Here is a 277,979-nt window from a genome sequence, read left to right on the forward strand (position 1 = left end):
CTGAAAGTCATTCTTGATTATTATGGTAGCACTTTGATGCCCTTCTCATACGGCCAAAATCATGAGTGACCCGCCAATTGTCAAAGCAGGCCACCATTATGTTGCCTTTTGTTTTTTTTAAGGGGGTGGATCAGCTGTTTTCTATGAAATCTTTCCATGGGCATAGTCATAGCCTATAAACCAATGCTGAAGTACCAAAGTCTACTTTGACTATACATATATATATATATCTCTATATGTGTGTATATATACACACACATATGTGTGTGTATATACACACACATGTGTGTGTGTGTATACACACACACACACACACATATATGTATATTATGCTCTCAAAAGTTAAACTTAATATCAGCTCTATCTAGTAAGTTACTTATCTTCAGTTTGCTGCAAAATCAGATTGTCAAGCAGAGAAACCCTAAAAGCTGCCATAACAGTCAATTAGTCTGTAGTGAATAGGGTCATGTTGGCAACTTACAATCTGTTTCTGATAATACAGCAATTAACCACTACAAATCATCAAAAATCAAACATCTGTCTTATAAGACAGATATGTGGCACAACATATGTCTTATCTTAATTTATTTAATATTCATGTTTGGTGTCCCTGTAATGGGATAATATTGCATTACCCACCCCATACTTTCTATCCAGATGGAAACTGCCTCTTGGGAGAAACCAGTGTTGTGGAAGTTTTCCACAACCCCCTATGCACATGGCACAAGGGATCAATGGCTATGACTTCAGTCACAGGTCCTCCATCCAGTGGAGTACACTGTAGAACAAAGTGGTAGACATCTCTCTTCTTTCCCATCATCAAAACACCAGATGAGGACTATCTCTAGGAAGAATGGTTCCATCCATCCAGCAGGGGTTTGTAAATACAAAGAGACCCCCCAAAAGACAGCTTTTACTGGTTTTTCCAGAAGCTAAACATCCACAGCAGGCCTGTGATTTGTTGTCAATACAATTTATATTTCAAGAATATTTTAAAGTGGTTCGTCTGTTATTCTCCAAATTGTTTTAATTGGATGATTCCTGTCTTCACCCTGAAGCGGCCAATTATACTGACAAAAAGGACTTGATGTCCTAACTGCGAAGTTACAAAAGAAGGGTACACTGGCTCCTCTGTGTTACTTTATTCAGATCAAGATACAGTAGTACAGCATCCCAATTTAGAAGAGAATTCAAAACAAAAATAAAAGCGCAGTCTTCGTGATACAGGACAATCAACAATCAAGGTTTATTCAACAACAAAATGAGGAAGGCGGGAGGGGAGAAGAGAGAAGGGAATGGCATAAGGAGTTCAGGGAAAGACAAAAGTTCCTTTTATCAGCACAGACGATACATTTATTCAATCCGCCCATAACCACCCCAGCTCCCACCCCGTAATAAAACATTATGCAGCCTTACGTACACATGCTCCCTGCTCCCCTTCCCACTTTCTTTCAAAGCATGCACTTGTTCTCCATTGTGTAGAGGTTTTTAAGCAACGATTAAAAGTGATGGCCCTTAACGTTTATTGAAAGGCTTTTAAACCTCCTGTTCAGTGGGGAGGGGAGGAGGGAGGGGGCACCCAAGCATGGATTTAAGGAAAAAATTGATCGGCTCTAGAGCGCATGGACTGCTGTGGTTGTGCACTAGCCCCCATAGCTGTAGTCAATTAAGTTGTACGATCCCATTACCGTCAAGACTAATAGTGTCGCTTCCAGAAAACAATGCTGTCTTTTTACACAACATGGCAGACGAAACCGGTTTACCGGCATATTAAAAGAAAACACAGCTGCTTTCTAAAGTCATTGGCACAAAGATTAAGAGTAATGCCGACAATATACTACAGAACATTACGTCCCATCTTTCCACACATACCAAAAATTACTAATCTGGATGTGGGACAGTTATGAGCAACAATTTACAACTGATCTGGCCCCTCTCCATTACTGACCAACTCAGAGCACAGCAGTCTGGTGGATGAGGAATTACACAGGACATCATTTCTTTAAAACCTTGTAGATTCTAATTCTGTGAAGGATTTCAGAGGCGAGGGGTTTGATTTGGTGACAAAAACAAAAAACATATTTCATAACACCTTGAAAGACCTTTCAATTTCTACTTCTCTGTAGAGCTGCATCTCTGGGAAAAGGGGGCTGTTTCAAGATGAAGCTCAGGGAAAAAAAATTAACAGCTTGTTGCACCATCTGCTGCTAAAAGTTTTCATCTAACACTGGGAGAAAAAGTGCTGCAGCACAAAGAGTTAGCACAGTCCTAGGTAGCTAACAGAGACGTGGTACGGTGTGACGACTGCAGCTCAAGTACAACAGCGGCCAAGGGCGTAAAAAGGGAGGAATGTGAGGGGGGTACTGGTTAGCAATGACTAGCGAGTACAGTAGCACATGCATGCACCACTTATTTCAGTTTCATCAACACTTTGCCTTTGTAGAAGCACCCATTTACAGCAAAGCGAAAGGTTAACAAATAAGCCTGTGCGCTATACCTGGACATGGACACCCATTGGACAGTAAAAAAAAGGAATAAACATAGGGAAAAAGAAACAAAAAATAAAACTGTTGACAGCTTTCTCTATACATTAACCAGTTGATCCTGAACATCAATAAATATCTTGTAAAAGTGTTGCCTTGACTCAGGTGGGTATCTGGTTAACCCATGTCGGGCTGGCCGGTTATGCTAGCGCCAGAACTGTGTACGAAAGAGAAGATAATTGCAATTTTAGTCATTTTTAAATATATTTCAAATATAACTCAATCTGTTAAATGGTTTTAATACCCAGTGATAGGAAAGCTTACCACTAATGGCCTCCTGGGCAAAGTATTTAACATCCATGTCTGTGTCTGAAGCCAGCTTCTCCAGCACTGGCTTCACTTCTGTTTGAAGGGCACTGCAAGGGACAAAGTGAGGACGACATTTATTAGACTCAAAGCTCGTTCTGGATTTCAGACTTTAGTCAGTTTTCCCCCTCCACTGTGCAGAGAAAGCACAGAGTGCTCAAATTCCAGACAACATACTTGCTGTCGAGGATAGGGCCAATCTTCTGAAGGGATTTCGCCACATTGAAGCGGACGTTGGCCACTTGGTCATTGGACATCTTGAGGACCACAGGCAGCATCTGCTTAGTGGTGATCTCCTGGCCACATGCCTTTGACAAAGCCTGAGACAGAATGCAGGAGTTACCAAGATGACAAAATCTACATGTAAGTGATTTATTTTTTAAGAAGCTCATACACTTCTTTCCTAATAGTGACTGCTGCCTTCGTTTACCTCAAGTGAAGAAGGTAGGTGATCCAGATAAGTATACTTGGGTCATATTTTAGTCCAGAGCTTAGCTTGCTCTGTTAAAGTTACTGCATTTATATTAATAAAACAAACCCTTAATTCCTAAACTAGGCTTTTCCCATGTGCAGTGCAATAAAGTGGATCTGCATTATTGAATCTAGCTTCAATACTGTGAGTCTGAAACCTTTAAGGCATAACAGGTATTAAAAGAGTGCCAAAGAAAAGTTATGTTGAGGCGCTTTGTAACAGAAGGCAAAGCTGCCACAACAAAACAGACACCTCACGGTCTAACGATCCACTTCGAGAAAGCACTTGGCGACAGCTGGTAGTATAAGAAAAACAACTAATCTCTGCTTTTTATTAGAGAGACTAGAGTCATTTTAGATGGATCAGTACAGAAAATAAGCCCCTCAAACAAACTCCAAAGGCCATCATGTGCATATAGAATAAAGATCTGTCGACTCACATTGATGCAGAACAGAGTGGTCATCCTGTGGAGGTAATTGGGATCGTTGGCCATACCCAGCACTTTGGGCACGATGGTGTTCTGGGCCCACTCTGCTCCAAACTTCTCCACGAGCTTCATTAGGTTACAGGTCGCTGCCTCACGGATGGCATACACTAGAAAAAACACACAACAGCATTCTGTGTGAAAGGTCTGCGTGTGCCATGTCTCCCTTTCCAGGTCTCTGTGAATGAGCTTGATGGGCTCTTTCCAAATCTGCTTTGCTTGCTAAAATCCTCCAAGATTACACTCTTCATTTTGCTTGCTGTTTGCAATCCACAATTTTAAAATCTTGCTTGTCATTATAGTAATTTTGCTCCTCATATCTATTTCGTTTGCGTGTCCTGAAATAAGACAAACTCTTATTTTTTATTTATTTATTTTATTTATTTATTTTTTATTACAAACAAGTGTCTAAAGGCCTTTACACAGCAGATATATAAAACCCATGCTTCAAAAAACACTTTTCTGAGTCATCTATTCTTAATGCAGCAGTTTATAGTTTGCAGCATTAATATTTTCAAATGAAGCTCGAAAAAACTCTTGGAGCAAAGCATGACATTCTGTCTGCTGCCTCTTTCTTGTGACAACTGGATGAACCCAGAATCTCAGTTTCTTCCATTTCCTGTTTAGAAACATCAGGACCAGCTCATCACTTCTTGATGTCAACTTAATTTTTGTCCACAGCGCATTTCTGGAGGACAAGTTTTCTGCAAAAACACACATGTGAGGTGTGTAATGGCCTCAACACTTTGCTAACATACTGCTTGTTTTACACCTCTTTAACAGACAGAGCGGCTGTGCTGGGATCACAGTGTGGCCCTGTGCTTACACAGGACACATTCAGGTTCAACAATGAGTGTGGGTCAACACACGCTTCAGGTTATATATATATAAACATCCATGTAGTGTGACAAAATATGCCATACACACAGTTGTACCGATTTCAGTGGGAGTGAGTGCGTCTATTGGTGTGTGAGATGGCCGACTTAAAAAGGTGACTGAAATTCTCTCTGGGCACTGGTATAAACTGCAGAGCCCCGAGGCAAACAAGACTCATCATACTGAACCAATTTGGTCAAGGGAACAGCAAGAGCAGTTTGCTTGCGAACATCTTCGAGCTGGACAATAAAAATCAGGGCGATAATTGCACGCACACACAAGCCAGAAAAACACGCCCTCAAAACACATTATTATGTGATGACTAACTTACTATAATTGTATCAATTCTCTTTTGGTTATATCTCATCTGGACAGTCATCCTTTTTAAGGCCAGAGGGTTACTCAGCCAACACATACAGATCATTGTCTTCTTTGTGACAACTTAGATCTTTGTTACTGAAGGAGCCTTCTTTTGATTTATCCATCTCATTACATATTTTAAGTATGTAGCCAGGAAATGTAAATACAGCTGCCAATCTTGTTATAAATACACCCAAGAGCATTTCTGCAGTTGCATTGTTGGGCAACGGTTATCCTACACTGGTTGTGAAGAGAATCTTCATGTCTCACAATATCCATGAAGATTTGTTTACATGCGTGTCCATCAGTGAAGTCTGACATACGTTTTAAAGTTACTGTAATGAAAGTACAAAATGTCCCATCTATTGTTTTACCCCTGATTTTACCCCATTGTTAGGATATATGCAGTATCTACATCCATTCAACAAAAATTACAGATTTTATTTATCAGCATTATTTGCTGTAGCAATTATGACGCTACAGCTTTCACCTCAAATAGAATTTAGAGCAATAAAGCGACAAATAGAAGAACTCACTGTTAGAAATTAGACTAATGGTATTTGTATGCTGTGTGACAAAAAAAGAAGAGGAAAATACACAAATAATTTTCTCTGTAATTAAGCCAGTGAGGGAAAGATTCTGGGCTGATTCCTGTGCTCCCGTCTTTCTCTGAAGGGCTTACGTAAGTGTGGCACAGCCCTAACCCTAGCCCCACACACACACACACACACACACACATATAGAGAAACTCACACCAGCAGCATTCCAATGATGTAACCCAGCTGGCCCTTTGTCCTCAACAGAGAGCGTGTCTCTCTCTAATTGGAAAACTCAATGTCAAAAGAACACTACATACACAGGGAAAACTTAATGCATACCACAAATATTCTAGGTTATAAATACAGTTGGGTGTGTTGTGAAGTTCTAAGGATAAACAGCTCTTTCAGCGTTTGAATAAGGATGATTGTTTCGCAGAACCGTTTAAAACTACCGGGAAGAGAAAGACCCCAGGGCAAACATGCACAGATAAACACACACAGACTCGCTCAGTGACCCAACAGGGATTTTAAAGTCCATTAACAACAGTATAAATCCAAAGCTAGAACTGCAGGCTGTTGTATAGAAAAACAAGGTTAACTGACGTAACAAAATATGAAAGAGTGGCTGAACTGTTCTATGGGGATGCAAACAGCGAAGGGTGACAGCATCGCGTGGACAGAGTAAAATGCTGCTAGAGCTAGGAGGGTCTGAGGGCAGGCTCTCCTGAGAGCAAATTTTCAGAGAAATTCTCTTTACAGGCTTTCTGTGTGTTACATAAAACACAATGTGAATCAATAACAGTGAGAGATAAATACATCAACAAGACATGTTTAAAAAAATATATACTGGAAATAACGGTATACAATTATCCATCAGGATAAAATTATTAGAAGTTTCCAACAGGACCCCGTTTACCTCATTTATGTGTATTTGCTTCAATTTCCAGTCAGTGCAAGTCTTTGTGCCGACAACTGTTTTCACTCAAGGTTCTAGATTCTCTTTTTCTTTGTTTTCTGTTTCACTGAAAATGTGTGCAGCTACTCCCTCAAAGCAGAGTGAATGGAGAAGATGGGTTAAGATAACGTTTCTTAAATTGACTGAAACTTGCTACGTGACTGAATGCAATGAAAGACGAGCCCCTTAACTGTGCAGAAAAACCAATAGAAGAACTGCTGTGATTAACACAACGTAGCAACTCGAGATCACCCAAGATCTGCACAAATGTAGATGACTCCTTCATGTGTCAAAATGGAAATGAGAGGGTCCATATACAGTTCTATTGTGACACAAGATCTGACAACTTCTCAAACACCATTGTACTAGATGATTTAGTTCTTTGCTGATTACAGCTGTACTACGCTACAGATGAAGAGTCTCCAATGGTATGTATAAAACAAAACACCTCCATCTCACCCCTTCTTTACCCTGAAACTTCTTCACTTCCACCCTCTAAGCTTATTAGTCTCTTCTCTCCAACAGTCTCTCTGACCTGGTCATAAAATAGTATCAGACTGGTAAGAGGACCTCTCTAAACTGCGTGCAAAGTTCAGTCAGAGAAATTAAAGAGAGAATCAAAATACAACTGTGTGGATATGTAATGGTGAAAATTCATAAAGGAATAAGCAGTTCCTACTTATGTTTAAAAAAACGAAACAAAAAAAGCTAGTGTATGATGAAGGTATCAGAGTGCTACCGAGCACTGACAGCCAAAGTAAATAAAATGCCATTGGGAAGAGGCGAGAGAATTAGGGGCATTGCCACAGTAAGTGCAACCCTCCTGCAGCGAAAACTAGAAAACGAGGACAATTTTCAGGCTAAGATTTGTATTCATAGGCTAAAGGGGGTGTTGCAAAGAAAGCTGCCCATTTAAGCATCTGTTTAAGCAGCGTCTCATAAGTTCGCCAAGTTGGCAACAATGAGGTGAACTGAAGTGTGAAGATCACTGCTGTGAGTGAGAAGGGTGTCAGGCACCAAAGCTGACTGTATGCATTTACATGTAAATAATATGAACAAATATCCAAATCCCAAAATTGAAAACCAAATACCTCCCCAACAAACAAATATGCAAACAGTCAAATACTCAGCTCCACCTTAAGACCAAACAGATAAAGTATTGTCCTATGACGATGATAGTACATCAAATTGACAAACTTTGAAACCCATAACAGCACCTTACCATGGTCAATAAGCCAGGCCATACAAAGGGTATTGAGCTTCTCATCAAAGAACTCGACTCCCTGCAGGAAAAAGGATAAAATATAATCACAACAATTTCCTGGTTATCTACAGTCAAATCGGGCCTGATAGCATTTTAGCTAATGTTGGTGTTTTTACACATGGTGTTAATTAAGGATGACATTTAAAACATGTTATATGGCTTGCAGCTGTCTTTCCTAGACTCCACGACTCACCAGCTGTCCTGCCAGCAAGGGCATGTACTCTATGATGGCAAGGCGAACCCTCCACTTTGCATCTTCTGCCAACTCCACAATGGCCGGCAGCAGTGACTGAGAGAGCTGTCGTATGCCAATCACCTCGTTCACACAGTCAAGGTTGGAGATGATGTTCAGACGCACCTCAGGGCACTAAAACAGACGAATTACGAGAGATAGGTTAAGGTCATGCCAGCCTACTGTCATCAAATTCTGATTCATTTCAAACCCGATATAATCGAAAATGTAAAACTTCTTAACCTACATATTTTACACTTCAGAAGAAGAAGAAAAAAAGACCAATCACATATTATGTATCCAACTATGCTAACCCCATCAAAAAAGACCAGACTGCCAAGAGGTTATGTCTTACAAATCGGAACCAATGTTTATTATAAAGAGCCTGAAATTAGGGCTTGCGTTTGTTCAGCTTTGAACAGGATATTAACTGGAACAGCAAAAGTACACAGCTAAACTTTTTAAATCAACATACTTTAAACTCCAGAAACCACAAATTGAAGAATGATTTGACACATTCAGTCACACTAACTTAAGCTGAGACAGAGCAGTAGCTGAACAAGTCACAGAAACTATCTGAAATCTGTACAGTGTCTCCCTTTCCTCAGATAAATGTACTTTGATTTGAAATTTGCAAGTCAAAGCTGTCAGTTTAGACATTAATCTAATTAGTCACTTAGTCTTGTGTTTGTGCCGTGAGGAAAATGGGCCGTCTTTAAATAGGACTAGAGGAAGAGAGTTGAGGAACTTAAAGCATAAGCCGTCCAAAACACTGATACACGTTTGTCGCCGACCTGCCAAACTGATATCAATATTCACTAATGTAATGGGACTATGTATTAATGTGGGAAGATGTGAGTGAGCTATTCTTCAACATGAACCTAACACACTTAGAGGAACAATGTAAATCAATATTCAGGAGCTAAAACACATTAACCTAACACAGAATCAGGACTGCTCTACAATTTGATTCTTGCAGCAGCTTCTTTGAAAAATGATTACAAAAGTAATACTGACAGTTGCAAAAATAACTCTGATGTTAGACACACAACCCTACCTCCTTTAATCAGCAAATATCCACAATTATTCCTTATTACTGAAAATACAATCAGAATGCATCAAGCAGTAACCCATTTGGCTAAGCTGTGTCTGACTTAATTATGCTTTCCTCAAGACAGCAGCCAATCAGTCTTCCAATTGTAAGGTCTCAGTTAGGCTGCCAACTGCATGAATCATCCTCCTACCCAGCCAGGTGGCAGCCAGGTACATCTGGTGGCTGCAGCTAAGTGGCTTTGCTGTCTAAGACATGCTGATCAAAGAAGGCCAAAGAACTTGGTCAAATTGGGCTGCCTTGTAAGCAGCTTTTGTTTACAGTGGTACCAAACTACAACTGTGCCTTGTGGATTTCCAAAGCCAGCTGTCTAATATAAAGAAACCACAATTAAAAATCTGCATTTCCTTTACCTCGTCCTTGAGCTGAGCCAGAAATAGAGGCAGTAAGTGCTCTATTGTGTTGTCCTTGCCCAGGATGGTTGAAAGTCCCATAATGACTGAGGCCAGAGCCGATTTCACATGCTGGTTGGTGTCTGAAACAAGTTCCTAATGGAGGACGGGAAACACAGGAGACAGAGAGATCAGCCCAAACAAATAGTTAACACAAAGTATGTAAATAAACATCAAGACCACTGCAATGGCTCATATTTGCAACGCAGCACACAAGGAGCCTATAATCGACCTGTGTGTAAATACATGGTAAAGTGAACTTAATACTAGTGAGGATTACAGTCATTGCATCTAACAACTGTGCGTGGAAACTTAAAATGTGATGTAGACAGAAACAGAAATGGGTGTACATAAACAAGCAAAGAAATCGCTTGTTATCTAAATGCTCATGTTTACTTGTGTTTTCAAACCAGTATTACATGGAAGCCTCTAATGAACTATAAAACCTTTGAAAAATTATTTTCCCTTCCCAGAACATATATCAGCACACCAGGCATTTCAATCTACCAATTAAATCAACTCTGCAGTGGGAGTGATGGTATGTGTGTGCCAAGTGCCCGTGCTATGACGTTTATTACATTTTTCCAGGGAAGTGTGTTTGTTGCTACCTGGATGGCTTTTCCCACTGCTGTATGTATGTTTACAGGACAAACACAGACTTCTTATGACAGTCATGCAGCTTGCTCTCTTTCAAACACACACCAAAAAAAAAAAAAAAAAAAAGTACAGTTCCAGGAATTCCACTGTGAGGCTACCTGTATTTCCACTACCCTTACTGACACTATAGTTCGTTACAACACAATAGTGCCACCTGCTGCTTAAAACTTGAACAACACTGGCATGTATAGTCTATAAAACATAACCACAAAACAGGCCTTGACATCAATTTAAAGGAATTCAGAGATTTGCTTCCAAACAGACTAAATAAATAAATGATAACATGGTTTTAAAAAAGTGCGATAAATGAGAAAAACCTGAATTATTTATTACTAGATTAATTTTTCTCAATCTCTTATATTCTCTAGAATATAAGAGATATGGATGCCACCTTTTCAACATCATGACTTCATGACAGTGTAACCATTATCTGCCCCAAACACTACATTATAAGATGCAGAGCTCATAATTAGATTCTCCTGCTATTCTTACAGGCTACGGATTAACTGTTAACTATGTCTTTGTCTGAGAAATGGATCTTCCCTGCAAAAACAGCCCGGTGCTCTTATTCAAAATTCTTAGGTTTACACAAACAAACATTTTACTTTTTGTGAAGGTGATGGCAGACTAAGGGTCACCAACCAAATATGTCTGCTCAGTGAACACTTTATACAAAATAGTCTCCTTTTCCCCTCCCTCCACAGGAGACAACTAAGATTCAAGGATTATCCACACTTTAAAATCTGTCAGCAATGGCATTGGTCAACCCCCCCCCCCACCACCACCACCACCACCAAAATAAATAAACACATATGCATTCAAAAGTGCTTTAAAGGAACAATAAAAATATAAGCTTTTATTTGTTTTTCTTGCTTTACCAGTGAACACAAAACTTTTGTCTTACTGACAAGAAATATCACACTGCAGCTGACAGAAAAGTTTATTTATTTTTACCTTGACGCAAGGCAAGATGTGAGTCATGATGATCTGCTCACGATTGTCCTCTGGAAGGTTCTCGCAGAATTCTGACAAAGGGAAAAATACATCATCAAAATATAGAAAGCAGTGGTCAAGAGGCTGAATCAAGTTCGGCCAGTGCGATTCATTTCAAGAAAATCTCCTACCTTTGACTTTGTTGGCTGCAGCCGCACGGACCTCAGCTTCACAGTCCTTCAGAAGATTCTGGAAAGCTGGGACCAGGTCGTTCTTTGTGATCTCTGGGCCCACTGCTTTCTGGAGCTACATTCAGACAGAAATCAATTAATCTCCATTTACTAAGTAAGCATGTGACACAATTCCCAGTGTCTTCCAGTAAAAAGGTCACTGGAAGATACTGGGAGGTTTTAATGTGGCTAAAAGTTCACATTGTGATATTATGAGCAAACAACCTGACTCAAAATTCTCAACACTGATAGTTAAGAGGTTTCAATGAATATTAGGATGGAAATAAACTTTACGATTTCTATGTATAAAACAGATTTTTTTAATGTACGTGCCATGGCCTGGGTCTATCACCTGGCACCTTATCCTCTTAATTTTGCTGACCCTGTATAGCCGTGTATTGCATGGATGCATGTCAAAGCTGCAGTCTTGCTAAATCTTCGGCTTAACTGGAAACTGACTTTTTAAAATGTACAATACTTAAATCTTTTCTGCTGCTACTTATAATCTGACAGGTAAAACTCAAAATAGCCTCTGAAATAGGGCTGTTCAAGCTAATAAATATTTACTATGCATTTTTCCTTATATCACAACTGTTTTATTGCCAATAAAAACACATGTTTTTTATTTGCTCTAGAACTTACTAAACACATCAAAAACATGGTGTTATTGTAATGAAAATGCAAAGCTAAGCTCCAAATATTACAAATCTTAATTAAAGCCCACTGGTAAAAGATTTTAATTACCTACTAGTAATGTTTGTGGGCTTATTTAAACTTGTGTCACCTTCATAATAAAGCTCAATCGAGTTTTGCAGCTGCATAGATTCTTTTGATCAAAAATGGCTCAATGACCTAGCTGAATGCATGTGATTAGTTGTGCCCACAGCAGCATGGCAACAAAGAACTTTAATTCAGCTCAAGTCTAAGAGAGCCACCTTTAAATCTCTCCATTCTGTTTTTGCTCTTAGTATTTTTTCTGAAAGTTTTAACAGGAAGTTAAGATTTAATCTCAGCTACTTGTTTGAGGATGTTGGGTTTGTTAATCATTATTATTCCAATGACACCTTTGCTCAGTAAATATGCAGCACAAATGTTTGGACAGGGGTGGTTTATTTAATGATGTGATGTCAAACACTTCTTTGAAAGCACTACATGTGTCTAAACTAAGATTACTAACAAGTATCAAAGAAATACAGCAGATTAACATTGAAATGTATGAACCTTTTACTGTTGTTGGTTTTATATCCAGTAAAAGAAAAACAGTCAACTCCGCTTCAGAATTACTCTATATCAAAAAAGTACCCTATTTAAAGTTGGTTTTAAACAGAATTTCCAAAATGTTAATTCTACATTTAAATCAAAGAAGTTGTTTTTCAGTTTACCTCAGAGAACTTGTCAGCAACCATGTAACGGACCCTCCAGGACTTATCTTCTGCAGCCTGACGTAGGGTTGGCATCACCAGGGTCTCCAGATCCTCCTGAGGCAGCAGAGTGGCAATACTGACACAAGCCTCCACTGCAAGCAGCCGCACTGAGTCCTGATGAAGAAAGATGGGATCAGTTTGGCCTCCCAACAGGCAACGACACCAAGAATTGACTACCCAAAATAAGAACACTGCAGTTCAATGGATTTTTTTTTTTTTTTTTTTTTTTTTTTGGATGGATGTTCATACCTGCTCATCAGAGGCCAGGGCAGTGAAAAGGGAAATTATGTCACTTTTTACATACTCCAGCTCCAAGACTTTGGCAAATTCCCCCAGTTTGGATGCTGCAGCACGACGCACCATAGGAGTGTCATCTGAGCACAAGGTGCGAAAATGCCTAGAAATAACAACAAACATCAAATGAAACCTTGTTAGAAGACTAAAACAACCACCAAGTGACTCATTACAAGCAAATAAGTTAAGAAAAAAGGATTTGGAGGAATTTAAAAATCTCTCCACTTTTCAAGAAGCCACTTACTGGCGAATCTCAGCCTTGACGGTGCTGGAAACACGAGGATAACAGACGCTAAAGAGGCCACAGGCAGATGTGCGAGAAGTGAACCAGTCACCACTGGCCAACCGCTTCACCAAAGGCTCAAAGTGGACCTCCAGGTCAACTGGAGAGTGCTCCTGAGAGATCTTTCGCAGGGACTCCACAGCTTTGTCTCTGACTACTGTCTCTTCCACTGTAGCTAGGCTCTCCAGAGGAGGCTAAACATCAAGAAGAAATAAGTGGAGATCAACTTAATCCACACTGATGATGGAAAAGCATCACAAATAAACATCTCACAAAAACTCTATATAGCAAATATGATACAATAGGCATTAAGGGGTTACTCACAATGAATCTCTAGATGCTACATAAATACTAACAAATGACTGGCTGCATAGGATTGCTTACAGTCTGAATTTAGAAAATGTACCTTTCAACAAACTGAAAATTTATACATGGTTGTGATAAAACAATTGTATAGAATATGATGTACTGCTAATTCCAAATTTAAAAATCTCTTTACAACAAACAAAGAAAAGTTAGGAAAATCATCAAATCTTAAGAGCTGAAATGTCAGTCGATTACTTTTATTTTTGTCGTCACAAACATGATCATCTTTGATCCTAAGTCCACAGGTCAGTCCTATGGTGAAACTGTTGAGCTGAGGGACTGATGTAATTGTGTCAACAGTTTGTTATTACTAGTCTAAATCCAGTAAATGAACTATGTGTGGGTTAAGATGTGTTTAGATACTACCCTTTGTGTCTTAGTGCAACCTAATATAACCTGACTTTAACATTAGCATTTGGCCCACTCTTGAAAAATACGTTGATGCAAAGTTCATGTGTAGTAAATTGACTTTTACATAAACTAGCTAATTCTAAGGAAATGTCAATACAGATTTAATATAATGGGGAATGCATCTCCTTGCAAGCATGTGTTTACAAAAAAAATCTGAAGCTTGTAGACTTACCAGAAGACAGTGGACATACTCTGGACCTCCCACCAGCATAGTGAAATTGCCAAGCTGTTCAGCCAATGCCAAAAGCACCTCATCTTCATCATAGATGGTGTCTGAGGGTGAGAGAAGGACTGTAAATCTACATGTGGATTACTGGCAGCCTCAGCAACTACAAGGCCCAGTTTTAAGTGCAACACATTCAGCGCTTTAATATAAAACTGCTTTTATTACCTGTGAGGAAAGGGAGGAGTTCAGTTCGGGTCCTCTCTACACCCAGGGCCAGCGCAATAGTGGACAGCTTCTTGATGCTGTTCAGACGCAACTGGAAGAAAAATGGAAAATTAGTGATGGATTCAGAAACCCTGAGCCAATAACAAAATAAATAAATAAATACAACCCTATAATTCATACTGTTAACCCAAGAACGCGTATTAGTGTTATCATCTGGTTTAAAATTGCGTCACAAGTTGCTAACTAAAGCGACCCAGCGTTTCAAATTGCTTGCTAGAAGGCAAAGCTTTCCACTGACTGATAGGAATAAATTGCGTGATCAGCCGTGATCTATACCCACTGCGGCCTCAAACGCCCCGCTGTTGTGATTCCTTAGTTGAACGCTCATTCGGCTAGCTTGGCTAGACATTAGCTAGCAGCTAAATGAATGACCTAGTTTGTCAATCTTCGTGATAATATATTAAAATGTACATCTGCGTAAAAACCAACTCAAAGAGCGGTATATTACTGTCGACAACAAACTAGACTAGCCGGGTAGGGTGGGCCCGGCAGAAAATTCCTGATAGGCCCAGACCGAGAACGTTACTTAGCATATTTGCTAGATAGCTAGCTAACAATCTGACGACTAAGAAATTATGCCAAACGCTTTGATCTTTAATATAAAAAAAACAATAATATTAAAATCAGGGTTCCTACCTGAACGTCCTCATTTCGCAGTTCATCAATGAGAACGGCGATAGGATAAAGAGAATCGTCTCCATCAGCTCCTGCCATTTTGGATACTGTTGCAGTTACCGAATGGCGCTGCGGTGCTACACTACGGGGTTTCTGCCAGAAAGCAGCAGCTGCAGGGCCCTCCCCTTCTCGGAGCTTGCTTCTTCTTCTACCTTTGGCGACTTTCAAACCAGCCTAGATGTGTTTTATTGCCACCTACTGGACTGGAGAATATTACAATAAACTAGGGTTTTGTTTATTTTTTAGCTCAATCAGTCTCTCTTTCTTCCCCTTAAAGACCTCTTTCTTCTTCTTTAAACTGCTTATTTAGGAGGCGGATCACCTGCCTCCATATCACCCTATCCTCAGCATCTCTCATCATTACATCCATGAATCTCTGAGGAATTCCTTATCTGTTCCTGCTTTGCAAAGCCTGTAATTTTTTTTAAAGTCATTCATACAATCACTGGTACAGAAAATACATTAAATATCGCAAAATAAAAATTTTATTTTTATGTAAATGAAAAAGAACCACGGAAAACAAACTAAAGTATTATTACAATTAATAAAAACAGTATCTCTGGGAATGAATAAGGTTGTACATGTAGTTCAAAATAATCAAGACTGTACAAAAGAGTATTAGGGCCACAGAAGGTAGAAAAAAACTAAGGGACAACAAATTTTTTACATTAAAGTGGCAAATTGACACACAAAAGCTATCACCTAACCTAAACGAGTCTGTTATTTTCTTCTGAATGGACCCATTTCATTACAAGGTCTCTTCAAAGTCTGGAAGTTTATAATGTGGTGACTCTGTGCTAAAATCAGCATTTGTTTGTTGCTTAATCCAATTAAAATGTATAATATAAGGTTTAACATAGAAGATTTTGAGGAGTGTTTTGTTGTTTTTTAAATTTATTTTATACCCGTCCCTTCCCTCTTCCTTCAGTGACCCTCTTAAGAATTACTTTTATTTTGAAAATTATAGAACCGGATATTTTCCCGGATATTCTAGTCACAGCAGAACAAGATGGCGTCTCAGCAGCCGCAACCAGGAGGGTCGATGTCTCAGGCCGGATTACAACAACAGTCTGCTTCAATGCAGCAACAACAGCAGCAGCAACAACAACAGCAGCAGCAACAACAACAACAACAGCAGCAGCAACAACAACAGCAACTGAGTCAACAGCAAGACTTTGACCCAGTTCAGAGATTTAAGATGCTTATACCGCAGCTAAAGGAGAGTTTACAGGTAAGTGCTGCGCATGTAGCTGGCTGAAGATGCTAACCCTCACATACTGTTCGTTTTGACATTTAACAGCAGTAAAAAACAAAACAAATTTAATTATTTTAGCCTGAAATTTGATACCTTTCCCGAAAGTTTCCCAGTAAACATAAAAATATATTTTATAATTCGATACTGTTGCACAGGTGCTTCAAATTTTTGTACAATGACGTTAATCCCGATCTATTGAGGTGGATTTTAGATCCACCAGTGTGGTTCTACTTCAATTAAACTGTGATTTTAGTGAATATGGAAACCGTGAAACTGTACATCCCACCCCAATTGATGTGTATTTTTATTATTTTTATTGGACTCTTATGACGGAGGTCAAAGGGGACTTTCACATTACCATGGGAACTGCCTGCCTCCCAACATATTTGGCCGGGTCCTGTAAAGTCCTGTGTAAATGTGTAGTTAAACAGCCAATCAGTTCTGGAATTATCTTGACATTTTCCTTTGAATGAAATATATTTAAATCGTTTTGACAGTCATGTAAAACCTAAAAATATACTATCTTCCTGTGCTTTGAAACATTAATATGGATCATTAGTCACTAATTCACTATTATCCAAAATCTGTTGTAGACACTTAGGAAGGAATTCTTCGCCTGGCTCAATATTGATCTGAAACATACTGTGAAGGTGTAGAGTGTGAATAAAATTTACTTTACTTCTTTCCAATGCAGAATGTAATGAGAATCGCCTCCCTGAATTTGGCATATAACACGACAATTGACAACGGCATGTAAGTAGCGTCGTTTGTGGCAACCTCTGATCTGTATGTCTCTGTCAAGCAGCCTTCTGATTTATTTCTATGTCTGTCTTTTTTTTCCTTTTGTTTTAGAAAAACCAGTGACACTTCAGTGACACTTCAGCGCTTTGACAAAAGCCTGGAGGAGTTTTATGCCCTTTGCGATCAACTTGAGCTATGTTTGGTAAGATTCAAACAAACAAATAATCCATCATGGAGTAAAAACAGACATCCAGACACATTTATGTGTTGATTTTTGTGAGTGTTTTGTCATTTCTGTAAGAGATCATAACTGTACCCTAAAAACTAAATATGACTGTAAACCTTTTTTCTCACAAAACATTACAAATATTTAAATTGGGTGTAAACCAATCTCATTGTGATATGTTTTAATGACTTAAACAGATGAAAAAGAACTTAACTCAAGACTGACTATTAAAAAAAGCATTAAAATTAAAGAAGTTATCAGTCAAATCTAAAAGACCTTTTAGAATGTAACTCCCGCGATAAACGAGGGACCACTGCACTGTATCTACACTTAAGATTTCCTCCACAAACTGAATTTTTTCTTCTTCTCTGTGCAGCGACTAGCATATGAGTGCCTCTCACAGAGCATCGACAGTGCCAAACACTCACCCAACCTGGTCCCAACAGCCACCAAGCCAGACACCGTCCAGACAGAGTCCATGTCATATGCCCAGTACCTTGGCATGATCAAATCTCAGATCTCCTGTGCCAAAGATATCCACAACGCTTTGCTGGAGTGTTCTAAGAAGATTGCAGGAAAGGGACAGCCTCAAGGAATCATATAGATTTGGACTGATGGTTACAGCTCTTTATGCACCAGGTGTTTTGTAAAAGGTGACAGAATTGTAAAATATTTACTTCTCACTTTCATGCTACATTGGCCATGATGATGATTTATGTCAGCAGGTCAAAAGGTCATGTATATTTGGTGGAGCGTGAAGTTGTGTTTTTGCCACCACTTTGTAAATAATTCTGACAGACGTTATGTTGGAAGATGACCAGCAGGTGGCGGCAGAAGCGCAGGTGAAGTCTTTTATAACACGTTTGTATTCGCTAATAAAATCTTTCTACTTACCGGTATGTTTGCTGAAATTTTTCATGTTTCTTAAGGATGTGACTTTCAGATACCGTTCCTCTGCTGCAATTAGCTTTTTTAAGCTTGTCACTTCTTCTTTTGTCTCTCACTTATCCAGTTTCCTAATGTTTTGAAGGACAAGCTGGACCCAATGTAGAAATATGCAAGTTTTCTGCTAATATATCTTTGGGAATCACCTTGTTGGTGAAAAAAATAGTATTTAATGTCAACATAGGTTATTGTTGGGATTTTTCAATAAATTCAGCTAAAGAAATGTGAATAAATTGTGTTTTTATGACAGGCTGCAAATGAGTGTCTAAAAATAATATTTAAAATTGTTTTGCTCATTTGTCTGTGAAGGCTCAAACATGGTTCATCCCTTGAATATGGTGCCTTTATGCTTGAATAAGTCAGTATTAAGTGGCTTAACAAAAAAGCACTTCTAAAACAACGGTTCAGGCATAAGGACTGGACTGAAAATGACTGAAAAAGCAGCCAATGTACAGAGCTACAGAGTAAAGGTCTGAGCCATTAGAAGCAAAATATAATGAAATGAAAGGTGTTTCAAGACTTTTGCACAGCACTCTATATTTACATACCATCATGCTCTTTTGGCCCTTGTGCTGTGTATTCAGAGGGTGAATGAGGACTTTGATAACATGTCAGGTTTCTGCAGCTTCTTCCAATTGTATCTGAAGCTCTGGGATGTATGCAGTCTGATATAGAAACATGTGAGAGGCACGCTTGCAGCTGTGTAACATCTCAGACCAATCTGAGCTACTGACAAGTGCTTAGATCCAAAAATACCACCCCCGGTCACTCTTAGAGACAAGGGCTTCATTTTGACACCGGCTATGCTATGTTATTCAGTATTCAGACTGACTTCCAAATATTGAGGATAACCTTTGTATATACTTAAAAAAAAAACCCCAACAGATTAGTCTTATCACTTTTATTTTCAGTTGATACATTTTCTTCACTGTTAAAGCTCGTAAAAATACACAAATCACTGAGAAAAATTCACACGTCGACAGTTTGTGAACGGAGTTCATCAGATGAAAAGCGAGACAACACCAAATTAACAATATAAAAAGAGAAGGGTAATAGTTCTTTTTACATAAGATTACAGCAGATAAAGTACATATCTGTCGCATCAGGTACAAGACAACATAATCTCAGACAAAACAGGTATGATCTAAGTGCATTAGCGCATTCCACACAGCTCAGTAATTCACTATGTTCTCTCCGGTCTGGCTGCATGACAATATTAAAAAAGACAATACGAGAAACTGATGAAATCAACTGCGTTTTGAATGTGTTACCCCAATATGATGACATCACTACATCCTCAAGGAAAAAAAATATAATGAAACCAAGCATATTCAAAGTGCACTATAACTGCTTTTGCAACTTCAATGCATTACATTTCTATATCGTTAATGCCCCAGAGATATAAACATTTTCTAGTTTTTAATAATTCTTTTGTCTCGTGTAGTGCCAAACGCCTTACCATTTATGTGTAGCAAATAGTGCACCGATTCAAACTAAGTGCTGAAAAATGTTTAGCATTCTCATAGTTGTGCAGCATGTTTCAGAAAATGTGCAGCAGTAGTGTGAAACGTAAGTAACTGAGCCAAAATATTGAAAAACCAGACACAGCTTGACCTTTTAAAATCCAGGTCAGTGGTCTGACTGTGTTTATGGGTAAGAAGGGCACCAGTTTGTACTGTATGCTGTTTAAAAACAAACAACTTTATTGCACACTGCTTCGTCGTCCCTGAGCTCTCACTTTTTCTGTTTTCCTTTAGCCTTGCTCCCTGGTTGGTCTCTGCAGGAAACACCAAAACAAAGACAAAAATTAAATACGTATCTTCCATATGTTTGTCATTTGATGCTGATCTGGAGTTTCTCAACTGTCTGCAGCACTACATAATAATCCAATAATAATCCAACCTGTGGTCCTGCTCAGGACCAGTGAGGGCTGCCTGGTGAACAACACGGGGTTGTGGTTCGTTCAAGCGAGACATGGGCCCGGTTTGCTGAAACTTGGACACTTCCTGCTGCCACTCATCATCAAAAGACTGTGCTTCAGCTGAGGAATTATTATCGTGTTAGGCAGACTCAGGGCCTAGAAAGACCTAAACAATGGCATTTCATAGTAGTATAACATTTTTATCTGAATTTTTTTTAAACAAAGTTTTCATGGAACTTGTTGGTAACGCTTTATAATACCGCCCGCTACTAAGGACAGATTGAATTAAAAATGTAAAGACAAGCTGGTCATCTCCTGGACTTCTGTGCCCTCAAATTTGGCGTTGTAAAAGCCGTTTACATTTCTTCACCCGAAATGTTCTGATCACTTTAAACAACTGCTGTGTAGAATTCAATGACATCTAGTAAAGTTACAGGCTGAGACCAATCAAGTGTACCTCCTTCGCTGTTTTTAATCATTTAGATGAGACTATAGGGCGATGTGCACAGGATATACGCTGCCTCTCACCCTATGACAGCTCGGGAAAAACTCTGACCTTGAACTGGAATACCAGAAGAAAATTGATGGATGGACTGAAGGATGGGTCTATGGTATAGGTCAGATTTTGTGTCAACATTAAAATGTAAAAGTCCAAGTAAACACAAAGAGCTCTTATTAAGCAATCCTGTTATTACGTAGTATTATGAACACTGCATTCCAGTTTAGCTGATACATATCCATTCCTACACACCTGCCCTTTAAGACTTTACACGACTCAGTTGGCATGTTATTTATTAAAATAAAAATATTTAAAAATGAGAAAAAAACTAAAACTAAGGACATAATTACCCTGTAATTAAATGGAATTTCAGTGTATGTTATATGGTATTACAATGTATTTTATTTACCTACAGATACTTCAAGGTAGATGCACAATAAATGGTAAATGGCCTGTATTTATATAGAGCTTTACTAGTCCCTAAGGACCCCAAAGCGCTTTACACATCCAGTCACCCACCCATTCACACACACATTCACACACTGGTGATGGCAAGCTACATTGTAGCCACAGCCACCCTGGGGCGCACTGACAGAGGCGAGGCTGCCGGACACTGGCGCCACCGGGCCCTCTGACCACCACCAGTAGGCAACGGGTGAAGTGTCTTGCCCAAGGACACAACGACCGAGACTGACGGAGCCGGGGCTCGAACCGGCAACCTTCTGATTACAATAATAATAATGGATTGGATTGATATAGCGCTTTTCAAGGCACCCAAAGCGCTTTACAATACCACTATTCATTCACTCTCACATTCACACACTGGTGGAGGCAGCTACTGTTGTAGCCACAGCTGCCCTGGGGCAGACTGACAGAAGCGAGGCTGCCATATCGCGCCATCGGCCCCTCTGGCCAACACCAGTAGGCAAGTAGGGTAAAGTGTCTTGCCCAAGGACACAACGACCAGGACAGAGAGCCCAGGGATCGAACCGGTGACCTTCCGGTTACAGATGCGATTCCCAACCCCCTGAGCCACAGTCGCCCAAGGCGACTCCCAACTCTTGAGCCACGAATAACAACAAGTCAGATTTTTTTTTAAAGAAAACAAAGAAATAATTACATTGTAAGTAATTTTAAGTAATGTATAAGTAATGTCATAAAAGATGTAAGGGGCCAAGATGAATCCACTCCATTACAAATTTGTAACGTTGTTTGTTGTTCCAAAAGATTATGATAAAATTACACACAAAATTGCTTACACTGTACTAAAATTACTTTAAGTATATTTTATGTCTCATTTCCTGTAAAATAACTGACGTTACATAACACTTAAAAATACTTATGCATTAAGCAAAATTACTTACATTTACTTAGTGTATAGTTTTTTCTTTGTTTCTTGTAAAAATCTGACTTGTTGCCGCCTTACTGTAGTGTACCTACTTTTAACTTTTTGTATAAGTAAAATGACATTGTAATTTCAAATAAAATACACGGAAATTCCATTAAATTACAGGGGAATTACGCCCTTAGTCTAGGGTCGTATTATAAAGTGTTACCAACTTATCCAAACACACCATAAAACTATGGTGGTACGCTTAAAAAATTGAGGGAGAATACATTTTTGCAGCCTTTACATACAGAAATAGTAAAGTTATAACATACATTCATCCATATTTTGAAAGTCCTGGTTGAACTCCTTCTCTCCTGTTTTCTTGTTGTATTTCTTCTCAACAACATGCCCCCTGTCCTGGATGTGGTGTCCGATTTTCATCTTCTCGAGACCACTCTCAGAGTCTCTGATTGCTTGCCGGGTCTCCTTGATCTGGGGCGTGTTAAAAATAAGCACATATCATTAAAGTCATGTGACATAGGAGTTACAAGGAAAGCTGTAATAATACCAATAAAACAAGCTCATATTGAGAGTATATGATAGTCAAAGTGTAGACGTTTCTCATGTTGAAGTGGAAACTTACAGCACTAACATGCATTTAGTTTTGATATAATATAGTACAGTAATACATCCACAGGGTTACTTACCCCTCCTGGGGCACAGCGTGTTGACGAGGTTGCTTGGTAGACCTTGGGAGGCTCATTTCCAACCTTTGAATATGTCATTACTGATGAGGAGCGAAATGAGTGGGTGTTTGAATCTGCGGACTCCTGAAACACACAGAAACAAATACTGTCAGGCAATCGCCTTTTGTATAACATAATTTTCAATATCAATTCAGTTTTAGTCAAATCGTTCCAAATCACAACAATATTTGCTTTAAGGCACTTTATATTGTAAGTTAATAGAGAGAAAACACCAACAATCGGACAACCCACTATTAGCAACCACTTGGCAACAGTGGGAAGGAAAAACTCCTTTTAACAAGAAGAAACTGCCAAGAGAAACAGGCTGAACGTAAACTCACAAGGTTTCTGTGCATTCCCTCCATCCTACTTCTCATGCTGGCCATCATGTTGTCAAACACACCGAAAGGGTTTCTCATCAAGTCCTGCACAGACACAATGGGAAAATAATAACAGTCATTTGACGGCTGGCCTCACATGGGTCACAAAACATTTTCGGCTCATAAACAGCCGCAGCATGCGTACAAACATACATTTAGCACAGTGAAGTCCGTACATGTATCTTACACAGTTGCTGCCCGGGACACATTTTATCACTTCACAATACTGTATCACGTTACCTCCTGGCATTCGTGACTAAAGTTTAAGCAAGTACAGCAGAGGATTCCTTGATCTGGATTTTCCTTGCATAGAGATATTAAAAATGGATAACTTCAAATGTTTCTGTGCTGCTTTTGTCAAGCCGGGTTTTCCCCTAATTAAATGGACCCAGATCTTACAGAAACAGATGCATCATCAGCCTTATACTTCAGAAACTGCAAACCACTATGGTTACATCCTCATAACTTCTCAGAGTAAGACAAAGACCAATCACATTTTTTAAACTACTATTAGCTAGACATAATCTTAATTGTGCCAAACAGCGATGATGATGCCATAGTTGAGACCATTATAAACTAGATTATGTAAAACTACTAAAGCAACCCGCCAGTCATTCCACATACTGGTCACAGAGTTTTCATAGGAATTATTCATTGTATTTTTTTCAGAAGTTTAAAATAGACTCTGTCTTCATGTATTCTGAGTATTGTTACAAGTAATGTATGTGTTTGGGTGTAATCTAGCACCACAATAATATTTATGTTACTAATCATCTCCCAAACACCATTTCATGATTAACTTTGACTTTAAAGTGTTAAAGCCTTGAAAGAGTAATTTGATAGTTTAAATTTGGAGTTCAATTCAGTTTTACAACATTAGGGAAAAACCCCAAACAATATGTTATGAGGAAATACTCAGGGTTTATGGGACTGTGAGGAACCATCCATTACAACTGGTTACAGGGTAAGGGGAAACAGAAGAGAAAAAAGGAGAGCATAGAGAGACATGGACAAGACATTTTTGCAGAGAGTTGGCAGAAGTTTATAGCATGGAGTAGTGGCATATAAATGGATCAGAAGAAATGGTCGATGAGTGCTGGTTCCTGGACAAACAGTAGTGGACAGAACTAGTTACAGACTTAGGAGCACACACATAGCCTATATATGAGAAAGTCACATGAGTTTTAATGAACAAAAGAGAACTCTACTGACCGTATTGTCAATCCCACCAAATGGCAACAACGACCGGCTCATATCCTGGGGAGTCAAACAACACCAGTTTAGCAACACAACTTCACACACAATATTTGAATAATTTGGAACAGTAATAGTAAAAATGTCTGCATTATACACTTGTGATCATAAGTTCACATGTACTTGCCCTCATCACGTTGAATGACATTGTAGAACCTTTAGCACTACTCATTAAATGATTGGTGTATGTATTTATTTGAGCCTATATGCTTCCTTTTGACTCAATGTGGGTTAGAGAAAATCTGTATGCTGTGCAATCATTTTACCCTGGAAAAAAAACCCAGTTCAAACAAATCATTAAAAGCCTCAAATTAGCATGACATTGATGCCCATGATGAGTGTGTGTAAACTTTGGACAACAACTGTACATACATGTTCTAGCTCAGTGATATGTTGCTACATACAAAAACTGTAGACTTTCTGTGTTTGCTGTGGTTATTGCCAGTAGCTGTTAGATTTTCATACATCAGTATGTAAGCCCTTGACACAGTCACACACAACTCCCCACATAGCTCAAAGCACAGGCGTTCAAGGCCTTGAATCTTCTGGAAGTGAAAGGAGTGAGAAACCAGGAGGGGCCGGCCTGCAGGCTTCATTCAGAGTCTGTGTTCCCTCGGCCAAAATCACAGGTGTTTGTGACCCTTTGACCCTGGATAAACATCTCAACTGCCATCATGATGTGTGCCAATGGATTTTCAGTGAGTGTGATGCACAGTGGTATTGTGCGTGATCAGTGGGGTGTTGAGTGACTTGTGTTCCAAGTGTAATTGGGTCGCATTGCCAGAGATTAGTGTGGCTTGAACACTGAAACTGAGCTTCATTCATTCTAGGAAGGCTTCAGTGGGCAGGGTGGACCACTGAGGACAGGAATCTCACAGCGGTCCCAGAGTCCAAGGCTGCTCTCTCAGCTCTTTTCAAAGGTCAAGCTGATGTAAAATGCTCCTGACCCGTATCTATGAGGCCCTCACAGCCATTTTTATCCCACAGTGGCATCTGTGAACTAATAAATGCCAGTTACATATCTGCCAGCATTATATTTAGACCAGGGTTGAGCAGAGGAGAGACTGAGGGTGAAAAATAATGTGGTCTACATGTTACACATTATTTTTGGCTGGTGGATAGCTGAAAATTGATCTTTTCTGTCTGTCAGTTTGATATTAAACCTACAACTTTGCATCCCGAGGCAGGCTGCAGGAACCAAAGAAGTGATAAATCACCAGAAAGTTTTTTGTTAAATTTGTTCTCTCAGAGCTAAACGACTACAGAGAAGGTAAAGAGGCACTGAGTCAGGTGACTAACATTAATAGGCGAATAAAGCCAACTTTCTACATTTTTATAGATTTTTTTTATTCAGTGTAAACAGAATATTAATCAGCAACAAAAAAAAGAGCTCACACCTTTGTAACCCTAACTAAACAGAACCAACTGTAGAATTACAGTGAGGCTTGATTGTCAGTGATACTTTTGTAAACAAATGCCTTTATGAAGACATGTTTTGAAATGTAATATAAACCCGGTGGTTGATATTGGCAAGCGACAGAGAAATGTGAATACTCAAAGCAGCCATGGAAGGTAAGGCAGGACTTACTGTCCTGCTGAGAATCTAATGCTTGGTAAGCGAATACAAGAAGTACAAGCCTTCCAGCATTTATGTTGTCAGTGTGTGTGTGCCATTGCATCCATGTTACTCTGTAAGCTGCGACTGTGCGTAATTATGCTTGTGAAGATGTTTTATTGATGTATTTTTGCATGCACATTTGTGCCTGTGATATTGGAGAACAGTTAGAGGGAGCGAGTGAGCTGTCTGTCGTGCAGCCGCTAATTGCAGCACCATTGCCAAGGCACATTCTGCCAAACAGATGGATGAAAAGAGCAACAATGAATAAGCCGAGTGTCCGTGACATCTGTACATACAAGCCACTGCAAAGACAATAACACAGCTGCACAGCTTCAGACCACTCTTGGGCGGCATTTCTCCTTATCTTCAGATAAATGAGGCAAAGCAGAGACTTAATTTCATATGTCTTACCACACAGTAGGTCTTCTGATTGTTGTTTTAACAAAACAGTGTAAGAGAACGCTAACACAACAGGTTTCTGTAAACCAGATTTGCTGTTAGAGGAAACAACAGAGCAGCACAACAGCTTTCAGTGTAGCCCCTTTCTTGTCCTTGACTTGAAGGAGGAAGTGTCTGTTCTGTTATGTGTAGACTATAACAGGGTGAATGAAGATCCACCGTTCGATGTTTATTCAGTGCCCCAGGCTGATGAGCTCCTGGACCAGTTAGGGTTTTCAAAACCCTGTGTTTGGAACACTGTCAGATTTGACATCTCAGCAGAGTACAAGCTGAAAGCCGCTTCTTTAGTCTGTCAGTTTGTGGTACTCCCTTCTAAATTTTCTGGGTCTCCATGATGTGTTGTATCCACATGCAGCATACACTGCACATATCTGGATGATGGTAGGATTCCAAGCAAATGCTGGGAGAAACATGACATGGTGCATGATGGGAAGCATTATCCAAAGTTAAAGTTAACTCCAGTAGTCACTGGGACATTTAAAAAAAAAGTCTGATTAAAAAAAAAGAAAAAAAGAAAAGAAAGGTTTTTAAAAGACCTAAATTCCTGGGATTTGTAAGTTATGAGTGGGTGTTTTTTCCCTGAACTGCACAGCTCTAACAAGGCCCCTGACCAACCTAACTAAGATTGACTCAGATCTGGTGAAGCAGCCACTCTGTAGAGAACCACACCTCCGCTCACCTTACCTCTCTCCTATTTATTCTGCAGGCTGATGCTTTAAACAAGAGGGTGAAGCAGTTCAGAGCAATCCGTCAGTCCCACTTTCTAGGATTTGCCTTGTATCCATGACCCCCTGCAGTGCCTCCACTGCTTGAAGGAAACCTAGATCACCTGGTGGTTCTGTCTTTTCAGTGTTTTAAGCTCAAGGTGGTCTATAGGCTGTGCGTGCAGATAGTTGTGGCAGACTTCCTCTCCCACTCTCATTAGACAAGTAGTAAGAGCTTCCCTCTCAGCTGGCATTAGCTAGTTAAAGGTATGGTGCTAATAAAGAGAAAGCAGACAGCTGGCGATTCAGGGCAGGCTTCTGATGTAAGTCATTATCAAAGATATAAATACAGGCTCTCATGAGGTAGTGGGATCAAAGCAGGTGACGGGAACTAAGTTTGACTAAAAGCAGGCAGTGGAGGGGCGATTTGGAAAAGGTTAACGGGTGCAGTAGCAGGTCTAAACTAACCCTTGGCCTATCTACTCGTTATTTCATTACATCGAGGACAGTTAACATCAAAAAGTTCTGGTCATCTGGTCAATGAATACTGTCTAACCATCATATCTTGAGGAAATATGTTGCAAAGCCATGGCCTTAAGCTCAGGGTATAAGACAAATTGCATGCAATAAAAGATTATTGCATGCAATTGCTAATTAAATGCAATGCTATTATTGGGATAGCATTGCATTTAATGATGACAGACTAGCTAAAGTAATATCTAAATAAACACTTATCTTCAGCAGAGAAAAGCAGAGTTCTTTGGGGTCATATGCCTTGGAGTTTTCAAGCTTTAAGACTGTGCATGTTTTTGCAAGAAAGCAGTGTGTCAGTGGAACAATGCACTATAAATAGGGCTCTTCAGGGCTAGATATAACTGTCCTGAGAGGCCAAGGGGGTTGCCCTTTCCCAAAACCAAAGACTCACATGGACCCATACCTCAGTGAGAGGTGCCAGTGGCAGGCTTCCAGTATAGCCTTAGTAAACTCAAAATACCAGCCATCTGTGGTTATAAACTCACAGATCATAAGTGTTACACTTAAGCAGAGGCTTCATTCATTTCCCTTGTAGAGCTAAACTGGTGGTGTCTATTACATGTTAGCTGAGTTTACAAGTTGACGAAACACGTTCTCACCCTGTGTTCGTTTCTCAGTGGATGGGATGAACTGGGATGTTCTACCATCTCGTGGCCACGGTTTCTCCCATCCATTAGACTTGGCATAAGGGCCCCACCGAAAGGCTCGGAGAAGCTACGCATCATCTGCCGCATATGCTCCCTATGTGCACGGAAAGGATCCCTGTGGGAAAGGAAGAAGTAGTAAAGACAAAGTGTGTCTCAATATTCGCTAAGGAAAAGAAAAGGAAAAGAAAAAACAGAAATAAAAAAAGATTTATGTTTACATGTCAGAATGACTTACATCTTTTAGTTACATGAGCTTGAAACACATTATAGACAAAGTCTTTACTGAAGACAACACACTGAAATATGAAGGACTCCTAATATAATTTTAGCCACCTTTAACACTTGCCTTAGAAGTCGGGTCAAGTGTGGCTGCCCTAACTAAGTGATAGCACAGTGCCAGTGTAGACACTATACTACACTTTCTGCAAACTGCACTGGCTCGTCCTTGTAATGATAGAAAGCTGCATCAAAAACAAATATGGACACAAAGTAACGCCCTTGTATTTATTTTTAACAAGTAAAGGGGTTCACATTAAAACCAACTATAACAACTTAAACTTATTAAAAACTGTATCATATCACAGTTACTGTGCTCGGTGCAAAATTGCAGTAACACGACTAAGTCAAGGAAAACTATCAGGCTGTTATTGTCTTGTATATTGCACATCTAATTAACCGAACAACAGATAACACAGTCAATTTAGTTAGGTCTAATGTGCCAATGACAGATTTTAATAAAAACAATATTCCCACTGCTGTTCATCCGCGTGATAAATTGACAAATACATACACGAATGAAGATTTAGCAAGACTTCCAAACTGAAAACCCAACAGATTTGAACAGTGACAGCTCTTAAGAAAATTTTAACACACTGGTTCAGTTACTCACGAGGCGAACGGATCTTCATCAAACTCCCTGAGACTGCTGTTGAACATTTTCAGGTGTTTTCGAAGCGGTAAAGTTCTTCTAGAAAAAATCCGCCACAGGTGTCCGGAGCTCGCCGCTCAGCCTCGGTATCGTTACTATAGAGGCGATGACAGGCAACCTGATGTTAAAAACAAAGTCGCGCTGACGGCAGACCACGTGGTACGAATCCGTCCCTCGAATTGGCGGGTTCATCATGGGGTCCGCGCGCTGTCTGTTGTGGCTGGCTGCTATGGCAACGCAACTCTCGAAATTTCTTGGAAAACTGAAGTTTCTTGTCCTGTTCATGTACGTTGCTGCAAAAAGTTGAAGTGTGTTTATCAGACTTATTCAGACAAGGAGCTGTTACATTCATACAGTAAGCTATGCCACTAAATAACAAAAAAAAGTAGACATATCGGTGACATGAGGGAACTCTCTGGAGCATTTGCTGGAGTGATTCTTGGAAGACATTTGTAAGAGTGGCTCTGTTTAAACAGTAACCCTATCCCAGAACATGCCAGGAGGCCATGCACACAAGTAAAAGTTGCACTTAACCCCATGCAAGCGCCCACACAGGCAAGCTTAATTTTGTCGCTTAGTTAATCACACATTATTTATTATTTCATCGCAACACTCACTATTTCGAGAGTACTTGAGTGACACAGTGCATCCTAGAAGCAATATAGATAACCATCTGGCAGTTCCACAAATAGACCTGAGTGTAGACTCAGCTCTGACTTGGATCCAATCTTGCTGAAACATGGATACAGCACTAAAAACAAACACAAACATAAATAACTAAGAAGCACACATCTGATATATATATGTGTGTGTTATCTATATATATATTTAGGCCCTAGGCAGATGAGAAGTCATCCGTTTCATTCTTATGCAACGCTCCATGGTGTAATTTGGAGCCTTACAAATAAAATGCAAAATGTCAAAGTTTGTGTTGTTTCTTTCATGTCACGTCCAATTCTACTTCATTCACACAAAAGCACAAGACAGCTTTCATTTGCACAAACACACAGAGCACTGTGTAGCTCACCTGTCACTTCTTTTTATTTTACTTCCAAGGCTCCAGGCTTCCTTGGATTTTTTTTAAGTGGTCTTGATCAGTAGTTCTTCGTGCTTTCAGATGCTCTCTCAAAGTTTTCCTTTGGGTGTTAGCTGCTTTTCCCACTTACTTTCAGTCAGGTACCTAACTCAAGGGATGAACCAGTTGGGTCCAGTGGTACACATAAATGACTCAGCAAAGACAGTAAGTATCTACAGCCATCTGCAAAACATGGTGGTGCTGTCATTGTGTGGTGCTGTCATTGTGTGGTGCTGCATTTCAGCCGGTGGTGTTGGAGATATTGCAAAAAGTTGATGGAAAATTTTTGATTGATGCTGAAATAACATGTGGAAAGCACCTGACTGGCAACAGTGTGATTTTTCAGAATAACAATGATCCAAAACACAATACCAGTGCAGTAAAAGCATATCTGGATAGGGAAAAAACAAACAAAAAAACCCCCAAACCAGACACACAAACACAAACAGCCATAGTTTGGCCTCTCCAGAGCCTGGACCTCAGTTAAGGTAGTTAAAGCTTGGACCTTAACTGACAGTAAGATTTCCCTTCATTAAATATGAAATGTGTAAAAACAAAAGAAAAATGCCGATCTTAACAAAAACACACACAAACAGCACACATTGAAACCAAAAAATGTTTATTTGTACAAAGTTTCACTAGTCTGTATAATTACTAAGAGAAATTAGAGGAAGGGGGATAAAAACATATTGTGATGTCCTGAAACATGAGAAAATATGACAGGTGCTAAAAGAAAATAACACCAAACATGACTACATGAATGAGGTTCAAACGCAGACTGAAACTGTCCTGGGAACAGGAAAGACTTCTCGGGTCACCGATGCTGCTCAGGGCACAGGGCTTCCCATCAGCCTCTCCTGTCGCAGCGAGATCAGCCTTAGCAGCCACAGCTCCTCAGCCTTCTCCTTGTCCAAAAACAACTGCAGACCAACAACGAGAGGATATGTTAGTAAACACAAAGACAAAAGGCACATCTGTACTATGGACTGCTATGAAACCATACAATCATTTTCTTTGATTTTGTTAGTGTACCAAGTCACTATGATTGAGAAGAAATCACAGTAGAATAAAAAAAAAAATTTTTTTATCTGATAATAAGAAATTGAAATCCTCAATAACTATGACCAAACGGAAACAGCACAAAACAGTTTGATTTTGATTTCTGTAATGAAAATTCTCACACCTGAGAAATAAAAACCACACAATCTTTTCTTTAAAAATTTGATTTGAACAATCCATCAAATACACAGATATTTAAGAGTTAAACCTATATTAAAGCAGCATCTTTAAAAAAAGAAAAGTGATATGGAAGCAATCCCTCTCAATGATCACATAATCCAGTGTACGAAATATGTGGCAGTGGATTTATTTGAACTGACCCTGACATGCTGTTATTAAAGATAGCTTGTTTTATCTAAGACTACATTGCAAAAGTGAAGCCATTCCTCTGTTTGAGAGAACTACCCATGCCTTTATTTTGTCTCGACTCGATTATTGTACTCTTCTTTATTCAGGTGTCAGTTTGCTGTTGGTTAGCCAAGTACAGCTGGTCCAAAACACTGCAGCGCGGTAATTAACTGACTATCTCCTATACTAGCATCCCTACACTGACTGCCAGTCAGTTTTCAAATCAATTTGAAGTTTTCATTAGTTGTTTTTAAGCCACTACATGGATTAGCGTCCTAGTACATCTCCGATCTTTTAAGTTGCCTCATTCCTTAAAGATCACTGATGTCTGCGGAGCAAATGCTCCCAGCTGTGCTGAGATCCAGATTAAAGCACAGAAGAGATTGGGCCTGATTCGGCTTTTTTCTGGCACAAAATATGTCTATGTATCTAATCTAATATTTAATATCTAATATGTAGAGCCCTACAAAAAAGAAACACATTGCCATGTAGCTAAATATGCTTAATTTAAAAAAAAGAAAAAAGTTATATTTTATGGCTACTGCAACATGCAACATCTAGCCAAAAAAGCTTCCACCTGGATTTAGCTAAGAAAGCAGGAAGGAACTTTAAACACTCTTAAACAACCATGTTGGAAGACACTAGCATACACTGAAAAATCTCATGATACATGCCAAACTACTAAAATTGTGTTATGACCTTGTTCACTATCTTGTTCAAAGAATAAATGTAGTCATTAAAAAAATCTAATGATCTGAGAAAGCTATGTTTAATGGTGAAGGTAAGTACTTTTCCACAGACGCCATGTGAAGAAAACTCACTAAACAGCTGTGTGGTATTAAAAAAACCCACGCTTATCAGTGAGGCTAAGACTTTGATTTGGTATGAAGCATAAAGATTGGATTCTGCAGCAAAGAAAAAGGTCACATGGTTGGATGAGTCCAGATGTTCCTGCTTCCAGATTGGTGGGTGCATGGGGTAAGGAGAGAAATAGCATGCCTCATGGCTACTGTACATGCCTGTAGGGGGCAGTGTTATGATCGGGGGTTGTTCCAGTTGGTTAGATCTGGATAGAGCAGCATCGCGCATCCAAATAAAACGAGATCAGCTGAAAACCTGAATTTAGTGAAGTCATGCATGAAATAATTTTCACACATGGATTGGCCACCACAGAATCCAGAATCCATTGATCAATCATAACATAGTCACCAGCTCCAGGTGACTCTACATCCTGAATGAAAATAAATCAGAAGTAAATCAGTTAAGTTTCCCTGTAAGTAAGAGAGCACGACATGGAGTAGTCTGTGCTGCTCGCTGAGACCCATGAGGACAGATTAATGATGCTGAAATACAAGTGAAGTCTTGGGCACCTTACACATCTTATCAGTCCTTTTCTATCTACTCAGCCCTAAATGCACATAAGGAAAACCTTAAAAAAAACCATGTAACTCTCTTCTTGTCCCATAGGCCTAGGTGGATGTAAAAGCCTGGTTATAGAAAAGACCAACGCATGCGACTTGCATTCACCTCAGTGCTTCACCAGCAGTAATGATATTGATTGCAAGTGGGGTATAAAAACTGCTGCTGCAAGTGCCTGATGAATGAAGGCATCTGTTTATTACAAAGTAACATAATGACTGCGAGGCTGTGAAGCAAGGCGCTGAGACACAGGGGGAAAATTGGAAGATCATTTCTATATTCACTGCATGTGTTTGTGTGAGGGTGAGAGATAATGTTGACATGCTGACTATGTGTACATACTGTACATCTATGTGGTGATGTGTCCATTATTATGCAGATTGCAGCGCAAACCCCGGGCATGCCAATCCTTCATTCCTAACCTACGCTGCTTACAGCTGCACTGCATGTTGGCTCCGTGTTAGATTCAGCACCAGTGAGTTCTTGTCTGTCGGCCCTGCGCTGGTGTCACGGTGCTAATGAGCCTGTGTGTGTGGGATGACAGTATCTGAGCTGGGCTAATGGGACTCATCTGTTCTAATTGGAAGTAGAGCTGGAGCTGGAGCAGGGGCTGGGGCCCGCCTGGGGCATATTGCTACCATACATCAGCCTGTCTAAGGGTGTGTATGTGTGCGGATTTGGCTGGGGGGCACTGTGTGTGTATGTAAGATGGTGTGTGTGTGTGTGACGGGGGTTATCTGCATACATCAGAACATAACTTAGTTTCCCCAGTGGAGATAGATGACTGGGAAGCCCCAGGGAGCGTTATTGGAGTTTAAAGTTTTCCTTCTCGTTTTTCATCGTTGGTCGGCAGAAGAGGAGGAGGTGGTGATGTAAGGCGGCACTAAACTGCTGTAGCACAGTGTCCTGCTTGCTATATGCAGGAGTGGTGTATCTAGTGGTGATGACAGCAGCAGCATTTTTAACATAAAAACTTTACAAAGTTTGTCCACAAATCGATAAATTCAAGCGACACAAATGACAAGATCAACTTCAGCGATGCCTCAGGATTAGAAACTCCTCACTGGCTCAGAGGCTGTTAAAAAGTTGGCTTTTATGGAGAAGAACGACAGCTTGTGGGTCATACTGTAGCAGAGGAAAACAGCAGAAGGGTTTGCCTGGTGAGAACTTACACTTGGATGAGCAAGCGTGTCAGTGTCGCTGTATACTATTGATGTGGGAAGTGTGACGTCCTGCGAATATGCCCTCTCTGGCTCCTGCTTCACCTCAGGCAGCTCAGTCTGTACTCACAGGAATACACAAAAGCGCACATACAAAATTTAAAATGAGCACAGAGACTTGCCTGAGTGTACAAAAAAAAAGTTCAATGAATTACAAAAGTTCCAGAAAGGTCCAGAGGACTAAAACAAAAACTTTCACAACTGCAGTTTCAGGATTCCTACAAACAATGTAAAAAAAAACACTATATAGATTTGAATATACAGAACATGTACAGACTATATATGCACAATTGTGTGATAGAAAACAATCATTAAATGCAATATGTCACTTCTCCAGCAGATGGCAGTGAAACCCTGGCCTAATGCAGTATATCTGAGGAAAGCAGAGTACTGATAAGCATCAGCTTGTATCCTGAATGCAATACATTTATCTGTGCATGTAATAAGGCAGTGTGATATCTTATATATTCATCCGAGGATGTCAGCCAGCTTGTGTCTTGTGTGAGGCATCAAATAAGCAGAAAGACAAGTCCACATAGGTCTATTAAGCTCTTTTTGCGCTGGTGATTACTGAAGTTTAAAATCTGGAAATATAAAAATATTAAAACACAGCTTTGTGACAGGTGAGCCTGGCCGGTCAAACAGCAACAACACACGCATGTTGTTAATGTTGTTGCAGTTACAGACACGTAACGTACACGTATTAGGACGAAGGCTCTCTACTAGATTTTCATCTGTACAGTCAAAGCTGATAGAAGGAAATGTGACTATCCATTTACTTAAAGCTATTGTCCTTGTTGTTAAGATGACATGTCAAAATGTTTGCGTTGCAAAGTCCATTCATGTTTCAAACACTTCTAATACCAGTCTCAGAGCAAAGGATTACTCAGCTGGAAAGATCCATTTCACAATAATTTGGCAGGATAAACAAATCCAAGCGAGATCTAAAACATGCCGATTAATAAGCACCATGCTGTGCCAAATATCTGATAGTAAAAGCAGTCATTATATTTTCCCGGGAACAATATGCTGAATTCACATTTTTTACTCAATGAAACTTGCTTAAAAGGGGAGAAATATTTCTTATGAGCTACGGGACCAGATGTTTAAGGTTTCACTGGGTTCTCCTCATTAACAGTTAATTATATACCATTAATAAACTCCACTCACAGATACACTACTATAAATACCAAATCCACTTCACAAGAGGGAGCGAAGATATGCCGAAATACATTTCAATTATGGGCAAACATATTTGGAGATTTTGGGACAACATAGTTTAAATGGGTCAATTATCTGTGTATTTAAAAGAACAGTATATATATATAGCCAAAATACACATAAATAATATGAATTATTAAGATCTATCAGTAATACTTGACTCAAAATTGCCCCAAAAGAAGAGCTGGTTTAAACTTGAACTAAAATACAACTAAAACCTGAGTGTTCTTAAAAACGCAACTCATTAAAGAAACATTTTCTTTATCAATTTAAATAAAATAAAATATTGTAGTTCATCTTTTAAAATTGATCCTGGTAAATTTATGTGAAAGGCGTTCTAAACAGAAAGCATACTTTGCATGTGCAACCTGTGCAGCCTGCTGGTGCCAGAGCACGCTGGCTCAGTCCATTTCAAATTGCAACCACACGGGTCTTGACCTTTGTCAGACTCACCAAGCTATGTCACAAAAGTCTGTGCAGGCTTGCTGTCACATGTTGTCGCCTATCTTTTCAAAAGAGCCATGAGCCCCAACAAATCGAATTCCTGCTCCTTTGGAGACACGAACATTTCAATAATGACTTCTGTGTTTTGTCTGCATCTGCACAACCAGAGGGGGGAGAAAGAAACAGAGAGGGAGACAGAGGATGGCTGTTGCCTGCTGTGGCTTTTGTGTGGGTGCTGCCGCTTTGGAGGCGGCGGAACAGTGGAGCGTCTGATGAAATCGTCTCAGGTCGGAACAAACAGCGCTGAATGGGAATGTTTGATTTGGTCTGGGCTGTCTCTGGACAGACGGCACAGCATTGCAGAGAGGGAAATTCAATAAGAGATGGAGTGAAAAGCTAGAGACAGTGAGGGGCAGGGAGAGAAAGACAGACAGAACGCACCTTTATTTCATCCCTGGATGATTTGAAAGCCTGAGGAACAAAAGAATCACTCTCGATGGCCTCAATGTCCTTTATCCTTCGCACTTGCTCCTCCAGAGAAGTTCCCTCTGAAACACATGTAACACAGAAGATATGAACAAAAGCACGCACACACATGTACACAGACACACACGTGTGTGTCAGCCAATCCTTGTCATGTTCTGAAAGGCACCAGATTTCATGTGGATTGGGCTATGGCTCTTTATAATGCCCTTTGACACATACAATATCAAATATCTGATATTCCCCTATTTTAATCTTGGCCTCCATGAAAAAAGGAGCCTTGGCTTAGCCAAGGGCAAAGAGTTCCTACAAAAGCCAGCAGGGGAAAAAAAATACTAACAGGATAATAGCCAGACAGTGAATTACACTCAGATAATGCATTCTAAAATAATCAAAAATATGAACACAAACTCATTGCAATGGAATTTCATTATGGAGACTAAATGTGATTAGGTTTCATACAGTTTTCATGCATCAGAAAGTATTTTGCTCGGGCTTGTCCAATCAAACAAAGAGACACAAAGGGTTTCAATAAACACACCAGGATTCTGCATATCAGATAATAAAATCATTTCAAGAATTCGAGAGCAGTCTTTGTAGCGTAGGAGGGCAAAAATAGGTGTGCCGGGAAAGTTAGCGACGGGAAAAAAAAGAAGAAGAAGAAAAAAAAAAGAGAAAGTCTGAATGCCGCTATTATTCTCTGCCTGTCAATCTTTCTTCTGATCAGTCAATATTCATCCCTCTCTCCCCCATCCATCCGTCCTCTCCTGCACTCTCCCATCTCTCTATCTGTCAATCCAGCAGACATCCATGTTTCTCTGCAGCACTGATGTAGGCTGTGTCGTGAAAAGAAGTACACAAATGTGAACACACACACACACAGAACGGGATACAAGTGCTTCGGCATGCATAGGTGTTCGCAAACTTACATACTTACACTTGTGGCTTGCATAAATCTGTCCATACTACACACTCGCTCACACACACTCTCACTTTGTGCATTTGGAGCTAATAGCGGGAATTAATTCAATCCATTAGCAGCTACAGAAAGGGTGTCACAACAGATATTCATGGCCCTGGTGTTTAATGAATAAATGAATATTTGTTCCAGCTTTCACAGCAAAGCATCACACGCTATCAAACACACACACATACATACACAGGCGCATACACGTGCGCACACACACACCCTATTAAAGTTCATAATAGCACTCAAACAAACTCGGTTTTGATTTTAATGCAGTCCAGAATTGGACAAGTGAGTGACAAGTGGAATTAAGCCTTCCTATATGACAGACTATCAGCTTGTCATCCTGTGCGGGAAGATGCGAGCGTAGACGCACTGCACAGCAGCTCCAAAAATAGTCATTACCTTGACTGGGCTGCTAGATGAAGTCTGAACACTGGCCCAATATCCTCTTCAAGACTGTGGCCTGTCCTTCACACCACTATCACACCACAGCTCGCTGCACGAGCATCCGCGCGCTCGCATGAAAACTAATGCCTGTGACTGGCCGACAATTAATTCAGCACATTAATTCGCTTTTTTTTTTTAATTACCCCATCTCTATTGTCCTTTGAGCATGAATGCCCTATATAAACAATCACCACACAAACAGCTACACTGACATGTATCCGCACACATACACACACTCCATATCTGCTAGCATCTCCTTGTCAGGCCCGTCTGTTGCTGGGCTGTCCGTGCGCGCTGCAGGAATCCATTAAGAGCTCAGACTTTTTGACAAACACATTATTGGTAGATAAAATGACTTCCATATGCTGTTTGTCAGATGTCAGCGGGAAAAGATATGTATTTCATGAGAAAATCCAAAATAATGGACTTTGAGTGCGGGCCTAGCAAGCTCAGAGGCAGACAAAAATCAATACTCTAGCTGGGTGAGCGCACTCTGCAGCTCGGAGAGGTCAAAGTTGATATTTAATATTGACACATTATCTGGCAAATTAATTTAACAGGTCGACTCGATTGTCACCGCATTAGGAACGCGTCTCTGTCAGCGATGAGAGGAGGATGAAGTGAAAGCAGATAGAGAGAAAGCAGATGCAGAAAATGAGACGGGAAGGAGAAGGAACAAAAGTAGACACAATTAAATGCGCAGTATGCACTGCTTTAAATTAAGTTATTTCTTTATCTCTCTGTGGCATCTGTCTGGATTCTCAAATGCACTCCAACCATTACTTTGACCGAGGAAATGAAATAAAAATCAGTCAATAAACTTTTCTCATGCATCTGCAGATTTGAATAATGGATAGTGACAAACCAATGTATGTCAGCATGCGTTTGTGTCCTTGCATGATTACATCCACACGAGTGTGTGTGTGTGTGTGTGTGGGCGCTCTTAGGAGTCAGAAAACTAACTTACCGTCTCATTACTGAAATTAGTTAGATAGACAGCAGTGCTGATGAGTGGCTCAGAATCAATAGGCTATTGTTCGCTCTAAATAGCTGTTTGTCCACTTCATTGATTAAGACCCAAAGATGGGGAGAGAAAATCAAACCAGCAAATGGAAACAGATTTCCGCTCATCTCCTTCAGCCTTGAAGACGAGAGCGCTAAGCAGCAGTTGCGCCTCACTGCCAGAAGAGGGGACTCTTCAACAACACATGCCCACATGAGAGTCGAAGCCCTGGGCTATGGCAGCATTGTCTTTGTATACTTGACTTCGGTCTGCTGTTTGTCAATCAGGAACAGTGGAGCTGAATATATTACTGCTGCTGATTAATTCCAGTAACTGACTGACCTAGCGTGTCTGCCAAAGCACCATAGCACTTGTTTTGTAAATAAATAAATAAAAAGGAAAACAAAATGCTTGTTTAATTGCATTGTTGTAAAGTGCGGCAAATCTTTGGAATAATAAGGCAGGGAAATTAAAGGCGGTTAATGATTTTATTAAAATCAATAGGCCAACCGAGCTCCTGTGTTTATGATGGGTAGTATAATGTGAGACGAGCAATACATGTATTTGTGATCTGCCAGAAAAAAAAAAGTCGATTATAATTTTTAATATTTAATCAAAAAATAAAGCATTTCAAAAAAAAAAAAAAGATTCAAATTGACACAAAGTAAATTTTATCCCGGTTTATTTTTTGACACAACAGTTATTTCTCAAATCCCTACAAGACGTCTGAATGAACATTTATCCAACTTTTGCATCCCATGCCCGACTTTCAGATGTGCACGTAAACGTGCTTGCACATCACAGCATCTCTCAGTGTCCCAGGTTTCAATAATGCGCCTCTCTCTCCTCTGCCCCCCTGCACCGCACTAAAGATGTGTAATTCAATGCTCAATTTAGGCCTGTCTCGGTGGAGATTTTTTTGCCTGCTAATTGATAGAAATTAAGCCATTAATCAAGCCACTAGCCATCATTCAACCCAGGGAAGATGAATACAAACTTTCATAATAACCACCTTCCCCATTTTAGCCCTCATTAGCATTAATTTTTAATGTAATTATGCTATTCTTTTACACTGAGCTCATAAATTACTGCTCTTTTGTTGCTGGCTGGCCTTGTAAAATCCAAAGTAATGCTTTGTAGTCTGATCTTTAAGGCAATTACTGGCTTCTTCACTCTTTTATCTCCCTGCATTTCCAATAACCTGCTCTCTAATGATTTATCTCCGCTGCACCCCCCCTCCCTCCCCCACCATCATCCCCTTCCTCGCTCTTTCTCTAGCTCTGCACCAGCGGCCAAATGCCCAGCTGCCAGCCTCCGCCTCCAATCCCCCATCCGCCCACATTCTCCCCATCTCTTTTCAGCAGCCCCAGATACATTTGGGGATGCACAAAAACGCATGCACGGATGCTTGCCTCCGCCAGCTTAACTGTATTAACGCACCACACTCACACGTGTATGAGGACATCCAGACAGTGTGTGTGTGTGTGTACACAGCAACTTTGTTTACTATCTCCTTAAAGTAATTTTCCATCTCACCCATCATTAGTAAATATCCAGCTCCAGCAATGGCGACAACACCCAGGGAATGCCAAGGTAAGAGACTGCCGCTGCATCTCTCTCTCTCTCGGCTGGTCTCCTGTGGGTCTTACCTGTAGGCTAACTGCTCTTGTTTATGTAACCCCTGAGCTGAGCAAACTCACACATGATCGCATGCACGCACACAGGCACACACTCGCCGAGCTTGGCATCAAACAGCTGAGTTAAGCTTAGCAGGGCTGTGTGCTGGGGGCGATAGAGGGGCTCCGGTCTGGCCCTGTTCTCAGCAGCAGCATCCTGGCTGCATCAAAGTCTTTACTGTATGATTCTCCGGGCCCAAACAACAGGCTGCTCCGATGCATAACTGGGAATTGGACTAAATAACAACAACAGGAAAAAAAATAAATAACCAAAAGGTTACTTATTAAAATTGTCGGCACAAATTGACTGTCTGGAAGACGTTTTGCTTTGCAGATGTGGATATTGGTGTTGCTGCTAATGAGATATTTTGTCCTGTCCTGCTCGGGACCAGAAGCACAGACTCAGACCTATTGTTTTACTTACGGATTGAAAGCAAAACAAGCAGCTTAGGTTATTAAAAAAAGGTGTCCTGTGTGGGCCTTGGTTGGGTAATACTTTTAGACTGTATCGATTACAGAACACTGACAGGTTCTTATGTTAGCCCTGGAAATGTATCAAGTGGCTAATGAGCAGCTATTAGACCCATTGATTTGCTGATTTCAATTGATAGCTAGCAGGCCAAAGCTGCACGTCAATATTTGCATAACTAATACCCTGCAGCTTAAGGCACCAAAAAAAAAAAAAGAGAGAACTCTATGAGTGAGGAGGACAGAAAAGAAAGACAGAATAAGAGAAATGAAGAGACATACTGAAAGCGAGAAAGCGTGGAAATGAGGATAATGAGAAATGACAAAAATAGATCAGCAACATCCTTTGTGTGAATTTGTTGATTATAAGGCAGCAGACCACCAAATGTGGCGTTACAACAATGACAAAATGTGATGCTGATGCCTGTCTGATGCCTGTGGCGGCCTGGGGTCAACAGGTTAAAAAAAAAAAAAAAAAAAGGAAAATTGTGACACTCTGAGCCAGATGTCCCGAGTCTGTCCCTGGGGGTGTGTGCGTATATGTATATATGAGTTTGTAAGTGAGCAGGGAGATGTCCACTGACAGAGCAGGTGGCTAAGCTAGTCTAATGTGGTTTCCCATGAGACCACACACACAAAATGCAGTCACTCATATGTTACCCCCCACCACCCCCTTTCAAAAAAAGCCACGTCTTTATAAACCCATGTCCTCCAACAATGCGCCATCCACCACAGTACAAACACAGGCCAAGTGATCCCCTGCGGTGCTCAACTTGTTATCAGTGTTGACCGGTCTCTGGAGTTTTCTGTCCTGTCAGCTCCTGTCACAGTCATCAAGAGCCTGTCACACATCACTAATACTCAGCTGTCTGACTAAAACCACCCTGATAGAAACACTAAGGTGAAACTTAGCAAACCATATATGATTGTTTTCTTTGGATCAAACAGCATCGAATAAAATTTGACCTTGGCATTACATGTGATATGTTTATATGATCTTATGTGATATCTATTTGGCACGAGGAAATGAAGAGCAGCTGGTGACTGAGTGTCTCTCTTTCTCACACACACACACACACACTTTGTAGCGTCTCCTGCTGATAGTGATCTCCCACTCTCCAGTCAATAAAGGTCTGAATGATGAATTAAAGACCCAAACAACCTGCTAATGACAGGATGACATGGCAGCCACGCGCCACGCTTGGCTATCTCCTTCCACATCTCCATTCCTCCCTCTATACTCACCCATCTCTCCTCTGCCATTCAACCCCCATTCTGCTCATCTATCCTTTTAACTTCCTTTCCTCAACTGACCCGGCTGTCTATATAATGTACTGTATAATCCTGCTGCTACGATTAATTTTATGTGCTTAGCCTCTTTTGGTGGCCTCTGCCTATAACGAAACAGACAGATTACAGTCTATGTTTCTGTCCATGCATCAATCATGCTGCGATGCGCATTGACTTTAATTATAAGGAATGATGCTGCATCTACCTGTTTGATTCTAGAATTAAGTGAACGCTCATAAAAACCTACACAATGTTTGTTTTTATGTGTGTATGTGATTTTGCCTTCAGAGCTGCCTCCACACCACTACACCACCATTGTGGATACAAGGTAGGATGGCTCCACGACGCTTCTGTTGTTTACACCAAATTCTGACCCTACCATCCAACAAACTCATCAGATCAGGCAACAATTATCATTTTTGCCAAACAACAAACAACTGGAGCTTTAGTTTGATCTTCTCTGACAGGAGCGGCACCCAGCATAGTCCTCTGCTGCTGTAGCGCATCTGCGTCCAGGTTCAATACGTTGTGCATTCAGAGATGCTCTCTTACAGACCTCGCTTGTAACGATATGAGTTATTGGTGCATTTTCTCACAGAGAACTGCTGCTGACTAGATATTTTGTCTTTTACAGACCGCCCTGTGTAAACCTTAGAGATGGTTGTGCATAAAAAGTCCCAGAAGATTGGAGGTTTCTGAAATACTCAGACCAGCTTTGATGCCAACAACCATGCCACATTCACAGTCACTTAAATCACCTCTCTTCCTCACTCTGATGCTCGTTTGAACTTCAGCAGGTAATCTTGGCCATGTCTACATGCCTATATGCATCAAGTTCCTGCCATGTGATTGGCTGATTATATATTTGTGCTAATATCAAACTGGTTATTCAGTGTTTGTACATGTATGTCATGCAATCCCAGTATCATTCAAAACACTATCATAACTAAAAAAAAAAAAAAAAACGCTTTGAGAAAAGTAGAAAGGTGTTAAATTAATGCCCACCCATTAACAATTTTTCTGAGAATTATAATATTAATGAAAAACATCTAACATCTCAATCATAAAATACTTAAATTTAATCTGGCAATTAAACTTTAATCAGAAAACTAGAGGAGAATGTTTTTTTTTGTTGACATTACACCTTTCCCTCTCAGGGTTGTAACTTTTATTTTGTAAGACAGATTTTTAAAAAGTGTGCTAATATGTTAGCTATTTATCTGAAATACCTAATCAAGTCCTGCAGGTTCCTGCTGACTTGACTATGCAATGCTGGTACAAACAAAGTGCAATAACTAAAACCAGGTGAGTGCTTTTCTCTTGTTGTGAGTGTGCGTGTTAGTGAGGGGGAAAAAAAATAGTGTGAGTGTTAGTCGATGTTCTGAGTCTGGGCAGCATCACAGAATCTCATTAAATAGTGAAGCTTTCACAGGCTGACTGGTGAAATCTTCAAGATCACTGCCACTTTCTCTGCTGTCAGTCCCATATGGGGGGGGGGGATTGGTGGCATTCCAGTTTATCACAGGACTGGAGCATAGAGCATAGTTTAGCATAGAACAGGGCTGTGCTGCTTGTATGGACTTTGCTATTTTAGGGATATTGTCAGTATAGTGTACAAAAGGATTTCCCAAGAAACTTGGCGATGTAGTTAGTGAGGAAAAATGAATTTAAGACCATACTCGGATGAAAATGCATTCAACAAATACTGTGTCTCTACTGAATACAGAACAGGAGATAGACATGTAAATATAATTACAAATATATATATATATATTTAGAGAGAGAGATGAAGGCCTGTATACTTTAAATATATTTCAAATGTTTTTCATTTCGTACTTTTCAGTAACCGGGAGTAGAATAATTGCCAATCCATCTGTGAGTCTCAAGCGCTTTATTAAGCACAGTGCTGTTTTAGTGTGATTAGAAATACAGAGTCCAGCCCTGCCCTTTACCAGAAATAACAAGGATTTGACTGCATTAACTTGATTTTAAACTAGAATGTGTGTGTGCATGTGTGTGTGTGTCGAAAAAAAGTGCAGTGCTCTCCATTTTTCAATCCCAGGCTGGTCAGCAGCTCTTTTATGAACAACTCTATAATTACAGAAACACCAAGCAACTAATTACTTAATTGGAGCAAGGTCTTTAAAATGAAAGTGATGTAATCAGAATCCTGGAAACAGACTCAAACACTGGTACATGACCACATGCCCACCCACCCACCCACCCACCCACCCACACACACACACACACACACACACACACACACACACACACGTGACCTACAGTGTTCTTGACATGTAGCCATCAAGCAAGCAGCTCTTTTCCCTTAGTTGAGTTGTAATGGAGTCTCCCTTTGAGTCTGCTGGCTATAGCTCTGTGAGTGTGTGTGTGTGTGTGTGTGTGTGTGTGTGTGTGTGTGTGTGTGTGTGTGTGTGTGTGTGTGTGTGTGTGTGTGTGTGTGTGTGTGTCTCTCAGGGTCCTGTTTGTGTGGTCTGCTACAAACTATATTAGTAAAGGTCATGGCAGTGTGTGTATGTGTGTGAGTGTGTCTGAGTAGCAATTAATTAGGCAAATGTCCTCCTACCTCCTCCTCTCTTGACCTCAGTTGTAGACTAATAACCTTGGCACTGTGAAGAACATTACTCTCCTTTATTCCAGATTATTGGAGGGAATCATGCAAAATAACTAAACAAAAGTGACATTTTCATTTCGAAGTACATCCCAAACCCCTCGCTGTATATGACTCTAATGATCTAAATTAAAGGAAGGAAATGCATGAATAGATTTCTGACTCTAGTGTCTAGTCAATTCGAGATTTCTATAAACAGATACCTGCATATGACCAATTTTAATTTGACTGAAAGCTTTCTCATTTCTCTTTGTAGTCCGAGTAGTATTTACCAATTCGTGTCTCAGTGGGATTTAGGAACATGCAAGCAAATGGTCTCTTAGCTTTTTAAATTTATCTACATTTATATTCAGACATTTAGACACACACTGTGCAACAAGTCTTGGCACAGACAGCAGTTATCTGTTGTGTAGATATCCGCTGGATACACTGTAAACCCCACGAAACTGGCAATAGACAGACACAAAAGCGGTCTGTTGTCCTGATTAAGTCAATCCTAAAATGTTTAATTCCTGTCAGCTATATAGTGTGAGTAAGGGGTTAGAGAGACAATTCCCATGTCTCACCAGTCTAAAGCTGTCCTGATGCTAATGGGGAAAAATGTCGCTAAATAAGCTACAGGAGCAAGACTATCACGAAACCACGCCACCGTGTTTTTCTCATAGTCTTAAAGACCAATAATAATAATAATAATAATAATGATAATAATAATATGTTCCAAAAACCGTCCTGGTGCATGATTGATTATAGCCAATGGCAACTAAAGGGCTTGTCAAAAAATTATGAAAAAAACTGTTAAAAATTGGAATTTCAAGAGGTCAGTAAAGCTCCTGTTTCAACTGTTTCATTAAAGTATTAAACATAAATGTTGACCTGGCCGGCGACTGCCTGATAGCCACATTAGCTTTCTGCTCAGTTAAGGTAGCAGCTATGGCTAATAATACAATGACAACAAATAATGTAGGAGCTAGGTAGCAAAGCTTATGTATGTAATGTTAATTTAAAAGGAGAACACAATTACCTGGGCCTAAACTATTTGTGTTTCTCTTCAAGTCCCAGACTGAAGCTGAGAAAAGTCTCCCAGCAGCTACAGACAGTACGAACATGGATGCAGATCGATGCAAAGCGCCTTAACCCTGCATTCTATCTGAAGAACACCAGATGGCGCTAGCTGTGGTTACAAAAAGATTTGCTATCATAGAGAAATCTCTGTATGTGTGTGTGTGTGTGTGTGTGTGTGTGTGTGTGTGTGTGTGTGTGTGGGGGGGGGGGGACAAAAACCTTTCAGCCTTGACCTCTATAAACACTCTCCAGCTGAGTTTATGATCTCAGTCATTGATGGTGTGTTCCTGAATAAGTGGGATTTTCCAAGTTAACACACGGAATTTGAATCTGGAAAGCCCCCTCAACTCGGAAATAAATAAAAGAAAGACAGAAACTGATCAATATTAAAAATGACTCCTGAATTACAAACAGAGCCTCTCCCCTCACTAGCAGCTGCAACCTCCCCAGCAACCGCTGAGTTAACAGTCCAATATGGCGACAGTGTTCGTAAACAGCAGTAAAACTGTAAAACTTATGCTTCCTGCCACTGTTGTGTATTTGTAACTCACAAATTAAGCACTGATCAATCTCTATCAGTGAATGTGTTTGCATGCACACCAAAACAAGTATTATGCTGTATTTCCTGTGATACCTGAATGGCTGCTTAATCACCAAAATAAATCCCGTTTTCCCTCTTTTTTTCTTTTTCGGGAATGGCATCACTCCTTACTTCCAACCTCAGAGTTCAGAGGCATCTGAACATTATTGTAGGTTACGCTGAATATAAAATTTTTGAAAGTCTATTTTGAAAATCTTGGACATACTATGTTTCAAACTGGTAGATTATCAGTGCATGAAACCACACAAGTGTCATTGACTAATGACTTGTCAATCACAAGTTGCTTGACAGTCATTCAGTTTGACAGTCAGACCTGCCCCTCCTCATCACATCCAGGCTTTCACTGCTCATGAGTTTGTGGGTCGATACTGTTTTAATTAAAAAAATTGAAACTATGTTTCAAAATGGAGAATTACTTGTGGTATGCTCATTAATTAACGACTTATAACTGACAAGCTCCTAGCCAATAAGCAAACAATTTTCATAGTAAGACCCGTCTCTCCTCATCACAACTGTTCTTTTTTATTGTTTTAAACCAAGATGGCGACTGTAGTATTGAAAGTTTTATCAAGTTTATTCATCAGTGTATTATTACTAGAGATGGACCGATCCGATATTACGTATCGGTATCGGTCCGATACAGACCTAAATTACTGGATCGGATATCGGAGAAAAATAAAAAATGTAATCCGATCCATTAAATATCACGAAAGCACCTCACAAAACTTGCAACACACCGTAACTCACCTCAGAACGTTAGCCGGTCGGAGCAGTATGCATCACGTGATAGAGCGGCTGTGGCATGCGGGACCTGTCGGTGGTCTGGATAGCATTTGGAGCTTCGCTAGCAACCCGGCATTTCATCTCCGACAAAGTTATCCCCAAGAGAAGTAAAGCAAGTGTGTAAGTCCATCTCTGAATGTTTGTAAAGCATTCCTGCGTTAAGCTTAACAAGCGACTGCCTCTTCTTGCTGCTACTTCAATCATGAAACTGCTTAATGATCAGTTGATCGGCTTTTCTGTTGCGAGTCCATCTCTCTTGTTTGTTTTTGGCCCACTTTGCACCAGAAAGAGGAAACCAGCGGCTGAACAACAGCAGCACGTTTAAGCTTGATAAGCTGTTGTTAGAATTTATTTAATATTTCTTTCTACACCAGGATCTTTTTCTACGTAGCTGACGCTGGTAACTGAGCAGGGGCGGATCTAGCAAAGTTTAGCCAGGGGGGCCGATAGGGCATTAACAGGGAAAAGGGGGCACAAAGACATACTTTTCTTTCTTATTCTCATTTAAAATGTCGAGCTTTTAATAAATAATTATCTGACACCCAAAGTTTTAATTTGATGTAAAATGAATAGAAGTCAATTACTGTATATAGTAACTATTAAGTCTAATATATATACCCTAGTAAGCTATAGTACTTTTTCCTTTGGGAAGGTACCATCTGTGCAGTCTGCAATTTTGTTGAAGAAAGATGTTGAATCTATTTAATATTTCTTGAAAAATAATTGATTTCTGTGCATTTTTTTTCACACTGCATCAAATTAAGGTTGATTACGTCGATTAAGCATCATGAGGTGGAGCGTGAGGGGTGGTTCCCTATTTTTTATTTATTTATTTTTGTTGTTGCTGGGAGTTGGAACCCTATTAGTTAGGTTGCTTAATATTTATGCTAAGTACTCTTTAAAATACCAGAATAGGGAGGATGGTGTAGGTTTAAGTTTATTAGATTGATCAGTATTGCTGAACTATGAAATATTTTTTTTTGCATACAGGTATAACAGAATAGCTTTAGTGTAGTTGTTGTTTTAAACTTGAGTATGAACTTATACAAAATGCCGCAAGATATTTAAAAAAACAGTTTTGTTGATTAAAAAAACACTATATCGGATTCATATCAGTATCGGCAGATATCCAAATTTATGATATCGGTATCGGTATCGGACATAAAAAAGTGGTATCGTGCCATCTCTAATTATTACATCACTATTTTTCTGACTATGTTGCTTTCTTTGCAGACAAATATATGCTCGCCCTAAAAACACCCATCACTCACACCCACCGGACTGCCACGACTTCATTCCAGGTATTTCAAAAGCACAATTGCTCACACTACATTTATAAAACGAGACAACCACAGCCACATATTACAGCTTCCCTAAACAGAACAAACACGCACACTTAAGTGACCTCTGATGTCAATGACAAACCTTGCAGGAGCCACCAAATGTCCACAGCCACCCAGGATGCCAGCATTTTGACCTGTAGGGTGTGTCTAATCACAGCACCCTGACCACCCTGTTAGACTGTGTGTGATCATGTCCAGACATACACTTGTACGTGTGTGTGCGTGTGTGTATGTGTGTGTGCTGAGAAGTCGTTTTCACATACTAGGAATGTTATTAGTTATGGGGTCAAACTGCTGGTGTAATGCTAACCCAGTGTTCTTATACCTGGGCCAAAATGTTCATATCACTCCTCATTTTTTAATCAACCTGTGTAAAATTACTTTTAATAACCAAAATCATTTGCAGGATCCTGATTAAATATGTGAGTGTTACGCCAGTTTTTAATTTTAATTTAATCAAGAAAGAAGTCCACATTAAGTGTCTTAATTCTCAACAAATTTTCTCAAAGCTGTCATTAATCTAAATGGAAAGGAGAGGAAATCTGGAATAAATATCAAGCCTGGGACTCAATGCAAAGTTGCTGAACGTACATTGGTTTACTGGCAGCGGGTTAATTGATAAGGGTGACCTGAGAAACGATTACCAATCACGGAGGGCAGCAGGGTGCTGTCAATCATCTGTCTGCCTGACCTGAATGAACAGAGGATGGAAGCCTGCATGGTCAATTTCTGTCGTAATCTAGCCTACGGCAGAGACAGCCCGGCCGCTATCGAGTCAAACATGTCATTCCACAGATATCCTTATAGAAATGATTAGGTTGTAGGCTCCATAGCTGCGATTTAACAGCCACACTGGGCGACACCAGCATCCGATTACCCTGGGACAACAAGGGGTCAAATGGGGTTAGCAGAATTCGGTATTCACCTCCACACCTCTGCGGCGACCAGCAGCGCTTAGGACAGGTGGGTCACCTAATCACCTTCCTGAGCCACTGCTCAGCGAAAAATGGGGGAGCCAGAGGTAGATGGAGGTGGAAGGGGGGGGAGGGGGGAAAAAAAATAAACTTTAAATTTGCAGTGATGAAAAATCAATAAAGCAGTAATTGCTTGGCTTATCACCATGTAATGAAACAAATTGGGAGGAGAAGGAAGGCAAGGAGAGGGCTGGCTTGCTTGCTGCACGCCAGGGCTTTTTTGGCTGCAGAGTGTGGAGCTCAGAGTAGAACGAGAGAAAGAAAGAGAGAAAGAGGGGACGGGTTTGGGCTTCAGTGGGCCAAGGCAAGGAAAAAAGGTCTCTTCGTGATAATTAAATCTTCTCACACTGATTTTCTGCCAAATTTATTTCCCCGGGGACCATAACTCTGATTCAGTGCTTACAAGCCTTGCATAACTAATCATTTCAACGTGGGGGGAACCACAAACCTGAATGAATAGGGAGGAGAGAGGAGCAAATAAAAGAGAGATGGCTGGAGTGAGGCACTGTAGCACTATTCATCTCCAAATCAATCATTATTTAGGCAGGATAAAAAAAAAATTAAAAGTGGAACATTCTTCTGTAGGACAGTGTTTGAAAAAGACCTTTAAAGTGAAGGTGTAATTGATTGTCAATATGCTCTCTTTTTCCACTTTCAATTTGGCGCTATACTGGCAGAAAACATCCTTTAATTCCTGGAACAAATGGAGCCCATGAAGCCAATGAAGTGTCGGTTCAATATTCCTCTGACTGTTCCTGGCATGATTGTGTTGAACATAATAACACAACAAATAAGGCCATTTATCTGAAGTAACGACAGGAGATGAGGCTAACTCCGCTGATCAATACCAAATCGATACAAACCAGATTTTCTTACATCAAAATCACTGAGATGGATCTTCCTTCAGTGCAAAGTGCACAAGAGCAATACAGCGCCTCCCTCGAGTCCTCGGGTAGATCATATAGCCGGTGGAAAGAACACAGGTTAAAAAAAAATTACAAATAAAGTATGATGTCTACTCTGAGGGAGAATGCTAGGAACTATAATTATAGCCTGGCAAAATTCCTCCTATCGGATCCTTATGTTTTAGTTAATACGATAAGATCACGGACACCAGATCACTCGTGTTTACCAGCAGTTGAATTTCACCGCTTGTCCTTCAAGTGACGCTGCTCGGCGAGGTAGCGTGGCACGCCACACCACACCGCGGCACCGGTAATTAAAACATTTAAAGCAGAGGCAGCCCCCCATGCACCGAGGGTGTGATATGGGGGTCACGCGCCTGTAGATTCTAATTTGCGCGCCATTTGTATTCATGACAGGCACGTGCTAAATATTTAACAGCAGCCTGGCAGGAGTTTTGTATTGTTAGGCTTTCCAGGTCAAATAATTTGATTTCAAGGCAGATTACATTAAGCGTCAATGTCCAAGCCACCACTCTCACTTGCCTCTCATTTCCTGTCTTTTATTACAGCCGAGATAGGCCAGAACTGAAGGGATATGGCTTTGGATTATACAAGAGCTTGTTATCCATGGATTAGTTATTATTTTCAATTAGAAAAAGGGATCACATCATTTATTATGGACACCCACACCAGTGCTGCATGAAGAGGTTTGCATGCAGAGTTGAAATTTTAGCTGACTGCCAAATTGTTTAGTACGGTATGTAATCATACCTAAAAAGAGAGATATTATATCAGACAAATTACAGACAAATTATATTCACCCTTAATGATTCGGTTATATTGATTGTCCTTGACTGAGGTATCCTTCAGTTAGAAAGGCTGTTTATTCTCATTCACTCTTTTTTTCTATATGTAGAACAAGTAAGACAGGAAACCAAATCCAGACATTTTCTGTTTCAACTGAGGCCCTGTGGTGATTGACAACAGAGCTAGTTAAATGGTGATGAGGCGTTAATGGATGCTGGGTCGAGGGAGGGTTGGGGCTGGAGCGGGGGGGCCGTGGTTGAATATTTAATGGTCATATAATTCCTGAACGCAGACACACTCACAGACAGGTACACACCCAACTTGTGACCTGTCCTACACACAGCGTAATTAGGGAAACAGTCCTTTCGTTTAACTGCCAAAAGAGCAAACGGTAGGTATATATTCCCCTAATGATATGGGTTAAAGAGCTATTATACGTCTCATTAAAATATATGATCTCCCAATCTGGTGGTGGATTGAGGTAATGGGGAAAGTGCAGGTTCGGGGCTAAAATACCATCTGCAGGCTATAGGCTAGTGTCCAATCCACAATTACATAAATGTTGAAGAATGGCTGCACGAATGAAAAAATGTTTCTATCAGAGCTTGATAAAAGACACGCACGACCCAGATTTCACGAGACAATAGTGTTGAAAGTGCGCTGTTTTTGGAGGCTTTTCAAACAGCATGTCAGTCTGAATGAATTAATCGGGGTCACTGAGAATTTGACACAAATTTTAATGTCAGCTAGTCAATGTGTTACCTCTTTTTTTTGGTTACACAAAAGCAAGAGCTGACATAACATCTTAATTAAACCTAATGAGGCTTGGTATAATGAAAAACATTACTGCAATGGAGGCTTTCTCATTATGTTTTAAGCACACCATCAAAGTTCAGCATACACCTGCAGAGACCATGCCTGAAACTGAACAGTTTATGCTGTTTAGCAGAAACTACGCAGATTTAAACAGAGATATGTATTTGAAATAAACTATAAATACAGTACTGCGCAAAGGTCTTTAGCGATCCCTCGTTTCTTTATATTTTGCCAGGAAAATGAAAAATCCGGGCAGAAAACGAACTGAAACATGAAAACATACATGGAAATGCATGTAATGCATAAACAGAGCTTGTACATTATTTGGTAAGACCACCTTTATTCTTCAACATAGCCTGAACTCTCTTACGCAAGCTTTTTTGCAATTTTTGGAAGGTCATTCAAACCTCTTCTTTGGCTGTGGTTCTCTGTCAGCACGATCTCACACTGCTTCAGTAACGCTGAGGTCTGGGCACTGAGGAGACCAATCCATGTCTGATAGAGTTGTGTTGTGTGTTTCTATCCAGGCATGCTTTTACTGCAGATAGTACTGCATGGTGGTTCAAAACCTGATGGTACTTCCATCAATACTGACTAGCTCCCCAATAGCACTGGCTAAAATGACGCCCCAAACCATCAGCCTTCACCATGTTTTACTCCCGACTACAATTTGAACCAAAAATTTCTAATTCGGATTCATTTCACCGCAAGACCTGTTGCCACTGACTTTCAACTTGTCATACCTCAAACATCTCTTCCTCTTTCCTTTCCTTAAGCTTACCTACCTGTCAGCAACCCTTCTACTAGTAACAAAATCCCTAAACCATTTAAAAACTGGTTGTTAGCCCTTAATATCTGCAGATCCCTTAGAAAATAATTCAGTATGATAACAGGGACACCTCAAAATCAACTTTATATTTTATATTTCTTTTAATAATAAATCAGGGATATTTATATATTAGAGCTATTTATATACAGAGGTATTATATAATATACCATTTTATTTAATATTTCTACTTTAGCTTGTTTGCCTTACTGTCTTGGAGCAACTGTGACTACATCATTTCCTCTGGGATTAATAAAGTTCTCTGATTCTGTTATGTTGTTCATCCCTTGAGTTAGGCGTTGTTTTATGTATGAATGATTGCTAGTTGAATCTTAAGTGCCATCACAACAACAACAAAAAAAAAAAACACAGAAAAATCTTCTTCTGAAAAAGGCCAGGTATAAGGACCAAACTGAAAATGAATAAAAAAGCAACAAATGTACAAAGACAAACTTTGAAAGGCCTCTAGAAAGCCTGGAGAACTGCTGCTCAAGACCATTTTTAAAAAATTACAGGAAAGTCTGGCTCCTTCGAAAAAAACTATAAAGAAATGAGGGGTGGCACAAGACGCTTGCAGAGTGCTGTAAATAAATAGACTGACTGGCTGAAAATCCATCTCTCTCTATTTTGGTAATAATTTATTATATTGTCTTCATGGGTACCAGCGAAATTCTCATAGTTTTCTGTGGCACATAAAATAAACTATACTTGGGTTTTAGAGTATTATTATTATTATTATTATTATTATTATTATTATTATTATTATTATTATTATTATTATTATTATTAATGGGAATATGATTTAAAATTGACATATTCAAAAAATAATTTAAATATGGAAATCATAATAACTATATTTTACACTTCTGCACATTTGATTTTATCTCATTTGATCTACCCGTGAACATTGGTATGAATGAATTACTAGATACAGTTTTGTCAGTGTTGTTTGTAGTGAAAGACATTTCCAGTAAATTACAACAGGCACACAGCAGTGTATCAGGTACAGCAGGTGTAAAGACCTCACGGGAAGACGGACAAGTTTGGAAAAGATTCATAATGGCTGTAATTTAACATACTGTCCAGCCGGACATATAGTTCTACTACACACGCTGACTCTGGTTATAGAAGTGCCAGCTGATAGTACAGTCCACACACACACGCATATGTACACACAAACACACCGAACAGTCAGTCCATCTTATTATAGCTGGACTCACCACGTTAGCTAAAAGCCCCCTGGGCAAACAAACAGCATCTCTCAGCTTTAATAGCCTAAACAAGGCATGCAACTAACAAAGGAATCATCCACCCCTCTCATTCTCACACTCTTTCATATCATATGTTTCCTTTTTCAACCACTAGCATCATCTGGCTGCCCTTAACCAGAGAGCCAAACACTCCTTTTAAGTGGAAACTACTTTGTTAACTGATGACCACAGGGCCAGTTATTGATCCTCTCCTTCCTCTCTGTCAGTAAACCCTGCTGATAAAAACCCCTCTCTTCTCTCAGGGCTCCGCAGTATGCAGCCACAGTTCGCTACAATAATAGCTTGCATATCATAGCATCCACATGAATCAGATCTCGATGGTTTCGATTAGGGCTAAACTAACTCAAACACATTGCCAGTCTAGGACGTGAATCTATTTATGAACGAGGAGTGTAGGTGGTAGTGTTCTTCACTTCTCCCCTCCATTCTGTTTAAACGGTTTTCTCATTTCAGTTGACTTAGCGGTTCAAGTGTAAACTTTCTAGTTGTGTTGACCTCTGAGAGCCCCTGCAGGGAATCAGGAGAACTTTGGTGATCTGCTGTTTAGCAGCATCAGTTGCCCACCTCCATTTTTCAATGTGCTGGAAGGAAAGGCAGAAAAGGATGGAGCTAGCCGACGCCGCTTGTGCATACGTGCTTGTGTGTATTTGTGACGGCGGCTCCTATTGGTGCAGAGACAAGAGCGAGTCGTCAGGGCCACTTTGTCGTGACTCTGATCTCACTTCTTGTGTCCCTGTGCAGGGGGAAACGAATAAAATGAGCATCCTCCAAGGCAGTGCCTGTTCAGTATGCTGTACTGCACCGCTCCACTACAGTCGAGCACAACACCTTTTTTTTGGAGTTGGAGTGAAGGTAGAGGGAGCTTTGAGCAAAGGGGAGAACGAGTCAACTGATTCTAAAAAGAGGCAACGGTGCAGTGTGAACTTTGCTTAAGAAAGCTATTTGACTGGGAGCCTTGATCTGTTGCCCCAAGCAAGACACTTAGTCACCACTTTGGCAATGCATCCACACAGAGATGTGAAAAAACAGAGAAAGAAAGACACAGAAAGAGAGCTGGAGGTGCAGGTGATGCAAGGAAAGGAAAGGAAAGGAAAGGAAAGGTAGAGACAGTGCACTAGACCAGAAAAAAAAAGAGTAATATGAACATGAAAAAAGAGACGCTGAATAAAACAAACAAACAAACAAAAACAAAAAAAGGACAAAAACATTGTGCAATACAGAGGAGGAAGGAATCAATTCCTCCCACTACTGGGCGACTAAAGTAAGAGTGCAGGGCTAATTAGTTTCTGATGGCTGGACTTTCATTTGGCTAAAAGGTCAGCTAACTTTAAAGGTCACACTGCCATGCATCCTTGACGTAAACAAAAAAAATTATACCAGAAGAAAAGTGGGAGAGTCCAGAAATATAAAACATCAGAAAAAAGAAATGACACGACTACACAAGTCTGTGTGTGCATGTACACATAAAAACAAACACAGTTTGTTGATAACATTTGATATTCTCATTTATATCGTGCTGGTCAGAAAGGACTTTATTAGTGTTAGCACATCCACTGCAAATTACTCTTGACTTAATTTGAATGTGTATTGAGATAATGTGTGGGTCTGCGAATGTGTGTGTGTCTGCTTGTCCTTTGCTGGTGGTAGTGGGGGATTCGGGATAGATTTATTGCCTGCAATGCTGTGTGTATTTCTACTTTTCTACCAGCGTTTTCATGTAAATTACAGCTGTCCTAATAAAAACTAATCAGCATCTCAGAATCCATGTTTTGCAAAGTATAGATGGCGTGTGAAAGCATAAGACGGGTTGCTGATCTGTTAATGTAAACACATTAGATGAGTAACACTGTAAAATCCCCAATGCTGCCAAGCGCGGAGGGATTTCTTGCTATAAGAATGAGCACTATATTTCCTGCTCTTTCACTTCATAGCATTTCAAGTGTTTGCTTTTTTTACGTGCCACTAAGCTTTACAAAATATGTCTGAACACACATGCAACAATTTTGCCTTTTTGTTGTTTACCAGTTACACCTGATCCTGCTGATTTTAGACAAACGTGTAGAAACTGAAGTTGAGCAACAGATGTCTTACTGCCCACAATTTTGTCTGTTTTTCGTTTCATGTTTACCACTCCTCAAAATTAATATTGATGGCTCTTAATAGAGAACAAAATATGAACAAAGATTACTAGTAATATAATTAGAATGAACTATTTTATTATTTCCGCTGCTCAATCTTGCCGACGTCTCTAATTTTGCAGTTTTGCTATAGTTAATGGTTCAGGCTTTGATTTTTTTTCTATTTTTCTTTGCCTTGCCAAATTAAAACTGCTTTGGTATTGGTGCCGACATTAACGTGAACACAAAAGCACAACAAACTCTTTTCACTCACCTTCTTCTAGCTTTTTCCGGGCCTCCTCCTCTCTTTTGGCAACTTTGGCCTTCAGGACTTCATCAGTCTTAGCTGAAAGGAAAGAAGTATATCATTTTAATAATCAATTACACAATTAATAATAATATTAAAGGTATATGATCATTTTGTGTCCTGTAAAAAAATAGAAATAAATTCAGTCCAAACCCATTCTTTCAAATAAATCTGAGCCCCTCTAAAATAAATACATCTCTTTGTGGCCCTTTTTCTGTATTTTGAAACAAACGTGCTCATCGGAGAGGAAATGCAGGCAATTTTCACAGAATTCGTCACTGAATAAACAGTATGCCTGGAAATACACAAAATATGAATGATGCCTTATCCTCCTCTCCATATCAGGCAGCACCCCTTCACTGCTTTCCCTTTATGCTGCTGTAAAAGTCAGCATTTCTTCCTGAGAGGTGTTTATCGTCTTGGCATAATGAAAAGCTTAAGAGAAAGTGAGGCAGCGGGAGTAAACACTCGTCAGGGCATTTTACGCATGTCTCATCATGAATCGTGTTGTCTCCACTCCCTTTTCCGCCACCTTTTCCCCCTGAATAATCAAGATGTTAAGCCACATTAAAGAATATAATGCCGTGTATGGCAGGACTATCAATACTGCCTCTAAATTAATTACATTTCCGTTGCGGCGCATCATTTATTTTGCAGCGTTAGGGCCTCAGCGGAGCCATTCGCCTTTATTGCTATCTCACTTGGTTGATGAGTGAGCTATGTAAAATTGAGTCTCCAATATCATTACACTTAATGAGTTTAAACTTTGAGGAAAAAAAAGGGAAAAAAAGAGGCAGAGAAACAGAAGAAGAGAGTGAGCCGACGAGAACTGAAGGGGGAGGAAGAGAATGAGAGCGCTGCACTGTTTTTGGGGAAGTTAATACAATATAAGAGTGGGTGTAAGTGTTTGTGAGCGCTTACAGCATGTTTGTGTCAGGGCACAGCTGTGGGTGTCCAAATGTGGTTTATTGTACCGCTCGAGGTGTCTGCATATGCATGTGTGCTCAGCGCACGCTTCTCATTTTGTGCCTGACTTTGTGTATTAGTTAGACTGCAAGTAAATATGTTACATAAAAATACAATACATAGGCCCGTGTACGTGTCTGTGTGTGTTTGGATGCAGGAGGCCATGGGTTGTGCCAGTCTCTCTGTGACTGCGCTGCTGTTTTTGTTCAGTAATTGGCGTAGACAAAGAACCCGTCACACTGCTGTTACGGCTGGTTAAGTCTGGAGGTTCCGCATCTTTACTAACAATGACTCTACATGGATGACTGAACCCTCCACTACCTCCCTCAGCTATGGTGGGTGCATGTATGTGTATGCGCATGGGAGCAAGCCTAACCAAATCAACAGCAGCCAATCTATTTCTCTTAGCAAACACAGTCATAATTTAGTAAGTTTGTGTCTGTGTGAATGTGCCAAATGAAAAAAGCAGAGAGGGGAAAAAAGACGATCTGCACCATCCTTCACAAGTTTTCTTGCCTGTGTGTGTGTGTTTTTGTATGTGTGTGTGAACTCCTCTGTGTTCTTCAGTTCACTCTTTGCTCGGGGCTACCGAGAGGCAGGTAGGAGACAGAGCGGTATTGGTGGTGTGATGGAGTGGAAGGGAGACGGGGAGAAAGAGGAGGGAAAAAAGGGAGAGGGAGATCGGCAGATATACGGGGGCCATGTGCGATAAAGGAGGAACTAAAACAGCACGGGAAACAGACAAACAAGCAAAAATAAGAGGCAAAGCTTCGCCTCTGTGCACACAAACGTGTACACAAAACAACAGGAGTGATTTGTCGCCTCTTTTTCTTTGCATGTTTATCCTCCACCTCTATCCCTTCATCCCTCCCCCAACAGGTTCTCTTATCCTCTTGCTCGCTTCTCTCCTTCTGTTTTGCCCTATCCCACCCCTCCTCGTTTTTAATGCTTTCTCTTCCTTCTCTTGCTCATCTCTCCAGTACACTGCGCCTGGGGGCGATAGCAGAAAATCAAACTGTTTATCCATCTCTCATCAGTGCACTGCCTCACGGGGCTCCTGCCCCCTCAAAACAATGAAAGTAGGCCTGAGCGCTGAGCCAGGGATATGATTTAATTACATCAATAAGTAGCTCTGCTTTAAAAAAAAAAGATTAACTACAGAAAAATACATTAAAGCAACATACTTTGCTGCACTAGCATGAAAAGCCTGTTAACATTACAGGTGCAAAATGCATGTAAAATGAATTAACAGCAACAACGCACATAGGCGCATCTGCGCGTAGACGTTGCTTATTGGAAGTATCTTTCTCGGCAACTTAGCGGCTCCAGTTCATTGTCGGATAATTCTGTGATGGACTTTTATTAAAGCAGGTAATAAACGGCCGGCTGTTGGGAAAGGAGAGGCCTTTCACTTCATTTAGACTTCGTTCAGTCTTGGCTGCAGGGGTGGAGGGAAAGAGGAGGGAAGGCAGCGGGAAGGGGCGGAGAGTGTCAGTGAAATCGCATTGTGATTATGAGTGTAATTGCAGCTCAGGGGCCCAGGGGCTATGTAGCTGTGATGGCGCTGGAAGATGTTTTATGCGCGGCAACAGAAAGGAAGAAAGTGTGAAAGAGAGAAGGCAGGAGAGTGGGAGGTAGATGGAGGATGCCAGGATGGATCTTTTTTTTCTTTTTCTTTTTTAAACCCTCTTCTATCTCTTTCCTCCTCCCTACTTTTTCTCTTTCTTCTCTTCCTCCCCCAACATTTTCCTTCACTCCTCTCTTTACTATTCTCTTCTTTTCTCCTCCCTTGGCAGGATTAGCTGGGTCTCGTTAGAGGGGAAATGTAATAATGCTCCCACCAGGTGGAATCGGGCCTGCTCCATTATCAGCCGGGAGATGGATGGGCCGTGTAGGGCCGGCGGGGGCCAAGCGCGCACGCAATTTAGATTCAATAAACTGGCAAAGCAAGACCCCCAATCTGATTTATCTCTTACACGCCGCCAATGCTTGCTGCTACGATGCTGATTCCCTATTACCGCTCAGAGAAGGACTATTCATTGGATGTAAGGCACGGCAGTCAGAGAGGCTTGTCGGGCCCCCGGGACGGCAGCAAAACAGATACAGCAGAGGGTTAATACGTTTACACACAGATAAGCAATTAAATCTAAGGCTGAGGTGAGTTATAGAGTTATTAAGGAGGGATGTGGAGTGGAGAGGGTGGAGGTGGTGGTTATTCAACGCAAGAGTATGCTAGCTTGGGCCTTAGGCCGCATGCAGTAAGTGAGCATTAAAAGTGAGAAAGGCTAGCATATTATAGAGTTCGTGGGGTGAAGGAACAACAAAAGAGCAGCAGTCTGCCCACATTGTTCGATAAACTCAATACAACACTTACAAACTAGCGTGCAGAAGACAGAGTTCATAACTCTGCTCAGACTGGGTATTTGTGCAAGTTTATGAGTGAGTTTATGTATGCAAGTGCATGTCTTCAAGTGTAAGTGGAAATGTGTTGGTGGAATAGGCATATTCATATCCACTGTGTACCTGGCTGCGAGTATGCAGAGCATCACATTTGACTGTCTGTGTTTGTGTGTGTGAGAGAGAGAATGTGTGTGCAAACGCTGTAGTGGTGTTTCAGTGTTGGAAGTGGTGGGTGTCATTCTGTCCAGCCGCCAATCAAAGTGAATCTGAATGTCAGCAGGAGAGGGGGCGTGATAAATCAGCCTCACACCCAACGACAAACAGAATATTAGAGGCAGCGCGGCGCCATTGGAAAAACGTCCCTGCCAATCAGCCCAGCACTTTACAGTGAAGCTCGGCAGCTGGGCCTCCAACCAACACAGCACACCGAAGAGACAGCTAAGACAATAAATAAATAAATAATACACAGACAGGCTGGAGGACAGGCAGACAGACACGTTGACACACTGACGGATAACTGCACTGACAGGCAGAAAGGCGAGAATAAGAAACTTAAGAAAACAATGGGGATGGCAAACAGACATGTGGCATACCGGCAGATGCATAACAGGCCGGGCAGGCACAAAGACAAGACAGACGGACAGACCGACATGCTAATCAGTGGAGAACATTATACTGTCACATTTAAAAATAAAAAGCATTAGGACCATTTTATCATTAAATCTGTAACAGCTTGGAAAACCCAAATAGCTGTGTAGTTAATGTAGCTTGTTACAAAGTCAGATCACCATTTGATGATGAAGAAATATTCTGGAGGCTTTGGAGGAGTAATTCAAACACCACAAAAAAGAGACAATATTTCAGTTTAATACCAAAGCCTCACTGGGCTGACATTTCACAAAATGCAAGAGAGAGAACTTTGGAACTTTTCTCTAACTGTTAAAAAAATATGAATTCAGGAAATACTAAGAAAAAGCCAGTAACACATGACACATGAGGACGAAGGAAAAAAACAGACTTTGGCTATCTACGAGACATCTATCTGAGGGAGTAATGTGATTATGCACTGCAGGTTTGGAGGTGAGAGTGATCATGGGAAGACGCAATATCCCGAGCGACCACTAGGTGGCACAGTCCGCAGTCAACACAGGCAGAATGCTTTATCCAGGCCTGGATTTTATGTGCATGTCTGCAGGTGCCTGTGGGTCTATCAAAACCAGCTCACTTAGACCTCATAGCTGTAAACTGTAATTTGATATGATTGAATGGGCAGAGATGAAACGATACTACATAAAGTCATTTAGATATTTAACACCAGAACGCGTGAAATTATACAAGGGGGAGGCTTTATTATGGCAACAGATAATTTTTGGTATTTGGGCCTTGAAAAAGGCCTTCAGGTCACAATAACGTGAACAAAATCGTAATCAATTCACAAAATTCCTGTTTATGAATGAGTGCGACTCAATCAGATGTCTCTAAAAGCCATTCGAGAACAAATCTTGTAGGCACTGAACTTCGATGATCCTTATCACAAGCTTCTCTTAGCTTCTCTCGTCAATCTGAATTAATGACGCACATGAAATATTTACAAACTAAACAATTAGACAACGATATCTTACAAAAAAATCAATGAATTATTCATCTGCAGTCGTCTGAAAGGCTTTTTTTTATTTTGCTGCTATATCGTGATGCTGGGGGGGATGCATCAATTAGGTCTTCTGTTCCTGTGGTGTAATGGATGCTTCAGTGAAGAGTTATTGTCTAAATGACAGAGCCAGATGTAAGATGCCGGTTCTGTAATGCTGCCATGTTGTTGTGACAGATTGACATGCTGATCTCTACACTATGAAGTCATAAGGACTATTTGGATCCTTCATCTCAGTATGTGAAGAATTTTGACTTTCCCTACTTTTCAGTGTCAGACTCAACACCCAAAACTCTCCTCCTCCTCCTCTTCTCAACATTTGTTCTTTCATTTTTTAAAAACAGCCTCTTAACTCCAGACACCTGGGCTCCATGTTTGTATTTTCATTTCAGTGATCACGCTGAGATTGCATCTGTCAAACTCAGAGGAAAGGAATTAAGAGGAGTTTTAGCTAAAGGAAAAACTCTGGATCGAATTTATATCTTTGCATACTGAGAACAAAAGCTCGAGGGAACTGATATATGCAGTAAATCTCAAAACAAAAAGTCCAACATCTTCCTTTTCACAGCCTATTTCCCAAGATAGAGCGTACCCAGGCCAAAACTTTGATCTTTCACACTGCAACCCTTTGTCCACATCACATAGGAACGATTTATTTCAAAGCTGAAATGATTAAAAACAACGATTTTCATCACAAATGAATTACATGGAGTAATTTCTAATGTAAAAATGCCAGAAATGACATAATGATGTTGGTACTTACTGGTTTTGAACCATTTTCTAGTCAAAACAAGATGAGAGTACGTGTATGTGTGTTAAAAACAATACCTCAAGTAGAGCAGGGCGATATGACCAAAAATATTTATCACGATATACATTTGAAAATTTGCGATAACAATATAACTGACGATATAATTGACACTAGACAAAATGCTTTACAACTCCACAACTTTATTAGTGGAAAAAAAACCATCAATGTATTTTCACTTAAACAAGCAGCTGTTTTTATGTGCATTAAAGTTATATAAAAATTTAACAGTACAAATGCAAATTCCTTGTTGTCAGTTAAACCAAAAGGCATTTCCAGTGGAAATTGGCCGACATATCCTCAGCATAACCCTGTATAATATCCACAAAACTTAGAAAAAGGTTATACACACACAATATGGTAATATTATGTTGAAGCACAGTACGTATCACTCCGCGAGGCTCCTGCCTACGATTAGCCGTAATGCTCCGACAATCCATCAAGCGGTGCGGCTTCGTAGCTTAGCAAAGTCGTACTAAAACGTCTGACAGATTTTCGAGCGCTGCGTACGACATAAAATCGTTTCGAGGTCAGTAAACACAACCAGAATTCATACATAAGGCACACGGGATTATAAGGGGCACTGTCGATTTTAAGAAAAATCAAAGGATTGATTTTAAATGCGTCGTATTTTCCAAAAAACACGGTAATAACGACGGCCTGCTAGCATGCTCTACCAAAAATAATGCTTTGTTGTGTATCTGATGGACGAAAGCTAAACCAGTTCCACACCACTAAAGTTGCAGCATTTTTACAAACCAGTTCTGGTTCATCCGTTTCATTCAGTGATCCGCTTTCACTCTTCTCATTCTCCGTCGCCAGCACGCCTTTTCCTCCATGTGCATATGAAAACAAAGGCACTGCGCATGCGTGTTTTACCCATATTCTATCGCGATATTTCATTTTCTTATCATTGCCCAACATTATACCGGTATTACCGTGAACGGTATGATATGGCCCAGCCCTAACCTCAAGTCACCCCAAAAGTTCTGCAATGTCAACACTCATAATGTGGTTGAATTTTTCATTTATTGACTAATAAATTAAAATTTGCCTATGCTGACAGATCAGTATACATCAGTGGGGCTTTAACTCCAACAGATCCAGAAACCACAGGATTAAAATAAATGTAATAACACTGCTATTTATCTATGTTATGTGGACTTTATCACAGCTCAGTGTCAGAGCATCGTCTTCCTGAGCAGCAAATAACAGATGACAGTTGCTGTTATGGAGCCATGTGTAGCTTCAGATCTTGAATATATTGTTTAGCATTAATGATGCCTTCACAAATGTGCAAGCTACACAAAGTGTGGACTACTGCACCCCCTTATTATCACTGATGTGTTGGTTTTAACTGTGGGATTTTTGCTTTCTGCTTTAGCCTCCAAGATGCAATGTGCATCCAGCTATTTGTTTCTGTGCATAATAGAGTTTAATTTGCATTTGAGAATGCAGTGGGAAGCTGTGTTGAATTATGGTGTTTTTCAGAAGTTTTTCTGAGTACGTGCAGTAATTTCCACTACAGAAGCCTGTCTGTTTTTAATGCAGTGCTGCCTGACAGCCTGAAGATCACAACCGTTAGCCTAACACACAACAGTATCTCCAGATTCTCTGAAAGGTTCTTTGATATTATGTAGTATAGATGATGCAACCTTCAAATTCTTAAAATTTTTATATTAACTCATTCACTGCCATTGACGTCTATAGCCGTCAATTGCAGTGCATGAGTCAATGGGTTTAACTCATTCACTGCCAATGGCTGGCAGTGAATGAGTTAAGAAACTTTATTCTTAAATAGTTCAACTGTTCGCCGACACGGTCTTTCACAGAATATTGAATCCCTCTCCAATTTTACTTCGCTGATGGCCGTTTTATACCCAGTTATGTCACTTACCTGTGGTCAATATTTTACTGGAGCAAAACTGGTCTTTTGCCCCATGAGGCCAAACTTTTTTGAGAGGTATTGAAAAAAAAAAACTAAGTTTCAACATCTCATATGTTGCCTTTTTAATTAAATAACAGTTTTAAATGACAGTGTCACTGCATTCATGAAAAAGGACTTGAATGAATGTGTGAGAACAGGTGAATGAAATGTGTTGTTTAAAGTCCTTTGAGTGCTCAAGCAGAAAGGGAAAGCACTATATAAGAACTAGTAGATTTACCAAATTAATTGCACATTTAAAATAATTTATAAGTGAGGCTTAATAATAAGGTTGATCAATACAAACACCATGTTTGCCCTATTGGGGTCCAGGTCTTATTTCCTTTGGGCAAAATCTTTCACAGGAGGTCTGCCGATGAGCACCGGCTTCATTAAGGCCAGGCGAGGAAATAACAAGGTAAGCAGTGGGGTCTTCCTGATGCATGTGGGTGGCTTGGACCAGTCACCCCACCTTGCCCTTTAGACTCAAGGGTGAAAATGTATATCAGGATTCGCGGGATAACAGGCCCTGGACCCTGGACCAGAAAGGAGAATTGCGGAAAACCTTGGGATGAACAGAGGCCTGCAGCGGTCAGAGAGATCAGAGAGTGACGTTACTCTAAGGACCATACACTGCCACAGGCTGTTCACACACATGCACACATAAACACACCTTAAGGAAAACACACGGCTAGACATGAGACACACACAGAAGTGCCTCATATACTCATATACACATACAGGCCTTGGGGGGGGGCTAACAACAAAGCCTCTATATGATAGTTACAAGGTCAAACAAAGTTCAACCTTGAAACCTCGGTATGGAAATCTCATATATACATTGCAAATACTTTAAGTGCTTCCAGTGCATACTAAAATATCCCATTTATATGTGTGCCTCTAATATTTAAAATGACAGATTTTGTGGTTTCATAAGAGGGCGGGAATGTCTTTGAGACAAATACAAAAGTTTTGTACTTAAGAACTTCGCACTAAGTGCATGTGGGTAAGTGCATAACAGAGGTCTTGAGAGGGCAATCAGACCAATCCATAATGCAGGGATCACACGGTGAAATATTAAGCATCCCGGGGCCTCTGAATGACATCTCACCCTCAACTTCAACCCTGCCACTTCTACAAATGCCATCGTCCCCCCTTTACAGATATCTAGTTTTTCCTTTCTTCTTCTTCATGTGCTTTCTTCTCCTCTGCGATCTCTCCCTAACCTTTTCTACTCTCCTGCCCCTTTTCTATTTTTTAACCTTTCAATGTATTTGTGCACTTGATTCATATCATCTTGAGATGTTATATCAACATCACAATTTAATTTTTTTTAAAACTGGCCATAGTAATGCCTTTTTAGGAAATGGAAAGGTAGTGACATAAGTTTCCATCACTAAATACTGTGCACCCCTGAGCTCACACTGGCAGCAACTTAGTTGTGTCAGCAAGTACCTTTCACTTGTTTTTCTCATTTGTTGGAAACGACCAATTTTTAGGGGAAAACGCACAAAGCAGAGCCGGTTGCTGCTAAGTTTGCAATAAACCGATGATCCTGGATGTCATTGATTATTTCTCATGTTCTCAATTTAAAAAAAGTTCAGTTATTTTGTGAAGAAAAAGCAGGAAATAATTAGTATTCTTACATTTTTGATCAAAAAGGAAACCTAAAAGACCCAAGACCTAACCTAAAAGTTATAAAAAAGTAGAAAAATAGAACCTAATGTCATTTATGCATGTTTCATATGCTCTTTGTTACAATAAACACTACAACCAAATGTGGATCCCTCTGCCAGCTGTTACTCCACTCTGTTGCTTCACACTCAGGTGATCCCGGTCTTAGAACGCACATTCAAAAATTAAAGGAGCACAGCTAATGATTTTTATCTCTCCACTGAGGTGGTCCAGCAGTCCCACCATGTGTGTCTGCACAGGTTTATGCTTTACCTTTTTGCACATACGAGCGGCTCACAGTCACACTTTTTCTTGTGCCCAATTGGCAACCGTCCCTCTGACATGTGGTTTTCTTGAGTTGCTGTGTGCCAGTAGCGGCAGTATCTCCGGACGCTTCATAACAGACTCTACAGATGGGAAGTCACTACATAAACTAATGATCTCAGAGCCCGCTTAATCCAAAAATATATATAAGCACAATTCAAATGCATGTGTTCAAATCTGAGTAAGTGTCTGTCTCTACAAATAAATTTGGAGCCCTTGTCAGCAAGAATACATGTAAATTATACACATTTAATCCTGTCTTGTAGTTTGCCTCTAAAGACCAGAATAGAAATTATTACAACAGTAGTGCAATTATTGTTGAGTCTGTTGATTGCAAAATTTCATTTTTCCCAAATTAAACAAGGATGCCGTAAGTCCAGAACAGCTGCACAAGAAACAGAAACAATTCATTTGCAAAAGCATTGAGTGTGATTATGAATTTGTGTGCTCTACAATGTCAGGGCCAAAATATTCTTGCCTAGTGTGTGTATGTGTGTGTCTGTGTGTTTATATCTGCTCATTTATTCCTGTGTGAATGCACTTCAGCATGCTGTTGAATGGCGGAGAATAGGCTCTGGTTCCCATGCTGAAAGCCTGTTGGATGCCATTGTAATGGCACACCACTGAGTGTGTGTCTCATGTGTGTGCAGGCGGTTACAAAGGGGGTAGATGGGACTAAATCTATGAGGACCCCCGCACATGAAAGGTAAACTCAAGCCGCTAATCGCAGCGCTGACACAAGGAGGTTCAAAAGGGCGGCCACTTAGAAAAAAGGCAGGAGAGGCGGGACCCTGCCAGCATCAATAGGACCCAGCACAACTGACCACATTACAGGAACAAACACACACTACAGAAAAGACATACAAACTTGGTGGTCTCGGGTACTCCCAGTCCACTCTTTGGTCTGGACTTCATGAATGACGAGTGTGTGTGTGTTCGTGTGCACGTGGTTCTCCTCAGAAAGATTATTTAATTTCATGTCACAAATTCTGTCGAGCCACAGTCTGACAGACAGTGCCCTCAGTGTAGCTGGCTACAGCGATTTCTTTTCTTTCTTACAGGAAAAAAAAATTAATAAGTGATTACAATCCTAAATTATGCACTTTGAGACACAAGATGACTGATAGCAGCAAATCATCAGAGACAAAACTGAAGGTGAGAGCGAAGAAATAAAGTGCAGCATTGCACTGAGTCCAGGAACATATTTGACAATTAACACTGAAATATCAGCTCATAAGTCATGATTAAGGAAAACCAAAAGGAGGAATGCATTTTTAAAAAAAGTAGAGTGGGGTAATGAGGGAGACAGCCTGGCCGCGGGAGCAGCAGACGCAAGAGAGAGGGAGAGAAAGAAGGAGGTAGACTGGACAAATGACAGCCCCCCCCCCTTTTAAGGCACTGTTCTGCACTCTCTTTCCTCTTTCTCATCTCTTAATGCTTATTTTCATCACTTTGCTTAAAATATTGATAATCAATTAGCACTACGTCTGTTTTGCTACAGAATCTGTGTCACGGTCTATCACTCTGTCAGAGCCAATTCGCCACTCATTCAAAGTTCATTTTTCCTTGGCGGCTCTGTGCCTTTGGAGGAGTCATTACGCGGGGAACATAGCCCGGGGTGCAATCACCTATTCTCTTTCATTACTGGGGAGATGGAGAAGGTGAGAGAGATTATTAGAACTTTGGAATGATCACAAAGCTTCACGCCGCCTGTCAGATCCCCCCTACGTGTAATTCATCTGGCCTCCCTCCCTTCCTCCAACCCCCGACTTACCCCCTTCCCTTCCCCTCTCCCTCATCCCACTATCCCTCCTCCCCCAGCCTCAGCCAGGGGTTTGGCCACAGACATTATTCATGAACATCTGCAGCGCACTGAATATTCCACAGCTTCTGCCGTGATGAAAAGGGAGCTGCCCCTTTGACTCGAAAATTAACATGCCGGCACAGAGATTATGGACGTGCCGCTTCATTCCAAGCCGAGCTGGGCCACGCTGCGACCGGCCAAGCTGACGGTTCAGGCTGGGCTGAGCAGAGCAGAATAAACGACGCAGGTGGAAGAATTTGCTCTTTGTAACGGTGTGCTGTCAGTTTCAGTGGTTAACAGAGGAAACAATCAAGTTATTAAAATTATTATTTTATTTCAAAGGGATGAGAGCGACCGTGGTCTTGGTGCACAAACATGAACTGTCATGAAAACACACTCAAACCTGACGCTCCTAGGAGAGAAGCCCTCAACTTTGTAGACTAGAGCCTTCATTATCTCAGGTACAATTTAATAGATCTAACTGCAGTTCTATGAGAAACACAATAAGACTTTCTATAAGCTATTAGCCAGTTATTTATCAAATATTTTCATTTTGTCTATGTAATATGCAGGATAAAATAGAATGTACTAACCCAGAGACACTGACCTGAATAGGTTTGATCAAAAACAACAAATATCAAAAGATTTGGCAATTTGTGTTCAACTAATTGATTAATCGAATAATAACAGCTGCAGCTCCATTTCAAAGACCGGCGATAAAGCTGGGTCAAAGCTAAAACGTTCCCTCGTAAACACCTCGTTGCACACTCTCACCTCTGCGCATCTCTTGCTTTCATTCTCTCATAGGCATCTCTACATGAAAGCTCAGCCAGAGCACGGAGACCCTTCCTCACTCACACCAGGAGCACCACTGCTGGAAAGAAGCCAAGCATCCTCCCTCTTTCTGTCTCTCTTATGTTCATGTGTGCCGTCCCTTGCCCTCTCTATGTGACATACCACAATGTGTTAAAAAGACCCATTTCAATCACTTTTTGGTTAAGAAGTTGGATCCAAACACGGGTGCTCTAAGGTAAACCTCTACACTACCTCATAACTACGCAATTTGTACATGATTCCTTGATATGATGCCAAAAAACTAGGAGACTAAGGAATTCCCTGTTGAGTGGAATTACCTTGCCATAACTTAATCATCTTCCCGTACGGCAGCAGCCTATCAGAACAATCTTCACTATTACCACAAATGTTATAAACACGCAATGTGCAAACCAGGAAAATGCAATAAAATCAGACTAACTACCTGAATTTTTTTAACCATAAGAATATGCGTTGCCTATAAACATCTCTAAATACACCAGGCAGTCTTATCACCAAAGTAAATGTACAAACTGGACCACAAAGGCAGAAAACAGAAGAAAAGATCAAGAATATAAGCAGCGAAACATAATGTAAAGAGAGAAAATGCACTTTAACACATCTGAAAAGGGGAGCAGTTGGAGGGTTCTGACACGGGCTGGAGCGAGACTTTGCACTGCCTCTTGTTGATTGTGAATGGCAGAGCAAGTTTACTCTGGCAGTTGGATCCAAAATGGAGTCTGACAGCTTTGTCAGGGAGTTTGAGCAGCTCAGTGGCAGGGCAGGAATCGGGATGATTCCATCCCTTTCATCTCCAAATCGCCGGCGTACGTTCGTGAAACCTCCATGGTAATAAAAAAAAAAAAGAGAGAGGGGGAAAAAGAAAACCAGCCTGGCATAGCGTCGGGGATGACAAGCGATTTTTTCGAAACACTTGTCAAAATGGAACACAGAAATAAAGCAAAAAAAAGAAAAGGGAGCAAAGAACGGGAGAAATGGCAGACCAAAGTCTGAACGAGCCAGACGCAGAACAAACATGTCAGGAAATGTTAGCACTCACCTCAAAAAAAACCCAATATTAATAATCCTAACAGCCATTCCTATCTTTTTCTTTCTCTTCCCCTTTCTTTTCCTTTTGCTCCTCAAGATACTGCTGCATTAAAACCCTCTGTGTACCATCACCCTGGCCTCTATACAATCTGACCACCTTTGCAACCTTTCAGTCTCTTATTTCTTTTTTAACAGATCTAAAAATATTACTACTGTCAGGAACTTTAAACGCTCTCATGGCCTGTTTATTCTGTCTTTGAGTTTCACGAACAGTTCGTTCTCCAAATTCTTTACTTTTCTTCGGGAGAGTCTGAGGAGAAACAGCTGAGAAATGTAAAGACAAGCCTATAGCTTGTGCTTGAGAGGAGAATAAAGGAAGTCTTACTCGTACTGCTTTGTACTGTTACGCTCCCATATCTTTATCCCTCTGATCCCTCCTGCCTCTATCTGCCTGCCTCGGGTTTTTTTTTTCTTTTTCAATTTACAGGATTTGTCTCTGTGTGTCTGACAGTGAGAAGGATGAGGTACAAAATTAATCTTTATCCCCGTTTTGTTGTGTTTCCTCCTCGTCAACAATGCATGTCAGTAATTAGCTGGCCAGTTTGGTTCCAGGCTTTTCGATGGGTGCCTCCGTTTGCCAACTTCTGCCTTTTGTTCTTGCCACACAATACCGCCCACTCGCCCTCGGTGTCTCTCTCCCTCTCTCCTCTCCCTGCCTCACACCCACACAGGGCGTTACACAATCTATCCAAATGTGCTTCGCTTTAAAACCCCATTACTTAGCCCCTCTTGTTTTGTTCAACACAATTAAAAGAACAGACCATTCATGAGAACTTAGCGAGCCGCGCTCTGCCCCTGTCTTCCCTCTCCTCTCTTCTGTGGTTCAGCGTTGGCCGAGGAGTTACTGTGAACAGGCCAGCTTAGTTCCCCTAATTCCCTGGGTTTTGTTTGCATATAGGCTTAGTTTGGTTCCATTTGAAACTACTCAATGCCATGCCTCACCCCCTGGCTGTAACCAGACCAGTGAGCAACTTTAAAGATCAGCCAGCAGAATGGAAACAGGGAAGTCTGCACACAGACACACAGCTGACGAGCCCTTACAAGGTCAAAGGGGACCAGCATCTAAGCACTGACACACTTCAAAAGGGTGGCAAACTAAGTAATGACAACCTGGCCAGAGTTTGGCAGAGGGTTTGTGAGTAATTGTAGGCTGCTGGCATCTACACAAGTGTGTTAGCCTTACAAGACAGGTTTAACTCAAAGATAAGTCTATGGGTTAGTTGTAGCCAGAAGGTCCAATCTGATCCACAGTGTGATTTAAAGAGGCATCCATAGAAAGTCTGAAGTACAACTACGCTTCCAAAAACACTGGGACTCTGCAAATAAAAACAGAATGCAATCATTTGTAAACCATTCAAACCCTTAAAAATCTTAAAACAGTGATGTTTTGTTTATTATTTGATGATATTAACATCTTTCAAGAACTCTGTGACAAAGGTCATCAGATTCTAAAAACATCTGGTGGAACATCTGCCAGCAATTCTTCTATTGTGATACTAAATTTACTGTTTGTACAAAATGTCACAATAGGCTTTTAGAAAATCAAGATTGTACTGCTTACTGAAGCCTCAGACATTTTTTTTTGGTAATGAACATTTTTGGTTTAGTTAAGTTTGGCATTTTCTTGTGTTGAATGTAAAAATATAAATGGTCTTTCCAGGACACACTAATTAAAATTTCAGAACAATACATTTATCTTTTTCCAAGAAGCTGAAGATGATTACACTCTGTAAACTGACAATAATGACAGGATAAGTTTAACAATTTCAAAAAAGATTTATTCACCACAAACACAGAGAAACATCAGCTCAATGTTACGCTGTTATTTGTCAAGGTGAAGGCCTCAAACTGAATTACATGATCACCTGAACGTCCATGTGTCTAAATACAGTAGATACAGAGGCCTGCATTTAGCCTTTGTTACAGAAGAAGACTGGCACTGCCCACCAAATGACAGGTGTGATGCTATGGGCGTGTTGTCTCAAGTTGGAGAAGGCCCTATAATTTACTCCTGACAAGGCTTTTAAGAACAAACACGAATAATAGCTTTAAAGTAGAAACCAGGAAACTGTTAATGTGTGCGTGCTGGCTCCTGACAGCGAGCACAGCAAATATCCACCTTGTTTCTTTTTTTCCCCCCCAAACAGCAACACAGAGGAAATACAATCATCTAAGAATGCTAAACATGTGCAAAATGCTGAGAAGAATCAGCAAAATTTAGACGTTCCATTAGCATTCATAATCAGACATCTGAGCCATGTTTTCCTCCTGTTGCATCACAGTGCAAGAACCAAGTTAATCACCTCAATCTGACAGCGACACATATCAGTATCACTAGTGTGCATTTAATGAACCAAAATCCCAAATAGTTCTGCTTCACACAACACAGCTTGGCTGCATTTGTGCTCACTGGATGAGGGCTCTTTGTTGTGGTTAGAAAATTAGGTTTAACTCATTTTGTCGTTGAAAATCGGTAACAACACCAAAGATAGTTTGTATTAATCATTTGACCATTGCATTCGGGCAATCCTGTTTAAGCTTAAACCACTTAATCATGTTAATTAATAAAACAACCCTTTCCTAATAAGATAACACCAAACTTACATATATTAATGTGATGGATTGTGTGTAAGAAATTGAATTGTTTGGGGAAGACTTCAATTGCTTTGACTTAATATTCATAGTTATCCAAACAGCAGCAACTGTTGCAAGTTTGGAGAGAAGGCAGTGTAAGCCAAAAAGGGTATGATTTGTTTTCCACTCCATGTAACTACTACTGCTAGTACGAACGTTTCCCTGTTTCTGTTGATGTAACCCTTTGTGTGAGTTGATATTGATGTTCCTTCAAATATAATCCCCCCCGCCCTCAAAAAAGGGGGTAAAACACAGATAGAAGAATAAAACTGGCTTAGAACCACTAATTACATCAATGCTGAAAGGAAATCATTGATCAACGGTATTATGGGAAATTAAACTGCTCCCCAAAACTGGATCAAAGTGAATGAAGTGGCTTAGTGGGGTTTCACTTGGGCTCTACAGATGGGAACCAGGATTATCACCCCCAGACACACACACACTCACACCAAAACACACATCATGATAGTGATGCTGTAGTATGTTACAGGCTCAAATGATGGACACATGTTTTCCAATGCTGTAGCCGTTCACACTTGCATGCAAACCAAATTTTGCTTGCTTTTATCAACATGCGCCTTCAATCAGTCCACGCTAAATCATCCAAACTCTGCAAAACCTCAAACTTTACATGCTCTGTCAACACAGTTACTTCAACACAATGATGCAAAGAAAAATAACTGTTTTAAAATGCAGGCCTGGGCTGGTGTGCACAGGCCTTCTGTGGGGTCGTCCACTGGGAGAATGAATAAAAGAAAGGGGCCCCTGCTGGTTCATCTATCCATTTATTAGTGCCCCTAGACCAAAGTAATCTGTTTCTCCCGTCCCAACAGCTTCACCACTGGTCCCTTAAGGGCGCCTGGCCTGCTGCTAAGAGACCTCTCTAAGTGTAATTAGTGGCTCCCAAAGCTGCAACACACATACAAAGAAATAATTCTGGTACTTTTCAGACCAATGATTAGATTTACGTGGCCTGCAGTTTTTCAGATATTTACTTGATTAAGAAAAGATTTCCTGATTTTGCCTACCACTCTAATAATAGATACATTGTGACAATATGTGTGATTCATGTACATGTAGCACCTAGAGGAGCTAAAAAAGAATCTACGTTTAAGCTTAAATACTTTACAGAAAGAGGGATATGACTGGGAATCTTTAACTTTTGCGTCTTCCCTATTTTGACTTTTGTATAGAAAGTGCACACCAACATGTGTGAGTAATACAGTACAACAACAGTTGGACACTTGGTCCCTTAACAACAGGAGAAGTCAAGGGTTAATAAGATGAAGGTATTAGAGCTGGCCTTCGCTTGAAGCAAACTAGTACTTAAGGGAGGCCAACTGTTTAAATGGAGGTAAGGGCTCACACTTTCCATTGGCTTATGGTCAGAAAGTTAGAGACACACTGATTGACCAGCCAGGGACTGGAACCATTTTCTACCATCTAGCTGATTTCTGGCCTAGATTGATTTCTGTTCAATTATGAGCCAGTCCGTTTTATGCATGAGCAACACGGGCACTGCAGCACACACACTCACAGTTTCATGCTAAAGTGTGTTTAGCATGGAAGCTAAGACATAATATTTGTGACAACAAACTTAATCAGGCATTTAATTCACCTTCACCCAGGAGAACAATGACATTTTAAAGAAGCTAACAAAGGCAAAGTGGCTAAAGTTAATGCTATCCAGCAGCCTCGGTATGAGCAAAGGATTAAAGCAGCTACAAGGACAATCATGTAGACGAGTGAAAAAGATAAAAGTAACACTGCAAAAACATGCAAGTAACTGACATTTTTTGCGTTACATAAATCAGTTGCACCTGCTTTTGTTCGGTAAGTTCAAATGTGTCAGGTAAAGGTGCGTGTACAGCTGCTCATTTTCAGTTGATTATTTGTAGCTATTTCCAGTAGCAGAGCATTTTCTTTTCTTTTTTTAACATACTTAGTGCAGTTTTAGAAAATTTTACAGTTCCTCTAAAATAGTTGTTTGTTTGGTTTTTTTTAATAAAAATAATATTTCATATTTTGTTGTATGTATTTGCTGTCGGTTATTTACTCCATCACTTTTAAACACTTGTCTAATAGCAAACTGTGTGGACATGATGACGACAATGGTAGGAGCTCTATTGTCAAAGAACCAACATAAATGGATAAATATTGATCTGATTAGTTCTGAAATCAGTTGGACCAATTTTGAAATAAACACCCTGAAAAATATTTAACCAACATGTACACTTCCAAATATGTAAGACATGAAAACAGAGCCCCTGAATACAATTTCTGCACCTAAAATGATGTGTCAATAAAAAAAATCTGTGACTCACCTGTGGGATTATATGTTACCTAAGGCTTGTCCCTTACTGCCCAAGGGGTTCGCCACAGTAGATGGATCTGCATGTTTGATTTGGCATAGATTTTAAGCCAGATACCCTTCCTGATACAATCCTCTCATTTATCTGGGATTGGGACTGGGAGGACACAGGAAAGACGATGAGGAGGCAAGGTGGTGGAATGAGGGAGTACAGGAAAGTATTCCAAGGAAGAGGTTAGCAAAGAAAAAGTGGGATAGTTAGGGAGATGAAGAAGTAGACAGGAGGTGCGACATATAGCAAAGAGAGAGATGGAAAAGGCTCAGTGAGTTACTGTGTGAGAAAAAAAGACAGACAGGCAGAGAGCTGGAAAGCTGGAAAGGATGTGCAGCAGGTTAGTTTAAATAAAGGATAGAGATGGAAATGTATTAACAAGTGAAGATAGTGTGTTGAGAAGATGAACCATACCATGAAAATACGGAAAATGAATTGTTGAAGCTACGCTAGGAAGAGAGGTGATGATCAGCGAGCAGCAATAGGGCTTCATGCTAAGAAAGAGCACTACAGATGTGATGTTTGTTTTAAGAGTATTGATGAAAAAGTATTGGGATGGTATTGGCACTGTATCATTATGGATTTAGAGAAAGCTTATGCTAGGGTGATCAGTAGAACTTGAAATCAATGTGGAGACTAGAAAACCTTGAAATTGTTCTTAATACTTACGTTTTGGATATCTGTTTATAGCAATTAGTGTGCGACAAATAATGCTTTTATAATTAGATTTCACGTGGGAAACTTTGCACTTGTTCTAATACTGTATTTACTATGACAATGCGATTTATGAGTGGTGTTTTCATGGTCAGCAGTTAAAACATTATACCCCTTAAACCTTGTTCAGATTCAAAATCATGTGCATAAACATCCACTGATAAGAACATTTGGCTCAGTCAGTACTACCTCTCCAAAGGTAACCCCAAAACCACCTCAGTGGTTCCAGCAGCTGCAGGAAGTTACAGCAAAAATCTCTGAAAACTCAATAATGACACAGAGGAGCTCACACGGAAACACAGCAAGCAGCCACTTAGTACAAAGTTAGCTACATCAACTCCACTTGTACTTACATTGTGCCCCAATCTACTTACACTGGCAAATCCAGGGCTTACATTACGCAGAAATAAGCACTGGATATTGGCAGAATGGGCTTATCCAGTCATTGTTTTAACTGGGCTTTTCTGAGAGAATTTTCAGGCCTACTGTTTAAAAAAGAAAATATTGAGGACAAAAATAAAGTAGTCGTTGGCCACCGTCTTCAGGAGATGGAGTTCAGGGGATTCAGAGGGTGTTAAGATGATTTGGAGGCCTTTTCTCCTATCAGATCATCTAAAATGTAAGTGATTACACCGGTAATCAGCTGCAAGCCCACACTGGCACAGTCTGTGTTTAAGAGATAAAGGCAGAGAGAGTTAAGAATGAAGAGAGAGCCAGAAAATGAGAGACCTATGAGATACACAACGGAAAGAAAGAGGAGTAAGAAGGTGGCAGATTATTTCTCAATATTATCACACGCCAGGATGGCCATTCTCCCTCTACTTCAGCTTTCTCTCTCACACTCTTGCTATTCAGAGATTCATTTGTGCTTGGCCAAACAAATAGCTGACACTGGCTCATCAAAGCTTTGGATTGGCAGTCTGGGCCAAGTGGGGCTGTTGACAAGCGAGGGCAGTGAAAGCAGAGGAGGAGAGGAAAGAGCAAGACAGAAAGAGAAACAACAGAAATCCCTACTGTAATTCCCCAAACTGTAATCCACTGGGTTTAATGGCGTATGTGTGTGTGTGTGCGGGGATTATACATTTATCATCAGTGCTCATCCCTACTCTCATACCGTTGTGTGTGTTGGTGTGTATGACAGGAGAAAAGCCAACTTGTATAGAAGGCCCAACAATGCCAGTAGAGGGATTTAATCCCTCACGCTCTATCATATAACCACATATCTTGGCCAATTCAGAATAACAACTACCCCATTCAAGGTGGCTGATCCCACCGATTAGCCCTGAGATGGAGACAACCCCCAAAACACACACACACACACACACACACACACACACACACACACACACACACACACACACACACACACACACAGATACTTTCCTCCGCATCTCTACCACAAGTCAAACATACTGCACATTTTGTCAAAAGTGAGGATCCCTCCCTCTTGCTACTGTGTGTCCATCAGTCTTTCACAACTCATCTGTTTCTCACTATTAGTAAACTGGTTCCAGAAGGAGTAATCAAGACTCCCATAAGCTTGTTGAAGTCCATAACCTCCATCAACTCAAGGTCAAAGGTTACACCTGGGTGTGTAAAACCCTGGCAGGTTTTTTAACGCAGAAAGGCGACTTAAAGGTTTGCTGCTGTTAGAAACAAGATTACACATTTAATTCACCAATGCAGCACAAACGATCTCAGATATAAAGATTGTATACAAACCTCTCTCTCTTTCTTACACACGGATTAGGTGTGTGTTTAGGTCTCCTTTAGAGACACAGGAAATCAGAGGTTTACAGTATTAGCAAAGCAGATTACAAAAATAGGTGACGCTAGTGAGGTTAACCCACATCTGCAGGACTTTCAAGCCAAACAGAGGTTTTGCTTGGCTCAGAATCGACATTTGGAGGGGAACTATACAAAGCACCGAGTATGATTGGTATGTACAGTAAATGCAAATAAGACTATCCCCTTATTAGACATCAGGCTACTTGATAAACAATAATGTGTAGAATGTTTCCTTGAATAAAAAGCCAAATTATTTTCATAACAACATTCAAGGAGGGAGGTTATGAGGGTGGATGAAAGCTTTTTGAAAGGGGCACCAAAAATCTTTCTATCCAGGGAAAAAACTGCATATTCAACTAGTGCGAAACACCCCAAAACACTTGTACTCGATTTATGCTTTTGTAGGGAATCTACTTCATAATTTGTGATTCGAGGAGAACCTCCTTTTCACCCTACGCCATAACCTGACCTGCACCTCCCAAGAAACGTAATTACACGTTAGGTTAACTCCGCCCACAATGATGGAATGGTGTGGAAAGTTGCGCTGTAAAGTTAAGAGGGGTTTCTGGCTCCGTTTTAAGTTAGGATGTAGATTTCCAGCAGAAGTCTATATCAAGCTTTAGAGACAGATTTACTAAGGAGTTGCACCAGCGCAAACTGGGCTTTAAAGCATTAAAAAAAATATACTGTCTGTATTAACAAAGAGCGTGCAATGACAAGATTGCGTGTACAAGGTGGGAACTCTGACAACTGACCCTGTTACATATGTATTACGGTTAAAATACAAGGAGAGGAAACCTAATTTGCTACATTTTGCAATTCACAATTTACTGCTAATTACGCCAATATTTTATGCCTAAAATAGGCATGTTTTATTTTTTTGTACTTAATATTAAAATGAACTGAATGCACATTTAAAAACAGCACAAAATTTGTAAACCCGTGAAAGTAATCACACCTATGAGCACTATTTGAGGATTGCACTTTTTAGTAAATAGCTTGAAGTAAGAATGAATCAACATAATAAGTATGAGTATCTGACCACCTGTGGTTGAATATTTTGAGTAGTTAGTGGAAAAGCCTTACTTGTTGATCAAAAGAGTGATCATTCATGCCTCTATGTTTAAGTATTTGGCAGATAATTTGTATTATACAGTAGCCAGTCGCCGGTTCACTGGTCAAAGCCAGCCAAAACTAGCACTGCCGCACACAAAACACTATCAAACAGTAAATCATGCCTTCATGAAGTGTGCAGTCTCCAGTTTTGGTTGAAACTGGTGATTAAATGTTGATTCAGGGAGTGAGAAGTATTTCTGTTCTTTAGTTGAACCTCGCTTAGTTCAACAGTGAGAAAAAACATAAAAACAGATAAAGAAATCTGCATTAGCAGAACAAGGATTTCTTACTGAAGCAAAAAATTTTACCTCCCTGAATCAAATCCTTTCCAAATGAAAACTGTACATCAGCACTTTGATGTGAAATTTATGCATTACTGCAGCAATCGGTTACTGGACTACAAAGTAGCGAAGACATCACTATAACCCCCCATTAGACACAACAACCAGAGCAGAGATTTGGACTCTAAGTAACCCTTTATGTGTCACACTGAACCATGTTGCATCCTTTAAAATTCACGGGCTGTTTTTGCCCATTTACTCCTTCAAATTGAGGACTCAAGTTTAACTATGAAATGTAACCATCTAAATGTCCTGAGTGTTACTGAACTGTATATGATGACAAATGCCGAATAATGGTACAAGGAATACAAAATGCTGCATTAAACAAATAACTCAGTGGAACAAACTAAGTCCTAAACTTTAACCTGTTGAGTCGTTTGTCGATTTAGAAACATTAGCGGTGTAGGTGCTGAGACCAAAGCATCCTTGGCCGTCGTGACCTCTCAGCTATGCGACTGTCGCTTAAACCCCTGGGCCATTTGGGGATTTTGAATGTGGCGTCTAGATAGCTAAAACATGTCCATAAAGCTGCAGCTCAAGATTGCTTTCCTTTGAGTATGAACAGAGCTGATCGCATCAATCTCTGCTCTGGAGCTCTGCGGCTCGGATTGGCTTCGGCTTTTGTCCACTGGCTCTAAAAGGACATGAAACAAACTGAGGGAGACAGATTAGCCTTTGGTAACAAGGGATAATGTTCAGCACATCAGAAAAACATGCTTTCACCATCAGCAGATACAGGCCCAGACATCTTTCTTTTAAGCTAACACACTCTAATTCATGGCACGCTGACACTCACACAAATATTCATACACTCAACATGTGTCCTGCAGATGTAGTAGCTATGAAACAAGGCCCTGTTCTCTGTGTGTATATGAGAGAAAGTGCGAGGGGGAAAGAGAGCAAGAGAAACAGAGAGAGAGACAAGAAATACCTGAAGAATGCAAATATATGAGGGGAAGAAAGAAGGGAAATTAAATGAACATTAATTCTCCCACAGCAATTCCCTCTTCTGAGCACGAGGAGATGAAAGAGCAGTAATGCACTTTCTGATATTTATTTCTCCTTAAACACAAGGCTGGAGTTCTGTTCTGGTACACTGGGCCTTGCTTGAGAGGATAGGGGCACCCAGGGGCCCCTTAGTGCCTGGTTTACTAATTAGACTTAAATATGCAAGATTGAGCCAATTGAGGATTAATCAACTGTTTATTTCTCTTCACTCCTTCTACTGGACCCACTAGACTTGGGTAGGATGAGCATAAGAAGGAGCGCTGGGTGTGGCTGCTTGGACAAGTGAGCAGTTTAGATGAGTGCGTGTATGGGTGTGCGAGGCCCACTGTAAATAGTGTGGCGGTAATGCCTTTTTGAACGAGTGTGGGTGGATGTCTCTGTCATCGGCCACACAGTGGAGAGCTGTTCAAGTTGTTATGTCTGCGTGTGGATTGCAAATGACTACAAGGCGGTGGCATGAGGGGACAGTAAGGGAAAACCTGAGGAGCAGCTGTAGCTGAAATATGATGAGTAGCTAAAAAAAGAGCGTCAGAGGAAGAAAGACAGGAAAAACAAAAAAAACCCCTCTATATATAGATGTGGGTGACACGACAACAGAGGAGCGAGACAGAAGCATGTAAAAGGATACAGGAGAGAGAACTAATAAGGTGAGTGTGTGTGTGTCAGTTGGGATTGTTGTAGCAGCACAATCTGTACACAATTAGGTCTCCATTAGAAGTTTAAAACAACTCATGACTTCCATCTGTTCCTGAGGCCTGGAACGTGAGATTGGAGACGACAGGTGTCTAAATGTTTATCAGCCATGCTGCATTTATTCCTGTGTCTCTGAGTTAGGAGGAAAAATGACCCACACTAATCTAATTCAAACTAACATTCACTTTGGAAGGTTGCTGGTGTGGCAGGAATAAAACACATGATGTTCAAAACCACTCCAGTCGGTACAGTATGAACATTGGCATGTGCTATTTAACTCCTCAGCCTCGTGAGAATAAACACATGCGCACATGCTGATGCATCAATCTTACAAAATGAAGTCAAAATACGTAGCTAACACTTAGAAAGTCAGGGTGTTAAAAAGATGTTGCTGCCCATTTAGCTACAAATCTGAAATCAGCAGAAGAAATAAGCAGGTAGTACATGCAGCGACCTTTGGCTAATAACATTCAGCTGAATGGCAGGGAGAAAACGGTTAAGTGTACACTTAAGCATCTGAGCAATTTGAAAATCTCTGTTGGTGGAAACTCCATGGAAAAGTACAGTAAGCTACACAATGTAAGATTCCCAACTTATGACTGCACCACTATACTTTACACAGTAAAGTCACATTTCAAGCATGTGACTAGATTCCTGCTAATCAGATCTTTTTCAAGTTCAGGCAACACATACAAAGGTTACACACTTTATTTGCCCTTCAGCTCCTGTGGTTAGATTTGAACACACAATCTGAAAAAAGTACCAAGGCTGACCTTTGATTTGAGATGGTTTTATGTCAGTAGTAGAAGAATTGTATGAGAAACAGTGATCGTCTTGAATTTCCCATTTTACATCATTAAGTTATTTATAAAATAGTTTCCCTTGCTGCAGTGCTACTGTTGAAAGAAGGGGCCAGTAAAGCACCTACAACACCATGAAACAACAAGAAGAGAAGAACGACATGCTAATAAAGATCAGGCCTCAAACTGACAAAGTGTGCAAGTAAAATCAGGAAAAACATGCAAAGCCAGCCAACGACAGCTGTTAAAAAGATCTGGGTGGAGGACTAAACACAGGCGAGCTCCAGCACAAACAGTGCCAGGTAAAGCTAGCATGCTGCAAGTCTGCCACAGCCAATATGTGGTCATTTGAGAGCAGCAAAGCCAATCCTAAGAAAAAGTAACAGACTTTCAAACGCAATACTCAAATACAAAAGTATAAAAGTATTCGGAAACGTGGCTATTCAATGTTTCTGAAGCAGATTCTTCTTGCATCATTATTTTCTACTAATTCACATTGATATTCAATTTGCATGAGTATATATGAGATGAATGCACACGAAAAGGAGATGATGCAAAAAAAAATAAAAATCTCACAGGTATTAAAGTTTTGCAAAATCAAAAGAAACCAAGAATACTTTAATCTGCATGTATTCGTTTTCTTAGTCATATGTATGTCCAGTACATCATCACAGTAGTTGTTGCAGTATGGCAAGAGTGCTCAGGCGTTAACAATTTGCTTTTAGAATGATTTAATATAAAATGTATCTAAAATTAAACAAATAAAATACACAAACATAACCGCTCTTACAGTAAACATTCACCACTGCCTGTAATGATGTTTTCCTCCTAAATTAAAAGCAATGCAAAAAAATTGCAATTTATTTGAAATTATTTTAAGTTTAGAAAAAATGAAAGAAGAAACTACAAGAAAAAAGATAAACAGACAAAAATAATGTTCAGTTATTTTCATGCAGTAAACAACATTTTAACAGATTTAGCTAGATTTTGTGTTTTATAGAATAAAATCTGAAGCTGGGTCATTTAACAGGAGCAGCAAATGAAAGTGAATAACAGACAGCAGCTAACTGTAGGCATTAAGCTTGACATAATTTAATTGGTCCTGAGTCGGGATGTAAACATAAATACCAATGACAATCTTCAAAGTCGATTATATCGCGACAAGTTTTTTTTTTTATCGGTGTGTCCCGCAGGACCTCGGCCATTAATCCACGAGCTACATCATAATCTCCCTCTGCTGGCCATTAAACCCCCTACCTTTTCCTGATCTGTAAAATCAGCCCCTTTCCTTGATACACCTCCACATTTTGGTCCCCTGGGGGAAGCCGTTGCTCACTGTTGAGGAGTTTTACACCGATTTGTTGCCAATTTGTTGCTTTCCAGAGGAAAAAAGTAAATGTAATAATGAGGGGGGAGAAATTCATTAAACATGCAGAAAATACTTTTCAAGAACAAGAAAAAGATTCACGGGGATGTTCGTGCGGCGCATAATCATGCCTCTGTCTGCTTGGCCCGCGACTGCATAAAACATTGAATCTGGGGATGAATACGTTCTGCTGCTTTGGACCCTCTTCCTCTAAACACTCCATCCCCACTCCTTATTTTCCTCCCTCCCAAATCCCTCTATCTTCCTTTCTATCCCCCCCCCCTCTCGAGATCTTTCTCTGCGACTGCCAGAAACTACAATCATAAAATTATTAAAATGCTGTTTGGCTGCCATTAATCAGTAATGGTGATAAATCCTTGTGTGGGAAGTGACAGAGCATTAGTTACATACCTCTTGGCCTCAAAGACAGAGAGTAATGAGCCACGAGCCGGACCGGGTCAATCATAAACTCATCAAATGCGTCATTTAATTTCTTCATTTAGACAAACACAATTTGTTTATGGGAAAGATATCAGGTGTTGTGGAATGAGAAACAGCGCTGAAACGCTGGTACATTAATCAGGGCTTGATTACACGCGACTCTGCGGTTGTTTATCCTAATTTCATTCATTTCCATCAACAAAGCAAACACAGACGAACACAGCCATTAGTGATGGTTGGGGATGGCACAATTACAGCCTCGTATTAAATAAAGTGATGATGAATGGTCCAATACAAACTAAAACAAAGGGGTTTTTATTACTTCAATTCCATCCCAGCCTCGCCTTCCTGTGTGTGTGTGTGTGTGTGTGTCTGTGAAGCTTCGCCGGTGTGAAAGGAGAGAAGCTGTTTCAAATTTATTACCAGAGGAGGACATATTGATGAGAGAAAAAGAAAAGGGAAAAATAAAAAAAACTTTGGCTGTTGGTTGCATATGATAACAAAGGACAGCGTTATATACAGCAAATCCTCTGTTACTGCTTCTAATTGAAATTGGTGGGTGAGCTTGTTACAGAAGCAGCTCAACCCCAGAAAGTGACACACAGACACATGCATTTATCGATACACACACAAACACTAGTTTAGCATAAACTCGAGTGTACACGTACCCCCAAACAACCCCCCTACACAAGCTGATAAAGATGAAAAAACTAACAGCAAAGTTGGATATTTTTCTTGATCATGTAAAGCTTCAAGAAGCTCAACCAGCATGTCTGCGGCTTGTTGATGCCGGCTTGCGAAAAGCTACAGAACCGCACGCGGTGTTTTTCTCCAAACCACTCACTGTTAGCCATAACAACACCCGACACCTCCTTTAAATATAGCTGTAAAGTTAGCCATGTGTAATTGTATAATGCTGCACTCGTTTCAACAATATCATAATTATGCACTTGCGTGATTTGTAAACCTCTCACAGAGCAGAGGCACATTCTGGGGAGTACAGTAGATACTCAGTTTCTTGCCTGCAGCCATGAAAACACAACTTGTTTTTACACTTTTACATATTAAATGAGATATAATTTGTTTGTTTGTGAGCTTTGGAGGCGCTGGTAGGCAGATTCGGTTACATTTACACAAAGCTCGACTAGCATTTGCTTGGATTTACATTTGTCATTTCCTGTGACTCAGTCATGCAGGACTGTAGCACAACAGCTGAGGCTCTACATGCTGGCATGAAGAGATGCTAAATTTGAGCTTAACAAGCTCTGGAGTTTTTGCCACTGATAAATAATAATGGATTGCATTTATATAGCCCTTTTCGGGACCCCTCAAAGCGCTTTACAATACCACTATTCATTCACTCTCACATTCATACACTGGTGAAGACAAGCTACAGTTGTAGCCACAGCTGCCCTGGGGCAGACTGACATCACCAGTAGGCGGTAGGTGAAGTGTCTTGCCCAAGGACACAACTACCGAGACTGTCCGAGCCGGGGCTTGAACCGGCAACCTTCCGATTACAAGGCGAACACCCAACTCTTGAGCCACCTTAGTTCCTCTAGCCTGTATATGTATTCATCCATATTGAGACAGCTCCTGAATAAATGTCTTTCTTCTCCTAAGATCTCAGTCACAAATGTCTAGAGACCAGTCGGCAAACTCCTGGCAACCGCCAGTTGCTGTGGGAAAATATGCATTTCTAAACCAGTCCTTGAGCGTCTGCTTGAGGTTGTTGCAATAAAAACTTGCTTCCATCATGGGAGACAGAGTTGTCTGCACTTGCCAACAACTAACAAGTCTCTAGCAATGTGTGACTGGAGCCCAACTTACAGTTTAGATTAGATTTAAGTGACATCAAACAACCCTTGACGCTTGTTCCTTTGACCTGTGCTAGTTATCGAATGCACTGTTACCCAGTCTTGGAAACAGCCACTGTAGACATGTCTGCCTTCTCTTAATCTAATTCAGCAATATTTCCTTCCACTAATCATGACACTGTTAAACATAAAACCATGCTAAATATTGGACCAAAACTGGCAGAACAAATTCCTGAGTCACTGCCATCAGTAGAATGTAGTGAAAACCTGATTGATAGGAACCCTAACTCAATGTTCCTCACATCAGTGGAGGAAAAAGAAATAATTGACATTGTACACATGTGTAAATATAAAACATCTACTGATTGTAATGATATTGACATGAAAATCGTCAAGAAGGTCATTGAAGGAATTGTAGGACCTCTAACATATATTTGCAACTTATCATTTCAGACGGGAAAAGTGCCAAACAAAATGAAAATAGCTAAAGTTGTGCCGCTGTATAAAACCGGGGATAGACGCCACTTCACAAATTACAGGCCTGTTTCTTTACTACCACAATTCTCCAAAATCCTAGAAAACCTGTTTAATAAACGATTAGACACATTCTTAGATAAATATAAATTACTCTCTGACAGTCAATATGGATTCAGATCAAAAAGATCAACATCTCTGGCATTAATCGAATCAATTGAGGAGATTACGAATGCTATAGATCAGAAACAGTATGCAGCTGGAGTATTTCTGGATCTCAAGAAAGCATTCGACACAATCAATCATGACATATTAATTAATAAACTGGAACGGTATGGGATTAGGGGGGTTGTACTGCAATGGGTGAAAAATTATTTAAGTGACCGGAAACAATTTGTGAAGCTGGGTGTCCATTCCTCATCATGCTTGGACATTGCTTGTGGTGTTCCACAAGGCTCTGTACTGGGTCCAAAATTATTTATTATTTATATAAATGATATTTGTAAGGCATCTGATATATTAAAATTTGTATTATTTGCAGATGACACAAATATTTTTTGTTCTGGGGGGAATCTAAAGGAGCTGCTGGATACAATTACTTCAGAAATGTGCAAAATTAAAAAATGGTTTAACAGGAACAAACTATCGCTAAATCTAAGTAAAACTAAAATTATCTTATTTGGGAATTCCCTTAGAAATGCACAAGTGCAGATTCATGTAGATGGTGTGGAAATTGAAAGAGTACTTGAACATAAGTTTCTTGGTGTGATTATAGATGATAAATTAAACTGGAAGTCTCATATAAATCATATACATAACAAAATTTCAAGAAGTGTCTCAATCTTGAGTAAAGTAAAACACATTCTGGACCACAAATCACTCCACATTCTCTATTGTTCCCTGATTGCACCGTATTTGAATTACTGTGCAGAGGTTTGGGGCAATACTTACAAATGTTCGCTATCATCAATCTTTATATTACAAAAAAGGGCCATAAGGATAATCCATAAAACTGGTTACAGAGATCATACAAATCCACTATTCTTAAAATCAAAAATTCTAAAATTCACAGATCTGGTTCATTTTCTCACAGCACAAATTATATATAAAGCAATAAATAACCTGCTTCCTGACAATATTCTAAAAATGTTTTCTAAAAGGGAACGGGGATACAATTTGAGGGGGGAATTAAATTTAAAACATCCTCGTATCCGTACAACATTAAAAAGTTTTTGCATCTCTGTGTGTGGAGTGAAGCTGTGGAACAGACTAAGTAAAGATATGAAGCAATGTCCAAGCATGGCGCAGTTTAAAAAGCGGTTTAAGGATATGGTTTTTACAGGGTACAGGGAAAAGGTAGAGATTTGATAGGGTGTTCTTGTCTAATATTTTCATGTGTGTGCGCATGCACGGGTTTGTTGGTATGGGTATATATATATATATATATATATATATATATATATATATATATATATATATATATATATATATATATATATATATATATGATTCATCAAATGGCAAATGCTTAGTAACATGGTGATGTTATTAATGACATCACAGAGTTTGTTTCTCTTCAGTTCATAGCAGAGGGGGAGGGGGTTTGCAGGTAAAGTACTTTTCAAAAACCCAGCACGCATGTAGAGCCACGTTGCCGAAGTAGCACTATCCCACTCTGCATAAATTCACTGAGACCAACAATCATGATTAACAACCACGGCTACTGGAACAGCCAAAACACGATTGCATTTCTGGCATAATTGTATGGCCCCGGCCTTAACATGAAGACTAGTGTGTCACAGGGTGGAAATTATTCCAAATCACGAAAGCAGGAATGCACAGGTCAACACTTTGCTGCAATCTATTTATGTCTAATCCAGGGCCAATTGGACAGCTACATCTATTAAACGCCTGCAGAAATATTTACAAACACAAAGTGAGGAGATGGGGTGATCCTAAAAACCAAATGATATCACAGTACGACCTGCTAAAAGATTCACCTCTCCACCGTCTTCCCTTGCAAGAAGAAAAAAAAATGCCCTAGACACAAAATCTTTTGCAGCAATACCTTTCACATGGTGAGAATTGCAGTACTGCTGCTACACACGGTCTTTACTCTTTCCTTCTAATCTTTCTCTCACGCTCTGCATTCTTTGCATTCAGCCTCCCTTCTCCACCATCTTCCAAAAAAAGCCCTGAATGCCTGCCAGTGGTCCAAGGTAATTAAATTACTTAGCAAAGTTTACTTAACAGTAAATGGTTAGCAAAATTTAAGGTGATTGCAAATTTGCTTTCATTTCACTTCAATGGCTGGCCTGTTTAAGGCTCGTCTGCAAATAATTAGCACATACATTTGCATCAAAATCGTTTAAACCATATGTTGCAAAATTATGGAAAACAGCAAATTAAAAATATTCCTTTTCTGTTATGGAAATGCCTACATGTTGAGAGGAGAGAAAGAGAGAGTTAGAGCGGGAGGGAGGAGGGAAAGATATCACCATGTGTCTCCAAACACCAACAACAAGGAGGGGAGAAAAAGTAAAGGAGGAGGAAGGAGGGTGCAATAATGATTCAGTTTGGATTTGAACACACTCATAACGATCTTTTTCAAGAGCTCACCAGATGCTGTTTGAAATCTGCCCACAGAAGAAAAACAAAGCTTTCCTCAATCTCTTACTCTCTTTCTCTCTCTCTCTCTCACACACACACACACACACACACACACACACACACACACACACACACACACACACACACACACACACACACAAAGAATCAGAGAACTTCCTCTAAGTGGCTCTGTCTGGTACAGTATATACTACTCCCTAAGGCAGGGCAAGGAAAGCTGTACATTAATTTGACAAGTAGTATCGACAACCTGAACCCTCAGTATCACAGAGAAGGATAAGTAAGGCTAAAATAAGTGACAATAAATAAAGGCGATTGTGGACCCCAGCATCCAAATAACCTAATATTTTCTCAACTAATGAAGTAATTATTTAGTCAGTACAATTCCAGAAAGTAAAAGAAGAAAACCTCAAATGTTTTGTCCAACCCACACCCTCCTCAAACCGAAAAATATTGAATATATAATGATGTTAAGATAGAAAAACGCAGCAAATCTCCATGCTTTGAAAGCTTTAACCAGCATGTGTTTCACGTCAATAAACAGAGTTATCAAAATAATTGACAAGTGACTATCTGCTGATCCATTCGTCAGTTAATCTCCTCTGTAGCCAATTATTTTTAGTTACCGCTGCACCTACCAGTTATTTGCATGACGGGTTTGTTGAAAATATTGTTTGATTAAATGTTTGACAACAAAATATTGACAACTTGTGAAAAATGTCCACAGTTAGCAAGGGGTGCAAACTGACAAAGAAATGACTCAAAAAACCAGCGTAGATTCCTGTTTAAAGACTGCACCGATAATCAAAAAAGCTCCAGATACATTTTACTTAAATAAACAATTAATACAGTGTATGTATACCTTTTAATTTAAAAAAATATAATAATTAAAGCGCAATAAAAACAATGAATAAGATGAAAACGTTACACAAAGCTCTGGACCGATTGATGAAGAGCTTCCTGTTAAAATAAGTGAGGTTGATAGAAGTTGATAAACTTATTGTAGAGGAGCAGTCACGAGGACCAAATTCTTCTCAAAATCCTTAAATGCTTATTCTTTAAAGGTGGAGAGAACTCATCATTTAGCCAAAGTTAAGACTGCATTCGCGTTTTGCAGTGTTGCTGTTGAATTTTTGCCATAGCTTTAATGTTAAATCAGATAAACTGTTCCCGTACCATGGCAATGCAGGAAAAGCAAGAAAGCAGGACATGAAAAAGCGTAGGATGCAGTTGGACCTGCGTTTATTATACCCATAAAACAAACCAAAAATCAATTGGCACATAAACCTCGTATCCGTGCAGTCATTTGCTCAATCATACCCCCTCCCCACAACTGACAGATGCCTGACCTGAAAGACTTCCTATTGAAAATAGAGATTACTCGTAAGTATAGATGAACGCACATCCAGTTCTTTTTAAAATTCACACACACCCTTAAAATGTGCACTTCTTTCGAGGGGGTTTTGTGGATGCTCACTATATGGTATAGTTTTTAAAGTGAGCTTGACAAACCCTTCCACCGATCACATGGTTATCAGTGTGTGTTAGGGGCTGTTTGTTAAAAATCTTATTCAGGTATCGGGGTCTTGTATAAGTGCAGGCCCCATACTCACTCTCTCTCGCTCCCTCTGCCTCAGAGACATAATTACGAGTGTTGACTGGAACAGTGAGGTAATGGCACATAAATCCAGCTGATCAATGGTTACGGAGACTAAATTACAGGACACTCTTGTCCCATTATCCTCTCAGAGGACAACAGGAGATGCATTCCTGCAGAGATGCAAAGGAGATTTCTGCTGCAGTTGTGTAATTGTTTCCTTTATTTGAATACGCTGGAAGCAATGTTGTTACCTTTCTAGCTTTATGATCACACTAACAGGAAACCAAACTGTATATCAAACTACACTCTCTGTAATTCCACTAAACGAATACAATGTTATAGTAAGGCTTTTAAAACATGAGCAAATATCACTTAAGAAGCTATTCTTTGACCAAACTTTTATTGTTAAATTAGGAAAGCAAAACATGACTGTTATAACAAGAGAGTAAATTACAAAAAGCATAGAGTGTTGTCTTTAAATCAAACCATTATGTATAATTGCTTATAATGTTTTAAACCAAGAGATTCCCTGATTCTGATTGCAGAGCACCCTAGTGATAGTAAACGGGCATACATTTAGACTGAATGCGAGCGAAGGGGAACGTGTAGTTAGGAGTTATTACAGGGTAATTCCCTTGTGTTTTTACAGAGAAAATCCCCTTTGAAATGAAGGTCATCACTTGTGTTTGTGACAATCATTTCAGTCATGTCATACAAAGAGTGTTGCCACAACTGGAGTGACAGCAAGGTGATGAAGATGGATAATGCGATAACTACAATTCGCCGCCTAACAAATCCTGTGCTGCAATCGCGTGCAGATTGCTCAATCTAAGTAGATGGCAATAACAGTAGAGATAATAAAAAACGAAGAAAGACCAAGTTTATAAAGAAAAGGTATGTATTTGAGCGAGGCAACAAAAAAAAAAACAAAAAAAACAAAAAAAAAGGACTGGGTCTCGCCTCCATCGCCCAGTCCCCGTCACCTCTTATTCTATCAGAACAAAGGGCGGCAGCCTCCTAAATGCGGCGCATTAGCCCTTTAGTTCCAGAGGGGGTAAGGTGACACCCTCCATGTATGTGGTCTGTTCAGCACACATCTGCCAGGGCCTAAGGGGGTGGGCAGGAGGGGGTGGGAGGGACAGCAGGACCTAGACGCACAAGGAAGACGGAGGAAAGAAGGAGAAAGCTCAAGAAAAAGGGTGTGTGTGTTTTTGGGAACCCTGCTGTGACCAAGAAGCCTAATACCCTGTATTTACTCTGGATGAATTAGTCCTATCGTATGATGCTGCTAAGCTTCGCTGATCACGCAACGCTTTGCGTCTTCAGTAAAAGACACGCAAACCCAAACAGAAGAGACTGAGACACTTCAACAGACAAGCTGATAAAAATAAATAAATGTGCACCTTCGTACCCTGGTAGCAGCGGTAGTGATATTTATTAAAACTGAATTAAACATGTAACGCTGAACGACTGGTCTCTGAGACTTCAACAGGACTTGTTCTCCGTCTCGCCTCTTAATTTCATTTTAGTTTTTACAGAACGCCATTAAAAGCAAACGTAAACACGGGATTTCAACTGACATGAACAGATATCAACAGTGAATTTATCAGTTACTCTTACTGACTCAATAAATCAAGATTTGTCCTTGTTAAAAATAATGCTACTTGACTTGGAATGTAACATAATTTCATAAAAAGGCAATAAGTTTCAGAATAATTAGTATGAAGAATCTGGACTACATTTAAACTTGACCCGACTGGTGATGAACAGTCCAGTCAAGTTTACTTGACGCACTATTACTGATGAAAGTTGGAGCTTTTTTTTCCTAATCAAAGCTGTATTTTTAAAAAAAGAGGCATCGATACAAACAGCTGCAAATTTGAGCCTTTTGTATTTCAATATGACACATGTGCACGAACACTGCTTACAATCAAAAAGTACATTGGCCAGACATTCAAATACATATGTCTTATTATTCATTATTAATGTTAAGTGTTAGGTGTTTTCATTATAACTTAAGCTATGGAGTTATATATTTTCATTATAACTCCATAGCTTAAGTTGAAAACTGAAACAATGCTCGGTTTTTCAGCTAGGTGTTAAACTGACAGAAGAAGTTAATTCAGACCAGTGAAGCCCTTCCAAGTTCAAGCCTCTGATGAGATCTTAAGGATTGTTTGTTTTGCTGCTGTCAAAGGTTCAAATGGAGGGAAGAAGGAGGTTTTGATGACCCTTGGCCCTCAGGTCCTAAGTGGGTGTTCTGCAAACACTCCCTATTGACATGTGGATAAGGAGAGGCCCGCTGCTGAGCACAGTACTTATGTTCATTTGAGTGGAAATGGACACTGCTATGAAAAGAGCCAAGAACCAAGCAAGTGGCTGAAAGGAACAAGAGTATTAGATATAGTAAGGGTGTCATGGTTGCTGTGTGTCTGAATGGAGGTATGTATGGATCGAATAAAGTGGTTTCTTTTGTGTTTGTCAGCTTTGAAAACAACAAGGCTCCTATACTTCTTATTTATGTGTGATTTATGACGACTCAGTATGTCGCTCAAGAGACGTACTTATGAATCAGGGGAGAGAAATAAGTTGTGCTGAAATCCAAATGAATCAAACATATGGAGGGTGTCACACAGTGTTACTTTGGCCTCTATGTAAATTGTACACTGCCCAAATAAATCCAGATGAACTTCCAGAAATGACAGCCTTCCAAAAAGTTTTTCCGTTTTCTGTCTCATACATTTTTTGATAATCCACACTAGGGAAAAGCAAGCACTATATAATAATATATAATAACAATAATAATGAAAAAAAAAATGCTTTAAATGGCGTATATCATAAACAAGATACAGAAAAGGTTTCTCTTTATATATTTTGGAACGATGAATCACATTCAGAATGTAATAAATAAAATGTCTGCATCCTGCTATGATGCAACATTTACTATAAATTCTATGTGCATAAGAATTATTACATATATAAATATTGAAATTTTGATCAGTACCTTATTATTGATTAAATTATGATAAGCAAGTTTGGTATGGAAATACGGGGTGTACTCTGTGAGTGTGTGTGTAGGTGTGTGCGTGTTTGATATGTAGGCCAAGCAGGAAGTGACCCATAAACATATCCATCCAGCTCTTTCATTGGGGGCCAGTGTTGCCCTCCTCATCCCGCTCCACACACACACACACACACACACACACACACACACACACACACACACACACACTCTCAAAGCCCCTAGTGAGCGCTAAGCAGGCCAGCGGGCCAGCCGAGGGGGCTCATTACAGGTCCACAGAGCCCCCCAACACAAAGGCCTGAGCCGCTTTAGCCATGGGATGATCTGCTCTCTACTGACTAGAGAGAGTCCATAGACGGACAAAAGGAGGGAGGGGAGGGAGGGGATGGAGAAAAAGAGGTGAAGGAGAGCAGAGATGAGGAGAGGAGAGGAGAGCCGCGGGCTTTAAGGATGTCAGGAGACCCCGAGAGAGAAAGCCTGGCGGGCGCTCAGAGAGGAACGGAGAGAAGGAGGAGGAGGAAGCTTAAGCTCCACGGCTACGTCAGGACATTAACATTCACACAACCTCCCAACATCTGCTGCTTCCTTCTCGCCTTCCATCCCTATCTCCCTCTACCCGCTAACAACGCTGGAACAAAGACGGTGAGGCAGAATGAGCGGACAGATAGACGGAGAGAAGAGAAGCAAAAATGGGGAGAGCAAGGAGAGATATGAGCCAGATGAATTAAGAAGATTTGGCAGCAAGAGACTTAGCAGCTGCAAGTTCAGAGGATTTTAGAAGTAAAACTAAAAAAAAAAAAAAGACATCCCTAATAATTGTAATTATACAAATGTGATGAAATTACCAAGGGCACACTGACTAAAACTGAGGGCAAAAAGCTGGAAATAAATCTGAAATAAAAACAATTATAAAAGTATTAAATATAAAGCATTTCATCAAGTTAAAACCGTTTGCCTATTTGTATTTTATTATGGGTCTTTATGAGTGACATGATCACCCGAAGACCTGATACAGGCCAGGCTCGGCTCTATGGTGGAGACAGTTTCTGACTGAGCCATAAAACTGTTCTTCTGGAAGCCTCCAGGAAAGAGAGGAAAAGCAGAGACATGTCCAGCGCATTAAACCCTCTCCTTTAGTCCTGCGTCTGGCCCTGAGCCTGTGTCTGCACCAGTGTGACCCAATGCACTCAAAGCCACATGCTCAATTTTATGATGCTTCACCGCCATTAGTACAACATTAGCCTTGAGGTGGCAGTGCAACGAGCTGGGCCTATACAAGAATACGCATAAGAAAAAGAGAGAACTCAAATATTTCTAAACTAGTTCCCATTCTTTAACAAAATAAATGTTAAAAATCACCAATCCTCACATGTAAACTATGCCAATTTAACATATGATGGAGTATGTAAGATATGGCTCCGAAAGTTAAAGTTCAACTGAGTGAAATCACATCAAGGGATGGCAGTGTTGTTCTGTGGCCTACGGCGAGGGTGAACAAGTCTTAAGTGAGCTAAGTATGTGGCTGGCGGGTGCTTTATAGATGATGTATAGATGCTTCGTTCTTTCATATATTTCCTGTGGTGAAATTAGAGCCCTGTTCTGAAGTGCTGTGTGAGTGTGTGTGTGTGAGTGTGTGTGAGTGTGTGTGTGTGTGTGTGTGTATGACTGTAAACATGAAGACATCTTTCTCCACAGTCAATCTCTGCCTGTCACATCTGGCTCGCAACTCTACCCCTCGAATACACACTGGAATATATACACCGTGTACATGGTGACATCTATGACTTATGTACTGGGAGGAGTGTTTGAAATTAAGCTGCAGTGAATATGGGCCCAGAAGCACTCAAAGTGGAGAGTGTGTGTGTGTGTGTGTGTGTGTGTATTTGTCTGTGTGTGTGAGAGGTAGTTGTAATGTATGTGGGGAGGGTTGCTTTGACTCTGTGCAGAGGAAAACAACCATGAAACCCATTCAGGTTCACAGTGGAGAGAGACAAGAGACTGTGGCTTAATCCCAAAAGGTTTAGCAGTCCAGCTGGAAAACGTGTTTAAAATCTTTTTATTTTTTTAATTTAACATATTTATCACTGCATGTAAAAGTGGTCACCTGTTGGTTTCTTGACTACTGTCTCGAAGCCTTGAGTTTGGCATTTTAGTCAATTATAGTTTTCTTTGGGAGCTGCAAATGGCCAAATTTGGAAGTGAGGGTGGCTCCGACGCCATCACCTAGTGCTAATTTGCTGGGTTAGTAAGGTGGACAGACCGTATGAGTGCATTGCAAAGACATAGTTAGCTACTTTCTTGACCAATTCCAATTTTTGAGAATGCTAAACATTGGTGAAGCCGCCCAGTGGCTACCTATAAGTACTAGCACAACTATTACAGTAACTAGAATTTCACCCACTGAAGGCACTTCAATCGACTTGGCCAACATGGGAAAGTAGCACATTTAACCAATCAAAACACTCAGCTGTGACTTTAATATGTAGCTACATCAAAAAGGGTGCCACACTATTTCATTTAAATGAATTGGCACAAATAATAATTTTACAGTGCACAGGTTTCATCAGGTCCCACTCACACAAACCGAGAGACAAGTTGGCAACCACCGAGCAATCACTGAGCAACCACCAGTTGTGAGGGAAAACTGTGTAGTGGTTGGTGGATTCTGCTACTGCTGCCTATTGCTGAGTGAAATGAGATGAAAAGTTTTTATTTCACCCAAATCATTCTTGTGATTGTTTTTGTCGCTAGCAGATTGCCACAAGTGCCAGTGTTTGCATGGAAGACAACAACTTGTCTGCAAACTGTTGCCAACTACTTGTGGAGCAGTTGAAAAACTACAAAAACTGTGACACAAACCAGAAACAGAGAACACTCGCCTTACAACTGTGCCACACTGCTCCGGTCAAGACATGTTAAACTTTTATTTTGAAGGCAAATGCTTGACTTCGAGTCTTTGCAGACAAGTCTGCATCTTCCATGCAATCTATGGTCGAATGTGACAATCTGCAACCAGTGCAATCTAGCTTTCAAGAACATATACCTCTTCACAATCATTTTCAACTAGCAACTGCCAGCAACCAAGTTGGGGAACACACATTTTTTTTTCTCACTGGGTGACGGATGGTTACCAGATGGTTGCTAACTGGTCTCTAGGACTCCTACAGGGAAGAGTCAGTGGTAATCTCAAGAAATGATCAATAATCACTTTAAAATAAAAATAACAACAGCAACAAAAAAGAATGTTGCGTTGTTTTTCTGAACACATTACTGTAAATAATTTGTAAATCCACTGCTTTAGTGTTTAACCTTAAGTACTATCAAAGGGTTATTTGTCTTTCAATTAATAAAAGGGAGACTGACAGTGGACCGACCGACCTATACTGACATCCCTAGACTGATGAGTTACAGTGACAGAAAATACCCACTTCTGCATAGAAATTACTGTACTGTACTGTCAGACTACAGATGTGCAGCACTGCAAAGTATTTTTACATACTTCCACAGATTCCCGACATGAGGGCGCAACATTTCTGAGCCACGCTGTGACAAAAATAAAAACATTAATATTATCCACTTACCCGCAGCCTGCAGGACCAAATGCATTCGAACCTTAGCCTGCTCTGCTGGAGTCTGCAGAAGAGTGACAGACAAAGAGATATTGAAATGAAAAAAATCAGACAGCAACATGATATTTTAATTGTTGGATTTTGTTATTTTAAATGGTTTATTGGTAAAGGCCAGCTACAGATTAGCTGGTAGACTGAGTGTGCTTGAGGGCATTTTTAGCACTTGTTGACACAAAAGCTTCCAAATGTAATTTTTTTTATAAAGAAGAAAAAAGAAAAAAAGATGATCCACCTTTCACTTTGGCACCCTGCTGCCTGACACATGACAAAGCACAGTTTGCGACAGGACCAACGGCAGCCACACTTACAAAATGTCATCTATGTAATTTAGCTCGAAAACTGCTGTGTCCCTTAGGCCAACAAAATATTTTACCCACGATAATCTTTAACTGCAACCATTAGAGTGAATGTTCCCGTAAACTGTCCTCATAGAGCACCAAGGGACAACTTCACCAAGCTACTAGGCCTCGTCATCTATAAAAATGCTGCTAGTGGAGAAAAAAAATAAAAAAGAATGAAATGAAATAAAACAGAAAGCAGCATCTCTGACACACCAGGGAGAATCAATGAGTAAAAGATGAAGAGAAATTTAGAGACAAAGAAAGAGAGAGAGGGTAGGAGAGAAAACAAAAGCTGCTGTAACAAGTCTTCGGAGAGTTGGATAAGAGGGCACGGAGAGCACATTTTACAAAGATCACAGCCAAAGACTCAACATATTCCCCCTTCCTATTGTGTGTGTGTGTGTGTGTGTGTGTGTGTGTGTGTGTGTGTGTGTGTGTGTGTGTGTGTGTGTGTGTGTGTGTGTGTGTGTGTGTATCAGAAACATTTAGCGGGCATGAACGGGCGAGGGCCTTGTGCTTTGACAGCTGTATTGGGAAGCACATCCCTTTTCTTTTTCTTTTTTTTCCCATGACATGGCCTCAAAAGGGTCTTGCTGCAATTCCAATATCACTGCTATTAGATTTGAGGGTCTTAATTGTCAAGCAAGAATGATGGCTACGACAGGGCACGAGCTATAAAAGGCGAAGCGCGATGCAGATTGCTCTCAGAGGTGTTTTGGCGCTGCCGTGGCAAAGCGGCCCTTGTTACCATGCAGCGGCAGAGACTGTGTGTAGGATTAGAGAGAAATTAAATGCTAATGGGGGTGGGATCTGAATCCGCTGCCTGGGAGCATCATTTAGACGACAGGGCCGGGGCGTCGCTGACAGGCAGCGCTTCCTCCCTCCACCTCCTCCTCCAACAGACAACCCAGCTCTTCCTCCCATCCTTCCATCTCATGACTCCCCACGCACAACACAAAAAATCAGATTTATCAAACTGTAAACTTGTCACTTTGTAAAAACGTCACTTTTCGGTGGCAGTCGGGGAAATATAATGACCCCCTTTAATGTAGTGATGTCAGGGTGCTGTATCCTAGATGGTACACACATCAAGGCATGACTGACACTGAGACATACGTAATGCAACATGGATGTGTGCTGACATGGCGGATCACACGTACTGACTGGCACTGCTTGACAGTCAAAATTATGAAGCGCTATTATAAGAAGAGGAAAAACACTTGAGGCCTTCATTCACACAAAAATGTATGTATACATACACACACAAACACTCTACCTACCTTCACAAAAAAGGGATTATACCATAATTTGTCTAATTTCTCGTCCTTTTTCAGCAGCTTCACATTCAGGTTTTGAACCCAGTTTAAAGGCACAATTATGACAAAGTAATCAGTCCTGCTACAACCAGCCACATAACGCAATAACACATCACTGCTTAACTATCCTGATCATTGTGTGCTACGCAATCATCTTAGTTACAGTTTATTACAACGCCCACTCCGTAATTACATTAGCCTTTGTTTACATTGGCCGTAAGGCATGTGCAAGTCCATGCATCCTAAATGCGCACGCACGCACACACAAACACACACACACTTCCAACAGTTCCTCAAGGGGTAATGAAACACTGAATCACACTACTGCTGCTACTGTACGCGTTCTCTGTAAGGGCTGAAACTCCCAAGCAATTCTTACAACATTAACCAGTAAAGTGAAAACAACTATTTCCTAATAACAACAACAATGATTGGATTGAGGCCAGAGGGGTGAAGCGTGTTTCCAAGTTTTAGCAGAGAGAATGAAAGCAGTTTTCTCCTCAGAGTCACGCATGGTTTGAGTTTCGCTTTAAATAAATGCAGAACAACAAGGGAGGGGGGGAAAGCATCTTTAAAAAAGCTGCGCTCCCCGAAGTACTAAATGAAGCGTGACAGAGTAATACTCTAATTAATATCAAGTTATCATCACAAGTAATGTAAAAGGTACTCAGAAGTCAGCTAACAAACATACACACATGCCCAAAATTGCATGTTTTTTGCTTCACAACTAACTCTTTATTTTTCACTCTAATTCACACGCGCACGCCTGCTCCCTCTGTGTGTAATTCATTAGTAAACAATAAAAAGGCGTTAATTGTGTTCCCCAGAGGCAGATCTGAGCTCCCCCCACTGGGAGAGAGGCACCCGCTGCATCTGAAGTGGCTTTGCCCCTCAATTAGAACTGCGCCTTTCCCCACGTGCACAAACAAACACGAGACACCGGGAGGAGGACTGTGTGTGTGTAGGGAAGTAATGTGACTTGGAAATGAGCAGTGCTTTCCTTGTAGAGCTTTTAGATTATCACACTGTGAGAAAAAGGGAGAATGGCACAGGAAAAAAAATGAGACAGGGAACAAGAAGTTGTGCTTTCTTTATGGTTCTGGAAATATAGAAGATCAAATGAAGGGGAGTGTTAAGAAGAGGGGAAAAAACTTAAAAGAGGAAGAATATAGACATATAGGAGGCCAAAGACAAATTAGAAAAAATATAAATACTTTTAATGATGTTATATTAGCAAGCACTTACACGCCATACCACTAACAGCTTGAGAAGAAGTGTCTTTCTGAAGCACACTGTGGACAAGAAAAGCTGAAAGAAACCCTCCAATTAACTGACCAGCACCTTTACCAATAAACCTCCAGGCACCTTAAAACCACAATTATATTCCAATAGAACTTTTTCATATGATTTTCATTGAATCATATTGCATCCTGAAAAGTTTTCTGGTGTTCCAAATACGGACCATCGGCAGACAAGGTGAAGAGCTAACTGTCAAAGAGGGGCATACAGACGTACTAGTATGTACTTTTGACATTAATTTCAAAGGAATTTTTTTGGCTTGTACTTCATTATAAAATAAAAACTGACAGATCTAGTACCATTCAGTTTTTCTATTATTTATTTTTAAATTCTGCCTATTTTTTCTTCTTTCCACACATCTGGCGAATTGCTTGAGCATGTAAACAGTGCTTATGTGCAAGCCCTGTTTGTCAAAATCTGCAGTATTTCAGTTAGTTATCAGTTAAATATTAAATGTGTGTCCTGCTATGGATCCCTCTAAGTGTTGTATGTATGACAATGAAAAATCCAGTTATGCACGTATGGAGTAGGTAATATTATTAACATCATAGATATCACATTTTTCCTCTTTTTCGCTATCAAGCTGTAAAGAAACAACTTAAAAAACACACACACACACATTCGTCTATCATAAAAGAATCTGCTCTTATTGGTTTGACAACACTGTGGCACCCACACCCTCTAGAAAATTCTTGTTCCAAATGTAACAGGAAGTCCAGTGTGCTCAAAGCAGCTTGCACGCTTACCTCACCACGCCGACGACAGACACACTGAGACACGCTTAGCTCAGCTAAGTGCCATTAGTCAAAAATAAACACGTCCCATTAGAAAAATAAATTACCCTCACACTGCTTGCTAAAAACAATGCTAGCCTGTGTATAATGAGGTCCGCACGCAGGAAATTTCATCTCTTTGCGGTAATTCACTAGTTCGAGACGCAGACAAAGCAAAGTGTGGTGGGTCAGGTGATGATTGTTAAAGCAGGAAGAGTGAAGCCAAACAAAGGTCAGAAAGGCCATCTCTAACCAGCGTGATGTATCAGCTCCATCTAACCACACAACAGGAAGAGTTCATTTATGATTACGCAAAAAGAGGTGGAGGACATAAGTAAAGAAGAAAAAGCACACAGAGAATGCAAAACTCCAACCAAGGCACAGCTTAAATTCTCAGCAGTATTTACTTTGAAGGGAACAGTCTTGTATTTTCTATATATTCATTTTTGGCCCCTTTTTTTTCTTTTTAAACATACTTTAAGAAGTTTGTAGTGCAGTAAAAAGACATGCAAAGAACAGGCTTTTGTTACTTGTCCCATTTTAATATACTTTACATAATTTTCAGTATATTTTTTTAATTTACGTGGATATAGTGCATTCACATCATTGTTTAGAAAGAATTGTTTAATTATCACGTTATTTTTTTATTTCCCCAAAAGCTATACATCTTCAGGTAAATGGTGCATGTATTTAAATTGTTATGTATTTAAATGGTTATAATCTGTTACTGTCATGAATGTAACAAAGTCATAATAAAATAAAGTGATATTTAGACTCCCCATATATCATTCCCTGTACATCTAATAGATCTATATATAATCATTATCACTTTGACCTTCCGATCAGTCCATTGACCTTGAAGGAGAGGTCAGGGGTCATACGGGACATGATATTTTAAATCTTTACACGGTACTCTCTATATGCTCATAGTTTCATAATCATAGTTTCTACGTTGGTCAATACTCGACCAATAAATAATTTAAAAGACTTTGGTGGAATCTAAATTTTAACGGCTTGTTAAAACGACCTCAATCCAAACCCTTAAAATTTTTTATCAGAATTCACTCGCAAACTTTTGAAGCATTGTGTTTACAGAGAAAATGCTGACACACATGCACACGCTACAAAAAACATAAACAAAACGAAACACATAACCAGCAGCGGTAACTAAACTTAACGATATTAGAAAGACTTGAAGTGGATGAGCAAAGCAGAGCATCAGCACATGAAGGAAAATTACCAACGTGAGCTGCAGTAAATAAATAAAGAACACTGGGCTGGTCATACCTTACAAAGCGCTCCAGGTCTATCTTGTTTAATGCAGTTTGCGTGTTACAATCAAACAATCGGCATCTTGAAAACAACGGGTTAACTGATCTGTGGGTATTCTACTTTTATTTTAACGCTCAAGGCTCTGAGTGATCAGTACTGGCACATTTCATTATATCTGACCAAATAATAATTTTTATAAACAACAGACTAAGCTTGAGGTGAGGCCAAAATAAAATGTTAAAATTATTCTATTGCTTAAATCTGAGGCCTGTTAATCTTCAACAGTTGTTGTGCTCATAATATTAAAAAAAACAAACAAAAGAAAAATCATATACAGGCGGATGCACACTAGTTGGCTCTGAGTTTATTGATTTCATTATGAAAAAATGAAGTTAAAATTAGTTAATATGCTGCAAAGGCTAGATATTTATGAATAATTTAGGCAATAGGGTTGGAAGAGTGCACTTAATGCACTGTGGCCATTTAAGTAAATATAGAGATAGTGCACAAGCAATTGATTGGTTTAAGGGCAGGTATGATTTAACTCAGCCTACAGTGTGCCACCTCTTTCCTGCTTCTCAAAGAACACATTAGTGAAATGTGGGTTTGGCTAAAGTCACCTTTCTCTTCAAATGTCTTTAAAGAAACCCTCTATGGGGGGGTGGGAGGAAACGGGACATCAATGACATCATCAGTCCATCTACTGTAACATTAATCCTAATTGCGCCACTGTAACCATTATTTTCTGTCAATAAACGGCTTCAATATACACAGTGCCTACCTCAACAAACTCTTTATGCTGGAGTTGATATGCTCAATATTCATCTCATTATATTTTTAAAGTCTTCATCTGTTTCCATTTTCTTTCATTTGTTGAATTCCTCTCGGGCTTCCCCTGCATCGCCTCCTCTTCTTCCTCTCCCTCTCTCTCATACCCCCCATAAACAAACACACAGATATATCCCATACCCAAAAGAGGACAGGGGAAAACAGAGCCCCTAGAAAATGCAATATTTCTGTTTTTAATATCGAGGTCTATAAGATCAGGGCAAAGATGGGTTCCATGGCAATATGTTTATTTATATATTTTATAAGACGGAAAAAAATCTGCCTATCTGTATGTATTCGGGGTGCCTGAGCCACAGTATCTTAGCTCATCTTATATGAAAAATAATGTTGTGTATGGCTATACTTTTATATATAATGGCAATATGGGATCAGGGCTCTTTTACAATGCGCCATACTTCAGGCTAGGCCTAACAGCATTTTATGACCCGCCAGCAGTTCATCTTCATGTCTCAGGCAGGCAGGAGCACTGCATAATAATGTCGTTTCCTGCCCCCAAATGCTATTTCACAGGCCGGGGCTCATTTCTCAAACTTCACCACTTTTACAATTTCCTAAACTTTTATTCCCGTCATTATTACCAACAAGATTTCATTACGTATTTAGAATGTAAACAAGTCTGAGTAATGACACTCCCCCGTCTCCCTGGAATCATTCCCATTGATGGCTCTGCTGCTATCTCAGGCGTGTGTATTCATAAAGACACACTAGTACAAACACACACACACAAACAGAAAAACATGCACGTGCATACAAATACACAAAACTCCATGCACTGCCACAAACATCCATACAGAAATGATGCATACACTTGCATAAACTGCCCCAGACAAGATACAACTCAAAGGCAGTAATTTACTACCCCGTGTGTGTGTGTGTCTGTGTCTGTGTGTACATGCATGTATGTCTTCCTGATAAAGGGGGATGTGGTGGGGGGTAAAGGGGGGGGGGGGGAGAAGAAGAAGGAGAGAGTTTTATACTCAACTCACATAAATCATGTAGAAGAAAAATGAGCAAATGTGCAGGCTAACTCATCTTCTTCCCATCCGGAGAAAATGAAATTCACTGGAATACCTATCAAAACTGCAATCATCCAGAGATAATATCTTCTTTGGTCTATCTGCACTTTCCGATTTAATTTCCTCCATGCCCTTGACATCCAGCGATACCATTAAGATGAAGCACATACAGTAAGGGAGTAGTTCTCACGTTTTGATATATGAGAGCTCCGTGCTTAATGTAATATCATCATTTGAAAATTAATGCAATCTTTCTTTTGTTTGGGATCTCTTTTTAACATTTTTTTTGGGAAACAATCAAGGAGTGAACCACAGTGAGACGAGCAACAAGACGGGGACTGGGTTCACATGAAAAGGAGACGCAGAAACAACCAGAGATATGTGAGAAAGACCGGACAGACGGGGGGGGGGGTATTTCGAGGAGCCGCGCACACCCACCCACCCACCCCTTCCTCATTCCGTGCGAGAATGACATGCAATTATGTCTGGGCCTGCCCCAAGTCAGAGGTCACTCAAATTACTCCATCATTTAGCCGTGCCGTTGAGATGAGAGAGACACACAGAGAGAGAGGGGGGGGGGGAAGAGAAAGAGCGAGACAACCAGCCCTCCCTCGCAAATCCTCCCAATCCCAGCCACAACATCAAATATCATGAAATCATTAGTGTAATAAGCATGGAAATCTGTTTGCAGATTATCAACGCCCCCTCTCCCCCTCCTTTATCTGTCCACAATCTCTTCATCTAAGCTCTTTTCACCTCTTTATCCTATACAATTAGTGCAAGAAAGACAGAAGAAATAGAGAAAGGAATACATAGATTAATTAAAAGAAAGTCTGTGACATACACAAAGACAGAACTGAGAGAGAAAAAACAGCTATATTGACCTAACTCTTTGTATTTCATACTAAGACTTCTCTAGGACAAAACCCTGCCATATGAGGCAATGTCACAGTTTCGGTGTGCGAGTGTCCTGGCTACAGCTGTTGGTCCATATCTGTCATTAGCCCAACCAGGCAATTTGCCTCAGTAAACTCTTCAACTCACCAAGGGACACTCAGACATCAGCTATCCCCGAAGAGAACCATGTGGACAACAACCTGTGATGCATCGCAAAAATAAAGAGGCTTGTTTCCAGGCTGCCCGTTCCAATAAAACAAACCCACTTCGTTTTCACAAAGAAAAAAACATCTGAAACTAAACCACAGCTTTACAGAAAAAAAGGGAACGGTAGCTCCCACAGAGATAACACCCAATGTCCCCAAACACCAGATCATGTTAATTTTTATCAGCAAACTAGTTTGTCAAAACTGCATATAAGTCGCATTTAAAATATGATGAGGGTTTGACAGCATTATGGGAAATGTACTATCTGTATTTCTAATACTATGTATTAAAGGTGAAGCTGTAGGATAATCCCTGGATTACTTTTTACTTCCCTGATGAAAATGACATTAACATATAAATTGCAGGACTGTTCAAGAAATATTGATAGTCAATAGGTAGATATGCTTATGTTTATAGCATTAGTAGAGCCAAAACTGGCCAACAGAAAAACTCGATGAGCAATCTTTTTTTTTTTTAATCTGTGACAGCACAGCAAAGAGTCAAGACGTGTATGTTACCATAGTAAATCCTGTCATGTGACTTGATTTACTATGGTAACTTCCCAGAGTATTGTTTAACATCTTCATGACTCGTTTTTAAAACACATGTATGGCGTTTACACCATACCGCAGGTGTTGGTAGATGTTTTTACCTATAACACATAAAATCCATCTTATTTGAGGTGTATTTTGCTTTGATCTTTAAGAGGAGTTACTCTTCATTAGCCACGTGTAATATGGTAATCCAACTGTCAAGCATATGATTAAAAATTGGTATGATTAAAAAAAAATAGAACAGAAACAGAAACAAACTCAAACTTTGTGACAACACAGCTTCTCACCCTGTGAAAAGCAGATGCTACATTTAAACGCCAGACTTTTAAAGGTCCTTTAAAGAGTTGAGGTATAAATTTATTCTAAGTAGGACCCCCGAGTGAAGCAACACATTTTACCTCACAGACCCCAACAAACACTTGTTAAAATGAGAATAAAGGGCTATTTAAGAAAGGGCATTAAGTAACAATTTTCTAATCTATTTGCACTTTGTTAATCAGAGAGCCAACCTTAAACCCAAAACCCATACAGCAAAGATTTGGAAACGGAAATATTGAAAATATTAGAGTCACATTCTATGTGAATTTAGCTGTTTTCAATACTTGCACTTCAACAAAGGGAGGCATGTTTTTAAAGGATAATGGCTACCATGTGTTAAATGAGAGGAGGAGTTGTTATTCGCTTATTCACTAATACTTCCAAATTAAAATACTGTTAAACACCGATAATGTAATGCAGAGCAACCCACGCTACAAAAAAATTTGGCTTTGCTATCAAGACAAAAAGTCCCTCAATTTACTTTTAGCAAAGGTCTACAATGTCATATCATGACATAAGGTAAATTCCATAGTTACAGTTTTCTATGAATCGTGACCTTAACTCAACCTGCAACCCTGGACTGACCTGCAAGTCACCCTCCATCATTAGGGTTTCTTCAGACTCTTTCCACAGAACCGATGGCGTACCCTCCTCCCCCCTCGTTCTTCTACTCCCCCCTCTTGTCTTGTATCCTTCCTTGGGCAGTGTGTGCGGTAGAACGATGGGTACAGCTGCTGATTGAGCCAGTAATCCTGATGAGGCTGATTCCTCGTGTATTGATTGAGCTGCTGGCTTTCTTCTACTTCACTCTAAAAAAGCTGTGCATCTGGACTGATTATCTGCTGTAGGCCACCTCTTTTGCTATCGCTCCAAATCTCCCAAAGCAAAAAAAAGAAAAAGAAAAAATAAATCCAACTCAGACTTGGGTGATCTTTGTTTGTGTATCTGTTTGTATGTGTGTCTGTGTGTATATGTGCCTGGACATGTACGTGAATGCGAACAAAAACAGAAACTAACGCAGAGCCCTGGGAGCAATTAGCTTCAGACTTTGTTTCTGCATCGCTACTGATCGCGTTCAGTCAATCTGCTGAGATGCAAAAACAACACAAGCCAAACGTGAACAATGAAACAAACCTTAGACCACACAAGCCTTAAATGCCCACCTAATTACTTCACCACTCATGAGGTTACAACAGGAAAAGGTAACATTAGTATTCATCATGAAAAATCAAGCTCCGGAATGTAAAGGGAAGCCTGACCGTCACATCAGTGTGAAATCTGATCCGGTTTTAGTCATGAATAAACAGCAAAACAGTTACTGACTCCCATATAAAAATGATTTACAGTAATGCAAGCAAATAATTACTGTAAAAAAATAAAAAGTGTATACTTGACTGAGAGTCAGGATCGCTGGTTGAAACACCATGGTAAGTGTCAATGTGGCTGATGCACCAATCTTGAAAGCAATAGATCAGCAGAAAGTCATAAATGCCTGTTTGGAAATCTACACGAATAGGTGTGTGAGGAATTGAGAAAAACATTTGCAACAGCCCTGGAACTCTACCTCTGAGAGAGATGAGCTCTGTTATTTACAGTTCTCTGTCCCGAATCGTAATCAGAGTCTTGCACTCCCCAGGCAGCTGACTACTGGGGTGCAATCTCTCCGTAAGCATTAAAATGCCCATAAATTCAAACACTCAGTATTCAACTATTCAAATTCCCTGAGACATACATATATACACAAAAAACCATAAACTGGTAAACATACAAATGTGTTTGCGTGTGAGTCTTCGTAAGTTTGTAATGTTTAACTCAGCTATCCTGATGAGTATAAAAACAAAGCAAAAACCAAGAATCAAATGCAAATATGGTATAATCAGTCCCTGTTGGTATACTCGGGGGGAAAAGGTATAGGGAAACATCTGCAGATGCACAGTGGCTAAAATATAAGTCTACTAATCTCTGTGAGTACATGATCGTGTCAATAACTTGGTCTATGTGTATATCTCCAGCTTTTCTGTACAAAATGTTACAATCACAATACAAAATTGTGCCGTAATAGAAACCTATAGCTCAATATAACCCATCTTGCCTTAAATTTGTTAATAAGTTTGAAAACTTAGTGCACTCATTTGTGACTTTGCAAATGAGTTCACAGTCATACACATGTCATTTAGAGAAACTTAAAACCACTAGCTTTCATATTTGCCAAGATAACGCATATAAGCATATTGATTAATGCTGTTTATGCATCTAATCTTCTCTTGAATAATTCAAAGCACCTTTTATGGAGTACTACATCAATCACACCTATAGACCAAGCGACAGACATCTCCAAACTCAAGCTAGACCATTACCATACAACATGCTATATTTAACCATCACTTCATTTGAATGTCTACTCTTGAAGCACTTTGAGGGGAAACAACAGTGCTCTTAAAAAATACCAACATTGAAAAGATTTGAATGACAAATTTACAATCAGCTTAACAACATTTAGTGATGATGCAGAGAAAAGAAGAGAATCCAAGATTGTATTTACCTCTTATGGCAAATATGGCCTGTTTGTTATTTGGTAATAATGAACAATGGAGTTTTGTTGAGAACTGAAAAGATCACAATAGCCAACCAGCACCTCTATACGGCATGGATAGTGTGCTGAAAACACTCTTCAGAGACTTTGCTCCATATTGATATGATAGTGTCACACAGTTGTTGCACATCCATGATGCCAATCTGCCGTTCCACCACACCCATAAGGTGCTCTACTGGAATGAGATCTGTGTGGAGCTCATTTGAGTACAGCAAACACACTGTCATATTAATGCAGTTTGAGAAGTACATTGAATGACCACTGTGGTTATGACAGGATGGAAATGGTCAGAAATAATACTTAGGTAGGCTGGGGCATTTAAACAATGCTGAGCTGGTGTTTAAGGGCCCAAAGTATGGCAAAAAATATCTGCAATATCAACATTTGCCAGTCTTAACCAGTGATAGACAGCACAATTTATCTATGCTTCATGTTGTTTATGGTGACTTTTGACTGCACCATGGAAATGTTGCAGCTGAAATCGAGACTCATCAGGCCAGGAATGCTTTTCAAACGTCAATCTTCAATCGCCCGTTGTGACCTCAGTTTCCTGTTCTTAGCTGACAGGTGTTTCACCTGGTGTGGTCTTCTGCTGCTATCTTCTTCTGCTTCAAGGTTAAACATGTGCATTCAGAGATGCTCTTCTGCATGCCTTAATTGCCAACAGTCTGGCCATTTTCCTTTGACCTTTGGCATTAACAAGTCGTTTTCACTCAGAACTGCTGCTCACTGGATATTTTACCTTTTTGAGACCATTCTCTGTAAACCCCAGAGTGAGACAACCCCAGCAGATCAGCAGTTACTGAAATACTCATACCAACAACCATGCCATGTTCAAAGTCGCTTTAATCTCCCTTTTCCCCTATTCTGATAGCCTGAACTTCAGCAGGTCCTCTTGACCATCTCTAAATGCGCTGAGTCCCTCCCATGTGAACGGTTCATTAGCTATTTGCGCTATCAAGCAGTTGAACAGGTGTACCTAATAAAGTGGCTGGTGAGCAATCGCGCCACTTTAAATCCAATGTCACTCAAATCAAAGTTATGAATATCCTTAACAACAGAGTTAAGTGGCAACTGGAGCTGTGCTTGACAGTGCTGAAAGATGATTTCAACTTCATGAGCTCAGACGTTTGCAGAAGTGGAGAGTTACTGAGAAGTGTTTGAATTTCGGGGTCACTCATTTGTGTGGCATATTCAGGGTCATTTGCGTAGCGTGTGGTGGGGCGAGGGTCATTTGCGTAAGGGTGCTGGGAGCTGCAGTTTAGTATGCAGGGAGGCAGGGGAGGGAGGGCATGTGACATCCACAGAGAGCCAGGACCCTCACTGACCCCTCTCTATAATTCATCCCCGGGAATATGGGGCACATCAAACCTTCGTTTCTTCCCACCCAAAAAGAGGAGAGAAAACCTTTTCACTTTGTTGCACGGCACTCTGACCCCGTATTAAAGCGAGTAGCAAGAGAAACCCTGAAAATGTCGGTTATTAAATTTTCAGGGCTGTCCCAGGAGAGCGTTTCCAGCAGCTCTCTGATTCATAGCTGGGAGAGGACTGAGGAAAGGCCCCATGCTGACAAAAGGACCAAGAGGGACAAGGGGATGGGGAGAAAAACTTTTGCTTTCATTTTTAGCGTTTATGAACAGGTACACACACAACCGCACACACAAAAGTAGCAGCTAATATGAGAGAGGACACAGTGGATTACCTGTGTGTGTGTTTGGGCACAATTTGGGATGAATTAAATGCTAATATAAAAGCGGGACCAGACCCTCGGGGAGGCTCCATCCTCCCTCTATCCCCGTTTTCTCTGCCACTCTCCCTCTCTCCCTGCTTGTTAACTGCAGGTATTCAGCTCCAATTGCAGAGGTTTCATTAGGAATGCAGATATCAAAGTGTGCAAGTGTGTGTGAGTGTGTTTTGAATAGAACTTACCAGATGTTCTAATCTGCCTTTGATGTTCCCAGCGTCCCTGCAACACAACAACACATTTCCCCCACTGTAAATAAAGTGCCGGCACAAAAAGTCATTTAATAAAAGCAGATTTGCAGACACACACACACAAACATCAACTAACACACACAACAAACTCTGTCAAGTGCGATTTTCTGATTTAATTTCACAGTTTGAGTCATTGCACTGAAACACTACCTGTGGCCAATCCTAAGTAACCAGAATTAGACTCCAGCTACGAATCATTGTTATTAATAAACAATCTATTTTCTTGATTCCTCGATGAATGGGGAGGCAAGCCATCAGTGGTTTTCTGAGGTTGTGATGATACCTTAAAATGTCTCACTGTGGTGGTAGTTAAGCCGAATTATTTTCAACTAATCATTTCACAGTCGGCAACTGTCATAACCACTAAAGCCTCTTTCTGTTTCAGCTGCAACGTACGCGGGATGAGAATAGCTGTAAGAGGGGAAAAAAATCCTGATGATATCAAAAGGCATTTGGTTAATCAAAAGAGGTAACCAAAAAAAGCACATAATGAGGAATTATACTAATTGTTAACCTTTCAGACTGAAATGCTGTGTGCATTTTCATGTGTTTGCATCTGCACCACACAGAGGTTAACTAATATTGTTGCCACACTGCTGGCATTCATAATAATAATTTCCAACTACAAAGAAAGAACTGGGAGCTTATTATCTGTGAATTAATAAAAAATGTGTGTATGATTATCAGGGTAGCAACAGCAGAACGGCGAGCCGAGGAAGCGGAGGAGTGGGGAGCAGTCTGTTTTTAAAAAGAGCAAATTGGCAGTAAATAATAGATGCAATTTTGGCACATTTCAAATTTGCAGCAGTGGAAATCAAAAGATCAAGAGAACACAAACAGCCCCCGTCCCCCCGATCTCAGCACCCCTCGTCCAACTCTGGCCTCCATTACTGACAACTCCACCCAGGCTGTGGCGTTTTACGGCGTTCGTGTGTGTCTGTGTGTGTGCTGAAAGGGAGAAAGGCTTATCGACAGGCTTCAGTTGCTAATGCAGCCAGCAGCATCACAGTGTAAATCTACACCATCTCTAAAATTACATACTGTCTAATCCATCCCACCCCTCCAGCCCCCTCTACCTCCATTCACCCATCCATCCATGTCTCAACACCATCAACCTTTCCGAAAAGCATCAAGGAATGAAGAAAAAGCTACACACCCTAGAAAACTTAAAAGAAACAAACAAAAAAAAAAAAACACTACAAGAACTAAAGAAGAACAAAAAAATAAAGTCATGAAGAAAAGATGTTTGCTTGTTTATTCTGAGCTCTGTCACTGAGCCACAGGCAGACAAGTCAACCACTTAAGGCAAACTTCATCTAGCTGTAATTACATTACATTCTGACAAACACCCCGCCACATTCATTATACATGACGGGCGCCCGGCTACTAGACAGCAAGACATTTGTTACCGTGGTGACAGTGTGTGTAATCCACTAATGAAGCGCAATTAGTGAGAAACAATCTAACACAGGGGAGACGCAGCGCTCGATCCCTCCTCCTCCACTCATTTCCCTTTGCTTTTTTTCTCCCCCCGTCTCCCCTCTTCCTTTTTATAGCTACAGTTTTCCTTTTTTTTTTTTTCCTTTTTTTTTTGATTCAACCTTTATTAAGCTCTTAACATGCATTTAATCTCCCACTCTTTCATCTGTTGTCCTGACTTCATCAAGGACAAGCTGTCCAGCATGGTCCGCACCAGTGCCGAAGGGATCGCTCTATCCATTAGACAACCACAGCTGACACACACACACACACACGCACGCACACTTTTACATCCTCATCTCTCTTTTCAAAACATCATATAATCTGCGGAGGTCTTCGGGGACCGAGCTTTCCTTTTCTCCTTATCTGTCTCTCCCTCCCTCCTTCTGTACTCTGTGCATTCAGCGCAGAGGCAGCATCGATTTCTGAATTACGCCACAATATTAAATAATTAATATACTTGCCGTGATTGATGTTTTGCATTAGGCCAATATTAGGTTATCAATCAAAATCCACTTGGTTTAATGTAATAATATTGAAAATGTGTCAGTGCCTGTTCATCCAATTTGTAGTGGAGGCAGGCCAGATAGTAATGGTGGTGTAGCACAAGGCCTCAGAGACACTATGGCCTGCTTACTACAACCACAGGAGCACATTACAGCCCCGGCACACAACATGAGAGAGGGAGGGCGGCAATGGCAAGAGAGATGAAGTGCAGACATGGGAAGACGAGAATGAAGCAGACAGACGGTGATTTGTGATGTGATGGGATGTGACGGACTTGGCACGGTGAGAAGGCACACTAATCATGTGACATATTTAGTAGCCCTCTATGAAGAAAATGAATTCATGGCGCATTAAAATCATACTTTTCATACTGATTAATTTATTTTTAAGTGAGCAGTTTACTCATAAGTGCTATTAGTTTTTCAGTGGTAGTCATTTTATGATCGTTAAGGTCTATTAAAGGCAGCAAAGTTTGGCTGAAAAAAAAAACTGTGGTTCAAATCGGGCCCTAAAAATTGCTTTAGATATTAGACTTCCAAACTCCAAATCATATACTGACTTCAGTTAAAAAAGTATTTTCACATTAGAAATGGACTAATTAAAGCAAGATAAGCACACACTACCGCTGTTTACTGTGGTAATGTACGGCTGCAGTAAACCGAGACAGCTCAACAATATATAACATATAGAATTAAGAAATCGTTTATCTTAATGGCTATGTCTGTACCTTTGTCATCGTGACATATCAAAATATCTTCCAAAAAATTGGATTGGTTGGCAGGTGAGTGTTTTAAACATTCTCACACTGTTGCAAATTAGCTCTGACAAACACTGGCCAACTGTGACCTCTAAGACGACGTCTATTTAAGAGTACAAAACTTGCACAACTTTGGGAGTTGGGAGATAAACAACATGAAAGAACTACGGTATTTTCGCTGGTCTTGCCTTCAGGACATAGTCCTGTTTCACACAATGAGCGAGGTTACAGCTTGGCTATTGTAATGATCTTGCAACAGCTTGGGTCAAATGGCCCATGATATGAGGGCAGCAACAACCTACATTTATTGATCAGCTGATACAAATATCCCATGAATGTGCTTATTATGGCACCATTTTAAGTTAAAATAACACTAATGGCATACCATAAAAAAAAACCCTAAGAAAATTCTTGTTGAGTTGTGGCAGCAGATTTGTTTGCAGCCATTAGTAAGTTTTGCCATCATGCAGTCTACATACATAAAATATGACCACTTAAAGTTGCAGGGAAGCTAACAGAGGGAAGCTAACAGCCATGGGGTAACACTAATGTCATACCCGAGTTTATTAAATTCAATGTGCACACCGCGGCTTGCAAAAAGGTTATAAAACTGCTAAAAGCACACAGTCTGGACACACACCTGTAAGTGGAAAGCTTTTCCTTTAAAATTGAAATTGCAGCAGCCATTGAATGGTCACTTGTGCCCACTAAAGCTATGGCTTGCCATGGCAAGTGAGTGTCTTTACAGAATCACTGGGAGTTAACCAGCAACTATTTAAGGATATAATGCCAGAATCTGACAGAGGAGACACTGCAGTGCAGAAGCAGACAGGTTGGACTATTGAGCAGACTAAAACATGAAAATCTCTGACCTTCACCCATCCTAGTCATACACAGCGATTTGTCATTGTGTTCAGTTTTTCACACAACAAAAAAAAGAAGGAAATTTATGTCATTACTTGTTCGCATTACCTCTCTTTTCTCTTCGGAATAGTTACACGCCAGGATGACTGAGAGGCCTAGCAGAGAATGGCAAGTGGGCAAGAAGGGGAAAGACACAGGGAGAGTAATGCCCTGTTGTTCCAGGAAATTTAATTAGTTATCTGCGGTCAATTAAGTAAAACTGGACAAACAAGGGAGAGTGTTAAGCTCTGGCAAGGTCAATACTGACCAATTCAACATGGTTGCTGGATCCATCACACTGTCTGCACTCATGCTTTCTCATTCCTGCTCCTTTTCTCTTTTCCCCCTCTCCTTCCACTCAGTCGCTTTTCTTCTCATCGTGCCCTCCCAGCATGCTTTCTTCCTCTATCACTCACAGTAGATGTTCTGTTACAATGTGTCCAAAGCCCTTTTGTCTCTTGTATTCGACCAATGATTTTAAGCTGTTGCCTCATCTTACCTCATCGTTTTCCTTATGTCTCTCCTTACCTGTCATGTTGCCTTCTTCCAACCCCTCCCCCGGATGGCTTTCTTTCCCTTTTCTCTCTTTACCTGACCCTCCAAAGCCCCCGCAATTCTGCTAGTAGACAATTAATTACACAGCTAGCGCCAGATGAGTTGTCATTTGGGGTTCACGTTTCTAATAATTGCATTAGGTCTTCAGGTTTTGCTAAGATCTCCTCCCCTTCTTTCCTTCACTCTCTTTCCCTTTCTTTCTCTTTCCATCTTTGCTAGATTCCCCCCCACCCCCCCTTTGACATAGCTGATCTGAATATCTTTAGTCAGTCAATGGAGGTGACAGAGGGACTTAAAATGCAGAGGCAGTCATTTGATTTCCAGCTTACAGAGCTGCCCATTAGCCCAGCACTCATCAGCCATGCATTACCTCTCAGACCCATAATCCGGTGTGCGGACGATTTAACCCTTTCACTCTCCACTACTAGCCAGGTTTACCATGTAATATCAGACTTTCATACATCAATGGGTTTGCTTCCACAGGCCGTGTTACACACCTTTAACTTTCCCCTTTATCTGACTGTAATGATTTCACTGCCCTTTACTCACAGTTTCAGTTCAGGAACCATAAGAGGCTTCCTATTAAATAAAAATGACTTATAATAAGAACATACCATGTTATTACTTGTGTTGTAATGTATTGTATTACACATTACCCTATTTCACTGATTTACCCCGCATGGGTAAATCAGTGAAATTACAGTAAGATTCATTAATCGCTCTGCAATCGATGGAAAGGTGACAAGCAGTAGCAGCAGCAGCAACTTCAACTAGATATTTCTCACTTTGCCATGACAAAACATGACTTTCTTTTGCTGCCGATTTGCAAAACCTGAGGAAGCCAAACAGCCAAATAATGCTTTACATTTGGGGTGATTAACTTTTGTCTCTTTCATTCAGAAAATCTCAGAAATGTGGTGGTTTATAGAAAAACTTAAAACATAACATTTAGCAAGAAACAAAACAAAACGAAAAACTAACCAAAAAAGTGTGATCCATAAAGAAAACACTTAATGTAAAACCGTTTGCATGTTATTAGTTTTGTCATATTGTATTTATAACTGTGAGTTGAAGACTTCTTGGTATTCCAAACAAAGGGTTCACAAACGATATCTTGCGACTGTATAACCAACAGAAGTCTTTAACCTTTTGATTAGCAACAGTGCATTTTTGTATTTTCTCATACAATTAAAAAGTAAAATAAAATAAAAAACCTGGCCCTCAGCAGCCTCTTCACCCTCAACTTATCATCAGTCACTGATCGTGAGAAGAGGAGCAGAGCAGGAGCAAAAGAAGGCAAGACACCGTATTACTATAAAGAAGACATCATAAGAGAGAGTGAGAGAGTGTGCGAGTGTATATGTGTGTGTGAGAGAGAGTGTGTGAATTTGTGACTCATTTGCTACAGTTGCATGCCTTGTCAAGTGTGTCATTGAGCATTCATATGTTGTTTGACTGCTGACAGAATGGCAGGCATATTTATTAAAAAGTCAATGTGATGGGGACACTGGAGCAAGCATATTCACTCACACATACACACTCACATAAAGCACACTAATACAGAGTCCACATCAGTGGGATCTGCCTGTTTAACTAATATAGGGATAAAGCTTGATATTGAACTGTAGAGGATTGGGTATAGAGACGCACGCACAAGCACAATAGTACAGGGAGTGCAGCTTCCCCTCAGGCCTGATTGCCATCTCCATAGCCCTTTTTTAACAGGGCTGCCAATTGAAATTGAAATTGTATTTTTGTGTGTGCTATCAGAACTACCTCTCAGGGTTTTATACAGCTAAGAGGAGGGCTGGTGGGACACACACTCTCAGACTCACACACACATATACACAGAAAGGGATAATACAGGGGCAAGTCGGGGGCTGTCACTCTTCCATGCAGAACACAGAGAGGGAACAAAACGCAGACTTATCGTTCTATGCTTTTATGTAATTCAGCATGCATACAGGCGTGCACACACACACACACACACATACATTTGCGGGTACACAAGCTGACCTCCCTCCCAGTGGAAGGGGCTTTACTTTAGCATAATCCCAAAATGGTAGAGAAAAGCAGCCCATTAAAATGGGGGTAAAAAATTCAGCACTTTATGTTTCTCTCAAGGAGGTTTAAGTGCAGTCAATAAAAAAGTCAAAGAAGTATGAATATGAAAAGAAGAAGTTGATTTAAGGAGGCTCTTTCTGTTGTATGAGATAAAAATGCAAGCAGACACCTGTTCGTGTTACCCGTGTCTGCCAAACACGGGCCCAACGCCCAAATAAAAGAGCGACAGCAACACTTGTGGAGCGAGAAAATGAAGAATAAATCTCTTTAAAGTCTTCCAGGATTAACATCATCTTCATTTATAATAAGAAACAGCAATATCGTCAAAATGTGAAACTGGGAAAACCTTTCAAGAAGCAGCATCATGACTACTATCTTATCAGTGTCTCCAAACTAAAAAAACATTTATTTAGCCCACACTAATTAACTGACAGGACCTAATTTTGTACAGTCAACACAAAAATGCAACAAAGTCATCATTTTTTTTTCAATATGGTGGGCATTATGAATATAAATAGCACTGAGAAGAAAACAAAGAAAGGGACAAATTATGGAGAGACTGGTGTTGGTGAACCTTGTAGTGGAGACTGAAAATAATTTTCTATCTAAAGATAGATTAGTTATATTAGCAAATGATTAAACTGGAGAGTATAAATGCCAAACTAGGTTTAAACTAATTTTTTTAAAAAGTGTCACCAATGCATAATCAAATTTATGTTGATTTTACCTTTTACAGAATGTGATTATAAGTTACACCTAAGCTCTAAGCAATCCACTACACAAGAAGACAAACTCCACAGGTGTGTCTACAACTGTGAAAATCACTTAAAATCACAAGACAGATAAAAAGTACATTGGGTTTAAATAAACAAACTTGGAGATTAACATCAATATATTGATTCATTTACATCATATGTAAAAGCAAAACAAAATATGGAAGGGTCTAAAATTATAAACAGGACTCACTTCAGTCCAGGGACACATACAGCCCTGTTTGAACTCAACTGGGCCGAGGCAGTAAAAACATTGAATAATAACCCATTAAAATAAAAAAATCATCCCAACAAATATAATCACACACTCAAATCACCTTCACCTAGATCAATATGGATATTTCAAAGAATCTAATAAAAGCAAAGTGGCTAATGCTAAATTTGTCTGGGTTCAGAGCCAGCCAGAAGCCTCGGTATGAGCAAAGGATCAAAGTCATCCTGAGGACATTTATGGAGACCAACGAAAAACACAAAAGGGTTCAGATTCTGTTATCTGGTGAAGTTATAAACCTACAGGAAAATAATTAAAGTACCTGACACTTGTTTTGTTATATAAATCTGTTCCACCTGCTTTTGTTTTGCAACACAAAATATGTCAAGTAAAGGTGGGTTTACAGCAACTCATTTTCAGTTAATTACTTGTACTAATTTCCTGTACCACAGCACCTTATTCTCAATTGTTTTCAGTGGGAGAAGAACCTGTAGTTTGGGGAGATTTATTGTTTTTTTATGACAAAAATATTTCACATTGTGGAAAAGTTCCATTTTAGTTTATACAGTTCTCAGAAAGAAAATAACAGAAGCAAAAAAAGTTGGTATCAGCAGGTCACACAAAGGAAAAAAATTATAACAACCGAAGAAATTTGCTACCGGGCATCTCTCGTATTTAATATATAGTTGTTGTTTTTTTTTTAAATTATTGCTGTGGTTGAGAAACACATCGCCCTCCTTTGGCTTAAGCGTCCTGGGTACAGGGCAATGACTCTGATCTGTCACTCTGATAACAGCTCAGACAACCGTTCTCATAATCAAACATCAGCAGGCCATAGTTAAAGGACCACCTTCAGCTCCCTGTGAGCTAAGAAATGCTAAACTGCTGAAGACGTCATATCGCGGATAAAATATTACACACAGAACAAGTCTCCCTATTTAAAAAACTATATCTCCCCCTTCTTAGCCTATACACACCAGCTCTGGAGGGATCTGAGGGCTGGGGCCAAGTTTTAAAGAAAATTGACTTCTTTTTATCGTGTTACATAGAGGGAGATCAGGACAAAGACATAGAGAGAAAAGCAAAAGGGAGACATGGAGAGCAATCAATTTCCCCATGGTTTTCTTCAATAGCCAGTGGTCCTTTTCATACTTCCCAATTATAACCTTTCCTAATCAGAGAAATGCCTCTCTATTATTGAGGCTGAGACAATGACGCTCCCCAACATTACTGCCTGTTCCAAAACTATGTAGATTGCCGTACTGGTACACAAAGACTACACTGGGCTATACGGCAAGGACTGGGGGGGTGGTGGCTGTGTTAAAATCACATGTGGAAATCTTTTGGCTCTCCTCTCGGCCCCAGAAAACTGATGGGGAACAATGGCAGCCCGGCACAGCATCTGTCATGGCACAATATAAAAAGATGATCTTGGCACCGAATGGACAAAAAAAAAGAAAAAAGAAAAGAAAAGAACGAAAGAGAGGGAGGAAGACGGGGGAATGAAGAGGAGGGGAAGGGGAGGGCCAGGCGAGAGGTAATTCATTTGCAAATCAGGCCCTGGTGCTCAGGTCTATTTCAAGCTGCCAGTGGGTGCCAGGAGTTAACAAGGTAATCAGTTTCAATCCTGCCCTTCAATTGTACATCACACCCTCATCCAGAGAATACCCAGGCCTTTCTATACGGGGTAGAGGGGGAAATAGCAATCTGGCTGCTGGCTTGCCGCACACAAAACCCACACACACACAGACATGCACGCACACACACCTGAAGACAAGTTATTAATAGCCATGTATCCACTACATGTCCTTACAAGCAACTGTACAGAGACAACTAGAGCTGACACAAGCAGCTAAGGAATCTATAGAAGAAAACCAAACTGATATCTCCTGATTTTATGATTTCCACTTAAGAGTCAATGACTTACTATTTTCAAATACTTAATTAGGGCAAAATATTAGGGATAAAACTAAAGAAATCTCTGCTCAAGTTCTGGGGAAAAAAACATCCACAAAGCCCACGATAAATGCATTTCTTTTACACTAATTCAGCAAGAATATAAACATTAGATTGGTAGGCATTAAAAATATTCATTCAGCACAACTAAAGCACTGTAAAATATTGCTTTAGTAGTGCTACACTTTTTCCCCATCTTATTTTTACTGCATGTTTGAATCTGTCTATGTATACTCTTACCTGTATTTTGAGTTATTGCAAGTCAAATAAAAAAATCTGCATGAATTTTAGGGTGCGTGCATTTAAAGAGTCTCCCTATTTTATACCTACTTTCAGTCTCAAGTTTAGTGGCAGCAGGAGCAGTAGGTTGCACTGAACCAAACAGTGGTACATGTAAAGTGGCAGAGGGAAAACAGAGCTAAACCTGTTCTAATCTTTTCTTTCCTCTCTCTGCATCCCTCCCTTTAGCCTTTGTCAGCTGTAACCGGCTGGCCGAGAGGCAGTTAGCCCCCGTTAGTCCCTCATCTACATAATCAATATGACAACCTTATTTTTCTGATGCAAACAGGATTTCACTGCTGAGCTGTGTTTGTTGATGTGTGTGTGTATCTGTGAGTGAGGGAGTGTGTGAGTGTGTGTGTGAGAGAGAAAGAGTGCCCAGTCTGCTCGTAGCCAGCCTCAGTCATGGCCCTCTTTAGCCTAATTAGATTAGGTGTGATTATCCCGGCTCTACCTTACAAGTGTACAGGCGGGATAAAGTGGCCACAAAGGCCAGCCTGTCACAGGCACCGGGCTCTGGTCTGCAGGTTATCAGGGTCCAGGGAGACACACCGCGTACATTGTTATTCATATCATCTACACACCGTTTTCTACTGTGCCTTTTTCACTTCTCTTCGTTCAACCCCCCCTTCAGTGTCTGTGGTGTCAAACTGGCGAAAGCACCGGCCAGGGTAACTGTCTTTTTTTTCTCTCTCTCGTTCAGTCTGTCAGAAGACAAAACAACATGGCCCCAAGCACTCTGCAGTTTAGCCTACAGGGAGAAATGTCAGGAGCGCTCGTGTGTACGTGCATGCATGTGTGTGTCTGTTTTTCTGCAGACTTCAAGGAAAAGTGGTAAAAAGAAAAAAAAAGAAAGAAAGAAATAAAGAAAGAAAAGTTAACCCAAGTCTTCGAGTAATGCAAGAAGACAAACGAACACAGCAAAGGCTAACGTGCACACAAAGATTGCAAAGAAAGTGTTTAACCTTACTCTGAAGACCTGAATCTACTCCATTCTACTCTAAACGCTTTATTGGTAGAGACCAAACTGTGTCGTATGTGTGTGTGTTGGCATATTTTGTTTAGGTCTTAAAAAGTCCAGATTAAAATCTAATGTTACACGTTTGTGATCACTTTTTGGGATTTTCACTTTGGGTATCATTTTTGTCAAAGTCTTTAGCAAAACACAAACAGTTTTGTAGAAAAACATCTTCATGTTTCTAAAAGCGAAGCCACCGCAAGAATCTCAGAATCTTGCTCAGTGTGCGGTAACATGCTTTCTATACATGAGAGATTTCAACATACAGTATGACCACAAATAAACTTCTCCTCTCTAATGCACACTCAACATACAGCAATTATGGCATATGTATACCTGCCAAAATGTGCGTGCCATAACATTAGCTCCAGTGGCATTTTTCATTCTGATTAATATGTGTTTGAAAATTTAACGAGATGATTTGCTACTCTGTTTCATTTTTGTGAAATACTCCACCATTTTCCCCTAAAAACATTTTCCACATACAGCTCGGCACTGACAGATTTCAGTTGGCCTCCATCAGTGAGTGTGTACGTGGAAGAAAAGAAGTGAATTATTTCACTCTGTTGATTAGACAGCAGTGCCCGCGATATTTATACACACTGTACATACTTTCCGTGTCGTCAGAACTGGGCATAGAAAGAGGCAGAAACAGAGAATTAGAGGCGCACAAAAAAAGAGAAGAGAGAGCGAAAAAGAAGAGAAGAGGCAGTTACAGTAAGGCAGTAAGCAATGAGAAACATACAGCATCGGATCTGAGAAAAGACTACTAACTCATATAACAGCCTGCCATTAATTCCACAGTATTACTCACGCATCTAAACTGCAAGAAGAGCCGATATATCATACAAAAATGAAGAATGCATATACGCTACTGGCAAAAAGTGGACAGAAGTAGAGTGAGCGATGTGTGTGTGTTAGGGAGAATGAGTGAGATGCAAGGTGGAATAACTCTATTAGAGAACCACAGGGACTACGCTGGCGAGAGAGTAAGACAGAGCACACGAGGATGAAGGAGAGCCGGAGTGAGCAAGACATTAGTACAAATGAATTAAACATCGGCCCAGAGATCTAAACTTCTGTTGAAAAAGAGGCAGACTAAATGGGTAGGAGGGAAGGAGGAAGAAGAGGAGGGAGGCTTCGTAAGTTTCCTGCGGCTACTAAATGTTCAGCATAAGCCGTGCGGGGCCGCCAACTCCATCAGCGACACAAATAAGCACACACCCACTTGCGTGATCGGCGACTACGATCACAACTCTTTTGTTTCAGCTCGTTTCTGCGCAAAAGAAAAAAAACACTCTGAGCATGGCTGTCGATTTCAAACCTCCGCTGAGGATGATTGTTATACACCCCTCTCAGGCAAGATTTACTTCCTTACTTCTACAACTGAGTCATGGTACTTAAACTCAATGCCTGGAAAGCTGTTTACTCAGTCTGAAGGAGGTATTCTTGCAATGATCAATGCCACCAGGGAAGACCTGCAGAGCAGTATTTTTGTCTCAGGTCAGCAGAGGTCAAATGCACGGTGAGAGGTACTCCTCAGCTAACTGAAAACCATCGTCTGCTGTTCTTCTTCATGTTACTTTGCCAATTCAACTAAAAGGAACATCACTTTCTATAACGTTTTCTCACTCTCAGCCTTCCTCATAAAGACTTCAGTCAACACCTTTCCTTGCCCCTGGTGCAGATGAATAAGCACCGGAGCCTGGAGAAAATTAAACATTAACAGTGCGTCTCTTTTACACATCATTCTGCATAACCGCCTTCTCGTTTAGCTCCCCTCCTTGCCTTCAACACCACTCTGCATCCTCCAAACCAAACTAACCCAGCTTTTCCAGAAAGGGAGAGAGAGTGCAGAAAAACGTATTTCGTCGACAAGCGCAACATAAACCCTCCTAAAATCGGAGCTGGCCCGTCGTGTTTGCTGCTCATAACCTGCTGCTTATAATCCTGCCCGCATCCTCTCCTGATCCATAAAGCAGAGCAGCCAGCCACTTAAACAGCAGCCAGGACTGCCATCACTAGCTCCTGCTAAGAAAAAGGCCATAAAATGAGGAGAGGAGAGGCAAGGAGAGAAGAGGAGAAAATAAAAGAGAGGAACAGGGTAATTGGATTGGGGGATCTTCTATTTGGCCAGGTCTGGTCTCTGTCATCACGCTCCAGGCCTGGCTTCTCTCAGTGCCTACAGTAGGTCTCAAAGACATCAACACACTCACAAACAAATGAACACACACACTCTTCCCTAGATGTGTAACGGCACTGAATTGCTACCAAGTTGTCCTGTGCGCCGCTACAGCCTGCAGGGTGTTTAGTGTGCTTTTTTTTCTTTTTCCCCCCAATGTGAGTGTTTGCATACTCCCTTAACAACTCACTAAATGGTTAAACAGATTACAGAGCGCAGTAAGTGGATTGTCACAGCTCTCTATCGCTCACTCAGGGTGTCTTCTCCTGTGATTAAAAGTGGCCAGATTTTTCTCTCTCGCCCTCTCTGTCTATGCAAACACACATGCACACCCACACACCAGTTTACACAGGAAACAGGGAGGTCATTCTCAGCCAAACACAGCAAGAAAGCCCTCTTATTCATTTCAGTCTTAAGAGATTCTGATTACTTATTTATAATAACGTTAATAACTAACAATACATCATATCATATATTAAACATTATAATAGTAAGAATTATCACCATTATTGACTTTTAGTTTTGTTTTCAGTTCAGTTTCAGGGCAGTACCCTGAAATCAGGCTAATCTCTCATAGCCTGGGACTGCTGTTTAACATCCCAAAGCTGTAAAAACCTCAAATTTCAGGAGGAAATATCAATCTGACTGTACCCATACCCATCCACTATTTCAGTAAAATACTGACATAGGCAAAGAAATGTGAAGGAGTGAAAGTTGACCTTTTTCTATGATTTTTTTAAGCAGAAAAATATTTCCAGAGACAACGGGAACCAAAGAAATCTTCCCAGACCATCCAACCATCCCCAAAAAGCACTAATTATGTGTTTCACATTTGCATAACCAGTCCAAGTGACATAAATTTCAGAAATGGGTCACGCCCACAGAATGAATGCACTGTCTGTGTCTCCTGTCTGCATCATACGTGGCACTTACAAACCATTAATCGCCCCAGACGGGCAAAGACCAAATACATTTTCTGGAGCTACAAGTTGCATAGATCCCTGTGGAGGATTCCTATGATAATACCCTTTTGACAAAGCTATTTATAAGTCGTTATACTGTTCACTTCTTTTGGCCTTAAACCGGGTTTTGGAGAAGGGGTGTGGAGTCTAGTTAGATGACCTGCTTTTGTATCTAAAAGGGTTATCTAGATGTAAAGTAAGTCTATTATTAAAGACTACTACTTTGTTTTATTTGTTTGTTTTTTAATCTAATCTGCTCATTATTTGTATTAAAAAAAGAAATAACGACTACATGCAGCCATAGGCCAAGAAATGCTACAGCTGAACCAAACTGTGTGTGCATTTATCTACTGGGACCTGAGTGTGTGTCTGTGTGCACATGCTCGCTGTCCACCCTTTGCATGTAGGCATCACTCCTATTTCAGCCACCCAGCCCCCACCCAGACTACACACACGCACACCTACTCCTCTTCAGCTTCACCCACGTCTCATCTTGCTCCTGGCCACTAGGCTACCCCCCTTGACGCACACACAAATAAAACACACACTTACAGTTCATTGATTTAAGTCAATGTGAGTGTATCCTAACCTTCCGAGGACGGTGTTTGAAGTCTCTCTTACCTCCCCGGACCCGCTCCCAGAGCCAGACACAGCCTAGAGTCCTGCAAGAGTGCAGTGAAATGCAAATACAACAAACACACACACACACACAGAAGCAGCAGCTAGTGGTCCCATCCACACCACCCATACACACATTCCCACCAGGCTGAGAGGATGCCGCAGGCAGGGGCTACACACCCACAAACACACACACAAACACACTTACTTTCTCTGTGTATTACCAACACTAATGAGCTGATAGATGTTCAACAGAAGCAAAGAAGCAGACAATCATTTCCTCAGAGTAAGACAAGAAGGGAGAGAAAATCAACAGTAGTAAGTGAAAATGTGTGTGTGCCGGTGTCTAGGGTCTTGTTTTATTTTCTCTCTCTGCCTCACAGCATCCCGGCTTCCAGAGGTTAAGGCTGAGCAATGGAGCAAAGCTAGCCAAACTCAGGCCTGCAGGTCCTGCTGGGACCCCTGTGGTGAGGTTGGGTTCTGTTTAGTTTGTCAGCAGGGAAAACAGACTAATGAGAGGAATTACTAAACAATCACATTCACAGAAAGAAAACAGCAATGGGTGGGTTGGTGAGGACGGCTTGTTGTATAAAAATGTCAAGAAAATATGTTTTATATTAATGGTTTATTTTTTTTTAAAAAGAAACTCTACCAATGTGAACTACGCTGTCCTATTCTGTTGAACTGCTGTTCCTCTCTAGCAGACAAAAACCTCTAAATGATTCTTTCATAGAAAAGGACTTCAAAAAAAGGCTTTAATGAAAGGTAGGATGTCTTTTCATTTCTTTAACCCTAAGCTCATTAGACAAACTCCTTTTACATGCACAGGGAAAAGATGGCTCTCTGCTGCCATGAGGTCTCCACGCTGCTCTCTGTGCCTCGGTTGCCCAGCCTGTGCCCATTTCTTACTCAAATTACATTAAATTGAGTACGATGAACCAATGTGTTCCCGTGACCCGGCATAGGCAAGGAGTTCAGCCTAATTGGACAGACCTCTCAGAATGAGCATGTGAAGCATGTGAAGCTTGCAGTACCTCTATGATCTGTTACAGAGAAAAGAGGTCAGCACCACCCAAAGCAAAAGCTTCTCCTAAAGAAGTAAAAAAAAAAATTGTTGAAGGCATTGAATTCCAAGAAGGTTGCTTGAGATGAAGAGAAAAAGGGGGAAAAGTGAGAGTGTGCACACCTGTGTGTATGGCGTATGCATGCATTAACAATATAATGAAATGCAGAAAAACTGGAGACTGTTCTCCATCCACGACCTAACAAAATCCCTTCAAGCCTGATCAAAGCCTGAACCACTACAGCGTTTAATGATGCCAAACCCGTACTTACTAACAAACACTTACTTCTTACTATAAAATTTAGTTGTAGATTAAAAATAAATAAATAAATAAAAATGTAAAATGCTTAAAACCTGTCACTTTCTGTGAAGAAACAGCCATCTGTTAGCGTAAATTCTCAGTGTCTGCTCATTAATCAGGGGTGTGAATTGGGTCGGAACATCAGGTGAAATACGCTCTTACTTCTGTCAAGTACCAGCCTGGGGGCAGATGTGCACTTGTTAACATGAGACACTGTTTACCTCTTGTACTTTGTTTCAGGGAATACGATAAAACTCTGACAAATAAAATTAATCTTGACCTGTGCACAAGGTATTATGAGAAAGTATCTGGTGCGCTGCAAAGCTAATTCATATATATTCAGAAAATTGTCATTCGGCAGTAATTCTATCGCCTGCCAGGGGTGTTCAGACGGCCTTAATTTAGTGGTATTTTTTCAAAGAAAGACTTGCATGAGTTTAGATTCACCTAAAAATAAATCCTGCTCCAGATCAGCATTGTAGTTGATGAATTACAGTACCGTGCAAAAGTCTTGAGCCACCGTTTGTTTCTTTATATTTTGTTTCCATGGAGCCAGACTCTCTTGTTGGGCAATAGATTTTCTGAAAGTCTTTTAGTTTTTCACTCATTTTCAGTCCAGTCCTTTTTTTTATTGTTTGTCTGTTAAGATACTTAACGCCGATCTATGACTCATTCAAAAATAAAAAAGGTACCTAACTCACGAGATGAACCAGTGTTGGGTCTACACATAACGAAAAGAAAATAGGAAAAAATAATAGAAAAAAATAGCCTGTCAGAAAAAGCCTTTCTTCTCATCTCTATAGTAGAATCTACAAAAACAGTAAGAGATACGACAGTTTGACAAATGTTTTGTTATTTTTGCACCAGCAATCTGATTCCCAAAGAGCTATTGCCAAAACATTTGGCACAATTTAGCAGTTTTTGCCTCTATGCTGTATTTTCATGCAAGGTAGCACACATTTCAATGAGTCACTGCATCTATTTCCTAGCGACATATAAAGAAATGTGGGGTGACTCAAGACTTTTGCACAGTAACCGTAGAGCTGTGCAGGGGTTTGAAGGTTTAGCATGTGTATTCATTTAGGTGATGCACTCTAACAATTGTTTTGAGGACAGCAAATACACTCTGGATGTAATCCGATCTTCTTGAACTTTGCCCCTGGCATATTTCATTACTCGTGGAAAATTTATGAAGTAATTCAGGTAATTTTAAAAAGGAAAAAAAAAACCTCACAGCTTGCTGAAATTTAATCTAGAGAATAAACAGGTCATGATGTCTTTATGAAACTGTGTTAAACCGTTTGAGTTTGTTTTTTTTTCCTCATCCATGAAAAGGATAGTTTCTCAATTATTGTCATCATAAATCATGAAAGAGAAGTGCTCATCAAAGGGCACTGGGCACATGTTAAAAATCACCACTGCATTCAGCTTAATGCTGAATAAAAACAGCATGCAGGACACAAGCATGCAATCTTATTGAGAAAAGTGTCAATGAAAAGAAAAGGTAAACAATGTAAGTGGTGGTTAAATTAAAGGAAACTAACACCCTCTCTGCAAGTACTAACCCAGATGCTTATCCAGAGCAAAGTTGACCTACTAACCTTGTACATAATCCTGTGTAAACACACACACGCACACACACACACTTGCATAGAAGTACACAAGTACACACACAACCCTACAATCACCCACTTACCCTTTGCCACTGGTGAAAAGCAACAAGATCTCTTAACAACAGCTCGTCTTTTTCAATAAATTTTGCATGAAAACATGCCGCTGGAGCACCAAGTTGCCCGCTGTCATACTAGAGGAGTCTTAAATGTTTAATGACAACAACACCAAACACATGTGCGCACACACAGAGTCGGTGTCAGGGTGCCGCACTGAGGGGCCCCTCTTTCATCCTGACAGACACTATAAAGCTCCTGAGCCGCTTCTCCACCCCGCCCCGCCATCAGCATACCACCGCCGCACTCCTCTCCTATCACCCAGCAAGAAAACCTGGATGTAAATGAGGCTGGAGTGTAATAGTATGTGGGAGTGCGCAGGTGTTTGTGTTCAAGTGGTGAGGATCAGGGGCTTGCATAGACCCTACCCCCCATTGCCATTAAAAAAAGAAGAAGAATGGAAATGGAAAAGGAAGAGGAAGTAGCTTCTCAAATTAGATACAGTAAAAAGGGAAAAAAATGTTTTACATATTCCTGAAGCATCTTGTTGCTTCTGCCTTACTTCTGCTGAAAGAGGACATGCTAGGCAGCTAAACTCCTGTGAGCATCAAGCAGATTTTGGACAGTTATAAGATCATATCAGCATCTGCAGGCATAAATGGCAGCCATACTGACAGCTATCCAACCTGTGATGTTGTACTATCAAAAGTCAAAATTAAGCTGAAAACATATCTTCCTAAAATCATCTCAAACACTATTTATCAATTTTAAAATGAAATGCCAACTCTTTATGCTGGAAATGCAAGACTGAAAGAGGCACTAATGTGCTTGGATTATGGAAATGTTCCAGTGTTTTTCCTTTTTGGAGAGATGTTTTGGATTATATAGGCCAATAATTGAAGTGTAATTTGCCCAGGTCACCAAGATCATGTCTCCTAGGAGACAGAGATGCCTTACAACAGCTGAATAAGTATGTAATGGGAGTATTTATAGTTGGTTTAGTAACTTGTGCCAGACTAATTCTCAGGCGTTGGTGTCTGTGAGAAGATTTTAGGGAGGCTTAATTGTAAAAACGATGTGGTCAAGGAGCAATGGGACAGTTACTGAGAGTTTATATCCAGAATTAAAACGTAACTTGATATGAACTGTCCAGTGTGTACTGGACACTTGGCGAATGAATATTACCAAGTAACTTATTGTACAAAGTATTTTGTATACCTCACTCTACGTCAGTGTCTTTGAACATCCTTGTTCTGTCTTGATGCTTTTATATCTAATTTTTTTTTAAAAAATTAACAATTGCAATAGTCTATTGTAAAGTAATATCACATGTCTTGGAGAATAATGTCTTTAGTGTTAAATCTGAAGTTAAAACTCCCCACCCCCACAAAAAAAAAAAAAGAATTAACAACTTGGAAAGAAAAGATGTTTATATTTTATTTGTAAAAGGGCAAAAAACTCTATCAACACCCTGATATCGTTAAAAAAACATCTTTAAAAACCATATACATGTAAAATGTAGAAGCTTTGTAAAGGTAGGATTTAGCACAGCGGTGCATTGCAACAGATTTCACAGTTGCACCTACTGAAGTGGGTGCTGATTCGATATGTCACGTCAGTTAGTGGGTCAGCGCCATATGTCGAAATTATTCAATCTTTAAACCTCCACAGGCTTAGGCAGTTTTGAAATAAATCAACACTGCCACAGGTGGAAATGCACACACACGCACACGCACAGACTTAACACAAATATGCACACAGACAAGCTAAAGCAGGGTCAGAGATAAAAGAAGAGATTCCTATCGATGCTAAAGGATATTGAAGCCTTAATAAGAAAATGGATATAGTCTACTGGCCTTACATTTCACTGTTAGCTTTATTTGTTTTCCTGATACTGATCTAAGAAAGGCAATATGTAATGGCGGCAAATAAATGGGAGCACTTTTCCTTTAAAAGCAAATATCCAGTCTCTGGCCATACAGAGAAGTCTTAACACCCAAGCTTTTCACTGACGACCAACAAAAGTGATGAAAAAACAAGTGCTGAATACATAGAAATCCTTCAAAAATTGTTATTATCAACAAATACGACCCTATGATCTTTAATTCTAAATAAACATCTTGAATAACACATAAGTGTTTAACAATATTAGTGATCGTGCTTGTGTTTTCCTCAATGATGTCAATATATAATACTTCCTAAATACATAAAATCTGTTGTGCTAGCAAAGATATACATTTCCTCCTTTTCTTGGCATTTAACTCAGTTAATGAGATTCAGTACACGTGATTTCCAGCCACAGTTGTTCAAGTGCGTTACTTAACAAAAAAAAGATAGAAAAGTTCTTAGATATACCATACAGCATTTCTGGTCTCTCACAGCCACTGCTACAGTGATAAGTTTCCTCATCTGAGTGCACAGTTGCATCAAGAACACATCTGAGGAATGGAGATTTTAGTCAGATCAAACAGTCATAAAATCAGAAACTGTCGTACGGCTATTACTGCATGTTTCTGTAAGGAAAAAACCAATGAAAAGCCTAGAAAATACTCCCTCAAAGTGTTTCCTCCCAGAAAACTTTATGTGTTAAGTTTAAGCATAATATAAGCAATCCTTAAAACAAGAGTTTTGACAGTAACTGACAAATGCATCTGCTAATCTGCCAATGAGATCCTCAACTAATCATTTATCCGAAATTGAAAAGTGCCCATGATTGTTTTCTTAAGCTGAATATACTTGTTTATTATCAGCATTAAGGCTACATTTGCCATGAAATTTTCAGTCGATGAATTAATCAATTAATCGGCTTAAGGTTTTGTCGACTGTGAAGTAAATTCAGCCTGTCCCTGAGTTTCTAAAGTCTGGTAAGCTGATGTGTAGCACAACAGCTGCTCTGTATCACTCTTGGGATCCGCAGTTTAATACACACATCTGTGCCATTCAATGTGACAAGCAACAACAGAGTACCAGTTGTATTACAGTGGCCCCCAATCACATTAGAGAATGACGCGATGGGGGAGGGATATATCGGCAGACGCAAAGAGAAGCCTCTAAGGTAGTTATACCTGTAGTGGAGTGTACAACTGCTAACACTCTGAACCTGTTCCTCGTCTGTATTAGAGTCTTTAGTAGACATAAACTTGCAAGTGTAGATGTCCTTTGCTAACTTTCCTAACTTTAATAATAAGACACTCTTTTTTATTGTTTTTTTTTTCCTGGCAGAGACAACAAAGACATTTGGAGGTGCATATAATCCTGTTATGTTTCTAGACTTATTGCTGCCGGGTCCAGAGGGTGAAAAGTGCAGTTAAAGACATCAGAAATCATCTGGTGACCAACGCATTCAGTAAAAACCGAACCTGTGCAACACTCCTAACTACCATCTATTTTTATATCACTGTGAGATTTTCCTCTTACAAGAGGGAACTATATCGCATTACATAGCCCGTGCTGCCTTGTGCTTGATGAGAAGGAGAAATGGAGAAAGAAAGGGAATGATGGATTGATGGATGGAAGGATCGAGTGATGGATGGACGGATGGAGGAGCTGAGACCGAGCTCCGCATTTATGTCCGTATTACACCAATCAGCATTTTCTGCTGTCCTGTGGTCCAGTAGAGTCGACAGTACCTAAGACTTATTAAGGTATCTTTGTGTCTACCTGTGCTGTCACCTCACATATAAGGGATAATATCCTACTTACCCCTTTTTCTCTGCCTTATCTTTACTCTTGTCCTTCTCTTTGTCCTTGTCTCGGTCCCGTCCTCTCTCCTTGTCTTTTTCCCTCTCCCGGTCACGGCCCTTGCGCCGGCTCCGGTCCCTGCTGTGGCTACGGCTCCTTTTGCGGCTGTGGGTACCTCGCCGGCTGCGACTGCCGCTCCTACTTCGAGACCGCCGGTGGCGAGAATGAGACCTAAAGCAGAGATAAGGAAAAGTTAAAGCAAATAAACCTCTGACATTTCTTTTCATTTCTGGCACAGTAATACGAAAGGGAAAGCACCTTTATTGTTTTAGCTACTCGCGTTCTGCCTTGTAAGTGTCTATATTTCCCAGAATGCCTTTTAATCACTAAATGCCTAATCAAATGTGGCTGAAACTGTTTCACACCAGAAAAATGTGGCAAGAGGAATATGAAATAGAAATAGGTACAATAGTAGATTCAGTTTTACTTTTATAGCGCCAAATCACAACAACAATCCCCTCAAGGCTGTTTATACTGCAAGATAAAGACCTGACAATGTGAGAGAGAATATGCAGTTTTCAGAACTGAAATTCAAAGCAAACTGAAAACAACTATGGGAAATGACACCCAACACAGTTCAAGTTTTAGCAAATTGCGACTTTATGTTGCAATATAATGCTGAAGCATCCATGTCAATACTTCTAGGCTATATAAGCGACAGAGCGCCGATTCCCAGTTAACGTCATTCACATACAGCAGTGGACACAAGTGGATACAGGGTTCACAATTAAAACAGTTTTAAGTCATTACATTTGTTTGGCAATTTATTATAAAACTTCTTTACAGCTTTAATATATTTCAGCTGTTTTTATACGTGTAACAAAGCCAAACTATATTAGCTAAATTAATAGTTGTACTTTTCTACATATATAAAACAAAACTCCGTTGCTTATCGGTACGTTCGGTAGAGGATCGATTTAGTTCCATCCGAGCTACCAGGCTTTGAAACACTGGTGAAATTCCTGCATAGCAACACTTTGAGGCTTGCATCTGCTAAAACACAAAATGAAACTCTGAGATCAAATTTCACAGGAGCTGATAGATTCATCGTTCACTGGTCCACAGTAATATTAGTTATATACAAGCCCACACACTATAAACACACACACACACACACACACACACACACACACACACACACACACGCTCACAGAAAAACCACACTGACATTTTAGAAATTGAGCCAATTAGAGGCTGGCTCAGAGGAAGACCTATCATTGGTATTGATCCTGACACTGGCCCTCTGGTCTCAAAAAGATTTGCAGTGGGAGATTTACTTTGTTAGCCATGACACACGAACATAAACACACTTACTTTGAACATACAGGAAAGGGAAAATTCAAAGTGTAATTTATATCCCAAAGACTTCGATGCATTAAGACAAGTAATACTGAAATATAAACTTATTGATGTGTCGCTGCATGTTCCTATCAAAACAGAAATGTGTTACAACTGTGTGCGTTTGTGTGTGTGCAGAGGGGAAAGAACATGATTTGAAACCCCAGTAGAAATCGGCAGCTGAGATGCCGTTATTTTCCATCATCTATCATTTTATTGATTTGTCTATAAAAACAGTCAAACCTGCTGTCCATGAGCTTTATTGCTTTCCCCCCTTTATTAGTTTGCAGTTTGGGACATCCAGAGCTGTCTCTCTCCCGACAGAAAACTAATCATTTTCTTCAGACACCTGTCACCATCCTAACAGACAACACTCTGACAACTGTTGCAATCAATTAGGCCGGGGCGATCCTGATCACCGGAGAATCCCTGCTCTGTTTCTGTGCTCTATGTCTACACTTTCTCTCTCTCTCTCTCTTTTTAAACTGACACTGAAATCCTAAATGTTAGAAATAAATTCCACATCCCTCAAAAGCCCAACCAAACACTCCTGTTGGAAAAACTATTAACATATTGATTATTCTGCTTGTATTTGTTTTTTTAGATAAAAAAAAATGTAGAGAATGGTGAAAAAATCCCCAAGGTGACACCTTTAATCTCAGAGTCAGCTGCATAACTACATAACATGTAACTCATGCACTGCAGTCAGCTACAACAGCCCCTGTGTGGTATAATTTTCCTGCCAAGCCATTCTCATCGCATCTGCAGATCAGAAACTAAAGCAGTAACCTGGGGTGATTATCAAAAATAATTGTTATGATACATCCTATTCATAGGTAAAGGTGAGAGCAGTCTTCAGTTCCAGGCATGGTGATTGGCTTGTTAAATATAGCCTTTACTGGAACTATGATTCAGCCAGTTAGGGAATCACTTGTAAAGAAAAAAGAAAAATCTTGCACTTTTTGGGGGGTATGGAGTCTCCAAGAGAGATAATCCATCATGGCCCTGACTGACCTTGGAATGAGTGAATATATGTGTTGACAATGCATGCGTATGTTTTTAATCAGCAGTACATGAGGGGAAATACAACAGAGCCGCAGTGTTCCAAGTCCAAGTCCTATATTTACAGCCAAGCAAATTGTGGTCAGAAGCAGTAGATGCAATAAACAGAACTTCCCTCTTTCCCTCTCCCTCTATTTCTCTGTCTCTGTCTCCCATTCCCTTCCTCCCTCTGATGGCAAAGAAAACAGCCCACTTCTGGGGTGTGCAGCAAATTAAATTTACTGTAGTTAATAGAGTGAGCCTATGCTGCTAAATGTCAATTTCCTGACCAAGTCCTTCCCCTTGGAGAATGATTAGCTAATTTAAGGCTGGGGATAAATGGGCTAATGCAGGACACACACAGATAAACAGCCACAGTTGGACCCCATTCCAAGCCCTTCCCCTGCTTTACATTTTATTGGCCTTATTATCTCCAGGGAAAATGGGTCCCCCTATGACCTAAACATATTTTCATTTCTAATAAAAGGCCCTTGCTGGTTGCCCCCATGTGCAGACCTCCTCCCTCCACACACGCGCACGCACGCACGCACGCACACACACACACACACACACACACGCACACACACTCCCCCCTTGCAGCCTCCTTTCCTCCATTCCTTCCTCGTTTCATCGTCCAATCCATTAAATCGAAGCTCTGCAATTGGCTGGGACCATTTTCCTGGTGAATTATCAATAGAGTAATTATGCTCCATGTTGGGAGCTGGGCTGAAGCTTATCGCCGCTGACCCCCCAGCGCGCGCCAGGATATGATCCCTCACCACAGCCCATTGGGGTAATTATGTGGTCGGGTGTGAAGCTGGATGGTGTTTTACCTTTATCTGTATTCTATTTCTGTTTTCACTGAAAATTGGACATTAATGGCAGCTACGCGATACCACTAGTGTCAGATACAGGTGAACGCCTCCAATGGAATCTGACCCGAGTCGAATCATTATTCACGGTTCGCAGTGTACGGACGAGCAGCACATGAACCCCCCACACAAACACAGAAAAAGACCAATCATCCGCACTGTTCGTTTAACCTTATCTGGCACCTGTTTGAGCAGACGCGATGGACATTCACACAGTTTCCTCTCCTTTCTTCCCAACCTCCATCCTCTGCTGGGAATACAAAAAGTTTGCGTCCGTGGTGTTTTGTTTTGTTTTTTTTCCCCCCCTGTAGAAGAAAACACCAACACAACATCTCGTCTCCTCGGTAACACCACGAGTGTCGCACCTGTCCATTACCCCAATGCAGCAAAGCAGTGATTAATGGCAGTATAACTTTAACTATATCACATTTCAGAAGACACTGTTTCCCCTGTTTGACCAGCGATGCATTAAGAGATAGACATGCAGTATAAAAATGACCATCTCCGTTTTCTTGCAAGATACTGTATTTAAGAGGGCACGAGGGAAAATGATTGATCATTGTAACTTTTAATTTGCTTATTCCCATCACCGAAGGCTTGCTAGAAATGTGTCAGGGGAATGAAATCCTGCCACACTTCTAAACTAGCATCCAGGCCAGCCTTATTTAAAGATTAGTGGTTTTTCTGGAACTTTGTGTAATAAAGCATCTTCTATTTTAAGCTAAAAATAAGTGACATTTGAACACTTTGTCATCTTCCTAAAGATGCAACAAAATGATTAGCTTTTATTAGCTTTTTATATCATCATTAAAATGAGTTTGTCTTGTTTTACGCAGAAATTTAAACATCAACAATGCACTCCGAAGGGGCAGCTGAGCAGATGTTAATGATGATATTTATGATATGACTTTAAAAATGATTTGTGGCATATCAGATGAAACAGAAACGATAGGCTATTCATTATTAACTGGGACCTGCTTGAAGGAGGAGGGGGGCACATAAACTTAAAAATCCTTATTTATTCAGACAGCATGATCCAGAAACAATAAAAAAGCAGGACCTGACACCAATATCCAAACTATGTCTGACCTAAACTGACATAAAAACAGCATAAATAAAAAAGATAAAACTTATTGTAATAACTTGTAAGTCATTTTTAAACACCACAGAAAGACCGATTTTTGAAAACCTCAACTATTACAATAAAAACAGAATATTATTGCATTGCCTGGGAAATGTATTTGACTAGAAAATGGGAAAAATTTAACCTATTAAGTTAACGGTAAAGCACTGGATTTAAGTACTCTACAGCCACACACACACACAGAAGAAAAAAGCTCGCTAGTCGACTTTTCCGAGCAATAGACAGATTGAAAAAGAAACAGGCCTATTGAAAGCGAGACGATCCATATTTGAAGAACTTCATTAATGCACTGTTCCCCGCAGAGTTATTTCCAGTGACAGAGCACACAGCAGCAGCTTCATGTTCAAGTTAAAAGTCACTTTTCTTTTTTTTTTATACAATTTCAATGTGTCTAAAAGCACCTTGAGTGAGCAATGTGCATTTCCTGCTGCCAAAAGACGTGGAAAACAGCTGTTCCTGCCCGACGCTGCCTGCTGAATGGAATGCAAATATGTTAACCATCCAGAATTTATTACTTTTGAGTGCTCTTCAAACGCAACGGCAGACACAAGTTTAATTTATGATATTCCTCTAATTATGAGAGCTGTTGAAATCATTTCCCAAGCTGCTTCCTCCTTCCAAGCAGCCACAATATCTGTTCCCTCGGTTCACAGTACACGCACAGACGCACACACTCAGACGGATTCAGTCATCCACTGTGCACACCCACACAGAAACATAAATATACATACACACACACTAGCACACAAGGAATCGCTGCAAAGTAGCTGATTGTGAGCACAATTAACACAGCAAAGACGGAGCATGAAAGATTCACAGAAATGTTTTTTCTTCATTCCGCTCTGCTTCATAAAAGCAAAGTTTAGATTTGTCATAATCTTCAGTTTGCTTTTAATTTGGCAGTCGTCAACACAAACGTCTGCAATGCCCTGCTACGCTGTGAAACAGAAATGAGACCCCATGCAGGCCACCCACTCACTATCTCCCATACACACCCAAACACACACACACACGGCTACAGCCACAAGCCACAAGGTCAAGTCATTTAGCAGAGTTCAAAGGCCTTCAAAGATCCCTCAGATCTATATGAACCTAAACGGCCAGCCAACGATGAGAGAAAAGATGACTTTCTGCAGCAAGATACAGTTTCCATGTGTGTGCACGCATGCTTCTATGCCCATGTATGTGCATGTGCTGCTGGGTGCTTGTGTGTTGATTACCCACAGTCTTCACTGTCACATATGCGCAGTGTCACTCAGCCTCTACGTCGCAATCCTAAACTTGGCCGTCTGGTGTGCACTCGCAACCTTTGACCTCCTTGCAGCCGCAGCTTGACATGACACCCATTAGCAGCTGGAGCTGGGGCTGGCCCAGCCACTCGCTTTGACACAAGGTCAAGTAGAGGTCACGCTCAGACTAGGTGCTAACTCGCCAACTCGCTCACAGCCACTCACGCAATTGAAACCCACTTTTTTCTCCCCCTCTTTCCAAATCCATCACGGCTCGGAACAATTAGCTACGCTGAATCAGAGTTGTTTTGGATGTCGCCGTCCCCATCGGTAAGGAGGGAGAGAAAAGTAGAAGGACAAACAAGGAAGAGGAGAAAGGACATGGAGCAAAAGGTGAAGGACAGCAGGAGGTTAAGGAGGGAAAAGAGGGGAAACGATTTTTTAAAAAGTTGGAAAGTCAAGAACAATCAGAGTTTAAAAAACAAAAAAAAACAAAAACCCGAGGAAGAATGAAAAAGAAATTGGGAGAAGACGGAGCAGACAGCCGTACTTTACATCAAGCTGGCTCCAATTAGCAGGTGTGCTCTCAGACGCTCACTCTCCCTCTCTCTCTCTCTGGTCAGGGAAGATGTATTTTTCTGCCTTTTATACGCATGTATTTATGAAGTGGTAGGAGATCTGAGGGCCCTTAGCATAACAGCCTTTTATTGTTTAAATGTGGACTGCTCGGCCCCGTGTGCTTAAGTGATTTAGGAACCTCACAACTCCGGTATAAGAAAAATCATAAACGCTGAGACAAACCATGTGGGTGGACTGTAAAAGGCACAGAGGAACGGGCCGACAAAAAGCAGACACACATTCCACTACTAAAGGGAAACTACACTTAATTAAACACCCAAGACACAACTGGAACAGTGCCCTGTAAAAAACATGGAACTATTAGTTTCGCCTCTTCGGTGGAATAACAAAGTTGTCTTCTAACAGAACAGAGACTTGTCTCATAAAGAAGTTTCTAAAAATCTTTTTTTTATAAACCGCTGTCGAGATTGAACAAGGAGAGGAGAGAAACACTGGAAGAGAGATCAAGAAATGAATAGAAAGAGAAAACACTCGTACCCTTCGAGGAAACCCCCCCCCCCAATTCTGTCACTTCACATAATCTACATGTCCTGTGCATTGAACTAGAAGTAGGAGAAGTATGATTTTCCCCCCTTTACTGCTCACAGACAAACACAGAACTTTATGACTCGAGAACTCGAGACGCTCCAGTTTCGTAAACATTGAGCAGAAAAATATACAAACATATAGACCAGCTCTGGTGAAAATTTAGTTTAGTGTATATCATAAGTCAATTTTTTATACATGCGGCATGCTAAGTATATGGCTTTTATATCTAAGGGAATTTCACTGTTTGAGGACATTTCATATCTTTACATTTTATGTTATTTAAATCTAAAGATAAAGATATTAGAATTCACGTTTTTAAAAAAAAAAAGTTTGCAAGTTACTGCGATGGCATGAATGTCATTCTTTACACATCTGCAGTGCCATGCTTTGTTTCAATATCCCACCAAGTTTATAGAGAAATCTGCCCAACTTCCACTCCAACAAAACCGTTGACTGCATTTAGAATAATTACATTTCCCAGCTTTTATTTAATGCCAAAATCCCAACGTCAAGTTCTCTGTTCAACCAGTCACAGAAATGCTCTGCTCCTTTGTTCAACCAATCACACGACAGTTGGCCACGTATCCTTTGGCTGATCCATCTATCTCCACTTCCTCCTCATGTCCTCGACTGTGCCAAAACCCAAATGGATACATAGAGCAAAAAAAAAAAAAAAAAAGGAAGACAAATTTCAAATAGAAAACCTCATGCGCATGCTGAGAAAGTGTTTCATTACTTTTTAAAAGATTGTCAAGGTTTCAGTCAAGGCGCACATGATCCTCGTTTCATTTCTCTGCCATTCTCTCTCATTTTTCTTCTCTTTTTCCACAAATAAATTACCAAATGTGTGAGTGAAACCACGTGCGTGTGTGTGCGGTTGCTTTGCTTGTCCAAAGAGAACTGACAAGTGCAGGCAGTCGATCCATTAGCTGGCAATTTGCTCTTAAGTTGTCCGGGTTGGGGACGGGGGCGAGGGCGGTGGGGGAAGAAGGGTTTTTTGGCAAGACAATGCACATGACTCTGCTGAGGACAAGTTAAGTGAGGTGCTCACACACATAATCCTAGGCCATCACTCAAACACCCCTTTAAGACATGCACTCTTACGCACAGCCTAAATGGAAATCAGTGGCCCAATAACGAAAACAAAAGCCTGTTGTAAAAAATTTGGATGCATCTAATAATGTTAAAAAATCATTATAGTATAAACAGGGCCATGCCAGCAAACTTGAAACTATATGTGTTTACATATGCATCCTCCAAGTTCAAGTGTCCATATGGCCGGAGTAGGCACACAACGAGAGTACAAGGTAAACACGGCTGACTGAGGTTTGTCCATGCATGCTCTCTGAGCTCAGGTCTCCATGGACTGGCTCAAAACCTGGCCAGTGAATCTCACACACACACAGAGCACATAAACATACCTCCCGTCCACCCTCCCTCCCTGTGTGTGTAGTATGTTTAAGCGTGAAAAGAAGAACTGTGGACAGACGGTGGCGTTTATGTGTGCATAAATTAAGAGCAGAAGCTGTTAATTAAAAGGGGGGGAAATACGCAGGGATGAAATAAAACTTTGCTAATCGACTGCTTGGCAAGGTGACCTCCGAGTGCGTCGGCCATCGTTCTAGGACCTGCTGTCCTGCTGGGCGAGGGGCACAGGAGGGCAATGTGCAGGTCTGACTATGAAAAGAAGACAATCGGGTAGAGCGCCCCTCTTCTCTTTGCTCTCTCGCTCTCTAGCAATGCATCTCTAGCTCACTCTACCCTCCTTCTCCGCCCAGAGCGTTATTAGACCCAGAGCTCCGCTGCGGCTCCAAACAGCTCAATGACAACACACAGGGCCTGCCAATTAGAAATAATTAGACAGTCATTTCAGTGGCAAGTCTTTTTAAGTGCATATATAACGATGCAATGATGCTTATTAGCCGGCCTGAGCCGGCGAGGACCAGGGCCTCAAACGCTTTGGTGCTGGAGAAAATAATTATGCCAGTGATCACAAAGCGAGCTGCACATCTCTGTACTTCACCTCCACGCGTTTCAAAAATCCACTTCATTAGCTCCCGTAATTAATCCTCCATTAATTGCAGGAAAAGCCCAGTTTACCTCCCTTCGTTTCTAATTATCATCTTATAAATAGTTATGGTTCTAATTAATGTGTTCATTAGGCAGGATATTTCTCTCAAAGCCTCGCTGGGAGCCAAAGGTCCGGCTCAGCTCTCTCTGAAGCCTAACCAGCCAGAAGGTGAGGCCATCCTGCCTGCATTTGCTTTTATTTTACTACATTCAACCTCCTAATTGGCATTTAAAACCCAATTTGGAAGAACTTCAAGAAGCTTAAATAGGAGAGAGAGACAGAGAAAAAGCAGGAAGGAGAGTGAGAGAGATACATTTGGTGTTCATTTTCCTATGCCAGAGCTAAAAGCGTTTCTGTCTCCGTCTTTCTCTCGGTCTGGCCAGACGGATGAGGCTTTTCACTGTCATAAAGTGAACACAATGAGGGCTGATTGCATGTTATTAGTGTTTGGCATTTCAGTGGTTTTATTTTCAAAACAGCAAATCTGTTTCTCTACCCAAAAAAATAACACTGGAAATGACATACTTCTACTGAGTTTCAGTCATCAAAGAACTAAATCGTGTCTTTGGTATACAAACAGAAATTAACTTTAGGCTGGTGTCTATGATACCTAATTAACCCTGAAGACTTTCACTGGCAGAGGTGCAAAACAATACAAAACCTTCTCAATTATCACAGGTATGATCTTGAAACTGTATCCTCATTTTATCATTTTGCATTTACTTTTTTAAGACAAGACTATAAACTTGAAGATTTTAAACTGTAATGCTATTAATACAGTTATTTTGGGTACTTGTATCACTCATCCTCAAATATGATGTTGCTCGGCACAAATTATATTGATTTACTGTATGTTTTATGTCTCCAGTATATATATATATATATTAACATAAAATGTTAATTTGTGTTTATAACTTCTGCTCCTGGGCATCACCGCTGCTTCCCAGCAAGAAGGTCCTTGGTTCAAATCCACTGGCCGGCTCATGCCTCTGTGTGGAATCTGCATGTTGTGCTTGTGTGTGTGTTCTCTCCAGGTATTCTGGCTTCCTCCAACAGTCCAAAGACATGCATGGGGCTAGGTTAATTGGCAATGCTAACTGGGCTGTAGGTGTGAACGCAAATGGCTGGAATGGTGAAAGGTTTGACTTAGAGCTGGGCGATAGAACGATAACGATATGTATCGCGATATAACTTTTACTCGACAGAGAAATTAAGCTATCGCGATAGACCTCGCCGCTCTTGTCCTCTAAAAAAAAAAAAAAAAAAAAAAAAAAAAAAAAAGGTCAGCCAATCCAAATTCAGTAGCGCAGAGCCGAACCAATCACAGCCGCAGCGTCACGTCACGTGACTTGTTACGTACTGCACAAGTGCCAAGCCGCACGTGTGTTTGTTTGGGAAGCAGCCAGCGCATAATGGAGGAAATGAGTGTGCCGACTAGAAAAATCAACCGAGCGTGACCGAAGAGAAAACAGATGATGGTACCAATGCCGAAGAGATTGTCGAACGGAAGAGCCATAGAAGTTCCGTAGTGTGAAGGTATTTCGGCTATTTCAAGTCTGACAAAAAACAGAGTAGCGTGCACTGTAAATTGTGCCGAAAGCAAGTCTGGAAATACAATAAACTGGTGCATGCATCACACTGTGCGCCACGTTATTGTTTCGGTGAAATGAATTTCTACAATACTGTTACTGTTAATTCTACTCTCTGCAGTGTTTAAATGCTTACATATACACACAGTTACTGTCCCTCCACACATACGACTCGGTTCTGCTTCTATGCCGCAGCTTTGTTTACTTTTTCCCACCGAGGCTTCTAGACTTCTGATTGGCCAACATTTCTGCACGGTTAGGAATCTAGCGCCACCTGCTGCTTTGGCATGTTCATAGCAGTGTTTTCCTTCATTTCTGCCTTTATGTGTGGACGGGATTATTTTTTAAAACAAAAACGGAAAATCTCCGTTTTCAAAAATACCCGTGTACGTGTGGACGTAGCCTCAGTCTCTGACTGGAAGCGCTAATTCGTCATTCGGCTTTTGTCAGACTAAAGTAACTGTTAAAACTGTTTGAAAAGCTAAGCTATACAACAAGGGGAGATTGAGAATTTCCTTTTAGTTCTCAGTTTATTTGATATTGACAAAAGTTAGTTTGTTTTACAGAAGAATAGACAAAACTGACTAAGATTTATTTTTAGAATTAATATTTTGTTTCTAAGTGGAACTGACAATTTAGTCTGTTTCGTTTGTTCTATTTTGAAACTTAAACGCTTTAGCGACTGCCTTTTGTGTAGTTTGCAATATTTGCCTTTATTTATCTGAAAAAGTCTCATGTTCCTTAAGTACATCTACCCTGTTGAACTTATTATGGGAAATAAATATTTAAAAACAAGCTGCTGATTATTTCACATTTTACTTGTGAGCAACGGCACATTTAAATCTTACAAATATAGTTATTTGGCTTATATCGTGATAGATATCGTTATCGCCTGAAATGAAAAAAACATATCGTGATATGAAAAAATCTCATATCGCCCAGCTCTAGTTTGACTGCAATAAACAGGCGACCTGTTCACGTGTACCCAGCCTTCACCCTATGACAGCTGGGATAGGGTGATAGGGTGTCCAGCCCACCCACACCCTGAAACCAAATTGGATAAGCTGAACAAAATTAATGGATGGACTTTTACTCAGTTTTAGCTGCTTCAAAACAAACGTGTTGAGTGACCTTCAGAGAAAACCGATTATTAGGACATAAATGCTGTCAATTTAAAAAAACAACAACAACAAAAAAAAAAAACATACTAAAAGCTAATAACATCACAGCTAAGATAAAAAAAGATATTTTATTTTCCCAAATAAACCATTCAAATTTTGCATGTTCGTAGTGATTAGGGACAACAGTTGGTGTGTTTTATATTGAAAATCTCGATAGGTACTAGTGGTTAAACAGGCAGTTAGTCCAATTGTACTAATAGTGCCTTCCTATGTGATGATTGGAGTTTTAGGGAAATACAGAATTTCCTCATTTTACAACCATACTAATGAGAATGAGTATGAATGTTCTTTTCTAATTTTGAAGTAACTTTCTGCTTTGAACCCAGATCAATGTGCTCAAATGATTTCTGACATAATGATTAGGCGACCGAGATATTCCTCTTTGCCCTCTATGAACTGACATGAAAAAAATGTTAAAAAATGTTTAAACTACATTTTCCAACCGCCGCTACAACGTAACAAGCTTTATGTGTCATTACTACCCATTTGTTTAGCAGACGGATAATATGAGTAAAGGGACCAGTCTGTGCCGTCTGTGATGTTAAACTCGTCTTTGTTTAGGACCATCGAATTTTTGTGCGTGTGCGCGAGTGCAGACTACAGCTAGGTTTCTACCCAGGGGAGTGGGCTAGTGTGTTGTGAGCCTGCAGGATGGAGGGGTGCGATGGAGAGGGGGGTGGCTTGGCAGAAGTGAAGAAGAGGGTGAGTAGGAGGGGGGTTTCCTCTGGCAGTAGAGGGGAACACTGCTTGCGGCGAAGCGGGGATGAAAGAGGCTGTCTGTGTCAGTCACTTATTCCTCCCTTTGGTAAATAAAGGTTTCTGACAACAAAGCCGAGCAGCGCTTGACTGGCCTTTACAGCAGATAAATAAAAAAGACAACACAGAAAGAGAGTAAGACAGAGAGAGGGGGGAAAAGAGAGAAACACAACAACAAACGCGTTCAGATCTCATGACGCATGTTGATTTTTATGGAGTAGAGAAGACGTAGCTGAACTAAACCAGGTCATCTTTCAGTTTAAATCAACACTTTGCAAGTCCGGTAATAGGGGAAGAAGGAAAAAAAGGGCTAAATGTCATCCTGAGGAAAGGGGAGAAGAAAAGCTGTTGAGAGTCTATGGGATAACAGACAGACGGATGGAAAAAACAGCCAGAAGCCTGCTCTTAAATTCCAGTATAAGACCCACTACAACAATGGGAGAACACAAGTGAGATTCTGTACCTTGAAGAAGAAAAAGGATGTAAGGATTGTTAGCAGTCTTCCTCATTTTATTTTGTATCCATCAGCCACACAATTTACCCCTTATGGCCAACTTATAAAAGCAAAATGTCAGTGTGTTTTTGAGGAAATCGGATTTCACATGTCATTTCCTCGAAACACACTCGGGCTCATTTCCCTCATGAAGCTAGCGACACCCAAAACCACCTGCTACTTCTCGCTCACAGACACACTCTAAACTGTGCAAATAAAAATATATGTCGGAGAAAAACGCAGAGAAAAATTCCCACCCCGCCACCTGACAGGGGAATTGCTGATCCAGGTGCAATGAAAGCTGGGAGGCTTCACTTCAGCTTCCCCACAATAAAGTTGCTGATTTTCCTCCTCCCTCTTCTGTCTACTTGCACTCAGCTGCCCCACCATCCACTCCTCCCTTCTGCTCCTCACCTCGGCGCTCCCTGTTCCAAGCTGCCTGGATGACCTTGTACACACTCCGTGTCAGTGCAAGGCAGAAAAAGCTATCTAGCAGATGTACGACACCTCATCTTATACGGGAGAAAATTGCTGAGTGAAATAAATACCAGGCCATCGCTCAACCTTTGCACGTACACGTGCACACGCCTGGAGTGCTTCTGTGATCTCCTGTGCAGAAAACAGAGCTCATGTTATGGTCTGTAACATCCAAATAACCTAGTTCTTCCAGTCTTGCTGGAGAAGTTCCACAATGAGGTTCCAATCGTACCGCTGTCTGTGATATTTACAAACACAAAGAAAGCCATTTGGAAATCATCAATCTAATACTCCCACAATCTTAAATTAATCTGAGTGTAGCCATCGATTTGACTTCTGAATCTCGTCTACTACAGACCTGAATAGGTCAGCGTTTTGATATTTTAACCCGTTTCATTATCGATCCACATTGTTATTCCTCCAAAATGAAAAGCTTTTGCTGTTGCAACCGAGCCTGGACATGCAAAAGTAGTTCAGTTTCTTTCTGAGTACTCCTTTTAACAGGAACACTCGAGGCTTACTTTAAAAAAAATCAATACAACCCAAAGATATGAAAACAAACTCTGTACAATTACTGATTATTATTTCCATCTTCGGCAAGTTTAAAATGCACTTATTCATTTACTAATAGCTGAAATACTATCCAAAGGTGGTGGAGATTAAAATCCACCTACACCTCTAAGGTGCTCCAATCTAGTTTTACTGACCAATCGAAGCACTTTATACTACAAGGTGCATTTAACAATGCATTCAGTTATTCTATAAACTTTCAGTTCTTTTATTATTTCACAAGCATGACCAATTTAACGTGCAGGTCTTTAGAGTGTGAAAGGAAGCTGGAGTACCAGCCAAGAAACCACGTAGGCACAGGAGAACATGCGCCTCTCACATGAAAGGATCTAGATGGGGTTCAAAGCAGGAACCTTCTTGCTGTGAAGTGACCGTTGTAACCATTGCACCCCTGTGCTGCCAAAGATATGCATGTTCAGTTTATTAGTCATTCCAAACTGGCCACAGGTGTGAAAGTGAGTATGAATGATTTCAACAGACTGGCAAACTGTGCCATATAAGAGCTAGGTTAAGCTCCACCCCTCATGACTGCCCTGAACTGAATAAGCTGAAAAAAATGGATAGACTTTAGATTTGGAGTCATTTTCCTGCTTTAAGCAAGCATCGGTTTGGAACTCATCTTGACATGTGTGAGAGTCTGAGACAATCCTAACTCTGGTCAGCGTAGCATAGCACTTTAGATGGTGTGTTTATATCTCGCTACTACTAGGAAAATGACTGCTAATTAGAGGTCTCACTCACCATATAATTATGACAGCAGTGATGAAGTCACTCTGTGCTAGCAGGGCTAAACCCTGACGCTAGCACTCTGCGTTGCTAGCTCAACACACCCTGAAATATTAATGGGGAAAATGTAAGCATTACCATGTGCCCTCCAGTATATGCTCACCTACGTGTGAATAGCTAACATTACCCGAAATGCTCAGCTTCCTTTTGATGGGTCAAGTGGTGGATTTGACGCATGAGACATTCCTCCTCATCTTCCAACGGCCCTCTAAAGCTAACTGTTGTCAATGAAAGGCTGACAGAATGACTGACTGCGCCACACACATTTAACCCCTGCTGTGGCCGCCCATGAAAGCGGACCACACCGATGCTCCGTTGAGCTCACCTAAAGACGTTCCTGTGATCCGACTGTGATGATAGGCCGTGTCGCCTTTGTTGGACTGGGTATGCATCAGATCACTCTACTCTGCTGCTGCCATGCTCCACTCTGCTCTCCCCCAGTGGACTAGGCCGTGACACTCCCCCTCATATTCACGCAAATCTGCACATACATGCATTCTCTCAATCAGCCTCACACATGTTCACTTGACAGCGTGCTCACAGGAAGGCACGACACACACCCACAGAGCCTGATATGCCTGCTCACATCAAAGAGAATAAACATTAATGGCAAATAGGTAATCTGCTCCTCTTGTCTGTTTTACATTTCAGGGCTAGATTGACTGCCTCTGGGGGACCTGGCCCTTCTCTGATTGAGGGCAGGAAAAAAAAGAAGAAAAAAAAAGAGTGTAAAAGAGAGGAGAGGAGAAGGAAGCAACGATAGATGTAAACACATGATAGAGCGTTATTCTTATTTCATGTATCTCTTTATTTTTTATTTATACAAAGGGGATTGAAAAGGAGGTAATAAAATTCCTTCACTTCAACCCACGATGGCCCACTATGGTCCTAATCTTCTCCCCAGCAATATTCCAATGCAGACATTATTATTCTTATTTCTTCTGAATAATATCCCTCTCTTCTCTACACTGGGGCTCACTTTTGTCTTTCCACTTTATTCCTCCCCCTGTTTTAGGATCTTCTCTGCTCTATCCCTCGCCTGGAGAAACTCAGCCTATTCTCTCCACACTTTTTCATTCCCTTCTAACTTCTGAACCCCTCTCTCCATCTTCTCCTCCAGTCAGTGCTCTCTGTATCTTCTTACTCTTCTGCTTCACATGCTGAAGGAGGTGCCAGGTTGGTGTGGCCAGGGTGGGGGGTGGGGGGGTTGGCAGGCAGCACCTCATATCCTATCTGCGTATCAATCATGAGCTGCTGTCCATGCAATCCTCCTCTGATCCATCAGCCAGCCTCTCAGGGAGCTCAGGCAGCCTCATCCCGACGCGCACACACACACACACACACACACACACACACACACACACACAGCACTGACTAATAGCAGTCAGGGCACCTGTGCACACATCAACCTGCTTTCATTTCACAACCCCCAGCTGCTGTAAAATATGCAGTGTCCCACCAAAGTCATGCACAGCGCAGATGCAGCACTTCTGATAAATACAGACGGAAGAATAGTCACATAATTTCTCCACAACTGCTCAAATACCATTTAGCTTCGCTGTCAATTAAATTAAATATTATGCTCTAGATTCATTCTTAAATTGTGTGGTTGATAAAAGATTTAAAACAAAAAAATCAAATTACTATTTTTTGCCAATCAATCATTTCATCACTTCTGCTCTTTTCCCATTTATTACACAAGAAAACTGCCACTGGATTCTTCGAACGCTAACACAGGAGCACATGTGCCCGTGTCAACTTCTGCAGACACAAATTGTAGCTGCCATCACTTAACTGCATAAATTTAATCATCATTGCCATCATTTTGCACATCTCCACCTCTAACACCGCCTCAACCTCATAACGCCCCACCACGCACTCCCACCAACACCAGCCCGGCCCAGCCCACCTGCTCCTCGCTTACCGCTAAGCCGATTACACAACGCAACCCTCCTAATCACACTGCAGCGTTTGTAAACACCGATGTCATCGACTGTAGTTCTAAATCTCCCAAATCCCTTCCACCTTTCATCTCACACCACACCATTTTCAACTGATGTTTTAATCACCAGTGGTGCTGTGAGTGACTGCCACTGTACCGCAGAGAGCAGCGAGAGAATGTGTGAAAAATGTTTGGCTGAATTCTCCCAATAAATGGCCTCAGCGTGCAGTCAAACACCGAAATTCGCTTATTCCAAAAGCCTGTGAGCATTACATCGGAGAGTTGAAGTGTGGTGCCTTTTCATGGCGCAATCAACCACACGTGTCAGAACATCCCTGTTGCATCATCCCTTCATCCTGACACCTCTGTAATCAAGATATTAAAACACTTTTTCCTTTGTGATTAAAATGATCTATGCTCTCCCCCGCAGCCATACACAAGTAAACAAAGGGCCTTGCTTGCGCATATATTATGACAACCTTTTCTTCAAATGTGCGTCTGTGCATGTATTTATGCATTTGTTTGTGTGTGTGTGTGTGTGTGTGTGTGTGTGTGTGTGTGTGTGTGTGTGTGTGTGTGTGTGTGTGTGTGTGTGTGTGAGAGAGTGTGAGGAAGGGATTTAAAAACAGCACAGTTTACTGGTTCATTAGCACCAGATTAGCTATGCTAATGACATGGACCACCACACAGAGACTTTCTCTTTATGTTTCTGAAAGGGACACGGGACTGTGAGTGTGTGCATAGTGTGGTGCAGCCGTGTACACATTTGTCACGTGAATAACTTTTTTTTTTAAAGGAGCAACAACATTAATAATCATAATTCAACAAAGTATGTACCACTAATGACGGTTTAATGGTGCTAATGAGTGAAAGGAGAGGTGCTTCCAGAAAAGGGTTTGGCAGGCAGACTGGAGTGGTGCTGCATGTGACCTGCTGTCTCTGCGTGTCACAGTCTCATTAATACTCATGCAGTAAGACGGATAGTCGGAGCAAACGGAGACACAACTAGATGCACACGCAATACAGTAATTCAGACCTAAAACATAAGTTTCCATGTGCTTCCATCTGATGACATAAGACATAAATATGAAATGATGTGTTGTTTAGACTACAATAAACTTTCAAAAAAATTTATTTTTCTGTAATAAGAAAAATCTGCAATGGCATTCCTTGCACTGATTTGTAATACAAACACCCTTAACCTTTCCAAGCTTCCCCCCCCACCCCCAAACCAACTTTTAAAATGATGTGGGTACCGTCTCTCTCACTCCTTTTCTCCAAGCGTGACTAAAACTTAGACAATCTGACTTTAAAATCCTGTTAGGAAACTTCAAGTGACTGGAAATAATACAGCAGTTTGAGGGATTAAGCAGAATGAGCAGAATGAATAATGTCCACGATGGTGCTACCTCCTGTCCCGGCTGCGTGACCTGTGTGAACGGTGGCTCCTCCCTTTGTCTCTCTCTGCGCTTCGACTCCTCCTCCTGCGAGATGAACTGTGAGACGAACTGCTGCTGGAACGTCTTCTCCTCCTGGGACAGGAAAAAAAAAAATACACACATACATTTAATCTTATTATAGAATCTTTAAAAGCAGATCAATCATACAGGAGTATGATTATACAACTAATCATTGTTCTGGAGTTCAAAAAAAAAAAAAAACTGCACAAATTTGTCCTGAATGCTTAGGGTGGTTAATAGAGGGAGGGGGGGGGGGGGTCATTCAGCTGTATTGTTTAGTTTCTCACAGTTTACTTTCCACAAAAATCAAAGTCTTACCATTCCCGTAAAAAGTCTCTCCTCACTTCACCCTAATGCTCCACTACGTCAAGCACATTTTTCTGTGTTCATTTTCCCAGTGGACAAAAACTCAGAAAGCACCATCTAAAATTCTTCCCTCTTCTAAAAAAGTGGATATCGTGTCACTACTTTATTTTGCTGTTATGTTTAAGAGAAAACATACCCACACGATCCAGAAAACGTAGCTTGTTATCAGAATCACAAGCAGCTAGTGTGCATTAGTGAATGCTCTGGTCCAAGGCCCAGAGCTGCAGAGCCATGCAGGATGCCTTACAGTTCCTCCACAGGGGCCCTTTAGTTCTCTGCTGCTCTTTAATGTGGCTACAGCAGCGTGTGCAGCGTCTATTTTCCAAACACCGCTCACACTGAGTTCCTATTGATATCATGTAGCAGGAGTCATTTATGGGAGTGAATGTAAATGCTGAAACAGCCCCACGCCCGATACTGCAAACACTTTGTGCAATATTCATTATTTAAAACATCTTCTTTTGTTTCACCAGAACCAAAAATAACCAAATCTTTAATACACATGCCCCCCCCCCCCCACAAAAAATCCCTCTCTCAGTCCTGTGGGAGCTCTGCTAGATAGAGAAGGAGAGAAGAAAAAGGCAAGCAATACAAATAACACAGAGGCTGAACTATCAAACCAGATTTGTACCACTTAGAGAAACCCAGCAAAGATCTATTAGTATTCTAAAGGCTGGATCCCAAGAGCGGGGCCTTATGAAATAACTTCCACAGCCCTGCACAACCACTTCACACACTGCACAGAAGAAGCACACATTTTCACAAAAGCCTGTGTGCACGTAATAAAACATAATGGGTAGAACACATGCAAGAGGGAAGCAATGGCCAACACAGAAGTCTTTAACGTGAATGCAAATAACACCTCACAACTTGGACTTCATTTTGCGTTTATTCACACACACTTTTCCATCTCACTCCCGTATTGTAACTTAACCACGGCCAGGGATACAATTACTTTCCTTACATATACATGTTAATTATGTGGTTATGATGTCACCCAGCCAGAACATAAGCCCTCTTCTGTTTTACCTCATGTAAGGTCACTTTACATTACTCAGGTTGACAGTGCTACAAAACGTGTGGTCGCTTTTATGAACCTATTTAAAGCAAGTAGATCCAACACACACACAGAGACAGAAATACAGAAGGTCTTAGTCAATTGTTCAAAACACACAAGCAGTTAATAGATGAAGGACTGTGGTCCCAGGGTTTACACTGCCCACCCTACCCCACCCTGTGCAGGCAGCCAATGACTTCCCATCAGCAGTAATGGACCTTGACCAAGCCTCATAAATAATTACCATCAACTGGCCTTGTCTGAACAGCCACATACACCCAGTGACAGCTGTGGATAGACGGTTGGATGGATGGAGGTCAGGTCCAGTCAGTAGCTACTTGCAAAGAAGGTTGATTATTACTGAACCTCCTCATTCCTCAGCAACAGCTAAACACTGAAGTGTTTTACTTTACGAAGATCAGAATAAAATGATAAAACTGATGTTATGTCATAACCTTTTATATTTAAGCCTTCACATTATCAAGAGGAGGGTTGATATGAAATAAGCCCAAACAAAAATCTATCCTAGATTTCTATTGAAGAATAAGAAACTAACCTCTCTGCAAAGCTGTTTGCCTTCCAAACCTATTTTTACAGACGCAAAAGTGCTTGTTTAAATTCTTACTGACATCCTTTCCTGGACAAATTATTACCACTGCACATTGATTCAAATTTTTCTTGTTAGATTTTATTTCTTGGTCCTTTTAAAGTGTCTTAATTCTGGCATTTACTGGGAAAAGTATGACGGCCCTTCGCTGTCCACACGGAATCATTACCGAAGACATAATTTTCCAATCTAGGAACTTCATAACTCATTTACTAGAAAATAGGTTTACTCTTAAATGAGCTATGTTGTAAAAAGCCTATGCTAAACATCTGTACTTTTAAAATCAGAACATTTAATGTGAAACGTTTAGAAAGCTAGCATGCTGGCCAGACAAACATCTCTTAATCTGTTGTTCTATCTAGCTTCATTACCTAAGCTTTTGTCTGTTGAGGAAAAAGTCTGAATATGATATAATCCGATATCATGACGTTCTCCATTTTAAAACAAAAACTAGAGAACATTTTGAAGTCAAAACAAAATAATGTCCACCATTTTTTTCATGTATCAGCTGATATGCAAATACATTCCTCTACTTGGCTGTCTGAAATGCAAATTCCTGAAATTCTCATGATTACAGACACATTTTGATGGGATGACAACCAAAGATATAAACGATCAAATTCGAGAAAATATATATAATTAGTTTAGCTGCTCCTGTTTCAGGGTGCCGGTACCATGTATGTCCAGTGGCTGTCATACTTTCATGTTTTACTGAAATGCTTGAATACAAAAGAGTCACAGTTATGAAAACCTGCTCTTTTCCAACTACAATAAGTCAAAATGTGTGAGTGGGAAAAAAAATCTGCATACAATGTTTGTGTTTTGTTTTTTTAAGCTATTCAAGCTATACAGATAATATATGTATACAGAAGAATGTGGTAACTTAACTACAGAGCACAAGAAATATACAAGAAGTATACATCAGTGTTTTCAGCCTCTGCTTTATCGAGTTTTTCAAGAAAAGACTGACTGCTGGGAAGCATAATACCACTAAAATCCAAGTGGAACCCAAGCAGCATATCAACTGGTGATAGTGGCCAAAAGTGATCCCTCAGAGACACGTCAGCATCAGTGCAATTGTTGTCCCATAGACAATACATACAACTTTAATCCAGGTAAAAGATATACTAGGGTTGAATGCAGCAATTGCAGAGTTAGTCATAACGAAGCAACCAGCAGCTCCTTCATGTGAAGTCTGTCGAATACATTCCCCTTTTCAATAACTCTAAAACAGTATAGGTTTATACCTTATATTCAAATATATTGGCCAAAATACAGGGCGTGATTGCACACGTTTTATTACTAGTTTACAAGCGCATGGTCATTTGTGTGCATTTGAAATGCTGTGTATTTTAATGTACATGATGAAATCTTCTAAACTGAGAATCCTGAATGACCTCCTGGATTTTAGTTATGCAATAAATATATTTTGTAAAAACCAAAATATTTGTGTTTAAAATGTGTCACATTTTAATTAGGTTCAGCCCCTCCAATGAAATGCTCAATTTCTGAATGCATCTGGCTTTTAACCTTTCAGAAGCTTTAAATGCAAAACAGTCGTTGGTTAAACACACTCCAGCCGAACAGAGAGCCGCACTCTGCACACATGTAAGAAGGAAAATTTCACGATGAAGCCTAACCTCCTGTCTCTGGAGCGAGAGCGGCTCCGGCGGCGACTGGACCTCCGACTGCGGCTACTTCTCACTCTGCTGCCAGAGGAAGAGGACGAAGAAGAAGAAGAGGAAGAAGAGCGGCGACGCTGTTTCTTCTTTCTCTTGCTTCGGCTGTCATCATCACTGTCGGACGAGCGCCTACCCATGCTGGCGGTCAGTCAGCTGGCAAAACATACACAAGAGTGGGGTTGCTCCTTTTGACATCTCTCAAACAACCCTTCGAGACAGTTTGCTGGAATATCAGTGGGAACCGACCTATTTATTTACTCCTCACGTGTATAAAACACAACGTTTTTACTACTCTGACCACTGTACCATAAGCTCATTTAACGACTATTAAAGCACAGCCACCTACATACAGTAGTATTTAACTTATTAAATCACCACCGACTGCTAAAAGGTAAAGTACCGTTGCCGCAAGCAGCTAATAAATGTTTGTTTTTGTGCAGAGGCTAGCTACTAAGCTAACGGTGCTAACTTAACCAGCTTGGGACCGCGGTTCTTGTTCTAAATAAAGGTCCCGGATGTGCAATAGTAAACGTATCACATCTACTAATATGTCTTATATTAAAAATAAGTGTATCCCTATAAAAATTAAAAGGAGAGTCCCGCTTCTCACCTTTAAATGGCACTGCCTCTCAACAACAGCCATGCACTGTTTGGGAGACTCTGCTTGTCAAACCGGAAAGCATCGATCAAGGAATTAGAATCAAACACAGAGCAATCGATCGAAGGACCCCCTTTTTTACCATAGCTTTACGGATTTTGCCTCTATTATGTTTCATTAACTAAACAACACTTATTTAATAATTCGGCATACATAGTTTGTCGTTGTTGTTGTTGCTGCAACGTTAGATATTGTGTTAAACAGTTTTAAAGTATTTTTGTATAACACTACTACATAAACAAAGTCGCTTGAATCGCCTTAATTAAACGAGATAAAGTTAGACAATTACATTTCCATAATAGCATGACTATTATGACGATTTGGGGGATGGTAAAAGCTCTTTTAAAAAGAGCATTTCTAAATGGAGATTATTTAATGTAGTATTTTAATGAGGGACTAAGCTTCATTTGTATTTTTTTTCTCTTGATGGTGTATTTTCTGTGCAGTTTTTAAAATAGCATCCAGTCGATGAAAAATGATGACTACAAATGTATTGCAAGTGTATGTCTGCCAACAGCACGAGCTACTTATATTTCGTTTTAATCGGACAAAATACTCACTCACAATGCGCCCAAATAAACGAGTGGATGTGTGTCAGTGATTATTTGCATGAGATCATCTTCTCAGATATTAATCTTTTTCACAAACAAGGCCAGGCAGAGGATCCAAACAACATTAAGTGAATAACTGCTTCCTGACATTTAAAAACAGAAGAAAGGACAACATTATATCGACTGATACATTGCTAATGTGCACAGGAATGACAGATAAGAGAGCATTAAATGGGGCAGTTTCAGTGCAAATAGACACAGGAGGCAACTCAACGCTACAGGAGGAATCCTCCCGCTTTCCGATGCAGTAGAAATAATAGTAATTAATGCCTAAGGTTTAAGCAGAAACTTCATTAATATTTAATGAGGAGAACTGTAAAGAGGACTTGTGTGGAAATGAGGCTTTTTATAGATTATCAATAAACGTGCTTAATTTTACATCAAATTCATTTCGACTTTTTTTTTTTTTTTAAATCCCGCTATATCCAGTTTCTTCTCTGGCTACACGTCCCCTCCTCTTCTGGCTTAATTGCCATCTCTTCGCTGCACTCGCTATATACCTACCTGAACACGCAAGTGAACCATTGTTTATTTTTTTATTTTTTGCAAATAATCGTTTCAGCTGGAGGGGGAGAAAAAACGAGTTGAAAGCGTTAATTAGTGAGCCCAATGGCAACGCATCGCAAGAGGCACTATAATTAAACGTTTAGCTGCTTAAACATCCTAATGACTTAAAAACCCCACTGAGGATTAATATGAAGCGATGTGGCGTATCTAATGATGACGTTGCAAAACACAACAATTAGTGATCAGAGACACAAACGGGGTGGTCTAAAAAAATATTGATTAAGTTGTCCAAAAAAAACATCCGATAATAATACTAATAATAATAATACTTTACCATACAATATTTTTATCCAATTTTATTATTATTTTTAAACCGTGAAAATCCACTTTCAAATTAAAAGCGCAATAAAATAAATAAATAGAGCAGGCCTGAAGCGAACTATGTACAACTGTGGGTTAAAGCCAAATGTGTTCACTTGAACTTGATTTGAAGCTCCGTGTATAAGCTGGTGCTGCACCTCTCGGCATCCCAGCTGGTCCCAGCTTTCACCGCTTTCTCTCTCCGTGTCAGCGTTGCGTCTTTTTTGTTATTATTTTTTCCCCTCCGCAGATCACAGAGATATAGCGAGGAAGGGCTCCTCATCCATGTGCTTCCCTCTCTCTTGTCATTTTCTGATTTTTTTTAAGCCACACCCCTGCAGAAAGAGAGAGAGAGCGAGAGAGACGGGAGAGAGAGCGAGAGAGAGAGATCCGTGACCATCTCCCGGGTGTTTAAAAAACTAACTCAGGACAATAGCAGCGAATGAGCGCTTAATTAAATTAATTAGTCCTTCTTGTCAATCTCGGATTAATGGCCAATAGCGGTGGTGCTGTTTAATGTTTTTACTCGGCTTCTCTCTCTCTCTCTCTCTCTCTCTCTCTCTCTCTCTCTCTCTCTCTCTCGCTCCAGTATCAGTGAAGGGGTAGGAGGTGGGGGGCGTGGGGGGGGGGGGGGGGGGGGGGGGGGCTCATCCCGGCATCCTGAGGGGAGGTAATTTGCACGGATCAAGGGGGCAAGGCGCCGCAAAGTATAAATACTGTGACTTCAATAGAGGATCACCAGCAGGTTCCCAACTCCGCTACCAAAGGAGGAGGAATTGGCTGAGAAGATATATCTTCATATATTTTTTACCTTTTGTCCAGAGTTTGGCTGCATCACCTTGTATCATTTTCAAGGGGTCGACTTTAAAAAGAGCCGCACCACTGATGTCTTAAGCTGTCGTGGAGCAAAGGGAGAGTGTGTGAGTGAGTGAGTGAGTGAGTGTGGTGTGTGTGATTTTTTTAAAGAGGAGAGGAAGGAGTGATGGAAGAGCTCACCGCTTTCGTGTCTAAGTCTTTCGATCAGAAAGTGAAGGAGAAGAAGGAAGTGATAACCTACAGGGAGGTGTTGGAGACCGGGTCGACGCGAGCAGGGAGCAGGGAGTCTTTATCTGCGGAGCCGGGGAGCCGAGAGGAGCCGGCCGCCGTTAACCGGAACGTTGCGCTCTCGCCGGGCAGGGAAACTGACATGCTCGGCCCGGAAAGAATCAGGGACGCCGGGAGCCCCAAACTCATTGACGGTAGGACTTCACGGTGTTCTATACACAGTCTTTACGAGCAGGAATGTGTAGAGGACTTAGAGGAGAGAAAGACAGAGAGAGAGAGGGAGTGATCGAGCCCTGAGAAGACAAGCGAGCGTGCAGCCACATGTTTATTTGCGAAAAAGAGTTGAGCTCATGACTGTCATCCACACGGATATATTGCAGATTTTTAGCAGCCCGGTGGAGCGATTCTCGATTTAGTGACAGTCAGTTAGCGAGGTAAGAAGAGAAATTATTAACTGATGCTTTCTGGAAGTGCAGGCTATCGATTGGTTTTGGTAACTGTAGCTGTTTGCCTTATTTAAAAAAGAAAGAAAGAAAATAGCTACTCCTGAGACTGTAATGCTAATTAAAATATAGCTTATTATCTCTTTATAATGCATTTAAAAAGTTTCAATTTAAAAAATACAGAACACCAGGAAAAGGCCCACGTGTGACAAACAGTAAGGCCCGCATGTGGAAAACTACCCATATTTCTATAATATTAGTGCACTTGCGATATCGTGCTTTTTATGTATATATGTATATGTATATGTATATACAGATCATACAAATAATTATGTGGATTGTCTTCAGTAACGCTGCAGGTTAACCTCCTTGAGAGTGATCAGATTTATTTAAGAAGCATTGATTGTCAATGACCTCGGGCATCTGTACTTGCTATATTGTGAGGCCTATGGGAACGTTTGAACTCAAAGAAGGCGTAAAAACACACCTGGCGTTCAAATCGGTGGACTCGAGCGATTCAGTACAAGTCCTGTCATTTCTGCTGTCACTAACGTGTGATCCCGCACACCAATATAACACAGGCTTACACCAGAAGGGATAATTATTTATCACCGCTATCCTCAATAATTTAGCGTTTTTATGTATATATTTATGATTGCATAACCAAAACATTAGCAGGTAAACAAACCGGTGATGTAAAAAATCGTACTTCCAACACTAAAGGCTGAACCAAATAGAAATATTTACATTTGATTACGATTTTCAGAGAAAATTTTGCTTGACGTTTTAATGAAAGTGGAGCAGATGCTCGTGTGTCCCGTGCAAGCCTTCCCCACAGTGTTTTCTGAAACCTGGACAAAATGTGACAACATACTGGACAAGATATCTTAGAGCTGGGTGCTTGCGAAAAAAAAGACATCTGTTCGTCATGGGCAGCGTGGTTAAAAGCGGAACTGCGACAAGCGTGTATCAGACATCCAACAGTGGGCACAGCGTTGCATATTTATAAGCAGTTAATAATTAAAGAGCTTTATGTAGCTCTACAAAACATCCGAGGTCTGATAGCTCTGTGATATTTGAGGGCACGTCTTTCTTTCTCTCTTTCTTTGGCGGTTGTAAGCTTTTATTTAATTGCTTTATTTAAATTCCTAGCTGATTTTTGTGTGTGTTAGGTGCCCTTTAATCTCCGCTTGCATACCCAGGTGGGTGGCTTGTGTTTTTACCTGTTTATAATCTGAATTATGCGTTAGCCTAAACATGACAGTGAAGCATTTTTGCACATTAAAAAAAAAGAAAAAAAAGAAAAAAATAACACTTTTAAGCACCTTAGAAATATGCAGTCCAGTAATAAGCAGGCTGGAGGTCACAGTACAGCCACATGATGTTGACGTCTCCCTCCTTTCTCGTCCGCACAACAGGCACCACGGATGTAAAAGAGAGAAAAGAGGACTCGAAGCCCATTGAAGACGAGACACAAACTAAAATCAAACAGAGGAGAAGTCGGACTAACTTCACATTAGAGCAGCTCAATGAGCTGGAGCGGCTCTTCGACGAAACCCACTACCCGGACGCATTCATGCGGGAGGAGCTTAGCCAGCGACTGGGACTGTCGGAGGCCCGAGTACAGGTAGGGACAGTCAGTTAAACGAGACTATATAATAATAATAATAATAATAATAATAATAATAATAATAATAATAATAATAATTATAATAATAATAATAATAATAATAATAATAATAATAATAATAATTATAATAATAATAATAATAATAATAATAGAGGAAAAAATAAGATAACATCTGTGATAGAAAAAGTGACCATATTTTGAGTCTAAGCATGAAATTGAGATCTAAATCATAATTAAAAATTCATTATAATGACAATTATAATTACCACTATCGGCATTATGGAAGTGTAAGATGATGTTTGCTGTAGTAATAATAATAATAATAATAATAATAATAATAATAATAATAATAATAATAAACGGGGGAAAAACTTCCACGGGTCTTTCCTTTTACTGGAAGGATTTTACACTCTTCCCTGATTTTTGTTTTGCTTGATATCCCGCATGTAAACGGTGTGAGGGTGATAATATTTTGTTTGATTGAGGGTTGTTGTTTTCTTTTAATGCAATACGATAAGTGTGGCTCGACTGACTTGTATTAATGCTGCATTTATTGATGTAATGCTGTGTTTGTGAGACGGTTGAGTGGATCCCCAGAAGTGTTATGGAAGTTGTAATAAGTTAAATGAGATCTTAAGATCTTAAGAAAGGAAGGCAGAGTTCACCAGCAGCATGCAACTTCCTCTCCCAATTATTCTCTGTGATTAGGGTTTTTTCCCCCCCTCAACACGTTTGGATTATTTACCGTGTTCATTATCTCAATTAGGCGCTGCTCGTGTCACGAGACCACGTTTTGAATCTTTATTGTCCAAACGGGCGGAAACAAATAAAGCCTCTAAATATTTGTCTTCGGTTTCTGGGTGTATATGTTACCATGGCCCTGTTTGTCAGCGCTGCTGTAGTTTTTCACGGGGACAGGCCATCTGCGCAGAAACCCAGTAAGGGCTTCGCCGAGTCTATGGGGTCGGTGGGTGATTGGTGGGGGCTCAGACAGGTCTTGTGCAAGGCGCCTGAGGGGCGGGGGGCATATAGAACACAGTTGTTGTTTTTGTTTGTTATTTTTTTTGTTGTCATCTGTTTTTCTCAAAAACCTTACAGCATCTTATTTCACACTCGTATGGCCCGATTTCGTGGAGGACACAGTATTTGTCTCCACAACGAACATGGCGGTCTTCTGGATTGGGGTGGGGGGCATAACAAAACGGGTACCTCCATTAAAAAAAAAAAAAAAAAAATCCCCCATCTCAAACTCAACCCACCACACCCCCCGAAAAAAAAGTTAAAGCCAGCTTTTTGCAGGGCTCTATACCGGTCTCAACTGGAATCTCACCAATAAGGCGTATTGTGTCCCGAACAAGGGGCACAGCTCGGGGGATTTGCATAAATTATGTATTATTTTCTACCCAAATCAAGAACAGCTCACCCTCACTCTCTATCTGTCTCGTTCTCTCTCTCTTTTATCTCTGCTGGGGCATTATACATTTTTACCAGTTGCATGCACAGACCACACATTTATTTTGATGTGTTTTTTATTTTTTAAATTGCGCCTCAATCAATATTCTGCAGTGCATTTTCCTGCTTTTATCGTGCTAATAAATTATACCTGAAGCGTGCACAAAAGAACTTCCGATTGACATCTAACTGTGATCAATAAATGAAGCCAGCTGACAGCCAAATCAATATGATATTTCAATCAAGCTTTCGCCGTGCGTGTATATAGGCCTGCTGACGTGAAAGGGGGACTGCACGCCGACGCGTTGCATCGTGGGCTAATTCAGCCGGTGCTTTGTCTGAGAGATTCAAAGCAGATTATCATAGTAATAAATCGTTTAATCTGTGTTCCAAGGCGTTTCTCTGAAATTGACGCTTGTCGATTTCAACAGGAGGAAAAAGAGAAGTGAGCTGTCTTTGAAGCGAGTTTTTGTGTGTGTGTCTGTGTGTGAGTGCGTGTTATGGCGGTGATTAGACAAAACTGCGAGGCATTTAAGCGATTCTCTGACATGGATTTTTCTGCAGATAAGGGTAATTAATTTCAGTGGTCATTTAATGAGAGGGAGGCGGAAAGAGAAAGAGGGAGATGCTCTCGGATCGCTTTGCTCTGATGTCCAAAACCATAATAGCATTGCTGCTATTCGATATCCGAGAGACCATTCAACTCTTCAGGGACACTAATCTATAGAAAGATGAAACCAGCGCTGACAAGGTTATTTATTATAGTCCAATAGTCCTGCATATTTCCAACAAGAGCGTTTCATTTCTGATATGATTTTAAATCTCCCTTTAGTAGATTTACACTTTCCTTTTTTTTTTTTTACTCCACTGTTTCCCTTCTCTCTGCTTCCGCTCAAACTGTCTCTCTCTTGTTGTAGACTAAACGTAATAATTAAAATCTGGGGTTAAGCAGTGCCATTAATATTTCACTGCTCCTCGGGGATATTGTTTTTCTTCGGTTGTTGTCACTTTGAGAGGAATTACACATGGCCTCGCAAGCAGCTGCCAATCAGTGGGTCTCTAATTAATTTCTGTCCCCACAGGTTTGGTTCCAGAACAGAAGAGCCAAATGCAGAAAGCAGGAAAACCAATTACATAAAGGTACACTTTTATCCCACACAACACAAACGACTATATGTTTATGTCTATTCCACTTTACTTTTATTCAACTGCAAAGCAACTGCACACTCGAACGCGAGCCAGCCTTTATGTTACTATTTAGTTAGTGGCTTAATTTCCAGTTAATTACGCCATCAGAATCATGGCGTTTTCTTTTTGTTTATATATTTTTTAAGTGAGTGTCTATCTTGGACGTTATTGCAAGTTTACTCCAGACAATCAGCTTTTACTGCTCGTTATTCAGCCCTGCGGTTTTACTCTTTGTGTCGTTGAATATTCTTCTCACATGATTAGGCTATCATCTGTGTTTTCGCAGGAGTCCTGATTGGAGCAGCGAATCAGTTTGAAGCCTGTCGTGTAGCGCCATATGTCAACGTGGGGGCTTTACGGATGCCATTCCAACAGGCAAGTTACTTTGAAGCGTCTAGTCTTAAAACCAGACCAATCCCCCGACTGCTCTCTTGGCACAGCCTCTGCCCAAGTGCTATGCAGAGACTCCAGATCCAATGTAGGGGGTAACTAAACTCTTATTACCACACTGACAAAAACACTGTGCCAACACAGAGGAGTCTGTACAGCCTAATTGGAAAATTCCTTTTATTTTTTACAAATTTATTTTATTTTTTTTAAAACCAGCTATTTGTCTTTTTTCTTCTTCTTAACCATTAAACCACAGCACACAAACATATTAACGGCCCAGCAGGCCAAAACTACTACTAGTAGTACTAAAACATTTTAACATTTAAATAAGTGAAGGGAAATCCCTGATATTTGATTTAGGCTACTAATTTGAACACCTGTATATATGGTAGCTAATAGCACGATACAGAGAATCTGGATAAAGCCGTTAAGTTATTGAGTTTATATCTTCTGTCATGTCAGTGAAGTCTAGTTTTTAGTTTGAGCACCGCTGGTTAACTTTATTTCCCAAAGGCCACATAAGTTTGGCTTTAGATTGCATTTCATGCAGTCGATGTCCAGCAAAATAAAAACACAAATTTGATCTCTGACTCACAAGAGTTGCAGTGTAGCCACTAAAACCCCAGGAGCTAAACGACACGGCCAGTGATTATTGCTCACTGTTTCACTGAGCAGCCATACATTTTCTTTCTTTCTTTCTTCTTCTTTTTTTTTTTTAAAGCAGCCTAATCGAAACTAAATCTGCAGTCACACCAGTGAAAATGAGCCTACAGACAAAGTTAACGCATGTTCTCCCCCTTCTCTCCCCATCCGTGCGTCCCGTCCTGTAGGATAGTCATTGCAACGTGCCGCCCTTCTCCTTTCAGGTGCAGGCGCAGCTACAGCTGGACAGCGCCGTGGCGCACGCGCAACACCACCTGCACTCTCACCTGGCGGCGCACGCGCCCTACATGATGTTCCCCGCGCCGCCGTTCGGCCTCCCCCTGGCGACGCTCGCGGCAGAGTCAGCCTCCGCCGCCTCCGTCGTGGCCGCCGCCGCCGCCGCCAAGAACACCAGCAAAAACTCAAGCATCGCCGACCTAAGACTGAAGGCCAAAAAGCACACGGCCGCGTTGGGACTGTGACCCCTCCTCCCTCTCCCCCCTTCCACTCTACTCCACTTCCCTCACCTCCCCTTCCCCCAGAGAGACGTTACAGGACACGAGGCGCGGACGCACTACGGAACTTGCGACTGAGAGACACTGAACTTTAACGCTTATAAAGTGTGCGGGGAAAAAAATAATCCAAGGACAAAGTGAGAGAAAAAAATTATCCGTGGACGTTATTTATGTTTTTAAAACGAAGGACAACGAACATGACTATTAAATATAGGCTATTTATGAGAAAAATAAAAGGGGACTGTGACGTTATAGCCTACCCAGACGTGGTTTTTGACGCCAAAAAACAAAAACAAAACAAACAGACAAACAAACAAATAGAAAAAGATTTTAAAAATACAAAAAAAAAAAAAAAAAAAAAAAAATGGCGGATGGGGTGGATAGCAAGGCTATACCCACCGCCTTCTCTCAGCAGCCACACGGCTGAGGAGGCCGGCGGGACACCTCGAGGAGCAGGAGGAGGAGGATGCAGCTGGGTCGGTTAATACTTTGTCAAACAAGGCGAACCATTCTGCAGTTGTTTTGATCTGTTTTATTATTGTTATGTTATTATTATTATTTCAGTTTGAACCTATATAGAGGCTGGCCTCGTTATATTTCCAAACCAATTTCTCTGTGTAAGGACAGAGCGGGAATTCTTTGACAAACAACAAACAAACAAAAAAGAGAGAGACAATAATCGAAGTGTTTTTCCCTCCTCTGTTTCCTGTCCAATTTGGAAATGCCTCGGCAGTGTTGTGCATGAGTATGTCTTCAAGGATGACGTGACGTGAGCCCCATCTCCCTCCCCTCCCTTTCTCTACCCCCCACCTCCTCGACAAAGGGCAACTCTCACTTGAATGTCTGGCCCATCTGACCTTGTTTGGACCTCCTCTGGTAAAGGTGAAACGGGCGACACACCAGAAATGTGAGATTGTAAAACATGTGTAGGCTATGCTGAACTTTCTGTTAGGATAACCCGATCTGCTGCCCATATTCACAAGGCGATCTGTGCCTCCCTCCCAGCCCCCCTCCTCCAGCGCTTTAAAGGAGGGCGTATTGCCATGAATGCCATCTTTTTGGCAGTGAACAAACAGAGAAATTACAGCAACACGAAGACTGTATTCAAACCGGTACGGGCACGTGTAAAATATGTTTATAAACCAGACACATGCATTATTTTATTATTTAGTGGCTTCATGAATGCCTTGTGTGTGGGACGGGGTGGGGTTTGTTCATTTTGTATTTTACTTTATTTCCGTGTATTAAAAAAATCATGTGCTTTCTGTATGTAATTTTGATGTTTTTATAAACAGTGAAAGTGAACTCACCTGAGGCACGGGTTTCTACAAAAGTAAAAACAAGCAAACCAAAAAAAAAAGTTTAAAAAAATCACGAGATTGTTTAACTTTTTCCCCCCATCACATGTGAAACTTGGATCCACCTAAACAAAAGTGTTTTTCGGTCATATAATAAATTAACAAACGTTTCTTAAACGAGTCGACAATTTTTTTTTACAAAACAATTGGCTATTATTATTATTATTATTATTATTATTATTATTATTATTATTATTATTATTATTATTATTATTATTACCAGTAAAACATGAAAAACAACAGCTCTTTATTAATTCATTCCTGTGGCTGTGGTCTTTTGATACGTCACGGTTGTGACAGGCCCGTTTAGCTGGAACATCGGTGTCTGCTGCTGCGTGCATGCCAATCCGATGCATTATTCATAGTTTGGTTATGGAGGGTTTGTGGAAAAGGACTGGTAATTTCCAGTACAAGCTAAAACGGGCAGATAAAGATTTAAAGAAAAGAAGAAGACGACTCAGTGACTCGAGTTTTGCCGCATTTAGGCACTTCAAATGGACACTGTTATATTCCTTTTTTAGGCTACTCATTTAGATTTGAAACGACTCTGTTATTCTTGCAGGAAATTAAGTCCCCCCCGGACCCATGAGCCAACCCCAAATGGCCTGATGATTACATAAAACAAAGATGGATTTTTAATGTAATTATACTCGCGCGGTTTGTTTGTGCGTGCAGCTAGCAACAGCCTTAATGCTCCAGATGATAAATATTAGGCTACTTAGTCTCAGTCCTGATGCCTTAAACAAATAGCAGGTGTCGCACTTTGTTACATGCGCAACTTAAAGGTTGCTGTAAGTAACTGCGATGGGAAATAATTGTAATAGAAAAAAAAATGTAACATAGGTTAATGACACAGTGTAACACCATTTCTGAATAGCTTGCTCTCCACTAAATGCTGCTTTCCCCCCATTCTTCTTCTTTATATCATTGGCCAAAGTTGGACATCATGTATGAAAACATGCAGGCGGCTCACAGGCTAACCAAAGCCAAAGTGTTTGGAAAAAATGGGGAGAGATTTATTAACGCCTGCCTCACTTGACTTACAAATTCGCCTGATTCATTTCCTGACATCTTAACCGCCTCTTATTGAACATTTAATAAACACCTGACACGGGAGCCTATAATTATAGGAATCCAGATCGCATTACCCTTCCGATATTTCCACACAAAACACAATGTCTTTAGCTATTAATTAATACTGATCTCACAGAGTCTGCACTACAGTCTGGACTGTTTGTATAGCCCAGCTCTGCGTTCAGGGCAGGATTTAGACGCCAAAACTATTGACTTATTGATTCTGAACCTCGCCAGTAATGGAGGAGACGGAACTGGGAAACTGCTGAATCGAGAGCGCGCATGCATGCTGTCCTGCGAGGGAACAGATACCGGGATGCGGGAGCGCGCCTGACCTGCCACTGTCCCGCTTGGGAACTGTGGCGTTAGTGTGATCGGTTTAGCTGCGGTGACCACAGAGTAAGCTCAAATCCATCACATTGTCTGCTACATATCGAGATATTTTATAACATAAAAAAAAAGAAGTTGGGCACAGATAATGAATTTAGTTTAAAAAGACATTTAAGGAAGACCTTCTACAAATGATATTTAAATAGCATAACCTTCATTACTGAGTACACCACAAGCACATTCCTGTACAACTTAATGAAAACTACAAGTACGATTTTTGCAAAGGGTTAATTACTTGTAAAGTAATTACCCGAATGGTGTCTGTGCTTCAACCACGTGTCGGTTGTTGCACTCTCCACTTCTTTGTGACATCAACCCAAAGTCTTGATTTCCAGCGTGAGCCGTGCGTGTCCCGTTGTGGAGTGGTCGAGCAGCTATCAGGATGTCCTGGAGGTGTAGTGCCTGGAGTGGAGGGCCTCTGCTCAGAGGGGCCCAGGAGACAAAGAGACTGGGACACACAAGTGTTCTGATTAGACATGGAGACTAGCAGTGCTCGCACTCTCCTCTCAACACACTCTTAAGACACACACTCCCACACAGCCAGCCGGGAGCCAGCCGTGCAGGCTTTTTCTCACTGTCTTTCCCTCTTGCTTGCTTCAACCTGCTTCACTCTCCTCAGCTCTTACTCTCTGTCTGTTGCAATGGATTATTTTACACCAAGCTGGATGAGTCAAGAGGTGGTAGGTAATATTAACGTTCATCAAATGAATGAAAGGCGCACGCATGTTCAAATGCATAACATATATCGGGAACCTACACACACACACACACACCGACGCGCACATACAGATCATCATAGTCTGGTGAGTCACAACAGCACTCGACACCATGGGATCCTTCATATCAACTGGTGCTGTCTTGCTGCTATATTTACCCCACTACAACCCCTGAGACAAATACACTACTCTCTCATTTCCCACACTTGGCCCTTTATCAAATTAGGGCACGTTAAACAACCACATAGAGCAGGTTTTTTATTTCCTTTACTGACAGCAAAAGCATTTTTCTTTTTTTCCGCTGTTTTCTTCTTACATGTGAATGGCTACAGCTAAATGTTTTGTGTATACAGTTGGTAACCATGCTTGTGTGTGAGTGAATTTATGTGAGAAAGTATGAGAGAGAACTCCCTTTCTCTTCTTTTCCCTCTAAGGGCTTGCCTTTGTTACATGTTAGGAGTGCTCAAAGAGCAGGGCACACACAGCACTGCACCAAAGACAACAGCCATCAGGAGCAAAGGCAGATAAAAGACCAACTTCAAAGACATCAAATGGAGCGAAAGTGAAAAAGAAACCTGCTGAAAACTCCCTCCAATAGCACTCAGGCCAGCAATTAGGACGCCGTATCGCTGCCTGTTATCACATGCATGCGCTGTACAGGCCTGGGTGGCTAACCGCAGCACTTGGTGTGGGCTGCAGTCAGCGGAGAATTACTGCATTTATAGAGCTCGACTGTAACACTGTATTTAATTTCACTGTAGGATGAAAAGTGGGTGTTCACACAGATTTGACCCCTGCTATGACCAGGGAGGCTTAACCATGGTGATTACAGACACAGAAAAACAACAGCCTCTATCTCCAGCCTCCTTCTATTCAGCAGCGAAGTAGAACAAAACAAAACAGAGGTCAGAACAAAACAAGAAGTCTAATTGTTTCACTGTTTCCTGTTTAGGTGCCCCAGGGCAATCTACACATTTTTATGTACTGGGCGCATTTTATTTGTTATTAATTCATTTCCAGTTGCAGCTGGTTTGCAGATTAGAGAGATAACATAATGTATAACTCCCTGCCCCGGGAAGAAGACATAACAAGGGTGTATGTGTTGAGACCTGTGGGCATTAGTAACCCTGAGGGGATTTTATTGTTTTCACTGAAAAAAAGAAAAGAAAAAGAAAGTGACATTTGGTGCAGCGTGGATGCAATAGGCATTTTTGTGTATATAGGTGTATGCGTGCATTGTGGCCCAACAGAGAAAGAGTGTGAGAACAAAATGAAACACTAAGGCAGAGGGAGAGAGGGAGAGTAATGAGGGGCACACAGTAAATGTTAAACATTTGGCCCATGCCGTTCTGTATTTACAAGCTGGTAAGATCCAATCATCTGTGTGTGAGTATAATCGAGTACTTGCTTTTCAATCATCAGATGTTTGTACACAGACTCTTAAATTACAAAAAGCCTTTTGGAAACACAGGCCTAACTCATCTCATATTGATTGTATTCACGCTGTCTGAAGTTTACAAAATGTCATTTTAAAATGTCATGAAATGACAAAAAAGCCGACAAATCACCCAATATTTGTATCAGGATGCTCAAGTGTCTTTTTAATGTGGGCAAATCCAGGGAGGTCCACGATCATTCATTCTGGGGTTAAATGCTTTTTCAACATTCTGTCCAGGGAACCATTTATGACCATTTATATATCTTTCAGCTGCATTCAAATGCTCTCTGAACTGGTGACAGACATGTGTGGTCAAGGCAAAGTTTAGATGTGATGGAAAATGGTGCCTGGCTTTCAGTATAAGCATCAATCACCTGTGTACTGTAAATGTTATACTCATAAAGCTGTTAGCTGTTTTCGCACGGCCATAAATCTGTGTAGGACAAAAATCGATACGTCTTGCTGATGTTCGAAAACATACAACCCCGTGATGGATACACTGGTTGCATTCTACTTAAAGTTTTCCATCCTTTTTGCTACAGTTGCATGCAAACGCATCATAACTGGACGAGAAGTGCACTGTTAATCTTTTATGAGAATCTGACCCATGAACTGTAATCGTAACATTAGTCTGCTCTCTAAAATTGATTCTGAATTCATGTGTCAACTGGTAACATCTAAAGAACTTGAACTTTTTGACAGTTTGGACACATGTGTTATGTAACAATGTAGCTACATGTGGCTTAGCTAATATAAAATCTACAGGCACAGTTTTTTTTTTAAAATAAAAATAGACAAACACAAAAATAAGTAAATAATCACAAACATAGCTTATCATGCAAAACCTGTGTAATTAAAAAATGTGCCCGTCACAATCGTGCAGTCAAAACGTTTTGCATGTCATCCCTCATGTACTTCAACTTTTCTCTTGTCAGCTACCCGGCTGTCAAGTAAATGCCCACCCCCACCCACTGCGGTGAACATGGAGGTTAAAGTTAAAGTACTAAGCTGCCAGATTACTGTAGTAGAGGTATATTTTCATATTATTATGTCTCTGTGACTTGAGAAGTAATGCAGACATAATAAAATACGTAAGCCTAAAACAAAAATATATAAATCTTACTTGACTAACTGTACTTACAGTCAGCCAATGATTTTAGTTAGGAACTTTGAATGTTCAAAATAAAATAAAAACTAGCAGCAGGTTATCATGAGTTCAGCTTTATTATCTCTTCACATTTCCTGCCTGCCTAGTTAAATGCAAATAAATGCCTCCAAAATGTCTAAAAATGCAGCACTTTGGGGCAAATTCACATCTCCAAATAAGCTATTCCTAATTTTTTTTTCCACACTGCTGCATGAGAATGTAGCGAAAGCTATTACACAGGATTCAAGATTATGCATCCGCCTACAGTATGTTAACTTGAATTCATTGTTTAAGCATTACCCCAGAAAATTAAAGTTTACCTGTCCAAGTGCTCTGCTGTATATTAATAAGTCTTTGGGGCAGTGGAATATAGGAGCAGGAGGTCAAGTGCTTTAGAAGTAATAGAATTTTAAAGCAGGGTACTACTTCCAGGGCATCTTATTCAGATGTTTTCATTGATCCTGCCACTTGTGTCCCCTCACTGATACAGCAGTATTGACAGCTTTATTGCTATGGTAATTTACTCTTTCGATGAGTTTCTGTGCATGGGCTGGAAGATAAACACATACCACACACAAACACATAACGCACACATGCACACATGCCATATTATGGGCTAATAAGATGAGCGTGAAAAGTAATGTATAATGGTGGGGGAGCATGTCAAGTTCAACTGGGCGCAGCAGGTCGGAACAACGTGTCTTGTTCCTGCGCAGGCTAATATAAATTGATGTTGCAAGCTGAGAGAAGGGCAGACAAAATGCGAAGAGCTGACGGTGCTGCATTATAGGGCCAAGGAGGCATCAGAGGCGGCAGGACCCCCATAGTGGTGCGATGTTCTGCCGACGTCTAATTAAATAGGCCTGCATTACTTTCCTCCACAGTGGGGTGTGTGAGAAGTACACTTGTATCTCATTCTGAAATGGAAAGTAAAAATAGACCTTAAAAGTTAGCCCTCACACACCCTCCCTCCTGTGATATTGCCACAGTGTGTGTGTGTCAGCCTCTCTTTGTCTCTTTGACTTGCTCTCTGACTTTTCTCACAGTCTTTGCTTTCAAACGTTTTATATCATTATTCATGTTATAAACTAAACAAAGAAAATGACTGCTAAAATTTGTTGGTGTAGCTGTTACGTTACACCCAATTTAATGCAGGATTGTGTTTATTCAGTGGATTCGGTGATGACTTTCAAAGCAGACAATGGAAAAAATGGGCAATCGCTTCGCTTCAACAAGAAGAAATCTTTAAAAGTTTAACGACACTGGATGCCAGTCCGTGCAGTGAGCAAAACTTTCCCTCTCCTTTTTGTTTTGAAGTGGGGAAAAAAAAATTCGAGGAAGTGACACATGAATTGAGAATGAATACAGCATGCATCCTAAAATAGCTGACACTTACAGCTGGAGATAACTGGTTGTGTTATAGAAAGGAAGGAAGCGAGCTGACTGAAAACAACTGTATCTCTCAACCGGCGCTGATATTCTTATACGAGATTTAACAGCACGATGTGAATCCTTTTTGAAAAACTCAGTTTCTGAGCCAACTGATTGACAGCGAATTTGGACATCTATGGACTAAACATAGTGGAATGTGAAAGGAGGGGAAACAGAAAAGACTCCGAAAGAATGAGAAGGCAGAGTTATAAGGACAAAAGCAGCGATATGAGTAGAATATCTTGGAGAGGATAGGCAGAAGTGCCAAAGACATGAGTGTGCCAAAGAGGAAGCACTTTGTTGAGCTAAAGCATGCTTGAAAGACTGCCTCTTATCTTAATGATGACAGGGACCCTTTTAAAGGGTCACATGTGACACACTGTCTGCTGGAAGTACACTTGTAGGACCACCGAAGAGAAGCTAAAGGAGTGGTTTGAATCTATGCTAGAAAATCACATGAAATGTAGAATTTTTCTGAAATTCACATATGATAAAATCAAGCAGGATATTTTTCTAAATACCGTTTTTTAAACTAATAGCACTATATAGATATATATTTGAACGTTTTTAATGTTAAACTGTTGATCAGCCAGAACATTGCTTGTTTGTTTTTTAGCTGATTAGCTTAGCTTAGCTTAGCTTAAGGACCAGAAACAAGAAAACAATTGGCTTAGATCTGTCTAACCCTGTTTGCTAACAAGTATGGACTTGACCAGCTATTATATATTTCTATCAGCAAAGATATATGTATGATTATGTAAGCTCATGGATATTTATGTCCTTGTCAATTCATAAAATACACAAAATGCTCATAAATTGTGTTTTTCCCGCCAAAATATCTGGCAAGTATAAGATTTGTTATGGCTGGTACAGTTTATAAAGTAGTTCTTTATACAAATACTTCTTTATTAAAATAATTAATTTTAATTCAAAACCATTTAGTTATCTAGAAATATAAGTTTTAGAAGTTAGGATTGCTTTGTCTCATAGCTAATAATTATACAGTGTTTTTTTAAAATTGATCAGTTTGCACAGTATAACTTGGTCAACCAGCAAAGGAACAAAGCCACGTGCTACTGTCATCATATTACATTTTTCAATAACACAGCAATGTAATGATTTACCGTACTAAATTTAGTAATCACATTACAGTTACGATTACGTTGTGAATTGCATTCTAACAGTTCTTCAGTTTTCTGCATGATGAGAAGACCACAAACCAAAAATCAATACAATTACACTATTTTCATTTCTACTGAACAAAAGAACAAGAGCATGTTAGTAAAATGCAAACTGTGCACATGTTTGAAACAATTGCTGCTAATGCAAACGCATCCTCACAGACAGCATGCTAACACAAAGCTAGTTTGTTTGGCTAACCCAAACCAAAGAGCCAGAGCAGGAAACACAAGCAGAGATAAACAGACTTGCAATGTTGTAGCCTTCTTTTCTCTGCATACCTGACTCTGCAGTAGTAATCACTGTGAAACAGTGTGTGAGGTGGTTTCCAGCCTAGGAGTTACTGATGGAGCTTTGTGTTTAAATTTAAACATTAAAAGAACATTTGTGTGTGTGTCACCATTATGACAGCAATTTGTGTGACATTATGTGGGACTATATTAGGTCTATATTGTTAAATTAAAATTATGTATGTATGTTTCAAAGACAAAATCAATTATAAGAGTCTCTATCAGAAAGTGAATGATACTGCTATTACTGCCACGAGAAAATGCTTTAAAAATGAAACAAATGACACAAATATTTAAACAGTTTCACTGGATTACAGAACAACACTTGAAAATGTTACTTTTAATGCTTATGTTCTTGCTTCCATCTGTAATGCTTATAATTGATATTGTATAATACAGTTAACATAACTTATTAATACATTTATTTAGAGTGTTAAACTCTAAGGTTTATATAATAAGGAATGGCAAATAACACAGTTGGCATTAGCCAATATATCAATACATGTTTTTAAGCATAAATAATTTTACAGGTAAACAGTGAATGTATTGTTTTGTCTTACTATTGTTTCTGTGATATAGAATCAGCATATTTATGTAACCACACCTTATATTTTCTCGTTTTTTGTTTTTAATGGGAACAAAACTCTGCTTTACGACTTGTTTATCGCTACTGGTACCCTGTTTTTATATGCATATACAGCTGTCTGAGTATTTAAATGCAGTACTGGTAAACAATATAACATGTTATTGGGCTATATGAGGTAGAAAACGCAAACAATATAATTTTCTGGGCTTGAGCATGGCACATATAGAATTGCACCACTGACGATAAAAGCAATATTATATTTTTTCTAGCGTCTTGCAAATTTAGAAAATTAAAATGACACGGCATTACAGTGTAATTATTTTTTGTTGAAAGACATGAATGCATTCACAAACTTTTTTTTAATAGTAACATTCAGCATTTTTTGACTCATAATTATAATTTTGAGCTCTCTACTGCCGCCAACGTCAACAATTTTTTCCATATTAATCACATTTGCTTACTTTATTCCCTAAAAGCCATTCTCATTTCATGAGTGGGTTGGATAAATATAGCACTGCTTCTCTGAGAGAGGTTTCAGCTGCTCCTGATGAAGCAAATACAATGTATCTTTATCATATTTCCTTTGGGTGATATTTACAATCCCAACACTCATATCACAGTGATTTCCCTTAAATACTATTAGAAATAATTTGGGGAAGCAGCAACATGCTGGAGTAACTGAACTTCTCATAAGTGCTCACTCAATTGGCTTCATGACCAAAATATGAAATGAAAACCTGAGTTGAGAGCCTGCAGACCACAGAGAGATGGTGTAGTGTGGTCTGGAGGGCGTGCGTGGACACAGAAGAGATCTGAGCACTGTAAAAACACATCCCTCCGGCACCATTATATAAGCATACATATGGGACAGTAAAAATGGAAGACGACACTTTAAATGACATTATTATAAAATGCAATACTCCTGGAATGATCCCTTATTAAATTAGGCCCTATGATCCAAGATGAATTTCCCGCTTCCCTAATCCATCAAGAGGGGAATATTAAAAGATAGGCCTCAACTGGCATTAGAAGCCCACTCCGTCTTGACTTTCATTATTCTGCATTAGGGTGCTGCTGGGGGAGAGCCTCTTAATGAGAATTACAATGATTCACTGGCCCCGGCCCCACTTCTGACAAGTCAAATATTAACTCCTCAGTCACAGCTGTCGGAATTAAAATACTTTGTAGCCGCGGACGTGCTAAATTAAATTGGCCTTTTATGTTCCTTACATGGCTGACCCCCGTGGGGCTCCATTGCCTCAGTCGCCACTGAGACGGCTATGACAGAGCAAGAGGAAGAGGCAAGGCAAGCAGTGCACTCAGCACAGAGAGGCAGGCTCACACGAAAACAAACATTTCTGTCCCCTGTGTGTCATTCTGTCATCTTCTCTTGCTATCGCTCTATTCTCCCCCTCTTCCTTCATTCTGTGTTTCTCACCAGAGGCTGTTTCTTTGGCAGACATCTTCACCGCACTGTTTGTTTGATAGCCAGTGTCAGCTACTGTCGACTATTGTCTGCGTTTCGCTGCAGTCGCTCTCTATTACTCGGGCCACAGACACACATAAAGGCTCCTCACCTGTTGCTTGCCCTTCATGTTTAACAGCCAAACAGATTAACATGGCGGAGGAGCCTTTTTCAAAGAGCAAGGGAACTTTGTTCTAATGTGATTAAGGTTTAGTGTGCAGACAACAAATCAAATTTCTATTGACCTTTAAAAGTTTTATTTCAGTTAATTTGCACTCACTTAAGCAGAGGGCTAGGGCTCACAGACCTGCACTTCTCTCTGCCTTCCTAATTCCTCTGTGTGTGCACCAACGCTTGTTGGGCGGTTCCTCCACCCGCCTCTTTTCTAGCTCACTCTGGCCCCAAGGTCATGTGCACTGATGCTGTGAGTGGGGAGGTTTTCTGCCTTTTGCCTGTCTCTTTCCCCAGCAGCATTTCTGCTCTGCTTGCGTTGCCAGCAGAGCTATGAATCCTTCTCCCGTTCTGTTTGAGCTGCTCACAAACAAACGATCGATTTCACAGGGAGAGAGAGAGAGGAGGGAGAGGGAAAATATAACTGCCAGTGACCCTGCAGTCTGCAAATGTTACACTTGAAATCGCTGGATTTAAAATAATAATAATAAAAAAAAATACCACATACATGCCCCGGGACATGTCACCTCTCCCCTTTCAAAAGTCAACTGAATGAATAAAGAAATGGATGGAGCTGATAAAGAAAACAATAAAACGGCCAAATGGAAGAGAGTGGAGGATTAATTCAGTGGGCAGATGGGTCTTGGTGTCAATTTGAGCTATTCTGATCCACTGAATTGAAACTAGAGCTTCAACCAAGCCCCAAACAAGCCACCTTTGACCCCCATGACAGACACAATACTGATACTCTATATTCATTCAGTTCCTCTGCATGCTTTGTTTTAAGTAAATCTGCTTCTCCCTTTACTGCTCTGGCCTTACTTTAAAACTCTGCACCTTAGGTCAGCTGATTAGCATAGGGCAATATACAGCAGACTGTAATAGACAGCTTGACTACTGCTGCCTATAAGATACAGCTGCTTTGTACTACTTTGTAACACTTTAAATAACTTTTAACGAATAAATTAAATGTACCAGTGCATTGTTGACCCAGGGTTATTGTAAAGGTTTTTAATTACCGCCCAGAAAGTAATTATCTCTTCTTGAAAGCATATTTCTCGTTGCATTTTTAGGTTTTTTTGACTCTTTGGGGAAAATATATTCCTTATAATAAAAGCTATTAGGATTAAAAATTGTTCATGGGTCTCATTGTCATTACAGCTTCAACTATTAGCTATATCCATTCACATGTTAAGAACAAAAGTAAGCAGTGGGTTATATTAAAATCCCCCAAATCAATGTTTCCTGAAGGGCTGTGCATAAATGGCCCCATTACTGTTCTTAGAGGCTTCAGCGGGGAATGATTTAGACGACACCCCTGCAGTGGACCATCAGTCACTCTTTTAGAGTTAAATAAGCCATGAGAAGGACTGTTATCCTTACTGGCTTAAGCTACCATTAATCAGTCCACTTCACCTGTCAATACAGCCACTGGCTTCCAATCAAACAACCATTACAGCAGTGAGCATCCCAATAAAGGAGATCTTTGTTTCTTATTGAGTTAATCACTCAGCATGCACACACTGCTCTCGTAAGACTGGCACTGGCAGTGTATACGCCTCTCCTCATGTGTGGAGGAGTGCAGGGGTCAGGCTTAACACACAGTGTGACTTGGAATGTGGAGGAGGCGTAGGATGAAACAATATTATAAGCGATGCTTTGCAATTACAACTGTGTGGAGACAGATCATTGTTCGAGATTGCCCTTTGAAGGTGTACCATTGATCTATGCAAATTGATAGCCAATGAAAATAATAAGTGCTCATTGCGAGTGTCATTATCTCTAAAGCTATGATTAATGCTAACAGTGTGAGAGGGAACGAGGGAGAGGCGAGGGGGGATCGGGCCAGAACAACGTGATGGACTGATGTGTCATCCGCAACCTGAGTTGGAGGATATGGCTCCAAGCAGGTGGGAGTGAACTACCCTCTGACAGCCCTCTTCAAAATGACAAAATCCATCCTCCTGTATTGAACAGTTATTCCTCTGTCTTTCACCAGGCATCTTTGGACACTCCCTTCTTCTCTTCATCCCTCTGTCCAGCCCCTCTCTCCACCACAACCCTGCCCAGCCGCTCCCTATTGATCCTCACCAGTGATTGGTTGAGCTGTAATTTGAGATGGACATTGACGGATGAGTGCAAACTGTTTTTCTTTTTCTCTCTTTTTTCCTCTCTCCGGGGTGATGAAGTCATAATGCTAGTGACAAATCCAGACAGGGACCAATTGCAATGGAGTAGTGGCCTGAGTAACCTTTAGAACCAAGGCAGGATGTCGCCCGGTTTGTCACACATGCCCCCTGGGTACAGGATGGTCACAGCACTCATAAATCCTCCCATACAGGCAGTCAGAGCTTTTTGAATGGACAGAGAGTTCAACAGAGAGCCTGGAAATTGGCTTCTCTGTAGTGGATTTCTGAAGTGCTACCTTTTTTTTCCCTGTGAAACAGGATAAATATCCCTTTGTAAAGTGCCAAACAGATTATCTTATTCATTTCTAGGTAACTTGTTGCTAGAAATGAATGCAGATAATCGTGTAAAGGTGGTTAGTACTGTCAACATTTTCAATTTTGTAAAGTAGCTACTATGTGATTGTCAGTTACACAGTAGCTACTTTAAAAGCAATGTCATAATGTGACTGAAAAGATGTCACATTATGACAAGTTTATGATGACGTTAACTTGTCATCATAAACCTACAAATGATTTTTACTCAAAGCAGGGCTTGCTTTAGAGTTAAAGAGGGAATTTTCAACTGTCTGGAGCCCAACATTAATGATTTCATTAGGTCCTGGTCATATAGACTTAGATACTGGTTGGAGACCCCATGGCAACCACAAGTTGCTATAGAAAAACGAGTGCTTTCTGATCAGTTGCAAATGGTTGCTGTGAAAATGATTGCTAAAGCTCCAGTGACGCAGGGCTAGAGGCTTGTCAGTAACTGTCTGATAGCCAAGGGGAAGAAATATATGTTCCCCAACTGGTTGGTAAGTGGTTGTAGGAGGCCGCTGGCAGTTGCTGGGTGAAATTAGCTATAAATGTCCAAAAAACTCTTTGTGGTCTGCCTTGAGTTTGCATGGAAGACGTCGACTTGTTTGCAAATGCTACTCAGTGGCATGAAGATTACGACACAAACACAAAACAGAGACAGTTCAACTTCACAGTAATGGTTATACCTTGTAAAATGTGTCGTTTTCGCGGCAAGGCACAACTTTTTGTCATGGTCCTGGGCCATGTGGGCCCAGTATTCTTAGTTTCTTGTATTTTTGTATTTCGTTCCTTATTTAGGCCATGTTTCCTGAGTTGTTCTGTTGTGTTGTTCCCGAAGTGTTTTCCCTTCGTGACTCTTACCCCCTGTGTGCCCCTCTGTGTATTTTTGAGCCCTCGTCTCTCTTTGTGTTTATTCCATGTTTCCCCTGACCCAGCGTTTCTAGTTCCTTGTGATGTTTGTAATATGGTACTTGTGTGATTTATTCTAGGGCTTCTAGTTTTGATCCCTTGCCCTTCATGTCTCTCTGTGTCCCCTCTGTTCTGTGTAATTGTGTGTCTTTGCATGTTTGAGTTTGTTTCTGTCCCTCTGCATTGTGCATTATGTTCTCATGGTTGGTCTTTTGTTACTCCCTCTAGTCTAGTTTCTTGTGTTCCAAGCTGAGTATTTCCCTCCACGTATTTTGGTTCATCGAGTCCTCTGCCTTATGGTTTATGTCTCTGTGTTTCTTAGTTGCTTTCTCCACTGTGTCAAGTTTGCGTCTCTGTATGATACTTCCTGTTTTACTTTGATGGTCCATGTCTTATGTGAATGTGTCCTGCTTTGCTTGTCTCGTCCAGCCTGATTACTCCCAGCTGTGATCTCCTTCTGTGTCTCATTCCCTCGTTATCCCTCTGTGTATTTAAGCCCTGTGTTTCTCTGAGTCAGTGTTGTGTTGTCCCTCATGCTGTGTGTGATTCTCCCCGTGTCTTCTGGTATGTGTTACAATTAGCTTCTCCCAGTTTAGTTTTGTATTGCTTTTGTATCACTGTTATCGTTTGTCACCTGTCAGCAATAAAGCTGCATTTTGAGTTCAGTCCTGTTTTCCCGTGAGTTTGCGTTTGGGTCCTATTTTCCTGCCTGCCACACACCGTTACATGACACTTTTACTTTGAAAGCGAATTTTCTCAGTTTGTGGTTTGCCTTTCATTTCACTTTTGCTCAGTGAGTAGTTAGTGAGGGTTTGCAGACAAGTCAGCTTCTGCCATGCAAACAACTGCGGAACTGTAAAAGACTGTGGAAGTCTTTTACAAACAAAAGCAATCACAATGAAGACTTTAATATAGCACCCTCTTTTTTGACCAGTATCACAACTTGCAACTTGCAAACAGCCGGTGATACACATTTTCTCCTTAAACCTGGAGGTTGATGGGGGTTGCCGACTGCTATCTCTAGGCCTGTGTGACTGAGGCCTCAGTACTGACTGCAGTAACAACAACAACAAAACAACCGATCAAACAAAAAAGCCCAAAACATTCTACTACTTACACACACTCACACCAGTAACAAGCTGGTGGAGATAGCAGATAATTTAATAGACTATGGACCAGATATTTTTCTCAGGAGTTTGTTGTGATTTAAAACAGAGTTGAAGAGGGTAGCAAATGGACTTCAGCAGGTGCCCAAATGTGTGACTCCTAATATATGCACATAACAAGTGAAAAAAATATTCAGAAAGTTTGTTCTCTAGCTCTCATTTAGGATTGACTGAAGTTTAATGGAAAATTGTTCTGCAGATGACCCACCTCAGTTCAAAATTCTTTTGGAGGTCATGAATTCCTAGAGGTTAAGTGGGAAAAAGCTTAATATCACAATGCACAATTGAAAATGTGAAGGTGCAATAGTGCACATAGCATCAGTATCATGCTCATCTGTGAAGGCACCATTAATGTTAGATTCTTTGTAGAAACATATGGCATCATCCAGACATCACATTTTTATTTGAGGCTTGATTATTTCAGAAGAGAGTGCTACGCCACATTCTGTGCATATTCTAAATAACAGTGTGGTCCCATATTAAGAACCCGCATGTTATACTGTCCTGTCTGCATTCCATACTTGTCACCCTCACTGAAAAGATTTGGCAAATTATGAAACAAGAAATATGATAAAGAATCCTACATCAAGCAAGAATGGAAACATTTCTCTTTTAAATCACAGAGTGTTTTTTGAAGAAGACGTGATGCAACACTGTAGTAAGCACACCCCTGTTACATTTTTTTAACATGTGTTGCAGGCATCAATTTCAGAATGGGCCATATATTTTTCAAAAACAATCATATTTCTCTGTTTCAAAATTTAATATCTTGTCTTTGTACTATTTCCAACAAATATTAGGTTTAAATGAGTCGCAAATATCGGACCCTCTTTTGATTTAAATTTCAAACAGCATCTCAGCTTTTGTGGAAACCGGGGTTAATCTAGTGATCAAGAATAAGCTAGAAGTAACCCAAGTAAGCCTATTGACCAACTGGTCCACAACACACATATGAGACAAATAAGACTGGGAAGCTGAAAATAAGGAGATAAAAGAACAGGAGACGCATCAGTCTCTGCATATCAAACTTTTGAAAGCTGTCTTGACCAGCTCTCTCTTGAAAGAGAACAGTAACTCCTGCTCAGTACTTGTGGTAAATAACCAGCCAATTAGGAGCAGACAAACAGACAGAGAATCGTGCCAGAGGCAAGATTTCAGAGAGCGGCACAGATTCTGACGCACAGGAATAACTTTGAGAAATGACAAAGATCAAGAAGATAATGAGATAAAGAAAAAAGAAAAAAAATGAAGCAGTCAGAATCTGCCCACAACAGTATGCCCTCTGGTTTTTACTTCAAACCAATTTGAGTTTTTATTGTCTTAAAGTGTTTATTGCTATATGTGAATAAAGTTATAAAGTATCCAAGAGATCTGTTCAAATATGCCATTTGAACAGATCTCTTAAAGTGGCAGGTCTTAAAATGGTCTTTTCTGTCTGTGATTACAGCCACACATCCTGTTTTAACAGCATCCCCGTCTCTGTAATTGCACGCATATTGTATTTTAATAATAGTGTAGAATATTATCAAACAGAGAACACGCTGATAACGAGCCTTGTGCTTTGACTATTTGACAACTCAATCTTTCACTGCCGTTTACTTTGTCTAATGCCGTCGCAGCAGAGGAGTCATCCTTCTATAAAAAAAGCAGCTTGTGCCAGTGGTTGAACAGGAGACAGTTTGATTAATATTTCCCATTTGTATAGCGAGCTTTGAGCTAAAATTAGATGGCCACCTTTTCCCTCGACAGGACAGCGGTGACTTTGGTTTCCCCGCCAGGCCAGTCCGACGCGCACACACACCAGTTCCAGGGAGGAGAAGAAGGGAGGGAGAGCTGGTGCGGGAGTAATTTCAGCGGATTGTGAGCGGACAGTAGCTCCGCTGGGAGAGCTGGCAATCATGGGGGAAACAATGTTTACATCGATCAGCTGTCAGGAAGATTTATGGCCTCATTTTGCTGTAATGGAGAATTAGTGGGGAGATTATCAGCGACTCAACACCATTGCTTGTTACCCGTGTCCAGGCCTGGCAATTTGTCTCTCCCCAGGAGCAGCCCAAACACTTGTGACAGCATCAGCACTTGCCCTAATTCAATCAAGAGAAAATGTTGGAATTAATTTGTTACAAGAAAATCTAAATATGTTCCAGTTGAGCAGTGGCCTATAGCCACTCGAAAAAGCAAAGGGGAAAGAGAGAAGGGGAGAGAGAAAGAATCTGATTTATTGTGGCGGGCAAGATATTGATCCATTTCGATCCTGGCCAGCGCGCAGAGGGTTTAATGTGTAATAATTTCCAATTTAAAGCTCTTTCTCAAGATCATGGCTGTAAAGAGTGGCGAGGTGAAAGCAGGCCGGGGCTCCGCAGCCAGACCGCTGATTAAGGAGCCTGTTGCTAAGGCTTTGTCAAAAGCTCAGTTTGAATGTAAATGCAGGGTTATCTCTCCCCTGCATCTCCCACGTGCCTAACACATGCTTTATTTGTCTGTCATGGAGATGGCCATGAGGACAGGGTGAATGCTCAGCCCGTGTAATAACAGACAAGTGGGATTGACTTAAGGTAGACTTTCTTTGTAATGTAACTGGGAAGTAGACGACGTGCAAACTCATCAAGGCCCGGGATTAAACTTACAGTGCGGTGCATATCATGAAGACAAGAAGAAGGCAAGAAATGGCAAATTCTGGACTTCTGGAAGTATTGATTTAGGTTTTGGAATCAAGGTATGAGAGCAACGATTTTGAGTTCAGAGTCAGTGGCTGGGATAAGGGTCATCCGTTAAGTGAGTGTTTTGTGGGTTTTATTCCACCTGCTTAGTTGCTTCTATTGTCTGCGGGATACATGATCACCCTTAACTACCCCCTTCCTCAACCCACCCAGTCTCTCCATCTACCAAGACCCCGAGGACTGCTGTCAGAACACTGACCTATTGATCAAGCTGTCTGTACGCTGCTAAGGGTCCTCAACGCGAGCAGGCTAAGGTTAACAGAGCACAGCAAGAAAGCTAGATAACCATCATATAAATCAGCAGTCAGATGACACGGGGCATGTTATTCGATGCTGCACGTTGGGTTTTATTTCAGGGAACATTTTACTCTGGCCTGAGCTGCGCGCTCCATTTTAGTCTGTTTTACAAACAAATGAGTCATAAAGAGAGTCAGTAGTGTATTTAATATTAGACAGGTGACACTATCCGGTGACTGTGGGTGGCTATGCAGTAGAGAAAACATTATGACATTATCTCAGATATAAGTTTCTATATTGTTTATATTGAGTCTGCATTAAAAAAAAATCAGTGTTTTAATATATAATATGTTCCACTCTGCATATGCTACATGACCCCGTGAGCTTTCTCTATAAACCAGACAACAGTGCTGTTGGAGTGGCTAGCCTACTACTGTATTAACACAAGAGCTGCTGGAAACCTCCTGGCAAAAGAAAGCAACAACACAGTGGACTCAACACACACACACACACACACACACACACACACACACACACACACACACACACACACACACACACACACACACACACACACACACACACACACACACTCTGAACTCTACCTTTGGGGTTTCCCTGCCAAACCAGCAGCCCGTTAAGAGTGAAACAACAAATAAACGCCTCACTTCCCTTTCCTCTCCCTCCATCTCACTTTCCCACTCTCTACATCTTTCTATGAATCTGTGTGTGTGTGTGTGTGTTAGCTTGCAGGCCATTCTAGGCCAGGGACACAGTTAAATGAAGAGGAGAAGCAGGCTTTGGCGCCGTGACCTCTGCAGGCCACATTCTCCTCCTCCTCCAGCTTTGTTTATTAACATCTCAAGGCTTTTCTCTATTCCACTCTGATTTCATTTTTTTTTTCCTCTGTGTGTGAGAAAATAGCCTACAAGACACTGTCTGTTCCTGACTGTTGACGTTTCTGCGGAACAGTTTTTACAAATTAGTTAACAGCCGGGCTCTTAAAAAAAAAAAAACTCAATGCAAACGCATTAGCATGAGTTAATTGATGCCTAATTAATTTCTGCTGCCATGCATAAATTTGGGCTGCCTTCCCTCGCTGCCACAGGAGACCAAGACAAGGGCCATGATTTCCAGGCTTCCCATAAATAAATGAATAAACATCAAGATGGGCCAGAGAGAAGCTGGTCTCGCAGAGTATCCAGGTGTGCAAGGTTAAAGACCAACTATGTGGGCGTACACACTCACAAACACATGCACGAAGCACGGCAGGAGCAGGTGCAAATACAAATGATCTTTGAAACTCACTAGAAGTGCTAGGCTAAAGCACAAAGGCGCAGAGCTAAGTGCGCTGCGGAGCAACGCATACACAATGTTAACAGCATCCTCTCTGAACATCACACCTCCAGGAATCCAAAACGCACGTCCCTGTCATGATTATTTTCCCGCCCTATTACTTATTCCACCTGAGCATCCCACTACATCCGAATCCCGTGGAAGTGTTGAGAAGAGTGTGTGGAGTGGATGATAGCAGTGGCCTCTCTCTCGCCTAATTTGTAGTAATTGGTAGCTCATTAGGTGAAGCAGGTCAGTGTCACAGGGAGCAGGCTGTCAGGGCACGAGGTTAATGACAGAGTGGAGACACAGACAGACAGATTAAAAACTCTGCTGCCTGCCATGCCTCTCCTCTGCCGGCTTGTCTCTAGCCAAAGGTTCAGATGTCCACCATATGCAGAGCTCTGAACATATCTATCCCAGCACTCATTTGAAGCCTTCAATGCAAAGTGGCTGCTTTATGATGTGACGGTGACCATCTTTTCAGATTACTTGAAAGATGCAACTTAACAGGAACTTGGTACGGAACTGGTTTACAGGAAGTTGTTACTTTTGGTCTGTGGTCTATTTGCAGTGGGAGATTCGACTCAACTGGTTGCCAACTGGCTGTATTCTGGTTATACATTTCTATATAAAAGCATTTCCTGTCATTTTAGCATCACCTGATTTTACAGTTAAATTGCAGTCCTGTAGCAACTATGTTACTGTTTGTGTATGAATTTATACATTTCTGTTTGAAATCTTGAATGACTGCGAATGCATACAGTCAGTGTATGGAAAGCCAGAATTTGCCAGATTAGATTATAACAAGCAAATCGCATGTAACTGCCAACTCGGCCCCATTCAACTGCAAACTGATAGTAAACTGATTCTGTCTTAGCACAACTTTATCGCCATCTTGGCTCACCAAAGTTGCTTCGAAACCGGCAACAGACTGCGAGTGGTCGCAGATCTGGTTCCCAATTTTGAAGCAACTATTTCAAAGGCAACATGCTTTGAAGCATGGCCGCAAAAATTTCGATCCCGCTGCCGTCTCCAACTGCTGTTTTCCATAGATTGCAGCATTATTAACTACAGTTATAAAAGCAGTGACAACTACAGTAGTTCTCAATCAGCAATCTACTTTAATGTCTATGTCTATAAATGTGTATCAGAAAGTACTCCAAATGTAGTGAATTTTAAACATCATCATCATCGTCATATTATAATGATGGTAGCTTATGTAGGTCTGTACAATGCAAATCACACAGATCAGGAAATACATATATATTTAATATATTTAAGTAAAAGTAAATTGCAAGTGCACACAAGGTCACGTTGCACGTTCCTCAGAGTTTTTCTTATTTGCATGTCATGCAACACCCATCCATACAGCCTGTAAAAAGAAGACTAAATAAACATATACATTTATTATTCAATATTTTTAATCTTTTAGAAACATTTTTGTTGTCTGACTATATACAATAGCTCAAAGAATGTCTAAGCATGAGTGAAATGAACAAGTACTGCAGGCCTGGCAAAATCGCCCGCAGGTTGGGTTTTTGCTTGACCTTTAAATGATGAGAAACAGGAAAGAGGGAAAAAGTACGCAAATTTGGTTTAGAAAGAAAGATGAGCAGGACTGGAGAGCTAAAACAGAAACGTAATTTAGAGCTGATTATTATTTTGTGAGATGTCTGTGATTTACAGGAAGACTTGATGCAGCTTGATGCATGGTCATGCTTGAAAATATGAGACAGAATCAGTGGGTTAGGGCAGCTATCTATTTCCCCAGAAATGACCACGGCATACATTTAGTGACATCTATTAGAACGAGGCTGCGTGAACCTGATAGTGAGACGACAGTAAGAAATACAGACCTAAGGCTGAGAGAACAGCGGCGAACCACATGCAGGTGATTTGAACGTTAGATGGAGTCCCATCAGTCCTAGTGGAGGATGTGTGTGTTTGAGGCCACTCTGTGGGAGGACAAACCTGTTTCTAATGTATCAAATAAAGAGAGTAACTGTGTAACTTAAGAGTGACGGCGAAATGAACGAAACTGAGCTTGTAAAAGCTCCTATGGTTATGTAAATCTAGCCCAAGAATCTTTTTATATTTATCCACCTTACGTAGGCCTTTTCCCATCACAACTTGGAATGGATTACTGTACCTAATTTAGATTGTGTTTCATCAATTTTCTTTTGCAAAGATTCAAACCTCTGGCAGGAATTGTGGGTAATTATCAGCTGCCAGTTTCCCAGACATAATCGGGTACTTTTGACAGGTGAGTTATTAAAATGTCCTCTGTACCTGATAAACATATTAATTTATTTCAAGATAGATAATTTCATCAATGCTGGAGTCACATCATATATGGGGTAGACGATACCCTCTCCGTTTTAATTATACAAATATCACAGTCGTCAGAATGACGGATTTTTAGACATTTAGATCCTTCATTGCTGCTTCTTCCCTGGGATGCTTTGATTAAAAGAGCAACACTGCTCTCACAGTTGCACTGAAGAGCTGAGGGCATTTTATTCATGATAATCCAACAGTTATTTACAGAGAAAACTGCCCTGAATCAGATCTTATCCAGCTTCCTTTTTTTTTTCAGGCTAATTTATTCAGAAGAAACATTTAGCCTTCAGCCATCCCTCACTTACAACAGCTCTTAAAGATAATCAATAATTTACTTAAACATGGGCCTAGTGTAAGTTTTCGTGTTTTCATTATTCACTGTGTCCTGTTAATGATTCTGAGTAAGTCGTCTTAAAAGGTTAAAATGAACATACCCATTAAATAAAAACAAACATGTTTGCAAATGTAAGACATAAGAGCTCTCTGTAGGTCCGGCTTGTACAAATCTTAACATCTGAGGGAGGAAAGATACTGGACTTTATAGAGGCTAACAATGGTAACAGCACTCCTTATTGACTGGCTTCTCTCTAACTATCCATTGTGACTTACAGCTCCAAAAAAGATTATTAGGGACACATTAAAATTTACACATTTACTTGACAAAAGATAGGTGGGTCAAAGATGTGCCCACACATTCGAGATTGGATCACAAAGCATCATAGTCATCGTTTAAACTTCTTTTTGGGAGAATCAAGTGTAATAAGCTCTTAATGTAACTTCTTTCCCTAAATGAAAATAAAAATCTTGCTACTTTTGGTAAGCTAAACAGAGATATACACCTTCTCCTGCTGATATTAAATTGGTAATAGAGCTAAGATGCACCAAAAAGAAAGTTTGATATGCTCGTAGGTTTTACAAAATCAGGTTATAAAATTGTAGACCCGAGGTGCTGCGTTGTCCCAGGAGGGGGTTATGCAATTTGTCAGAACTTGTGAAGAAAATTTGGCTAGCTCAGAAAAAAAAGCATCAAGCTAAAGAGAGACATATTCTGCAAAAAGAGGCTCTTCACTTTACAGCGACAGTGGTAGGTATTGCTGCTCATTTAGCTCCAGGAGATGATGATGTTCATAACAAACAGAAAGAGAGGGAAGAGCACGAGCTTCAGTGAGTGAAAAGACGATTCCCCCTGGTAGATCCAAATGGCCCACATTGTAAAACAGCCAACCCATCACAGCAGTATGTGGATGAGTGTAAACACCCAGCTTTGTACATCTAACTCACAGTTTGCATCTTTATTCTTGAGTCAGAACTCGCAGTCTGCTGCTTTACATTTTTTGCATTATGCAGCATGGCAATCAGTGCTGCCTTAAATACATTACAACAAACTGCTTGTATGTCTCGCTGAGAGATGAACAAGACAACTGCACTCATTCACTGAGTGTTCTGAGTGTGACTTTTCCTGCAGAAAGCTGACGAGATGAGAAAAGAAGACAATTCAAAAACAGTAGGTGCGTTAACATTTCCCTGGTGTGGAGCTACTGTGTTCCTGTTGTAATGCTTTCCTGGCCACAGTGGAAGCTGTGTTTGGAGTATGGTGACCCTGCATCAGTGGACCTCGTTGTGAGTGTCCACACAGCTGTGTAGCCTCTGTGCAGGCATTGTCCTACAGACTCAGATCTTGTTCCTGGACAAAGAAGATACATGAGATTAACTCAGATGTTTATACAGCTCATCAGCTGTGTTAGTTTTAGCAGACACACACACACACACACACACACACACACACACACACACACACACACACACACACACACACACACACACACACACACACACACACACAGATTCTGAGCCATACCATTAAATTAGTGATCCCAGAAAAAAGTGTAAAATGCTGTTGTTACGCTGGTTTTTGTACAGAGTAAACAAAATGAGATATGATACATTAATACTGAGTTTAAACAGTATACGCTGACAGTAGAAAACTGTATGCATTTTAGTTTTAGCTTAATTTTAATGGACATCTATGGCAGTGATACGGTGGTGTCTATTACAACAACGACACAAGCTCAGGCATGTCTGAAAGTGAGAGCCTCAGATGATGATTTAGTAAAAAGGCAGCTACTTTAACAACCTATTTTTCAAAGCACAATGCTCTGAAAAATATACAAGAAAACTGTTACTGATAAAATACAAAAAAACATTTCTATCAACTAAGGCAAAACCACACAACCAAGTACAACCAAGTATATGGAGGCACACAAAAAGGACATATATATTTTTACTTACGGTTTCCAATCTGGGCACAACTTTTGTACTTACATTTGACTCTGTCTCTATTAAAGATAGTTTTGTCACATGGAGCTAACTCCACATGGTTGGAGTTACACAACCCCAGATGAGGTCAAAAGTTAAAGTGTTGAACCTAGAATCCTCTGATCTGTAGTCAGATGTATTATCCATCGCACCACTGGACTGGGCCACAGTAATGCTGTATCACTACAATAGATTCACACTTTAAATGAAGCCATCTGTCATCATTGACAGTAGCTCATTGGAAAATAAGAAGATATTAAATGCCATTCACTTTAATTGGGGTAATTGCTGCCTGGAAGTTATAATAGTCGATAAAATATTGCTCTGTGTGTGTTTTTATCGACCACATCATCATAAATAACATTATGGCAAATTTCCTTGAAATATCTTGATATCATTTTGAGGTTACATAAGAGACCCTAGGCAGCAGTTTCCTTGAACTTTGCCAAAAAAAATGAATGTGTTTCTCTAAATATAGAACTATGAAAGTTTGTTAAGCAGCGTACTGTTTATACCACTTTTGAACTTAGCATTAAGTTGATTCCAGAATGAGTAAGTTACAATTAAAAAACACACACACATATACAGAAAACTTAAAAACAAAAATATTTTAGTGTCTTGAAATGGCAACCTCATCTTTTTTAAAGATGCAAAGTGAATACTGGATTTCAGATATTGGCTAACGACAAACAAACGGGCATATCTTCCTGTTTTGGGGCTTTGGGGAATACATTTGAACCGAGACAAATTAACAGTTTCATTTGCAACTTTGTTTGTTAACACGATACACTGCTGAGTCAATTTCCCATTAAGGGTCGTCTTCTTCTGAAAATCCTTGCAATTTGGAGCTCTGCGGATATGGGATTTCCTGCTTGAGGTGACCTCGGCGGACCAGGCCTTGGCCCGAAGGAACGTGATTGACAGGTAAGGTTGACCTCATCTGTGGTGGTGGGTCCCTGAAGACTGATCACTATCACACAACATGGGACAGATGGGATGAAGCCATCACCAGCAACATCACTGGAGGGACGCCACAACACCTCAGGGCTTCCTCATCCTCTCATTTACTTTTTTTTTTTTTTAGCAGTTTCCTTTTTCTATGGCTTTCTTTGATTCTCTACCTTCCTCAATAACTCACACTTTTTTGATTTCTTCATTCCTTTTTCAATTTGTTTTCTATCACACCACTTAACATGATACATCTTAAGCCTCTAAATGCTGATAAATGGCAAAAAACCTTCACATCACACATCAAGTGGCTTCTGAAAATTCACTTAAAAACTGCTGCAAACACAGGCAAGTTGCAAGGTAATAACTTGATAATAAACAGTCAAGTTTGAAATGAAAGTAGAACATAAGGTCTGCGCTGATCATTAGGTATCAATTAATCACTCAATTATCTAAATGGTTAAGTGTGTGCGTTAAGGCAGACAGGATCTAAGACTTCAACATCAGTTAAAACAGTCTAATGAACTGAGCTGAATTCATCATGAAACACCGAATAATTAGCAACTGTGTCTTAGGGGAAAACTTCAAAAGAAACCTCAAAGTGGTTATGTTTAGTGAAGCTTTCCCTTCAAAAGCAGAACATAAACATACCGCTTAAGACTACACAGGCAGGAAAAGCTGTCCCCCATGCCTTTCATTTACAGCAATAAATAATGATTCATCACCAAAAAAGTTTAGAGAGGGTGTATTTGTTTGCATCAGAAGACGGTGACCTTTGTGGCGTTGTTTGGAGATTAAAGTGACACAGCAGACAAACATGTTCAGAATCAACAAATTAACATAAAAACCAGCCTGTCATAGCTTTGGTTGACAGGAAGGAGAGTTAAGTTTGTTGTTTTTCTTTTTGTTTTTTTTGTAAAGCTCTGCTGGGACCTGGTGCAGTGGCACACATGGCAGCAGAGCTAAGAGACTGAAGGTTCACTGGTGGCTTCACTGCTGGGGACCGCACCGTAATTAAAATGACACAAACAAAGTGAATCTAATTAGGAATCCCTCCGCTCTAGCTCGTTAGCGCCCGACACTGCTAAATTATTTTCCTCCATGGAAATAAATGAGGCTACTTGTCTTTGCAGATTTGGGGGCTGCGAGGTGCTCAGGGAAGCAGCGCACGCTGAAAGTAATTATTGAAGTGTAACTAGCAGATCCCTGCCTGCGCCTCGACCCAAACTCTTATGCGCTCGCATATGCTGACATCTATATTGGTCAGCAGCAGAGTGACATGTCTGTACAATCACAGACCTGAAAGCACTTGTTTTGCTGGCTAACACAGGTCTCCCTCTTTATGTGGGCCCAATGAGTAGGTGTTTGTGAGAACGTGAGATTTCCAGCTCTCCCATCCACCACCTGCGTTCCATTACACAGAAAACACATAGCTCATCAGAAACAGTTGGACCTCCTCAGTGTTTCTGTCTGTCCGTGGTCTGGCTTTCTGTCTCACACCTACACTCAATCATTCACACACACACGCACACACGAGCACACTTTCTTTGCCTTATTTCACGTCCACACCACTCAGACCCCCCACACTCACCCTTAGTTGGTGTAGTGAGGTAAGTGAATCCAGTGGCTGATAGTTTTGAGGGAGCCAGGGGAGCCATTGAGAGCCCATTAGGAGGTTAAGTGGAGGAAGCTCTCCATTGTTCTGCTGTTTGATTCCTGCCCTGTGACCCACACTCCCCTGGCCAGAGCATGGGAAACCCTGTTAGTGATGATGAGGGGGGATAAAAGATGGCCACACGTGCATGAGTGTACACATACACACACACACACACTCGTACACAGCTCACACTGAGAGTTGACGCGAGGCTGGAACAGTACAGAGCACTGACAGTTAGATGACTCTCTGCGGACCCGCTGGCTGTCTGTAAGGGCAGCAAGGTTTTCCGGCCAGACGACAGTAGCAGTGCACAAGGCCAACAAAAGGGCAAATCCAGAACTTACTGAAAATTAACGCTTTTCTAATAAGATCCTTGAGTGGGATTTATGAAAATTTATTAATGCAGAATTATTTTTTTAATTAATGCTGTCAAGTCTGACTCATTATTGTCTAGTTACCAAGTTGTAGAAAATCCCTTTGATCAGTGTTTATTTTCCTCCTTGGTCTTTTGAGCTCTTTATTTTATTGTGAAAAGCCCTCCAACACACCATTTGATCAGTAACCACATGAAAAATACTGATGGATGAAACATAAGAGCCACAATAGCGTCTCTGAGAGGCTGTACTCAGACACTTTGAGATAAATTCTAACATTAGCATGTTAATGCGCATGTAGTGACAGCGCTAAGCTACTATCAGCGGCTCCCTTAGTCACAAGAGGTCGGGACAGAGGGTAGCTCTGCATATTTGATTTAGCAGATTTTTATGGATGCCCTCCCTGACGCCATTATATTTCTGGGATCAAACCAGTGACCACTACAGTATGGAGCCACCAATGTAGTGACGGTACTAATGTGCAAATATTTACCAGGTATAATGTCCATTTTAGTTCAGTTTGATTGCTAACATTACCTGGTATTACAGTTTTTTCTGAATGCTTAAACCCTAACTGTGATTCCTGTAGCACAATCTCTAAAACTATTCAGACTTATAGCAAAACCACTCACTGAGTGTGCAAAACTAAAAGCACATAAACTGCTTTGCACTCAGTTTGCAATTTTGTAACACACACTTTGCAAAACGGTAGGCACAATTCACTGCACAACACTCAATTACCAAATTTCCAACACACTCCTAGCAAAAGTATACACATGTATGGCTATCATTAACACTAATTTGCCAACTGTCTGGCACACTTTCACATGTGAAAACTTTTTTAGATAATTAGTTCACTTTGCAATCAGCCTAAGCACTATAATACAGGTAAGCTGTGTGTGCGGAGTACAATGGAGGGAGCAGAAAGAGTGAGAAGTAGAGGAAGCCGAGGAAGAGGACGTGGAGGTGAAGAAGTAGGATGAAGAGGACGACAAGGACAAGGAGGAGCAAGAGGAAGATGAGGAGGGGGGAGAGGAAGGGTAGGAAGAGTAAGAAATAGAATTGCTGATGACATCAGAGCTACAATAGTGGACCATGTAATCAACCGTGGAATGACCCTGAGGGTAGCTGGCCAACGGGTCCAGCCTAACTCGAGCCGCTACACTGTAGCAAGTACCATAAGGACATCTTGAAATGAGAATCGGTTAGCACAGTCACTTCGCACAAAGATTTGTAGCACTGCCATATGCCAATGAGAAACACACCAATACCATTGATGTAAAAATACTGAAATTGTTACTTTACAGAATTGCTAGATGACCAGATGCTGGGGCAGAGGAAGCATGTTCACTGCAGACCAAGTAACCCATATAGTCATTATGGCGATTGCAAATAATCCTATACTTGGAAATAAACACTTGTGTTTGTTTTGATGTGTTTGAATAAACACCAGTACTTGAAGTTTGGATCCCTCTATGCTTATGGATCTATGACAGAAGTATGAGCTCACACTGACATAGCCTACCTTGTGCACAGAGAAAGCAAAAGCCAGATGTGTTTTGTATTCATACCATCAGTGTGCAGTTGGCGCATTGTGTGCTTAGTAGATGATGGCTTGTGTGTACTGTTTGATACGGAAACACCATTTTTACGAAGGTGTGAAGGGTTAATCTAGCTGTGTTTGCTTTTGCAAGAGAACTACAATGTTTTGATTATTGGGTGACAGGTTTTCTTATTTGTGTGAAGAGTTTTGCAAAATTAGCCAATAGTTACAAAAAATGTGCTTAAGCAATCAGAAAAAACTGTAAGTAATGAAAGTTGGGTTAATTACTGTAGTAAGAAAATCCAACTATTTTGTGGTGTGCTGCCAGCATTTTACTATCAGAACCAGATGTTTTTTTTAATGGAAATGTTGGACCCGATTCTACGTTAGGCACTAGTATGACTGATCAATTGCTGGAAAAGGTATGCAGGGGCAGACTGGCTATCCTATCTAGTATCTATCTTGGAAATGTCAAGTAAGTTAGAAGTGACTTTCAGTCATAGACGTCACAGAAAAACCAGTCTAATTACAATGTATCCTCTGGGAACCATGAATGTCATATTAAGTTTCATTCTAATGTTGAGATATTTCACATAAGTTGTGGACAGATCAACAAAGCCCGCTTTGTAAAAGGGCCTTACAGTTTTTTCTGATTGCTTAAGCACATTTTTTGTAACTATTGGCTAATTTTGCAAAACTCTTCACACAAATAAGAAAACCTGTCACCCAATAATCAAAACATTGTAGTTCTCTTGCAAAAGCAAACACAGCTAGATTAACTCTTCACACCTTCGTAAAAATGGTGTTTCCGTATCAAACAGTACACACAAGCCATCATCTACTAAGCACACAATGCGCCAACTGCACACTGATGGTATGAATACAAAACACATCTGGCTTTTGCTTTCTCTGTGCACAAGGTAGGCTATGTCAGTTTGAGCTACTTCTGTCATAGATCCATAAGCATAGAGGGATCCAAACTTCAAGTACTGGTGTTTATTCAAACACATCAAAACAAACACAAGTGTTTATTTCCAAGTATAGGATTATTTGCAATCGCCATAATGACTATATGGGTTACTTGGTCTGCAGTGAACATGCTTCCTCTGCCCCAGCATCTGGTCATCTAGCAATTCTGTAAAGTAACAATTTCAGTATTTTTACATCAATGGTAATGGTGTGTTTCTCATTGGCATATGGCAGTGCTACAAATCTTTGTGCGAAGTGACTGTACTAACCGATTCTCATTTCAAGATGTCCTTATGGTACTTGCTACAGTGTAGCGGCTCGAGTTAGGCTGGACCCGTTGGCCAGCTACCCTCAGGGTCATTCCACGGTTGATTACATGGTCCACTATTGTAGCTCTGATGTCATCAGCAATTCTATTTCTTACTCTTCCTACCCTTCCTCTCCCCCCTCCTCATCTTCCTCTCCCCCCTCCTCGTCTTCCTCTTGCTCCTCCTTGTCCTTGTTGTCCTCTTCATCCTACTTCTTCACCTCCACGTCCTCTTCCTCGGCCTCCTCTACTTCTCACTCTTCCTGCTCCCTCCATTGTACTCCGCACACACAGCTTACCTGTATTATAGTGCTTAGGCTGATTGCAAAGTGAACTAATTATCTAAAAAAGTTTTCACATGTGAAAGTGTGCCAGACAGTTGGCAAATTAGTGTTAATGATAGCCATACATGTGTATACTTTTGCTAGGAGTGTGTTGGAAATTTGGTAATTGAGTGTTGTGCAGTGAATTGTGCCTACAGTTTTGCAAAGTGTGTGTTACAAAATTGCAAACTGAGTGCAAAGCAGTTTTTGTGCTTTTAGTTTTGCACACTCAGTGAGTGGTTTTGCTATAAGTCTGAATAGTTTTAGAGATTGTGCTACAGGAATCACAGTTAGGGTTTACAGTTTTTTCTGAATGCTTAAACCCTAACTGTGATTCCTGTAGCACAATCTTTAAAACTATTCAGACTTATAGCAAAACCACTCACTGAGTTTGCAAAACTAAAAGCACAAAAACTGCTTTGCACTCAGTTTGCAATTTTGTAACACACACTTTGCAAAGCTGTAGGCACAATTCACTGCACAACACTCAATTACCAAATTTCCAACACACTCCTAGCAAAAGTATACACATGTATGGCTATCATTAACACTAATTTGCCAACTGTCTGGCACACTTTCACATGTGAAAACTTTTTTAGATAATTAGTTCACTTTGCAATCAGCCTAAGCACTATAATACAGGTAAGCTGTGTGTGCGGAGTACAATGGAGGGAGCAGAAAGAGTGAGAAGTAGAGGAGGCCGAGGAAGAGGACGTGGAGGTGAAGAAGTAGGATGAAGAGGACGACAAGGACAAGGAGGAGCAAGAGGAAGACGAGGAGGGGGGAGAGGAAGATGAGGAGGGGGAGAGGAAGGGTAGGAAGAGTAAGAAATAGAATTGCTGATGACATCAGAGCTACAATAGTGGACCATGTCATCAACCGTGGAATGACCCTGAGGGTAGCTGGCCAACGGGTCCAGCCTAACTCGAGCCACTACACTGTAGCAAGTACCATAAGGACATCTTGAAATGAGAATCGGTTAGTACAGTCACTTCGCACAAAGATTTGTAGCACTGCCATATGCCAATGAGAAACACACCAATACCATTGATGTAAAAATACTGAAATTGTTACTTTACAGAATTGCTAGATGACCAGATGCTGGGGGCAGAGGAAGCATGTTCACTGCAGACCAAGTAACCCATATAGTCATTATGGCGATTGCAAATAATCCTATACTTGGAAATAAACACTTGTGTTTGTTTTGATGTGTTTGAATAAAGACCAGTACTTGAAGTTTGGATCCCTCTATGCTTATGGATCTATGACAGAAGTATGAGCTCAAACTGACATAGCCTACCTTGTGCACAGAGAAAGCAAAAGCCAGATGTGTTTTGTATTCATACCATCAGTGTGCAGTTGGCGCATTGTGTGCTTAGTAGATGATGGCTTGTGTGTACTGTTTGATACGGAAACACCATTTTTACGAAGGTGTGAAGGGTTAATCTAGCTGTGTTTGCTTTTGCAAGAGAACTACAATGTTTTGATGATTGGGTGACAGGTTTTCTTATTTGTGTGAAGAGTTTTGCAAAATTAGCCAATAGTTACAAAAAATGTGCTTAAGCAATCAGAAAAAACTGTAATATGAAGATTTGGTACCAGAATAACATAAAATAATATCAAACAACATAAGAGAAAATACTGGAGATGCATCGAGCAGAGTTTGAAAAGAATCAATTCAAGAACATCGGATTACATGTAAAAAACCCCAAAACAAAACACGTGTTTGAGCAGCTTAGGAGGACTTCTGATTTTTCCTTAGTCCTACTCATTGATTTGTGGATTAACCTTCCTCTTTAATGCTCTATTGTGGTTTTAGCTCTTTAAATCTTGTTGAGGTGGATCTCATTTAGGGAAACTGAGTGGAGGTTGGGTTGCACAGCAGGAGAAGGTGATGGGTGGTGGATGAAAACAAGGTTAAGTTGGAAAGAGAGGCACAGGTGGACAAAGAGGAGGACCAGACAACAACGTGGAAGATAGCAGTGGAGTATGTGGGAGAAAAGGGGAGGAGGGGGAAGGAGGGGGAAGGACATGAGGCTGGATGTCTTGTTTGGCTGATAGTAATCTGACAGCTATTAGAGAGGGGAGAGTCAGAGACCTGCTGGCTTGGGGTGGTGGGTGGTAGTGGTGGAGTTTGGGGGTGGTATATTGGTGGCGTTGGGATGATGTGATATATGCTCTCTTTCACACTGACACCAGCCTGAGTCTGTGTGTGTATGTGTGTGTGTGCCTATATTACTTCATTCTTCTACATTCAATTCTCTCTTACCCTCAATGGCCTCTCTCTCGTCTCTTCCCTCCCTCCATTTCTCGCTCTCTCTCCTTCCTCCCCTCTGTCACCTCCCCCAATCTCCCCTCTTTCTCCGGTGATGTGGGTGCCACTGTACATTTCAGTGTCTCACCATGTTACAAGGCTTGCCCTTAATTTGACAGTGTCACAGGGATCCATCTTCATTCTCTTACTCTTTTCATAATCTGATCCTCTTCCTCTAGCATGCAATTAGTGCCCCTCCCCTTTTTTCCCTCCTCCCATTGCTCCGTCCTCGGTCTCCTCGCTGCCCCCCCCGAGCGGCGTGCCGCTGCCCCCTCTGAGCGGCCCGGATGATTGCTACAGCTTTCCCTGTGCAATCCATTTAGAGCCGGGGCCCTGTAATGAATATGTACATTGAGAGGGACCTCGGCAGGGGGGAGGGTCACGAGCAATCAACCTTGAATTCAATTATGCCAGTGAAGGTTAATGACTGTGCTCAGTGGTCAGAGGCACGCGCCACATCGCCCATTAAAGCAGCTTGTCAGAACTGACAACGTGGGGGCAGGGATGCGCTGGCTCGGAGGGAGAGTGTGGCTGGGTGAGAGAGGTGGGAGAAAGATATAGGTGAGGGGAAGGAGGAGGGGGGCAGAGAAAACAAGCAAGAGGGATGAAAAAGAGTTTGCAGCGTGGATGTGCGCTGGAGGGGTGGAGAGGGAGACAGAGCGAGCCGGCGAGCAGGGGAGGAGTCATGTGACACACGCAGCCAGATAGATGGGCAGATAGATAAAACGGTGTCAGTTAGAGGTGCTAGATTACATTGAGTTCTCCCGGACAAATCAGATTGTAAAGTTCGCCAACCTCTCCCCCCCTTCCTCCTCCGACTGCCTCCCCCGGGGTGAAGCTGAGCGCAGTAGCTGTAATATGATTAGTCTACATAAAGACGTGTCTGGAGTGTAATTCACTGCTCACTAATGAGGCCCTGTCTGAACCCAGGACAGATGAATCCCCCTGGTGGCACATGCTCACCTGCTGCCTGAATCCCCCCAACACCACCACCACCCTCCCTCTGTCAGACCCCTCCGTGCCTCCGCGTGCCCGCTTCCTCACCTTTACTTCCAGTGCCTCACCTTCACCTCAACCTCATAAATTCACCTAAGTTGCTCACATGTTGTGTCTCATCTGTTTCTCTAAACTGTGTACTGGTCTTCATTTTAACCAACGATCATTTTACCAGAGCTGTCTGTAAATATTTGCTGTCCATGATGAGTCTCAAGTTCAGAGAGAAGGAAAAAAATAAATATTTCTCAAGGCTTACTAGTCAGTTGCATATCATCAAAATCTCCAAGTGGTGACCATAAAGGACGTGCCATCTAAACAAAATAAGCTTCCGATGTCTGTTTTGTTTTTAATAGAGACAGGATTTGATCAGGTTGGCACTAGTTTTTTTCTTTTTCTTTCATCTGGACAAGTGGAGGATAACAAAATCAAGTCCCAGTCAGTCAGGGCCAAATCAAGTATTAAGTCATCATTTTGTGACTTAAGTCGTAGTGACACAAGTTTATGTTAAATGCCCTGCATCATATTTTCCATCTTTTCACCCACAAGGCCAAAATACTGGACCGCACCTTTAATGCCTGAACTCAGGTATTTCCAATTCCATTGCTGCATGTGTAGGAAATCAAGCATCTAACCATGCAGTCTGCCTTTACAAAAATTTGCAAAAGAATGGGTCGTTCTAATAAGCTCACTGAATTTAAGCATGATACTGTGAAAGGATTCCACCAGTGCAAAAAGTCAGTTTGTGAAATTTCCTAGGTGGTGCTGGTTTAGCTCACTGGGCTGAGCAGATGACCCCATATGTCATAAGGCTACCGCAGAGGCCTGGGTTTGAATATGCTCTAAGGTCATTTGCTCTGTGTCTATCTCCTAACTTTTCTGTCTTTTCCTATTGAATAAAGGTAATAAAAAATAAATTTCCCCTTTAGATATTCCACAATCAACTCTATGTGGTATTATTGCAAAGTGAAAGTGTTTAGGAAATAACAGCAATTCAGCTACAAAGTGGCTACTTCAAGCAAGGTGCATAGTGCATAAATGTTACACTGTTACTCCATAACCGCAGAACTCTAAACCTCCCCCGGCATTAACATCAACAAAAAATCTGTGCAGTGGGAGTTTCATGGCATGGCTTTCCATGGCTGATCAGCTACTATAGTTGTATAGGGGCACAATGCTTTTGCCTATATAGTGCTCACTCCTGTTCCTACTTGTATAATACATATTGACCTGCATCACTAAATAAGGCAACTTTTTCCTCCTCTACCGATGTTTACAAAGTTTTTTAAATTAAAATCAAAGGAGCACCTGTGCTTACACCCCCCCCCCCCCCCCCCCCCACACACACACCTGCTACGTTTCCCCCCATAAGAGTTCATACATGCAAATTACAGAAGGTCAATTATCAAAAAGAAAAAAAGAGAACATCTTCAACATCACAAAAATCAGCTTTTATAAGTAATACAAAGCCTAACACTGATATGACAAGACTACATTTTGTATGCATTTTAGAATGAGGAAGGTCTGACGCCGAAAGCCCTCTCACCTTTTGTCCTTAGCCTACAATTGAGAGCAGCCAAGAGAGCCCTGCCTGAGGATGTATAGCTGAACTGTTGCTCATAGGGCTTAAAATGTCAAATGCAAAAGCTCCTGTCTGGAAGCATGCCACAGCTTTTCTTCTACTGTGAGAAAAACATGAATGTATTTGTTTTACTTAAGTATATTGAAGAAGCTCTTACTACACTACTGTATATACCTTCATCAAAGCAAGAGGTGAGGCAGAGGTAGATCTAATAATAACAAAACAATGAGCTGAAAGACACTAAGAAGCATCTCCGGTTGAATTTTAATTAGCTAGTAGAAATTGTTTTTCACCTATTTTTTTATATGAATGTATTAAAAGAATTTAAAGATCACAAGTTTGGTCACTCACTGAACTTACTTGATATACATATTAGATCAAGTAAGTTGGATTATAGTCCAACAGCCATGCATTGTGTCATGTTACAAATCATAAAATTTTGACAAAACATCAGGTTAAGTAGATCAAACAGACGACTTCAGCACTTGGGATTTATCAGTTCCATTTAATTAATAAACAGATTAGTCTCTGACAAGAGCTGGACCTGACAGTGAACTTAAATGATTCATGAATAGAGCACCCAGGGTCATGGATGTTATGATAAACCTGAGTGATGTGATGTGTGTGTGTGTGTGTGTGTGTGTGTGTGTGTGTGTGTGTGTGTGTGTGTGTGTGTGTGTGTGTGTGTGTGTGTGTGTGTATGCCCCAGCCTGTGATACTCTAGCTGCCCAATATTTGTATCCCTTCTAGGCTGACTCCTGTGGTATCCATCACAGGGGAATATCCAAAAGCAGATTTAAGGATGGGTGGAAAAGTTTGCCACACCAGCATCCTTTTTAAATAGTTTATGTTGTTCACTGATGAAGAAAATATCAAATTCCAGATGAAAATTTATGGAAATTAGATCAGCGCTATTACGGCAGCGACTTTTTAAAGCAATATATTCTTTCCACCGACAGTCTATGCACGGATGATAAATAGAAGGTAGTCAGAGAGAGTTGCAAGGGTCTTTCCTCCTGTGGAGCGGACCTACGTATCTGTTATTGCATTTCAGCCTAACAGGATCAACATGCATACTAAAAAATGCAGCTTCCAAAGAAAACCCCCATCCCAACATTCCTGTCATTCTCCACCTCTCTTCCTCACTTTCTTTATTTGTCATCCACAATCTAATACTATTTCCACCACAGTGGATTGTATTGTAAATAAGATGATATTTTCCCAGATAGAGAGAGAGATAGTGTGTGTGTGTGTGTGTTTGCACAAGGAGACAGTAAAGCTTTATAATGTTGATTTATCAGTTTGTCAGAATCAAGTATGCTTTAGACACTAATGCGTATGTGCACATTTGTGTGTGTGTGCGTGCGCGAGTGTGTGTATTTGAGTGACAGCACCTCATACACAGCCCTTGTGCACTTGCTTTGATTCAGTGACAGTCGCCCAGTCTGTCCTGGCTTCCTATCAGTGTGTGTTGATTGGTTCAGTCACATCAAACCAGCAATATTTCTGTTCATCTATTGGCCACTCTCGGCTCTCTGGTTTGTCTGCCAGCGGGGTGGTATTGGCTTTCCAATCAATGCTTTGATTGTTGTGGGGGTGGGGTCGTGAGGATGATTATTCAAAACTGAATGCTCATTCTGTCTTTAAAACTTCCTCTGATAGCACATGATATTGATTTTGTATGTCTCGCATGCAGCTATTAAGTTCCCTCCTTCACAAACAATCAGCAGTTTAAGTAAAATGATAATATCAGCTGGAGTGAGAGCTCAATTCCCTGACGGTATTATCTCCTGTGGTGTGCCACTGTGTACTTTTCCAGAGGTACAATTCTTTAACAATTAGGTGAATAGAAGATGGTAAAATCAACTACATGTTTGATACGTGTGTTATTGTGCACTGCCTTACAGTGTGGTTTTAAAGATGGATGTAGCTACCACGATTAGTTCAACTTTTAAAGCTTAGACTGAGTGTTATGATCAATGCCAATGTTGGTGTTTGGAAACCTGACATGAAAACCTTATTCTGCTAAAGCATCGGTTTTCTACCACAATTTACATAATAAAGCTTGTGAAATAAACAGGACATAAAACTAGTGATCTATAACATAAACTGACCAGGAACAAGATTACTGAGGTCATAAAACAACCACAGGAGTTGCTGCATGTTGGTCATTAGAAAGGTTGACTCCTCCCACCCAAACCAAACCAAAACCAAAAATGGAAAAACATCCGTAAAAACTGAACATTTAACAATTTCTTTATTTTGAAACAGTACTGTATTTTTACAGATTTCGTTTTTACTGTATAAATACTTCTTAAAAATGCACCGAACCAATGCAGTATCTATTGTGTATAATTTCAATTTGAACCATCAGTAACATTCAGTAAATCAGACACTATTTTTTGCACATACTGATACCTATTGTCAACATAACTATTTAAGCATGTGCTCTCTCTTTAATATCATACCTCTTTTCACACACGCTGTGATCCACCCTTGATGTAGAGTCTACAATATTTTTAACATTAATCAACGCCCCCACAGTGTATTCCTTTTTGGTCATTATATTTGATATCTCTTCTATAAGTTGTATTATAACCACTTTTGTTAAACCCAAACTGGTAGTCAGTTTCGCTGCTCTGTAAGGAACAAATTTGACAAATGTTAACATTTTACATCTTAAGGGGATCTGTTGTGTAGTGATTACTGTATGCTATAAATCTTGTTCAAGACCGGGAGGAGACACAAATCAGCTGAAAGGGATCATAAGTGTGGATGAAGGGGAGGGCTTTGGCAACTGCTCGGGTAACAAGGGAGCAGTCGACAGTACTTTTTAACTTTGGATATTGGAATCTACTCAAAACAACATGAACTCCATAGAAATGCATTAATCAATTTTGGCTGGACTATAAATGTGTTAACAATTAATATAAAGTATTATTCACTTCCGAAAGACCTTCAGATGTGTCACGTATTCTATCTGAATAAACCCCCATGAGATGCAAATTCTCATTTTACAGGTATGAATAATAAACTTAATCTTTGCTACACCAAAGTTACAAGGTGCTTCAGGGAATTTATAAAAAATAGTAGCATTAAAACACTGAAAAATATGGAGAATGAGTGAAAAAAAAAATACAGTCACTAACAAAAGGTAAAGAAGACCAAAGTAACAAATGATTAATTGTAAAACATCAAACAAACGCCAATCTATATGAGTGGGCTTTTAAAAAATGTCCTCTTACAAACTTTGTTCTACAGTGCTGGGTCTAAAGCAATGAAAACACAGTCCCCTTTTATTTTTAAAGCTGGACAGCGGTAACTGTAAAATGTATGTTTTTCCATATTAACAATAAATCATGAAAAAGCAATGAATACACAGTAAATGACTAAACTGACAAGAGTATACATCCCCAAATATTTCTGTGGTGGGTCTGCCAGTTTCCGTCCGGGACAATGAAGGTCTCAAATGAATGCAGGGAAGTGTGATAATTACTGCTATTCTGAGAAGCAGACAGAGAACAGGAGAAGGAGGGAATTATTGTTCTACAGCTAGGGAGGGGAAATACATGTTTCCTCTCCTGGGCCTAAATATTTACCCTCCTCTATGGCCAGCTGATTCGCACTCAGACGAAGGCTCCTTGCCGTTTTAAAGTGATGCCTTAAACTCTTCAAGTCCACTGCCTCCTCAAACACAACTGCCATTAGCGCCACGTTTACATGCCGTGGCTCACACACATACAGAAACACACGCAGACATGCTTTCTCTCGCTAAGACACACACACCCAGCTTCCTGATCTGATTAGTGGACTGCGGTACCCTGTTAGCCTGATAACAGCCCATTTCCCATTTTCCCATCAGGCTACTGTCCTGCCCTCGCCCCGCAGTGGGCATTTGCTGGAGCAGGTGACAAAAGATCGAAGGAAGTCAGCAGCATGTGTTTGCCATGTGTGCTATGACCCTGCGCCACAGAGAAGGCTGATGGAGGAGCCTGAAGGAGGAGCTTCTCTTTTTTTCTTCATTTGTTAGTTTTAAAATTTGGAATTTTGTCAAAGGGTAAAATCAGAAAACAAACAATTCAGGGCAGATTTTTTTAAACTCAACTTGTTTAACTTTCTAATTCACTTCATGTCTCCCAAGAAGAAACTGCCCTCACAAGAAAAGTTTGCACATTCCATTCCAGTTTATTACATAGCATCCAGCTAACCTTTTGAATTCAGACAATCTCGAGAACAGGTGGTCAGATATCTTCCTCACAGTATAGGGGCGACCTGATAGAGAATTCCTATTGTGATATTAGTAGGTGGCAACTGAATTAAGCAGCAGAGGAAAGGCGCGGTGAGCAGAGTTTTGTGCCGACCACAGTGACCCTAAAGCTGGAGTCCTTCTGTCACCTGCTGCGTGTTTGGGTTGTTCTTGTTGTTTTTCTTGTTTCTTCCCTGAGTGTATGGTCAATCTGTCTTCATGGCCCAAACACACATACAAACACGCACACATGTACATGCTTTTCTTTACAATAATGGAAGTCCTACCACCTCCTCCGTGGTAACTGAGACACCCATGTGGCAGATAGTTTACAAAGAAAGAGCTGTGGACCCCTAACTGATGGACCTCAAATGAGAACATCTGAAAGGAAATCAAATTCATGGTTTTTCTGCTTATAGTGAATTTATTAAAAATGAAAAAAATTAAATACACAATATCAAACTATATGAGTTAGAAAACTATTAATATTTCAGAGAGTATGAGCTCAGGTTATTTGCTGTTAATGTGCTTGGCAGCGGCTGAGAGTAAAAGATGACTTGAAAACAGATTCATTCATAAAACAAGGAAATGTCCTAATGTTATCATGACTTGTTTGATAAGAGGAAGCAAAATAATGAGAAAGAGACCCAATTTAATTGTTATTTGTTAACAGTTTAATTGGCATATTGCAGAAATCAGAAATTAAGGGGTTTTTTTGTTTTCTTTCTTTTTTACAACTGGATATATCGTTATTCAATCATTGCAACCTGATACAGTTTGTGTTGCTGCCAATCATCAACAGTTCTTCTGATGTGGTGAAAGTTTATGAGTGTGCATTAAAAGACATTTTGAGCTTACTGGAGGTACTGAGTTTGGTTTCTTGGAAAGACTTGCTCAAAAAGGATTTCAACTTACCATGACTGGGACTTCCAACTTTTGTGCTAGGAGAAAATTTGAGCAGCTTTCAGAGAGCTTTCACACCGAACACAAATGTAAAACAAGCTGTAATCGACCACAAAAAACTGTTTCCTTCAATATGTGTTGTGTATGCACAAAACGGCAGCTAAAGAAGCAGGTGAAAAGAAAAAATGTCTGTTTTTTCAACTCTGTTTTTAAAGAATTACAGTTTCTGATGCTCACGATAGAACCGGCGTATTCCCTGCTGTGATCCTGAGTAAAAACAAAAGAGACAATAAATAATAAATGGTTCTCTTTAAGCTGTGTTCCTAACATCAAAAAGTAATGCCTCTAATATGCATCTAATAACCCATATTTTGTCCTCAGAGGAATCTAATGAATAACAGAGCTATACCAATTAGGTGCAGGAAGTTACTGTTAATTACATTTCTAAGTTCTATTATGTAGTTAGCATGCATTAATCACAATGTTATTTTTCCAAATCCTATTTGTGGTTAAAGCAGAGTCAAAGTTTATTTGGAGTGGATTAGGGCTCAGCTACGGGATGCAAAAGATCCCAAATAAACAGAAATGGATCTTGATACATCAAGGCTGCATATTATCAGATGGAAATAAAAAACAAATTTGTGGAGGGAACTAATTCAATAATATGTATTCAGATGCATATTGCGACTTTAATATGGAATTATAAAAGCAAAGACCAGACAAGACAAATAAAGTAATGTAATATCTAAACCACTTTGGCTAAAGTCACAGAATTGTTTTGAGTATGCAAATGTAAAATACAGGCTAAGAGTATTTAGAGGTAATGCTAATATCGGCATTAGGGCTATAAGTAGCAATTATTCCCACGATAAAGCTATTAAGTCCCTGTTAAAATAATCAGTTAACAGTGACATAAGTGAGACAAAAAACAGAAAATCTTTTAAATGTCCAAATCTGGAGCCAGAGAACATTTGGCATATTTACCCCTCTATTTCTACATGAAAAATCATTTGAATTATTTGCTGATTACCAAAAATAGTGTTCATATGTTGCCTAACTGATTAATCACTGTAGCTGTTTCTGCTGTACTCAACTGCAACATGACTTTCAGCTACCGTGGCATTATTAATGTGCTGCTTTTTGCTAAAGTGATGAAGAAATGATAACTCTGTCACAGTAATAACTGCTTGGACCATGCAGAGGAAAGTGACCGGCACCGCAGGCTGTAAGGAGCCAATAATTGTTTTCCTGAGGTCAAAGAGAGAGTGACAGAGAGACACAGTTCCTTCTAATCAAGCTCAGTACAACCGTCTCCAGTTTCCTCCTGTTCACTGTGTGTACTCCAGCAGGAGGAAATACTGAGCTAACAGGAAATGTCAGATTATAAAACCACTGAGCAAGAGTTAGATTATCAAATCAAAGAGGAAGTGAAAGTTTAAAAACTATGAGATATTCTGAAACTTTTGTCCTGCGCATGCAACGGCACTGGCTGAGGTTTTAGGTTTTCTAAAAAACAATAACGCCCTTCCAAACCTCCTGCACGTTCATCGACTGTTAAATCCACTGAGACAAACTCCTCTCTTGGCACCCTTTCTTCCTACAATTAAAAAAGCTCCTGTCGGTCTGATTGTACACTTAATACTCGGCAGGAAGAACAAACCAACAAACACGCACGCACTTGCCAAAACAAATGATGGATACAAAAAAGGGACTGATTCAGTGGCAATGTACGACTGAGGCTGTCAGCATTGTGCCTGCTTTCATCCAGGCCGCACCTTTAAATAGACATGAACTATCGATAGGAGGAGCAGGAGGCAAATGAGAAGAAGGTGTTGAAAGAAGCAGAGGACTGCTTCAGAGAAACAATCTCCTCTGACCCTAATCCACCATTGAAGAATCAAGACAACCTATTGGCATCTATTAATTCGGAATTGGCTTACAATCAATGGGCTCTTCAATAACCTCTTATTCATTCATTCATCGATAATTATTGATGAGTGCATTGGCCACTCCTGATCGCCATTGCACTTGCCTGTGCTTCCTTTTGGTTTTAAATCCACGCTGAAAGAGCGGCTCCAATCAGCTTCAGTCATTCTGTTGTATGGAAGCTTGTTTCCACCACTGAAAAGAAAAAAAAAATCTCTTTCCATTTATAGGTCAAGATTTTTAGTGGGACAAACATATATATCCAAAGGCTTTGATGGCAGAAGTATTCGATGCACTGCTGTTGAATTTGGTTCAGAAAGTTGTGTCCCCCATCAGGATGAACTACAATAGGGGGCACAGGGACCCTAGCATGTCCTGATGGACGTGTGAATGGGCGTGTCACTGTGCACAGCGTAAATCAATTAGGTGGCGGGGATCTCAAGGGAGTAACTAGAGGTGCTCTTTCCTGTCTCCAATTCCCCTAAGGCCTTTAAAATACACATATAATTTAAAAAGCAATCTGTGTTTCCATTACAAAGTCCACAACCATACTGTAGTCACGTGTCTTGGCTTCACGGTCGCAGCTGCCAAACCCGCAAAAAGAAATCAGCCTTGATTTGTATCGCTGCATCTTCTACTTGAGCAACAAATTAATGATGCTTAATCAGCTCCATCTGCAATCAAATTAGGTTATGATGAAGCATAAAGTATAATCCAGTCTCATGGTACCTCAGGGATGGAAAGCATCTACATTTGTTGCGTATTTGTCTGATGTTGAATATCTGGGGCACAAAAACCACCACTTCTGCTGTCTCCTGGGTTATTTATGTACATTGGCAATTACTGTAAACAACTGTAAACAAAGACAAATATTTCCGTGATAATGTGCGCCACTGTGGTGTTGTACAAGGGTCACAAAGCTAAACTCTAGAGCTTAAAGGTTGAACTATCTCTGAGGGGAGTGGGGAGCAGTTAAGGGGTTGAGGTGGTGCGAATGGGGTTGGGTAACCATCTAGGATGTGCTTCTTCAAAAGGAAGACCAGAACCCTGCCCCAAAGGGGGAGGTCCACAGGGAGACTGTGTCAATGTATCTTCTTCTTCCTTTTTTTAAAAAAGCATTAGCAATTCATGAATGACTGTTATTTTATATCTATTTGCCATGAGATTAAACACATAAAATAACTCAGTGTGCATTTTTATAGCAAAAGTGATGCTGATTAGATGTTTATATCTAACACTAATTACTTACAATAAATCAGCTGGGCTAAAACAGAGCAGCCCAACGTTTACCGCCCACACCCCTGCCTGCCCGATCCCACCCTGAACTTTCACCTTAACCATCCCACCCCCCGAGAGGCACAGGGGGAGCCCAGGGAGTGGGATGCACAGGCTAGATGAAAACAGCCAAAAAGAGCAGCGTTTTAATTGACACCCTTTAAGTTATCTGCAATATAATTATAGCCAACAGCTGTAGACGGTGCAACATGCAACAATAAGACTTATTAACATTCTGGTGGAAGCCTGTCAGGGAGTGCCAGACCACATGAATGACACTGTTTACATGAAGTATCTGTGCGCTCAAGAAAGTATTTATACACAGTGGAAATATTCATGCACAAAAGATGTGCACGGGCATTAATTGTATTGACACATAACAGCTTCGTGCTGCTTTGAAAGGGATGGGAAAATAGTTGAAAAGACACTGCAACCGATGACTATTGTTATTTTTTTGGTTCATGTCAAAGGGTCAAAGCTCTCTCCACACTCTCCACTTTGCCTCAAAGCAACAGAGGAACCCACCGAGCTTAAGAATATGTGCTCTCCATTTTAGTCCTAATGCAGGAATTAATTATGAATTAATTAACAGTACACTTAGGAGTGGCTACTTTTAAATCGCCGCATTTTATTTTTTCTCTCTCTCTCTGCAGTCAGGAATAGCATTAGTGAGAAAGCCGAGGAGAAACAAAGAGAAAGGATCGAGATATAGATGCATTGTGTTCTTATGTCTAAGACTATCTCCAGGATATGAATTAGAGAATGTGTATAGAGTTTGTTTCTCCCGGCGAGCCATTAAATATTTCATGGAGGGGGATAAATGTTGCTAGAACACCCCCACCCCCACTCCTACCAACCTGATCCACACTGCAATTAGAGGCCCATTATCCCTTTCTCAACCCTCACACTCTTTACAAACTGCGCCTCAAAAGCGGCAATAAAAAGCCCTGTGATGAGATATGACAACAGAAACGATGAGTAGTTATCTTTAGGTTTTTATAATGAAATTACATAGTTTTGCTAACCCGTGTGATTTTATAGGTCATTTCCCACCAAACATCATCAAAAAATTTTTTAAAAAAGAGTGGGAGAGCGAGAGAAAGGAAACCCTCCAGCTTCACACTATTGGGTTTCATTCATTTCATTTGATTTGACATATCATGCTTCTGTGCCTTGGCAATAAGGACACAACATTGCAGCATATTGGCAAGCTCATTTGCTTTTCATAGTGAGCGTCGTGGCCAAAAAAAGTGCCCCCTGGGATAAACACGTGTACGGGGACTGCGGGCTCGCCGCCCCAGCAGCAGGTGGCCCATTGCTGCCTAATGAACACCGCAATCTGTTACTATCGCAGCGGTGCTTTTCACCAGACAATTAGGCGACTAAGCATGTCATTATTCCAGGCCAACAAGAAGAGCCTCTTCTCTAATTTCATCTTTTCATTCCTGTTTACTCACCCACACTCCCCTCATTAACGAGAGATTTTCCAGTCCATGCTAATTGGTTTCAATAACATTCATTTTAGTTGAAAGGAAACGATTCTGTTAATTGAGGAGCGCAGAGAGAGGAGAGAGCGAGCGAGGAGGGGGAGAGGAAGAGAGAGAGAGAGATTGAGAGAGGGGAAGAAAAAAAAAAGCGAGGGTTTCTTTTCATTTTCAAGTGCGTCCATGAGATGATGCTTTTGAAAAAGCGCTCTACAGGTTCAGAGCTAATGAAATTAAGTGATGCCGGCCGTGGCAAAAAGGAAAGCCTAAATTAAAAGCAATTTATTTTCATTGAGGCATGTGGCACTGTTCGGGCACAATTAATGAGCTGAACATAGACACGGATATGGAGAGAGAGAACAAAAAAAAAGAGAGAGAGAGAGAGACAAAGATACAAAGCAATGACTGGTGGCACAGATGAGTCAAGAGAGAGCAAAGTCTAGACCTGGACAGATTAGCTGTAATGATTCCTATTATTCTATTTCTCTCTCTTTTTTTTTTCTACTTTGCTAAGTTTAAATTGGGAATGTTGGAACTGGCAATCCAAATATTTAAAACACTCTCAAATACTGTAAAGTCTAGCACAGAGAAAGTGCATTAAGAAATTACAGTTTATCTTAGTATTGATATTTTTAATAGAAAAAAATATCCATCATCATTATTATGTGAAACAGGAATCTTTTTAGTTGAAAGGAGGTGTGGTGGTGGTGGTGGTCTGTTTAGAGGCTTTTAAGTTGCTTTTGATCATAACATATATGATCATCATCAGTAGAGTGGAGCAGCTGCCAGGGAATTATTAAATGTATGCTGGCATTTTCTTTCTAACCTAAACGTGCTTAATTCATTTAAGAATTCATCATGTCAGTTAATGGTTAATTCCCTATAAATGATAGAGTTTGATTAGATCACTAAAGGCAACACAACACCCACAATATCAACATAGTTTCCACTCTTTCCCCCCCAACTCAAACATTAGTTGGAAAGCAATAGCAGTAGAATGACCTTAAAGTCAATTTGATTTTATATGTTGCTTCATATACTTTACAGTATATGTCTTTGGGGAGGAATTTGCAGTTTATACAGCATAAAATAAAGGCCAAGCATGAGGAACTCTGTAAGTAATACATAAAAAAAAGATTGCAGGGCGTCTAATCTTGCAGGCTGTGTTTTGGTAGACTGATAAATTAGTTTGTAATCCTTCTGAGTGGTTATCAAGTGACAGAGCCCAGTGTCACTGCCAATAATAGAGCCACAGTTAAGGCCATAACCTCTCAGATACGGTCAGCCAGCTCCCTAACCAGCCATTGTCCCGTTGTTTAGTGACGGCAGAGTGAGCGTGTTAATGGTCTGTCTAAACAGTCTCAGCTGGGGGCTGGCAGTAAAGAGAGGGGAGTGTAGCAACCCTCTGGTTGCGCTGCAGGCTGGAGGTGTGGCAGGCTGCAGCCTGTGGAGGCATCTAAAGACCGCTGAATGAAGGAACAGAAGGGATATGACTCAAGCTGCTCTATCATTACTGATCAATATGTTGACAAGCAGACTGAAGGGGGAGGAGGGAGCATGAGATGGAAAACAATTATACAAATTATTTTCAGGCTACTGTGCTGTCTGTTTCCTAGCTGAACCGTGAGTGTATCCGTCTCTGCCTGTGTTAAAGCCAATGAGAAACTAAACTAGTATAAAGTATGACTAAATGCCCTGCTAGTCTCCGAGGAGCTCTGAGTGCGGAGCTAGAGGGAGATCAGTGCAGTTAATTTACATAGCATTTGCATTATGTCAGGACATGAGCTACAAATAGGTATGAGTGTGTGGCTTAATTAGAAATGAGCCAGGCTTTTCAAAAACACCCTTTTGCATCATAATTGAGTCAGCTCAGTGCTGGATAAACGGCAGTGAGTGGCGGAAAGGATGCCTGTTTCTGAATGCGCTCTGAGATGACTGGTAATTATGATACACCTACTTGGGCTCAGCGCACGGTGTATTATTCTTATAAAAAAATAAAAATAAAGCAAAAACAAAAGACTTTTTTGAACACCAGCAGAAGAAACTGCTCTATAATATCTGGGTCAAAACAATTAAATATATGATAAACACTGTGAATGGTCTGAATCCGGAAGGTTGCAAGTTTATGGTTGCTTTTGTTTAGATATGTGGGATCAGACACAGTTGTTCTCAAGACTTTACTCATGCATGACAACTGCTTTCAATAGGAGGCCCCACAAGGAAGTGGAAAGTTAAAGGTTTAACAATCAGTGCAAACAAATACATAATCAGATTTCTGAAAATTTAGTTCTTCCAGAGACTGCGTGGGTTTTCTCCTGGTGCTCTTGTTTTCTCCCACGGTCCAAAGACATGCAGATTAATTAGTTATTTTAGATTGGGTATAGATGTGGTCGCAAGCATGAATGGATCATTGCATGCCTCTCTTGCAACTAGAAACCTGTCCATGGTCAATAAAGTAGAGATTTTTGGCCTTTTCTTCCATCAGAGAGTGTAAAAAAAAAAAGGTCCTCTTATGGATTTAATAACTCTTTCTCCCATAAAGATGACATTTGAGGACCTCCCTGTACCCTTAATGACGGGTTTTGGCACTTCAGTGTGTATCAATAAAAACGTGGTTTGACAACCATGAGTTTTCTGGTTTTTCTAATGGTACCTGTGTGAGCAGTGTGAAAACGTAATCATTTTGTTCTATAAGCACGCCTGAAACATGACAGAAACTGCAACATTTCAATAAAAGGTTGCTCCTAATAGGCTGTGTTTTAGGGTCAGGGAAAGATTCAGCAAATGTAGGGAAAAAATACAGATCTATAATGCAAAATCTTTTGCACACTCCTTTTGATGTTTTTCAGGCTGATTAACTCATTGCAAAACATGGACATTTCAGCACTCAAAATACATGATAATTTCCAGTTTCCCAAAAAGACATTTGATAGTGTGTCAGTATCAGATTGTGCTTGTGCAAACTGAGCTAACATGTGGTGAGCCTTGTTAGCCTTGTTGGCTAATATTGACTAGCACAGGGAGACCGTATGAACTGGATGGGCAACTTTTTGGACAGGCCAGCTTTGAAAGGATGGAATTCAGCAAGTTATCTTGTTATTCCATTAGTAAAGAACAAAAAACAAAAAACGCTTGCACACATATGCACCATGCAAGATTACAACTTCACCCATAGCCCCCTCATAGAGAAATGTGGCCATAGTTAAAGATTGCAGAAGCAAAGCAGGAGACAAACACCAGAGACATTTTCTACAGGTGCAGAAGAGGATCAATGAACTCACCAAGCACTAGCACAGTTGACTGCAAGCATACAATATCCTCAGTGTAATTTTTGAGTAGGGTCATACTCTTAAACTCGCTGCACAAGCTGATGAGCGACCTCTATAGGTACTTCCCAAAGTCTGACCAGCACAGGCACGTTTTTACATTACCAAATTTGTTAGATTAGTGTAACTCAAAGTATATTTAGAGGAAATAGTGTCAACGTAATTGGTGGTCACAAAAAGAACAATAACAATATGGTAAAAAAAGGTGGTTATGACATATTATTATTTCCAGTTGAATGCAAGCTCATCTTTAAGGATGTCAGTATGTAGATCACTGGGCAGATAGTCTATCAAGGGTTGCCATGGGTCCTTAAAACTTTTGGTGTTGCATCTTAATTTTGTACTTAGTATCTCCAGTGGAGTAACTCCAAAGATTTCTTTGTACCATTGAGTTATCGTGGGAGGTTTATCACAAATTCAGTTACAATGTATAGATTTCCTACTTAAGAAGAGTAGTTTGTTAATAAACTCAAGTTTTTTACCTTTCATTCTTTTATCTGAGGGGCAGAAGAAATTGTCCAGGATCTTTACAAACTTTTTACAATTGCACTTCTCTCTTTAGCTACATATTTCCACACTTGGAAATACAAGGGCATTCCCAAAAACAGCGAATATGCATGTGAACTGGGTTTTTGTTTGTAAACGTGCACGTTTTCTTACCGCACTTGCTAAGTGATGTGCCAAAAATGGGGATGTGATGGGGAGTGTGGTTGTTCACAGTACCTGGGGTTACCAAGGTTACCAAATTGAATCGCCCCCCTCAGACATGGCTGATCTACATAATTTGGTGGTATCATTCACAGCGTCTCATGGCTCGGGTGATGAATGGCATCCGCAGAAGATAATATTTCTGCTTGGATGTAATAAATCTTATGTAAAGTGTTCCACTGCTTATATAGAAAAGGCAGCGAGGTGGTAGAAAAACAAACACTCCTTTTTTTTTTAAAACTCTGTCTTGGTTTTTACTTTCATGCTTTTTTTCATCCCCACATGGATGAAAACATGAGGCCTTTTCCAGCCAGCCTTGTATCTCTGCTGTGTGCATAAGGGTTACCCTGTATTCCCAGTGTATATGTATGTGAAATCTCACTTAATGCTGTGCTGTGTCTCTTTGTATACAATAGATGTTTTTATTTTTTCACACTGTATAGATTCTGATAATGTTCACCTCCCCAGTGAGGTCCTCTCTCTGCTCCTTTTCTGCTGCTCCTTTACCTGTAGTATTGATCGCAGCCCCAGCAATCCCCTCAAAGGCAGCCTGCAGTGTCCTGCTATTACTAAACCAGCCCCGGGGTTGTGAACTTGTGACCGCCTGCTGCTCAGCACCACTCAGTGAGGGGGCATGATCCCCACAGGGGGCTGGGAGGCCAGGGACACTCTGAAAAGCTATTCCTGTTATTCATATGGCCCTGATCGTCATGTGTTTACCATGCATTAGCGCCCGATTAAAAGCCTAACAACAACAACAACTGAGAACAGCTTTGCGTTACATATCCAGACAGATTCATGTGATTGACACGAAAATGAGAAACAGATGTGTAGCGGTTTGTATAGATAGAGACTTCTGAACAGTTTCTCCATGTAGAACCAGGAACGTGTGAAAATTAAATGCAACCTGTGTGCGTTACTCACTTGTAGTTTAATTCTAAATACGATGTGATAACACTGCTCGGAAAATGTCTATTTATTCCAAAGGTTACTAATCACAATTGTTTACTAATTAAGTTTTTCGATCTCCTTCCACCTATTAAGCCTGTTTTTAATAAGCTGAGAGTCAGGTGTACTTGACAGTAATGAATGACTGATTTTAGCTGATCGTTATTGCTGCCCTCCTCTTGCCTGCGATGCGCCGGGTGTGTACGTGCGCACGTGCGTGTGTGTCTGCGTGTGATGCGGCTGCCTAATAAAAGGGATAATTGTTCCATCTTTGCTTGCAGACACATAAAGCAGTGTGTATTGACTGCTTGACAGGCTGTGATTCCAGTAAAGCTAATGGCTTTCTCAATTCTCCTGCTCCATCCATCAGGCCCCGAGAGCACCCCGTCATGTTTTCAATTAATGAAGAGAAAACCATAAAAAGTTAAAAGCCAGTGTGACAAAGTGGACGACAGCAAGTACACACACTCAGACAAGGGTGCACGCACACACTCAAAATTTGTAATCACCGGTATGAAATATACACACATGCAGGAGGGAAACACAGGCTTTGGGCCTGGCAAAAACAAGCTCTCACAGGTTTTTGTTTTTTTACCTTGACACACTCAAAGAAAAACAATCATATCTTTTGTTTGCTGCAGGTTTGAAGCTCTCCTGTGTCTCAGCTTCACACCTTCAGCTTGTAATCATAACGTCTCTGAATTCTGGTGTGAGGCCTGCTTAGTCTGGGTGCTGTTTTTCTTTTTTTCTTTTTTTTGCAGGAGATAAAGGGAAACTTCCGATCTGCCTGGGTGAGTGATAGTAAAGCCCTCCAATTCAGGCAGGAAATTATGGAGTAAGTGGCTCGGTGGCTGATAGTCAAATGAAGCCAGGGCGGCTGGATGCCTGCTCTAATTAACCGGCTGGCAGCGATATCAGGAATCCTACTGGCCAACCTGATGACAAGAGCAGGGTGCGCACAGGGGTACAAACAGGCACACGTCCGGAAATATCCAGGATAACGCACACATACATACACACACAATCATAAACACACATATTCACAGATGTGTACACAAGCGCTTTCTCAAAGTAAGATGCCTTTTTGGTGAATTAACAATATTGTATTAGTATTATTATTTTTTTAAAGAGATCACAAAGAATGAGGAATGAGCGTAAAATATAAATTTAGCTGAAATGGAGGCAGCAGAGGAGGCAATTTTACCATCAGCGGTGTCGTCTGCTGCCTAATGATGGCTCGTGTCTGCAAATCAGCAATCTAACAATCACACCGCATGATGCTTTACAGAATTAATTTTAAATGATTGACAGTCTTTTATATGCATATCACTAATCTCTGTTGCTTTCCGTTACCTTATTGGACAGAAATAGGGAAAGAAAATGGCTAAACTTTGTTAGTGGGACAATTAATTCAGAAGAAAAAAAGAAAAAGAAAAATCAGTGAAATTCACTGATCGTTTCGCAAATAAAAACTGAAGAGCGTTTTAGGAACATGCTGCATTGTTAAGCCTTAATTCTTTTGTGACTGCGGTGTATGAACTCACAATAGGGGCCAAAATGGGACAGTAAAAAATTGGAGAAGGCGGGAGATTTATGTCTCTTCACATGTTTCATTTGCTGGTCTAAATCACCCCGTGATGGGAAAGTAAGTTAAAAAATAAATGTCAAGAGTGTCCGCTGGGGAAATGTTTAACATGACTTCCGTATTCCTGAAGTTTCCTGGCAGTGTTTGCTCCAGATTGGCTTAAAAAACAAAACAAAAAAGCATTCATCTCCACTCCCAGTTTCACTGAAATTAATATTTACTGAGAGAGAATATTTCCTGATTTTGTGTTTGACATTCTCCTATTAAAGCCTGCGTGTGTGAGCATCTCTGACTCGCCGCTATGGGAGTTCACACCTTACCCTGCAGGCCCTTTTGTTTCCTGGCCGGTAATAGGTTCAATAAGATGAAAATTTAAAGCAGGGAAAACGAGAAGTTAACTTGGTGAGAATGACTTGATAGAAATCACATGAGCGTCTAGCGCTGCGCCTACACGCCTCTTCATTTTAACCAAACAGAGCTGAAGGTGAGAGAGCTACTGGAGGATAGATGAAGACGGCGTAATCATGCGTGGGAGTGAGATACAACCAACACTTGTCAATCATCATCAAGCACCCTTCTAGATGCTCGCGGTTTGACTTTCCTCATCATTCAGGATAACTTCCAGCTCGACACAGTCGAGGTTTCTTTTCTTTTCTTTCTTGATTTCGAGGAAGTTATTTTTCACTTTACTTGTGCATGTTGAATGTGACACGCACCTTATTTTGAGTCACAAACACACTTGCATTTTCCCTGCAATGTTTTTCAGAGAGGAGAAAAGGAGGACTGGCAGCTGAAGATAAATGCATTTTTCATTATTATAGATTCTCTCCACTTCTCCGCTGGCAGTGAGAGCAACCTCTGCTTAAACATCTCTTCTCTGCCCCTCGGCGCTTCCCCACGTTTGGATGCCGGCCAAGCAAAAAAAAAAAAAAAAAGAAAGAGAAAAAGTAATTTAAACATTACAGGAAATTAAATCTCACATTTCCAATTTTTACCCTAAAGTTTAAGTACAATGAAAATGCCACCCATGAATTATGGAATCAAGCTGAATTTCTCCTCTAAACTCTAAACGGCAAATCTAAGTGCCCTTGACAACAAGGTGGGCACTCGGAGGCTTTGCTGTTCCCATCCTCTGATGTGATGCTACAGCCAATCAGGAGCAGGAAGAGCGCGGAGAATAATACCATTTTGCTCGGCTGCGTTTCTCTACTTGAAATATGAAAGAATATCAGATGAGAGTGATCACTATCGGCTACATTTTTTAATCTGATTTGTACTTCTCTCACAGTGGGGAGAATGCTGCACGGTGACGTATAGCTTAACATATATTTTCATGGCAAACTGTTGAATCGCTCACGAAGACATCATCTGCTCAGCCCAATTTATGACAGCATCTAATATTATATTTTATATTAAGACCTTATAGCAGTGGTTCATAGTTATCCTAAAATCACCTGTTAAAACATGTCTTTGCTAGATTTCATTCTCTGAGCACAACATTACGGCAAAGATAATACATTCACTTGAAATGTCTCACACCAAGACCAAATTATATTTACTGCTAAATCACATTTCTGATGGCGCCGCGTTATTAGAAAATTGCATGTTGTGCGTTTGATTTATGTCCCAGCATATCTAGAAGAGGAAAAAAAAAAACACACACACATCCACCCTCCCACGCTCGCAGGTGAGATGAGTTCCTACAGATTGCTTTTAGTGTCATCCTCCGGGCTAAGTGTTGTATATTAAAGAGACAACGCAGTGAATTGTCACCCTGGCGCCCCACCACCTAGCAATGGGCCATCTTTAATTATGGTCCAACGGAGGTGAATGCATTAGAAAAGGCCTGACAGAGCGGCCGGTGTGTAGATTATTTTAATTTGTGCCACGCCTCTAGGTGAGCGATGCAGCCGGCCTTGACCCTCCTCTGACTGCATGGATTAATGCCTGGTAATGACTGCTGAGGCTATCATTGCAGCGGGCATCATTAATTATCCTTATTGATTGTTGCTCTCGGAGATAAAGCATTCTGCTGACTGGAAAATACCCTGCATGTGCAAGGTCAAAGTACACACAGACAAAAAAAGAGGAACTTAGGTAATGGCAATGAGACAACAACACCTACCATTTTCCAATAGACAGTAAAAAATAAATATGGTTGGTGCCCATTGCACATGTCCTGCCGTCTTCCCCCTGTCCGTTTAATAATAATAATGGATTGCATTTATATAGCGCTTTTCGGGGCCCTCAAAGCGCTTTACAATTCATTCACGCTCACATTCACACACTGGTGGAGGCAAGCTACAGTTGTAGTCACAGCTTCCCTATCGCGCCATCGGCCCCTCTGGCCATCACCAGTAGGCAAAGTGTCTTGCTCAAGGACAAAACGACCGAGACTGTCCGAGCCAGGGCTTGAACCAGCAACCTTCCGGTTACAAGACGAACTGCCAACTCTTTGAGCCACAATCGCCTCAGTTTCTCCTTCCACCTGTCTCCTCCTCTACCCCTCAAATCTGTCTCACAGTTTCCTGCAATCCAATCATTTTATCCCAACTGGGAATTTAAGAAACCCGAGCAGGTTTGGTGTACATTGTACAGAAGGAAGATAAACTTTTATATGACAGAAAAAAGTGGCGAGTATTGAGGAAGCAATAGTGAAGCAACATGCTGTGTAAGAGAGAGAAGCCAGGTGGATGATGGTGGGAATGAAAAGTCAGGGAGCAGAGGAGTCAGGCAAGCTGGCAGGCAGCTGTAGCGCTCAGGCGGATTATGTTTCTGTGGCTACCATAATGGAGGAGACAGCAGGAAGTCATGGTTTTATATTTACACTACCCTACTACATCACCCTGCCCTCAAATACACAGAAACTGGCACACACACCCATGTTACTAATATTCCACTCTGTGGAACAGTGTCAGAGCACAGGGTCAGAAATCACCTAATACACATGAAATCCACTGGTAAATTCCAATCCTGTCACCAAACAAGAACATCAACAATGATGCAAAATCCCAAACCGGATTTAATGTTTGTTTTTACATCTAAAGAAAGGGACTGGAAGCAGCTAGTCTCCTTTGGTTGGAGGAAAACAAGAAACAGCCAGTCACAGCAATATCCATATATCAGCCAAGTGACATGTTTTGTTGTCAAATCCCATAGATCCCAGATGTTAAAATGCCTGACTTCAAAACAAAACTAAGCATGTACTCTGGTCCCAGAACTGTTTTGGTCTCTATAGCTAATTGACAGCTGTTCTGGGGGGAGTTATTGTAGAAATGAACCCAATGAAATAAAGCTTAAAGTTAGGCACTATTAGGGGTGTAGCACTAATTCAAGTAACTGAACTCAACCTCTTGAGCACCGTGACCAATGACCAACGTCTGGCTAGGATGCAATCGTGGCAGGTAGAAGCAGGATTTGGTGCAGGCCAACTTTTCCTAATTTTTTTCACACACTTGATCTTCAGAGCCCAACATGTCAGGGCTATGCAGCACTAGGGACCTCAATCAGGAGCAACCACCAACTAAGACGGTCGTTTATACCCTGCTGCTGATGAGCCACTCCTAGCGCATAACATGACGAACATATTCAACATTTCCTAACATGAGATTAATCCATATAATAATTTTACACATTATAAGCTACAACAAAAACTGTCACCAATATCACACACACAAATACTGCATTTTCATAATGACATAACCCTAAAATCACCAGAGCCTGAAAACTAAAATATACATTACTGAAAAATTGTTGCTTGGACTGAATTAAAAGTGATTTAATGGTTTTTTTTTAGTTGCTACTATAGGGAGACTTAAATAAATACCCCACAGATACACTTTTATTAACAATTCTTTACAAAAGAGTGTAAAAACTTTCCAAATGCCTTAACTATTCATTTAAAGTGAGGTAAAGAGTGGGTTAATAGCAATCCTACCAGGGTTCAGATTGTCTGCTAAAGTCCAGCTGTCTGTGAGAAAATCTGACTTGAGCTGCATCCAATCCATTCAGTCCCCCAGTATGAACATAGAAGGAGAGTGCAAATTTAGGCTCATTTGAGAGTATCTGTTAACTGTTAGCCTACCACCTTCATGTGTGTACCTCAGTGTTTACGGTTGAGTGTCTCCTATTCCCGGCTCAGACAGGCAGATAGAGCAGATGGGAAGTGAGTGTGACAGAAATGTATTTTCTTTTCAAAAGCTGGTTGGAGAGGCTGCAGAGCACCTCTCTTATTCTCCCTCTTCACTGCCTTCTCCTAAGCCTGTGATTGGCATATCCTCATATGTGGATCCTGTTCTTCCTGTGACTTGCTCCTTTGTACAACTAGCCAATGTCAAACAACAAATCCATCCCAATCCCAATGTGGAAGACGAGGAGAGAGGGAACCACAGCAAAGGGGAAGAATATGCAGATGCTTGGTCATAGAGGCTGACACAGTCCTGCAAAGAAATAAATTGGTTTTTCATGTTCTTAAAGTGATATTAAATATGTATTTAAGTCAACATTGGCTTTTTTTTTGGCGGTCTTGATCCATAAATGTACTTGTCTAGGTTTCAGGAGGCAGCAGACAGTGGAGGTAGGGCAAGACGAAGGAACAGTCTATCTTTTTTTGTTAGTACCTGTTTGAAGTATATCAGAAGGAGCTTTTCAAGGTCTGGAAATTCATTACTGGACAGGAGCTTTGAAAGAGGTCTGTTGGATGTGTATGGCTTGCTGTGTATTTGTGCGTATGTGTGTGCGTGCGTGTGTATATATACGTGTGAGTGAGCGCAAACCTGCAGCCCATTGTATTCAGAGTGGAATTGCTAAGCAGTTGCCCGAGGCCATGAGAAGGCAGCTACGACCAGGTATGGCTAGCCATTACTGCAGGGCATCAGAGTCTGTGAGACTCTCTGGAGAAAAGATCATACAGACCATACACATCCATATAGATAGTGTGTGTCTATCTGGGTGTGTGGACGCTTTTGTGCGACAAAGACAGGTAAAAAAAAAATCACTGAAATCATAAAACTTATACAGTATCTGTATCACATCAGCCTTGATTGTGATCTAATTGAAATTAGCTGTTTGATTTGGATTAGGCAAACCATATGTGAATATATACGTGTGTGTGTAGGACTTCAATAGTGAGAAAAGGAATCAAACTGTACATCTGTGTACAAATCAATACATAATGAAAACCCTGCCAGGAGATCCTGATCACAGGCAAAAGGCTGAGGGTATGACTTTAACATGGAGCTGTATACAGAGGTTTACACTGATGCAAAACAATAAACTTCTGCTTATTGTTTTACTTCTCAGCTTTTTTCATTCTTGCATTGGAAGAGGAAATTCTTGGTTAAACAGACAGACTCTGAGACAGGTGTCCCAGCCACTAGAGGCCTTAGATCAGGTCTTGCATCAATCATCTAGACTGGCCTGGGAGAAAAAACTAACTATTCCTAGTGGCTTAAATACTAATGCTGCATTATACAGAGCACGGTACAGCCTTCAGATACTAACTGCAGTGTAAAATAAAGTGCAAGACAACAAGACGATGGTATTTCACCCAAGTTTTGGGTATGCAATTTAAAGTAAATATTACCTATAGAACATTTTGGATTCACACATAGGTGAATGTGATATGTATGATAAGCACACACATGCAAAACAATTTGAGGGGTGTAGGAGGGGCTGGGGTGTCGTACCATGATGCCCATCTATCTTTCTGACATCTCCTAACCCAATCCCACTGGGGCTAACTGAATTCAATCCTCAACATTAGATAAGCACATACCCCCTCCCCTCTACACATGCGTGTAAGTGTGTGCGTGCATGTGTGTGTCTGAACATATCACACGCATAGCAGCAGGCCTAGATTGTTTCTACAGTGGAGTGTTAGTGTGCAGGTCACATAGCGAGAGGGGGAATGAGGCAGAAATCAAGAGAAAAATGCCAACAGGCCCAGAAGACAAAAAGAGACCCTGGCAGAGACAGAGGGGGAGAGAGAGAGAGGCTTGACGTTGCCTTTCCGGTGGGAGTCCATCCTCTGTTTCCCCTCTCACGCTTTCTCTCTTCCCTCCTCTCGCTCCCTCATACCCACTGCCCTGTACCCCCACCCACCCCAGCCCCCTCTTGGCTGCTCTCTGCTGATTGTTTGGGTGCTTCTTGGTGCCTATCAGGCCCATCGCTCTATGTTTCCATCAAACACAGCATTTATCTTATCATTGCCTTGACAACTGCCTATTAGTCCAAAAGAGTCTGCGGGCTCTGTGTTCCCATGGCGATGACATGGTGACATTGCCTGGCAGCTCTGCACCGCCTGCTGAGACAGTGGACCATTTTCCTCTTCTCCTCTCACCCTCTGTCTTCCTCTTTGCCCATCCTTTTGCCTCCTTTTTTTCTCCTCCCCTGCTCCTCCTTTGGCAGCAGCCCCCCCAACCTGGTCCCTTGGGCTTCCAACTCTTTGAGTCTGTGTGCACGGATGCATGTGCGTGTGAAAACATGCATGTGCATGGACAACAGATGGGGAATTCAGCAGCATGAAAGTGGGCTAAAACCTCAACATAATAATAATAACAGATAAAACAGTAACCAAAATCTTCCTTTTACTTTAGTGTGAACAAGTACAAAAATGTTAATCTTTTAATGAAAAATGATAAATAGACAATTTCAGCAATATTTCTCAGGTTTATTTTCATAAATAAAAGGAGCAGTGTTTAACACCCTTTCTCCAGTTTTGTATGATAAGCCTTGGGGGTGTTTTTGTCAGTAAGAAAGCTGCAAAACTGCTTCTAATTAAGACCTTCTAATGATTTAGATTAAATTAACAGTTCAACCATTCTCATGACCTGATCTGTTGTAATGATTCTTGTCGATTGTTGTAATGAACAATGCTTCCTTGTGCAAAATACTGTAAAAAGTCCCAAAATTATGTCTGCCTCGTCTACAGTTTTCTCTTGTTCTAAAGCCATCCAGTGGATTGTTCTGGGCTGAGAGACTTTGAGACATCGGCCAGAATTCACACAACTTTTAACCATAAAGAACATTCGGCACTCACAATGATGTTAAAAACAAAGAGAGGTCTAAGTTTGCAGGCACGCAGTGACCATGCTTCCAGTTTTGACGAGCAAAATGGCCTTACAACTGCACGACCGTGTCCCGCAGTGCGTGCTATTCATGATGCTTATCATCTCTGTGGCATAATGTGTTCTTGTGTACTTAATAAGAAACACAAGTTCAACTCATAACAACCATGTTTGTCTGAACTGAAGACATGCAGAGTCAAAGTTAGCAGGAGGGGAAAAAGGGGAAAAAAGGAAAATAGATTTCTGTTTAAAAAAAAATACCAAAGACAGAAACAATGCTAATTAGATGCTAACCTAGCGAGTATTTTCCTGTTGAGCACAGAAACAAACAACTAATCAAAAGTGGTACCAGAAATGACTGGAACATATTTTGTCCTAACTAATTACTGTCTCCTTACTGTCTTCCTCTAGTCCGGTAACTGAGCTCCTAGGAGTGTTATTACGAGCAGTTCGGTTTATTGGGTTAACAGACTGAGTTAATGTGTTTTGCCATTTCCGCACACTCACCCGTTTCGTATGTTAAGCAGTAACACAGACACGTTTAGAATTTTATCCTGTGATCTGGCTTGTACTTTGCAAAAAAAGGAGAGATGAAGACACATGGTAGAGACAATACTACAATTATACTTCTTATCAGCATGTTATCCTGTGCTTGGCGATTCAGTGCATTAGCTGTGATCTGTGCTCTGTCTCTGTCCTCTCTCTTTCTGGATCTGGATGAGAGAGGAAGGGGTCTCCTGTGGCAGCTCACAGGGGCCCAGCTCTAATAATAGAGTGTAAATCTCAGTCATTACTTCTCTGACAGGACACTGTGTCATCATTGTCTGGCTCGCAACTCCACTCGAGTAGAGAGGGTTCAAGTTAGCGACTGTTTTCATTTCGAGTAGCCCCAGCTCGCTTGTAGTGTGGCAAATGGCAGAGGGCGAAGGGAATTATGAGCGAAGCACAGTCGGTACTAGATGTTTGATTCAAACGGCAACAGATTTTATGATCTTATATTGAACTTTGAATTGCTGCCTATCGATCCAGACAACTACCATGAGACAAAACGAAAAAGAAAAAAGTTTGCAATAATGAAAGATTTTCTTAGATTCAAACGTCACGTGCGGTTATCCCATCAAAACTGCAAAGCAGTGCTAGCACAGCAGCAGTTTATAAGGCCGGTTTCCATTAAAACAGCACACCAGTGGGACTGACATTCCACAGCCTGTTAAACAGGAAATCATCATTGGTCTCAGTAACAACGGACCATAAAATCACATTTCAGCATCCATTGATTTTTATTTCATAGTAAATGGCAGGTAACAAACCGTGGGGCCGCTGAGCGGTGCAGTGTAAATGTGCCTCTGATAAACAGTTACAGAAGTTCATCCACTCTGCTGAACTGCGGCTTGGTGGCAGAAAAATCAACACTAATCTGATGAGAGGTAGCAAAACAAATTCTACTGTTGTGCTCTCAACACAGATCTCAAGGAGGAGTGGGGCAGAGGAAAAATCAAGGCAAAGGAGTGTGTGTGTGTGTGTGTGGGGGGGGGGGGGTGTAGAGGAGACACACATGGGAAGAAAGAAACAGGTGAAGAAGACAAAGGAAGGAGAAGAGCTAAAAATGGGAGGCAGTGAAAATTACATAAACTAAAGGAATGGGAAGAGTAAGAAAGGAGGAGGAGAGATTAGGTTTGGAGAAAGGACATAAGGGATGCAGGGGAAGATATATGGAAGAAAAAAGGAAATGGGATTGAACAATGAAACCAAATTAGATTATTCTCTCTGAATGGATTGTTTTGCTTTTTGTCTTGAACTTTAAATGGTTCCACTGCTTAAAAAGACCATACCATTATATTTTCATGTACTAACTCAGCAACGATAAAATCAAGTCTAATGCCTTAAGTAATGACCGTTTTTGAAAAACATACCATTGAAATTCACTATAGTATGAAAATGAGTTTGCATACTCTACACTTTAAAAATTGACATTAGCTTTTAGTATTGTGGCCTTTGAGATCTACGCATATTCACATTATTCAGTGTTTAACTGCTGTTTTTCAGATTTGACTGACCCTTCAAAAGACCTCTCATCTATTCGAAAATCTGTGATCAAGATAAAACTCTAACAGATGAAAGTGTAAAATAAATTCACTCTGATGGATTACCCACTTTAGGTAGACTTTAAGCTCTTGAAAGTTGATGTTTATATTCACCCAGCATGAACTAGCATGAAAATGGAAGAGTGTGCTAAGTGCTGCAGTAATCCATTCTCACTTCCAGCCTCTCATATGGTTACGCTTGGTTAGGACTCATTAGTCTCACATTTTAACACACTAAACTCGTATACAGTGTCATATTTTAATGTGCTATGTGACAGACTTCAAAAGGTTCTTCATAGTAGATAGATGCCAAGGTATTGTAGCCAAATGTGCTCTCGTGGTGTAGTCTCTGTCGCAGGGTGCAACAGAGTGGCAGGAAACCGAGACAAGTGCTGCGAATGGAGCGGTGGTTAGCCTTGTGAAAAGAGTGTACAATAAACCATGAAATCATGCCCCAGTTACACTGGCCTAGAGACTAGTTGGCAACCACCTGCCAACCACCAGGACAAGGGAAAAATGTGTATTCCCTGGTTGGTGTTTTCAGGAAGTGCTGGCTGTCACTAGGTGAAAGAGGGTAGTGCTATCTTGTGATTCCTTTGGTGTCTAGCAGAATGCTAAAGTAGCCTGTAGTTTGTATGTAAGATGGAGACTTATCTGCAAACACTTTCTAACTACTGACTGAGCGGTAGTGAAACTTGAAAAATTGTGACACAAACTGGAAATGGAGAAGATTTTTCTTCAAAATAAAAGTTGTACACAATATTTTTCAAAATAAATGCCATATTTACATTGAGGGTAATTGGTCTAAGTTTTAGGTTTGTGTCGCACTTTCATGACTTCACGTTTTCACGTAGTTGGCAAGTTTTTGCAGATAAGTTGGAGCCTTCCATACAAACTAGAGGCAGCAGCAGCAACTGGTGTAGGACCATATACTTTTTGTGGCCGGTTTCACCTTGCAGAATAAGCTCTAGCAACACTAAATTGTGTAAAACCCCATGTGTTAAAATACATAAAATGCTGACCATGTGTCAGAATGTCAAGAGTTGGGAGAGTGTGCGAGAATATCTTGTTTTGTGTGTTGCAGTGTATGAATGCTGTAAGTAATGGGTTAAAAAAATGAAGAAAACCCTTCCTAGCATGTTCTTTTATCCCCATGTCTCCCTTTCCTCCTCTTATGTTGTTTCTTTTAGCCTCTTTTGTCTCTGTGCTCTTTTTGGGGGAAAATGCCAGATCAACAGAAACGTCACATCCAGGATAGGGGGCTTACTTTTGTATCTTCTAATTGAAGTGCCTTCCTGCCTTAGTGTCTGACGGCTGCTTTTGACAAGTGATGTGTTTTTTGAAAGTGAATCAGCTTTCTTCAGCTCTGAGTGCTATAGACAGCAGAGATCAGTGAGGGTCAAGCTGAATGTTGGTCTCTATACTGAATTTCTACTGCCTCCCGCCATTACAAGACTTGTCATTCATTTTATCATTAATCCTGCCTCCTTCTTTCAGCGGATACATTCTGCTCATGAGTCTTTCCCCCTACAGCACTTCATATTTGTTTAAAGATATTTTCAAATAACTAATGAACCAAAGGACCAAAGTGTCATGTCAAAGGAGCTGTTTGTGGTGGCTAGACCCCCCAAAATGCTATCATAAGACTCAAGTCTCCGCAACTCTTTTGATGTTTACTGATTTGGTTTGACCTCACAGATGTTGTTGTTCTTCAGTATCACAGTTTGTCGTTATACATTGAATAAACCTCCGGTACGCAACCAGCTCTGTACCAAACTGTAGATACAAAAAATGAGTTACTAAAAACCCCAGAGCTATAGGGGAAAGGAATACTGGACCTATGTTTATTGGGTGGATTGGATGGTGGAAAATGAAGGCTGAACCAACATCACAGACATTACCGTGACACTTGGATGTCCTCATTAAGAGTTTCTAGCAAGAGAAAATTTGTGTTTAAGAATTGCTTACAAAAAAGTTTCTGGATAAAAAAAAAACAAGAAGAAAAAAAACTTCACCTCAGTGACATTGCAAAGTTGCAACCTCATGCATTTGAGTGCACCCTTAATCCTACTGAACTAGTTGAATTCTAATACAAACAACAGCATTCCTGAGTTATGATGCTGACATCGCAGACAGACAGGCGACAATTCTAAGAGCCCAATATGCTAAATTCACTAGGCGCAGACAAAATGAAATTTAGATGTACAAAACTGTACGCAGGTTAAAAGTGCTCCTTGTTTTGTTTTTTGTTTTTTTATTTAAATAAAAACAGGCTCTGGTAATACTAGTCTGCGTACACGGAGAAGATGTTGCGTGGACATCTGTTCAAAACCAGGTACTAATCATTTTTTATTTAGTCTCCCTTTTTGAGCAGGAAAATAAATAAAAAAAACTTTAATGTAAAAAAATTAAATTCTTTTAGTTCTTTTTCACACAACTGAAAAAATAGACAATGTTTTTTGCAGATAGGAAAAGGCAAGCAACAAGCCAGCAGTACTTTCCACTGATCCTGATCAGCTGATCCACAGGAACATGTATCCCTAATTCTGTAATAATGATATAATGGGAAAATACACGTGTCTAACTTTTTAGGCACATATTGGATAATTTCTCATAATTTAAAAATACCACAGTACCATGGCGAAATGACAATAAGTCATAAGTCCATTTTATGTCAAATATTCAGCATTTTTTCACTTCACGTCTTGTGGTTGTGGCGGTGCAGGACAGAGCTCATCCATACCCTGCAGTACGGTGTACATTTTAGGACATCGTCAGGTATCAGAAAAAAAATTGTCAGGTGTCAGAAAAAAAATTGTCAGGTGTCAGTTGTCAAAAAAAAAAAGTCAGGTATCAGACAAAAAATTGTCAGGTGTCAGTTGTCAAAAAAAAAAAAGTCAGGTATCAGAAAAAAAATTGTCAGGTGTCAGAAAAAAAGTTGTCAGGTGTCAGAAAAAAAAATTGTCAGGTGTCAGTTGTCAAAAAAAAAAAAAGTCAGGTATCAGACAAAAAATTGTCAGGTGTCAGTTGTCAAAAAAAAAAAAAAGTCAGGTATCAGAAAAAAAGTTGTCAGGTGTCAGAAAAAAAGTTGTCAGGTGTCAGAAAAAAAATTGTCAGGTGTCAGTTGTCAAAAAAAAAAAAGTCAGGTATCAGACAAAAAATTGTCAGGTGTCAGTTGTCAAAAAAAAAAAAGTCAGGTATCAGACAAAAAATTGTCAGGTGTCAGTTGTCAAAAAAAAAAAAAAGTCAGGTATCAGAAAAAAAGTTGTCAGGTGTCAGAAAAAAAGTTGTCAGGTGTCAGAAAAAAAGTTGTCAGGTGTCAGAAAAAAAAATTGTCAGGTGTCAGAAAAAAAGTTGTCAGGTGTCAGAAAAAAAAATTGTCAGGTGTCAGTTGTCAAAAAAAAAAAAAGTCAGGTATCAGACAAAAAATTGTCAGGTGTCAGTTGTCAAAAAAAAAAAAAAAGTCAGGTATCAGAAAAAAAGTTGTCAGGTGTCAGAAAAAAAGTTGTCAGGTGTCAGAAAAAAAATTGTCAGGTGTCAGAAAAAAAGTTGTCAGGTGTCAGAAAAAAAGTTGTCAGGTGTCAGAAAAAAAATTGTCAGGTGTCAGAAAAAAAGTTGTCAGGTGTCAGAAAAAAAAAGTCAGGTATCAGAAAAAAAGTTGTCAGGTGTCAGAAAAAAAGTTGTCAGGTGTCAGAAAAAAAGTTGTCAGGTGTCAGAACACAAGGTACCAGAGAGAAAATCTTCCTGCAGGTGGCGCTGTTGTCATGTCCCACCCGAATTGATTTCCAAATATGTCATCAACGTGTGACCGTGGGAGAGCGTAAGGTCATTGACCTCACCGGAGTTTTACCGTGGTTCAGGCTCCTAACGACACAAGGTAAGTTTAACTTTTTCTCCCTTTTGTTCATATTTTTGCCACAGTTGTGTTATATTAAGTTGCAGTTATGTTGTGAAAGTTACATATCAGAGACGGAAAGCCAGTTTTGTACGAAACCAAATCAGTACTATTTTTGTCTGGCTAATTCATTCTAGCTAGCGACAGTGGTGAAACGTGATTCAAATTTAAACTGTTCAGTAATTGTTTTGTATACAGTTCAGCAAATGGACAAGCTGAAAGCTTACGAGCAGTTGCATTTGAATACTAATCCTATTTGAAGTAATACATTTCCAGTGGTAGACATGTTAGATTGTCACACCTGGCTATGCATTGTTTTATTAATATTATATATTGTCTTGATAGCTTGAAGGGGATGATGCCGGTTTCATATCACTGGACTTATCCATGGCAGTAGAGTACATCCATGCACAGAGAATCATTCACCAGGATATAAAGCCAGCAAATGTCATGGTAAGCCATATTGTATTTTTCTTTTTCTCCACTTTGTTTTTGAAGATCAAAATAAAAATAGTATATTATTTATTTAACTTTATTCTCTTCAGTCTATTAAACACTACATTTGAACAATGAGAAACTTTTCTGGCATATTCATATAAAGGATTTTTTTTTTAAAGTAAGAAGCCTTACATTGTTTCTTTAATAGTCCAATTTTTCTTTAATATGTTGGTTCTTGCACACCTACAAAATTCCCAAACATGTTGTAAGTTTAGGCTTTACAAACTGAAAGTTTCTATTATTTTATTAGTCTGTACCACTTGCTTAAGTGGAATCGGGATTAAAAAATGCACAGGACTATAAAACCGGGTTGGATCATTAACCAATCTGTTAATTTTAATGTTGGGTATAATAAACAATCTCAGAATAAATCTGCAGTGATTGGGTGATCTGGGTGCTAAAAGCTTTGAGGGTTTTTTTTTTTCCCCAATTATGAGCTGTGGTCTTTGGAATGACATTTTTGATAACATTTGTGAAATTTTAGACAACCTGGTAAGTTCTCATATGTATACCTTATAGGTTCACCACCCTTCTAAGAAGGCAGTCCTGACAGACTGGGGCATGGCAAACATAAGAGACACTGTGATGCTTCGTCAAGGGAGTAAGTTCACTGCCCAGGCTACTGGTCCAGCTGGTGGCACATATCTTTACATGGCCCCTGAATGCATACTCATGTTTGAAGAGGCCTCGTTCCAGACAGACATGTGGTCCCTCGGAGCCACATATCTGGAGATCCTGACGGGTTCCACTCCGTGGATGGTTAAAAAACAAAGAGAACTGGCTGCACTAATGGCCACCAAAACCCCACCACATGCCCTATCACATCTCAGTGACAAAAACAGTTTTCTTGGTGGTTTGGTGAGCTATGACCCAGACTCAAGGCCTTCCGCATCTGATGTTGTTAAGTTTCTCAAGTCAGGCCTTGATCTTACGAGCCGATATGGCTACAAGTGGTAATGTTGCTACAGTCTGCAGTTCAAAAGTTTTTCAATGTGAATTATGTTCTACATTATTGTTAACAAAAGTTGTGGTAAATGAAACACTGAATCATTATGAAAGATGGCACCTTGTCAATTGTATTTCAACATTTTATTGTACATTTTGTTGGTCAGACAGTTTTCAAATTACCTGTTGATTTTAAACAAGGATAAATAAATGTTAACAAACACTGTTGTATGATTTTATTGGTCATTGGAAATGTTTACTGGTGCACCTTCCATCCTCTCTCTCTTCAGAAAGATGTATATGTCATTTGCCTCGGCAAACGTAGAAAGTGTAGGAACTGCATTTCTGTTCATGGCAGTTGTGAGCTCTTGGACTAGCATGAGGTATGCAGCAAGGCAACCATCAGGTGTGCAGGGAAACTGGCTGTTTTCTAAAATGTTCTGGCACATGTCTCTGAATTCCTGGTTTGCTACCAGTGAAGGCTCTTCCCTCTCACAGATTAATTGCTTGGCATAGTCTAAAAGGTCTGGGTCAACAATGTGCAGCACATTGCCATATCCTGCGAATGAAAGACAATATTGAAAAGATGTTCACTTTGAATGTTAAAAATAAATGAATAATGACAAAGCTGTTCTAGAACCTGTATAAGAAGCAGTCAGTGTTTACAGATGTTATTACAGAAACTTAAAGATGGAAATATCACTCAAACATTTAGATAAATTTTTAGTTAAAGGTGTCAATATGAAGCCATTTTAGTATTGACAGTAGAAATTCAGAAATCTCTTATTGTACTACAAGTAGGCTTCTTCGGAAGACACAAAAGAGAAAGCACATTATAACAGTTTTACGCTCATTACACTGGCTTCCAGTATATTTTAGAAAATTCATTTTAAAATTTTAGTAATGACTTTCAATGCTCCGAATCGTGAAGCTCCTGCCTTAATTTCTGATCTTATAGAACCCCACGCTCCCTCTCCCAGCCTGCGATCATCTAATCAATGGCTGTTAGTAGTCCCACCAGAAGACCAGAGGCAAGAGATCTTCCAAAGCGGTGGCTCCCAGGTCATGGAATGCTCTGCCTCCATCATTACGTTTCCTTGATTGCATTTATTCTGTATGTTCGATTGTGCTGTTTTATGTTTATCTGTTTTATATTATTGTGAAGCCACTTTGTGGTTTTTATCCTGTGAAGAGTGCTATATCAAAGTAAAAGTAAACTAATGAAAGTTAAAAAACAAACAAAAAAATAAAACCCCACAGGCTTTCAAATGACATACCAGGAGGTGGTGAGGTAAACAGAAGGTCGGGTTTCCCAAATGGACCAGGTGCATTGCGTTGCTTGCGGATGTCATGGGTGTTCCAAACTGTTTGCTCCGTTTTTAAGTCTCTTTGAAGCAGTGGCAAGTGTGAGTACTGCAAGCAGTTGCTATGAAAAAGGAGAATTAAAAAATTAATATGTTCATCTGCTTCTTTGAGGTAGAATAAGTAAAAGCTAAATTTTAATCAGTACTCAAAAAACAAAGGCATTCCTAGACCACATACTTTCATACTGCTGCTTGATTATTTTTCATGTCTAAAAATATTGACTTACATGTGCACAGGATTGTCCAGTTCAAGGATCCCAGACTCCATCATGGCCTACGCATGTTGTTTTGAAAAAGACATAAGTTGTGAAGGTGAGAATTTCATTAGTGAAAAGGTACAGATGTACATAAACACAGATTCTGGCCTTGTGTTTTCAGATAAACTAATCCATCGTATGTTTAACGAAATTTGGATGGCTACTCTTTGTTAATAGGTTTTACAGGTGAAAGATTTGCTTTACCTCAAATGTTGTCAGCCATTTCTTAATCCATGTCCGCTTTAAAATACTGTTGAAACATTCAGCTCTCTAAACAACAGAAACATGACATTATCAGTTTTGTTGTCAGGTTGTTACTTTAGAAATAGTCATTTACCAGCTTAAAGACATACCTGGTTGTGCACTGATGTCCCCATTCTGAAGCACCTCCATGCCTGATTCCCAAGATCTCGCATGTGAAATGCCATCTGCATTTGACCCACAACAAGGTTCTCCTTTCCTCTGTCCCCCCGAATCATTTGAGGACAGCCTAAAGACACAAACTGAAGATAATTAGTGAATGATGAAAAAATAAATTTATTAACAAAATGTAATCTTTTTTAACCCCCCATTTTTTAGTATACTGCATACCACCCTGTTCTTGAACAGCCTCAAAGAAGTATCTGGCCACAAAGTTTTGCTTGCGGTTGGATGTGCCCACCTTTAGCCATAGAACCTTCCTGGAAAATCTGAAAAGAAAGAAACAGAAAAGTGGCCACTTGTACATATGATTTAATCATGTTTTGGCACTATGTTTGGTTTTTGTTACATTCCCCAAGAGTATGCTGGTTTTCCATTGTATTATGTCTAGGCGTTGTTTCTGGTTCCTCCGGCCATTTTGACTGCCATAGTTGTGTAGGCTTACATGCCTTTGGAATTGAATGTGACTCTTGACTGTGTTCAGACTGACGCGAGGGGAGAGCTGCCTTTTGTTTTGTAATCCCTTGTATTCTCCTGTTTATGTGTTGGTTAGGTAGGTTATCGTAAATTGTACATTTTATTTTCTTTGGAGTTAAATTCTGTTTACTTTATATCAGTGATGTTTTGTTTGTTGTGTTGGTCTTGGCCCTCCCTGAAATTAACTGCCAGTCTGAAATGGAACTTTAAGACTAGCAGGAAATAAGCCTTTTAAAAACCGCCATCTTGAATCCTCCTTCACTATTCATACTTTATCTTGGTCCCTTAGACCAGGCTTGGCCAAATCCAGACCTCGAGGGCCAGTGTCCTGCATGTTTTAGATATCACCCTGGGTAAACACACTTGAATAAAATGATTAGTTCATTACCAGGCCTCTGGAGAACTACAAAACATGTTGTGAGGGTAATTTAGCCATTTGAATCAGCTGTGGATCAAGGACACATCTAAAACCTGCAGGACACCGGCCCTCGAGGCCTGGACTTGCCCATCCCTGCCCTAGACTACTCAGGAGAGATAACACCTCAGTTTACCGCACATCCTTATCTTGAAGCAACTTTGTACTATCACTGAATATAATAAATTAAGTAGCGAATGCCATATTCAAACCTACCCATCAATCCCCAAATGTATCCACATTCCAAAGAACTTCAGTTTATCATTGCCTATATGAAACAACAAATAATAATTACAATTTGTTTCAACAGAAGTACCATCAAAACATGTTTGGAAGGTTAATTGAAAAGATAAAATAAATACCATCAATGTGCCGTGTGTCATTTGGACCACGGCTGATGTAATTCCGACGGGGAATTTTCTTCTTTCCAGGAGATCTCCTCTGAAGACCACTTGCATCCATATACCTCATTATATTAGCAACATCGTCTCTACAGTAACAATAGATTTTACTCTGAGCTCAACAGTAAAACAAGAGAACACTTGATCATATACACACTATTTAACCAACCTGTAACAAGGCCGCACTCCTCTGACATCCCTTACCCGCTTTACCATTGCCCTGATTCCTTGTTCAGGAGACCACTGTTTCATCTCACTCTAAAAAACAAACAAACAGACAATTGAATGTTTTTTTTTTTTTAAATCACTACAGAAAATAACATTTATTGTTTCTACAATAGCTCATGACACAGACTTCAGGAAAATATATATTTTTTGCACTGATGTTTTAACGCTTACCTCCACAGCTTTGTGGATTTCAGTAAAAGGTCGTTGGGGGCATCTTCGCTTCAACCCTAGAAGTTTTAAAACTCGTCTCAGATGCCTCTCACTGTTAAAAGACAACACAGACTTACATTATATTAAATGCAAACTGCATGTTTTGTCATTTTAGAGAGTTGTCACGGAAACTGTTGAAATGCAGACTTACCTTATTTTATGCCCATATGAATTCAGTGCACAGCTGATTTCCTTTTGTTTTAAGCCTTTGTTGAACAATGTTATTATCATCATATCTTGAAAGGTTAAGTGTAACAACAACAGTCTAATTGATCACCCACCTCTTACACTGAACATAAGTAATTAACCAGTAAAGTACTAAATCTTTTTATGTGGCAATTACACTAAAAGCATCGTCTATTCAGTGCCCACAAATAAAACATGTGTAGCAAAAAATACACTTCTTTGATATGAAAGAGGTGAACAGTAGTTAATAAATAAGTTGTACTTTAGTCATTTATTTTTAATGCTCTTTTTTTAATAAAAAAAAAAAAAGTATTTTTGGTACAGTCATGGGAACCAGCCAGAGTCGGATACTCCTTTCATCATCGTCAGATGACATATTGCAGCAAAGTCTAAAAACAACAACAGAAAAAAACATATCGGGATCAAAAAATATCCCGACAGTAGCAATATAGAAAAGAGAAATAAAGAAAAAGAGCGACAGAAAGGATGGAGGCTGCTCGTGAGCTTTCAGCTTGTCCATTTGCTGAAATGTATACAAAACAATTACTGAACAGTTTAAATTTGAATCACGTTTCACCACTGTCGCTAGCTAGAATGAATTAGCCAGACAAAAATAGTACTGATTTGGTTTCGTACAAAACTGGCTTTCCGTCTCTGATATGTAACTTTCACAACATAACTGCAACTTAATATAACACAACTGTGGCAAAAATATGAACAAAAGGGAGAAAAAGTTAAACTTACCTTGTGTCGTTAGGAGCCTGAACCACGGTAAAACTCCGGTGAGGTCAATGACCTTACGCTCTCCCACGGTCACACGTTGATGACATATTTGGAAATCAATTCGGGTGGGACATGACAGCAGCGCCACCTGCAGGAAGATTTTCTCTCTGGTACCTTGTGTTCTGATACCTGACAATTTTTTTTTTGACAACTGACACCTGACAATTTTTTGTCTGACACCTGACAATTTTTTTTCTGACACCTGACAACTTTTTTGTCTGACACCTGACAAGTTTTTTTCTGACACCTGACAACTTTTTTTCTGACACCTGACAATTTTTTTTCTGACACCTGACAATTTTTTTTCTGACACCTGACAATTTTTTTTCTGATACCTGACTTTTTTTTTCTGACACCTGACAATTTTTTTTCTGATACCTGACTTTTTTTTTCTGACACCTGACAATTTTTTTGTCTGACACCTGACAATTTTTTTTCTGATACCTGACATTTTTTTTTCTGACACCTGACAATTTTTTTTCTGATACCTGACTTTTTTTTTTTTTGACAACTGACACCTGACAATTTTTTTTCTGACACCTGACAATTTTTTTTTCTGACACCTGACAATTTTTTTTTCTGACACCTGACAACTTTTTTTTCTGACACCTGACAATTTTTTTTCTGATACCTGACATTTTTTTTTTTGACACCTGACAAGTTTTTTTCTGATACCTGACTTTTTTTTTTTTGACAACTGACACCTGACAATTTTTTTTCTGATACCTGACTTTTTTTTTTGACAACTGACACCTGACAATTTTTTTTCTGACACCTGACAATTTTTTTTTCTGACACCTGACAATTTTTTTTTCTGACACCTGACAACTTTTTTGTCTGACACCTGACAATTTTTTTTCTGATACCTGACATTTTTTTTTCTGACACCTGACAATTTTTTTTCTGATACCTGACTTTTTTTTTTTTGACAACTGACACCTGACAATTTTTTTTCTGACACCTGACAATTTTTTTTTCTGACACCTGACAATTTTTTTTCTGATACCTGACTTTTTTTTTTTTGACAACTGACACCTGACAATTTTTTTTCTGACACCTGACAACTTTTTTTTCTGATACCTGACAATTTTTTTTTTGACAACTGACACCTGACAATTTTTTGTCTGATACCTGACAATTTTTTTTTTGACAACTGACACCTGACAATTTTTTTTCTGATACCTGACAATTTTTTTTTTTGACAACTGACACCTGACAATTTTTTGTCTGATACCTGACGATGTCCTAAAATGTACACCGTAGTGCAGCTTCTGTATGCATAATCCCATCTTTGCCTGGACTGTTTGGCATTGCTCCGTCAACAGTCAGAGCGAACTTTCAATTATATCTTTGACCAACACACACAGTCAGTCCCCCTCACTGGAAGTCAGCCATGTCCACATGGACTGGAAATATGGTAGGAATCAAGTCTTTTTTTGTCTGGACATTTTCCTAAATTTGACTCCCTTTGCTTCTCCTTGGCGTCTTCCCACTTTCCCACTCCAGGTCTGTGTGTGTGATATTATGAAGAACAGATTTTCCCGAAAGGAAATGAAAGGGTTTGTTAGAAAGAGAGAGAGAGAGAGAGAGAGGGAGAGAGAGAGAGGGAGAGAGAGAGAGAGAGAGAGAGAGAGAGATCAGAGGGCCTGTGTTGCACCAACAACCCACCCACCCAGCAGCCAGCCAGCCTTCACAGGGCTGTATAAATCCACATGCAGGTCACATTACTGCTCTCCTTCATCAGTGTTTACTGGCATGTTAAAGATTGTAATAACATTGGTCAGGGCAGAGATTTTTAATTTAGATGGTTTTTTTTAAGAGTTTGTACGCCAGCTGTGGCAAGGAGCGAAGTAGACAGAAGGAGACAGATTCTGGCAGCAGGGAGAGAGGTGTAACCGCATTTGGATAGAGATGAGAACGAGGCCTGCAAGGTCACGCTCTATAAACACTCTTCAAATCAGGATGCTAGACTTTTGTTATACATACTAGGTTCAGTCAACAATTTGTGCATGTCTTCGTGTTTTCGGTGGTCATTTGAGGTAAAACAATAAAAGCAGCTTGAGTCATGGCAGTAAACATTCAGCTACAGCAAGAAAATAACCCACAAAAACAAATAAGCAGAGGCCAATCAGTAATTCCCCTCATTACAGCTGCCATGCCTCTCTCTCTCCTTCCCTTTCTCTCCTGGTTTAACTTTCGTGTTAATGCTTCAAGCTGAAACGCAGTTTATCAGTGTATTTTCTTTGGGTAGCGGGCCATAACTCTGCTCAACTTAGATATATTGGAATTTGATCAAATACTTGAAAGGTGGCATACGTACTCTGTGCTTATTTAAACTGTAAGGTTGAATACACAAATCAGACTGTGTGCTGTGATGAGATGAGGCGCGCGCACACACACACGCACACACACTTGCACATTCCCCTCTGCCCTATAGATCGTTGCTTTGGCTGAAGCTTGAAGAGCCTTGCCTTGTTCAAGGTTTTACACCCACTGTTCTGTTCCACTGAGCTGTGTAACCATAACAGTTTAATGACATGCTATTACATGGCTATCACACTTACGGCATCATGTTAACACCCTAACCACTGCCTCGGTCCCACACAGACAGTAGGTTAAATCAGATTTAGACCCCAATCTTACTCGTTTGGCCCATTGTTTGGTACTTTCTATAGCCCTGGCTTCTTTTTCCAACCCCCATTTCCTTTTTTCATTGTCTTTCATTTTTTCTGATTATTGGTTTGTCAACTAATAATGTACCCAAGAATGCCCTGTTAGGTGTCTTTATATTCTAAACTACTGCATAATAACTCCATGGAGAATTATGCACCGTTAATGCTACAGCATCAAAACAGAATGTGAAATACATTTAGGTGATAACCGTGTTAATGCAGCGTATTTATTTGTATTGCAGCATTTGTACCTTGTGCTATTGTTACTTTTATATAAGTAACTGAATAAGTAACTGAATAGATCTTTCACCACTGCCTCTTCGTCAAACTTGGCTTATCCCGCCTTTTTGATTCATCATCAAAATAGCAAAATACAAAGAAAGAAAGAAAGAAAAAATAGTTTGTGTAGTCTGGCACACACAACAAACAAAGCTGGTCTGACTTGTTTATTTTGATGCATTAATAAACCTGACCCACAGAATTGGCCACAATGGCCAAATGCCTACCCTTGAAGCAGAGCTAATCACTTGTGATTTATTTCATACTTCCATTTGATTTGGGGCTGTTTTGGGGTAATCAGACTCTGACATTGGGCCCTGTGCTGTGGCTGAGCTGTTTACATAGCTTTGCTGGAGACTTGTTGACAGTGAGGAGGGGTGAGACGATGAGCCGAGCTGCTTTCAAGGTCTGGACAGTATCTGGATATGAGCTGGTTCGCTAAGGGGAAGGACAGGTCAATGAGGGCAAAGAATCAGGGTCAAAACATGCAGGACAAAGGACAGGAAAATGAGGAAACCAGAGTGAAGTGGAATATTTTCTAAAGTAAAAATCCACAGAATAACTTTGGCATGGTTTAAAACAGCTGTAGAGAGTGCTTTGTTTCTTTTCCCAGTTTCTGGTTTGGTGGTACCCTGTTAGTCTCCCCATTGTTAAGGATATTGTTCAAGTTATGTGGATGCTAGTGGGCCTACAGATAAATCTAAGCTTCCCTTACAACAAGAAAATCATACATCTGTGGGGGTCAGTTTTCGCCGAACCCTTCTATTCTTGCCACTCTGCAGCCATCTTAGCAATGCCTCTGGACATTTATTTGGGCAGTTACTTTTGAAAGGTCTGCTTAAATGATTAGGGAGAGAGCTAAAACTGTAATTTGTTAAGTTACTGGGATATACAGTGGGGCAAAAAAGTATTTAGTCAGCCACCGATTGTGCAAGTTCCCCCACCTAAAATGATGACAGAGGTCAGTAATTTGCACCAGAGGTACACTTCAACTGTGAGAGACAGAATGTGAAAAAAAAATCCATGAATCCACATGGTAGGATTTGTAAAGAATTTATTCGTAAATCAGGGTGGAAAATAAGTATTTGGTCAATAACAAAAATACAACTCAATACTTTGTAACATAACCTTTGTTGGCAATAACAGAGGTCAAACGTTTACTATAGGTCTTTACCAGGTTTGCACACACAGTAGCTGGTATTTTGGCCCATTCCTCCATGCAGATCTTCTCGAGAGCAGTGATGTTTTGGGGCTGTCGCCGAGCAACACGGACTTTCAACTCCCGCCACAGATTTTCTATGGGGTTGAGGTCTGGAGACTGGCTAGGCCACTCCAGGACTTTCAAATGCTTCTTACGGAGCCACTCCTTTGTTGCCCGGGCGGTGTGTTTTGGATCATTGTCATGTTGGAAGACCCAGCCTCATTTCATCTTCAAAGTTCTCACTGATGGAAGGAGGTTTTGGCTCAAAATCTCACGATGCATGGCCCCATTCATTCTGTCCTTAACACGGATCAGTCGTCCTGTCCCCTTGGCAGAAAAACAGCCCCATAGCATGATGTTTCCACCCCCATGCTTCACAGTAGGTATGGTGTTCTTGGGATGCAACTCAGTATTCTTCGTCCTCCAAACACGACGAGTTGAGTTTATACCAAAAAGTTCTACTTTGGTTTCATCTGACCACATGACATTCTCCCAATCCTCTGCTGTATCATCCATGTGCTCTCTGGCAAACTTCAGACGGGCCTGGACATGCACTGGCTTCAGCAGCGGAACACGTCTGGCACTGCGGGATTTGATTCCCTGCCGTTGTAGTGTGTTACTGATGGTGACCTTTGTTACTTTGGTCCCAGCTCTCTGCAGGTCATTCACCAGGTCCCCCCGTGTGGTTCTGGGAGCTTTGCTCACCGTTCTCATGATCATTTTGACCCCACGGGATGAGATCTTGCGTGGAGCCCCAGATCGAGGGAGATTATCAGTGGTCTTGTATGTCTTCCATTTTCTGATGATTGCTCCCACAGTTGATTTTTTCACACCAAGCTGCTTGCCTATTGTAGATTCACTCTTCCCAGTCTGGTGCAGGTCTACAATACTTTTCCTGGTGTCCTTCGAAAGCTCTTTGGTCTTGGCCATGGCGGAGTTTGGAGTCTGACTGTTTGAGGCTGTGGACAGGTGTCTTTTATACAGATGATGAGTTCAAACAGGTGCCATTCATACAGGTAACGAGTGGGGGACAGAAAAGCTTCTTACAGAAGACGTTACAGGTCTGTGAGAGCCAGAGATTTTCCTTGTTTGAGGTGACCAAATACTTATTTTCCAACCTAATTTACGAATAAATTCTTTACAAATCCTACCATGTGAATTCATGGATTTTTTTTTCACATTCTGTCTCTCACAGTTGAAGTGTACCTCTGGTGCAAATTACTGACCTCTGTCATCATTTTAAGTGGGGGAACTTGCACAATCGGTGGCTGACTAAATACTTTTTTGCCCCACTGTAACAGCTGCATGTCTGCAATTATCAGCCAAAATAAATAAATAAATAAAGGTCTAATGTTTATGCCCAGAATTTTTCTTGAAAAAGCTTTTCTGCACTGCAAGTTGCGCAAAGTTAAACAACATTATGGCTTCATTAACAACTGAAAAAATACTATGCTGAATAACTTCATGAACACAGTAAGCAAAGAGAGACTGTAAATGCACTTAAATGCATATTTCCTGCGCTAACAAGTAGATGGCTGTCACCGCACAATTTCTCTTTTGACTGTTGGCTGGCTTTTAATTTGGAGGGGCATGAAAACCTTCATCCTCACTGTTGTGTAAGTCTCCCGAACATTCACTTTGAATGACTTGTTTCGTAACACACCACTAAATACAACAACAAATAAACCAAACTAAAACCTCATTGTCCAAGACTGGCCTACGTGTAATGGTCACTATAAGTGTCTTATATGGTGAATGACAAAAAATGGGCTACAAGCGTGCATGAAGCTGCTGGTCCACCTAATAAGCAGTGAAGTCTGTCTCTGTCCTTTACAAAGTGCATGCTGTTCACAAAGCTTAGATTATAACTCAATACCTGATTAGAGTCGGTTAGTAGAGTCTGATTAAAGAAACTAGTTTAATTAATATTCAAAGTTCAACACTCCAAACCTGAATGTGATGTTAACAGCAGTCAGTTTTTCACTGTTAATGGCCCCAAAAATTCAGAATGATGGCCTTTTCCTACTTTCAAATCTTATTAAAGCAAAAATCGCTCACTTGTCAAGATTTACATTAGCCTTACTTTAGGGTCTCCCTTTTCATATCGTCCCATAAGTAGTTATCAAGCCACTGACTGCAGCAGGATCTCAAGCGAGCTGAATGTCAACGCCAAAGTAAAATAAGTAGCGAGAAGATCTGAACTCCCACTGGCTGCACGGGACTGGAGAAAACTATAAAACTAAGCAGAAATAAATGTTTCACTCTCCCTAATTTTACTCGTAGGATTTTTTCCTCTCTCTTTTTTTTTTTGGCAGTGTCCCCACCTTCTAGAAAACGATTTGATGCTAAATGCACAACTGTAACAAGTTCCAAAAAGTTAAATTCCCAAGACAGAACACATAGTTGGAGCTGTCACACAGGCATTTTTTTCCTCAATAGTAAAAGACCCCAGCAGGAAAAGTCAGCAGCCCCCTCTGCACCTGCTTTAGCAAAAGGCCCCAGGTCACTGACTGGAAAAGAAAAGAGGGAAAGAGAGAGACAAAAAGACATGTTTGTGAACTTTCCACTGTGAGCGAGTGGAATATTGAACATTTCACATTGAGTTGCATCAAAAACCTGAAAAGTTTTGGAGAGGCTAATCAGTTTACCAAAAGGTTTTTATTTGACTGCAGAGCAAGAGTCAAATCTTTGAAAAGCAGAGGCATGCACTGAACCCACGCCTTTGTGTTCTTTAGTCTTTGTTTGTAGAAGGTTTGTACGTGGAGGAGGAGGTAGTTGGCTCCGAGTATCAACCTCAAGTAATATCACACACATGCACACACGCACGCACACACACACATTTGTTCGGTCTTTAAAAGAAATGTATAATGCTGTTAGATATTATTTTAAGTCGAGGTACTGATTTCAATGCCAAATGTCAAATCAGATGTAGATGACTGGGAGGGTTTTTTATGCTAATAAGGTAGTTAATATTCTGATGATATGTCTACATGAAGCCTGAGTGTGTTTTAATATCCCAGAGAAGGTGTGTGTGTGTGTGTGGCTCCCTGCACATAGAGACAGGGATGGTGCACCCAGGGGCGAACCGACGCGCTAGCTAGCCTGCGTCGGCTCGACTGGAGCGCCTCGCTGTTTTACCGCAGGAAGTAACACAAAAGAGCAGCAGGAATGTTTATGAACACCTCAGTCCCCGAGGACCTACGGGCTGACCTGATTATCGCCTGCCTGTAATTCCACAGTCGGCAAGGTGCTGCTGCTCCTGGAGGGGTTTGAAGGGTGTGTGTGTGCGTGTGTGTGTTCCATCACTGATAAGTATCATTAAACATCATTAGAGGGTTGGAAGAGTCTCGGGCTGCTTTGGTTTTGTGTGTAAGACTGTTTCTGTCAGACGCACTCTAGGAAGATCACTACCAGCACAGCCCCAAAGACGCACACAAACACATTTAAACACACACATGCTGTGAAAAGCGGGTATTTATCAGTCAAGCTTGTTTTGTTATTGCATGCATTCTTTTGACATGAGCTCTGACTGTGGCCTTTGTAAAAGAGGAAATCAAATAACAGGGCCAACAGGAGCAGAGCTACAATCCCCTCCAGCATATACAAACAGAAATAAACCTAGGCTGTCTATATCTAACAATAGGACAACAACTTTTACTTCAAGGCTATTGCGAAGTTTGAGCAGTCATTTAAGAGGTTTGTGTATATTTGTCTACTTGTGTATTCCGAGATGGCTGGCATCTTCTCATTCATTTCCCCAGACAGCTATTTGTTAAGTTATGTTTAGTATTCACTGCCAGGATGTGTCATGAGTGATTCTGTTGATCAGCTGTTGATTTGTGAGCCGTTCCAGGAATGCTGCGGTTAACTGGTTCAGCATGTTTCGAATGCGGGGAACAGCGAGGAGGACCAGGACCTGAATCAGGCCCAGTGACCTACGCTGTGTAGCGAGAGCAGCAGCCACGAAACATCTTTATCCATCATTGGACGTAACGTATCCATGTGCAGACCAACTGACACAACGCTGAGATCAGAGGAGGCCAAAGTGTAGCTGGGTGCTGCCATCTTCTGGCCGGGCGCCATCCGAGGCGAGCAAATGCATCTTGGAGAGAGTATCGTGTGCATTTTTAAATAAAACTCCATCCTAGTTTGGCTATTAGAGCTTCATAGATTAGTGCAGAATTTTCTGCAATCACTCATCAAATGTTATCAAAGGTTTTGGAGAATAATTTAAATCCTGCTTCAAACATAAAACAGTTTTGATGAGTGTGCAGACTATGCAGTTTCTTTCTGTTTGTGTAACAAAGACAGAAAAAAGGCCCAAGCCACAACAAGCAACATATAAGACTTCAAAGCATCAATAAACTGTATTTCTTTACAGCAAAAAATGCTGTATGTCCTCAGGTGTTTGTACAGTATAGAGAGCAGCTGGGAAAAAGCTCCTGGCTACCTCTCCCCGCTTCGGTTGAGCGCGTCAAGTTAATGCGTGGCGACGCTTGGTGAGTTATTGCGCTGAGTACCAGGCCGCTGGTTCTGCTCAGAGGCCTGGTTTGATCTTTTATTTACACTCCTTTTTGCTCAGGATTTCAGAACAGTTTTCCCAGCTCTTTACAGTCAAACTACAAAGCAAGACCCCCGTCTATGGCAGGCATGTTGAACAAAGAAAAAGACCACTGGTTTGGCTGCTCGCTTCAAAAACAAAGCAAAAAAAAAAGAAAAAATAAAAGAGAGAAAAGCTGCATCGGTTTAACCGCTTTGGACTCCTTGTTGGTCTGGTGAATAGGTTGAGGTGAGCGTGACAGCTTAGGAGAGAAAGGTGAGCGGATGGATGGATGAAGAGACAGCTATGAACCAATACTGTAAATCCATACCGACAAACAGCCTAACAGACTTCGAGATGACACACGCTACAGACAGAAAGACAGGCGGACTATTACAGAGTGAAGGTGTAGGACAAACTATTTTGCCTGCAAGTACGGTTGCATATTCACTCAAGTGGCTGTCTGCATCAGAGAAACAGCGCCAGGACCTAAAACTATTATTCTGCCATTAGTTTTCTGCAGGTCACGATTGTGGCATAATGCAATAGCATTCATCTATTTCATTCATTTTAGTTCTTAGAGAGCGACACACAATTTAATTACCCATCCTCCTCCTTGGCTGTGGGAGCGAGAGCAAGCGCCTCGCCCCCTCCCTCCGCTCACTCACTTCTCGTAAAGGATCGAGGGTGCCGAAACAATGATGGATAGAGTCTGAAAAGTGCATTATTTCTGATGCATTTTTGATTATTTCTACCCTTTCCCTTTTTTCAGGTAATGCAATAAGCCTGATACGCTCTGAGTTCTGTCAGAGACATGGATATTGCAACAGCTCAGCCATCACTTTCTATCGGCAGGAAAGTCATTGTTTCTGAAACAAGGAGTTCTCCTCTTTTTTTTTTATAGCTCTTTTACTCTTTTTCTCCCTTTTTTCATTTTTTTCGCCTATGTGCGTCTGTCTGTCTTCACGGCCTTTGTGATTTTGTCTGTCTGTCTCCAGCTTGGAGACATTCTCATTTGGACCGGTGCCTTAGACGCCCCAAAAGACTGCCACAACAGTTCCTCATCGAAACAATTTCAAGGACCTCTTCAAAGTGAATGAATCAATAGTGCTCATATGTGGGGTTAAAGCAGAGGTTACGCTGATGTTGTTCAACTCCAGACACTCCCTTAGCCCCAACATGCTAGCCACAGCCAGTGACCTCTTGTTTGGTTAATATAATTCATTCTGTAAATAGAGGATATCAGTCTATCCAAATATAACCCCACTTTGCCCTAACCAACAACTGAAGAAAAACAAATATATATATATATATATTTAAAAAACACAAAGCACAGAGCGAACCTTTGGGCTAATACTCTTATGTCTAAACTTGGTTTATCCACAATCAAACAATGCAAATGTTTCTGATGTCTGAAATGTAGGTGCTTCCAGCCAGCATTGATCCACAGCCCTCAGAGCTATTCTCAGCCAAACCAATTGTGGGTGCAGTTCTCGATACACAGATTAGTTTAACAATATTTCCCTCACTACACATATTGCACTTTCTTCATTTGCGATTACATCTGGGAAAGAAAATGCCGTAGTATTCAAAGTAAGAACTTTATTCTTTATCAGTTATTTACATTGATAATTCACTTTGAATTCATAATTAGATTAATTCCCCAGTAGTTTTTCAATATTTCTGTAGGTCAGTCTCTTAACAGACAGAAATTCTGGACGATGGCTCCTGTAACAAGAAGAATAAAAAATAAACTAAAACACACAGTGATAAGAATAAACACAATGACGTCTATAATGACTTCTGAATGGCAAAAGAAGCCTTTGGCAAGACTCGCGCGAAAGGATTTAATAGGCTATACTTTTTAATAGCTGTTAATACTAAATGATGCTGCTAAATTTCACTATGATAGCACCGACCTTTAAAACTATCATCAGTGCTGTAAACATTAAAAAAAATTAATCTCTAAGAAAAGCAAAGCGTAGGTGTAACGGCAATATTAATAACATCGGAATTCCTATAAACTGCTTCAGTTTTATGGTCCTGGTACTGTGTGTGATTGCTCACTGTCACACTGATATGACTTACTGGGAACTATGACTATTTCTGATGTTGTTAGCAACACTGCTTTTCCTGCTATGACAAGTCATGCTTGCTGTCAAAAAGGATTGCTGTCATCTATAAATATACTAAACAGGCTTTAGTCTTTGTTATTCTCTAATACTAAAAACAGGCACAAAAGGAAACTTTATGCTAATCTGAATTTACAATAGAATTACAGTATAAATCTATAGTTGGTATGTATGGGTGACAGGGTGGTACTGTGGTTAACACTATCACCGCACAGCAGGCAGGCTCTTTGTTCGAACCACACTGTGTGGAGTTTGTACTGTGGTAGGAAGCCGGTACAGGCACAGGGAGAACATGCAAAAGACACAGATGTGACGTAGATACATTGCTCGAGTGTGCAGAATAACATGCTGTATGAGTGCAGCTTAAAGCGTTTTGGTCAGTCTTAAAAAATAAGCTTTAAATATGACACGTTTGTAGTACAGATTAAGCTTTCCTGCAGTCTTTAATGGCATCCTGGAAATCACCTGATGTCTGCTCTGATCCATATTTGTACAACTTCCACTTTTGTCTCTTAACAATAAAATGTTACCTAGCAATGCTAAAATAATGAAAATTGCATGTCTTTCCCATAGAGATCTTTTTCTGATTAAAAGTGATTAAAGATTTATTTTGTCAGGATTTTGTTGAATTAGCATTAATTTTAACAGATGAAACAACACATTACATCAAAATTACGTTACGTTCCTAAAGGGTAAAACGAATCACATCACAATGATCACATATAAAGCACTGACATATAATACTTGTTTCTTCCTGATGTGTGACATCTGTTCTGTATGTCTTCACTGCGCAGGTTCGGCATTGGACCTGAAGCTCACCACAGAACCAATATTTGGCACAGCTGTGTTTCTCTCACACTGTGAGAGTATATCCTGTACCTTCCTAACCTTCTCCTCACTTGCAGTGTTGCACACCACTTTTCTTTGATTCAGCCAACAGCTCTACACATACAGAGCTGCACCGCACCACTGGGTCACGAGTACAGGTGAAGCAGTCCAGGTGAGCTTGGCAAGGGAAAGCAGAAGGCTGTCTTTAGGACGTGAGACTCAGATGTGCTCTGAAGCCTCATCTTGGCATCCCACTTCACACGAAAACACAATGTAATCAGGTAAGGCAATAATATACACTCTACCCAGCATTGGCTGGGCTCCATGGTGTATTTTATTGGCTGCAGTCCTTTTTTTTGTAATATACAGTGAAAAGGGATGATTACTCATTGTTTAATTAGTGCATGTGAAGCATAATCATTCAGGGTAAGACCCAAGTGTGCAGAATGCAAATTGATTTTCTGATGAATTAATGAAAGTATAATATAGCTTTATTGTGTTGTGTTAGTTGAGTCCCTCCAAAACAGCCTATCAGCTGGTGCCCTTTTACTGAAGAATGGCATAATGGCATTATCTTCCTGGCCCATCAGGTGATCTCAATACACAAAGCTCAAGTCATTTGCTCCATTATACAAAAGTTGCTGAAATACCAGCTGGTAATAAGGTTAGTCCATCATCTGTTTCTAAATTAAAGGGTCAGAGCACAAGTCAGTCACAGAACTTAACTTTCTTGCTACAAGATACAATACACGAGCCATATGAACACTTCTATTCACCAGCAACCAGAGTCCTCAGGATTTTCTGCTGTCTCACACACATTCAACAGGCCCACGGTCTCCTGACACAGCCTCTCCAGTGACATTTCGTCAGAGGGTGAGCGAGGCATCCCGACCGTGTTGATGTGATTGGCTTTGTGCTTTCCTGTCGCAGAGGCCGGGGAAGATTGATCATGGGGGTGTATGGTTTTTGTGTGTGTTTGTTTGTGTGAGAGTGTGTAGGAAGTATCGAGGTGTGTTGCAGAGAGGGAAACAGGCTGTAAAGGTCAGGCTCTGAGGTGAAGCCTCTAATATTGACTCTACAAAGGTTCACTCTGATGAGTGTCTAATACCTCTGAGCCCACAGGTCTATGGCGTGAACACAAACATATTTTTAATTCTATGTTTGTGAGGACACTCACAGACACAACCGTTCCCAAGCCCCTTTACCAAAGGTGACCCATCACAACTAAATACCTACTGCTAGCCTCTAAAGCTAATTCTAAGCTTAAAACGAAGCCTTTTTAGTGTTTTTCTTTTAATACCGTCAGACGTTTACCTTGCAATATAAAGGCAGCTGTTGAATCGACATTATGTAAATAAAACTGAACTAAGCTGAACCAAAACTGCCTTTTGTGGGTCTGTCCAAAAGTGAGGACTGGCCAAATTGTCCTTAGTCGACACACAAAGACAGACGTAAAACAGGGACACGTACACACAGTGGCAATGAGACTTACCAAATAAAAATCATAACGCTGGTCTGAGGATTACTTTGAATTGATTATAGCGATATTGGAGTGCAACAAATTGCCTCAGGGCCTGGCATAAACAACCCATTATTGTCCTCTGATGTGTATCGGATTTCAACAAGTCAAAGTGCTCAAGATCTGTCACGCTGTAATTTGCCACCGCAAACTGTTGACCCTTTCTGATACCGCACTGCTATTTGTCACATGGCGATGCGCGAGATGACACTATTATCTTACTTTGGTTTTTGATATTTACACACAGATGCAGCATGAGCAAATAACATTATTGTCAGACGTTCTGCTGCTCTTCAAAGACAAAATAGTGGAAGTAGCACTAAGATTAACTAAATGAGAATAGAAACATATATAAAAATAGTCTGATAGCTTAAAGAACAAATGCACTTCTTTTAACGTCAGCGGTGGTTTAAAACATTTGCAGTGTGTAAAATGTTTTCAATAAAAACTTCTTTAAGAGAGAAAAAGCTCTACAGCAGTGTTTGATAACTAACTTCTTAGCTTGGTTGGAAATGGGGCAATAAAAAAGATGTATTTACACCATAGATTTCTTTCTGCAGCCCATTGCTCTTTTGTCAAAAATATGTATTTGTACCACGGCTTTCTGTCTGCAGCTCATTGCTCTTTTGTGTAGCAGTTTATACTTAGAGAGGGAATGTAAAATGCAATTCCTCCATTCTGAGACTCTGTGACTTTGTGTTCTTCAAAGTTAAACTCACAAAAAAAGAATATATTACAGGCATTTTTTTTAAATCAGAAAAGGAACTTGTTGCTATAGCTGTCAGAAGAACCCATGAAATCTAAGGAAATTACACGTAACTCAAGTAAACAAGTAAAATTACGTCAGGATACTACAGTCACTGTATATTTAACACATGTATCCTCCACTCGTACTCATACCTTTCTCATTATTATTTCCAAATTCTTTCTTTTTGATTTCCTTTCTTTAATCTCTGTCGGACATTTCCCTCCTCTTGTTACCCCTCGTCTTTCTTTCCCTCCTTCTTTCCAGCCCTCTTTCACCATGGGCTGGTGTGTTTTCTCCAGGACATTTCCTATCATTGTTCTTCAGTTTGCAGCACTGTGCCTCTATGTTTCCTGCCCCGTCTTAGTCCTTGCCTGCACACATTCGTCTTATGGCCACCTGGCAGCACGGACTGCCTCTCAGCACTTCCTCGTCTGATGCTGCTCCACGGGCCCCGGCCTTCTCACTCACTGAGCGCCATGCCCAGGGAACCTGCCTGACTAATTAAACGAAAACAAACTCTGCGCTTTCCCTTCGCTCTCTGCAAAACACCGCTTATTAAGGAGTAAAAGTCAAACTTCATGATTCATTAACAAGAGGAAGTCTGAGCAGACTGGACAGATCAGTGAGACTGGAGAGCAGTGGAAAGATGGAGCGAAAGAGGAAACAGGGGGAGGGTGTGGGAGCATATGTGTGTGTCTAACTTTATTTAACAGTGTGGGATGTCACAGCCCAATAATCAATCAAGGAGGCTACAAATCACCACATGTAATTTCATTAATACATAACACTAAAGTGGAAGATACTGTTTTGGTATAACAGAGCCACAGTGATCTCTGACTCTCTCAGAGCAGATACTTTTGTGTTTTTGTTCTTTATGACTTCTGGCCTCTCTGTCTCCAGTGTGAGTCTTGTAATTTCATTTAGTAAATGTGCTGACTGACATATTGAAGTGAGTGCTGAGAAGCTAACCACACCTGATTTGGTTTTACAGAACAGAACAGTTAAAGTGCCGCAAAGTAGCAGCACCACACAATTACTGTGGAATAGCAAAATTTCAACAAGCTTTTTTTTTTTCTTTCCCAAAAAGTTTCCAAAATATCACACTGAAAATGAAACTATTCATTAGATTTAAGTGTTTAACCCTTTGGGCATACATAAATGATTTCCATTGTACCAGTTTAAATGCTTTCATTGCTGTCAGCAAACACATCTGTGGTGGCGCTTTAGGGGTTCAAAAGCATCCATCAAAGTTTTCAGCTGAGCATTAGCATGACTAGTGATGAAACATTTTTATGGAAAAGTTTTATAAAGTTTTTTTTTAAATGAAGTTTAATGTAAATGTGTAAAATATACATTCAATTTCAAGACATTTCAATTGATACATATTCACTCATATATATTTATGTCAGTTTTAAAGTGACAAATATTTTATTAATTGGTCAGAAACTTTAATATTTAGTCAGAATTAGATTCTGTCTTTACAAAAGAACAGACACGCACACTTGCAAGCGTGCACGCACATGCACGCAAAGCAAATGAAATGATCAGATGGAACACATTTAGCACCTGAGGTGTTATATAAGCTATATAACTCAAACATTTTCAACATAATATATATACATATGTATAAAAAAAAGTTCATATATTCTGTATGTTTTATATACAGAATACATCACGTGCATGTTGAATTATGTCTGTATGAGATGAGTGTGGAGAAAGACTCCAGCTTTATAGTTCCCAGGATAAGTGTTTCTTGCTGTTACTGATGCCATAACAGAAATGAGTTTACAGTACCGTGTGTCTGTGTCCACATGTGTATGTAAGCACTTACCGTATGTGTGTGTTCATGTATAACTGTGCTGGCATGCATGTTTACACATGTCACTAACATTTTGCAATAACAAAGTAATGCACATGTCTGTAGATGTGCCAGCTAGCGTGAGTCTCACAGAGTGCACTGCATGTTAGAGTGTATGAACATGAGTGCGTGTGTCCCATTCCTCCTTTCTCCCCTCTCCTCCAGCTTTCCTCACTGTGATGTTTTGCTTTGGCTCTAATGAGTTGTAAGTGGCCAATACTTTCTTCTGCAGGAAACTCGTGTCAAACTAATTAACTTTTAATGAGAGGAAACCCACTGATTAGAGTGTTTTTCTTGGCAAATGAGCCTATTAATTCTGTTGGTTTGAGCAGCAGGGCTGAGGAGTCGGGTGAGAAGAAGGCCTCTCTTTAGCAGTCTGCACCACTCCCCACTCCCCACTCTCCCGCACACACACACACACACACACACACACACACACACACACACACACACACACACACACACACACACACACACACACACACTGCTCCTGCCTGATCCCCTGCTCAGTCTGTTTGGCCAGCTGCTTAAGCTTGGGCTTTTTAAGTCCAAGGCACTCTTTTGCATGCTCTGTTTCTACCACACACACACATCGTCCCTTTCATTCATATCCAATACTGCTCTCTAGTGACCGGACAATTTCTCAAATATTAGGGTGTCTGATTTTTGTTTGAGCTACAATTTATCTAATAGCACTTTTTGTGAGTGAAAGCAATGAATTTCAAAGTTGTTTTATAATTTCTAATAAACAGATTAAACAATACAGCGAGATATATTTACTCTTTCAAGTTAGGATTTCCAGGAACTTCTTTATCCTTTACTTGGTTAGAGTGCAAATATGAAAAAAGTTTAGATCAGCAACTTAGCGGCTAATATTATAGCACCGACATACTGCTGGTAATCTCTTCTGTTTTTATATTGGTGATGAGATGAAACTGGAACTGTACAGAACATAACTGTAGGAATTTGAATAATCTTTTATTTCATTAAGCAAAATAGTCGAGAAAGCAATCAGAAGCTGATTGTGACTGTGTTAGGCCTTTTATCTCTGCTCATTACCAAAAAAAACTATAAAAGAAAAATACTTTTAAATTCATTCTGTCTTCCATAATGCTGTGTAAAGTTAACATTAACTACAGATTTTCTCCATTTCTGCTAACATGTGAAGTGTAATAACTGTTTGACGAACACTGTTACAGTTAAAATACTTTACCAAAGATAACGCCTTTGATAGTTATAAATCTGCATAAGGTTAAAAGCCTTTCACACTTATTAGTCACTGTCTGGCATCGTAAGTTACACTTTAGTTTACTACTGACATGGGTATAAAATCAACATCCCCCTACATGAAAAAGCCATTTCCTGGACCAATAGTCTCTTCAGAAAGAATAAAAATAATAATAATAATGATGATAATAATAAAATTACAAATTACACTGATGCTTAACAGTATAAATGTGTGAGAATCCAAATAACGTGACGTAATACTCAGTTTTAACTTTAAGAAGTTTATCAATCTGATATGGTGCACTTTTAAGCAATGAAAGCATATACCTGTTCAGCTGCTCGTTAATAAAAGACAAAAACGATGTTTGTCTGATGAGTCTTGATTTCTGCTGGGAAAGGTCAGAATTTGGCACAAAAACATGAAAGCATGGATCCATCCTGCCTTGTTTTAATACTTTATGCTGTTAATTGTAGTTTAACGGTGTAGGGACATTTTCTTGGCATATTTTAGGCACCAATACCTGCATTGTTGAGGACCATGTCCATCACTTTACAGCCTTGGTTTACCCATCTTTTGCTTCCAGCGGGAAGAAAATGAACATTGAGGAGTTGTGAGGAATGTTTCCAGCACATTGTTGAAACTGAAGAATTAAAGTAGTTCTACAGGCAAAAGGGAGTCCAGCACCGTAATAGCAAGGTGTACCTACAAAGTGTAAATATGGTGTGAATGCTAGCCTGCATAGGGAATTGGGAAGGGCTCTGTCGGGCCACATACTATGAGACAATGATTGGCAGTAGCCATTTTTAGTTACGTATGAATGTGTGTATATTTGCTTTACCAGGATCAGCAGTAAGCCTATTTGACATGTATTTTTTTTTATATCAGAGCAGGTCTAACTGCCAATAGACCACATTAGAAAGTGTTAATACCTTATTACAGCAGCATTTAGATCCACTGGGAGCCAAGCGTTGCTCTCTACCATTCCCTGGAATCCCGTGCAGGAGCGATTGATGTGAGGATCGGAGTGGGCCTCTCAGAACCTGGAAAATGTGCCCGTTTCATCTCTCAATTACTGTCATGGTTTGAAGTACTGATGTTCTACTTTTATCTGTCACAATATGGCTCAAGTTTGTTGAAGTATCAGGAAAAAAAAAGGCAAGCCAACAAATCCAAAAGAGAAAGAAAGACGGACAAGTAGGGGCGGCAGTTGGTGCGGTTTCAAAGCCTGCCCGAGCCCTTAAAGATGAAATCCATTTTGTTTCAAGTTCCGCACCCAGCTTGCCTGATGAGGGCTCTAGGGGTGAAGAGAGAGAAAGAGAGGGATGGAGAGAAAGAGAGGGAGAGATAGAGAGAGAATCTGTTTGATTTGTCAGAAGTTCTTTAATTTAATCTACAGCTGTCAGGATGCTGAGGATCCAGACCTCATCACTGCCTTTTATCTGCCTGATTTCACCCCAGGCACCATACACTCTTCTCTAACAGACACACACACACACACACACTGAATAAAAGAAGGAGAAGACAGGATAAATACTATTCATTTTTTAAAGAACACAAAGAAAAGCTAGAAAGTAAGCGCACAAAACATATGAAAAAAAAGGGAGTGTCAGCTAATATCTAGGAGTCTATGTTTAATCTGATGTTTCACGTGTGCGACTGACTTTGTAAAATCGCCGGTGTATGAACACGCAGCGCACGAACAAAGATGAAAGCACACTAAAGTCAGGTGGCAGATGTTAAGATAGACATGGCGAGATGTAAATTATTACCAAAGCATGTACAGTAAGGGAACACTATAAAATCCACGTGCACGGTAAAACTCATGGCTTCCATGTGCCAGCTGTCAGGACTCATCTCTGTCTGATCTGCAGTAGAGGTGAAACAATTATTAGTTACCTTAGTAATTATATCAATTAAATAATTAACAAATAACAAACAGCAAACAATATCAAGCTGCAGCTCTTCAGATGTCCTTGTCTTGAACTGTATTAACAAACTAGCCGGTCACGTTGGTATTTTAGGACATTACGTGTTTTCTAAAAGCAGTGGCATGAGGGTGGTACCTACAAATTCATTGCTAAGGATACATTCAAATATTGCCAAGAGTGTGGAAAAGCAACAAGTGCATCTTTTTATATCTTTATATCCAAAGGCCTGAGCATTTCAAAGGTTACTGTGTCTGATGTGGGCCTGTCTGATCATTACTGTGTTTTCTTTGAAAGTAAAATCTCAGCCCACACAAATATATCAACAACAGTGATCACAAAACGGTGTATAACTGAACACAGTAGTGCAATTTTTAACCAGGTCTTCCCATTAACACCTGACCTGTCCAGAGGGTCAGTCAATGAGCTCGTCAATAGCTTCAATGCTAACATGTTAAATGTAATGGACACTATTGCTCCCATTAAGGTGAAGGTTATCTCTGGAAGGAAAAAGTCTCCATGGAGAAACTCCACACTGGTGAAAAATGAAAAAAGAGAGTGTAGGAAAGCTGAGTGCAGATGGAGAAAAACAAACCTCCAGGTTCATTATGACATTTATAAAGAGAAACTTCACAATTATAATTTACAACTGAGGAATGCAAGGAGGTCCTACTTCTCTGACATCATCACTAAAAACAGCCATAATGCTCGGGTCTTATTTTCTACAGTTGACAGGCTAACAAACCCCCCTGTGTCAGTGGCAGCTGAACTTCATTCGACCATGGCCTGCAATGACTTTGCCAAATTCTTCACTGAAAAAATCCAAAAAATTAGACAAGCAATTGGTACATCAACAGCAGATCCAGGATATGTACTGTGTCCACCGAAAAACTGTTTAAACACCATGAAACAGTTTCAACCTATTAACAGCAAAGACCTGGAGGACATCTTAGGTCAACTGAACTCCTCCTGCTGTTTAGATGTCCTGCCAACAAGTTTTTTCAAAAAGGTCTCAAAGACTTTGGAGTCAGACCTGTTACAGATCGTCAACTTTTCTTTATTATCAGGTGTGTTTCCAGAATCACTAAAAACTGCTGTAATCAAACCTATACTGAAAAAGGACAATCTTGACAAGACACAAATGAACAACTACAGGCCGATCTCAAATCTCCCGTTTTTAAGTAAGATCATTGAAAAAGCAGTTTCTCAACAGCTCAGTTACTTCTTAAAACAGAATAACTGCTACGATGCCTTCCAGTCAGGTTTTAGACAGAACCACAGCACTGAAACCGCTCTGACCAAAGTGTTTAATGACATATGTCTGAATACAGACAGTGGAAAAATGTCAGTCCTAGTTTTACTGGATCTCAGTGCAGCATTTGATACAGTTGACCACAACATATTACTCAAACGACTGGAGAACTGGACAGGTCTTTCAGGAACTGTACTAAACTGGTTCAAAACATACGTAGAAAACAGGAAATACTTTGTATCAATAGGTAACTTCACATCTGAGCAGACAAGTATCACATGTGGAGTTCCCCAAGGTTCCATCTTGGGACCCCTTCTGTTTAACATCTACATGCTCCCACTGGCACAGATTATAAACAACAACAAAATAAACTATCACAGCTATGCAGATGACACACAAATATATATCACAATGTCACCAGGAGACCGAGGCCCTGTACAGGCTCTTGGTAAATGCATTGAGGAAATCAATGACTGGTTGTGCCACAATTTTCTCCAGCTAAACAAAAACAAAACTGAGGTAATAGTCTTTGGCGCCAAAGAAAAACGATTACAGGTCACCAGAGAACTTCAATCTATACATCTAAAAACCACAAACCAGGCGAGAAATTTGGGTGTAGTGATGGATGCAGACCTAAACTTAGAAAAACACATTAAGACAATAACAAAGTCAGCTTACTATCACCTCAAGAATATATCAAGGATAAAAGATCTGATGTCTCAACAGGACCTGGAAAAACTAGTCCATGCATTCATCTTTAGTAGGCTTGATTACTGTAACAGCATCTTTACAGGTCTACCTAAAAAATCAGTCAGACAACTACAGCTCATTCAGAACTCTGCTGCTCGAGTCCTCACTAAGACCAAAAAAGTGGACCACATCAGTCCAGCTCTGAGGTCCTTACACTGGCTGCCTGTCCGTCAGAGGATAGACTTTAAAGTTCTGATGCTGGCCTATAAAGCTCTGAATGGTTTAGGACCAAAATACATCAATGACCTCCTGACCCGGTATGAACCATCCAGATCCCTCAGGTCATCTGGATCCGGTCTTTTATCAGTTCCCAGAGTCAGAACCAGACACGGAGAAGCTGCATTCAGCTTTTATGCTCCTTATATCTGGAACAAACTCCCAGAAAGCCTCAGATCAGCTGAAACACTCAGTTTATTTAAATCCAGGTTGAAGACTCACCTGTTCTCAGCTGCATTTGAATAAAGCACCAAATCCACACTTTAAGCTTAAATTTCAAAACTTACATTTAACTACTGATTTTATCTACTGTTCTGATTTTATCTGTTTTGATTTTATATACTGTTGTTTGTTTGTTTGTTTGTTAATTAGTTAGTTAGTTTATTTGCTTGTTTTAATCAATTTTAAATCATGCTTTTTATTTGTTCTTGTTTCTAATGTCTCTGTAAAGCACTTTGAATCACCTTGTTGTTGAATTGTGCTATACAAATAAACTTGCCTTGCCTTGCCTAGTGTTAAGAGGAAAACTGAAAAATTAATCTCGTTTGTGCTTGCTGTCTTGAAACATATAAAACTCTTAATGGGCTATATGTTTATGCCATATATCTTCTCACAGCTGTGTCAGTATACTGAGTAAATGTGCAGATTGCTGCTGCTGGCCTATAAATATATATGGATTCTGGATTTTTGGGGCTGATGCCGATAAGTGCTGTCACAACACCAGAAAATGATACTAATCTGCCCTATATTCTTTATACTGTTACTCAAACAATCTTGTGTTTTTAGGGTAAAAACCTAAAAGTTACAGAATAAGACATATGGATAGTTAATTAGAATAAAATGACAGAAAGCGGAACTTTAAATATGTGTATCGGATATAGTCGCATATTGATGCTGATGAACGCGATCGCTCAGAATAACTTGCATGTTCGCTGGACTAAGCATTCAGACTTTCATTGTTCCACACATGTATGCTACTTGTTCAGGGGTGAAGGATAACTCTTGTGACCACATCACTTTTTCCACATCTCTGAAATCCAGATGCACTCCGTATTAAACCGCGAGCATATGTAGATCAAATACTGTGTGGCATCTAATTGAACTCATGTCAGTACAGAGTAAAAGACTGTCTGGCGAATTCACAGTGCCTTAAAAGAACGTCGCGTGTCATTGTCTACCTGGGCATCAACCCTGCTCTGAACCAAGCAGAGCAGTCGTAAATATGCAACAGTACATGTGCAAAAAAGTTTACTGTTGAAGCAACTCCAAGTTTTATCTCTTTGAGGCATTACACAGAGGACACTGTCCTCTGTTTTTTCATTTGGAAATGGTGTTGTTGGGTTCACATCTTTTTAAGTGGTGTGATATGCTTAGAATAAAAAAAAGAAAAGTCTAACTTTTGTTATACAGTGGAATTTCCCCTTGATATTAACTTCTTATCCCCAGTTGGACAACAATATGTCCAAAACAGTCAACTCTCCTTATGTTTAATGTTTCTGATCTCCATCCATTTTTTGCCTTTCCACCTACTTCTTAATATCCCCACAATTCTCCCTCTCTCAGCGGTTGTATATCCCCCATCAGCTTGTCCTCTCCTGGCAAAAGCTCTCATTTCCCGTACTCTCTCAATCTTACAAAAGTCCAGTCACTCACTCCCTTGCACGTCGTACATCCACAGCTTTTAAAGCACCTCTCACACACATGCAAGCATCAGATCCAGACTCCGAGACTCACTATTCTTCTCTATCTCTCCCATAGGGCTATGCAACTGCAGATAGACGTACACTCCTTTAGTCTGTGAAAGAGGAAATTAGAATTAGACACTTGGGCAAAGCCTGGCCTGCAGAAATGGGATCTCACTGGTGTCCCTGAAGGCTTTAAATGGTCTCTTTCTCTCCTGTCCTCAAGATAGTTTTGAATAGAGGAACCTGTGGATGCCAGAGAGTGCTATCTTGTTATTGAATCTGGGAACTTGACAAGAATTATAGACTGCCTAAAGCTGCACTATGTCCAACCTCTGCCTGAAGAAATCCAGCGTTTTACCAATTCACTTCACTCCTTTTTTTCCTGTCTTGGCTGCTGTATTTTCCTCTTTTCCATATCATGCATTTCTCTTTCACCTCCCAGTTAACCTTTACTGTCAGCCATATAGGACTGGGATTAGGCTAGAACTCACAGTGCATTTATGACTGTCTGGCTAATGCATTATGCGATTAATTTATCATTTATGAGCACACCAGCAGTTATTTCGTGACTACTTGACTTGTCTTCTTCATTTCAGATACTTAATACAACACTACCACTACCCCCCTTCCCCTGTTTCCCCCTCCCCATCTGGCTGCCTCTGTCTGAGGTGAAACTGGATGGCTGTCAGCCCGCTCAAGATTTTGTCATGTGTCCAAATAGCATTTAAAATTATGCTGCAACTGTATCAGCTGGAAATACTAGTAGTAAAGAGGATGTATCAGCTTAAAAGTACAGTGTCAGCCAGGCAATCAACAACATTTGAATTTTATTCTTTTACATGAATATATAAATTCGTCCTCGCACAAGTAAATACACCTTCCGATAAATATAAACTCATCAAAGCTACAGACTGCATTTTCTGTTTTTTAGTGGTTGTATCAAAAGTAAAGCAAGCCAGGGGAGTCCCACCTCACAACTTCAAAGAAAATCAGTGTAAATCCTGGATGTACAAACTCATGTAGCCAGCTTACCAAGTTACCAAAAAGTCAGCCGTCCAGCCATCCGTTTGAGCTGCACCCAGCTATCACGGGGCAACACATTTTGTCAGTTCACAAAGATGAAATGAATATAATCTGTTTCTGTCATTTCTTTAAGAAACCATATGCCAAAGTCAGTTTCACCTTTTTTGGATGAAGGTGTTGCAGACAAGACAGGCTGGGGTTCCGTGCATTTCATACCATGCAATGAATTTCACATTACATTCCTTACACATTTAAATCCTGTATATTTCTGAAAAAAAGCATCATTATCTCCTAGGGGTATTCTTTGAGGTGTGGTTTCAGTGCTGGAGTTTTTGTTGTCCACCTATGAGATCACAACTCTGACCGTGAGGACCGACAATTAAGCCATACTCATTATGTGACTGGAGCTTTCTTTCTTATATGCACTCCAACCCTTAAGGGCCTTAAGTTTGTTATTCACAAACAACTCACCTTTGCATCAAAAAGGCTGATGCAGAACGTGGATAGGGTGGTATACCATTACACAACTAGCATCCATTACAAGGTTGCATTCATTAAATCTGCAGAACGATCTGAGTATTTACCCTCAAAAATAAAGCTTTTTGTTAAGAATGGAGCTCGTATTGTGCTTACAGAACCCCTGTGATAGTGAAGACTAATTCAAATGAAATTCTTTTGAAAAGAAAGATGTCCATGGAAATTATTTTGTGTTAAGTTTTCTCTTTAAAAATAAACCTTTTTTTTTTTTAGCATTAATATTATACCATATTTTCTAAAGAGTCCTGCTTAAGATAAGACAGTGATAATTTAATGGACAGATCAAGATATTACAAGATTTACTCAACAGCATGTTGACAATAATGTATTACAGTAGTGTTAAAAGTACGTTAAACGTTACTTGAATAATATTTTTTTTATTTAAACAGTTAAATTACCCTCAGTAAACAGAAGCAGGCAGCGTGTTTAATGTTACCAGGTGTGAGGACACGTCGCTCTAATTGATGTATAATTTATTTCAGGTTATAACCATGATAAGGCAGACCAGTGCATTACCGAAGCCCATTGTGAACTGACTAAAAGACTAAATGGTTATACTTAAAATTTGATACATCAAATATTAAAAATCGACTATTTTAACATTTTGCAGGTTTCCTCTGCACAGGTGAACAACCTTAACTTGAGCAAATCATGATGCAACACTGCCACCCAGAGATCGAATTTGGGACACCCAATTTATGTTCATGTCTTTGAACTCGCTTTCAGAACATGAAATTATAACTTTTGTTCTGGCTTTTGTTCACTGCACCCATCGGATTCTGAGGGAGAATTTTAGTCGTCACAAGAGTGTCAGCGTCTGTTCAGCCTTAAAGTTAGCCATGCTAGGTTAGGTTATGATCTGATCATACACAGTGGAGATGACAGGTTGGGGTTAGGGCTCGGGTTGGGCTGACATCTTAAAATTTCCCACCGCTGATGTGTTGTAATATAATAAATGCAAAACTGCACTGCCAAAACAGAGATTGAATTTTATATAACACATTTACACACACCTGCCACTTTATTAGATGTACCTTGCTAGCATAGGATATGAGCCCCTTTGCTTTCACAATTGCCTTCATTTTTGTGGCATAGATTCAACAGGTTGTCCTGTTGAAAGCAAAAAACACTCAGCTGGCCCAAAATGTGCCAAGAAATTATGTCCCACATCACTGCACAACCAGCAGACTGAACCAATGATACAACAGTCAGGATGGATACATGGAGTTTATGCCGAATGCTGAAACTACCCGTCTTCTGTTGCTGTAGCATATCTGCTTCAAGGTTTGATGTATGGTATCTGGTATGCTCTTCTGCATACCTTGCTTGTGACGAGTGGTAACTGGAGTTACTTTTCCTTTTAGCTTTAATGCAGCTTCGGTTCATTCTGCTCTGGCCTCTGACATCAAGCAGTTTTTGAAAAAACTCAAGACCATCCCATCTGACACCAACAACCACGCCACGTTTAAAGTCATATAAAATCACCCGTTTCCCCATTCTGAAATTCAGCTTGAACTTCAGCAGGCTGTCTTGACCATGTCTACATGCCTAAATGCACTGAGTTGCTGCCATGTGACTGGGTGATTAGATATTTTTGATAACAAGAAGCTGAACAAGTGTAAGCAATGAAGTGGAAGTGAGCGTATTTTGACTCGCTGTACTTTGAGTCAAGCTATCAAACATATGATTATCATCACCACAACAACAAAAAGTAAAGTTAAATATCTGACCAAAAGGATCTGTGTTAGGGGACTTTCAGTCATTACTACTGCCAAACAAACCATTCACTCAAAATGTACTTTAAGGATCTCACAACAAGAAGTCATGAATTGGACATCGCAGTGTTTATAAGGCTACACAGACAAATTAAAGCCAAATATGTAAATAATATAATAAAAATAAAATGTATCTAATTATTCGCAGTCTAGCCCAGTTCAGTGCCAAAATATGGTAAATACTACCATAACTTTTATGTTTATCTTTTCTTCGTGGAGAGGAGCGCGGGGACAGTTTCAGCCATCAAAGCTCTGGGGTGATTAACATGTTTGATTTTCGTCGTTACGAAACTTTAATTTGAGAAGAGAAACCTTATTCTCTGCCTGCTTTCTGGGCTTTTGACGTATAATGACACTTGCCGATACGCCTGACAGGTGAATAGGTAATCTCATTTGTCGCCTCCACTTACTTCCTGGTCAGGTACCCGGTCTCGTCTCCCGGTGCAGATGTGACGAGCTTCCCTGTCCGCTGCTCAGCTGGCTGTGCGCAGAGCTCAGGACTCTCTGCCCGGAGCTACGAGGTGAGGCTCAGGCCTGAGATTTTCATTCATAAATCTTTGAGAGAGGCTTTTTCATGTTTAACCATTGCCTTTAATACAGCACATTCTCCCAAGGAAGGAGGAAACCATCTCAGGATTGTGGATTTTTTTACTGTTTCACGCAGAGGGGTCACTGTGGTCTCAAGTGGGCCGACTCAGCAAAGCAACTGCTTAAGAATCGACCTTACTTCTTATGTTATGTAAAACAAAATGCAAGTCCTTTCTGAAAACATCCACATTAATTCACCAAACCAGTTACAGAACAGCCAATTTAGATGCCTTAAATAAATAAAAATAACAGGATATTTTTTACACGTTGACAGATGCTCTACTAAAGTAAAACATCTTCGCATGTTGAGTAGACTTGGATTTGGAAACATTTGGATAGTGACACCATTTTCATAATTTTACCCGCAGTTAATTTAATATGAAGCTACTGAGATGCACCTCACATTAGCTGTAATTTATGTGCATTATATAACTACAACCAAAACATGCTTTGGTAAACAAACTGATGGTTACTATGTTACAAATATAAGCCATGAAAAAAATCAGATCTTTCTGACTCAACTTGCAGTGAAATGTGTTAAATAAACTGGCTTAATTGTCCTTTTTTAGACTCAGGAGGGTCAGATGATGTGCTGCTGGCGGGAGAGCTGAAAAATGTACTATCAAACATATCCTCTCCCCTCGCTGTGCTGACCTCCGAGGTGTTGGACCTGTCCACTCTCAACAAAGTCGCTGGTGAGAAACCGGACTGTGGTGGATACTGTTGTAGTAAGAACAGATGATTGCAGTGCTCGTGGATTTAGTGATCTTTTGCACATCTTGCAGAGTTCCTTGTATCAGAATTGCAAGCAGCTCACATTATCAAGTACAAAGAGTCACATCCTGACGAGCGGGCGACAGAAGCGGACTCTGAAAAAGAGCAGCGAGTTGAAGATCTGAGCCGTGACTTTTGTGAGGAAAACGAAGGCGATGACGGTTTGGGTGAAAACAGGAGGAAAGCAGAGATGCAAGCAGAATGGATTTTACTTCTGCGTGCTCTCAACATGGACGCCTCCTCTCGGTTTGAGGACGTTTTGAACGAGGTAAGCTTGAAATAACAGAGATTGAGCCATGAATAAATTGCGAATACAGACTGAGAAGCACTGAAAGAGGAGTTTACAAACATTTGCTTTAATGCAGGTGAATGAGAGGCTTTCTCGCCTACCAAGTGGAGACATGACCAAACCTCTTCTCAGCACCAGCCTCAAAGCAGTGGGTAAGCTGCCAGGCCTGTTTTCAGCTCTCAAGACTTTAGCCGTGACTCTAATGTGGCATTTACATCTTTGCCTGTTTCTCAGCTTCAAGTGAAAAAAATGAATGAAATTCTGTCCGAGGACTATCGGCGTCGGCGACAAATGATGGTCACGCGCTTTCAGGTTACGCTTGAATCATTTGCATGGGGAGAAAAACGAAAGGTAGGAATGTTAAATAACTCTGTTTATAAACTCCTACCTGCCTGTTAGCTGGGTTATTTTACTCTGAGCCTTGGTTCATCTCTTCAGTCTATTCCCTTTTAATAAGAAAATCTTAGTTCAGCAGTGGTAGTGCATGAGGAAGCTTTGGACTGCCCATCTACCTGCAGAGGGCGTCTCCTGTCAGATGTGGGCCCTATAAAAATTGTGCTCTTGTGGCTCTTGCCTGTGCTATTGCCAGTCTGTCAGCCAGCTGCAGACAAGAGCGAAGTTCTAACATGCAAAGAGCTGAAGTGAAACAGAATGTTAAAAACAATGAAAAGTGTGCACTGTAGCCCCTTCCTCAGCTTTTCATAATGTATTTTTTCCACTTCTGGTGAACTCTGCTGTTCCTTATTCCGGCCCACTTTTCAACCAATCAGCATTTAACTGATGCACAGTGTCTTCCACATGGGGCACTGCACAGTTGAGATTTTGTTCGATTGCAATGGTGGTTTAAAAACCCGTCTCCAGAGGCAAATACTGACACAACCTTGGTAGCATAAATTAAGCATAAGGCAGATTTCTTCTACTTGGGTGCCCCTCGCAAACAGAAGCTTTGAACAGCAGGTGGAGCTTTTACATCGGAAGTCAGATTTTGGAGCTGCGAGTGATTTCGTACCAAGTAAACCCCATGGCAGGCTTCCAGGCAGTGTGTGGAGTATAACATAATGATTATTCATTTATTTACTGTGCTTAAAAATGGCACCTCAGCACAGAGAGCCTGGTCAGTACCACGTGTATGGTTTATTTAGCAGTCACAAATACAGAACACTGGTTGTAAAGATTACAAGTTCTCACCGCTGCCACCTCGGATTACAAAGGTAGGGTTGGTGTGATGTCTCTGACTTTTTACGTGGGAAGTCCAACTTGATTCAGGGTTTTAGCTGAAAATTCCAGCTGCAAACTTGAAATTTCCAACTTCTCACTGAAAATGGAATACAGCACGTATCCACGAGATGACCATTTTAAGGGTGTCTTTACCGTCTGATATCAGTTGAATGCAAGAGTAGTAAAGAAGTGTTTGAAACTGAGCGTTTAGTGTAGTCTGAAGCCTAAATGTTTAGTTTGCAGGGATTACTTGTTCATATGCTTACCTCATTTGAAACTTTGACTGTTTAAATATGAGAATTAATACAACAGAAAATATGGCACGGAATAGGTCCACTTTAATGTGACTGAGAATGAAGAAACCCAGGTTAGAGTAACATTTGTGAAGACACTAAGCAGCACTCTGAAGTTTATTTAATGCACAAAATGAGTTGCGGTTCTTCATTTGCATCTGCATCAAATATCTCCAAAATGCATGAGAACCCTGCCTTCTCTAACACCTGTAACAAGTAGAGTGTATGTAATAAAGAAGATGAGCAGCACATCTGAAGCCTCAATCTGAGATTTTGACTGTCATCATTTTCATCTTCAAACTGAAGGAGGGTGGATGTGTGTTCATGCAGGAGTGATTGCAAGTTAGGCATTCCCTGATTCATCATCTTTCTCTTTTTTTAAATCCTACTTGGTGCCGTAATTGATAAAATCAATGCCATGCTGCAGTAAATAGGACTTAAAACTGCTGACTGAGATGATAAATTCATTAGGAAGGTTCATAAATTTAGTGAGAACCCATTTGTCTAATGTCGTCTAGCAAACAGAGGATTTCCCATTAGGAGAAAAAAAATGTAGTTTTACTTCACTCTTTAGACCTATAGGCTATGTTTAGAGCTGGGCGATATAGGATTTTTTCATATCACGATATGTTTTTTTCATTTCAGTCGATAACGATATCTATCACGATATAAGCCAAATAACTATATTTGTAAGATTTAAATGTGCCATTGCTCACAAGTAAAATGTGAAATAATCAGCAGCTTGTTTTGATTTAAATATTTATTTCCCATAATAAGTTCAACAGGGTAGATGTACTTAAGGAACATGAGACTTTTTCAGATAAATAAAGGCAAATATTGCAAAGTACACAAAAGGCAGTTGCTAAAGCGTTTAAGTTTCAAAATAGAACAAACGAAACAGACTACTAAATTGTCAATTCCACTTAGAAACAAAATATTAATTCTAAAAATAAATCTTAGTTTGTTTTACAGAAGAACAGACAAAATTTAGTAACTTTTGTCAATATCAAATAAACTGAGAACTAAAAGGAAATTCTCACTCTCTCCTTGTTGTATAGCTGAGCTTTTCAAACAGTTTTAACAGTTACTTTAGTCTGACAAAAGCCGAATGACAAATTAGCGCTTTCAGTCAGAGATTGAGCATGCACCGGCTTATTGTATTTCCAGACTTGCTTTCGGCACAATTTACTACTCTGTTTTTTGTCAGACTTGAAATGGCAGAAATACCTTCACACTACGGAACTTCTGTGGCTCTTCCGTTCGACAATCTCTCCGGCATTGGAACCATCATCTGTTTTCTCTTCGGTAACCTTCGGTCACGCTCTCGGTTGATTTTTCTCTAGTCAGCACACTCATTTCCTCCATTACCCGGGCGGCACGGCGGCTGGCTGCTTCCCAAACAAATACACATGTGCGGCTTGGCACTTGTGCTGTACGTAACATGTCACGTGACGTGACGCTGCGGCTGTGATTGGTTCGGCTCTGCGCTACTTAATTTTGATTGGCTGTTCTTCTTTTTTTTTTTAAGAGGACAAGAGAGATGAGGCCTATCGCAATAGTTTAATTTTTCTATCGAGAAAAAGTTATTTCGCAATACATATCGTTATCGTTCTATCGCCCAGCTCTAGCTATGTTGAATCTTTATATACAGTATATGTCTGTTACTGTCTGCAAGATCACGGTGTTATTAGGACAACACTGACATCGTGTGGTCTGACTGAACTGCAACACACTACTTTTATGTCAGTCGGCTTTAGGCCATCGTCAGAGCATGTGCTGGTGACGCAGAAGATGAATGTCAGACATCTCCATTCAGTCCATCCTTTATTTACAGGAGCGCAGTGCTGCGCTGGCTTCGGCGCCTAATCTTGCGTCCCTCATCGGCTCTTCCCAAGTGTCTCCATCTCTGCTGCTCGCTGCCAGAGAGGATCAGTCCTTCATTGACCCGGTCAAAGCTGGAACAAGCACCTCTGTTTACAAGGTACAATCATGAACGTGTCTGTGATCCTTAATGAAGATGCCTCTGACTCCAGCTAAGTAAGCATTTTCTTTTTCTTTTTGTTGTTTTTTTTCTGGTGTCACTAGATGTTGATCGGCAGTGTACCAGACAGAGGAGGACGACCTGGGGAAATTGAGCCTCCTATGCCAGCATGGACAGGGAGAAGCTCGAAAGGCAACCGAGGGGGACGAGGAGGCGGACAATCTCATAAGCATAAGAAGAAGAAAGGGAAAAAAGATTAACTTGTCCGTCTTTTTGGCCTTACTTATCAATTTAAGAAATAAGCGATCATTTTGCTTTATTGAAATCCTTGTTGCGAGGTAAACGACGATTGGGAAGTGCTATATATAATTTTGTAGTTATAAATCTGTGTATATTTTATAGTTATAAGTCATGCACATACCAGATTGTGTACATTTCTATAAAAGCAATGAAGTACTGGTACATGACCAGATATTTTGGTAAAAGAGCAGAAAATGGAAAAAATGTTGGCTTTCCACATTTATCAGTAAGTTTGTTTAAGAATAAACCTCTGAAACACACATCTGTTGGTATTTTGTGCAATTTACATAAAGCATCTTTTAAGGATTATTGCATGAATATTTTATGCTCACTTCACATTTTGGAGACAAGAGTTCCCCTTGCCTTTTTTAGGTGATTTCACAAGATAGCAAACATGTTTATGTGGAATGAAAAAGCCTCACTTACATCTTAAAAAACTGAAGGGTGACTTTGAATATCTAAGAATGTTGTTTTATTGTTACACATTAACCAAGACTCACTTCCCCCTGAGAGAGCTCCTTGTTACAGCATTGAGTCATCTCTCTAGTGCCAGTGTTTCCACTTCAAAGTCTAAATTGCCTAAAGAAGGAAAAGATCATCCAAATATTAATTATCTTAAATATATTTGGAATAAACTGGTTTCAATGTTTAATTTTGATCTTGCCAAACCCAAAGTTGTGCTAAGGTAAAGCTCATTTTGACCAGAAGTTCTAGTAGTCCACAGTGATGTATTGAAATAATTTCAAAATCTTGTACACCAGTTTAATAAACAACAGTTTCAATTGTTTTATTATCTGAAACTCCACCCTCAACCATCTGAAATCTGCAGATAGTTATGGATTAGATTATGTACCTGTGAACTTTAGGAAATGTTATTTTAACATCTTCTCTGTTGATTCAGAGCCTGGACAAAAAGGCCTCTTGAATTTTCAAAAAAAAAAAAAAAACAACCATGAGAAAGTGGTTAAAGTCTGAAATTGGATGAGAAAGGACTTCTAGGAATACTGAAGTAACGGCTGATGCAAAGAACATCTTGATCAATTTAAGATTATGAATTGCTTTTAACAAACTGGGACCACATCCTTATTTCAGTTTGATAACAGCAGATTGAGAAAGCACAAATTGAAGCTGTGGTTTGGGAACGGCCTCAGAGGGGACTGGCAGCGGATCCCAGGCAGATCTAATGAGAAGTGACTGAATTGGGAAAAAAGGAGAGAAGAACAGCTTGTGGCGCTGGAGGCATATACCAGTGCATGAGGTGTGGTCCTGCACCTGAAATTCAGATCAATTATCTCCAGTTATTGGACACCATACAAGTTTTGAGAATAGGGGTGAAAGATGCAAATATATACTTTGCTAAAGAGCTTCTGATTTCTTTCCACTGTTCTGCAGTGATGGACACAACATGTGGGGCAGAGTTGAACTTCCGATTTTAATTGGGAGTAACCAAAATTGACAAGATTAGACGTGATTGTTTCAGAGGGACAGCTTGTGTTCAGCAACTGGAGACAAAGTTAGAGAGGCAAGGCTGAAAAGGTTTGGACATGTGAAGAGGAGGGCTAGTGTATGCTGAAGATAGAGTTGCCAGGCAGGAGGAGACATGAAGATTCATGGATGATATCTAATTTAGAGAAACTAAATCACATGCAAACAATAATTAACTTATTTTATGACACACATGCGTTTAAATGTGTTATTTTCTTCTTATTTAAATAACACACTTATTTAAATAACACTTATTTTCTTCTTATTTAAAGTTCTTATTTAAACCTTATGCAGTATGTATGTATGTATGTATATATATATATATATATATATATATATATATATATATATATATATATATATATATATATATTAGGGGTGCAACGATACACAAAATTCACGGTTCGGTTCGATACTTTGGTGTCACGGTTCGATATTTTTTCGATACAAAAAAATGTTCATGCCTTTTTAATTTGTCATTTATTAAAATTATAAATATATATTTTAACTCAAAAGTACAGTTTTTAAATTTAACCCTAACCCTTGTGCGTGTTTTTTATTTTGACAGCGAATGCGCACCTGCGGACCACTTATGTGCAGCCCTGGTTATTTAGCTCATCATATCGCAGCCACAGAAATTCTTTTGTCCATGAAAACATAAAGCTGCACTTTCTTTTTGCCTTATAGTCTGATTTGTCATAACTTCTCCGTTTTGTGGTAAGCTTTTCTTTGGCTGTCACTTCTTCACCCTGACCTGTCTTATTTGGCTCAGCAGAACTAATATATATCCTGCTGCTTTTACACACGCACTCACATAAGCTCAGCGATTCTCTGCGCGATCAACCTCTCACATGTTTAAGCTGCGGGAGATTTCACTTGTCATGTTTGCATAGTAAGCTAACGATTAATAAGACAATGTCAGAGGAATTGGTGCGCAAATTATCATCACTCACAGATCAGTGCTGTCGCTCTCTATACACAGTTCGCACGATTGCAAAGTGAAAGCAAAAAACAAGCGCAAATTCAAACGCGATTTCAATATGTCACATATTGACAGTGGCTCACCAATGCCAATGACATAATTACCCAGCTACATTTCCGAAAGAATGCAAAAGCATTGACATATATTTTTCCTTCCTACGATAGGCCGACGGGCAGGGCAGAGATAGATTTTGGTAGCCCGACTGGAAAAATCTCTAGCCCCAGGACGTCGAGCTAGCGATTTTGCGAGCCCTGTATCTGATTGAGGAATCACTCATCTTTGGAAAAGAGAGTTTATTACAGAGAAATGTCTCTTTCCAAAATAAAAGCTATACTATCCGCTTCTTCTGGGCTATATTCTCAGCAGCATATTAAACATATCAGGTCCCCATAAGGAGAATCCTGTGCTAACGGCTGTCTAAATGACTCGGGTAAAGTTTGTAGCATGCATGCTTGTTGTTTTTGTCTTTGCACTAGGATGATGTCGGGGTAAATGTGCAGTCATATTCGTTGTGTTCCCACTAGTGCTTTCAGGTTAATCTCGTTGAAATAACCTTAACGCCACAACACGGCAAATCTCCGTTAACGAGCTACCCCTGATAGCCCTGTGCATGGAGCTAGACAGCCAACACGTTAACGAGCTAACTGCGCTAACACGCTAGCTCCCACCCATGTAATTGAGCATTGCGTGGCACATCCAACATACTGTTTTACTTTAGTCCATGAGCGCTTACCTTCAGGGTCATACGTCACATGAAAACCAAAATAATTCCAAACGCCAGATCTGAATGAGGGTGCGGGAGGTTCAATTTGCCATGTTGCAAGGAGAGCTTAACTTCTGTCACGCTAGCTTGCCCTGTGCTCTTCCTTCTGACTATGCTGTCTGTGTGGAGCGCTCAGTGGATCTGCGCTCGACAGTGCAGCCTAGGCGGAGTAATCGAACGCAGATTCACTGAGCGCTCCACACAGACAGCATCGTCAGAAGGAAAGTTGATAAAATAAATTACAAATGTTGTATTGTTCGATACATATGCGTACCGAACCGCAAGCACTGTATCGAACGGTTCAATATCGATACGAATATCGTTGCACCCCTAATATATATATATATATATATATATATATATATATATATATATATATGTACCAGTTACAGAACCAGTAACTGTAAAATCAGTCTGATTTTGCCTTCCAAAATAAAAGCCTTTTCAAATTGCCCATATATGACTTCCCTTGGAACGAATTCAAAATGCTCTAAAATTGAAAATTTCTGTTTCCACAGGGTAATTCCACTTTAGATCAATAGTATCCAACCTTGCAATGTTACCATATCAATTTCAAGTCATTCTGATTTTGCTTTTCAAAGTAATGGCCCATTGAAACTCCCCATATATGACTTACTCATTTAACAGATTCAAAATGCTCTTAAATGAAAAGTTCATGTTTCCACAGGATAATTCCACTTTAGATCAACAGTATCCAACCCCACAGTGATACCATGTCAAGATCAAGTCACTCTTATTTTGCCTTCCAAAAAAAAGCCTTTTCAAATTGCCCGTAGACGACCTACTCTTTTAATGATTTTGAAATGCTCTTAAATTGAAATTTGCTGTTTCCACAGGATGAATCCATGTTAGATCAAAAGTATCCAACTCCACTATGATACTATATCAATTTTGAGTCAGGCTGATTTTGCTTTCCAGTATAAAAGACTTTTCAAATTGACCATACGAGATATACTCTTTTTAACGATTTCAAAATGCTCTTAAATTGAAATATGCTGTTTCCACAGGGTAATTCCACTTTAGATCAACATTATCCAACCCGACAGCAAAACCATGTAAATTTCAAGTTGGTTTGATTTTGCCTTTCAAATTAATGGCCCATCGAATTTGCTCATATGTGATATACTCTTTCAATTATTTCAGAATGTTTTAAAAATGAAAATTGCTGTTTCCACGGGATAATTTCACTCAAGATCAACAGTGTACACTATCACCGGGATATCAAGTCAATTTCAAGTCGCCTTTATTTTGCCTTTCAAAGTAATGGCCCGTTGAAATTGCCCATGTATGACCCACTCTTTCACTGACTTCAGAATCCCATTAAAAGCAAAGTTGTTGTTTCCACAAGATCATTTCACTCTACATTGACAGTATACAACCCCACAGTTTTATCACGTCAATATCGTAATTATAATTGTTTATTTGGTACTTTTAATAATTAAACGCAGATGCTGTTAACAGGACAATTACTGTTTCCACTAAGTAATTGGAGTTCATGCAAACCATACACAACCTCTACAGTGGTAACATCTCAATCTCAAATCAATCTCGTTTTGCATTTCAGAGTAAAAGCCTTTTGACTTTGTTTATAGGAGCTTGTCTTTCCATAACTTCAGAATGGCATTAAATGGAAAGTTCCAGCTTCCACGAATGAATACCAGGTTCATGGTATTTCTCGAAATCAATAATATACTCCCTCAAAGTTGTACACTGTGAAAATCAAGTCTTTCTTATTTTGAATTTAAAAATAATTGCCCTGGAAATGTTTTACAAGCTGTTTTGTAATTTCTTTATTTTCTGGGAAAACTGTGGATCAAGGATATCAAAGGGTAAAGGCACTGATATTCAATAACTAATACAATATCAGTGCCTGGAGCTCAAATGTCAGTAAAAAGGCATGACGGATGTGCAGGAATTAATAAAGATCATTACCGGGATTAAGGGGACAGGCAACCAGTCAGCAGCCTTAATATACAGTATATGAGGTTTATAAAATTCTCAAAAGGATTCAGTTTGCAGCTCTCCATTTCCTCTTCCACACCAAGCAATGGCCTCCAAACATCACTAAGCCTTTGATTATTTAATCATGTGTTGATCCTTTTCCTTGACTGTATTTTGTGGCTTTAATCCTGACAAACACCCCCAACTTGACTATGACTTCTGGCCTCGTTATGCTACATACAACTTGAGAAACTAGACCAGGGGTCCGTTCTTCGTACCTCGCTAAGTAAGTTAGCTGGATTTGATTGTTGACGATTTCGCGTGATCTTGGATCGTTCGGTTCTCCGAAGCTCATCCGGGACTTACTGTCATAGCAACAGATCCGTAAGCGTAAACCTGCTCGGGAGCAGGTTTACTTTATGTAAACAAGATTAGATCATGGCCACTCAGGTATGTCCGCTTCATTTATACGAAAGCAACAGTGATATTTTTCCACTTTTTTTCCATAAATAAATATTATCAATGTAACTAAAGATAATGCAGTATTTGAATTTTTTATTGATTTCATACAGATACATACAGGTCATTTCCTAAAAAAAGGGAAATGTACTATTAATCATTCTATTTCATGTATTTGATTATTTCAGATGTAATTCATATTTTAGAGTAGTAATAGTAAATTACTTCATGTAATCAAGATGAGAGACCACGGCTATAAAAGCGAAGGTGGATTTGGGAAGTCGGTCGCAGCCATGTCCTGTCCGTTTGTACGCGAGCAACCCATTGCGGAAGGTGCAAGATTGATATGGAGAGTTTTCAGAATTCAGCGTATATTGCGGGATAGACAGGATTCTTTAGCTCAGCGCGACAGTGTGCTCATAGAGAGATATCGATTTTCCCGTGAGGGTATTATTTACTTAACCAACTTGTTGGATCCCTATGTTAAGAGTTCGACTCACCGTAGTCGGGCATTAACAACTGCACAAACTGTGTGCATTGCCTTGCGTTTCTTTGCGAGTGGCACGTTTCAGTACGCTGTTGGAGACGCAGAGAACATTGGCAAAAGTGCTGTCTGCCGTTCCATTCACAAAGTATACCTGGCACTCAAGCATTTCCTGGGTGTGTTTGTGGTTTTTCCAAGCCACTTAAGACCACCGGTTGTCAAACAGGGCTTTTTTTCTATTGCAGGTACATTAAATTCGATACTGAATGTGATGAAATCATGACCTATGTCTGTAACTATAGCTCGATTGTCCGCAGGCTTCCCTAATGTGATTAGTACCATAGACTGCACACACATTGCGATCAAGGCCCCCCCCCAGGCCCCAATGAAGGGGATTTTGTCAATCGAAAGGGGGTTCACAGTATAAATGTGCAGGTGAGTAATACTAATATTTTAGATGGTAATATATAATGAAAAGGAGTGTGTTCACATATAATGAAATCTCTTAGATGGTGTGTGACTCTATGTGCCATATCACAAATGTGGAAGCTAAATGGCCCGGATCAGTGCATGACTCAAGAATTTTCAGAGTCAGGGTTATGCACATTATTTGAGCGTGGTAAGAAAAAGAGACTTATTTTGATATTTCATACTTATTTTGGGCCTAACATAACAGCATTTCTCCATTACACAGGGGCCTACAATGGGATTCTCCTTGGAGACAGGGGTTATGCATGCAGGCAGTACTTCATGACACCGTTCCCTGACCCCAACCCTGCACTCAGAAAAATTATGGTTCTTAAATGGTTCTTCAGATGTCTTCATGGTTCTTTAAAGAACCATCATACGTCAAAGAACCTTTTTATTTTGTGGATGGTTCTTCAGCTATTACAAATGGTTCTTTAAAGAACAAAAGGTTCTTCATCCTTAGCAATCTAAGTTTGATGGTGTAAATGGCATAAATATTTACTCACTATAACGAGGCTGTGAATTATACTGTGTGTTTTCTTTGTGTGCATGTGTGTGCGAAGGGGGAGGGCGGGATACCTGGCAATTACCCTTTAAGAGAAGATGGTAGGAAACTGAATATTCAAATAAAAGTTAGAAATATCTGCTTAAAAATATACTGGTGGCAGGGGTGGGGGGGGGGAAAGCCTAAAGACCCTAACCCCCCCCCCCCCACACACACACACACCCCTACCCCTAATTTGAACCTTTGGCTTCTAAAATATGTGGTTCAATTGCGTGCTGCGTACATAACCTAATGTCAGCTAGACCGAAATTAAAATTTAATATATTGTTAAAGTCGCTAATATGGCGCCTGAAGCCTGTTGTGACGTGAGCTCTGTGTCTGCTCTAGAAACTCTGAAATTCTGTAGATCTGAGCCGTACATTACTCACATGAACCTGTACTTTGAATTCTGTATGAGCTGTATAAAATACAGCTATGCATTAGAGTTTTGAATGAATAATTAGATTAGATTAGATAACTCTTTATTGTCTAATCGAATTATATAGAAATGAATAGAAATGTGACATGAGAAGGTGTGTCTTTGACTGTTCCTGCATAACTTAGTTTCGGACTAGTTGACAAGTTATGCTCCGGTCATTTGATGTTTCCAAGATAGATGTTCTTTTGTAATATAGTTAATTTTTTTGTATATTTCATTTATCCACCATCATACATACAAGCTAAGAAGAGGTCGTTATACTAACAAGAGGTATCAACGCTGGGCCAAAGTTCAGCACATGGTTAAAGTTTGTAATCCAGCCAGGGTGTAAATATCACTCAGCAGCCAGAGCTGAAGCAGGTAGCATCAACACATAAATCTACTCTACCCGGCTTAAATCACAAGAGCGCCTCTGACCAAAAAGCTGTAGATTTTTCTTGTTTGCACAAATGAATCCAGAGTCACATTAACTGTGTTCACAGGTCCAACAAAATGAGGAAGAGGAGGGGGAGAAACACAATTAGATTGAATTACAATTGGTTGTAAGTTGAGGACAAGGAGAAGGAAGCTTAGGATGAGGAGGAAGAGAAGCAGCAGGAGCATCTTTAGGGATCCCTATGATGTCATTGAGGTTTGTTTCATTAATATGGTCCTCTCACAAAGAAAGATGACTTGTTTTAGTTCACCTACTTCCTGTATTAAATAGTGATGTGCAAAATGTTGTGGAAAACCATGGAACAGGCACGTATAGTGCATCTGCAGGTAAATGAACATCAAATCTCTAAGACAGACTGAAATCTGTATATTTATCACCCTTATGATAAAACCCACGTCAGCCATTGGTTTATGGACTTTGTATTTTGAAGCCTCAACATTTGCTTTATTGCTGTTGCTATGTTGGGACCATATTAGGATGAGGGATCAGGATCTGGAGTCATGCACACTATTGTTTCATTTAGTGTGTATCCATAAGATTCGTACAGCAGATCCAAGTTGTGCCTTGAAAACAGGAAAGTCGTCTGCATAGAGGAGAACTGTAACAGCAGGCTTGTACAAAGTGAGGCTTTGTGCTCTCGTTTTACTTCTGTCACCCTGTTTTGATGCAGATTTCACTTGAAATCAGACGAGAACTGGACTTATTTTTTATAATGTGTTCTTGTGAATTGATTGTGTATCGCATATGTTTGATTTGACTTTCTGCAAGACAACAGTCGTCCGCTGGCCAAAAAAGTTTTCCAAATACCTCCACGTGATCTAGCCTGGATTTAGAAAAGAATAGCACAAAAAATCTGCACCTCCTGCTTCAGATGCAATTTGTGTTTCTGTGTTCAGAGGCAGCGGCGAGAGGGGAGACCTCGGCTCATCCAGCTGGAGAGCCTGACCAGGAGGAGTCGAACATTAACTCAGCTCTTCCAGGGCACCCTGCAGACTCGGCTGTTGGCATCGGCGAGGGATGACGTGAACGCTAAACTGGAGTCCATCACAGGTCAACTGCAGGTATGCGAGTCAGACCTTCTGAGGAGGGTTTCACTTTTCTCTCTTCTTTATAATTGACTCTTTTCTCTCTCTTTCAGCTCCTTGACTCAGAGTAGGAGGGATTTGAAGCACAAAGGGAGGAACTTGTCGTTTGGTTGGCTGATATGGATGAGGTTGACCAGCTGACAGGAAACACGAGTGAAAAACTGAAACAACTGCAGGTGTGGGCTTGTTTTGATATGACATATATCTGATATGAAACATACGTCAGAGACATTATCCTAAACTGGACTAACAAAGGACCATGAGTACAACATGAAACGTACATTACATAGCGTAAGGCTGAAGTTCATTGATCATTTTAATCATAAAGTTGTTGAAATATTTTTACTGAACATGCAAACATCTGCTGATGAAAATGTGTTGATTTATTGGTCTGTTATGAAGCTATTGCTATTTCTAATGTGTTTTATCACTATCACTTTCTGATGTTTTATTAATTAAACAATACATGTATTATTTGTTGTGTTATCTGTAGCTATAGTATTTATATATATTTATTTATAGTATAGCAAATATATTTAATTATTACTGTTTAAAACACTAATATGTGACATGTATTAGTAGCAGTGTTGGTCAAGTTACTTGAAAAAAGTAATCAGTAACTAATTACTGATTACTTCCCCAAAAAAGTAATCCCGTTACTTTACTGATTACTTATTTTCGAAAGTAATTAATTACTTAGTTACTTAGTTACTTTTTAAAAACACGATTTACAACCTGAAGAGGTGATAAAGCGATAGATCTTTCAGCCCAATTCTACTTTTTCTACATAATCCATCATACAAAATGTAATCAAATGGAAAAGTCTCTTTTTTTTAACTTGTTTTATCAGTTTTAATCTTTTAACTTTATGCATCAAGCAAAAATTTTATTATATGCAACATTCTCTGAGTTGAATAAATTAGTTTAACATTTAAACCTATTTTCTGCACATTCCAGCACATAAAATAAAATATTTTTTTGTGTTTACACTCACTCTTTCAAATAGATGCAAGTAAAACACAGCAGAAAATAAATAAAGTCAAAGACTCAGCGGTCCTGTTGCTCTATTTTCACCTGTAAAGCAGGACTGCGGTAGGCAGAGGTTTACCCTGGTGCAGGTGTGCCGCGGTCAGTTGAAGAATCCGCGACTGTCTCTGTGAGTTTCCCATTACGTCGTTGGGCACTCGGTGCTTGCTTGGAAGTTTAGGGGTTTTTTTCGCTGTAAAAAGAAGTTTTCTTCCCACGCACAACGGACGCTAATGTTTTTGTCACTTTCTATGGAATCAAACTCAAAGTAAGGTCAGTACTTCCACGCTTTAAACGCTGCACGCTCATACTCTCTCCCACAATCGATATGTGATCCATTGTTGATCTGCACACAGCTGTTGTCACTCACGGCGCACTCGCTTACGTCACTGTCGTGAGACATTCTTGCAAGAAATCACGGTTTTAGTAACGCAGTGTTCCTACGGGAAAGTAACTGTAATCTAATTACCGTTTTTGCAATAGTAATCCCTTACTTTACTCGTTACTCGAAAAAGGTAATCAGATTACAGTAACGCGTTACAAGTAACGCGTTACTGCCCATCTCTGATTAGTAGTGATGTTGTGCTGAGGGTTAAAATGCCTTTTTGTCTTTTGGTAACTACAAAATGACAATAAACCATTAATATATGTCTATGCTGTGCTCGTATTTATTTTACCCTACTCAAATTCAATTTATGATGCATTTTATTTTGAAAGATTTAAAATGTTTTTTTAAAGAACCACTCAAAAAAGGTTCTTTAAAATGGTTCTTTTAAAGAACCATTTTTAAAAAGGTTCTTTGAAAAACCATTAAAGGTGCCCCAAAGAACCATTTCTTGATGGTTCTTTGGGGCACCTTTAAAGGTTCTTCAATGAACCACTGAAAGAAATGGTTCTTCAAAGAACCATTGTTTGAAAGGTTCTTTGTGGCACCAAAAAAGGTTCTTCTATGGCATCAGTCTAAAGAACCACTTTTGGTTCCAGTTGGCACCTTTATTTTTCTGAGTGTGGGCCACAAACCTGCTACAATGCAGCTCTAGCCAGGACAAGGGCACGCATTGAAATGACCTTTGGGCAAATAAAGGGAAGATTTCAGTGTCTGATAAGTCTGAGGGTTGCACCTGACAGGGCATGTGACATTATTGTTGCATGTGCCGTACTGCACAACATTGCCACCATCAGAAAGGAGAGGACTCCTGTGGTGGAGGTGCAGCCTGATGATGACCTCCAGCCAGTGCACTTGGACCAACCTAGTGGCAGAGCTGCATGGGACAGAATTGTGCAACACAATTTCGAATATTAAAAACATCCATCCATCCATCTTCATCCGCTTTATCCGGAGCCGGGTCGCGGGGGCAGCAGCCTAAGCAAAGAGGCCCAGACCTCCCTCTCCCCAGCCACCTCCTCCAGCTTATCCGGGGGAATACCAAGGCGTTCCCAGGCCAGCCGAGAGATATAATCTCTCCAGCGTGTCCTGGGTCTGCCCCGGGGCCTCCTCCCGGTGGGACATGCCTGGAACATGACAAAACATATTTTTCATTGAAATTTATTTGAGCATCTTTTTCTGTCTCATCAAAAAAAAGCCAGTCATCATTTGCCAGGAAAAAAATCATATATACTGTATCACGCAAGGTCATCAATAGTGCTCTGTATGAAAGTGTATTTTTACTTACTCTGAAGTTCCTTTTGAAGCAACTCGATTTCTAGTTGAACTTTTTGCCTCATTAGAGCTTGAAGTTCAATTTCACCTAGAAGCTTTTGTTTCTTTAGCTCAGTATACTCCATTCACCCTGTTTCAATTGTAGAGACAACATTTAACGGTCAATACATGTCATATAGGAATTAAAAATAATTACAAGATTGCCCACCTCTGTATCAGGCCTCTCTGCCGGCCTCTTTGCCTGCAAATCATACTGCAGTCAGAAACACATAGAAGTACACAAGTAGATACAAATTCAGGCCAAATTTGTGGGGACACTACACCAACTTACAGGGACTTCCTCCAAACCACAGTCATCTGACAGGGTTGCTTCACTGTCCTGTGCAATGGAAACAAAATGGTGTTACAAAGGGATGTGGTACAGCCTATTGGTCTAAATAATTAAAAAAAAGATTTTATATATATATATATATATATATATATATATAGCATCAGCAGGGTGCAAGATGCTAGCAGGCAAGGCATACAT

General features: G+C 40.3%; 7 protein-coding genes and 1 pseudogene across 10 annotated transcripts; 4 read left to right on the top strand and 4 right to left on the bottom strand.

Annotated features, from left to right (window-relative positions):
- Positions 1-1,127: 1,127 nt before the first annotated feature.
- Positions 1,128-15,379, bottom strand: ppp2r1bb (protein phosphatase 2, regulatory subunit A, beta b). The gene is made up of 15 exons (XM_085379490.1): positions 15,220-15,379; positions 14,524-14,614; positions 14,305-14,405; positions 13,317-13,549; positions 13,028-13,175; positions 12,737-12,892; positions 11,316-11,430; positions 11,146-11,216; positions 9,496-9,630; positions 7,993-8,166; positions 7,758-7,818; positions 3,761-3,915; positions 3,027-3,169; positions 2,808-2,899; positions 1,128-2,700 (listed from the first exon to the last, which is right to left on the bottom strand). The coding sequence occupies exons 1-15, from the start codon at positions 15,295-15,297 to the stop codon at positions 2,684-2,686; spliced, it is 1,770 nt and encodes a 589-aa protein (XP_085235616.1). The 5' UTR covers positions 15,298-15,379; the 3' UTR covers positions 1,128-2,683.
- Positions 15,380-16,244: 865 nt separating this feature from the next.
- Positions 16,245-18,379, top strand: med29 (mediator complex subunit 29). The gene is made up of 4 exons (XM_085379890.1): positions 16,245-16,489; positions 17,208-17,266; positions 17,366-17,456; positions 17,857-18,379. Exons 1-4 carry the CDS (start codon positions 16,268-16,270, stop codon positions 18,082-18,084), a joined length of 600 nt encoding a protein of 199 aa, XP_085236016.1. The 5' UTR covers positions 16,245-16,267; the 3' UTR covers positions 18,085-18,379.
- Positions 18,380-19,317: 938 nt separating this feature from the next.
- On the bottom strand, positions 19,318-29,594 carry mlf1 (myeloid leukemia factor 1). Of its 2 annotated transcripts, none has more exons than XM_085380633.1 (8): positions 29,407-29,594; positions 28,470-28,632; positions 24,514-24,558; positions 23,263-23,346; positions 22,883-23,005; positions 22,508-22,667; positions 20,328-20,466; positions 19,318-20,202 (listed from the first exon to the last, which is right to left on the bottom strand). In XM_085380633.1, the coding sequence occupies exons 1-8, from the start codon at positions 29,451-29,453 to the stop codon at positions 20,160-20,162; spliced, it is 804 nt and encodes a 267-aa protein (XP_085236759.1). In that variant the 5' UTR covers positions 29,454-29,594; the 3' UTR covers positions 19,318-20,159. The 2 variants fall into 2 exon arrangements, with proteins under 2 accessions (XP_085236759.1, XP_085236760.1); XM_085380634.1 differs by having other exon boundaries at positions 28,470-28,680; positions 29,407-29,557.
- A 1,531-nt stretch (positions 29,595-31,125) lies between these two features.
- rsrc1 (arginine/serine-rich coiled-coil 1) lies at positions 31,126-153,940 on the bottom strand. Its single transcript, XM_085379488.1, has 10 exons — positions 153,819-153,940; positions 153,167-153,361; positions 149,446-149,568; positions 131,342-131,551; positions 110,279-110,315; positions 96,867-96,918; positions 56,977-57,048; positions 36,673-36,779; positions 34,519-34,626; positions 31,126-31,440 (listed from the first exon to the last, which is right to left on the bottom strand). Exons 2-10 carry the CDS (start codon positions 153,343-153,345, stop codon positions 31,348-31,350), a joined length of 981 nt encoding a protein of 326 aa, XP_085235614.1. The 5' UTR covers positions 153,346-153,361; positions 153,819-153,940; the 3' UTR covers positions 31,126-31,347.
- Positions 153,941-156,040: 2,100 nt separating this feature from the next.
- shox2 (shox homeobox 2) lies at positions 156,041-164,084 on the top strand. Of its 2 annotated transcripts, none has more exons than XM_085380877.1 (5): positions 156,041-156,582; positions 158,250-158,458; positions 160,996-161,053; positions 161,388-161,476; positions 162,322-164,084. In XM_085380877.1, the coding sequence occupies exons 1-5, from the start codon at positions 156,327-156,329 to the stop codon at positions 162,613-162,615; spliced, it is 906 nt and encodes a 301-aa protein (XP_085237003.1). In that variant the 5' UTR covers positions 156,041-156,326; the 3' UTR covers positions 162,616-164,084. The 2 variants fall into 2 exon arrangements, with proteins under 2 accessions (XP_085237003.1, XP_085237004.1); XM_085380878.1 differs by having other exon boundaries at positions 162,358-164,084.
- Positions 164,085-210,647: 46,563 nt separating this feature from the next.
- Positions 210,648-229,323, top strand: LOC146654068 (uncharacterized). The gene is made up of 4 exons (XM_085429283.1): positions 210,648-210,704; positions 213,993-214,022; positions 228,208-228,315; positions 228,880-229,323. The coding sequence occupies exons 1-4, from the start codon at positions 210,648-210,650 to the stop codon at positions 229,315-229,317; spliced, it is 633 nt and encodes a 210-aa protein (XP_085285409.1). The 3' UTR covers positions 229,318-229,323.
- Positions 229,324-229,434: 111 nt separating this feature from the next.
- LOC146654069 (uncharacterized) lies at positions 229,435-234,092 on the bottom strand. The gene is made up of 13 exons (XM_085380725.1): positions 234,008-234,092; positions 233,615-233,652; positions 233,229-233,313; positions 233,039-233,129; positions 232,809-232,897; positions 232,601-232,728; positions 232,455-232,506; positions 231,518-231,615; positions 231,280-231,416; positions 231,131-231,196; positions 230,897-230,943; positions 230,583-230,731; positions 229,435-229,864 (listed from the first exon to the last, which is right to left on the bottom strand). Exons 2-13 carry the CDS (start codon positions 233,637-233,639, stop codon positions 229,542-229,544), a joined length of 1,290 nt encoding a protein of 429 aa, XP_085236851.1. The 5' UTR covers positions 233,640-233,652; positions 234,008-234,092; the 3' UTR covers positions 229,435-229,541.
- A 25,560-nt stretch (positions 234,093-259,652) lies between these two features.
- LOC146654070 (protein FAM98A-like) lies at positions 259,653-265,617 on the top strand (annotated as a pseudogene). The gene is made up of 9 exons (XR_014914755.1): positions 259,653-259,742; positions 260,368-260,471; positions 260,636-260,735; positions 261,372-261,497; positions 261,588-261,844; positions 261,942-262,017; positions 262,050-262,216; positions 265,211-265,357; positions 265,462-265,617. The product of XR_014914755.1 is annotated as a protein FAM98A-like (transcript).
- The last annotated feature ends 12,362 nt before the right edge of the window (positions 265,618-277,979 follow it).

Source organism: Rhamphochromis longiceps, linkage group LG14, assembly GCF_057381845.1.
Source record: "Rhamphochromis longiceps isolate RC_006_pf linkage group LG14, R_longiceps_female_GT1.1, whole genome shotgun sequence".
Taxonomy (NCBI): Eukaryota; Metazoa; Chordata; class Actinopteri; order Cichliformes; family Cichlidae; genus Rhamphochromis; species Rhamphochromis longiceps.

Excerpts from the sequence above, each read along its gene's own strand:
- rsrc1 (XM_085379488.1), bottom strand. The coding sequence starts at position 153,345 with ATGGGTAGGCGCTCGTCCGACAGTGATGATGACAGCCGAAGCAAGAGA. Across the intron at positions 57,049-96,866 it reads TTTGGTCCTGCAGGCTGCGG|CTAAGACTGATGAAGTCCTG; the intron begins GTAAGTGGATAA and ends CTTTCCTTTCAG. Across the intron at positions 34,627-36,672 it reads CATCCAGGGATGAAATAAAG|ACTGAGCTGCCTGAGGTGAA; the intron begins GTGCGTTCTGTC and ends CTGTGAGTACAG.
- LOC146654069 (XM_085380725.1), bottom strand. The coding sequence starts at position 233,639 with ATGTCATCTGACGATGATGAAAGGA. Across the intron at positions 232,507-232,600 it reads TGACACACGGCACATTGATG|GCAATGATAAACTGAAGTTC; the intron begins GTATTTATTTTA and ends TGTTTCATATAG. Across the intron at positions 230,732-230,896 it reads CTGGACAATCCTGTGCACAT|CAACTGCTTGCAGTACTCAC; the intron begins GTAAGTCAATAT and ends CCTTTTTCATAG.
- ppp2r1bb (XM_085379490.1), bottom strand. The coding sequence starts at position 15,297 with ATGGCAGGAGCTGATGGAGACGATTCTCTTTATCCTATCGCCGTTCTC. Across the intron at positions 13,176-13,316 it reads GTCAAGGCTGAGATTCGCCA|GCATTTTCGCACCTTGTGCT; the intron begins GTAAGTGGCTTC and ends TGTTATTTCTAG. Across the intron at positions 3,170-3,760 it reads CCACTCTGTTCTGCATCAAT|GCTTTGTCAAAGGCATGTGG; the intron begins GTGAGTCGACAG and ends ATTCTGTCTCAG.
- mlf1 (XM_085380633.1), bottom strand. The coding sequence starts at position 29,453 with ATGTTCAACAGCAGTCTCAGGGAGTTTGATGAAGATCCGTTCGCCTC. Across the intron at positions 24,559-28,469 it reads CACTGAGAAACGAACACAGG|GATATGAGCCGGTCGTTGTT; the intron begins GTGAGAACGTGT and ends TTGACTCCCCAG. Across the intron at positions 22,668-22,882 it reads CACGCTGTGCCCCAGGAGGG|ATCAAGGAGACCCGGCAAGC; the intron begins GTAAGTAACCCT and ends AACACGCCCCAG.
- LOC146654068 (XM_085429283.1), top strand. The coding sequence starts at position 210,648 with ATGAATGGATCATTGCATGCCTCTCTTGCAACTAGAAACCTGTCCATG. Across the intron at positions 210,705-213,992 it reads ACCTGTCCATGGTCAATAAA|GAGATAAAGGGAAACTTCCG; the intron begins GTAGAGATTTTT and ends TTTTTTTTGCAG. Across the intron at positions 214,023-228,207 it reads GAAACTTCCGATCTGCCTGG|CTTGAAGGGGATGATGCCGG; the intron begins GTGAGTGATAGT and ends TTGTCTTGATAG.
- shox2 (XM_085380877.1), top strand. The coding sequence starts at position 156,327 with ATGGAAGAGCTCACCGCTTTCGTGTCTAAGTCTTTCGATCAGAAAGTG. Across the intron at positions 156,583-158,249 it reads GAGCCCCAAACTCATTGACG|GCACCACGGATGTAAAAGAG; the intron begins GTAGGACTTCAC and ends TCCGCACAACAG. Across the intron at positions 158,459-160,995 it reads TGTCGGAGGCCCGAGTACAG|GTTTGGTTCCAGAACAGAAG; the intron begins GTAGGGACAGTC and ends CTGTCCCCACAG.
- med29 (XM_085379890.1), top strand. The coding sequence starts at position 16,268 with ATGGCGTCTCAGCAGCCGCAACCAGGAGGGTCGATGTCTCAGGCCGGA. Across the intron at positions 17,267-17,365 it reads ACGACAATTGACAACGGCAT|AAAAACCAGTGACACTTCAG; the intron begins GTAAGTAGCGTC and ends CTTTTGTTTTAG. Across the intron at positions 17,457-17,856 it reads ATCAACTTGAGCTATGTTTG|CGACTAGCATATGAGTGCCT; the intron begins GTAAGATTCAAA and ends TTCTCTGTGCAG.